Source organism: Eucyclogobius newberryi, unplaced genomic scaffold (assembly GCF_026437365.1).
Source record: "Eucyclogobius newberryi isolate DKJ021-1_F unplaced genomic scaffold, fEucNew1.0.hap1 SCAF_20, whole genome shotgun sequence".
NCBI lineage: Eukaryota > Metazoa > Chordata > Actinopteri > Gobiiformes > Gobiidae > Eucyclogobius > Eucyclogobius newberryi.
Genome location: NW_027315835.1, coordinates 26256107 through 26544464, shown reverse-complemented (window position 1 = coordinate 26544464; position 288358 = coordinate 26256107).

The window sequence follows — 288358 nt, the reverse complement described above, 5'->3', positions numbered from 1 at the left end:
GTGCGTCAGGTCAACGAGCCGCCATGACCGGAAGAGCACACAACATGCCTTTTATAAAATATGTCTGTTTATCTGAGAACAAGACTCCATGTCCATATTGCCTTTGAAATTGTAAACTCACAGCAGTGCGTAGGTCAAATTTCCCAACCTTTCCAGGGCTATGCTTCTTTTCAAATGGGGTCATGGTTCGGGATTCATCCTAAAAGGCCAGATGCTCCAAACTGCCCCGTGGTGAAGATGTGACTTTAAACAACACCATTCTTTGTCCTACAATAAACACAATAAATGAAACACAAAAATCATTCTCGCCTCAGAGCAACAAGTATTTGATTCACGACAAAGGGCCACACCCCCAGGTACGATGCAAAGTGTTTATTGGCATACGAGAAACATGAACAACACAAATGTAAAGAAATTGATGGCGTTTTGGGGCTTCTGGCGATGAGGGATGTAGGCTCCCGGGCCTCGATACCCTCAAAAGAAACTTAACTGAGGCAGTGGCAATTGGTGAACTGGAGCTCGTGGAGGTTATGGTGGGTGTAGACCTTGAAGGCCATGGAGGACCTGTGTTCCATGATTTAATGAGGCAGTCAAAGACTCCTTGACTGGAGGCAGATGTGGCAGAGCCAAGGCGGGAAAAATGTCTGGTAGGAAATGTAGGGACCAGACGAGGATCAACTTTAATTAAGGGATGAACCAGAAGCAGATGCGATATGGCCTTGATTGTAGTGAGGAGCGAGTCCTGAGGGGAGGTGCCACACGACAATCAGTGCGAGAAGTCCTGGAAGATTGTGAAGCAGCTCAAATCAGAGTTTAGCTTGAACAAGTCGATCCTGGTTGAACTACCACTGTGATCTTGCTTGTTTGAGGAGAAGACAAGGCGTCGGTTGAAGGTCCTTGATGCCAGGGTGAGGAGAACAGTCGTGGACAGGGGAACCTCTGAGCGGCGAAGGAAACCGAAGAAGGCAAACAGGAAGATGCCAATGCAAGATGTCGGTGTAATCGACATTGTAATAGAAAAAGAGGCAGTTGTAGACATCTGGATTCTGTATAAGCGTTCCGACCCTCATCCGAGAGTCATTCATTCAGATTGAGAATGACCCTCAGATGAGAGTCGAAATGTTTCGACAGAGTCCAAATGACTACAACTGCATCTTTTTCTGCAATGCCAATGCAAGCTTTTGATGACCATCGTTGTTTGGTCTTTTCACAGACCGGAGAGAGGATCAAAGAGCCTAAGAGCAGACTGAAAATATGTTGATTATTCACCTCTCTAGTAGATCAACAAGGGATATCCTACTACCTCATACTACTCAGTCCATTCCCCTCTATCAATCTGTCTCCTGCATTGCTTATACCCAAGTCACCGTAATCGACCAACTCCTACTCTCGATTCACCGTCCCAAATCCGACGCTCTACACCAAACTTCTACGATCGCTTCAATTCCTACTCCTCAATCTTCAGGAACCACATAAATCAGACTACCCTCATATCTTTCATTCCACTTATTCGCAATCTCATTCAGCTCTCAATTAAGTTCCCTCATTCATCGCTCATATTGACTTCATTGCCGGCGCTCGTCAACTCCTAAATCCATGCACGCGTTTCGCTCTCTACTCCAGAGCAAGGCGACTCCACCATAAAATCCAGTTCTATCGACTGCTCGTTCCATCCTATCACTCTTGCACCTTATTCACACCATCTACTTTCGTCGACTACCCACAAACGCTAGAACACTATTCAAAAGCACCAGTATTACTCCTCGTCTCAGTAATGGACAGACTGCTTTCGATTCCATCCAGCTACTCTTCAGGAGTGCTTGACTATCTAGCTCCTCTTCCCTCGTGTCACTCAGTAACATTATTTTCAGCAAGGCTTACGTCAAGATCCAGATCAACTTCCTTCACTTTAAATCATTTTTGGGGGTTCTGAATCGACTGGGCTGATTACCCGAGACAGAGCCCCCATCCTGAGTCTCTACCCAGCCATCTCTCATCGCTCCATCATCGCTCCATCATCGCTCCATCATCGATCCATCATCGATCCTCCATCGATCCATCATCACTATTATCAATAAACATTCTTTCGTATTTCATTGTTGTGGCGTGGTCTTTGCTAGTGAAGTGTAGTTGGAGATGTTAATCGCTAACTTGGGTTCGGGAGCGGGACCACGTCTCAACCTCTTACTTCCCCAGCAACCACACCTCCACTCTTTAACCACGCCTCTAATTACCCAGAAGGCCTATATATGCACAGGCCAATCCCAGCATCTCTTGTTGTCTCTGCTCTCTCGACCCCACCCTCCCACCCCATGTCTCTATCATCTTCAACTTAACACATAATCATCCATGAAGGGGGGGTTCTGAATCAGCTGGGCTGATCACCCGAGACAGAGCCCCCATCCTGTGTCTCTACCCAGCCAACTCTCATCGATCCATCATCGACTCATCATCGCTCCATCATCGCTATTATCAATAAACATTCTTTCGTATTTCATTGTTGTGGCGTGGTCTTTGCTAGTGAAATGTAATGAAACAAGAAAGAGGCCAATACTGAAAAAGAGGGACTTATGTGCCTATTGTGATCAAAATGTATAGTTTTGACTGTCTATCTACAGTATAAATCATAATAATGTTTGGTAAATATAAAGTTTTCACAAGGGAGCCATATGATCTATATAGTTTGTGTCATAAATCATAACCAAACACATTCATGATGTCTTGTTTTACTGTCATTTTACATTTTCAGCTCTTTTGGAGAAAATGTAATGAAAAAAAAAAAATCTAGTAAAAAAGCAAACTGCTTGAATCTTAATAAACAGTTTTTTTTGTTGTGCATCTATTTTATTGAAGGAAATGCACTGGAGAAATATGAATCAAGTACGACGTCAGAAGAAAACCATGAAACCTTCCTCACATTTTCTCTCACTATAAACGTCTTGATTTGACTTGAGATGTACAAACAGAACTTTCTGTCAAGTTGTAATAAGTGGGACTGTAACAAAGTCTATCATAAAAGTCCAATAATAATTCAATACTGACCCAGCCCCCAAAGAATCATAAAGTAAACATACATTCAATTGTATGTTCATTCTGTGTGGAGACTTCACTCTCAACATGAAAAAGATTTAACCTATTTACTTTTCTATCTTTCTTCACTGAAACAAAGGTTAGCTGCTGTTTGCAGTGGGTTTTGGTGACATGTTTTCCACTGTGACCAAACAAAGCAAAGTATAAACCAATCAGAGAAAGCTCCTCCCCTTTGATTTCATTATAATAAGACAGCGATGCCATTTTATCAGTGGGAGTGGGGGGGCTCCCGATGCGCCGTCAGGTTCCGGGGGCTCATAATGGCGGTGGTTGTCTTGCAATGGAATGCGCGTAGTCTTCGTGCTAATGGCCAGGAATTTAAGCATTTTGTCTCTACCTTGTTGAACAAGCCTCACGTTATGTGCGTGCAGGAGACTTGGTTACGACCTAGGTGGGGTTTTGGGATACAAGGGTATGTGTGTGTTAGGAATGATAGGGAGCAGGGTAGAGGCGGAGGTGTGGCTGTGTTTGTCCGAGATGACCTAAATTACGTTGTTGTCAGTGTGAGTAAAGCGCCGGAGGCCCTGGCGGTGAGGGTCTGGCTGGGTGGTGAAGCTGTTACTGTGGTTAACCTTTATAATCCGTGTGGTGAGTTAACGTTAGAGTCCTTACATAGTATCGGTAAGGATGTTCGGGGAAAGGCCGTGTGGTGTGGGGATTTTAATGCGCATAGCGCTTTGTGGGGCGGTAGTGGTACCGATAGGTATGGGCAGGTGGTAGAGGGTTTTATCAATCAAAGGGAGTTGGTTTGTCTGAATGATGGGGGTGGGACCCGCTATGATATGGGGACCGGTGCGGAAAGTGCAATAGATCTTACACTTGTGTCCAAGGAGTTAGCTGGTGTTTGTAGTTGGGAGGTTCTTGGTAATCTTTCTTTTGGTAGCGATCACTATCTAGTCCGCACCGTGATTGGCTTTGGGAGCTGTGTGGTCAGGGGGACGAGGATCCAGAGGTGGCAGTTGGCAAGGGCGAACTGGGGGGCTTTCCTGAGGAAAGCTGATGATGGTTCTAGGGTTCTGCAGGAAGGAGGATTGACTCAGGTGGATGATCTCAATAGTGCAATTGTCTCGCTCATCACGCAGTCAGCGGTAGGCACGATTCCTAAGAGTGGTGGTAGTGGACATAGGAAGCGGGTGCCGTGGTGGACTGAAGCATGTGGTCATGCTGTTGGGGCGAGAAATGCGGCGTTTCGCCGGCTAAGGGTTGCCCACACTGAGGGTGCCCTCATTGACTACAAGAGGGCCCGCGCTGTTGTGCGGAAAACTGTGAGAACGGCCAAGAGTGCCTATTGGAGGCGGTATTGTTCCAAAATTGGGAGAGAAACGCGTCTCGGGGATGTTTGGGGGATGATTAAGCGGATGCATGGGGTTGAGCGCCGTCATGGGACCCCGGTCCTAATACTGAATGGTGTTGAAGCAGTCAGCGACGTTGACAAAGCTGAACTGTTGGCCAGCACCTTTGTGTCGGTGCACAGCTCTGACAATCTCTCACCTGCGGAAAGGCACTACAGGGAGAGTACTTTGGCCCAGAATTCTGAGCTGATTGGGCACCAGCCTTCGACTCAAGATGACCTTGACCTTCCGTTTAGTTTGTTTGAGCTAAGGAGAGCACTTTCTAAGGCGAAACAGACAGCCCCGGGTAAAGATGAGGTGTGCTATGACATGCTCTCTCATTTGACTGATGACACGCTTGGGCTAGTCCTGGGTCTTTTCAACCGTGTTTGGGATTCAGGTTGTGTTCCATCTGCGTGGAAACAGTCTACGGTGGTGCCGGTTCTGAAGCCGGGTAGGCCAGCGTCTGACCCTTCAAGTTATAGGCCGATTGCCTTGACGTCGCAGCTCGGGAAAACGATGGAGCGCATGGTTACCGAGCGGTTGGATTACTTCTTGGAGAGTCAGGGTTTGCTTCCCGCGCACCAGAGTGGTTTCCGTAGGGGCAGGAACACCATGGATTCCGTGTTGTGTTTGGAATCTGATATCCAGCTGGCCAAGGCTCAGAAAGAAAAGGTTATTGCGGTGCTCTTTGATGTGGAGAAGGCGTACGATATGGTTTGGAAGGATGGGCTCCTCATTAAGCTGCGGAAGTGTGGTGTGAAGGGTAAACTGTTTAACTGGGTCCGGAGCTTTCTGTCTGGCCGGCGTATCCAAACCAGAGTGGGCGCTGCTTACTCTGGGGTCTATGGGGTGGAGAATGGGATCCCGCAGGGGAGTGTGTGTAGCCCTATCTTGTTCAATGTTATGATTAAGGACATCTTTGACGACGTGGATGGGTCTGTTGGGAGGAGCCTTTATGCTGACGATGGCGCTCTATGGGTGAGAGGGAGGAATCTCCGGTTTTACAAGGCGAAACTGCAAAGGGCAATACAGCAGGTGGAGCAGTGGACCCTGAAGTGGGGTTTAAACTGTCCGTACGGAAGTCTCAAGTGATCTGTTTCTTCAATGGGCATAGGGACGTCTCCCTTCGACTGCATGGGCAGGTGCTCGAACAGGTCAGGGAGGTGAGGTTCTTGGGGGGTCACCTTTGACGAGAGGCTTAGTTGGCGTCGGCACATTGATGAGGTCAGTGGTAAATGCAAAAGGGTGAATAACTTGCTTCGTTGTCTATCCGGCCAGGACTGGGGGGCCAGCAGAAGGTCGCTCCTGGGTATCTATCGGGCCGTCATGAGGGCGGCTATTGATTATGGCTGTATAGCCTACATGTCTGCGGCTGAGACTAACTTAAAGAAGCTTGATGTGGAGCAAGCCCAGGCCTTGCGCATCTGCTGTAGGGCTTTTAGGACCTCCCCTGTCTCGGCGCTGCAGGTTGAGTTGGGGGAATTGCCGTTACGGCTCCGGAGGCTAGAACTTCTGTTGGCTTACTGGGTGAATGTGCAAGGTCATACGAGCTCTCACCCGGTGAGGGACTTTCTCAGGGTTGATGGGGGGCAGAGTGAGGCTGGCGGTATGGTTTTCAGCCAGGTAGGAAATGCGAAGGCGCGGCTTGCGGGGGTTGGTGATCTGCGTGTGAGCCCGTCGGTGGCTTTGTCTGCTATAGCTCCGTGGAAGTTTGTCCCGGCTCCTGTTGATGTTAGCTTGCATGGCAAGCTTAGAGGAGTCGCTGGGAGGGCACCGCAGTTTGCCGTTCAAGCGCTCATCGATAAGCACTCAGGTGATGTGTTTATTTATACCGACGGGTCTAGGGATCCTGAGAGTGGGCGTACTGGCGCCGCTTATTTTGTGCCTGACCTGGGGCTAGCGGTCAAGAAGAGGTTGACAGATCGCCTTTCTGTTTTCACGTCGGAACTTATAGCGATACGGTTGGCGTTGGAATGGGCGGAATCTGCTTTGCAGTGTTGCGGCATTGTGGTGGCCTCTGACAGCCTTTCTGCATTGCAAAGCATTAAATCTGGGAAATCGGATTGCAGACAGGATGTGTTGAATGGCATCTTCTGTCTGATGCTCTCCCTGTCCAGGAAGGATGTGAGGGTTTCCTTCATTTGGGTCCCTGCGCATGTGGGGGTGGATGGTAACGAAATGGCTGATGCACTGGCTAAACGTTCCCTTCGGCGGCCATCAATTGATGTGGCGGTTGAGTTGGGCAAGTCTGAAATCAAGCCCGTTATCAAGAGTCATGTGGTCGGCCTTTGGCAGGAATTTTGGAGCCACTGTGTTACTGGACGGCATCTCTATCACATACAGGGTAGTGTGGGTCCTTGCGGGCAAAGATGTGGTAAATGTGCAGGAGACCACGAGTATGGGAAGTGTGACGTGGGGGCAAAACTGAAGTGCTGTAACTGTGGGGAAGAACATAGCTCTGCCTTCGGGGGATGCAGGTTTAGCAAAAGAGCTGCTGAGGTGCAGAAAATAAAGGTCTCTCAAGGTATATCCTATGCAGATGCAACAACAACAAGAACAACTAGAGTCTGAGGAAGAACAAGCCCTGGACTAAAACTGTGAGGAGACCTTGCTCAACACCCGGTCTGGAGAGACGGGAGATGGCGGAGGAGAGTGGATCGGGGATGGAAGACGTTCTGGACGGCGTGGAGGAGCAGCCTTTTCTGCCTGCACGTGCCCGGAAACGTAAAAAGTCCCTTAGCTCGTCCGAGGGTTCTGGGAATGAGCAGCAGGATGAGGCTGAAGCTATTGATATCCGGGGTGAGAGCAGAGACTGTAAGGTGATCATAAAGCTTGCACAGGATAGTGCATCCTTTAAGGAGTGGAATTCAGTGGCATTGTCAAAGAGCCTAACTGTAGCTGTGGGAGTGATCAAGAGTGCGAGTGTCCTTAGAGATGGCTCGCTGCTGGCCGTGTGCAAGGACGCGGCTCAGCAACGGAAGGCGATTGGAACTAAACGTCTGGGTGGAAAGGACATTCTTGTGTCTGATGCTGAAAGAAACACGGTCAGAGGGGTTATCGTAGGTGTCCCTACGGCGACGTCTGTGGATGAAGTTAAGGAGAATTTGACTGGAGTTACGGTGGTGGACGCTAGGCGTTTGAAGGTGACCCGGTTTGGGGTAAGATGTGACAGCTTGTCGGTAGTGGTAACACTTGAAGGGAGGTGCCTGCCTAGTAAGGTGTTCATTGGGTACATGTGCTATAGCGTCAGGCCATATGTTCCGCCGCCCCTGCGTTGCTTTAAGTGCCAGCGCTTTGGGCATATTGCAGCGGTCTGTAGAGGGAGGCAAAGATGTGGTAAATGTGCAGGAGACCACGAGTATGGGAAGTGTGACGTGGGGGCAAAACTGAAGTGCTGTAACTGTGGGGAAGAACATAGCTCTGCCTTCGGGGGATGCAGGTTTAGCAAAAGAGCTGCTGAGGTGCAGAAAATAAAGGTCTCTCAAGGTATATTCTATGCAGATGCAGTCAAGAAAGTTTCAAGTAACGAGTTTACAGTAAATACAGAGAGAGGAGCCAGCGCTGCTCCCAGCCAGGGCGAAATGAGAAAGGCCAGCGTGGCTCCCAAGAAGTGTGAAGGTTTCAAGAGTGGAGGTCCCAAGTGTGCAGGTTCCAGAATTAATGAGAATACCCTGGTTGTGGATAGAGAGGATTTTGTACTCTTTATGGTGGATGTTGTAAACTGTGCTGCTCAGACTCAAAGCAGAACTGAAAGGATCAGGATCATTGCTAAAGCTGCAGGGAGATTCCTTGGAACAAAGGAGCTTGATTGGGCAGATATAGAAAACAGGCTAAAGGCGCTAAATGGGAGTCGGAGTGATGGGGGTCTGCTTGTGGGGAGTCAGAGTGGTCAGAGTGACGAGATGGGGGTGGGGGTGGTCTCCTGTCCTCGTCCAGTCTCGTAGACGCACGGCTACCAAGCAGCGACATCAGTGGAAATATTAAAGCCTATAGAATGAAGCCTAAAGAATAAAGCTGTACGGTGGAAGCACCGAACGTCAAAGAAGGAGAGGAAGATGAAGAAGGGTCTCCCTGGAATAAAGCCGGTTGTTGTTGTTGTTGTTGTTGTTGTTTTATGGCGGTTGGCATCCAAGTGTTGCATTACCGCCAGACTTTATTCCTCAGACTTTGTCGCAGAAACAACAACAACTATTCTAGTCACAAAGACATATCATGACCTCATGGGCTTTGTAACACCAAAGCAATGGAAGGAGTACTTTTACGGACTACAACAGAGTCTGAGGACTACGACAAAGTCTGAGGAATAAAGTCTGGCGGTAATGCAACACTTGGATGCCAACCGCCATAAAACAACAACAACAACAACAACATATACACTTCATACAACAAACTCATCAACACAAGAGCAAAATAATGTGGTCTTTATTCTGCACAGCATTTGTCCTCCAAGTGGCCCGTAAGTATTTCAAATGACATATATTTATCTCTACATTGTTATTTGTGTAACTTTATTTGTGTTGCAGGATGTACAGACGTTCCTTTATTTAAGACAAGAAGTTACGACACTGGAGAAACAGTTACTCTCAATTGTCCACGTCCTAAAGACATGTCTGCAACATTTCACTGGATCAGAGTTCTTTCTGGAAATGTTCCAGAATTTTTAGGAGGAACTTTCTCATTTGAATATGCAGGTGTTAACAAGACTCCTCGCACCACGACAAAACAAGGCCATGGAACGTTTGATCTGATTATAGATGATTCCACTCCCACTGACACTGGATTTTACTACTGTGTGAAAGTACGACGACTTGAAATGGAATTAGCATTTGGAATATTTCTAAAAAACAAGGGTAAAGAAAATTGCATGGTATATGATTGCATAATATACCGTAATAATATCATATATTCATTATGGTTATTGTTGCTGCTTTGCTCCTCAGGTCCAGACTCAGGCGTGAGCGTGGTGAGTCCAGATCTCTCTGGTCCAGTAGACTCAGGAGACTCTGTGGATCTTCAGTGTTGGGTCCAAACTGAGAATGCTCAGTGTTTTGAGGAGCAGATGGTTTTGTGGTTCAGATCTGGACTGGACTCTGGTCCTGGTTTAGTCTACACTCAGAGGAACAGCTCTGGTCAGTGTGACAGGAGCACAGAAGGTCCTGGTCCTCACGAATGTCTCTACACTTTGTCCAAAACCATGAGTGTCTCTGAGGCCGGGACGTACCACTGTGCTGTGGCAGCCTGTGGACTCATTCTCTTTGGAAATGCAGTCAATGTTACAGGTATTTACAGACTTATTAGATTGTGTTATTTACAGGTCCAAACACGGTTGAATATGTAAATGTACATAATTGTGTTCTTTATAGTTGATTCTGTTTCTCCCTCACAGAGAAATACAGCTGTATTTTACATGAGGCTAATCTGGCTCTTATCCTGCTGAGTAGTTTCTTGGGTCTCGTCTGTTTTACTCTCATTTGTTTGACCACAAGGAATCTCAACAAAGAAACTAAACAAGGCAACGATCGACAAAAAGCAGAGGTACCAAAAATATATATTAATATGAATGTTTCTTATACAATACATTCTTCTTTTTATCATGTTGTTCTTATAAAACAGGTGAGGATAAAGCAGTCGGACTGTGAAGCCGCGCTGCATCGGACGATTGAAGCGGCAGAAACAGAATGTGTCTTCACTCATGTCACTTTTGTTCATGTGAAGTAGAATCAAATCTCTCATTCTGAGGCAGTAAACTTAAAGAAGAGAAGTATTCTATAGGACACGGTTCTTACATGATGAAAATGTGTAAATATGTAACTTTAGTCTGTTTATTAGTTTTTAAAATAGGCACAGTCCAGGACTAGCACTTGGCAACAAATCTTTTTTTTTGACGACCTCAGGTTTTCACACTTGTTATTTTCATGTGTATTTTGAACTGACTTTTAAAAGAATAATGTCTAAATATAGCCGCAAGCGGCAATGATCGGCCCTCGCCACGCCGCCGCCACACCGCCGCCACGCCGCAAGAGGAGGGGGCGCTAACGCGCCCCAATTGTCCTTTTATTACGCCTACTGCTGAATCTGTGACGCTGTCACATCTTCTCCCCTTTGTTTTACCATCAAAAAGCTATTTTATTTTGAATTCTTGGCAAAATGTGCGGCTTTGCCGCACAGACACCGTGACTCTTTGAATGAAAATGTGGATAACTTTTGATGGTCCTGAAGATGAGTCTCACCAAATGTCAGGTTAATAGGGCTGACGCCCTGAGGGGGAGGAGTTTGTGAAAGTCTAAAGTGTAAACATGTTCTGGCGATTTCCCCATTGGAATAACATGAAAGGTTTCGGTCATCGTTACGGCAACGCCATAACAATTATGACATGGGTCTCATTGACTTTTTTGATGGGGATGCTAAAATTGAGTTGTGTGTCAAATTTCATATAATTTCGCAAAACTAAACATTTAACCTCCATATAAAATCTGTAGGGGGCGCTGTGGCGCCAAATGAATTTATTTCACTTCAAGTAGGTTTAGGGCAAAGAGTTTAACAACTGATTCTAATTTGACGCAATTCGGACTTTATCTGCGCAAACGGCAGAAATTTTAAATATGGGAGATTTCTGAAATTCTAGCTACAGTTTGCGGCTTCGCCGCACAGAGACCGTGAGAGGTATCAATGTAATTTGGATAACTTTTGGTGTCCCACTCCTCAGTAGCATTTTCACCAAATTTCAGCTTTTTAGGGCCAACGCCCTGGGAGGAGTTCGTAAAAGTACGACGTTTGGAAAAACTCCGAAGTCATGTTTAGCCATTTTTGAAGCAATATGGCCGACATTTGGTTGGGCGGACGGCGTTGCCGTAATAATATTTTTTACTTCTCTTGTCACCATCTACCTCTGCGCCAAATTTCATGATTCTACGATCAGATTTTTTTTGGGTCATTTCCCATCTCTCAATGCATTTTTGGTACATTTGGGGGCGCTGACGCGCCATTTTTTTTTATTTTAGAAAAGGGAAATAGCCAGAATGTAGAGAGGCACGATTTTTAGAGGTGTGAACATTTTTGTGACTTTTCGTCAATGTTCACTGGGTGAAAAATAGGGGGGTTGGTCCCGAGAAGAAGAAGAAGAAGAAGAAGAAGAAGAAGAAAGAATAATATTCCGATGCGAAAACAATGTTTCCCATTTTTCAAATATCATAAACTATACATTTTCGGAAAGCGCTCGCGCTTTCCTACCTCATGGTGTGGGTCCCTGGTCACTGACGGGTACTTTCGTTATTTTTGAGTGGGCTCCGCCCACTTTGTGTTTCTGGCCCTCTATACAGTAATAATGTTCAATTTTTGCATTACATGCTCATATGCACGGAACATGCAAGAGATGGGGAACGTATTCGTGAGGTACTTAGCGCAAATGAGTGCTTTATATGGGGATGACGACCGCTTCGCGGTCGTCATCTCAATGTAAAGTGCTCGTTTAGTGCGCACTTTTGCACGGGCTTCGCCCGTTTACAACGGTAATGTTCCATTTTCCTACTACTAATTAGTATGCACGGGGCGTGCATGAGTGAAGGAGTGCGTTAGTGAGTGTTTGGAAGTGGGCGAGCGCTTCGCGCTCGATTTCTTGCGCACTACGTGCGCACTTTCGCAGCCGTGCTTCGCACGGCCTTACGAGATTAATAGGCCTCTCGCCAGCTTGTGGCGCTCGGGCCTAATAAAATCAAAGAGAACAGCATGGAGTCATTGTGTGGGGCCTTTTATTTTACAGCATGTTATTATATTTCACACAGCAATTGATTTCATCCTAAAGACATTTACATTTCAAAAGTATTGGTAAAAAGTAGATGTTTTGTAGAAAATACCATTATGACTAAAATTTGCAGTAATAAAAGCAGAATACTTAAAATACTACAACAAAAACAAGTGTCTTTTCTAGAGGAGAAATTCAGCGCTGCGTAGTTCACATCTGCACTTGTGCCCTGCAAATATGAAGAGGAAATAAACATGTTATAAAATATCTATACTAGTGTAGCACAATTCTTTGTTCAGCAATATCATCACATACCATATTTTCAGAAAGCTCAGAGTGTGGACGAGTGACAGCATCAGGAGAAACTGTAAAATATATTTACCACACGCTTACAACAGTCACATTAAACTGTAACAGGAAATGGTCCACATTTAGAATAAGTCACCTCTGCAGAGTGCACAGACTCTCCCTCTCTTCACACAGAGGACCATGATCACGAGCACACAGCCAGACCACAAGACTGACAGAGCCACAGTCTCTGGATCCTGATGCAGCTCTGGAGGAGCCTCTGGAACTATATTTAAAGAAGTTACATGTTATTCACCTGGTAGAAGCTAGAAGAGTGGAGTTCTACACATAATAAATCAGGGGTGGCTCCTGTTTAAAGTGTCTGCAAGAAGTTGAACATGTACTTTGTATTTGATTGGCTGAGACATCACTGGTTTCTTAAGCAAACTGGTCCACCAGTGCATTTGAATCAGAATAAGAATCAGAAAAGGGTTTTTTGCCATTGTCAAGGAACAGAATTCACAAACATAGGAACTTGTCTTGGTGATTCGGTGCAACATAAAACAATGAACAATGAATAAGTCAAAAGAGAAACAATTTAAATCTGCTATGGGATAAAATAACAATAAGCTATGAGATAAAAAAGAGAATACAAATAAACAGTTAAAATAGGCTTAATATGTAGACAGATTTACAGTTGAGTTTACATATGTAGTGCAGAAATTGAACAGTGCAGTCGCATTTGAGGCAAATGCATGAGTGGCAGTGTGATGAGATGTATTCTCATGAGTTTGTGAAATACAAAATATTACAAGAATTCATGTTGTTGAGCAAAGTAAACATTTATGTATAGGACTGGTAGTACAGTCAGTCATCAAATATTTACATTGATGACTGGTGACATCGAGCCATCATCGATCCATCATCACTATTATCAATAAACATTCTTTCGTATTTCATTGTTGAGGCGTGGTCCTTGCTAGTGAAGTGTAGTTGGAGATGCTAATTAGCCCTTTAAGCGCCAAAGTCGCAGAAATGCGACTTTACCGTACAAGGAAATTTATGAAATAATAGTAGAAAATGAATCACTTCAGTCATTGGTCGGTTCGGTGCAACTTCCTCTTATTAGCCAGGTATGATCTAAGGCAGATCCGGTAAGGAAAAAAATGGCTGGAGGAAGTACACGTGGCATGCAATTTACAGCAGATTCTGACTCTGAAGGAAATTATCTCCCCGAGAGTGACGATGGATTTCCAAGTGGAGATGAAGGGACTTCGAAACAACGGACAGGTGCAAAGGACAGACGGAGGCGAGGAACCAGTGGCTGCAGTAAAACTTGCCCGGTGGATGAGAGCTGGGACATGCTGAGAGAGGTCGAGGTATTTGAGGCATGGATCAAACCTTTTGAAGACCCAGTTGGCTACACAGGAGAGATGGATCTGACGGATGCTAATCCATTTGATATTCTGTCACTCTTTCTGACCGATCAGTTTTGGACTTTCATTACTGATGAGACAAATAGATATGCACATCAGTGTATGGCACCTATGATTCTGAAGCCACATTCAAGATTTCTGGAGTGGTATGATGTATCAGTCACCGAAATGAAAGCGTTCTTCGCTTTGCAGCTCTCCATGGGCCTTGTTGAGAAACCTGAAATCGAGGATTACTGGGGAACATTTTGGCTTACACAAACACCTGGATTTGGAAATGTAATGTCAAGAAACAGATTTGAAATCATTCTTTTGTTCTTTCATTTTGTCAACAATAATGATTATGTGAGAACAGGTAAGCCCGGGCACGATAAACTGTTCAAAGTTCGCCCAATAATAGATTTGATTATTCCCAAATTTGCAGCAGTTTACAGTCCAATCAAGGAAACTGGACTGTGTGGGACGGTAAGGATTACCAGGTTGGGGATGCCAAAATGCCTTGGTAAAAGTGTCTTACAGCTGAAAAAAGGAGATGACCCAGTTTTTTGCAGAAAGGGAAAACTCCTGGCTTGTGCTTGGCACGATACTAAACGTCTCACCATGTTGTCCACAGTCCATGGAAATGATTGTGTTCAGAGGAGGATCCGATCCAAGACAGATGACACTGGCTTCCGTGACATCAAAAGACCTGTATGTGTCGACCAGTACAACGCCTACATGGGTGGAGTGGACACTGCTGACCAGAGGATGAAGACATACCTCTTTCCACACAGGTCCCGGAAATGGTATCATCGCATATTCAATGCCATTATAAGCATAAGTATTGTCAACTCACACATCATATACACCAAATCCACTCCAGGCCCACACAAACCTTTAAAGGTTTACATTCAGAACATTATTGATGCATTACTGGCTGATCACTCCAAAAAACAAGAGAGGCGCTCAAGACCGGAGGGTGAAATGCCACAGAGACTCACAGAGCGTCATTGGCTTTGTCAAGCAGAGGGACGTCCAGACTGCGCCGTGTGCTCTGACCGCTCTCGTACCAAAGGCAGGCGGCAAACAAAGTACAGGTGCCGTCAGTGTGGCGTTGGCCTCTGTGCGGTTCCATGCAACGAGAGATACCATACGCTAAAAAACTTTAAATGCTGTCATTTGGATATGTAAAAGTGCAGGGTACCTTGACCCTGGATGGACATCTTTTCTGGGATGGCTCTCTCCTTTCTTCACTGCTTTCTCCACAACCTGCCTGGCACCAATGATGGATGTATAAGTTGGCCAAATAAAAAACTGAAAAAAATACATAATAAATACCGTGTTTGTCATCATTTGGTCAGAACTTGTAATCAGGGCCCGAGTTTGAAGATGTGAGCAAAAGGGGTGAAAATGGGTTAAAATGTGAAAAAACACCAAAATGAGTAAAATGAAATAATTCCCCATCATCAGTGCACTGTTTGCCCCCAGAAAAGCACTCCCCTGGGGCCTGGAGGTGAAAAAACTCCCTGGGCATAGTACCATATACCTGGGCTGAACTTAGAAAAAAAACAGAGTTTCAAACCAATAGTACCATATACCTGAGGGACTTAGTCGTTTTTTTGGCTCGTGCGAATAAGCGTTCAGGGTAAGAGTCCCGGGCTGAATCACGCTGCTCCCGCGAAATTCTTGACGCTGCTCTCAGGCGGAATGTGCAAAACGGTAATGCTGGGAGGGAGGGGCGGGCGGTTTTTGAGAATGACGCTACCGGACAAGGAGCTCGTTTGAAGGGCACACGAGAACCGCGATCGTAGGGCCCCGTTCTGGTTTTATCCAGCTTCCAGGGCTCCTTCACAGCCGTAATGTCAAGTTATTTAGGCGTCATAGTTCGGTTCAACTCCGGATCCACTGGTGGAGCCAGGCTCCGTGATTTTAGCGCCGCCCAGACCCGGCAAGAGACGCGCTTTTCCCGGCTTCATTTCACCAGACTCCGGGGCACCTCCAGAAGCTTCCTGGTTGCTCTGATTGCTCGGGGCCGAACACAGTGTCACTTGTCCCGGCTTTACAGCGACATAATCATTTGAGCTGACATTCATAGTACCAAATGCTTAGACCAGACTATCCAGATCAGCGTAGCGGCTGGCCATGGGCTGTAGGCGGAGATAAGCGCTGGTTGTGACACGGATCACGGATCCTCTGGTGGAGCCCGACTCCATGGTTTTGGAGGTGCCCAGACCCGGCCAGGGACGCGCAGTTTTCCCCCGGCTTCAGATGCTCTCGATGGGCCTCGGAGCTACAGAGTGTGGGTGGCTCCGCTCTCTAGCCCAGTGGCTCCGAGTGTCCGGTCTCCATGAGAACGCGCGTTCGAGTCCTGGTCGAGTTTAAAAGCGTAAAAAAGCGAGTTTGAGGGTAGGTAGAGCAGAGGCTTCAGGGGGTGCCCGGCCGGAGTGGCCCTTCCCCGGGCTGAGTTTGGGGGAGTGCGGGGTGGGCCGGAGCTCCAGGCTCCAGGGTGTGGTGATCAGCAGAGGCCATGCCCAGCCAGAGTGCCCCTTCCCCGGGCTGAGTTTGGGGTAAAGCGGGGTGGCTCTGGAGGTGCTCCAGGGGGTGCTCAGCGGAGGCCCTGCCAGACCAGTTTGGCCCTTCCCCGGGCAGGGTCTGGGGGAGTGCGGGGTGGCTCTGGAGGTACTCCGGGGGTTCCAGGGGGTGCTCAGCGGAGGCCATGCCCGGCCAGAGTGGCCCTTCCCCGGGCAGAGTCTGGGGCCCGGTGGGGGCTCCAGGCTCCAGGGGCTCCGGGGAGGAGCCCCCGACCCGCAGAAGGTGCTCCCTGGCCGGGCTGAGTCTGGCCGTGTGCGGGGTGGATGATCCCTGCTCCGCCTCACGCGAGTTCGAGACCGGCTGGGTGCACTTTTATCCATGAGGCACTGCACTGCCTCTGGCAGTCGAGTTCAGGGCCCGGTGGGGGCTCCACGCTCCAGGGGCTCCTCCCCGGAGCCTCCGACCCGCAGAAGGTGCTCCCTGGCCGGGCTGAGTCTGGCCGTGTGCGGGGTGGATGATCCCTGCTCCGCCTCACGCGAGTTGGAGACCGGCTGGGTGCACTTTTATCCAAGAATCTATTGGAGTGTGTAGCTTCTACGGGCCTCTGCCGACCCAGAGCTGTGCCCCGGCTTCAGTTCTCTGTATCTCAGGAAGTTTTTTATTTATACATTTATTTCATCCATAATCTCTGGCACCTAAACGGTTAATCGCTAACTTGGGTTCGGGAGCAGGACCACGCCTCAACCTCTTACTTCCCCAGCAACCACACCTCCACTCTTTAACCACGCCTCTAATTACCCAGAAGGTCTATATATGCACAGGCCAATCCCAGCATCTCTTGTTGTCTCTGCTCTCTCGACCCCACCCTCCCACCCCATGTCTCTATCATCTTCAACTTAACACATAATCATCCATGAAGGGGGGGTTCTGAATCAGCTGGGCTGATCACCCGAGACAGAGCCCCCATCCTGAGTCTCTACCCAGCCAACTCTCATCGATTCATCATCGACCCATAATCGACCCATTATCGATCCATCATCGACCCATCATTGACCCATCATCGACCCATTATCGATCCATCATCGACCCATTATCGATTCATCATCGACCCATCATCGACACATCATCACTATTATCAATAAACATTCTTTCGTATTTCATTGTTGTGGCGTGGTCTTTGCTAGTGAAATGTAATGAAACAAGAAAGAGGCCAATACTGAAAAAGAGGGACTTATGTGCCTATTGTGATCAAAATGTATAGTTTTGACTGTCTATCTACAGTATAAATCGTAATAATGTTTGGTAAATATCAAGTTTTCACAAGGGAGCCATATGATCTATATAGTTTGTGTCATAAATCATAACCAAACACATTCATGATGTCTTGTTTTACTGTCATTTTACATCATTTTCAGCTCTTTTGGAGAAAATGTAATGAAAAAAAAAATTCTAGTAAAAAATCAAACTGCTTGAATCTTAAAAAGCAGTTTTTTTTGTTGTTGTAATGAGTTTTATTGAAGGAAATGCACTGGAGAAATATGAATCAAGTACGACGTCAGAAGAAAACCATGAAACCTTCCTCACATTTGCTCTCACTATAAACGTCTTGATTTGACTTGAGATGTACAAACAGAACTTTCTGACAAGTTGTAATAAGTGGGACTGTAACAAAGTCTATCATAAAAGTCCAATAATAATTCAATACTGACCCAGCCCCAAAGAATCATAAAGTATACATACATTCAATTGTATGTTCATTCTGTGTGGAGACTTCACTCTAGACATGAAAAAGATTTAACCTATTTACTTTTCTATCCTTCTTCAGTGACACAAAAGTTAGCTGCTGTTTACAGTGGGTTTTGGTCACATTTTTTCCACTGTGAACAAACAAAGCAAAGTATAAACCAATCAGAGAAAGCTCCTCCCTTTGATTTCATTATAATAAGATAGAGATGCCATTTTATATACACTTCATACAACAAACTCATCAACACGAGAGCAAAATAATGTGGTCTTTATTCTGCACAGCATTTGTCCTCCAAGTGGCCCGTAAGTATTTCAAATGACATGTATTTATCTCTACATTGTTATTTGTGTAACTTTATTTGTGTTGCAGGATGTACAGACGTTCCTTTATTTAAGACAAGAAGTTACGACACTGGAGAAACAGTTACTCTCAACTGTCCACGTTCTACAGACATGTCTCTAACATTTCACTGGATCAGAGTTCTTTCTGGAAATGTTCCAGAATTTCTAGGAGGAACTTACACACTTAAATATGAAGGTGTTAACAAGACTCCTCGCACCACGACAAGGCAATGGAACGTTTGATCTGATTATAGATGATTCCACTCCCACTGACACTGGATTTGACTACTGTGTGAAAGTACGACGACTTGAAATGGAATTAGCATTTGGAATATTTCTAAAAAACAAGGGTAAAGAAAATTGCATGGTATATGATTGCATAATATACCGTAATAATATCATATATTCATTATGGTTATTGTTGCTGCTTTGCTCCTCAGGTCCAGACTCAGGCGTGAGCGTGGTGAGTCCAGATCTCTCTGGTCCAGTAGACTCAGGAGACTCTGTGGATCTTCAGTGTTGGGTCCAAACTGAGAATGCTCAGTGTTTTGAGGAGCAGATGGTTTTGTGGTTCAGATCTGGACTGGACTCTGGTCCTGGTTTAGTCTACACTCAGAGGAACAGCTCTGGTCAGTGTGACAGGAGCACAGAAGGTCCTGGTCCTCACAAATGTCTCTACACTTTGTCCAAAACCATGAGTGTCTCTGAGGCCGGGACGTACCACTGTGCTGTGGCAGCCTGTGGACTCATTCTCTTTGGAAATGGAACCACAGTCAATGTTTCAGGTATTTACAGACTTATTAGATTGTGTTATTTACAGGTCCAAACGCGGTTGAATATATAAATGTACATAATTGTGTTCTTTATAGTTGATTCTGTTTCTCCCTCACAGAGAAATGCAGCTGTATTTTACATGAGGCTAATCTGGCTCTTATCCTGCTGAGTAGTTTCTTGGGTCTCGTCTGTTTTACTCTCATTTGTTTGACCACAAAGAATCTCAACAAAGAAACTAAACAAGGCCAGGATCAACAAAAAATAGAGGTACTGTAGAAGTTCAAATAATCAGACCAAAAGTACGTTTGTGTCTCTTCTTTATTTGCTTCCATCAAAATCACCCTTTCACAATAAGACACTTTTTGTGTGTGAGGCATAATAATACATATATACATAATGCAGGTTCACCATAGTACCAAAAATATATATTAATATGAATGTTTCTTATACAATACATTCTTCTTATTATCATGTTGTTCTTACAAAACAGGTGAGGATAAAGCAGTGGGACTGTGAAGCCGCGCTGCATCGGACGATTGAAGCGGCAGAAACAGAATGTGTCTTCACTCATGTCACTTTTGTTCATGTGAAGTAGAATCAAATCTCTCATTCTGAGGCAGTAAACTTAAAGAAGAGAAGTATTCTCTAAGGACACGATTCTTACATGATTAAAATGTGTAAATATGTAACTTTAGTCTGTTTATTAGTTTTAAAATAGGCACAGTCCAGGAGTAGCAACAAATCTTTTTTTTTTTTTTTTGGACGACTGCAGGTTTAATTATATAATATGAATGGTGGAATAAAGCTTAGAATTATTTCAGTAATTTAAATGTATAAATTGAATTATAATTGTTCACACTTGTTATTTTCATGTGTATTTTGAACTGACTTTTAAAAGAATAATGTCTAATAAAATCAAAGAGAACAGCATGGAGTCAGTGTGTGGGGCCTTTTATTTTACAGCATGTTATTATATTTCACACAGCAATTGATTTCATCCTAAAGACATTTACACTTCAAAAGTATTGGTAAAAAGTAGATGTTTTGGAGAAAATACCATTATGACTAAAATTTGCAGTAATAAAAGCAGAATACTTAAAATACTACAACAAAAACAAGTGTCTTTTCTAGAGGAGAAATTCAGCGCTGCGTAGTTCACATCTGCACTTGTGCCCTGCAAATATGAAGAGGAAATAAACATGTTATAAAATATCTATACTAGTGCAGCACAATTCTTTGTTCAGCAATATCATCACATACCATATTTTCAGAAAGCTCAGAGTGTGGACGAGTGACAGCATCAGGAGAATCTGTAAAACATTTTTGCCACACGCTTACAACACAGTCACATTACACTGTAACAGGAAATGGTCCACATTTAGAATAAGTCACCTCTGCAGAGTGCACAGACTCTCCCTCTCTTCACACAGAGGACCATGATCACGAGCACACAGCCAGACCACAAGACTGACAGAGCCACAGTCTCTGTATCCTGATGCAGCTCTGGAGGAGCATCTGGAACTATATTTAAAGAAGTTACAGGTTATTCACCTGGTAGAAGCTAGAAGAGTGGAGTTCTACACATAAGATAAGATAAGATAATCTTTTATTGTCCCACATGGGGAAATTTCATTGGTGCAACGCAGGAAGATACAGAGGTAGATACAGAAGAACAGATCACTTATAGGAAGTCTGAAAAACACTTTCAGTAGAAGATCTCCTATAAACAAAAACTCCCATAGACAAATAAATAAATAAATAAATACATAAATACCACTGCATGTGATCACGACAGTAATTGCACATGAATATGTGTCACAACAGCACATAGATTGCATATGAATTTCACAGTAATTGCACATGAATTCCAACAGCAATTGCACATATGACGGAATTGCACATGGTTAGGTCAGTATTTCGAGTGTTCAGGACAAACAGTGTTTGTTATAAAGTCTGACAGCAGCAGGAAGGAAAGACCTGCGAAACCTTTCCTTCACACAGCGAGGGTGGATCAGTCTCTCACTGAAGCTGCTCTCCAGAGCGGACAGAGTGTCCTGCAGGGGGTGACACTCATGGTCCAGCATAGATGTGAATCTAGCCAGGACCCTCCTGTCCCCCACCTCCTGCACCGAGTCCAGAGCACAGCCCAGGACGGAGCTGGACTTCTTGATGACGCTGTCCAGCCTCTTCCTCTCCCTCTCTGTGATGCTGCTGCTCCAGCAGGCGACACCGTACAGGAGGGCTGATGCCACCACAGAGTCGTAGAAGGTCTTCAGGAGTGGCCCTGTCACTCCAAAAGACCTGAGTCTCCTCAGGAGGTAGAGCCGACTCTGGCTCTTTCTGTACAGTGCGTCTGTGTTATGAGTCCAGTCCAGTTTGTGGTTCAGATGAACACCCAGGTACTTGTATGAGTCCACTCTCTCAATGTCCCGTCCCTGGATGTTCACTGGTAAGGGGGCAGTGGGGTGGCGTCTGCGGAAATCCACCACCATCTCCTTGGTCTTCCCCGCGTTTATGAGGAGGTGGTTCCGCTGACACCAGTCCACAAAGTCCTGCGCCAGTCCTCTGTACTCCACGTCATCGTCGTCCGTGATGAGTCCGATGATGGCAGAGTCATCAGAGAACTTCTGCAGGACACAGCTGTCCGTGTCATGTCTGAAGTCTGCAGTGTAAAGGGTGAAGAGAAAGGGCGCGAGGACAGTGCCCTGGGGCGCCCCCACACTGCAGGTCCGAGTGTCAGACACACAGTTCCGGGCTCTCACAAACTGGGGTCGGTCTGTGAGGTAGTCCAGGATCCACTCTGCTAGGTCATACTCCACACCAGCAGTCTCCAGATTGTCCCTCAGGAGCAGCGGCTGGACTGCGTTGAAAGCGCTGGAAAGATTGAAGAACAGAATCCTCACAGAGCTGCCAGGCTTTTCCAGGTGAGAGAGAGAGCGGTGCAGCAGGGAGATGACGGCGTCCTCCACTCCGATGCCAGGCCGATATGCAAACTGCAGCGGGTCCATGGCTGAGCTCACGGTGGAGCGGAGGTGGTCCAGGACCAGCCGCTCCAGTGTCTTCATCAGGTGGGACATGAGAGACACTGGCCTGAAGCTGTTGAAGTCTTTGGCGGGCGGTGTCTTAGGCACAGGTACCAGACAGGAGGTCTTCCAGACCTGTGGTACCACCCTCAGCTTCAGGCTCATGTTGAAGACATGCTCCACAACTCCACACAGTTCATCTGCGCAGGACTTAAGGAGCCTGGGGCTGATTCCGTCAGGTCTTGCTGCCTTCCTCACTTTAATCCTCTTCAGCTCACTCCTCACATGTGCTGCTGTGACAGTCAGTGGTTGGCAGGGGGACTGTGTGCTGGGGGGATAGGTGTGTCCAGGCGAAGTGGGGAGCGGATGGTCCGGGGCAGATAAGCGAAGAGGAACAGATGCAGGACATCGTCCAGCTGTGGAAGAGGGAGCATGCAGCTGTGCACGGGGAGGGGCGGGTGACCGATCAAACCTCAAGAAGTGAGCATTTAAATCATTCACCCACTGTAGATCCCTCTCTGTCTGGGCAGGGGGGATTTTGAAGCCCGATTCTCTCGTTCTGTCCGCCCGCAGCAGATGAAAATTGTCCAAACCTACAATAGAGTCTGGCATTTCTGCTGTTAACCAGGTCTCTGTGAAAATCAAGACGCTGCTGCCTATAAATCCTCTGGAACCGCATGAGGCTCGCTATTTCCGTCATTTTATTTTGAAGGGACCTCACGTTATCCATGACTACGGCGGGAACCGACTTCCTGGTTGTCCCTCTCTTCTCTTGGAGTTTACGTCCAGCCCGTCTGCTTCGTTGCGTTTTCCTTAGTATGTCCGCTGGGATAACGCGACGATCTCCGGGTAAGACGACTGTTCTCCGCAGTTTCATGAGTTCCTCCTTTGTGTAAACGCGGTACGGTGCCGGCCGGGGGGCGGGGCCGGAGCCGGGGGACTCAGAGCCAAGGCACATCGCGACGACACGACGAAAACACTCAATCCAGCCGAATAAAGTCAAAACAAGTTAATTTAAAGCGATTCCAGTGCGTGTCCCGATCGTTCATGAAGTTCCTCTTTCATATAAACGTGTATATAAACGTGTACCAATGACACGCCGTACTTTAGCGGCGGCCGGAGGGCGCGGGGGGGCTGGTGGGCTAGCTCGGAGCTAGCTCACATCACAACAACACGACGAAAAACGCTCAAATCCAGCCGAAAAAAGTCAAAAACAGTTGAATCAAAAACGATTCCAGCGCGTGTCCCTATCGTACAGTAAAATAGAAAAAATGTACGAACTATATTTACAAAATACAGCAGATATAGGACAATAAGTGTCAGAAAAGAGAGAGCGTTTACATCGGGCTGCTAGCTGTACCAGCGCCTTATGACGTATCATAATACATCAGGGATGGCTGTTTAAAGTGTCTGCAAGAAGTTGAACATGTACTTTGTATTTGATTGGCTGAGACATCACTGGTTTCTTAAGCAAACTGGTCCACCAGTGCATTTGAATCAGAATAAGAATCAGAAAAGGGTTTTTTGCCATTGTCAAGGAACAGAATTCACAAACACAGGAACTTGTCTTGGTGATTCGGTGCAACATAAAACAATGAACAATGAATAAGTCAAAAGAGAAACAATTTAAATCTGCTATGAGATAAAAATAACAATAAGCTATGAGATAAAAAAGAGAATACAAATTAAAACTAGATAATTTGCAATGGCTGAAGCCATTGCGAGAGTGTCTGCATTCTTGCGTAAAAGTACAGGTGTGTAAGAGTACAACATGTGTGTAAGTACTAATTTGTTGAAGTGTGAAGTAGTGTAAAGAAGTGTAATTGTTCACAATTTGTGGAAAAAGTACTTTTTTGTGTAAAAGTACTTTTGTGTGTAAGAGTACACCATCGCGCTCGGTGAAACTGCTGGGCTATTTGACCGCACCGCGGCTCTGCAACCACGGCCAAAGAATAAAGCCTAAAGAATAAAGTCTAAAGAATAAAGTCTAAAGAATAATACCACATTTATTTCAATGGGGAAAAAGTACTAATACTTTTGAAAATACTGCAAAAAGTATAAGTTGTTCAAATGTCAAAAATAATAGCACACGTAATACTGCGAAAGCGATCGTAATGAGGTATAACTTGTTGGGCCCCGCCCGCAGCCGCGCTCGCTTAGAGCTCCGCCCGCAGCCGCGCTCGCTTAGAACTCCGCACGCAGCCGCGCTTGCTTAGAGCTCCGCCCGCAGCCGCGCTCGCTTAGGCTTAGAGCACCGGCCGCAGCCGCGCTCGCTTAGAGCCGCGCTTGCTTAGAGCCTCGCTCGCTTAGAGCGCCCGCCTGCAGTCATGTTCGCTACAAGCACGAATCTCGCCAGCAGCCGCGTTCGCCCCGACCCACGACAGCGTCCATGCGCTCGCCCCGACCCACGGCGGCGTCCTCTCGCTCGCCCCGATCCACGTCAGCCGCCTCACGCTCGCCTCAATCCACGCATTCATTTCGCAGAGCCCCTCTCTGAGCCACCGGGCACAGGGATGGCTACCACAGAGCCACCGGGATGCGCCCCTCTGGTTCTCTACAGTCTCTCCTTCGACCCTCTTCTTGCACAGAGTCCGTTCTCCACTCGATCTCTTTCAACTCTTCATTCATCCCTCCCTTCATCACTCATCCCGCTCCATCCCCCCCATTCCCCATTCATCCCACATCCCACTCGAGCTTTTCTGCGTCCTCACCAGGGTCTCAGCTGGCACCAGAATGTCGTCTCTCCCAAGAACAGTCATCGGGAACCGGGACGCAGTCTCTCTCCGGAGCAGTCACTGGGCACCGGGATGCTCAATCATCTCACATTCCCTCCTTCTTCTCAGAAGAAAAATTTCTCAGTGTACACCTCATCCATCGCGCATCAATTGATGCATTGAAGACCGGTCAGAGCACTCCAGCCCCTTCCAACCCATTCCAGCTGCCATACGCACCAGACAGTCCTCAAGCGCTTAGTCTCCTCTACCAGGCATTCACATAATCCCAGAATTATACCCCACTATCGTTCCGGACATTTTGGGGGTTCGATCAGTCAGAAGGCACTTATTCAACACCTCTCTAGTAGATCACTAAGGGATATCCTACTATGCCGCACCTCATAATACTCAGTCCATTCCCTTCTATCAATCCGTCTTCTGCATTGCTTATACCCAAGTCACCGTAATCGACCAACTCCTACTCTCGATTTACCGTCCCAAATCCGACGCTCTACACCAAACTTCTACGATCGCTTCAATTCCTACTCCTCGATCTTCAGGAACCACATGAATCAGACTACCCGCATATCTTTCAATCCACTCATTCGCAATCTCATTCAGCTCTCAATTAAGTTCCCTCATTCATCGCTCATATTGACTTCATTGCTACCCGCAGCTCGTCAACTCCTAAATCCATGCCAGCATTTCGCTCTCTACTCCAGAGCAAGGCGACTCCACCATAAAATCCAGTTCTATCGACTGCTCGTTCAATCCTATCACTCTCGCACCTTATTCACCATCTACTTCCGTCGACTACCCACAAACGCTAAAACACTATTCAAAAGCACCAGTATTAATCCTCGTCTCAGTAATGGACAAACTGCTTTCGATTCCATCCAGCTACTCTTCAAGAGTGCTTGACTATCCAGCTCCTCTTCCCTCGTGTCACTCCGTAACATTATTTTCAGCAAGTCTTACGTCAAGATCCAGATCAACCTCCTTCATTTTAAATCATTTTTGGGGGTTCTGAATCGGCTGGGCTGATCACCCGAGAAAGAGCCCCCATCCTGAGTCTCTACCCAGCCATCTCTCATCGCTCCGTCATCACTCCATCATCGCTCCATCATCGCTCCATCATCGATCCATCATCGCTCCATCATCGACCCATCATCGACCCATCATCGCTCCATCATCGATCCATCATCGATCCATCATCGACCCATCATCGCTCCATCATCGCTTCATCATCGACCAATCATCGACCCATCATCGCTTCATCATCGCTCCATCATCGACCCATCATCGATCCATCATCACTATTATCAATAAACATTCTTTCGTATTTCATTGTTGTGGTGTGGTCTTTGCTAGTGAAATGTAATGAAACAAGAAAGAGGCCAATACTGAAAAAGAGGGACTGATGTGCCTATTGTGATCAAAATGTATAGTTTCAACTGTCTATCTACAGTATAAATCATAATAATTTTTGGTAAATATCAAGTTTTCACAAGGGAGCTAGTTTGTGTCATAAATCATAACCAAACACATTCATGATGTCTTGTTTTACTGTCATTTTACATCATTTTCAGCTCTTTTGGAGAAACTTTAAAAAATGTAATGAAAAAAAAAATGCTTGTAAGCAGTTTTTGTTGTTGTGCATCTAATGAGTTTTATTGAAGGAAATGCACTGGAGAAATATGAATCAAGTACGACGTCAGAAGAAAACCATGAAACCTTCCTCACATTTGCTCTCACTATAAACGTCTTGATTTGACTTGAGATGTACAAACAGAACTTTCTGTCAAGTTGTAATAAGTGGGACTGTAACAAAGTCAATCATAAAAGTCCAATAATAATTCAATACTGACCCAGCCCCCAAAGAATCACAAAGTATACATACACTCAATTGTATGTTCATTCGTCGCAGGCAGCCTGTGGTGTCCCGTGAGGTGAGGATGTGGTCTGCTGAGAGCGAGGAGGCTCTGAGGGACTGCTTCAGCACCACTGTCTGGACTGAGCTTTATGACCCACATGGGGAGGACATCAACACCATCACAGAGTGCATCACGGACTACATCAACTTCTGTTTTGAGAACATTGTTCCCTCCCAGACGGTGCGGTGTTTTCCAAACAACAAGCCATGGATTAACCATGAACTGAAGGCTCTGCTGAAGGAGAAGAAGAGAGCCTTCAGGTCAGGTAACAAGGAGGAGCTGAGAACTGTTCAGAAGGAGCTGAGGAGGAAGATCAGGCAGGCTGAAGCCGGCTACAAGAGGAGGATGGAGGAGCAGCTGCAGCAGAAGAACATTCAGGGAGTGTGGAGGAGCCTGAAAACCATCTCGGGCTTCAAAATCCCCCCTGCCCAGACAGAGGGGGATCTACAGTGGGTGAATGATTTAAATGCTCACTTCTTGAGGTTTGATCGGTCACCCGCCCCTCCCCCTGCACAGCTGCATGCTCACTCTTCCACAGCTGGACAATGCCCTGCATCTGTTCCTCTTCGCTTATCTGCCCCGGACCATCAGCTCCCCACTTCGCCTGGACTCACCCATCCCCCCAGCACACAGTCCCCCTGCCAACCACTGACTATCACAGCAGCACAGGTGAGGAGTGAGCTGAAGAGGATTAAAGTGAGGAAGGCAGCAGGACCTGACGGCATCAGCCCCAGGCTCCTTAAGTCCTGCGCAGATGAACTGTGTGGAGTTATGGAGCATGTCTTCAACATGAGCCTGAAGCTGAGGGTGGTACCACAGGTCCGGAAGACCTCCTGTCTGGTACCTGTGCCTAAGACACCGCGCCCCAAAGACCTCAACAGCTTCAGGCCAGTGGCTCTCACGTCCCACCTGATGAAGACACTGGAGCGGCTAGTCCTGGACCACCTCCGCTCCACCGTGAGCTCAGCCATGGACCCGCTGCAGTTTGCATATCGGCCTGGCATCGGAGTGGAGGACGGCGTCATCTCCCTGCTGCACCGCTCTCTCTCTCACCTGGAAAAGCCTGGCAGCTCTGTGAGGATTCTGTTCTTCGATCTTTCCAGCGCCTTCAACACCATCCAGCCGCTGCTCCTGAGGGACAAGCTGGAGACGGCTGGTGTGGAGTATGACCTGGCAGAGTGGATCCTGGACTACCTCACAGACCGACCCCAGTTTGTGAGAGCCCGGAACTGTGTGTCTGACACTCGGACCTGCAGTGTGGGGGCGCCCCAGGGCACTGTCCTCGCGCCCTTTCTCTTCACCCTTTACACTGCAGACTTCAGACATGACACAGACAGCTGTGTCCTGCAGAAGTTCTCTGATGACTCTGCCATCATCGGACTCATCACGGACGACGATGACGCGGAGTACAGGGGACTGGCGCAGGACTTTGTGGACTGGTGTCAGCGGAACCACCTCCTCATCAACGCGGGGAAGACCAAGGAGATGGTGGTGGATTTCCGCAGACGCCACCCCACTGCCCCCTCGCCAGTGAACATCCAGGGACGGGACATTGAGAGAGTGGACTCATACAAGTACCTGGGTGTTCATCTGAACCACAAACTGGACCGGACTCATAACACAGACGCACTGTACAGGAAGAGCCAGAGTCGGCTCTACCTCCTGAGGAGACTCAGGTCTTTTGGAGTGACAGGGCCACTCCTGAAGACCTTCTACGACTCTGTGGTGGCATCAGCCCTCCTGTACGGTGTGGCCTGCTGGAGCAGCAGCATCACAGAGAGGGAGAGGAAGAGGCTGGACAGCGTCATCAAGAAGTCCAGCTCCGTCCTGGGCTGTGCTCTGGACTCGGTGCAGGAGGTGGGGGACAGGAGGGTCCTGGCTAGATTCACATCTATGCTGGACCATGAGTGTCACCCCCTGCAGGACACTCTGTCCGCTCTGGAGAGCAGCTTCAGTGAGAGACTGATCCACCCTCGCTGTGTGAAGGAAAGGTTTCGCAGGTCTTTCCTTCCTGCTGCTGTCAGACTTTATAACAAACACTGTTAGTACTGAACACTCGCAATACTGACCTAACCTAATACTGATGTGCAATTCTGTCATATGTGCAATTGCTGTTGGAATTCATGTGCAATTCATGTGCAATTACTGTGAAATTCATGTGCAATCTATGTGCTGTCGTGACACATATTCATGTGCAATTACTGTCGTGATCACCTGCAATGGTATTTATTTATTTACTTATTTGTCTATGGGAGTATTTTATTTATTTATAGGAGATCTTCTACTGAAAGTGTTTTTCAGACTTCCTATAAGTGATCTGTTCTTCTGTATCTACCTCTGTATCTACCTGCGTTGCACCAATGAAATTTCCCCATGTGGGACAATAAAGGATTATCTTATCTTATTCTGTGTGGAGACTTCACTGTAGACATGAAAAAGATTTAACCTATTTACTTTTCTATCCTTCTTCACTGAAACAAAGGTTAGCTGCTGTTTGCAGTGGGTTTTGGTGACATTTTTTCCACTGTGAACAAACAAAGCAAAGTATAAACCAATCAGAGAAAGCTCCTCCCCTTTGATTTCATTATAATAAGACAGAGATGCCATTTTATATACACTTCATACAACAAACTCATCAACACAAGAGCAAAATAATGTGGTCTTTATTCTGCACAGCATTTGTCCTCCAAGTGGCCCGTAAGTATTTCAAATGACATGTATTTATCTCTACATTGTTATTTGTGTAACTTTATTTGTGTTGCAGGATGTACAGACGTTCCTTTATTTAAGACAAGAAGTTACGACACTGGAGAAACAGTTACTCTCAACTGTCCACGTTCTACAGACATGTCTCTAACATTTCACTGGATCAGAGTTCTTTCTGGAAATGTTCCAGAATTTTTAGGAGGAACTTACTACTTTGACCTTGCAGGTGTTAACAAGACTCCTCGCACCACGACAAAACAAGGCAATGGAACGTTTGATCTGATTATAGATAATTCCACTCCCACTGACACTGGATTTTACTACTGTGTGAAAGTACAACGACTTGAAATGGAATTAGCATTTGGAATATTTCTACAAATTAAGGGTAAAGAAAATTGCACAGTATATGATTACATAATCTACAGTAATACTATCATATATTCATTATGGTTATTGTTGCTGCTTTGCTCCTCAGGTCCAGACTCAGGCGTGAGCGTGGTGAGTCCAGATCTCTCTGGTCCAGTAGACTCAGGAGACTCTGTGGATCTTCAGTGTTGGGTCCAAACTGAGAATGCTCAGTGTTTTGAGGAGCAGATGGTTTTGTGGTTCAGATCTGGACTGGACTCTGGTCCTGGTTTAGTCTACACTCAGAGGAACAGCTCTGGTCAGTGTGACAGGAGCACAGAAGGTCCTGGTCCTCACGAATGTCTCTACACTTTGTCCAAAACCATGAGTGTCTCTGAGGCCGGGACGTACCACTGTGCTGTGGCAGCCTGTGGACTCATTCTCTTTGGAAATGCAGTCAATGTTACAGGTATTTACAGACTTATTAGATTGTGTTATTTACAGCTCCAAACACGGTTGAATATATAAATGTACATAATTGTGTTCTTTATAGTTGATTCTGTTTCTCCCTCACAGAGAAATACAGCTGTATTTTACATGAGGCTAATCTGGCTCTTATCCTGCTGAGTAGTTTCTTGGGTCTCGTCTGTTTTACTCTCATTTGTTTGACCACAAAGAATCTCAACAAAGAAACTAAACAAGGCAACGATCGACAAAAAGCAGAGGTACCAAAAATATATATTAATATGAATGTTTCTTATACAATACATTCTTCTTATTATCATGTTGTTCTTATAAAACAGGTGAGGATAAAGCAGTGGGACTGTGAAGCCGCGCTGCATCGGACGATTGAAGCGGCAGAAACAGAATGTGTCTTCACTCATGTCACTTTTGTTCATGTGAAGTAGAATCAAATCTCTCATTCTGAGGCAGTAAACTTAAAGAAGAGACGTATTCTATAGGACACGGTTCTTACATGATGAAAATGTGTAAATATGTAACTTTAGTCTGTTTATTAGTTTTTAAAATAGGCACAGTCCAGGACTAGCACTTGGCAACAAATCTTTTTTTTGACGACCTCAGGTTTAATTATATAATATGAATAGTGGAATAAAGCTTAGAATTAGTTCAGTAATTCAAATGTATAAATATAATTATAATTGTTCACACTTGTTATTTTCATGTGTATTTTGAACTGACTTTTAAAAGAATAATGTCTAATAAAATCAAAGAGAACAGCATGGAGTCAGTGTGTGGGGCCTTTTATTTTACAGCATGTTATTATATTTCACACAGCAATTGATTTCATCCTAAAGACATTTACATTTCAAAAGTATTGGTAAAAAGTAGTTGTTTTGTAGAAAATACCATTATGACTAAAATTTGCAGTAATAAAAGCAGAATACTTAAAGGCGGTATGGACGATTTTTCGGCGTTTTGAGAACGCAGGCGGAAGTGCGCATGCGCACTCCCCCGTGCGGACTTGTGCTGCAAATATGAAGAGGAAATAAACATGCTATAAAATATCTATACTAGTGCAGCACAATTCTTTGTTCAGCAATATCATCACATACCATATTTTCAGAAAGCTCAGAGTGTGGACGAGTGACAGCATCAGGAGAATCTGTAAAACATTTTTGCCACACGCTTACAACACAGTCACATTAAACTGTAACAGGAAATGGTCCACATTTAGAATAAGTCACCTCTGCAGAGTGCACAGACTCTCCCTCTCTTCACACAGAGGACCATGATCACGAGCACACAGCCAGACCACAAGACTGACAGAGCCACAGTCTCTGGATCCTGATGCAGCTCTGGAGGAGCCTCTGGAACTATATTTAAAGAAGTTACATGTTATTCACCTGGTAGAAGCTAGAAGAGTGGAGTTCTACACATAATAAATCAGGGGTGGCTCCTGTTTAAAGTGTCTGCAAGAAGTTGAACATGTACTTTGTATTTGATTGGCTGAGACATCACTGGTTTCTTAAGCAAACTGGTCCACCAGTGCATTTGAATCAGAATAAGAATCAGAAAAGGGTTTTTTGCCATTGTCAAGGAACAGAATTCACAAACATAGGAACTTGTCTTGGTGATTCGGTGCAACATAAAACAATGAACAATGAATAAGTCAAAAGAGAAACAATTTAAATCTGCTATGGGATAAAATAACAATAAGCTATGAGATAAAAAAGAGAATACAAATAAACAGTTAAAATAGGCTTAATATGTAGACAGATTTACAGTTGAGTTTACATATGTAGTGCAGAAATTGAACAGTGCAGTCGCATTTGAGGCAAATGCATGAGTGGCAGTGTGATGAGATGTATTCTCATGAGTTTGTGAAATACAAAATATTACAAGAATTCATGTTGTTGAGCAAAGTAAACATTTATGTATAGGACTGGTAGTACAGTCAGTCATCAAATATTTACTTTGATGACTGGTGACATCGAGCCATCATCGATCCATCATCACTATTATCAATAAACATTCTTTCGTATTTCATTGTTGAGGCGTGGTCCTTGCTAGTGAAGTGTAGTTGGAGATGCTAATTAGCCCTTTAAGCGCCAAAGTCGCAGAAATGCGACTTTACCGTACAAGGAAATTTATGAAATAATAGTAGAAAATGAATCACTTCAGTCATTGGTCGGTTCGGTGCAACTTCCCTTTATTAGCCAGGTATGATCCAGGGCAGATCCGGTAAGGAAAAAAATGGCTGGAGGAAGTACACGTGGCATGCAATTTACAGCAGATTCTGACTCTGAAGGGTATTATCTCCCCGAGAGTGACGATGGATTTCCAAGTGGAGATGAAGGGACTTCGAAACAACGGACAGGTGCAAAGGACAGACGGAGGCGAGGAACCAGTGGAACCAGTGGCTGCAGTAAAACTTGCCCGGTGGATGAGAGCTGGGACATGCTGAGAGAGGTCGAGGTATTTGAGGCATGGATCAAACCTTTTGAAGACCCAGTTGGCTACACAGGAGAGATGGATCTGACGGATGCTAATCCATTTGATATTCTGTCACTCTTTCTGACCGATCAGTTTTGGACTTTCATTACTGATGAGACAAATAGATATGCACATCAGTGTATGGCACCTATGATTCTGAAGCCACATTCAAGATTTCTGGAGTGGTATGATGTATCAGTCACCGAAATGAAAGCGTTCTTCGCTTTGCAGCTCTCCATGGGCCTTGTTGAGAAACCTGAAATCGAGGATTACTGGGGAACATTTTGGCTTACACAAACGCCTGGATTTGGAAATGTAATGTCAAGAAACAGATTTGAAATCATTCTTTTGTTCTTTCATTTTGTCAACAATAATGATTATGTGAGAACAGGTAAGCCCGGGCACGATAAACTGTTCAAAGTCCGCCCAATAATAGATTTGATTATTCCCAAATTTGCAGCAGTTTACAGTCCAATCAAGGAGCTTTCTTTGGATGAGATGACAATAGCTTTCAAGGGGAGATCTTCACTAAAATGTTACTCTCCGAATATGCCCTGAGTGAAAGCTGTTCAGGGTATGTTTTGCGCTGGTCAATGCACACTGGACAGTACAAAAATAATGCAAGCAACATCAGTGCAACACACGCAGTTGTCCGTGAGTTGGTTTCTCCCTTTACGGGCAAAGGACACGAGATTTACATGGACAGTTACTATACCTCGCCTGTAATTGCAAATGAATTAGCAGATTTGGAAACTGGACTGTGTGGGACGGTAAGGATTACCAGGTTGGGGATGCCAAAATGCCTTGGTAAAAGTGTCTTACAGCTGAAAAAAGGAGATGACCCAGTTTTTTGCAGAAAGGGAAAACTCCTGGCTTGTGCTTGGCACGATACTAAACGTCTCACCATGTTGTCCACAGTCCATGGAAATGATTGTGTTCAGAGGAGGATCCGATCCAAGACAGATGACACTGGCTTCCGTGACATCAAAAGACCTGTATGTGTCGACCAGTACAACGCCTACATGGGTGGAGTGGACACTGCTGACCAGAGGATGAAGACATACCTCTTTCCACACAGGTCCCGGAAATGGTATCATCGCATATTCAATGCCATTATAAGCATAAGTATTGTCAACTCACACATCATATACACCAAATCCACTCCAGGCCCACACAAACCTTTAAAGGTTTACATTCAGAACATTATTGATGCATTACTGGCTGATCACTCCAAAAAACAAGAAAGGCGCTCAAGACCGGAGGGTGAAATGCCACAGAGACTCACAGAGCGTCATTGGCTTTGTCAAGCAGAGGGACGTCCAGACTGCGCCGTGTGCTCTGACCGCTCTCGTACCAAAGGCAGGCGGCAAACAAAGTACAGGTGCCGTCAGTGTGGCGTTGGCCTCTGTGCGGTTCCATGCAACGAGAGATACCATACGCTAAAAAACTTTAAATGCTGTCATTTGGATATGTAAAAGTGCAGGGTACCTTGACCCTGGATGGACATCTTTTCTGGGATGGCTCTCTCCTTTCTTCACTGCTTTCTCCACAACCTGCCTGGCACCAATGATGGATGTATAAGTTGGCCAAATAAAAAACTGAAAAAAATACATAATAAATACCGTGTTTGTCATCATTTGGTCAGAACTTGTTATCAGGGCCCGAGTTTGAAGATGTGAGCAAAAGGGGTGAAAATGGGTTAAAATGTGAAAAAACACCAAAATGAGTAAAATGAAATAATTCCCCATCATCAGTGCACTGTTTGCCCCCAGAAAAGCACTCCCCTGGGGCCTGGAGGTGAAAAAACTCCCTGGGCATAGTACCATATACCTGGGCTGAACTTAGAAAAAAAACAGAGTTTCAAACCAATAGTACCATATACCTGAGGGACTTAGTCGTTTTTTTGGCTCGTGCGAATAAGCGTTCAGGGTAAGAGTCCCGGGCTGAATCACGCTGCTCCCGCGAAATTCTTGACGCTGCTCTCAGGCGGAATGTGCAAAACGGTAATGCTGGGAGGGAGGGGCGGGCGGTTTTTGAGAATGACGCTACCGGACAAGGAGCTCGTTTGACGGGCACACGAGAACCGCGATCGTAGGGCCCCGTTCTGGTTTTATCCAGCTTCCAGGGCTCCTTCACAGCCGTAATGTCAAGTTATTTAGGCGTCATAGTTCGGTTCAACTCCGGATCCACTGGTGGAGCCAGGCTCCGTGATTTTAGCGCCGCCCAGACCCGGCAAGAGACGCGCTTTTCCCGGCTTCATTTCACCAGACTCCGGGGCACCTCCAGAAGCTTCCTGGTTGCTCTGATTGCTCGGGGCCGAACACAGTGTCACTTGTCCCGGCTTTACAGCGACATAATCATTTGAGCTGACATTCATAGTACCAAATGCTTAGACCAGACTATCCAGATCAGCGTAGCGGCTGGCCACGGGCTGTAGGCGGAGATAAGCGCTGGTTGTGACACGGATCACGGATCCTCTGGTGGAGCCCGACTCCATGGTTTTGGAGGTGCCCAGACCCGGCCAGGGACGCGCAGTTTTCCCCCGGCTTCAGATGCTCTCGATGGGCCTCGGAGCTACAGAGTGTGGGTGGCTCCGCTCTCTAGCCCAGTGGCTCCGAGTGTCCGGTCTCCATGAGAACGCGCGTTCGAGTCCTGGTCGAGTTTAAAAGCGTAAAAAAGCGAGTTTGAGGGTAGGTAGAGCAGAGGCTTCAGGGGGTGCCCGGCCGGAGTGGCCCTTCCCCGGGCTGAGTTTGGGGGAGTGCGGGGTGGGCCGGAGCTCCAGGCTCCAGGGTGTGGTGATCAGCAGAGGCCATGCCCAGCCAGAGTGCCCCTTCCCCGGGCTGAGTTTGGGGTAAAGCGGGGTGGCTCTGGAGGTGCTCCAGGGGGTGCTCAGCGGAGGCCCTGCCAGACCAGTTTGGCCCTTCCTCGGGCTGAGTCTGGCTCAGTGCGGGCTGGCTCTGGAGGTGCTCCAGGGGCTCCAGGGGGTGCTCAGCGGAGGCCCTGCCCGGCCAGAGTAGCCCTTCCCCGGGCAGAGTCTGGGGGAGTGGGGGGTGGCTCTGGAGGTGCTCCGGGGGTTCCAGGGGGTGCTCAGCGGAGGCCATGCCCGGCCAGAGTGGCCCTTCCCCGGGCAGAGTCTGGGGGAGTGGGGGGTGGCTCTGGAGGTGCTCCGGGGGTTCCAGGGGGTGTTCAGCGGAGGCCATGCCCGGCCAGAGTGGCCCTTCCCCGGGCAGGGTCTGGGGGAGTGCGGGGTGGCTCTGGAGGTGCTCCGGGGGATCCAGGGGGTGTTCAGCGGATGCCATGCCCGGCCAGAGTGGCCCTTCCCCGGGCAGAGTCTGGCCGTGTGCCGGGTGGATTATCCCTGCTCCGCCTCACGCGAGTTCGAGACCGGCTGGGTGCACTTTTATCCATGAGGCACTGCACTGCCTCTGGCAGCCGAGTACGGGGCCCGGTGGGGGCTCCAGGCTCCAGGGGCTCCTCCCCGGAGCCCCCGACCCGCAGAAGGTGCTCCCTGGCCGGGCTGAGTCTGGCCGTGTGCGGGGTGGATGATCCCTGCTCCGCCTCACGCGAGTTCGAGACCGGCTGGGTGCACTTTTATCCATGAGGCACTGCACTGCCTCTGGCAGTCGAGTTCAGGGCCCGGTGGGGGCTCCACGCTCCAGGGGCTCCGACCCGGAGCCTCCGACCCGCAGAAGGTGCTCCCTGGCCGGGCTGAGTCTGGCCGTGTGCGGGGTGGATGATCCCTGCTCCGCCTCACGCGAGTTGGAGACCGGCTGGGTGCACTTTTATCCAAGAATCTATTGGAGTGTGTAGCTTCTACGGGCCTCTGCCGACCCAGAGCTGTGCCCCGGCTTCAGTTCTCTGTATCTCAGGAAGTTTTTTATTTATACATTTATTTCATCCATAATCTCTGGCACCTAAACGGTTAATCGCTAACTTGGGTTCGGGAGCAGGACCACGCCTCAACCTCTTACTTCCCCAGCAACCACACCTCCACTCTTTAACCACGCCTCTAATTACCCAGAAGGTCTATATATGCACAGGCCAATCCCAGCATCTCTTGTTGTCTCTGCTCTCTCGACCCCACCCTCCCACCCCATGTCTCTATCATCTTCAACTTAACACATAATCATCCATGAAGGGGGGGTTCTGAATCAGCTGGGCTGATCACCCGAGACAGAGCCCCCATCCTGAGTCTCTACCCAGCCAACTCTCATCGATTCATCATCGACCCATAATCGACCCATTATCGATCCATCATCGACCCATCATTGACCCATCATCGACCCATTATCGATCCATCATCGACCCATTATCGATTCATCATCGACCCATCATCGACACATCATCACTATTATCAATAAACATTCTTTCGTATTTCATTGTTGTGGCGTGGTCTTTGCTAGTGAAATGTAATGAAACAAGAAAGAGGCCAATACTGAAAAAGAGGGACTTATGTGCCTATTGTGATCAAAATGTATAGTTTCGACTGTCTATCTACAGTATAAATCGTAATAATGTTTGGTAAATATCAAGTTTTCACAAGGGAGCCATATGATCTATATAGTTTGTGTCATAAATCATAACCAAACACATTCATGATGTCTTGTTTTACTGTCATTTTACATCATTTTCAGCTCTTTTGGAGAAAATGTAATGAAAAAAAAAATTCTAGTAAAAAATCAAACTGCTTGAATCTTAAAAAGCAGTTTTTTTTGTTGTTGTAATGAGTTTTATTGAAGGAAATGCACTGGAGAAATATGAATCAAGTACGACGTCAGAAGAAAACCATGAAACCTTCCTCACATTTGCTCTCACTATAAACGTCTTGATTTGACTTGAGATGTACAAACAGAACTTTCTGACAAGTTGTAATAAGTGGGACTGTAACAAAGTCTATCATAAAAGTCCAATAATAATTCAATACTGACCCAGCCCCAAAGAATCATAAAGTATACATACATTCAATTGTATGTTCATTCTGTGTGGAGACTTCACTCTAGACATGAAAAAGATTTAACCTATTTACTTTTCTATCCTTCTTCAGTGACACAAAAGTTAGCTGCTGTTTACAGTGGGTTTTGGTCACATTTTTTCCACTGTGAACAAACAAAGCAAAGTATAAACCAATCAGAGAAAGCTCCTCCCTTTGATTTCATTATAATAAGACAGAGATGCCATTTTATATACACTTCATACAACAAACTCATCAACACGAGAGCAAAATAATGTGGTCTTTATTCTGCACAGCATTTGTCCTCCAAGTGGCCCGTAAGTATTTCAAATGACATGTATTTATCTCTACATTGTTATTTGTGTAACTTTATTTGTGTTGCAGGATGTACAGACGTTCCTTTATTTAAGACAAGAAGTTACGACACTGGAGAAACAGTTACTCTCAACTGTCCACGTTCTACAGACATGTCTCTAACATTTCACTGGATCAGAGTTCTTTCTGGAAATGTTCCAGAATTTCTAGGAGGAACTTACACACTTAAATATGAAGGTGTTAACAAGACTCCTCGCACCACGACAAAACAAGGCCATGGAACGTTTGATCTGATTATAGATGATTCCACTCCCACTGACACTGGATTTGACTACTGTGTGAAAGTACAACGACTTGAAATGGAATTAGCGTTTGGAATATTTCTAAAAAACAAGGGTAAAGACAATTGCATAGTATATGATTGCATAATATACAGTAATACTATCATATATTCATTATGGTTATTGTTGCTGCTTTGCTCCTCAGGTCCAGACTCAGGCGTGAGCGTGGTGAGTCCAGATCTCTCTGGTCCAGTAGACTCAGGAGACTCTGTGGATCTTCAGTGTTGGGTCCAAACTGAGAATGCTCAGTGTTTTGAGGAGCAGATGGTTTTGTGGTTCAGATCTGGACTGGACTCTGGTCCTGGTTTAGTCTACACTCAGAGGAACAGCTCTGGTCAGTGTGACAGGAGCACAGAAGGTCCTGGTCCTCACAAATGTCTCTACACTTTGTCCAAAACCATGAGTGTCTCTGAGGCCGGGACGTACCACTGTGCTGTGGCAGCCTGTGGACTTATTCTCTTTGGAAATGCAGTCAATGTTACAGGTATTTACAGACTTATTAGATTGTGTTATTTACAGGTCCAAACGCGGTTGAATATATAAATGTACATAATTGTGTTCTTTATAGTTGATTCTGTTTCTCCCTCACAGAGAAATACAGCTGTATTTTACATGAGGCTAATCTGGCTCTTATCCTGCTGAGTAGTTTCTTGGGTCTCGTCTGTTTTACTCTCATTTGTTTGACCACAAAGAATCTCAACAAAGAAACTAAACAAGGCCAGGATCAACAAAAAATAGAGGTACTGTAGAAGTTCAAATAATCAGACCAAAAGTACGTTTGTGTCTCTTCTTTATTTGCTTCCATCAAAATCACCCTTTCACAATAAGACACCTTTTGTGTGTGAGGCATAATAATACATATATACATAATGCAGGTTCACCATAGTACCAAAAATATATATTAATATGAATGTTTCTTATACAATACATTCTTCTTATTATCATGTTGTTCTTACAAAACAGGTGAGGATAAAGCAGTGGGACTGTGAAGCCGCGCTGCATCGGACGATTGAAGCGGCAGAAACAGAATGTGTCTTCACTCATGTCACTTTTGTTCATGTGAAGTAGAATCAAATCTCTCATTCTGAGGCAGTAAACTTAAAGAAGAGAAGTATTCTCTAAGGACACGATTCTTACATGATTAAAATGTGTAAATATGTAACTTTAGTCTGTTTATTAGTTTTAAAATAGGCACAGTCCAGGAGTAGCAACAAATCTTTTTTTTTTTTTTTTGGACGACTGCAGGTTTAATTATATAATATGAATGGTGGAATAAAGCTTAGAATTATTTCAGTAATTTAAATGTATAAATTGAATTATAATTGTTCACACTTGTTATTTTCATGTGTATTTTGAACTGACTTTTAAAAGAATAATGTCTAATAAAATCAAAGAGAACAGCATGGAGTCAGTGTGTGGGGCCTTTTATTTTACAGCATGTTATTATATTTCACACAGCAATTGATTTCATCCTAAAGACATTTACACTTCAAAAGTATTGGTAAAAAGTAGATGTTTTGGAGAAAATACCATTATGACTAAAACTTGCAGTAATAAAAGCAGAATACTTAAAATACTACAACAAAAACAAGTGTCTTTTCTAGAGGAGAAATTCAGCGCTGCGTAGTTCACATCTGCACTTGTGCCCTGCAAATATGAAGAGGAAATAAACATGTTATAAAATATCTATACTAGTGCAGCACAATTCTTTGTTCAGCAATATCATCACATACCATATTTTCAGAAAGCTCAGAGTGTGGACGAGTGACAGCATCAGGAGAATCTGTAAAACATTTTTGCCACACGCTTACAACACAGTCACATTAAACTGTAACAGGAAATGGTCCACATTTAGAATAAGTCACCTCTGCAGAGTGCACAGACTCTCCCTCTCTTCACACAGAGGACCATGATCACGAGCACACAGCCAGACCACAAGACTGACAGAGCCACAGTCTCTGTATCCTGATGCAGCTCTGGAGGAGCATCTGGAACTATATTTAAAGAAGTTACAGGTTATTCACCTGGTAGAAGCTAGAAGAGTGGAGTTCTACACATAAGATAAGATAAGATAATCTTTTATTGTCCCACATGGGGAAATTTCATTGGTGCAACGCAGGAAGATACAGAGGTAGATACAGAAGAACAGATCACTTATAGGAAGTCTGAAAAACACTTTCAGTAGAAGATCTCCTATAAACAAAAACTCCCATAGACAAATAAATAAATAAATACATAAATACCACTGCATGTGATCACGACAGTAATTGCACATGAATATGTGTCACAACAGCACATAGATTGCATATGAATTTCACAGTAATTGCACATGAATTCCAACAGCAATTGCACATATGACGGAATTGCACATGGTTAGGTCAGTATTTCGAGTGTTCAGGACAAACAGTGTTTGTTATAAAGTCTGACAGCAGCAGGAAGGAAAGACCTGCGAAACCTTTCCTTCACACAGCGAGGGTGGATCAGTCTCTCACTGAAGCTGCTCTCCAGAGCGGACAGAGTGTCCTGCAGGGGGTGACACTCATGGTCCAGCATAGATGTGAATCTAGCCAGGACCCTCCTGTCCCCCACCTCCTGCACCGAGTCCAGAGCACAGCCCAGGACGGAGCTGGACTTCTTGATGACGCTGTCCAGCCTCTTCCTCTCCCTCTCTGTGATGCTGCTGCTCCAGCAGGCGACACCGTACAGGAGGGCTGATGCCACCACAGAGTCGTAGAAGGTCTTCAGGAGTGGCCCTGTCACTCCAAAAGACCTGAGTCTCCTCAGGAGGTAGAGCCGACTCTGGCTCTTTCTGTACAGTGCGTCTGTGTTATGAGTCCAGTCCAGTTTGTGGTTCAGATGAACACCCAGGTACTTGTATGAGTCCACTCTCTCAATGTCCCGTCCCTGGATGTTCACTGGTAAGGGGGCAGTGGGGTGGCGTCTGCGGAAATCCACCACCATCTCCTTGGTCTTCCCCGCGTTTATGAGGAGGTGGTTCCGCTGACACCAGTCCACAAAGTCCTGCGCCAGTCCTCTGTACTCCACGTCATCGTCGTCCGTGATGAGTCCGATGATGGCAGAGTCATCAGAGAACTTCTGCAGGACACAGCTGTCCGTGTCATGTCTGAAGTCTGCAGTGTAAAGGGTGAAGAGAAAGGGCGCGAGGACAGTGCCCTGGGGCGCCCCCACACTGCAGGTCCGAGTGTCAGACACACAGTTCCGGGCTCTCACAAACTGGGGTCGGTCTGTGAGGTAGTCCAGGATCCACTCTGCCAGGTCATACTCCACACCAGCAGTCTCCAGATTGTCCCTCAGGAGCAGCGGCTGGATGGTGTTGAAGGCGCTGGAAAGATTGAAGAACAGAATCCTCACAGAGCTGCCAGGCTTTTCCAGGTGAGAGAGAGAGCGGTGCAGCAGGGAGATGACGGCGTCCTCCACTCCGATGCCAGGCCGATATGCAAACTGCAGCGGGTCCATGGCTGAGCTCACGGTGGAGCGGAGGTGGTCCAGGACCAGCCGCTCCAGTGTCTTCATCAGGTGGGACATGAGAGACACTGGCTTGAAGCTGTTGAAGTCTTTGGCGGGCGGTGTCTTAGGCACAGGTACCAGACAGGAGGTCTTCCAGACCTGTGGTACCACCCTCAGCTTCAGGCTCATGTTGAAGACATGCTCCACAACTCCACACAGTTCATCTGCGCAGGACTTAAGGAGCCTGGGGCTGATTCCGTCAGGTCTTGCTGCCTTCCTCACTTTAATCCTCTTCAGCTCACTCCTCACATGTGCTGCTGTGACAGTCAGTGGTTGGCAGGGGGACTGTGTGCTGGGGGGATAGGTGTGTCCAGGCGAAGTGGGGAGCGGATGGTCCGGGGCAGATAAGCGAAGAGGAACAGATGCAGGACATCGTCCAGCTGTGGAAGAGGGAGCATGCAGCTGTGCACGGGGAGGGGCGGGTGACCGATCAAACCTCAAGAAGTGAGCATTTAAATCATTCACCCACTGTAGATCCCTCTCTGTCTGGGCAGGGGGGATTTTGAAGCCCGATTCTCTCGTTCTGTCCGCCCGCAGCAGATGAAAATTGTCCAAACCTACAATAGAGTCTGGCATTTCTGCTGTTAACCAGGTCTCTGTGAAAATCAAGACGCTGCTGCCTATAAATCCTCTGGAACCGCATGAGGCTCGCTATTTCCGTCATTTTATTTTGAAGGGACCTCACGTTATCCATGACTACGGCGGGAACCGACTTCCTGGTTGTCCCTCTCTTCTCTTGGAGTTTACGTCCAGCCCGTCTGCTTCGTTGCGTTTTCCTTAGTATGTCCGCTGGGATAACGCGACGATCTCCGGGTAAGACGACTGTTCTCCGCAGTTTCATGAGTTCCTCCTTTGTGTAAACGCGGTACGGTGCCGGCCGGGGGGCGGGGCCGGAGCCGGGGGACTCAGAGCCAAGGCACATCGCGACGACACGACGAAAACACTCAATCCAGCCGAATAAAGTCAAAACAAGTTAATTTAAAGCGATTCCAGTGCGTGTCCCGATCGTTCATGAAGTTCCTCTTTCATATAAACGTGTATATAAACGTGTACCAATGACACGCCGTACTTTAGCGGCGGCCGGAGGGCGCGGGGGGGCTGGTGGGCTAGCTCGGAGCTAGCTCACATCACAACAACACGACGAAAAACGCTCAAATCCAGCCGAAAAAAGTCAAAAACAGTTGAATCAAAAACGATTCCAGCGCGTGTCCCTATCGTACAGTAAAATAGAAAAAATGTACGAACTATATTTACAAAATACAGCAGATATAGGACAATAAGTGTCAGAAAAGAGAGAGCGTTTACATCGGGCTGCTAGCTGTACCAGCGCCTTATGACGTATCATAATACATCAGGGATGGCTGTTTAAAGTGTCTGCAAGAAGTTGAACATGTACTTTGTATTTGATTGGCTGAGACATCACTGGTTTCTTAAGCAAACTGGTCCACCAGTGCATTTGAATCAGAATAAGAATCAGAAAAGGGTTTTTTGCCATTGTCAAGGAACAGAATTCACAAACACAGGAACTTGTCTTGGTGATTCGGTGCAACATAAAACAATGAACAATGAATAAGTCAAAAGAGAAACAATTTAAATCTGCTATGAGATAAAAATAACAATAAGCTATGAGATAAAAAAGAGAATACAAATTAAAACTAGATAATTTGCAATGGCTGAAGCCATTGCGAGAGTGTCTGCATTCTTGCGTAAAAGTACAGGTGTGTAAGAGTACAACATGTGTGTAAGTACTAATTTGTTGAAGTGTGAAGTAGTGTAAAGAAGTGTAATTGTTCACAATTTGTGGAAAAAGTACTTTTTTGTGTAAAAGTACTTTTGTGTGTAAGAGTACACCATCGCGCTCGGTGAAACTGCTGGGCTATTTGACCGCACCGCGGCTCTGCAACCACGGCCAAAGAATAAAGCCTAAAGAATAAAGTCTAAAGAATAAAGTCTAAAGAATAATACCACATTTATTTCAATGGGGAAAAAGTACTAATACTTTTGAAAATACTGCAAAAAGTATAAGTTGTTCAAATGTCAAAAATAATAGCACACGTAATACTGCGAAAGCGATCGTAATGAGGTATAACTTGTTGGGCCCCGCCCGCAGCCGCGCTCGCTTAGAGCTCCGCCCGCAGCCGCGCTCGCTTAGAACTCCGCACGCAGCCGCGCTTGCTTAGAGCTCCGCCCGCAGCCGCGCTCGCTTAGGCTTAGAGCACCGGCCGCAGCCGCGCTCGCTTAGAGCCGCGCTTGCTTAGAGCCTCGCTCGCTTAGAGCGCCCGCCTGCAGTCATGTTCGCTACAAGCACGAATCTCGCCAGCAGCCGCGTTCGCCCCGACCCACGACAGCGTCCATGCGCTCGCCCCGACCCACGGCGGCGTCCTCTCGCTCGCCCCGATCCACGTCAGCCGCCTCACGCTCGCCTCAATCCACGCATTCATTTCGCAGAGCCCCTCTCTGAGCCACCGGGCACAGGGATGGCTACCACAGAGCCACCGGGATGCGCCCCTCTGGTTCTCTACAGTCTCTCCTTCGACCCTCTTCTTGCACAGAGTCCGTTCTCCACTCGATCTCTTTCAACTCTTCATTCATCCCTCCCTTCATCACTCATCCCGCTCCATCCCCCCCATTCCCCATTCATCCCACATCCCACTCGAGCTTTTCTGCGTCCTCACCAGGGTCTCAGCTGGCACCAGAATGTCGTCTCTCCCAAGAACAGTCATCGGGAACCGGGACGCAGTCTCTCTCCGGAGCAGTCACTGGGCACCGGGATGCTCAATCATCTCACATTCCCTCCTTCTTCTCAGAAGAAAAATTTCTCAGTGTACACCTCATCCATCGCGCATCAATTGATGCATTGAAGACCGGTCAGAGCACTCCAGCCCCTTCCAACCCATTCCAGCTGCCATACGCACCAGACAGTCCTCAAGCGCTTAGTCTCCTCTACCAGGCATTCACATAATCCCAGAATTATACCCCACTATCGTTCCGGACATTTTGGGGGTTCGATCAGTCAGAAGGCACTTATTCAACACCTCTCTAGTAGATCACTAAGGGATATCCTACTATGCCGCACCTCATAATACTCAGTCCATTCCCTTCTATCAATCCGTCTTCTGCATTGCTTATACCCAAGTCACCGTAATCGACCAACTCCTACTCTCGATTTACCGTCCCAAATCCGACGCTCTACACCAAACTTCTACGATCGCTTCAATTCCTACTCCTCGATCTTCAGGAACCACATGAATCAGACTACCCGCATATCTTTCAATCCACTCATTCGCAATCTCATTCAGCTCTCAATTAAGTTCCCTCATTCATCGCTCATATTGACTTCATTGCTACCCGCAGCTCGTCAACTCCTAAATCCATGCCAGCATTTCGCTCTCTACTCCAGAGCAAGGCGACTCCACCATAAAATCCAGTTCTATCGACTGCTCGTTCAATCCTATCACTCTCGCACCTTATTCACCATCTACTTCCGTCGACTACCCACAAACGCTAAAACACTATTCAAAAGCACCAGTATTAATCCTCGTCTCAGTAATGGACAGACTGCTTTCGATTCCATCCAGCTACTCTTCAAGAGTGCTTGACTATCCAGCTCCTCTTCCCTCGTGTCACTCCGTAACATTATTTTCAGCAAGTCTTACGTCAAGATCCAGATCAACCTCCTTCATTTTAAATCATTTTTGGGGGTTCTGAATCGGCTGGGTTGATTACCCGAGACAGAGCCCCCATCCTGAGTCTCTACCCAGCCATCTCTCATCGCTCCGTCATCACTCCATCATCGCTCCATCATCGCTCCATCATCGATCCATCATCGCTCCATCATCGACCCATCATCGACCCATCATCGCTCCATCATCGCTTCATCATCGACCAATCATCGACCCATCATCGCTTCATCATCGCTCCATCATCGACCCATCATCGATCCATCATCACTATTATCAATAAACATTCTTTCGTATTTCATTGTTGTGGTGTGGTCTTTGCTAGTGAAATGTAATGAAACAAGAAAGAGGCCAATACTGAAAAAGAGGAACTGATGTGCCTATTGTGATCAAAATGTATAGTTTCAACTGTCTATCTACAGTATAAATCATAATAATTTTTGGTAAATATCAAGTTTTCACAAGGGAGCTAGTTTGTGTCATAAATCATAACCAAACACATTCATGATGTCTTGTTTTACTGTCATTTTACATCATTTTCAGCTCTTTTGGAGAAACTTTAAAAAATGTAATGAAAAAAAAAAATGCTTGTAAGCAGTTTTTGTTGTTGTGCATCTAATGAGTTTTATTGAAGGAAATGCACTGGAGAAATATGAATCAAGTACGACGTCAGAAGAAAACCATCAAACCTTCCTCACATTTGCTCTCACTATAAACGTCTTGATTTGACTTGAGATGTACAAACAGAACTTTCTGTCAAGTTGTAATAAGTGGGACTGTAACAAAGTCAATCATAAAAGTCCAATAATAATTCAATACTGACCCAGCCCCCAAAGAATCACAAAGTATACATACATTCAATTGTATGTTCATTCGTCGCAGGCAGCCTGTGGTGTCCCGTGAGGTGAGGATGTGGTCTGCTGAGAGCGAGGAGGCTCTGAGGGACTGCTTCAGCACCACTCTCTGGACTGAGCTTTATGACCCACATGGGGAGGACATCAACACCATCACAGAGTGCATCACGGACTACATCAACTTCTGTTTTGAGAACATTGTTCCCTCCCAGACGGTGCGGTGTTTTCCAAACAACAAGCCATGGATTAACCGTGAACTGAAGGCTCTGCTGAAGGAGAAGAAGAGAGCCTTCAGGTCAGGGAACAAGGAGGAGCTGAGAACTGTTCAGAAGGAGCTGAGGAGGAAGATCAGGCAGGCTGAAGCCGGCTACAAGAGGAGGATGGAGGAGCAGCTGCAGCAGAAGAACATTCAGGGAGTGTGGAGGAGCCTGAAAACCATCTCGGGCTTCAAAATCCCCCCTGCCCAGACAGAGGGGGATCTACAGTGGGTGAATGATTTAAATGCTCACTTCTTGAGGTTTGATCGGTCACCCGCCCCTCCCCCTGCACAGCTGCATGCTCACTCTTCCACAGCTGGACAATGCCCTGCATCTGTTCCTCTTCGCTTATCTGCCCCGGACCATCAGCTTCCCACTTCGCCTGGACTCACCCATCCCCCCAGCACACAGTCCCCCTGCCAACCACTGACTATCACAGCAGCACAGGTGAGGAGTGAGCTGAAGAGGATTAAAGTGAGGAAGGCAGCAGGACCTGACGGCATCAGCCCCAGGCTCCTTAAGTCCTGCGCAGATGAACTGTGTGGAGTTATGGAGCATGTCTTCAACATGAGCCTGAAGCTGAGGGTGGTACCACAGGTCCGGAAGACCTCCTGTCTGGTACCTGTGCCTAAGACACCGCGCCCCAAAGACCTCAACAGCTTCAGGCCAGTGGCTCTCACGTCCCACCTGATGAAGACACTGGAGCGGCTAGTCCTGGACCACCTCCGCTCCACCGTGAGCTCAGCCATGGACCCGCTGCAGTTTGCATATCGGCCTGGCATCGGAGTGGAGGACGGCGTCATCTCCCTGCTGCACCGCTCTCTCTCTCTCACCTGGAAAAGCCTGGCAGCTCTGTGAGGATTCTGTTCTTCGATCTTTCCAGCGCCTTCAACACCATCCAGCCGCTGCTCCTGAGGGACAAGCTGGAGACGGCTGGTGTGGAGTATGACCTGGCAGAGTGGATCCTGGACTACCTCACAGACCGACCCCAGTTTGTGAGAGCCCGGAACTGTGTGTCTGACACTCGGACCTGCAGTGTGGGGGCGCCCCAGGGCACTGTCCTCGCGCCCTTTCTCTTCACCCTTTACACTGCAGACTTCAGACATGACACAGACAGCTGTGTCCTGCAGAAGTTCTCTGATGACTCTGCCATCATCGGACTCATCACGGATGACGATGACGCGGAGTACAGGGGACTGGCGCAGGACTTTGTGGACTGGTGTCAGCGGAACCACCTCCTCATCAACGCGGGGAAGACCAAGGAGATGGTAGTGGATTTCCGCAGACGCCACCCCACTGCCCCCTCGCCAGTGAACATCCAGGGACGGGACATTGAGAGAGTGGACTCATACAAGTACCTGGGTGTTCATCTGAACCACAAACTGGACCGGACTCATAACACAGACGCACTGTACAGGAAGAGCCAGAGTCGGCTCTACCTCCTGAGGAGACTCAGGTCTTTTGGAGTGACAGGGCCACTCCTGAAGACCTTCTACGACTCTGTGGTGGCATCAGCCCTCCTGTACGGTGTGGCCTGCTGGAGCAGCAGCATCACAGAGAGGGAGAGGAAGAGGCTGGACAGCGTCATCAAGAAGTCCAGCTCCGTCCTGGGCTGTGCTCTGGACTCGGTGCAGGAGGTGGGGGACAGGAGGGTCCTGGCTAGATTCACATCTATGCTGGACCATGAGTGTCACCCCCTGCAGGACACTCTGTCCGCTCTGGAGAGCAGCTTCAGTGAGAGATTGATCCACCCTCGCTGTGTGAAGGAAAGGTTTCGCAGGTCTTTCCTTCCTGCTGCTGCTTTATAACAAACACTATTAGTACTGAACACTCGCAATACTGACCTAACCTAATACTGATGTGCAATTCTGTCATATGTGCAATTGCTGTTGGAATTCATGTGCAATTCATGTGCAATTACTGTGAAATTCATGTGCAATCTATGTGCTGTCGTGACACATATTCATGTGCAATTACTGTCGTGATCACATGCAATGGTATTTATTTATTTATTTATTTGTCTATGGGAGTTTTTATTTATTTATAGGAGATCTTCTACTGAAAGTGTTTTTCAGACTTCCTATAAGTGATCTGTTCTTCTGTATCTACCTCTGTATCTACCTGCGTTGCACCAATGAAATTTCCCCATGTGGGACAATAAAGGAATATCTTATCTTGTTCTGTGTGGAGACTTCACTGTAGACATGAAAAAGATTTAACCTATTTACTTTTCTATCCTTCTTCACTGAAACAAAGGTTAGCTGCTGTTTGCAGTGGGTTTTGGTGACATTTTTTCCACTGTGAACAAACAAAGCAAAGTATAAACCAATCAGAGAAAGCTCCTCCCCTTTGATTTCATTATAATAAGACAGCGATGCCATTTTATATACACTTCATACAACAAACTCATCAACACAAGAGCAAAATAATGTGGTCTTTATTCTGCACAGCATTTGTCCTCCAAGTGGCCCGTAAGTATTTCAAATGACATGTATTTATCTCTACATTGTTATTTGTGTAACTTTATTTGTGTTGCAGGATGTACAGACGTTCCTTTATTTAAGACAAGAAGTTACGACACTGGAGAAACAGTTACTCTCAATTGTCCACGTCCTAAAGACATGTCTGCAACATTTCACTGGATCAGAGTTCTTTCTGGAAATGTTCCAGAATTTTTAGGAGGAACTTACTACTTTGACCTTGCAGGTGTTAACAAGACTCCTCGCACCACGACAAAACAAGGCAATGGAACGTTTGATCTGATTATAGATAATTCCACTCCCTCTGACACTGGATTTTACTACTGTGTGAAAGTACAACAACTTAAAATGGAATTAGCATTTGGAATATTTCTACAAATTAAGGGTAAAGAAAATTGCACAGTATATGATTGCATAATATACAGTAATACTATCATATATTCATTATGGTTATTGTTGCTGCTTTGCTCCTCAGGTCCAGACTCAGGCGTGAGCGTGGTGAGTCCAGATCTCTCTGGTCCAGTAGACTCAGGAGACTCTGTGGATCTTCAGTGTTGGGTCCAAACTGAGAATGCTCAGTGTTTTGAGGAGCAGATGGTTTTGTGGTTCAGATCTGGACTGGACTCTGGTCCTGGTTTAGTCTACACTCAGAGGAACAGCTCTGGTCAGTGTGACAGGAGCACAGAAGGTCCTGGTCCTCACAAATGTCTCTACACTTTGTCCAAAACCATGAGTGTCTCTGAGGCCGGGACGTACCACTGTGCTGTGGCAGCCTGTGGACTCATTCTCTTTGGAAATGGAACCACAGTCAATGTTACAGGTATTTGCAATTATTTACATGTTTGATCAGACGATATCTCTAACTATTTAACTTAATCCTTCCATTTTACTGTCGCAGAGAAGTGTGATTATAAGAAGACCTTCATTATCGTGTTGAGTGCTTTATTAACCATCAGTCTCATCGTTATAATGGCTCTCATTTGTTGCATTATAAAGAGGAAGTGTTGCAACTGTTTCGATGGTACCACCTTTTATCATTTATATTTAGTCAAATTATACCTTGAGTAAAACATTAAAATATCCCTCTTTAATTTCAGTTGGACAAAACGCTGATGGTGTAAATGTAAATGAAGGCACGAGCCGACAACAGGTAAGACTAATAAGTAGAAAATAAAAGATTATAACTTGTTTTCTCTCTTTCAATCTGATACAAGTTGATTCCTTTTACAGAGAGAAGTTGAGCTGACGTATTCTGCTCCAACGTTCAAAACACCAAAAGTGAAGAAATCCCATAACAGGACGAGGAAGGCCCAGGATTTTATGGTCTATTCTGATGTGAGGAAATAGTACAGATAAAACACCTACTTTTTACACATTTATTACAAATATTACTTCATCATCTTATTGACTGTAAAATTGAATACAGTATTTAACATTTACTTTGGTAATGAACTTGTATTTTTTGGTTTTGTTTCACATTGTGTCACTTAAAGGTAAATGAGTAGAACTTTGATCCTCTTGAAATAACTTATCAATACTGGGCAGTTGAAGTAGTTGCACTAGTTTGATACTGTTTAGTAATTGTTTTACATTATTTAGACTAAAATTATCCACATATTATGTTCCTGTATTTTTTTTGCTTCTCTCTAAATGAACTGTATTAGAATTGTTAATACAGCAGACTATTAAGTGCCTAAGAATCATATTTTTGTAAAGTTAAAAATACAATTTAATATGTAATCTTTTACAGCTGTGGATGTAAAAGGCATATAATAATAGACTAATAATAATAATAAATAATAGGCACATAATATCAGCCACATTTAGAACTAATTACAATAACAGTTAGTTTTCTGTTTCTGTCAGTAAATAGAACATTCTGGATGATTAAATAAAAAGGTCCAGTCTTTAAAAGAAAGTATAAGTCCATGATGTTTGAATTTATTTTGTTGTAAATGTAAAAACACATTAAACTGGGTGATCTGTAAGTATTTGCTGTGGACACAATTGTTTTTTTGGAAATCATCTGTTTTCTTAAGTTTTGGCAACATAAGTTCTACTTCAGAGCTTGAGGTGGAGTTATTGTGTGTAGGACCTGCTGATTACTGCATGTTTAAATTACCACTGAAACTCAAACTGCTGCCAACACTGGGGAGCGTCCAGTAGTTTAAATTGTACTAAAAACAGTAGCTGCTGGCACTGCAGTTGGTGACGATCCTAAATGTCACAATAATAATCCTTTTAAGTAATGATAACATTGCACATGCAGAAGAAACAACATAATACATTTATCTTAGCGTGTGTCCTTACATTTGTGTCAGAAAATAGTGATGATAGCCACAGACCTGATTCAGTTAGAAATGTCTTTTTGTCTAAACCACAGAGTCACAGCCTCCAACACTTCAGTGTGTTTGTGTGTGATTGTGCAGAAGTGTCAAAGAGACCACTGTCCTGAGCATGTCATGTTCACACTTTCTTTTCATGTAGATTTAGGACCAAGGACATGTCCTTATACGTCCACAGAAAACCACAGACTAAATGTATAACGTACAAATATCAAACGTTACAATGTCCACATGTGTCATTTGTCAAGCTTTTGTTCCATTTCAATAAGAGAATGTTTTATTTGTTAATGATGATGACATACATTTAAAAGTCATATAATAAATGATAAATTAAAGGTGCACTATGTAACTTTTCTGGTGGAGGCTCCGCTTGTCTCGTGGACATGTAGTCGCTTTGCCCTGAATGTTCCACAGTGTGGCATTAAATATATCTATCTTGCATTTATTCAGTTGCAGGTGTTTTTATTGCTGTAAAATACCTTTGAAAAACATGCATTCTGACTGTGAGTGGGCTCGCCTCTCCACAGATCTGACCTGTAACTTGGCCTGGTGGCATCACCTGCTTGTCTCCATGGAGACACAGAAGTGAAATGCTACACTGTGGAACATTCTAGGCAAACAGCATAGCATGATCTCTGTGAAGACAAACAGGTGCTGGACTTCACCAGAAAAGTGTCAAAAAGAGAAACTTTAAAGTGACAGAAGAACAAAAACAGTGTAAGGCCTGAATAGAAGCAATCCATTCATTTGAATGTAGAAGAGCTGCTGTGACACACACTGTTCAACTACAAGAGCCAACGCTGACTTTATTATACCTCATGTGACCACATTTGTGTTTGTTATCCAAGAATTACTCAATGTTTTACTGTTTATTTTTCTGAGGCAACGTCAGGTCAGCAGCTTTCATTAAGACTTTCATTAAGTTGTGACTCGACGGAGAGTTTTCCCCAGATCAGACCACGCCCCCTAATATTACACGTTGGTGACTGTATCTACGAGGAGTTTGCATGTTCTACATGTGTCTGAGTAGGTGCTTCAAGTTACTCTTAAAACATGAACAACAGGCTCCTCTCTAGGTCAGGACTTCCCTGACAAAGAGACTCCAAACTGAAGTGGGACTTTCCTGGTTCAAAAAGAGCTCATAGATAAATGTAGGAAAGTCTCCAGTGTCCAGAGAACTGAGGCTCATAGATCGAACCTGCACTAAACACAGAACCAACAAAAGGCACTTTGTCAAATGTGTGAATAGTCTCAGACCAATCAGATTGTTATGTCATGCTCCTCCCACAAATATCATTATCATAAGCCACCATATTAAGATGCACGAGATACAGTTGGTTAAAATATTGGTGTTCTATCTATTATATGCACTGGCATTTCTCAGAATGTCACATAAGTATTTATTCACAAATATAAAACCATATTGTTCTATAATAGGAATAATAGAAACTGTTCTAAGAATGTATTGTTATGTTTGTTATGCAGGATGTGCCAGTGATCAAATCAAATCAACCACAGTCTAAAACGTTGCCACTGCTGTCAATTGCTTTAGTTCCAACACTATCACTTGTTTAGAGAGTCTTATAAGTCACTAAATCGTAAATACACGGGTCACACATGATAATATTCTTCACAGACCACGGTAAGGCCTCGAGAGAATTTCCACCTTACACGAGAATGTCACGTGCTTAAATGCCACATATAAGAGGCTGTTCTTGACGGGCGCTGCTGCATCACTGTGAACAGGCGTGCAGGATGTTAGGACCACCAGTCGACCTCAGACTGTGCAGAGAAACCAAACAGCAGTTTCACAAAGAGGGGAATCTTTCAGTGACTGACCAACCCCCAAAGACCTCCTCATACAAAGAAAACCACACTCATTTACAGTTGCAGTGCAATGGAGGAGACAGATTCACCGTATGTGTTAAACAGTGTTTGGTGTGTGCAGTAGGTCATTGTCTGCTGTTTAATACGTCCTCTAGATTTATGGGAAATCTAAATGTGTTTTCAAAGTGTTTTTTTACCAACTCAGGAAGGTTATAATACACCGAAGCCTTGTTGTTTCACACCTCATTTTGAAAGACAAACCACAACTTTCCATCCACTGTGTGCAAAGTGTCATCAGTCGGTCTTACATAGACCTAATGACTATTTTGTAGTTTTCTAAAAAGCTTGAAATGTCGGCAATGCATGCAGGCTTTATTCTTCCTCATGCATTAATTTAAAGGCTGAAGTTGGCATTTCGTCCACTGGGAAGATTTTTTTAAATTTAGAATGAATACATTTGGCCACTCATCCTAGTTCTTCAGTTGTGAATGGAGGAGATGACTAAACTGAAACTAACGCCCCAGTAGTTGTTAACAATAAGGAGTATATGTTAAGTCCACTGAACTACCCTGAAGTGTGAATGTCAACATTGTCAGTAGGATGCGACACAGGTAAAAAAAAACGTCTTTGCTTCTTTCCCAAAGAGCAACGTTTAAAAGGGATCTTCACTGCAAAGTTTGAGTGAGCTGCAAAATAGATTTGTGAAGAAGGCCAACTTTTTTTCAAAACTAGTGCAATTATTATTCAACATACTTTCATTTAAGGACACATATGATGCAAATGGACTTTTTCAGATTTCATAAAAACATACCTGTGGTTGCATTTTGCTTCATCCACGCTTGTTTGGCTCATCCCGTGTCCACAGTCGTCTTCTCTGCTTTTCTGAGCCTAACAAAAACACTAGGTTTCAAAATTCTCAGTCTTGTGATACATACATACTTGTAAACATCTGCCAGTCTCCTGTGATATTTGTTTTCCAACTGCATGTGTACATGTAGGGCTAGCTTTTGTTTGCTTCCCCATGGCAATTCCCTCTGCTGCCAGTAGATGAAGTGTGAACATCATTCCCGATGACGATGCCTTATACTTTATTAAAAAAGTAATTTGTGTTTTTTAACACATGCAGTATTTTAAGTTGTTCTTAGCTCTCACAAACCCTTTATATTCACATGCTTTCAGGTTTTACTTTAGAATGCAGATTCCACCTTAAATTGCACAAGTTGAGAAAGTGCAGAACAGAATTGTGGTGCTGCTAAAGTAACAGAGTGGAGGAAGTGTCTGGGATGAGGGGAGTCTGGGAGTCCATGCTTAGACTACTGATAAGAGGAAATACTATACACAAAACTGAAACAACATTGTTCCATTAAGATGAAATCCAAGCAGGTGCGTCAGGTCAACGAGCCGCCATGACCGGAAGAGCACACAACATGCCTTTTATAAAATATGTCTGTTTATCTGAGAACAAGACTCCATGTCCATATTGCGTTTGAAATTGTAAACTCACAGCAGTGCGTAGGTCAAATTTTCCAAACTTTCCAGGGCTATGCTTCTTTTCAAATGGGGTCATGGTTCGGGATTCATCCCAAAAGGCCAGATGCTCCAAACTGCCCCGTGGTGAAGATGTGACTTTAAACAACACCATTCTTTGTCCTACAATAAACACAATAAATGAAACACAAAAATCATTCTCACCTCAGAGCAACAAGTATTTGATTCACGACAAAGGGCCACACCCCCAGGTACGATGCAAAGTGTTTATTGGCATACGAGAAACATGAACAACACAAATGTAAAGAAATTGATGGCGTTTTGGGGCTTCTGGCGATGAGGGATGTAGGCTCCCGAGCCTCGATACCCTCAAAAGAAACTTAACTGAGGCAGTGGCAATTGGCGAACTGGAGCTCGTGGAGGTTATGGTGGGTGTAGACCTTGAAGGCCATGGAGGACCTGTGTTCCATGATTTAATGAGGCAGTCAAAGACTCCTTGACTGGAGGCAGATGTGGCAGAGCCAATGCGGGAAAAATGTCTGGTAGGAAATGTAGGGACCAGACAAGGATCAACTTTAAGTAAGGGATGAACCAGAAGCAGATGCGATATGGCCTAGATTGTAGTGAGGAGCGAGTCCTGAGGGGAGGTGCCACATGACAATCAGTGCGAGAAGTCCTGGAAGATTGTGAAGGAGCTCAAATCAGAGTTTAGCTTGAACAAGTCGATCCTGGTTGAACTACCACTGTGATATTGCTTGTTTGAGGGGAAGACAAGGCGTCGGTTGAAGGTCCTTGATGCCAGGGTGAGGAGAACAGTCGTGGACAGGGGAACCTCTGAGCGGCGGAGGAAACCGAAGAAGGCAAACAGGAAGATGCCAATCCAAGATGTCGGTCTAATCGACATTGTAATAGAAAAAGAGGCAGTTGTAGACATCTGGACTCTGTTTTTTTAGGAAAAAAACAAAACTTTACGACCCTCATCCGAGAGTCATTCATTCAGATTGAGAATGACCCTCAGATGAGGGTCGAAATGTTTCGACAGAGTCCAAATGACTACTGCTGCATCTTTTTCTGCAATGCCAATGCAAGCTTTTGATGACCATCGTTGTTTGGTCTTTTCACAGACCGGAGAGAGGATCAAAGAGCCTAAGAGCAGACTCAAAATATGTTGATTATTCAACAACTCTCTAGTAGATCAATAAGGGATATCCTACTATGCCGCACCTCATAATACTCAGTCCATTCCCCTCTATCAATCTGTCTTCTGCATTGCTTATACCCAAGTCACCGTAATCGACCAACTCCTACTCTCGATTCACCGTCCCAAATCCGACGCTCTACACCTCGATCTTCAGGAACCACATAAATCAGACTACCCTCATATCTTTCATTCCACTCATTCGCAATCTCATTCAGCTCTCAATTAAGTTCCCTCATTCATCGCTCATATTAACTTCATTGCTACCAGCAGCTCGTCAACTACCATAAAATCCAGTTCTATCGACTGCTCGTTCAATCCCATCACTCTCGCACCTTATTCACACCATCTACTTCCGTCGACGACCCACAAACGCTAAAACACTATTCAAAAACACCAGTATTACTCCTCGTCTCAGTAATGGACTGACTGCTTTCGATTCCATCCAGCTACTCTTCAAGAGTGCTTGACTATCCAGCTCCTCTTCTTTCGTGTCACTCTGTAACATTATTTTCAACCAGGCTTACATCAAGATCCAGATCGACTACCTTCATTTTAAATCATTTTTGTGGGTTCTAAATCGGCTGGGCTGATTACCCAAGACAGAGCCCCCATCCTGAGTCTCTACCCAACCATCTCTCATCGCTCCGTCATCGCTCCATCATCGATCCATCATCGCTCCATCATCGCTCCATCATCGATCCATCATCGCTCCATCATCACTATTATCAATAAACATTCTTTCGTATTACATTGTTGAGGCGTGGTCCTTTGCTAGTGAAGTGTAGTTGGAGATGTTAATCGCTAACTTGGGTTCGGGAGCAGGACCACGCCTCAACCTCTTACTTCCCCAGCAACCACACCTCCACTCTTTAACCACGCCTCTAATTACCCAGAAGGCCTATATATGCACAGGCCAATCCCAGCATCTCTTGTTGTCTCTGCTCTCTCGACCCCGCCCTCCCACCCCATGTCTCTATCATCTTCACCTTAACACATCACCATCTAAGGAGGGGGGGTTCTGAATCGGCTGGGCTGATCACCCGAGACAGAGCCCCCATCCTGAGTCTCTACCCAGCCATCTCTCATCGCTCCATCATCGCTCCATCATCGCTCCATCATCGCTCCATCATCGCTCCATCATCGCTCCATCATCGACCCATTATCGACCCATCATCGACCCATCATCGATCCATCATCGACCCATCATCGATCCATCATCGATCCATCATCGCTCCATCATCACTATTATCAATAAACATTCTTTCGTATTTCATTGTTGTGGTGTGGTCTTTGCTAGTGAAATGTAATGAAACAAGAAAGAGGCCAATACTGAAAAAGAGGGACTTATGTGCCTATTGTGATCAAAATGTATAGTTTCGACTGTCTATCTACAGTATAAATAACAAATACATTCATGATGTCTTGTTTTACTGTCATTTTACATCATTTTTAGCTCTTTTGGAGAAACTTTAAAAAATGTAATGGAAAAAAAAACATTTCTGGCAAGTTGTAATAAGTGGAACTGTAACAAAGTCTATCATAAAAGTCCAATAATAATTCAATACTGACCCAGCCCCCAAAGAATCATAAAGTATACATACATTCAATTGTATGTTCATTCTGTGTGGAGACTTCAGTGTAGACATGAAAAAGATTTAACCTATTTACTTTTCTATCCTTCTTCACTGAAACAAAGGTTAGCTGCTGTTTGCAGTGGGTTTTGGTGACATTTTTTCCACTGTGACCAAACAAAGCAAAGTATAAACCAATCAGAGAAAGCTCCTCCCCTTTGATTTCATTATAATAAGACAGAGATGCCATTTTATATACACTTCATACAACAAACTCATCAACACAAGAGCAAAATAATGTGGTCTTTATTCTGCGCAGCATTTGTCCTCCAAGTGGCCCGTAAGTATTTCAAATGACATGTATTTATCTCTACATTGTTATTTGTGTAACTTTATTTGTGTTGCAGGATGTACAGACGTTCCTTTATTTAAGACAAGAAGTTACGACACTGGAGAAACAGTTACTCTCAACTGTCCACGTTCTACAGACATGTCTCTAACATTTCACTGGATCAGAGTTCTTTCTGGAAATGTTCCAGAATGTTTAGGAGGAACTTACTACTATGACCATGCAGGTATTAACAAGACTCCTCGCACCACGACAAAACCAGGCCATGGAACGTTTGATCTGATTATAGATGATTCCACTCCCACTGACACTGGATTTTACTACTGTGTGAAAGTACAACGACTTAAAATGGAATTAGCATTTGGAATATTTCTAAAAATTAAGGGTAAAGAAAATTGCATAGTATATGATTGCATAATATACAGTAATAATATCATATTATGGCGAACCTGCATTATGTATATATGTATTATTATGCCTCACACACAAAAGGTGTCTTATTGTGAAAGGATGAAGGAAGTAGTAGAGGGGTGAGGGTATTTAAATGGATTCTGGTTGCACAGGTGTGGGTGATTTTGATGGAAGCAAATAAAGAGGAGACACAAACGTACTTTTGGTCTGATTATTTGAACTTCCACATTGGTGACCCTGACGTTGGAATTATGTCAGTTGGGAGCTCTTCCGCGGCCGCTGTCCCGTCTGCGACAGCTATTTTTGCGGCTACTATCAAGCTCCCGGATTTTTGGCAACACGACCCAGAGCCCTGGTTCCATCATGTTGAGGCGCAGTTCCAGTTACGAGGCATCACGGCTGATGACACGAAGTATTTTCACGTTGTTTCGGTGTTGGATTCTGCCACTACTCGCAGGCTGATGGGACTGCTCCGTGCCCCGCCGCATGGTAACAAGTATGAGGCGCTGAAGACGCAGTTACTACGTTTGTACCAGCTGTCTGACATGGAGCGAGCCGATCGCCTGCTGTCGATGTCAGGTTTAGGTGACAGTAAACCTTCAGAACTCATGGAGAACATGTTAGCCTTGCTGGGACCCGGTGATGCATCTTTTCTATTCACCCACCTGTTCCTGCGCCAGCTCCCGCCTCCCGTGCGCACCGCCCTGGCCTCCTCAGAGCTCGTGAACAGTGAGGATTACCGGGGTTTGGCGGAAGAAGCAGATAAACTCAGGCTGGCGTCCCGTCACTACTCCGCCGTGCACGCGCTGCTGCCAGGTGAGCCGATGGACCCGGGTGCTGTGGACGTCGCGGCGGTCACGGAGCGTCAGCGGAGTTTTGGAGTGAAAGCTCGGCGCTGCATTCCGCCGTGCTCCTTTCAGCAGCAGGGAAACGAGAGAGCCGGTGCACACTAGCAGCTTCGTGCATCGGTGCATCAGACAAGCTGCTTTTCGTTGAGGACGGCATGTCAGGGAGACGTTTCCTGGTGGATTCAGGGGCGCAGAGCAGCATCGTTCCCGCCTCCTCTGCTGACACTTTGGGACCTGGACAAGGGCCTTCGTTGGATGCGGCCAACGGGACCTCCATCCGCACCTTCGGCACCAGGTTAATTTCTGTTTGTTTTAATGGACATGTGTTCAGCTGGGACTTCGTAGTTGCTTCTGTTACAGTTCCCATTATTGGTGCAGATTTTTTGTGTGCTTATAGACTTTTAGTGGATGTTGCTAATAGGTGTCTGATTGACGCTGTATCATTTAGTTCTTATCCATGTACGCTTGGGGGGGCTGGACCGCTCCTCGCTAACATGCTAGCAGCAGGGGATACATACCAGCGACTTTTAGCAGAGTTTCCTGCTCTAACTGTCCCTACATTTTCTGCTGCTGTAGCTAAACATGGGGTGGAGCATTATATTACCACAGAGGGCCCGCCGGTTTTTGCTCGGGCACGCCGTTTGGATGTGGCTAAGCTCGTAATAGCCAAAAAGGAGTTTGCGAATATGGAGCGGCTCGGCATTGTGCGCCGAACAGCCCCTGGGCCTCCCCTTTGCACATGGTTCCTAAGTCCGACGGTGGGTGGAGGCCATGTGGGGATTTTCGACGCCTCAACAACGCCACCACTAACGACAGATACCCAGTCCCGCACATTCAGGATTTTTCTGTGCATTTGGTGGGTGCTGTTGTTTTTTCAAAAGTAGATCTGGTGAGAGGTTATCACCAGGTCCCAGTTCATCCTCAAGATGTGCCCAAGACAGCGGTGATTACTCCGTTTGGATTATTTGAGTTTCTGAGGATGCCGTTCGGACTGAAAGGTGCTGCACAGACGTTTCAGCGGCTTATGGACTCTGTGTTACGTGAAATGCCTTTTCTGTTTGTCTATCTTGACGACATTCTAGTAGCCAGTCCCACAGTGGAGGTGCACATGTCACACCTCCGCCTGCTGTTTGAGCGCCTTACTGAACATGGATTGATTGTGAACCCGGCGAAATGTCAGTTTGGATTATCGGAGATTGAATTTCTGGGCCACCGTGTGACGCCTCATGGGGCTGTTCCACTGCCTACTAAAACGGAAACTATTTCAGCGTTTACGTGTCCCCATTCAGTGAAACCCCTGCAGGAGTTTTTGGGTATGGTAAACTTTTATAACCGCTTTATTCCGCGGGCTGCCCACATAATGCACCCTTTGTACGAAGCACTCAGGGGCAAGAAGGGTAATCAGGAGATCGAGTGGACCCCAGAGAGGTTGCAGGCTTTTGACAGAGCTAAGACTGCACTGGCTGACGCCGCCTTGTTGGCCCATCCTGACCCAGCAGCACCCCTCGCCCTGACTACAGATGCATCGGATTATGCTGTAGGAGCGGTTTGTGAACAGTGGGTTAATGGAGCCTGGCAGCCCCTGGCCTTCTTCAGTAAGAAGCTGCGTGACTCTGAGAGGAAGTACAGTACGTTTGACAGAGAGCTCCTGGCACTTTTTCTAGCGACCCGACATTTTAGGTTCCTTTTGGAAGGTCGGGGCTTTACTGTGTTTGTGGATCACAAGCCCCTAACATTTGCCATGGCCAAGGTTTCTGAACCGTGGTCAGCGCGTCAACAGCGGCAGCTTTCCGCTATTTCGGAATTTACCACGGACATCCAACACTTGCCCGGGAAAGATAATTTTGTGGCCGACTGTCTCTCTCGAGCTCGGATTGGGGCTGTACATTTGGGGGTGGACTATGCCGCTATGGCAGCAGATCAGCTTACGGACGCAGAAATTAAAACGTTGCGTACAGCTACGGAGTGTAGTTTGACTTTGGATGATGTTACTTTTCACGACAGTGGTGCAACCCTTCTCTGCGATGTGTCTACAGGCAAACCGCGGCCTTTGGTTCCTGTCAGCTGGCGTCAACGGATTTTTGATGCTGTTCATTCCTTGTCTCACCCCGGGGTTAAGGCCTCCGTGAAACTGGTGGGGGCAAAGTTTGTGTGGCCTGGCCTCCGTAAGGATGTTAAGACTTGGGCCACTACATGTGTTGCCTGCCAGCGCGCTAAGGTGCAACGCCACACCAAAGTTCCACTGGGACCTTTCCTGATTCCTGACAGGCGGTTTGAGCATGTCCATGTGGATTTGGTTGGTACTTTTCCTCCTTCCAGGGGATTTACACACATATTGACTATGGTAGACCGGACTACGCTTTGGCCTGAAGCAGTTCCTCTGTCGTCTACTACTTCAGCTGAGGTGGCACGGGCATTCATTTTTTCCTGGGTCGCGCGTTTTGGGGTTCCCTTGGACATGACTTCAGATAGGGGCCCGCAGTTTACGTCCGAGCTGTGGAATGCTGTGGCTGGTAGTTTGGGGGTTAAACTCCACCAGACAACTGCATATCACCCACAGGCTAATGGGCTGTGTGAACGTTTTCACCGCACTTTGAAAGCTGCTCTTCGCGCCTCGCTTGTGGACAGTAGTTGGGTGGACAGGCTGCCCTGGGTCCTGTTGGGCCTGCGTTCGGCCCCCAGAGACGACCTAAATTCCTCTTCTGCGCAGTTGGTTCTCGGACAGACTTTAAGGGTCCCGGGGGAATTTCTTCCGGGCTCTTTGGGGGTAGGCCCTAGCGTGGCTAGCCGGGCAGGTTATCACAGGGAAGCTGAGGTTTTTGCTCCTGTTCCTGCTCATCATTGTCTCCCTCTGTCGTATGTGCCGCAGGACCTGATGTCGGCAAGGTATGTTTTCATCCGCCATGATGCACATCGTTTGCCACTACAGCCACCATACGACGGCCCCTTTCGCGTTCTGGAAGCTGGGCCTAAGGCCTTCCTAGTGAAGCGGGGAACTTGTCCCGAGCGGGTTTCGGTGGATCGTTTAAAACCGGCCCATGTACTTAAGGACGATGATGTGCAAGTGGCACTCCCTGCTCGCCGTGGCCGCCCCCCTGCTCGCCGTGGCCGCCCCCCTGCTCGCCCTGGCCGCCCCCCTGCCACAGTCATTACCAGGGATAGTGGGCATAGGCCGGTCTCACCCTCACTTGTGGTCAGGTGCAGTGGTAGGGGTAGGATTATTACTGTTCCTAAGCGTTACTGTTGACTTTTGTTTATGTTTTGTTATTTTGTGTGTTCGGGGGGGACCTGTATGGCGAACCTGCATTATGTATATATGTATTATTATGCCTCACACACAAAAGGTGTCTTATTGTGAAAGGGTGAAGGAAGTAGTAGAGGGGTGAGGGTATTTAAATGGATTCTGGTTGCACAGGTGTGGGTGATTTTGATGGAAGCAAATAAAGAGGAGACACAAACGTACTTTTGGTCTGATTATTTGAACTTCCACAATATATTCATTATGGTTATTGTTGCTGCTTTGCTCCTCAGGTCCAGACTCAGGCGTGAGCGTGGTGAGTCCAGATCTCTCTGGTCCAGTAGACTCAGGAGACTCTGTGGATCTTCAGTGTTGGGTCCAAACTGAGAATGCTCAGTGTTTTGAGGAGCAGATGGTTTTGTGGTTCAGATCTGGACTGGACTCTGGTCCTGGTTTAGTCTACACTCAGAGGAACAGCTCTGGTCAGTGTGACAGGAGCACAGAAGGTCCTGGTCCTCACAAATGTCTCTACACTTTGTCCAAAACCATGAGTGTCTCTGAGGCCGGGACGTACCACTGTGCTGTGGCAGCCTGTGGACTCATTCTCTTTGGAAATGGAACCACAGTCAATGTTTCAGGTATTTACAGACTTATTAGATTGTGTTATTTACAGGTCCAAACACGGTTGAATATATAAATGTACATAATTGTGTTCTTTATAGTTGATTCTGTTTCTCCCTCACAGAGAAATACAGCTGTATTTTACATGAGGCTAATCTGGCTCTTATCCTGCTGAGTAGTATCTTGGGTCTCGTCTGTTTTACTCTCATTTGTTTGACCACAAAAAATCTCAACAAAGAAACTAAACAAGGCCACGATCAACAAAAAACAGAGGTACCAAAAATATATATTAATATGAATGTTTCTTATACAATACATTCTTCTTATTATCATGTTCTTACAAAACAGGTGAGGATAAAGCAGTCGGACTGTGAAGCCGCGCTGCATCGGACGATTGAAGCGGCAGAAACAGAATGTGTCTTCACTCATGTCACTTTTGTTCATGTGAAGTAGAATCAAATCTCTCATTCTGAGGCAGTAAACTTAAAAGTATTAAAGTATTCGATAGGACACGGTTCTTACATGATGAAAATGTGTAAATATGTAACTTTAGTCTGTTTATTAGTTTTAAAATAGGCACAGTCCAGGACTAGCACTTGGCAACAAATCTTTTTTTTGACGACCTCAGGTTTAATTATATAATATGAATAGTGGAATAAAGCTTAGAATTAGTTCAGTAATTCAAATGTATAAATATAATTATAATTGTTCACACTTGTTATTTTCATGTGTATTTTGAACTGACTTTTAAAAGAATAATGTCTAATAAAATCAAAGAGAACAGCATGGAGTCAGTGTGTGGGGCCTTTTATTTTACAGCATGTTATTATATTTCACACAGCAATTGATTTCATCCTAAAGACATTTACATTTCAAAAGTATTGGTAAAAAGTAGTTGTTTTGTAGAAAATACCATTATGACTAAAATTTGCAGTAATAAAAGCAGAATACTTAAAGGCGGTATGGACGATTTTTCGGCGTTTTGAGAACGCAGGCGGAAGTGCGCATGCGCACTCCCCCGTGCGGACTTGTGCTGCAAATATGAAGAGGAAATAAACATGCTATAAAATATCTATACTAGTGCAGCACAATTCTTTGTTCAGCAATATCATCACATACCATATTTTCAGAAAGCTCAGAGTGTGGACGAGTGACAGCATCAGGAGAATCTGTAAAATATATTTACCACACGCTTACAACAGTCACATTAAACTGTAACAGGAAATGGTCCACATTTAGAATAAGTCACCTCTGCAGAGTGCACAGACTCTCCCTCTCTTCACACAGAGGACCATGATCACGAGCACACAGCCAGACCACAAGACTGACAGAGCCACAGTCTCTGGATCCTGATGCAGCTGTGGAGGAGCATCTGGAACTATTTTTAAAGAAGTTACAGGTTATTCACCTGGTAGAAGCTAGAAGAATGGAGTTCTACACATAAGATAAGATAAGACAAGATAATCCTTTGTTGTCCCACATGGGGAAATTTCATTGTTGCAACGCAGGAAGATCCAGAGGTAGATACAGAAGAACAGATAACTTATAGGAAGTCTGAAAAACACTTTCAGTAGAAGATCTCCTATAAATATAAACTCCCATATACAAATAAATGAATAAATACATAAATACCATTGCATGTGATCACGACAGTAATTGCACATGAATATGTGTCACGACGGCACATAGATTGCACATGAATTTCACAGTAATTGCACATGAATTCCAACAGCAATTGCACATATGACGGAATTGCATATCAATATTAGGTTAGGTCAGTATTGCGAGTGTTCAGGACTAGCAGCAGCAGGAAGGAAAGACCTGCGAAACCTTTCCTTCACACAGCGAGGGTGGATCAGTCTCTCACTGAAGCTGCTCTCCAGAGCGGACAGAGTGTCCTGCAGGGGGGGACACTCATGGTCCAGCATAGATGTGAATCTAGCCAGGACCCTTCTGTCCCCCACCTCCTGCACCGAGTCCAGAGCACAGCCCAGGACGGAGCTGGACTTCTTGATGACTCTGTCCAGCCTCTTCCTCTCCCTCTCTGTGATGCTGCTGCTCCAGCAGGCCACACTGTACAGGAGGGCTGATGCCACCACAGAGTTGTAGAAGGTCTTCAGGAGTGGCCCTGTCACTCCAAAAGACCTGAGTCTCCTCAGGAGGTAGAGCCGACTCTGGCTCTTCCTGTACAGTGCGTCTGTGTTATGAGTCCAGTCCAGTTTGTGGTTCAGATGAACACCCAGGTACTTGTATGAGTCCACTCTCTCAATGTCCCGTCCCTGGATGTTCACTGGTAAGGGGGCAGTGGGGTGGCGTCTGCGGAAATCCACCACCATCTCCTTGGTCTTCCCCGCGTTTATGAGGAGGTGGTTCCGCTGACACCAGTCCACAAAGTCCTGCGCCAGTCCTCTGTACTCCACGTCATCGTCGTCCGTGATGAGTCCGATGATGGCAGAGTCATCAGAGAACTTCTGCAGGACACAGCTGTCCGTGTCATGTCTGAAGTCTGCAGTGTAAAGGGTGAAGAGAAAGGGCGCGAGGACAGTGCCCTGGGGCGCCCCCACACTGCAGGTCCGAGTGTCAGACACACAATCCCGTGCTCTCACAAACTGGGGTCGGTCTGTGAGGTAGTCCAGGATCCACTCTGCCAGGTCATACTCCACACCAGCAGTCTCCAAATTGTCCCTCAGGAGCAGCGGCTGGATGGTGTTGAAGGCGCTGGAAAGATCGAAGAACAGAATCCTCACAGAGCTGCCAGGCTTTTCCAGGTGAGAGAGAGAGCGGTGCAGCAGGGAGATGACGGCGTCCTCCACTACGATACCAGGCCGATATGCAAACTGCAGCGGGTCCATGGCTGAGCTCACGGTGGAACGGAGGTGGTCCAGGACCAGCCGCTCCAGTGTCTACATCAGGTGGGACGTGAGAGCCACTGGCCTGAAGCTGTTGAAGTCTTTGGCGCGCGGTGTCTTGGGCACAGGTACCAGACAGGAGGTCTTCCAGACCTGTGGTACCACCCTCAGCTTCAGGCTCATGTTGAAGACATGCTCCACAACTCCACACAGTTCATCTGCGCAGGACTTAAGGAGCCTGGGGCTGATGCCGTCAGGTCCTGCTGCCTTCCTCACTTTAATCCTCTTCAGCTCACTTCTCACCTGTGCTGCTGTGACAGTCAGTGGTTGACTGTGTGCTGGGGGGATGGGTGAGTCCAGGCGAAGTGGGGAGCTGATGGTCCGGGGCAGATAAGCGAAGAGGAACAGATGCAGGACATCGTCCAGCTGTGGAAGAGGGAGCATGCAGCTGTGCAGGTGGAGGGGCGGGTGACCGATCAAACCTCAAGAAATGAGCATTTAAATCATTCACCCACTGTAGATCCCCCTCTGTCTGGGCAGGGGGGATTTTGAAGCCCGAGATGGTTTTCAGGCTCCTCCACACTCCCTGAATGTTCTTTCGCTGTAGCTGCTCCTCCATCCTCCTCTTGTAGCCGGCCTCAGCCAGCCTGATTTTCCTCCTCAGCTCCTTCTGCACAGTCCTCAGCTCCTCCTTGTTCCCTGACCTGAACGCTCTCTTCTTCTCCTTCAGCAGAGCCTTCAGTTCATGGTTAATCCATGGCTTGTTGTTTGGAAAACACCGCACCGTCCGGGAGGGAACAATGTTTTCAAAACAGAAGTTGATGTAGTCCGTGATGCACTCTGTGATGGTGTTGATGTCCTTCCCATGTGGGCCATAGAGTTCAGTCCAGACAGTGGTGCTGAAGCAGTCCCTCAGCGCCTCCTCGCTCTCAGCAGACCACATCCTCACCTCACGGGACACCACAGGCTGCCTGCGCACGATGGGTTCATACACAGGCCTCAGATGTACAAGGTTGTGGTCCGAGCTGCCCAGGGGAGGGAGGGGGGAAGAGGAATAAGCCTCCATGGTGTTGGCAAAAAACAAGTCCAATGTTTTATTTTGTTTCTGGTGGGGCAGGTAACATACTGGGTGTATGTTGGTAGAACAGAAGAGGGAGAAGCGTGGTTAAAGTCACCAGAGACGAGGAAGAGAGCCTGTGGGTGCTGTGTTTGCAGCCTACAAGTGCAGGAGAGCAGTGCTTCACAAGCATATTCAGCATTGGCAGACGGGGCCACATAGACCAGTCTCCTTGTGTCCGTCTGTCCGTCTGTGAGAGTCGGATCTCTCCTTCACTGGAACTCCTCCAGGTTTCTACGCTTTTTTCCCAAAGAGGTTTTTTTGTAGTTTTTCCTGGCCGAGAAGGAGAGTCTAAGGACAGAGGACCCTGGGACATCGTCCCTCGCCACCACAGACATTGTCTGACTTCATCGCCACCACAGACATTGTCTGACTTCATCGCCACCACAGACATTGTCTGACTTCATCGCCACCACAGACATTGTTGATTCATTTCTCCCTGTGGCCCTCAGAGGCAACTGTTGTTGTGATTTTGGGCCTTACAAAAATAAATTGATTTGATTTGATAGACTGCGATCAAAATCACATGTGAGAACTCCCGGGGCAGATAATATGGCCTCATGCCAATAGCCAATAGTTCAATATCCCTGTTACATAGCTGCTCCCTCACTGTAGAGTGTTCGGGTTTGGACCAGCTCGTGTTCACATATACAGCCAGACCTCCACCTCTTTTCTTCCCGCATTCTCTCATTCTGTCCGCCCGCAGCAGATGAAAATTGTCCAAACCTACAATAGAGTCTGGCATTTCTGCTGTTAACCAGGTCTCTGTGAAAATCAAGACGCCGCTGTGCCTATAAATCCTCTGGGACCGCATGAGGCTCACTATTTACGTCATTTTATTTTGAAGGGACCTCACGTTACCCATGACTACGGCGGGAACCGACTTCCTGTTTGTCCCTCTCTTCTCTTGGAGTTTACGTCCAGCCCGTCTGCTTCGTTGCGTTTTCCTTAGTATGTCCGCTGGGATAACGCGACGATCTCCGGGTAAGACGACTGTTCTCCGCAGTTTCATGAGTTCCTCCTTTGTGTAAACGCAGTACGGCGCCGGCCGGGGGGCGGGGCCGGAGCCGGGGGACTCAGAGCCAAGACACATTGCGACGACACGACGAAAACACTCAATCCAGCCGAATAAAGTCAAAACAAGTTAATTTAAAGCGATTCCTGTGCGTGTCCCGAACGTTCATGAAGTTCCTCTTTAGTATAAACGTGTATATAAACGTGTACCGACGACACGCCGTACTTTAGCGGTGGCCGGAGGGCGCGGGGGGGCTGGTGGGCTAGCTCGGAGCTAGCTCACATCACAACAACACGACGAAAAACGCTCAAATCCAGCCGAAAAAAGTCAAAAACAGTTGAATTAAAAACGATTCCAGCGCATGTCCCTATCGTACAGTAAAATAGAAAAAATATACGAACTATATTTACAAAATATAGCAGATAAAGCACAATAAGTGTGAGAAAAAAGAGAGAGCGTTTACACCGGGCTGCTAGCTGTACCAGCGCCTTATGACGTATCATAATACATCAGGGATGGCAGGCAAAGTGTCTGCAAGAAGTTGAACATGTACTTTGTATTTGATTGGCTGAGACATCACTGGTTTCTTAAGCAAACTGGTCCACCAGTGCATTTGAATCAGAATAAGAATCAGAAAAGGGTTTTTTGCCATTGTCAAGGAACAGAATTCACAAACATAGGAACTTGTCTTGGTGATTCGGTGCAACATAAAACAATGAACAATGAATAAGTCAAAAGAGAAACAATTTAAATCTGCTATGGGATAAAAATAACAATAAGCTATGAGATAAAAAAGAGAATACAAATTAAAACTAGATCTTTTGCAATGGCTGAAGCCATTGCGAGAGTGTCTGCGTTCTTGCGTAAAAGTACAGGTGTGTAAGAGTACAACATGTGTGTAAGTACTAATTTGTTGAAGTGTGAAGTTGTGTGAAGAAGTGTAATTGTGCACAATATGTGGAAAAAGTACTTTTTTGTGTAAAAGTACTTTTGTGTGTAAGAGTACACCATCGCGCTCGGTGAAACTGCTGGGCTATTTGACCGCACCGCGGCTCTGCAACCACGGCCAAAATATAAAGTCTAAAGAATAAAGTCTAAAGAATAAAGTCTAAAGAATAATGCCACATTTATTTCAATGGGGAAAAAGTACTAATACTTTGGAAAATAGTGCAAAAAGTATAAGTTGTTCAAATGTCAAAAGTAATAGCACACGTAATACTGCGAAAGCGATCGTAATGAGGTATAACTTGTTGAGCCCCGCCCGCAGCCGCGCTCGCTTAGAGCCCCGCCCGCAGCCGCGCTCGCTTAGAGCCCCGCCCGCAGCCGCGCTCGCTTAGAGCCCCGCCCGCAGCCGCGCTCGCTTAGAGCCCCGCCCGCAGCCGCGCTCGCTTAGAGCTCCGCCCGCAGCCGCGCTCGCTTAGAGCCCCGGCCGCGCTCGCTTATAGGCCCCGCCCGCAGCCGCGCTCGCTTAGAGCCCCGCCCGCAGCCGCGCGTGCTTAGAGCCCCGCCCGCAGCCGCGCTCGCTTAGAGCACCGGCCGCGCTCGCTTAGAGCCCCGCCTGCAGTCGAGCTCGCTTAGAGCCTCGCTCGCTTTGAGCGCCCGCCTGCAGTCATGTTCGCTCCAAGCACGAATCTCGCCAGCAGCCGCGCTCGCCCCGACCCACAACAGCGTCCATGCGCTCGCCCCGACCCACGGCAGCGTCATCTCGCTCGCCCCGATCCACGTTAGCCGCCTCACGCTCGCCCCAATCCACGCATTCATTTCCCAGAGCCCCTCTCTGGGCCACCGGGCACAGGGATGTCTACCACAGAGCCACCGGGATACGCCCCTCTGGTTCTCTACAGTCTCTCCTTCGACCCTCTTCTTGCGCAGAGTCCGTTCTCCACTCGATCTCTTTCAACTCTTCATTCATCCCTCCATTCATCACTCATCCCACTCCATCCCCCCCCTTCCGCATTCATCCCACTCAAGCTTTTCTGCGTCCTCACCAGGGTCTCAGCTGGCACCAGAATGTCGTCTCTCCCAAGAACAGTCATTGGGCACCGGGACGCAGTCTCTCTCCGGAGCAGTCACTGGGCACCGGGATGCTCATTCATCTCACATTCCCTCCTTCTTCTCAGAAGAAACATTTCTCAGTGTACACCTCATCCATCGCGCATCAATTGATGCATTGAAGACCGCTCAGAGCACTCCAGCCCCTTCCAACCCATTCGAGCTGCCATACGCACTAGACAGTCCTCAAGCGCTTAGTCTCCTCTACCAGGCATTCACATAATTCCAGAATTACACCCCACTATCGTTCCGGACATTTTGGGGGTTCGATCAGTCAGAAGGCACTTATTCAACACCTCTCTAGTAGATCACTAAGGGATATCCTACTATGCCGCACCTCATAATACTCAGTCCATTCCCCTCTATCAATCCGTCTCCTGCATTGCTTATACCCAAGTCACCGTAATCGACCAACTCCTACTCTCGATTCACCGTCCCAAATCCGACGCTCTACACCAAACTTCTACGATCGCTTCAATTCCTACTCTTCGATCTTCAGGAACTACATAAATCAGACTACCCTCATATCTTTCATTCCACTCATTCACAATCTCATTCAGCTCTCAATTAGGTTCCCTCATTCATCGCTCATATTGACTTCATTGCTACCCGCAGCTCGTCAACTCCTAAATCCATGCCAGCATTTCACTCTCTACTCCGGAGCAAGGCGACTCCACCATAAAATCCAGTTCTATCGACTGCTCATTCAATCCCATCACTCTCGCACCTTATTCACACAATCTACTTCCGTCGACGACCCACAAACGCTAAAACACTATTCAAAAGCACCAATATTACTCCTCGTTTTAGTAATGGACAGACTGCTTTCGATTCCATCCAGCTACTCTTCAAGAGTGCTTGACTATCCAGCTCCTCTTCCCTCGTGTCACTCAGTAACATTATTTTCAGCCAGGCTTATGTCAAGATCCAGATCAACCTCCTTCATTTTAAATCATTTTTGGGGGTTCTGAATCGGCTGGGCTGATTACCCGAGACAGAGCCCCCATCCTGAGTCTCTACCCAGCCATCTCTCATCGCTCCATCATCGCTCCATCATCGCTCCATCATCGCTCCACCATCGCTCCATCATCGATCCTCCATCGATCCTCCATCGATCCTCCATCGCTCCATCATCGACCCATTATCACTATTATCAATTAACATTCTTTCGTATTTCATTGTTGAGGCGTGGTCCTTTGCTAGTGAAGTGTAGTTGGAGATGTTAATCGCTAACTTGGGTTCGGGAGCAGGACCACGCCTCAACCTCTTACTTCCCCAGCAACTACACCTCCACTCTTTAACCACGCCTCTAATTACCCAGAAGTCCTACATATGTACAGGCGAATCCCAGCTTCTCTTGTTGTCTCTGCTCTCTCGACCCCGCCCTCCCACCCCATGTCTCTATCATCTTCAACTTAACACATCAAAATCTAAGGAGGGGGGTTCTGAATCGACTGGGCTGATCACCCGAGACAGAGCCCCCATCCTGAGTCTCTACCCAGCCATCTCTCATCGACCCATCATCGCTCCATCATCGCTATCCATAGTACTTGTGTGAAGGAGATAAAAACCTGGATGACACTAAACTACCTGCTTCTTAACCCTGAAAAAACCGAGGTCATTGTGCTTGGCCCTAAGCATCTACGAGACGCTCTATCTGAGCAGATAGTCACACTGGACAATGTCAGTGTAGCCTCCAGTTCTACTGTAAGAAACCTTGGAGTCTTATTTGACCAGGAGCTCTCATTTAAAGCTCATATAAATCAAGCTTGTAAAACAGCCTATTTCCATTTGCGCAACATAGCCAAAATCAGAAGAATCCTGCCTAAAAGTGATGCCGAAAAACTTATCCATGCATTTGTAACGACTAGATTAGACTACTGTAACTCCCTGCTTGCAGCGTGTCCTAAAAGCTCCATAAAAAGCTTTCAACTGGTTCAAAATGCAGCAGCAAGATTACTAACAGGAACAAAAAGAAGAGAGCACATTACGCCAGTGCTGAAGTCTCTTCACTGGCTCCCCGTCGAGTCCAGAATCAAATTCAAAATTCTACTCTTGACCTACAAAGCCATAAATGACATGGCCCCATCCTACCTCAAAGATGCTATAGAACCATATCATCCAAACAGAGCTCTTCGCTCTCAGAATGCCGGCCTTCTGGTGGTCCCAAGAGTCTCTAAAAGTACAGTAGGAGGTAGAGCGTTTAACTACCAAGCTCCTATGTTATGGAATCAGCTCCCGACCCATGTTAAATATGCTGACACAGTCTCTTCATTTAAGTCCAGGCTTAAAACGTTCCTCTTCGAAATCGCTTATGGTCAGACTAGTTAGGAACAGAAACATAAACCCACAGCTTTAGCTATGCTGCCCTAGGAGTAACTATGCTGGGGGAAGTATGACAGCTTGAGCACTATCCTCTTCTTCTTCTGACTACTTATGCTATCAAACAATATTTATTTTTTGATTCCACTTGCAAATTGTTCACCGCCTTCTTTTCTTTCTCTCACTCCTGAGGACCTGTGGACCCAGATGCCCCTCCCCTGGTGAAGTGGTCCCTGCCCTGTGTGGACGGTCCCTCATCTGCCTGAGGAGTGGGTCCAGCTCGCCCCCGACGGTCCCTCATCTGCCTGAAGAGTGGGCCCAGCTCGCCTCCGACGGTCCCTCATCTGCCTGAAGAGTGGGTCCAGCTCGCCTCCGACGGTCCCTCATCTGCCTGAAGAGTGGGTCCAGCTCGACTCAGACGGTCCCTCATCTGCCTGAAGAGTGGGTCCAGCTCGCCTCAGACGGTCCCTCTTCTGCCTGAAGAGTGGGTCCAGCTCGCCTCCGACGGTCCCTCATCTGCCTGAAGAGTGGGTCCAGTTCGCCTCAGTCGGTCCCTCATCTGAAGAGTGGGTCCAGCTCAACTCAGACGGTCCCTCTTCTGCCTGAAGAGTGGGTCCAGCTCGCCTCAGTCGGTCCCTCATCTGCCTGAAGAGTGAGTCCAGCTCGCCTCCGACGGTCCCTCATCTGCCTGAAGAGTGGGTCCAGCTCGACTCAAACGGTCCCTCATCTGCCTGAAGAGTGAGTCCAGCTCGCCTCCAACGGTCCCTCATCTGCCTGAAGAGTGGGTCCAGTTCGCCTCAGTCGGTCCCTCATCTGCCTGAAGAGTGGGTCCAGCTCCAGTCTCCTCGTGTCCGTCTGTCCGTCTGTGAGAGTCGGATCTCTCCTTCACTGGAACTCCTCCAGGTTTCTACGCTTTTTTCCCAAAGAGGTTTTTTTTGTAGTTTTTCCTGGCCGAGAAGGAGAGTCTAAGGACAGAGGACCCTGGGACATCGTCCCTCGCCACCACAGACATTGTCTGACTCCATCGCCACCACAGACATTGTTGATTCATTTCTCCCTGTGGCCCTCAGAGGCAACTGTTGTTGTGATTTTGGGCCTTACAAAAATAAATTGATTTGATTTGATTTGATTTGATCGCTCCATCATCGAGCCATCATCGCTCCATCATCATTATTATCAATAAACATTCTTTCGTATTTCATTGTTGTGGCGTGGTCTTTGCTAGTGAAATGTAATGAAACAAGAAAGAGGCCAATACTGAAAAAGAGGGACTTATGTGCCTATTGTGATCAAAATGTATAGTTTCGACTGTCTATCTACAGTATAAATCATAATAATGTTTGGTAAATATCAAGTTTTCACAAGGGAGCTAGTTTGTGTCATAAATCATAACCAAACACATTCATGATGTCTTGTTTTACTGTCATTTTACATCATTTTCAGCTCTTTTGAAGAAAAAAAATTCTAGTAAAAAAGCAAACTGCTTGAATCTTAATAAGCTGTTTTTTTTTGTTGTGCATCTAATGAGTTTTATTGAAGGAAATGCACTGGAGAAATATGAATCAAGTACGACGTCAGAAGAAAACATGAAACCTTCCTCACATTTGCTCTCACTATAAACGTCTTGATTTGACTTGAGATGTACAAACAGAACTTTCTGTCAAGTTTTAATAAGTGGAACTCTAACAAAGTCTATCATAAAAGTCCAATAATAATTCAATACTGACCCAGCCCCCAAAGAATCATAAAGTATACATACATTCAATTGTATGTTCTTTAAATTAACTTGTTTTGACTTTATTCGGCTGGATTGAGTGTTTTCGTCGTGTCGTTGCGATGTGTCTTGGCTCTGAGTCCCCCGGCTCCGGCCCCGCCCCCCCCGGCTCCGGCTCCGGCCCCGCCCCCGCCCCCCGGCCTGCGCCGTACCGCGTTTACACAAAGGAGGAACTCATGAAACTGCGGAGAACAGTCGTCTTACCCGGAGATCGTCACGTTATCCCGTCGCAATACTGACCTAACCTAATACTGATGTGCAATTCTGTCGTATGTGCAATTGCTGTTGGAATTCATGTGCAATTCATGAGCAATTACTGTGAAATTCATGTGCAATCTATGTGCTGTCGTGACACATATTCATGTGCAATTACTGTCGTGATCACATGCAATGGTATTTATTTATTTACTTATTTGTCTATGGGAGTTTTTATTTATTTATAGGAGATCTTCTACTGAAAGTGTTTTTCAGACTTCCTATAAGTGATCTGTTCTTCTGTATCTACCTCTGTATCTACCTGCGTTGCACCAATGAAATTTCCCCATGTGGGACAATAAAGGAATATCTTATCTTATTCTGTGTGGAGACTTCACTCTAGACATGAAAAAGATTTAACCTATTTACTTTTCTATCCTTCTTCACTGAAACAAAGGTTAGCTGCTGTTTACAGTGGGTTTTGGTCACATTTTTTCCACTGTGAACAAACAAAGCAAAGTCTAAACCAATCAGAGAAAGCTCCTCCCCTTTGATTTCATTATAATAAGACAGCGATGCCATTTTATATACACTTCATACAACAAACTCATCAACACGAGAGCAAAATAATGTGGTCTTTATTCTGCACAGCATTTGTCCTCCAAGTGGCCCGTAAGTATTTCAAATAACATGTAATTATCTCTAAATTGTTATTTGTGTAACTTTATTTGTGTTGCAGGATGTACAGACGTTCCTTTATTTAAGACAAGAAGTTACAACACTGGAGAAACAGTTACTCTCAATTGTCCACGTCCTAAAGACATGTCTGCAACATTTCACTGGATCAGAGTTCTTTCTGGAAATGTTCCAGAATTTTTAGGAGGAACTTTCTCATTTGAATATGCAGGTGTTAACAAGACTCCTCGCACCACGACAAAACAAGGCCATGGAACGTTTGATCTGATTATAGATAATTCCACTCCCACTGACACTGGATTTTACTACTGTGTGAAAGTACGACGACTTGAAATGGAATTAGCATTTGGAATATTTCTAAAAATTAAGGGTAAAGACAATTGCATGGTATATGATTACATAATATACAGTAATAATATGATATATTCATTATGGTTATTGTTGCTGCTTTGCTCCTCAGGTCCAGACTCAGGCGTGAGCGTGGTGAGTCCAGATCTCTCTGGTCCAGTAGACTCAGGAGACTCTGTGGATCTTCAGTGTTGGGTCCAAACTGAGAATGCTCAGTGTTTTGAGGAGCAGATGGTTTTGTTGTTCAGATCTGGACTGGACTCTGGTCCTGGTTTAGTCTACACTCAGAGGAACAGCTCTGGTCAGTGTGACAGGAGCACAGAAGGTCCTGGTCCTCACAAATGTCTCTACACTTTGTCCAAAACCATGAGTGTCTCTGAGGCCGGGACGTACCACTGTGCTGTGGCAGCCTGTGGACTTATTCTCTTTGGAAATGGAACCACAGTCAATGTTTCAGGTATTTGCAATTATTTACATGTTTGATCAGACGATATCTCTAACTATTTAACTTAATCCTTCCATTTTACTGTCGCAGAGAATGTGATTATAAGTGATTATAAGAAGACCTTCATTATCGTGTTGAGTGCTTTATTAACCATCAGTCTCATCGTTATAATGGCTCTCACTTGTTGCATTATAAAGAGGAAGTGTTGCAACTGTTTTGATGGTACCACCTTTTATCATTTATATTTAGTCAAATTATACCTTGAGTAAAACATTAAAATATCCCTCTTTAATTTCAGTTGGACAAAACGCTGATGGTGTAAATGTAAATGAAGGCACGAGCCGACAGCAGGTAAGACTAATAAGTAGAAAATAAAAGATTACAGTGATCCCTCACTATATCGCGGTTCACTTTTCACGGTCTCGCTGCTTCGCGGAATTTCATCAGGCATTGTGTTCTGCATTCTGATTGGCTAAACAGTCTCTCCGCGTCTTCTCTACCTGTGTGTCAATAACGTTATGGATTCATATGAACACGTACGTTAAACCGCTTGTCAAATTGAAGTTTGCGAGGCCGGTGAGAGAGCGGTGAGAGTACAGTACAAACGTTTATACAGTACTTTTATTTGTTAAACAAATGCTTGGGCCTGTAAAAAGGTTTTGTTCCTCGCTTTCAATGTTTTATGGAGTATTTCATTATATAATAACTGTAAAAAAATAAAGTTTTCTACTTCGCGAATTTCGCCTATTGCGGGTTCGTTTTGGAACGTAACCCCCACGATAAACGAGGGTTCACTGTATAACTTGTTTTCTCTCTTTCAATCTGATACAAGTTGATTCCTTTTACAGAGAGAAGTTGAGCTGACGTATTCTGCTCCAACATTCAAAACACCAAAAGTGAAGAAATCCCATAACAGGACGAGGAAGGCCCAGGATTTTATGGTCTATTCTGATGTGAGGAAATAGTACAGATAAAACACCTACTTTTTACACATTTATTACAAATATTACTTCATCATCTTATTGACTGTAAAATTGAATACAGTATTTAACATTTACTTTGGTAATGAACTTGTATTTTTTGGTTTTGTTTCACATTGTGTCACTTAAAGGTAAATGAGTAGAACTTTGATCCTCTTGAAATAACTTATCAATACTGGGCAGTTGAAGTAGTTGCACTAGTTTGATACTGTTTAGTAATTGTTTTACATTATTTAGACTAAAATTATCCACATATTATGTTCCTGTATTTTTTTGGTTTCTCTAAATGAACTGTATTAGAATTGTTAATACAGCAGACTATTAAGTGCCTAAGAATCATATTTTTGTAAAGTTAAAAATACAATTTAATATGTAATCTGTTACAGCTGTGGATGTAAAAGGCATATAATAATAGACTAATAATAATAATAAATAATATGCACATAATATCAGACACATTTAGAACTAATTACAATAACAGTTAGTTTTCTGTTTCTGTCAGTAAATAGAACATTCTGGATGATTAAATAAAAAGGTCCAGTCTTTAAAAGAAAGTATAAGTCCATGATATTTGAATTTATTTTGTTGTAAATGTAAAAACACATTAAACTGGGTGATCTGTAAGTATTTGCTGTGGACACAATTGTTTTTTTGGAAATCATCTGTTTTCTTAAGTTTTGGCAACATAAGTTCTACTTCAGAGCTTGAGGTGGAGTTATTGTGTGTAGGACCTGCTGATTACTGCATGTTTAAATTACCACTGAAACTCAAACTGCTGCCAACACTGGGGAGCGTCCAGTAGTTTAAATTGTACTAAAAACAGTAGCTGCTGGCACTGCAGTTGGTGACGATCCTAAATGTCACAATAATAATCCTTTTAAGTAATGATAACATTGCACATGCAGAAGAAACAACATAATACATTTATCTTAGCGTGTGTCCTTACATTTGTGTCAGAAAATAGTGATGATAGCCACAGACCTGATTCAGTTAGAAATGTCTTTTTGTCTAAACCACAGAGTCACAGCCTCCAACACTTCAGTGTGTTTGTGTGTGATTGTGCAGAAGTGTCAAAGAGACCACTGTCCTGAGCATGTCATGTTCACACTTTCTTTTCATGTAGATTTAGGACCAAGGACATGTCCTTATACGTCCACAGAAAACCACAGACTAAATGTATAACGTACAAATATCAAACGTTACAATGTCCACATGTGTCATTTGTCAAGCTTTTGTTCCATTTCAATAAGAGAATGTTTTATTTGTTAATGATGATGACATACATTTAAAAGTCATATAATAAATGATAAATTAAAGGTGCACTATGTAACTTTTCTGGTGGAGGCTCCGCTTGTCTCGTGGACATGTAGTCGCTTTGCCCTGAATGTTCCACAGTGTGGCATTAAATATATCTATCTTGCATTTATTCAGTTGCAGGTGTTTTTATTGCTGTAAAATACCTTTGAAAAACATGCATTCTGACTGTGAGTGGGCTCGCCTCTCCACAGATCTGACCTGTAACTTGGCCTGGTGGCATCACCTGCTTGTCTCCATGGAGACACAGAAGTGAAATGCTACACTGTGGAACATTCTAGGCAAACAGCATAGCATGATCTCTGTGAAGACAAACAGGTGCTGGACTTCACCAGAAAAGTGTCAAAAAGAGAAACTTTAAAGTGACAGAAGAACAAAAACAGTGTAAGGCCTGAATAGAAGCAATCCATTCATTTGAATGTAGAAGAGCTGCTGTGACACACACTGTTCAACTACAAGAGCCAACGCTGACTTTATTATACCTCATGTGACCACATTTGTGTTTGTTATCCAAGAATTACTCAATGTTTTACTGTTTATTTTTCTGAGGTAACGTCAGGTCAGCAGCTTTCATTAAGACTTTCATTAAGTTGTGACTCGACGGAGAGTTTTCCCCAGATCAGACCACGCCCCCTAATATTACACGTTGGTGACTGTATCTACGAGGAGTTTGCATGTTCTACATGTGTCTGAGTAGGTGCTTCAAGTTACTCTTAAAACATGAACAACAGGCTCCTCTCTAGGTCAGGACTTCCCTGACAAAGAGACTCCAAACTGAAGTGGGACTTTCCTGGTTCAAAAAGAGCTCATAGATAAATGTAGGAAAGTCTCCAGTGTCCAGAGAACTGAGGCTCATAGATCGAACCTGCACTAAACACAGAACCATCAAAAGGCACTTTGTCAAATGTGTGAATAGTCTCAGACCAATCAGATTGTTATGTCATGCTCCTCCCACAAATATCATTATCATAAGCCACCATATTAAGATGCACGAGATACAGTTGGTTAAAATATTGGTGTTCTATCTATTATATGCACTGGCATTTCTCAGAATGTCACATAAGTATTTATTCACAAATATAAAACCATATTGTTCTATAATAGGAATAATAGAAACTGTTCTAAGAATGTATTGTTATGTTTGTTATGCAGGATGTGCCAGTGATCAAATCAAATCAACCACAGTCTAAAACGTTGCCACTGCTGTCAATTGCTTTAGTTCCAACACTATCACTTGTTTAGAGAGTCTTATAAGTCACTAAATCGTAAATACACGGGTCACACATGATAATATTCTTTACAGACCACGGTAAGGCCTCGAGAGAATTTCCACCTTACACGAGAATGTCACGTGCTTAAATGCCACATATAAGAGGCTGTTGTTGACGGGCGCTGCTGCATCACTGTGAACAGGCGTGCAGGATGTTAGGACCACCAGTCGACCTCAGACTGTGCAGAGAAACCAAACAGCAGTTTCACAAAGAGGGGAATCTTTCAGTGACTGACCAACCCCCAAAGACCTCCTCATACAAAGAAAACCACACTCATTTACAGTTGCAGTGCAATGGAGGAGACAGATTCACCGTATGTGTTAAACAGTGTTTGGTGTGTGCAGTAGGTCATTGTCTGCTGTTTAATACGTCCTCTAGATTTATGGGAAATCTAAATGTGTTTTCAAAGTGTTTTTCTACCAACTCAGGAAGGTTATAATACAACGAAGCCTTGTTGTTTCACACCTCATTTTGAAAGACAAACCACAACTTTCCATCCACTGTGTGCAAAGTGTCATCAGTCGGTCTTACATCGACCTAATGACTATTTTGTAGTTTTCTAAAAAGCTTGAAATGTCGGCAATGCATGCAGGCTTTATTCTTCCTTATGTTTTAGTTTAAAGGCTGAAGTTGGCATTTCGTCTACTGGGAAGATTTTTTTAACATTTAGAATGAATACATTTGGCCACTCATCCTAGTTCTTCAGTTGTGAATGGAGGAGATGACTAAACTGAAACTAACGCCCCAGTAGTTGTTAACAATAAGGAGTATATGTTAAGTCCACTGAACTACCCTGAAGTGTGAAAGTCAATAAGGTCAGTAGGATGCGACACAGATTAAAACATTTTTTTTAAAAACAGCAACTCACGTTTGCAAAAATGTCAAACCATAAAAACGTCTTTGCTCCTTTCCCAAAGAGCAACATTTAAAAGGGATCTTCACTGCAAAGTTTGAGTGAGCTGCAAAATAGATTTGTGAAGAAGGCCAACTTTTTTCAAAACTAGTGCAATTATTTTTCAACATACTTTCACTTGATGAACTTTTTCAGATTTCAACCTTTGTTTACTCATAAAAACATACCTTTGATTGCATTTTGGTTCATCCTGTGTCCACAGTCGTCTTCTCTGCTTCTTTTCTGAGCTTCACAAAAACACTTTCAAAATTCTCAGTTTTGTGATACATACATACATACATACTTGTAAACATCTGCCAGTCTCCTGTGGTATTTGTTTTCCAACTGCATGTGTACATGTAGGGCTAGCTTTTGTTTGCTTCCCCATGGCAATTCCCTCTGCTGCCAGTAGATGAAGTGTGAACATCATTCCCGATGATGATGCCTTATACTTTATTAAAAAAGTCATTTGTGTTTTTTAACACATGCAGTATTTTAAGTTGTTCTTAGCTCTCACAAACCCTTTATATTCACATGCTTTCAGGTTTTACTTTAGAATGCAGATTCCACCTTAAATTGCACCAGTTGAGAAAGTGCAGAACAGAATTGTGGTGCTGCTAAAGTAACAGAGTGGAGGAAGTGTCTGGGGTGAGGGGAGTCTGGGAGGCCATGCTTAGACTACTGATAAGAGGAAATACTATACACAAAACTGAAACAACATTGTTCCATTAAGATCAGCGGTCCCCAAACTACGGCCCGCGGGCCACATCCGGCCCGTTGAGCCTTTCAATCTGGCCCGCCAAGCTTGTCCAAGTTATATTAAAAATGTAAAAAAAAAAAAAATTTTTTTTTTTTTTTATTAGACAGTAGATGGAATGAGAAAGAAAGGAAGGTGAATGATGAGAGAGAAAGGAGGACATGGAGCAAAAGTCTGAGTCGGGATTCAAACTCACGACACTGAAGCTGGCCGTTCATTTTACCTTTCGCCTGTAATGCCCACATTTCCCCAAGAGATGGCCCTGTTCCCTCTAAGCTGCGCCTGCGCAGCTGCGCACTGCTCGTACATAGTGCACTGCTCGCACATAGTGTGCACTGCTCGCACTTAGTGCGCGCACAAGAAAATCTATGACGCGCAGAAAATGAAATTCACCACAAACGGCCACCGGGGCCAATCAAGCAGGAAGCGCAAGTGTTTGACACACTGAAGAAGACTCTTGTGGACAGTAGAAGACAGTAGATAATTAATCATTATTTAATGCATTTGGAAAACAATTTGTACATTGAGCATTGCATTTGTTGCTTTGTTACAAGTTGCAGGTCAAATCTTGCGTGTAATTTATAGTAATTCATTAGTTCACACAAACACACCATATTTTCCTGGCCCGGCCCCTCGGCCAAATTTTAGAACCCAATGTGGCCCCTCGAGTCAAAAACTTTGGGGACCACTGATTAAGATGAAATCCAAGCAGGTGCGTCAGGTCAACGAGCCGCCATGACCGGAAGAGCACACAACATGCCTTTTCTATAAAATATGTCTGTTTATCTGAGAACAAGACTCCATGTCCATATTGCCTTTGAAATTGTAAACTCACAGCAGTGCGTAGGTCAAATTTCCCAACCTTTCCAGGGCTATGCTTCTTTTCAAATGGGGTCATGGTTCGGGATTCATCCTAAAAGGCCAGATGCTCCAAACTGCCCCGTGGTGAAGATGTGACTTTAAACAACACCATTCTTTGTCCTACAATAAACACAATAAATGAAACACAAAAATCATTCTCGCCTCAGAGCAACAAGTATTTGATTCACGACAAAGGGCCACACCCCCAGGTACGATGCAAAGTGTTTATTGGCATACGAGAAACATGAACAACACAAATGTAAAGAAATTGATGGCGTTTTGGGGCTTCTGGCGATGAGGGATGTAGGCTCCCGGGCCTCGATACCCTCAAAAGAAACTTAACTGAGGCAGTGGCAATTGGTGAACTGGAGCTCGTGGAGGTTATGGTGGGTGTAGACCTTGAAGGCCATGGAGGACCTGTGTTCCATGATTTAATGAGGCAGTCAAAGACTCCTTGACTGGAGGCAGATGTGGCAGAGCCAAGGCGGGAAAAATGTCTGGTAGGAAATGTAGGGACCAGACGAGGATCAACTTTAATTAAGGGATGAACCAGAAGCAGATGCGATATGGCCTTGATTGTAGTGAGGAGCGAGTCCTGAGGGGAGGTGCCACACGACAATCAGTGCGAGAAGTCCTGGAAGATTGTGAAGCAGCTCAAATCAGAGTTTAGCTTGAACAAGTCGATCCTGGTTGAACTACCACTGTGATCTTGCTTGTTTGAGGAGAAGACAAGGCGTCGGTTGAAGGTCCTTGATGCCAGGGTGAGGAGAACAGTCGTGGACAGGGGAACCTCTGAGCGGCGAAGGAAACCGAAGAAGGCAAACAGGAAGATGCCAATGCAAGATGTCGGTGTAATCGACATTGTAATAGAAAAAGAGGCAGTTGTAGACATCTGGATTCTGTATAAGCGTTCCGACCCTCATCCGAGAGTCATTCATTCAGATTGAGAATGACCCTCAGATGAGAGTCGAAATGTTTCGACAGAGTCCAAATGACTACAACTGCATCTTTTTCTGCAATGCCAATGCAAGCTTTTGATGACCATCGTTGTTTGGTCTTTTCAAAGACCGGAGAGAGGATCAAAGAGCCTAAGAGCAGACTGAAAATATGTTGATTATTCACCTCTCTAGTAGATCAACAAGGGATATCCTACTACCTCATACTACTCAGTCCATTCCCCTCTATCAATCTGTCTCCTGCATTGCTTATACCCAAGTCACCGTAATCGACCAACTCCTACTCTCGATTCACCGTCCCAAATCCGACGCTCTACACCAAACTTCTACGATCGCTTCAATTCCTACTCCTCAATCTTCAGGAACCACATAAATCAGACTACCCTCATATCTTTCATTCCACTTATTCGCAATCTCATTCAGCTCTCAATTAAGTTCCCTCATTCATCGCTCATATTGACTTCATTGCCGGCGCTCGTCAACTCCTAAATCCATGCACGCGTTTCGCTCTCTACTCCAGAGCAAGGCGACTCCACCATAAAATCCAGTTCTATCGACTGCTCGTTCCATCCTATCACTCTTGCACCTTATTCACACCATCTACTTTCGTCAACTACCCACAAACGCTAGAACACTATTCAAAAGCACCAGTATTACTCCTCGTCTCAGTAATGGACAGACTGCTTTCGATTCCATCCAGCTACTCTTCAGGAGTGCTTGACTATCTAGCTCCTCTTCCCTCGTGTCACTCAGTAACATTATTTTCAGCAAGGCTTACGTCAAGATCCAGATCAACTTCCTTCACTTTAAATCATTTTTGGGGGTTCTGAATCGACTGGGCTGATTACCCGAGACAGAGCCCCCATCCTGAGTCTCTACCCAGCCATCTCTCATCGCTCCATCATCGCTCCATCATCGCTCCATCATCGATCCATCATCGATCCTCCATCGATCCATCATCACTATTATCAATAAACATTCTTTCGTATTTCATTGTTGTGGCGTGGTCTTTGCTAGTGAAGTGTAGTTGGAGATGTTAATCGCTAACTTGGGTTCGGGAGCGGGACCACGTCTCAACCTCTTACTTCCCCAGCAACCACACCTCCACTCTTTAACCACGCCTCTAATTACCCAGAAGGCCTATATATGCACAGGCCAATCCCAGCATCTCTTGTTGTCTCTGCTCTCTCGACCCCACCCTCCCACCCCATGTCTCTATCATCTTCAACTTAACACATAATCATCCATGAAGGGGGGGTTCTGAATCAGCTGGGCTGATCACCCGAGACAGAGCCCCCATCCTGTGTCTCTACCCAGCCAACTCTCATCGATCCATCATCGACTCATCATCGCTCCATCATCGCTATTATCAATAAACATTCTTTCGTATTTCATTGTTGTGGCGTGGTCTTTGCTAGTGAAATGTAATGAAACAAGAAAGAGGCCAATACTGAAAAAGAGGGACTTATGTGCCTATTGTGATCAAAATGTATAGTTTTGACTGTCTATCTACAGTATAAATCATAATAATGTTTGGTAAATATAAAGTTTTCACAAGGGAGCCATATGATCTATATAGTTTGTGTCATAAATCATAACCAAACACATTCATGATGTCTTGTTTTACTGTCATTTTACATCATTTTCAGCTCTTTTGGAGAAAATGTAATGAAAAAAAAAAAATCTAGTAAAAAAGCAAACTGCTTGAATCTTAATAAACAGTTTTTTTTGTTGTGCATCTATTTTATTGAAGGAAATGCACTGGAGAAATATGAATCAAGTACGACGTCAGAAGAAAACCATGAAACCTTCCTCACATTTGCTCTCACTATAAACGTCTTGATTTGACTTGAGATGTACAAACAGAACTTTCTGTCAAGTTGTAATAAGTGGGACTGTAACAAAGTCTATCATAAAAGTCCAATAATAATTCAATACTGACCCAGCCCCCAAAGAATCATAAAGTAAACATACATTCAATTGTATGTTCATTCTGTGTGGAGACTTCACTCTCAACATGAAAAAGATTTAACCTATTTACTTTTCTATCTTTCTTCACTGAAACAAAGGTTAGCTGCTGTTTGCAGTGGGTTTTGGTGACATGTTTTCCACTGTGACCAAACAAAGCAAAGTATAAACCAATCAGAGAAAGCTCCTCCCCTTTGATTTCATTATAATAAGACAGCGATGCCATTTTATCAGTGGGAGTGGGGGGGCTCCAGATGCGCCGTCAGGTTCCGGGGGCTCATAATGGCGGTGGTTGTCTTGCAATGGAATGCGCGTAGTCTTCGTGCTAATGGCCAGGAATTTAAGCATTTTGTCTCTACCTTGTTGAACAAGCCTCACGTTATGTGCGTGCAGGAGACTTGGTTACGACCTAGGTGGGGTTTTGGGATACAAGGGTATGTGTGTGTTAGGAATGATAGGGAGCAGGGTAGAGGCGGAGGTGTGGCTGTGTTTGTCCGAGATGACCTAAATTACGTTGTTGTCAGTGTGAGTAAAGCGCCGGAGGCCCTGGCGGTGAGGGTCTGGCTGGGTGGTGAAGCTGTTACTGTGGTTAACCTTTATAATCCGTGTGGTGAGTTAACGTTAGAGTCCTTACATAGTATCGGTAAGGATGTTCGGGGAAAGGCCGTGTGGTGTGGGGATTTTAATGCGCATAGCGCTTTGTGGGGCGGTAGTGGTACCGATAGGTATGGGCAGGTGGTAGAGGGTTTTATCAATCAAAGGGAGTTGGTTTGTCTGAATGATGGGGGTGGGACCCGCTATGATATGGGGACCGGTGCGGAAAGTGCAATAGATCTTACACTTGTGTCCAAGGAGTTAGCTGGTGTTTGTAGTTGGGAGGTTCTTGGTAATCTTTCTTTTGGTAGCGATCACTATCTAGTCCGCACCGTGATTGGCTTTGGGAGCTGTGTGGTCAGGGGGACGAGGATCCAGAGGTGGCAGTTGGCAAGGGCGAACTGGGGGGCTTTCCTGAGGAAAGCTGATGATGGTTCTAGGGTTCTGCAGGAAGGAGGATTGACTCAGGTGGATGATCTCAATAGTGCAATTGTCTCGCTCATCACGCAGTCAGCGGTAGGCACGATTCCTAAGAGTGGTGGTAGTGGACATAGGAAGCGGGTGCCGTGGTGGACTGAAGCATGTGGTCATGCTGTTGGGGCGAGAAATGCGGCGTTTCGCCGGCTAAGGGTTGCCCACACTGAGGGTGCCCTCATTGACTACAAGAGGGCCCGCGCTGTTGTGCGGAAAACTGTGAGAACGGCCAAGAGTGCCTATTGGAGGCGGTATTGTTCCAAAATTGGGAGAGAAACGCGTCTCGGGGATGTTTGGGGGATGATTAAGCGGATGCATGGGGTTGAGCGCCGTCATGGGACCCCGGTCCTAATACTGAATGGTGTTGAAGCAGTCAGCGACGTTGACAAAGCTGAACTGTTGGCCAGCACCTTTGTGTCGGTGCACAGCTCTGACAATCTCTCACCTGCGGAAAGGCACTACAGGGAGAGTACTTTGGCCCAGAATTCTGAGCTGATTGGGCACCAGCCTTCGACTCAAGATGACCTTGACCTTCCGTTTAGTTTGTTTGAGCTAAGGAGAGCACTTTCTAAGGCGAAACAGACAGCCCCGGGTAAAGATGAGGTGTGCTATGACATGCTCTCTCATTTGACTGATGACACGCTTGGGCTAGTCCTGGGTCTTTTCAACCGTGTTTGGGATTCAGGTTGTGTTCCATCTGCGTGGAAACAGTCTACGGTGGTGCCGGTTCTGAAGCCGGGTAGGCCAGCGTCTGACCCTTCAAGTTATAGGCCGATTGCCTTGACGTCGCAGCTCGGGAAAACGATGGAGCGCATGGTTACCGAGCGGTTGGATTACTTCTTGGAGAGTCAGGGTTTGCTTCCCGCGCACCAGAGTGGTTTCCGTAGGGGCAGGAACACCATGGATTCCGTGTTGTGTTTGGAATCTGATATCCAGCTGGCCAAGGCTCAGAAAGAAAAGGTTATTGCGGTGCTCTTTGATGTGGAGAAGGCGTACGATATGGTTTGGAAGGATGGGCTCCTCATTAAGCTGCGGAAGTGTGGTGTGAAGGGTAAACTGTTTAACTGGGTCCGGAGCTTTCTGTCTGGCCGGCGTATCCAAACCAGAGTGGGCGCTGCTTACTCTGGGGTCTATGGGGTGGAGAATGGGATCCCGCAGGGGAGTGTGTGTAGCCCTATCTTGTTCAATGTTATGATTAAGGACATCTTTGACGACGTGGATGGGTCTGTTGGGAGGAGCCTTTATGCTGACGATGGCGCTCTATGGGTGAGAGGGAGGAATCTCCGGTTTTACGAGGCGAAACTGCAAAGGGCAATACAGCAGGTGGAGCAGTGGACCCTGAAGTGGGGTTTAAACTGTCCGTACGGAAGTCTCAAGTGATCTGTTTCTTCAATGGGCATAGGGACGTCTCCCTTCGACTGCATGGGCAGGTGCTCGAACAGGTCAGGGAGGTGAGGTTCTTGGGGGGTCACCTTTGACGAGAGGCTTAGTTGGCGTCGGCACATTGATGAGGTCAGTGGTAAATGCAAAAGGGTGAATAACTTGCTTCGTTGTCTATCCGGCCAGGACTGGGGGGCCAGCAGAAGGTCGCTCCTGGGTATCTATCGGGCCGTCATGAGGGCGGCTATTGATTATGGCTGTATAGCCTACATGTCTGCGGCTGAGACTAACTTAAAGAAGCTTGATGTGGAGCAAGCCCAGGCCTTGCGCATCTGCTGTAGGGCTTTTAGGACCTCCCCTGTCTCGGCGCTGCAGGTTGAGTTGGGGGAATTGCCGTTACGGCTCCGGAGGCTAGAACTTCTGTTGGCTTACTGGGTGAATGTGCAAGGTCATACGAGCTCTCACCCGGTGAGGGACTTTCTCAGGGTTGATGGGGGGCAGAGTGAGGCTGGCGGTATGGTTTTCAGCCAGGTAGGAAATGCGAAGGCGCGGCTTGCGGGGGTTGGTGATCTGCGTGTGAGCCCGTCGGTGGCTTTGTCTGCTATAGCTCCGTGGAAGTTTGTCCCGGCTCCTGTTGATGTTAGCTTGCATGGCAAGCTTAGAGGAGTCGCTGGGAGGGCACCGCAGTTTGCCGTTCAAGCGCTCATCGATAAGCACTCAGGTGATGTGTTTATTTATACCGACGGGTCTAGGGATCCTGAGAGTGGGCGTACTGGCGCCGCTTATTTTGTGCCTGACCTGGGGCTAGCGGTCAAGAAGAGGTTGACAGATCGCCTTTCTGTTTTCACGTCGGAACTTATAGCGATACGGTTGGCGTTGGAATGGGCGGAATCTGCTTTGCAGTGTTGCGGCATTGTGGTGGCCTCTGACAGCCTTTCTGCATTGCAAAGCATTAAATCTGGGAAATCGGATTGCAGACAGGATGTGTTGAATGGCATCTTCTGTCTGATGCTCTCCCTGTCCAGGAAGGATGTGAGGGTTTCCTTCATTTGGGTCCCTGCGCATGTGGGGGTGGATGGTAACGAAATGGCTGATGCACTGGCTAAACGTTCCCTTCGGCGGCCATCAATTGATGTGGCGGTTGAGTTGGGCAAGTCTGAAATCAAGCCCGTTATCAAGAGTCATGTGGTCGGCCTTTGGCAGGAATTTTGGAGCCACTGTGTTACTGGACGGCATCTCTATCACATACAGGGTAGTGTGGGTCCTTGCGGGCAAAGATGTGGTAAATGTGCAGGAGACCACGAGTATGGGAAGTGTGACGTGGGGGCAAAACTGAAGTGCTGTAACTGTGGGGAAGAACATAGCTCTGCCTTCGGGGGATGCAGGTTTAGCAAAAGAGCTGCTGAGGTGCAGAAAATAAAGGTCTCTCAAGGTATATCCTATGCAGATGCAACAACAACAAGAACAACTAGAGTCTGAGGAAGAACAAGCCCTGGACTAAAACTGTGAGGAGACCTTGCTCAACACCCGGTCTGGAGAGACGGAAGATGGCGGAGGAGAGTGGATCGGGGATGGAAGACGTTCTGGACGGCGTGGAGGAGCAGCCTTTTCTGCCTGCACGTGCCCGGAAACGTAAAAAGTCCCTTAGCTCGTCCGAGGGTTCTGGGAATGAGCAGCAGGATGAGGCTGAAGCTATTGATATCCGGGGTGAGAGCAGAGACTGTAAGGTGATCATAAAGCTTGCACAGGATAGTGCATCCTTTAAGGAGTGGAATTCAGTGGCATTGTCAAAGAGCCTAACTGTAGCTGTGGGAGTGATCAAGAGTGCGAGTGTCCTTAGAGATGGCTCGCTGCTGGCCGTGTGCAAGGACGCGGCTCAGCAACGGAAGGCGATTGGAACTAAACGTCTGGGTGGAAAGGACATTCTTGTGTCTGATGCTGAAAGAAACACGGTCAGAGGGGTTATCGTAGGTGTCCCTACGGCGACGTCTGTGGATGAAGTTAAGGAGAATTTGACTGGAGTTACGGTGGTGGACGCTAGGCGTTTGAAGGTGACCCGGTTTGGGGTAAGATGTGACAGCTTGTCGGTAGTGGTAACACTTGAAGGGAGGTGCCTGCCTAGTAAGGTGTTCATTGGGTACATGTGCTATAGCGTCAGGCCATATGTTCCGCCGCCCCTGCGTTGCTTTAAGTGCCAGCGCTTTGGGCATATTGCAGCGGTCTGTAGAGGGAGGCAAAGATGTGGTAAATGTGCAGGAGACCACGAGTATGGGAAGTGTGACGTGGGGGCAAAACTGAAGTGCTGTAACTGTGGGGAAGAACATAGCTCTGCCTTCGGGGGATGCAGGTTTAGCAAAAGAGCTGCTGAGGTGCAGAAAATAAAGGTCTCTCAAGGTATATCCTATGCAGATGCAGTCAAGAAAGTTTCAAGTAACGAGTTTACAGTAAATACAGAGAGAGGAGCCAGCGCTGCTCCCAGCCAGGGCGAAATGAGAAAGGCCAGCGTGGCTCCCAAGAAGTGTGAAGGTTTCAAGAGTGGAGGTCCCAAGTGTGCAGGTTCCAGAATTAATGAGAATACCCTGGTTGTGGATAGAGAGGATTTTGTACTCTTTATGGTGGATGTTGTAAACTGTGCTGCTCAGACTCAAAGCAGAACTGAAAGGATCAGGATCATTGCTAAAGCTGCAGGGAGATTCCTTGGAACAAAGGAGCTTGATTGGGCAGATATAGAAAACAGGCTAAAGGCGCTAAATGGGAGTCGGAGTGATGGGGGTCTGCTTGTGGGGAGTCAGAGTGGTCAGAGTGACGAGATGGGGGTGGGGGTGGTCTCCTGTCCTCGTCCAGTCTCGTAGACGCACGGCTACCAAGCAGCGACATCAGTGGAAATATTAAAGCCTATAGAATGAAGCCTAAAGAATAAAGCTGTACGGTGGAAGCACCGAACGTCAAAGAAGGAGAGGAAGATGAAGAAGGGTCTCCCTGGAATAAAGCCGGTCGGTCTCTGAAACAACAACAAGTGTGCAGGTTCCAGAATTAATGAGAATACCCTGGTTGTGGATAGAGAGGATTTTGTACTCTTTATGGTGGATGTTGTAAACTGTGCTGCTCAGACTCAAAGCAGAACTGAAAGGATCAGGATCATTGCTAAAGCTGCAGGGAGATTCCTTGGAACAAAGGAGCTTGATTGGGCAGATATAGAAAACAGGCTAAAGGCGCTAAATGGGAGTCGGAGTGATGGGGGTCTGCTTTTGGGGAGTCAGAGTGATCAGAGTGACGAGATGGGGGTGGGGGTGGTCTCCTGTCCTCGTCCAGTCTCGTAGACGCACGGCTACCAAGCAGCGACATCAGTGGAAATATTAAAGCCTGTAGAATGAAGCCTAAAGAATAAAGCTGTACGGTGGAAGCACCGAACGTCAAAGAAGGAGAGGAAGATGAAGAAGAGTCTCCCTGGAATAAAGCCGGTTGTTGTCTGAAACAACAACAACTATTCTAGTCACAAAGACATATCATGACCTCATGGGCTTTGTAACACCAAAGCAATGGAAGGAGTACTTTTACGGACTACGACAGAGTCTGAGGACTACGACAAAGTCTGAGGAATACCTCATGGGCTTTGTAACACCAAAGCAATGGAAGGAGTACTTTTACGGACTACGACAGAGTCTGAGGACTACGACGACAGAGTCTGAGGACTACGACAAAGTCTGAGGAATAAAGTCTGGCGGTAATGCAACACTTGGATGCCAACCGCCATAAAACAACAACAACAACAACAACAACAATAAAGTCTGGCGGTAATGCAACACTTGGATGCCAACCGCCATAAAACAACAACAACAACAACAACAACAACAACAACAACAACAACAACTATTCTAGTCACAAAGACATATCATGACCTCATGGGCTTTGTAACACCAAAGCAATGGAAGGAGTACTTTTACGGACTACAACAGAGTCTGAGGACTACGACAAAGTCTGAGGAATAAAGTCTGGCGGTAATGCAACACTTGGATGCCAACCGCCATAAAACAACAACAACAACAACATATACACTTCATACAACAAACTCATCAACACAAGAGCAAAATAATGTGGTCTTTATTCTGCACAGCATTTGTCCTCCAAGTGGCCCGTAAGTATTTCAAATGACATGTAATTATCTCTACATTGTTATTTGTGTAACTTTATTTGTGTTGCAGGATGTACAGACGTTCCTTTATTTAAGACAAGAAGTTACGACACTGGAGAAACAGTTACTCTCAATTATCCACGTCCTAAAGACATGTCTGCAACATTTCACTGGATCAGAGTTCTTTCTGGAAATGTTCCAGAATTTTTAGGAGGAACTTTCTCATTTGAATATGCAGGTGTTAACAAGACTCCTCGCACCACGACAAAACAAGGCCATGGAACGTTTGATCTGATTATAGATGATTCCACTCCCACTGACACTGGATTTTACTACTGTGTGAAAGTACGACGACTTGAAATGGAATTAGCATTTGGAATATTTCTAAAAAACAAGGGTAAAGAAAATTGCATGGTATATGATTGCATAATATACCGTAATAATATCATATATTCATTATGGTTATTGTTGCTGCTTTGCTCCTCAGGTCCAGACTCAGGCGTGAGCGTGGTGAGTCCAGATCTCTCTGGTCCAGTAGACTCAGGAGACTCTGTGGATCTTCAGTGTTGGGTCCAAACTGAGAATGCTCAGTGTTTTGAGGAGCAGATGGTTTTGTGGTTCAGATCTGGACTGGACTCTGGTCCTGGTTTAGTCTACACTCAGAGGAACAGCTCTGGTCAGTGTGACAGGAGCACAGAAGGTCCTGGTCCTCACGAATGTCTCTACACTTTGTCCAAAACCATGAGTGTCTCTGAGGCCGGGACGTACCACTGTGCTGTGGCAGCCTGTGGACTCATTCTCTTTGGAAATGCAGTCAATGTTACAGGTATTTACAGACTTATTAGATTGTGTTATTTACAGGTCCAAACACGGTTGAATATATAAATGTACATAATTGTGTTCTTTATAGTTGATTCTGTTTCTCCCTCACAGAGAAATGCAGCTGTATTTTACATGAGGCTAATCTGGCTCTTATCCTGCTGAGTAGTTTCTTGGGTCTCGTCTGTTTTACTCTCATTTGTTTGACCACAAAGAATCTCAACAAAGAAACTACACAAGGCCAGGATCAACAAAAAATAGAGGTACTGTAGAAGTTCAAATAATCAGACCAAAAGTACGTTTGTGTCTCTTCTTTATTTGCTTCCATCAAAATCACCCTTTCACAATAAGACACCTTTTGTGTGTGAGGCATAATAATACATATATACATAATGCAGGTTCACCATAGTACCAAAAATATATATTAATATGAATGTTTCTTATACAATACATTCTTCTTATTATCATGTTGTTCTTACAAAACAGGTGAGGATAAAGCAGTGGGACTGTGAAGCCGCGCTGCATCGGACGATTGAAGCGGCAGAAACAGAATGTGTCTTCCCTCATGTCACTTTTGTTCATGTGAAGTAGAATCAAATCTCTCATTCTGAGGCAGTAAACTTAAAGAAGAGAAGTATTCTCTAAGGACACGATTCTTACATGATTAAAATGTGTAAATATGTAACTTTAGTCTGTTTATTAGTTTTAAAATAGGCACAGTCCAGGAGTAGCAACAAATCTTTTTTTTTTTTTTTTTTGGACGACTGCAGGTTTAATTATATAATATGAATGGTGGAATAAAGCTTAGAATTATTTCAGTAATTTAAATGTATAAATTGAATTATAATTGTTCACACTTGTTATTTTCATGTGTATTTTGAACTGACTTTTAAAAGAATAATGTCTAATAAAATCAAAGAGAACAGCATGGAGTCAGTGTGTGGGGCCTTTTATTTTACAGCATGTTATTATATTTCACACAGCAATTGATTTCATCCTAAAGACATTTACACTTCAAAAGTATTGGTAAAAAGTAGATGTTTTGGAGAAAATACCATTATGACTAAAATTTGCAGTAATAAAAGCAGAATACTTAAAATACTACAACAAAAACAAGTGTCTTTTCTAGAGGAGAAATTCAGCGCTGCGTAGTTCACATCTGCACTTGTGCCCTGCAAATATGAAGAGGAAATAAACATGTTATAAAATATCTATACTAGTGCAGCACAATTCTTTGTTCAGCAATATCATCACATACCATATTTTCAGAAAGCTCAGAGTGTGGACGAGTGACAGCATCAGGAGAATCTGTAAAACTTTTTTGCCACACGCTTACAACATAGTCACATTAAACTGTAACAGGAAATGGTCCACATTTAGAATAAGTCACCTCTGCAGAGTGCACAGACTCTCCCTCTCTTCACACAGAGGACCATGATCACGAGCACACAGCCAGACCACAAGACTGACAGAGCCACAGTCTCTGTATCCTGATGCAGCTCTGGAGGAGCATCTGGAACTATATTTAAAGAAGTTACAGGTTATTCACCTGGTAGAAGCTAGAAGAGTGGAGTTCTACACATAAGATAAGATAAGACAAGATAATCCTTTGTTGTCCCACATGGGGAAATTTCATTGGTGCAACGCAGGAAGATACAGAGGTAGATACAGAAGAACAGATCACTTATAGGAAGTCTGAAAAACACTTTCAGTAGAAGATCTCCTATAAACAAAAACTCCCATAGACAAATAAATAAATAAATACATAAATACCACTGCATGTGATCACGACAGTAATTGCACATGAATATGTGTCACAACAGCACATAGATTGCATATGAATTTCACAGTAATTGCACATGAATTCCAACAGCAATTGCACATATGACGGAATTGCACATGGTTAGGTCAGTATTTCGAGTGTTCAGGACAAACAGTGTTTGTTATAAAGTCTGACAGCAGCAGGAAGGAAAGACCTGCGAAACCTTTCCTTCACACAGCGAGGGTGGATCAGTCTCTCACTGAAGCTGCTCTCCAGAGCGGACAGAGTGTCCTGCAGGGGGTGACACTCATGGTCCAGCATAGATGTGAATCTAGCCAGGACCCTCCTGTCCCCCACCTCCTGCACCGAGTCCAGAGCACAGCCCAGGACGGAGCTGGACTTCTTGATGACGCTGTCCAGCCTCTTCCTCTCCCTCTCTGTGATGCTGCTGCTCCAGCAGGCGACACCGTACAGGAGGGCTGATGCCACCACAGAGTCGTAGAAGGTCTTCAGGAGTGGCCCTGTCACTCCAAAAGACCTGAGTCTCCTCAGGAGGTAGAGCCGACTCTGGCTCTTTCTGTACAGTGCGTCTGTGTTATGAGTCCAGTCCAGTTTGTGGTTCAGATGAACACCCAGGTACTTGTATGAGTCCACTCTCTCAATGTCCCGTCCCTGGATGTTCACTGGTAAGGGGGCAGTGGGGTGGCGTCTGCGGAAATCCACCACCATCTCCTTGGTCTTCCCCGCGTTTATGAGGAGGTGGTTCCGCTGACACCAGTCCACAAAGTCCTGCGCCAGTCCTCTGTACTCCACGTCATCGTCGTCCGTGATGAGTCCGATGATGGCAGAGTCATCAGAGAACTTCTGCAGGACACAGCTGTCCGTGTCATGTCTGAAGTCTGCAGTGTAAAGGGTGAAGAGAAAGGGCGCGAGGACAGTGCCCTGGGGCGCCCCCACACTGCAGGTCCGAGTGTCAGACACACAGTTCCGGGCTCTCACAAACTGGGGTCGGTCTGTGAGGTAGTCCAGGATCCACTCTGCCAGGTCATACTCCACACCAGCAGTCTCCAGATTGTCCCTCAGGAGCAGCGGCTGGACTGCGTTGAAGGCGCTGGAAAGATTGAAGAACAGAATCCTCACAGAGCTGCCAGGCTTTTCCAGGTGAGAGAGAGAGCGGTGCAGCAGGGAGATGACGGCGTCCTCCACTCCGATGCCAGGCCGATATGCAAACTGCAGCGGGTCCATGGCTGAGCTCACGGTGGAGCGGAGGTGGTCCAGGACCAGCCGCTCCAGTGTCTTCATCAGGTGGGACATGAGAGACACTGGCCTGAAGCTGTTGAAGTCTTTGGCGGGCGGTGTCTTAGGCACAGGTACCAGACAGGAGGTCTTCCAGACCTGTGGTACCACCCTCAGCTTCAGGCTCATGTTGAAGACATGCTCCACAACTCCACACAGTTCATCTGCGCAGGACTTAAGGAGCCTGGGGCTGATTCCGTCAGGTCTTGCTGCCTTCCTCACTTTAATCCTCTTCAGCTCACTCCTCACATGTGCTGCTGTGACAGTCAGTGGTTGGCAGGGGGACTGTGTGCTGGGGGGATAGGTGTGTCCAGGCGAAGTGGGGAGCGGATGGTCCGGGGCAGATAAGCGAAGAGGAACAGATGCAGGACATCGTCCAGCTGTGGAAGAGGGAGCATGCAGCTGTGCACGGGGAGGGGCGGGTGACCGATCAAACCTCAAGAAGTGAGCATTTAAATCATTCACCCACTGTAGATCCCTCTCTGTCTGGGCAGGGGGGATTTTGAAGCCCGATTCTCTCGTTCTGTCCGCCCGCAGCAGATGAAAATTGTCCAAACCTACAATAGAGTCTGGCATTTCTGCTGTTAACCAGGTCTCTGTGAAAATCAAGACGCTGCTGCCTATAAATCCTCTGGAACCGCATGAGGCTCGCTATTTCCGTCATTTTATTTTGAAGGGACCTCACGTTATCCATGACTACGGCGGGAACCGACTTCCTGTTTGTCCCTCTCTTCTCTTGGAGTTTACGTCCAGCCCGTCTGCTTCGTTGCGTTTTCCTTAGTATGTCCGCTGGGATAACGCGACGATCTCCGGGTAAGACGACTGTTCTCCGCAGTTTCATGAGTTCCTCCTTTGCGTAAACGCGGTACGGCGCCGGCCGGGGGGCGGGGCCGGAGCCGGGGGACTCAGAGCCAAGGCACATCGCGACGACACGACGAAAACACTCAATCCAGCCGAATAAAGTCAAAACAAGTTAATTTAAAGCGATTCCAGTGCGTGTCCCGACCGTTCATGAAGTTCCTCTTTCATATAAACGTGTATATAAACGTGTACCAATGACACGCCGTACTTTAGCGGCGGCCGGAGGGCGCGGGGGGGCTGGTGGGCTAGCTCGGAGCTAGCTCACATCACAACAACACGACGAAAAACGCTCAAATCCAGCCGAAAAAAGTCAAAAACAGTTGAATCAAAAACGATTCCAGCGCGTGTCCCTATCGTACAGTAAAATAGAAAAAATGTACGAACTATATTTACAAAATACAGCAGATATAGGACAATAAGTGTCAGAAAAGAGAGAGCGTTTACATCGGGCTGCTAGCTGTACCAGCGCCTTATGACGTATCATAATACATCAGGGATGGCTGTTTAAAGTGTCTGCAAGAAGTTGAACATGTACTTTGTATTTGATTGGCTGAGACATCACTGGTTTCTTAAGCAAACTGGTCCACCAGTGCATTTGAATCAGAATAAGAATCAGAAAAGGGTTTTTTGCCATTGTCAAGGAACAGAATTCACAAACACAGGAACTTGTCTTGGTGATTCGGTGCAACATAAAACAATGAACAATGAATAAGTCAAAAGAGAAACAATTTAAATCTGCTATGAGATAAAAATAACAATAAGCTATGAGATAAAAAAGAGAATACAAATTAAAACTAGATAATTTGCAATGGCTGAAGCCATTGCGAGAGTGTCTGCATTCTTGCGTAAAAGTACAGGTGTGTAAGAGTACAACATGTGTGTAAGTACTAATTTGTTGAAGTGTGAAGTAGTGTAAAGAAGTGTAATTGTTCACAATTTGTGGAAAAAGTACTTTTTTGTGTAAAAGTACTTTTGTGTGTAAGAGTACACCATCGCGCTCGGTGAAACTGCTGGGCTATTTGACCGCACCGCGGCTCTGCAACCACGGCCAAAGAATAAAGCCTAAAGAATAAAGTCTAAAGAATAAAGTCTAAAGAATAATACCACATTTATTTCAATGGGGAAAAAGTACTAATACTTTTGAAAATACTGCAAAAAGTATAAGTTGTTCAAATGTCAAAAATAATAGCACACGTAATACTGCGAAAGCGATCGTAATGAGGTATAACTTGTTGGGCCCCGCCCGCAGCCGCGCTCGCTTAGAGCTCCGCCCGCAGCCGCGCTCGCTTAGAACTCCGCACGCAGCCGCGCTTGCTTAGAGCTCCGCCCGCAGCCGCGCTCGCTTAGGCTTAGAGCACCGGCCGCAGCCGCGCTCGCTTAGAGCCGCGCTTGCTTAGAGCCTCGCTCGCTTAGAGCGCCCGCCTGCAGTCATGTTCGCTACAAGCACGAATCTCGCCAGCAGCCGCGTTCGCCCCGACCCACGACAGCGTCCATGCGCTCGCCCCGACCCACGGCGGCGTCCTCTCGCTCGCCCCGATCCACGTCAGCCGCCTCACGCTCGCCTCAATCCACGCATTCATTTCGCAGAGCCCCTCTCTGAGCCACCGGGCACAGGGATGGCTACCACAGAGCCACCGGGATGCGCCCCTCTGGTTCTCTACAGTCTCTCCTTCGACCCTCTTCTTGCACAGAGTCCGTTCTCCACTCGATCTCTTTCAACTCTTCATTCATCCCTCCCTTCATCACTCATCCCGCTCCATCCCCCCCATTCCCCATTCATCCCACATCCCACTCGAGCTTTTCTGCGTCCTCACCAGGGTCTCAGCTGGCACCAGAATGTCGTCTCTCCCAAGAACAGTCATCGGGAACCGGGACGCAGTCTCTCTCCGGAGCAGTCACTGGGCACCGGGATGCTCAATCATCTCACATTCCCTCCTTCTTCTCAGAAGAAAAATTTCTCAGTGTACACCTCATCCATCGCGCATCAATTGATGCATTGAAGACCGGTCAGAGCACTCCAGCCCCTTCCAACCCATTCCAGCTGCCATACGCACCAGACAGTCCTCAAGCGCTTAGTCTCCTCTACCAGGCATTCACATAATCCCAGAATTATACCCCACTATCGTTCCGGACATTTTGGGGGTTCGATCAGTCAGAAGGCACTTATTCAACACCTCTCTAGTAGATCACTAAGGGATATCCTACTATGCCGCACCTCATAATACTCAGTCCATTCCCTTCTATCAATCCGTCTTCTGCATTGCTTATACCCAAGTCACCGTAATCGACCAACTCCTACTCTCGATTTATCGTCCCAAATCCGACGCTCTACACCAAACTTCTACGATCGCTTCAATTCCTACTCCTCGATCTTCAGGAACCACATGAATCAGACTACCCGCATATCTTTCAATCCACTCATTCGCAATCTCATTCAGCTCTCAATTAAGTTCCCTCATTCATCGCTCATATTGACTTCATTGCTACCCGCAGCTCGTCAACTCCTAAATCCATGCCAGCATTTCGCTCTCTACTCCAGAGCAAGGCGACTCCACCATAAAATCCAGTTCTATCGACTGCTCGTTCAATCCTATCACTCTCGCACCTTATTCACCATCTACTTCCGTCGACTACCCACAAACGCTAAAACACTATTCAAAAGCACCAGTATTAATCCTCGTCTCAGTAATGGACAAACTGCTTTCGATTCCATCCAGCTACTCTTCAAGAGTGCTTGACTATCCAGCTCCTCTTCCCTCGTGTCACTCCGTAACATTATTTTCAGCAAGTCTTACGTCAAGATCCAGATCAACCTCCTTCATTTTAAATCATTTTTGGGGGTTCTGAATCGGCTGGGTTGATTACCCGAGACAGAGCCCCCATCCTGAGTCTCTACCCAGCCATCTCTCATCGCTCCGTCATCACTCCATCATCGCTCCATCATCGCTCCATCATCGCTCCATCATCGACCCATCATCGACCCATCATCGACCCATCATCGCTCCATCATCGATCCATCATCGATCCATCATCGACCCATCATCGCTCCATCATCGCTTCATCATCGACCAATCATCGACCCATCATCGCTTCATCATCGCTCCATCATCGACCCATCATCGATCCATCATCACTATTATCAATAAACATTCTTTCGTATTTCATTGTTGTGGTGTGGTCTTTGCTAGTGAAATGTAATGAAACAAGAAAGAGGCCAATACTGAAAAAGAGGGACTGATGTGCCTATTGTGATCAAAATGTATAGTTTCAACTGTCTATCTACAGTATAAATCATAATAATTTTTGGTAAATATCAAGTTTTCACAAGGGAGCTAGTTTGTGTCATAAATCATAACCAAACACATTCATGATGTCTTGTTTTACTGTCATTTTACATCATTTTCAGCTCTTTTGGAGAAACTTTAAAAAATGTAATGAAAAAAAAAAATGCTTGTAAGCAGTTTTTGTTGTTGTGCATCTAATGAGTTTTATTGAAGGAAATGCACTGGAGAAATATGAATCAAGTACGATGTCAGAAGAAAACCATGAAACCTTCCTCACATTTGCTCTCACTATAAACGTCTTGATTTGACTTGAGATGTACAAACAGAACTTTCTGTCAAGTTGTAATAAGTGGGACTGTAACAAAGTCAATCATAAAAGTCCAATAATAATTCAATACTGACCCAGCCCCCAAAGAATCACAAAGTATACATACATTCAATTGTATGTTCATTCGTCGCAGGCAGCCTGTGGTGTCCCGTGAGGTGAGGATGTGGTCTGCTGAGAGCGAGGAGGCTCTGAGGGACTGCTTCAGCACCACTGTCTGGACTGAGCTTTATGACCCACATGGGGAGGACATCAACACCATCACAGAGTGCATCACGGACTACATCAACTTCTGTTTTGAGAACATTGTTCCCTCCCAGACGGTGCGGTGTTTTCCAAACAACAAGCCATGGATTAACCGTGAACTGAAGGCTCTGCTGAAGGAGAAGAAGAGAGCCTTCAGGTCAGGGAACAAGGAGAAGCTGAGAACTGTTCAGAAGGAGCTGAGGAGGAAGATCAGGCAGGCTGAAGCCGGCTACAAGAGGAGGATGGAGGAGCAGCTGCAGCAGAAGAACATTCAGGGAGTGTGGAGGAGCCTGAAAACCATCTCGGGCTTCAAAATCCCCCCTGCCCAGACAGAGGGGGATCTACAGTGGGTGAATGATTTAAATGCTCACTTCTTGAGGTTTGATCGGTCACCCGCCCCTCCCCCTGCACAGCTGCATGCTCACTCTTCCACAGCTGGACAATGCCCTGCATCTGTTCCTCTTCGCTTATCTGCCCCGGACCATCAGCTCCCCACTTCGCCTGGACTCACCCATCCCCCCAGCACACAGTCCCCCTGCCAACCACTGACTATCACAGCAGCACAGGTGAGGAGTGAGCTGAAGAGGATTAAAGTGAGGAAGGCAGCAGGACCTGACGGCATCAGCCCCAGGCTCCTTAAGTCCTGCGCAGATGAACTGTGTGGAGTTATGGAGCATGTCTTCAACATGAGCCTGAAGCTGAGGGTGGTACCACAGGTCCGGAAGACCTCCTGTCTGGTACCTGTGCCTAAGACACCGCGCCCCAAAGACCTCAACAGCTTCAGGCCAGTGGCTCTCACGTCCCACCTGATGAAGACACTGGAGCGGCTAGTCCTGGACCACCTCCGCTCCACCGTGAGCTCAGCCATGGACCCACTGCAGTTTGCATATCGGCCTGGCATCGGAGTGGAGGACGGCGTCATCTCCCTGCTGCACCGCTCTCTCTCTCACCTGGAAAAGCCTGGCAGCTCTGTGAGGATTCTGTTCTTCGATCTTTCCAGCGCCTTCAACACCATCCAGCCGCTGCTCCTGAGGGACAAGCTGGAGACGGCTGGTGTGGAGTATGACCTGGCAGAGTGGATCCTGGACTACCTCACAGACCGACCCCAGTTTGTGAGAGCCCGGAACTGTGTGTCTGACACTCGGACCTGCAGTGTGGGGGCGCCCCAGGGCACTGTCCTCGCGCCCTTTCTCTTCACCCTTTACACTGCAGACTTCAGACATGACACAGACAGCTGTGTCCTGCAGAAGTTCTCTGATGACTCTGCCATCATCGGACTCATCACGGACGACGATGACGCGGAGTACAGGGGACTGGCGCAGGACTTTGTGGACTGGTGTCAGCGGAACCACCTCCTCATCAACGCGGGGAAGACCAAGGAGATGGTGGTGGATTTCCGCAGACGCCACCCCACTGCCCCCTCGCCAGTGAACATCCAGGGACGGGACATTGAGAGAGTGGACTCATACAAGTACCTGGGTGTTCATCTGAACCACAAACTGGACCGGACTCATAACACAGACGCACTGTACAGGAAGAGCCAGAGTCGGCTCTACCTCCTGAGGAGACTCAGGTCTTTTGGAGTGACAGGGCCACTCCTGAAGACCTTCTACGACTCTGTGGTGGCATCAGCCCTCCTGTACGGTGTGGCCTGCTGGAGCAGCAGCATCACAGAGAGGGAGAGGAAGAGGCTGGACAGCGTCATCAAGAAGTCCAGCTCCGTCCTGGGCTGTGCTCTGGACTCGGTGCAGGAGGTGGGGGACAGGAGGGTCCTGGCTAGATTCACATCTATGCTGGACCATGAGTGTCACCCCCTGCAGGACACTCTGTCCGCTCTGGAGAGCAGCTTCAGTGAGAGACTGATCCACCCTCGCTGTGTGAAGGAAAGGTTTCGCAGGTCTTTCCTTCCTGCTGCTGTCAGACTTTATAACAAACACTGTTAGTACTGAACACTCGCAATACTGACCTAACCTAATACTGATGTGCAATTCTGTCATATGTGCAATTGCTGTTGGAATTCATGTGCAATTCATGTGCAATTACTGTGAAATTCATGTGCAATCTATGTGCTGTCGTGACACATATTCATGTGCAATTACTGTCGTGATCACATGCAATGGTATTTATGTATTTATTTGTCTATGGGAGTATTTTATTTATTTATAGGAGATCTTCTACTGAAAGTGTTTTTCAGACTTCCTATAAGTGATCTGTTCTTCTGTATCTACCTCTGTATCTACCTGCGTTGCACCAATGAAATTTCCCCATGTGGGACAATAAAGGAATATCTTATCTTATTCTGTGTGGAGACTTCACTGTAGACATGAAAAAGATTTAACCTATTTACTTTTCTATCCTTCTTCACTGAAACAAAGGTTAGCTGCTGTTTACAGTGGGTTTTGGTGACATTTTTTCCACTGTGAACAAACAAAGCAAATTATAAACCAATCAGAGAAAGCTCCTCCCCTTTGATTTCATTATAATAAGACAGAGATGCCATTTTATATACACTTCATACAACAAACTCATCAACACAAGAGCAAAATAATGTGGTCTTTATTCTGCACAGCATTTGTCCTCCAAGTGGCCCGTAAGTATTTCAAATGACATGTATTTATCTCTACATTGTTATTTGTGTAACTTTATTTGTGTTGCAGGATGTACAGACGTTCCTTTATTTAAGACAAGAAGTTACGACACTGGAGAAACAGTTACTCTCAACTGTCCACGTTCTACAGACATGTCTCTAACATCTCACTGGATCAGAGTTCTTTCTGGAAATGTTCCAGAATTTTTAGGAGGAACTTACTACTTTGACCTTGCAGGTGTTAACAAGACTCCTCGCACCACGACAAAACAAGGCAATGGAACGTTTGATCTGATTATAGATGATTCCACTCCCACTGACACTGGATTTTACTACTGTGTGAAAGTACAACTACTTAAAATGGAATTAGCATTTGGAATATTTCTACAAATTAAGGGTAAAGAAAATTGCACAGTATATGATTACATAATCTACAGTAATACTATCATATATTCATTATGGTTATTGTTGCTGCTTTGCTCCTCAGGTCCAGACTCAGGCGTGAGCGTGGTGAGTCCAGATCTCTCTGGTCCAGTAGACTCAGGAGACTCTGTGGATCTTCAGTGTTGGGTCCAAACTGAGAATGCTCAGTGTTTTGAGGAGCAGATGGTTTTGTGGTTCAGATCTGGACTGGACTCTGGTCCTGGTTTAGTCTACACTCAGAGGAACAGCTCTGGTCAGTGTGACAGGAGCACAGAAGGTCCTGGTCCTCACGAATGTCTCTACACTTTGTCCAAAACCATGAGTGTCTCTGAGGCCGGGACGTACCACTGTGCTGTGGCAGCCTGTGGACTCATTCTCTTTGGAAATGCAGTCAATGTTACAGGTATTTACAGACTTATTAGATTGTGTTATTTACAGGTCCAAACACGGTTGAATATATAAATGTACATAATTGTGTTCTTTATAGTTGATTCTGTTTCTCCCTCACAGAGAAATACAGCTGTATTTTACATGAGGCTAATCTGGCTCTTATCCTGCTGAGTAGTTTCTTGGGTCTCGTCTGTTTTACTCTCATTTGTTTGACCACAAAAAATCCCCCATCCTGAGTCTCTACCCAGCCATCTCTCATCGCTCCATCATCGCTCCATCATCGCTCCATCATCGCTCCACCATCGCTCCATCATCGATCCTCCATCGATCCTCCATCGATCCTCCATCGCTCCATCATCGACCCATTATCACTATTATCAATTAACATTCTTTCGTATTTCATTGTTGAGGCGTGGTCCTTTGCTAGTGAAGTGTAGTTGGAGATGTTAATCGCTAACTTGGGTTCGGGAGCAGGACCACGCCTCAACCTCTTACTTCCCCAGCAACTACACCTCCACTCTTTAACCACGCCTCTAATTACCCAGAAGTCCTACATATGTACAGGCGAATCCCAGCTTCTCTTGTTGTCTCTGCTCTCTCGACCCCGCCCTCCCACCCCATGTCTCTATCATCTTCAACTTAACACATCAAAATCTAAGGAGGGGGGTTCTGAATCGACTGGGCTGATCACCCGAGACAGAGCCCCCATCCTGAGTCTCTACCCAGCCATCTCTCATCGACCCATCATCGCTCCATCATCGCTATCCATAGTACTTGTGTGAAGGAGATAAAAACCTGGATGACACTAAACTACCTGCTTCTTAACCCTGAAAAAACCGAGGTCATTGTGCTTGGCCCTAAGCATCTACGAGACTCTCTATCTGAGCAGATAGTCACACTGGACAATGTCAGTGTAGCCTCCAGTTCTACTGTAAGAAACCTTGGAGTCTTATTTGACCAGGAGCTCTCATTTAAAGCTCATATAAATCAAGCTTGTAAAACAGCCTATTTCCATTTGCGCAACATAGCCAAAATCAGAAGAATCCTGCCTAAAAGTGATGCCGAAAAACTTATCCATGCATTTGTAACGACTAGATTAGACTACTGTAACTCCCTGCTTGCAGCGTGTCCTAAAAGCTCCATAAAAAGCTTTCAACTGGTTCAAAATGCAGCAGCAAGATTACTAACAGGAACAAAAAGAAGAGAGCACATTACGCCGGTGCTGAAGTCTCTTCACTGGCTCCCCGTCGAGTCCAGAATCAAATTCAAAATTCTACTCTTGACCTACAAAGCCATAAATGACATGGCCCCATCCTACCTCAAAGATGCTATAGAACCATATCATCCAAACAGAGCTCTTCGCTCTCAGAATGCCGGCCTTCTGGTGGTCCCAAGAGTCTCTAAAAGTACAGTAGGAGGTAGAGCGTTTAACTACCAAGCTCCTATGTTATGGAATCAGCTCCCGACCCATGTTAAATATGCTGACACAGTCTCTTCATTTAAGTCCAGGCTTAAAACGTTCCTCTTCGAAATCGCTTATGGTCAGACTAGTTAGGAACAGAAACATAAACCCACAGCTTTAGCTATGCTGCCCTAGGAGTAACTGTGCTGGGGGAAGTATGACAGCTTGAGCACTATCCTCTTCTTCTTCTGACTACTTATGCTATCAAACAATATTTATTTTTTGATTCCACTTGCAAATTGTTCACCGCCTTCTTTTCTTTCTCTCACTCCTGAGGACCTGTGGACCCAGATGCCCCTCCCCTGGTGAAGTGGTCCCTGCCCTGTGTGGACGGTCCCTCATCTGCCTGAGGAGTGGGTCCAGCTCGCCCCCGACGGTCCCTCATCTGCCTGAAGAGTGGGTCCAGCTCGACTCCGACGGTCCCTTATCTGCCTGAAGAGTGGGCCCAGCTCGCCTCCGACGGTCCCTCATCTGCCTGAAGAGTGGGTCCAGCTCGCCTCAGACGGTCCCTCTTCTGCCTGAAGAGTGGGTCCAGCTCGCCTCCGACGGTCCCTCATCTGCCTGAAGAGTGGGTCCAGTTCGCCTCAGTCGGTCCCTCATCTGAAGAGTGGGTCCAGCTCAACTCAGACGGTCCCTCTTCTGCCTGAAGAGTGGGTCCAGCTCGCCTCAGTCGGTCCCTCATCTGCCTGAAGAGTGAGTCCAGCTCGCCTCCGACGGTCCCTCATCTGCCTGAAGAGTGGGTCCAGCTCGACTCAAACGGTCCCTCATCTGCCTGAAGAGTGAGTCCAGCTCGCCTCCGACGGTCCCTCATCTGCCTGAAGAGTGGGTCCAGCTCCAGTCTCCTCGTGTCCGTCTGTCCGTCTGTGAGAGTCGGATCTCTCCTTCACTGGAACTCCTCCAGGTTTCTACGCTTTTTTCCCAAAGAGGTTTTTTTTGTAGTTTTTCCTGGCCGAGAAGGAGAGTCTAAGGACAGAGGACCCTGGGACATCGTCCCTCGCCACCACAGACATTGTCTGACTCCATCGCCACCACAGACATTGTCTGACTCCATCGCCACCACAGACATTGTTGATTCATTTCTCCCTGTGGCCCTCAGAGGCAACTGTTGTTGTGATTTTGGGCCTTACAAAAATAAATTGATTTGATTTGATTTGATTTGATCGCTCCATCATCGACCCATCATCGCTCCATCATCATTATTATCAATAAACATTCTTTCGTATTTCATTGTTGTGGCGTGGTCTTTGCTAGTGAAATGTAATGAAACAAGAAAGAGGCCAATACTGAAAAAGAGGGACTTATGTGCCTATTGTGATCAAAATGTATAGTTTCGACTGTCTATCTACAGTATAAATCGTAATAATGTTTGGTAAATATCAAGTTTTCACAAGGGAGCTAGTTTGTGTCATAAATCATAACCAAACACATTCATGATGTCTTGTTTTACTGTCATTTTACATCATTTTCAGCTCTTTTGAAGAAAAAAAATTCTAGTAAAAAAGCAAACTGCTTGAATCTTAATAAGCTGTTTTTTTTTGTTGTGCATCTAATGAGTTTTATTGAAGGAAATGCACTGGAGAAATATGAATCAAGTACGATGTCAGAAGAAAACATGAAACCTTCCTCACATTTGCTCTCACTATAAACGTCTTGATTTGACTTGAGATGTACAAACAGAACTTTCTGTCAAGTTTTAATAAGTGGAACTCTAACAAAGTCTATCATAAAAGTCCAATAATAATTCAATACTGACCCAGCCCCCAAAGAATCATAAAGTATACATACATTCAATTGTATGTTCTTTAAATTAACTTGTTTTGACTTTATTCGGCTGGATTGAGTGTTTTCGTCGTGTCGTTGCGATGTGTCTTGGCTCTGAGTCCCCCGGCTCCGGCCCCGCCCCCCCCCGGCTCCGGCCCCGCCCCCCGGCCTGCGCCGTACCGCGTTTACACAAAGGAGGAACTCATGAAACTGCGGAGAACAGTCGTCTTACCCGGAGATCGTCACGTTATCCCGTCGCAATACTGACCTAACCTAATACTGATGTGCAATTCTGTCGTATGTGCAATTGCTGTTGGAATTCATGTGCAATTCATGAGCAATTACTGTGAAATTCATGTGCAATCTATGTGCTGTCGTGACACATATTCATGTGCAATTACTGTCGGGATCACATGCAATGGTATTTATTTATTTATTTATTTGTCTATGGGAGTTTTTATTTGTTTATAGGAGATCTTCTACCGAAAGTGTTTTTCAGACTTCCTATAAGTGATCTGTTCTTCTGTATCTACCTCTGTATCTACCTGCGTTGCACCAATGAAATTTCCCCATGTGGGACAATAAAGGAATATCTTATCTTATTCTGTGTGGAGACTTCACTGTAGACATGAAAAAGATTTAACCTATTTACTTTTCTATCCTTCTTCACTGAAACAAAGGTTAGCTGCTGTTTACAGTGGGTTTTGGTCACATTTTTTCCACTGTGAACAAACAAAGAAAAGTCTAAACCAATCAGAGAAAGCTCCTCCCTTTGATTTCATTATAATAAGACAGCGATGCCATTTTATATACACTTCATACAACAAACTCATCAACACGAGAGCAAAATAATGTGGTCTTTATTCTGCACAGCATTTGTCCTCCAAGTGGCCCGTAAGTATTTCAAATGACATGTAATTATCTCTACATTGTTATTTGTGTAACTTTATTTGTGTTGCAGGATGTACAGACGTTCCTTTATTTAAGACAAGAAGTTACGACACTGGAGAAACAGTTACTCTCAATTGTCCACGTCCTAAAGACATGTCTGCAACATTTCACTGGATCAGAGTTCTTTCTGGAAATGTTCCAGAATTTTTAGGAGGAACTTTCTCATTTGAATATGCAGGTGTTAACAAGACTCCTCGCACCACGACAAAACAAGGCCATGGAACGTTTGATCTGATTATAGATGATTCCACTCCCACTGACACTGGATTTTACTACTGTGTGAAAGTACGACGACTTGAAATGGAATTAGCATTTGGAATATTTCTAAAAAACAAGGGTAAAGAAAATTGCATGGTATATGATTGCATAATATACCGTAATAATATCATATATTCATTATGGTTATTGTTGCTGCTTTGCTCCTCAGGTCCAGACTCAGGCGTGAGCGTGGTGAGTCCAGATCTCTCTGGTCCAGTAGACTCAGGAGACTCTGTGGATCTTCAGTGTTGGGTCCAAACTGAGAATGCTCAGTGTTTTGAGGAGCAGATGGTTTTGTGGTTCAGATCTGGACTGGACTCTGGTCCTGGTTTAGTCTACACTCAGAGGAACAGCTCTGGTCAGTGTGACAGGAGCACAGAAGGTCCTGGTCCTCACGAATGTCTCTACACTTTGTCCAAAACCATGAGTGTCTCTGAGGCCGGGACGTACCACTGTGCTGTGGCAGCCTGTGGACTTATTCTCTTTGGAAATGCAGTCAATGTTACAGGTATTTACAGACTTATTAGATTGTGTTATTTACAGCTCCAAACACGGTTGAATATATAAATGTACATAATTGTGTTCTTTATAGTTGATTCTGTTTCTCCCTCACAGAGAAATGCAGCTGTATTTTACATGAAGCTAATCTGGCTCTTATCCTGCTGAGTAGTTTCTTGGGTCTCGTCTGTTTTACTCTCATTTGTTTGACCACAAAGAATCTCAACAAAGAAACTAAACAAGGCAACGATCGACAAAAAGCAGAGGTACCAAAAATATATATTAATATGAATGTTTCTTATACAATACATTCTTCTTATTATCATGTTGTTCTTATAAAACAGGTGAGGATAAAGCAGTGGGACTGTGAAGCCGCGCTGCATCGGACGATTGAAGCGGCAGAAACAGAATGTGTCTTCACTCATGTCACTTTTGTTCATGTGAAGTAGAATCAAATCTCTCATTCTGAGGCAGTAAACTTAAAGAAGAGAAGTATTCGATAGGACACGGTTCTTACATGATGAAAATGTGTAAATATGTAACTTTAGTCTGTTTATTAGTTTTTAAAATAGGCACAGTCCAGGACTAGCACTTGGCAACAAATCTTTTTTTTTGACGACCTCAGGTTTTCACACTTGTTATTTTCATGTGTATTTTGAACTGACTTTTAAAAGAATAATGTCTAATAAAATCAAAGAGAACAGCATGGAGTCAGTGTGTGGGGCCTTTTATTTTACAGCATGTTATTATATTTCACACAGCAATTGATTTCATCCTAAAGACATTTACATTTCAAAAGTATTGGTAAAAAGTAGATGTTTTGTAGAAAATACCATTATGACTAAAATTTGCAGTAATAAAAGCAGAATACTTAAAATACTACAACAAAAACAAGTGTCTTTTCTAGAGGAGAAATTCAGCGCTGCGTAGTTCACATCTGCACTTGTGCCCTGCAAATATGAAGAGGAAATAAACATGTTATAAAATATCTATACTAGTGTAGCACAATTCTTTGTTCAGCAATATCATCACATACCATATTTTCAGAAAGCTCAGAGTGTGGACGAGTGACAGCATCAGGAGAAACTGTAAAATATATTTACCACACGCTTACAACAGTCACATTAAACTGTAACAGGAAATGGTCCACATTTAGAATAAGTCACCTCTGCAGAGTGCACAGACTCTCCCTCTCTTCACACAGAGGACCATGATCACGAGCACACAGCCAGACCACAAGACTGACAGAGCCACAGTCTCTGGATCCTGATGCAGCTCTGGAGGAGCCTCTGGAACTATATTTAAATAAGTTACATGTTATTCACCTGGTAGAAGCTAGAAGAGTGGAGTTCTACACATAATAAATCAGGGGTGGCTCCTGTTTAAAGTGTCTGCAAGAAGTTGAACATGTACTTTGTATTTGATTGGCTGAGACATCACTGGTTTCTTAAGCAAACTGGTCCACCAGTGCATTTGAATCAGAATAAGAATCAGAAAAGGGTTTTTTGCCATTGTCAAGGAACAGAATTCACAAACATAGGAACTTGTCTTGGTGATTCGGTGCAACATAAAACAATGAACAATGAATAAGTCAAAAGAGAAACAATTTAAATCTGCTATGGGATAAAATAACAATAAGCTATGAGATAAAAAAGAGAATACAAATAAACAGTTAAAATAGGCTTAATATGTAGACAGATTTACAGTTGAGTTTACATATGTAGTGCAGAAATTGAACAGTGCAGTCGCATTTGAGGCAAATGCATGAGTGGCAGTGTGATGAGATGTATTCTCATGAGTTTGTGAAATACAAAATATTACAAGAATTCATGTTGTTGAGCAAAGTAAACATTTATGTATAGGACTGGTAGTACAGTCAGTCATCAAATATTTACTTTGATGACTGGTGACATCGAGCCATCATCGATCCATCATCACTATTATCAATAAACATTCTTTCGTATTTCATTGTTGAGGCGTGGTCCTTGCTAGTGAAGTGTAGTTGGAGATGCTAATTAGCCCTTTAAGCGCCAAAGTCGCAGAAATGCGACTTTACCGTACAAGGAAATTTATGAAATAATAGTAGAAAATGAATCACTTCAGTCATTGGTCGGTTCGGTGCAACTTCCTCTTATTAGCCAGGTATGATCTAAGGCAGATCCGGTAAGGAAAAAAATGGCTGGAGGAAGTACACGTGGCATGCAATTTACAGCAGATTCTGACTCTGAAGGGTATTATCTCCCCGAGAGTGACGATGGATTTCCAAGTGGAGATGAAGGGACTTCGAAACAACGGACAGGTGCAAAGGACAGACGGAGGCGAGGAACCAGTGGAACCAGTGGCTGCAGTAAAACTTGCCCGGTGGATGAGAGCTGGGACATGCTGAGAGAGGTCGAGGTATTTGAGGCATGGATCAAACCTTTTGAAGACCCAGTTGGCTACACAGGAGAGATGGATCTGACGGATGCTAATCCATTTGATATTCTGTCACTCTTTCTGACTGATCAGTTTTGGACTTTCATTACTGATGAGACAAATAGATATGCACATCAGTGTATGGCACCTATGATTCTGAAGCCACATTCAAGATTTCTGGAGTGGTATGATGTATCAGTCACCGAAATGAAAGCGTTCTTCGCTTTGCAGCTCTCCATGGGCCTTGTTGAGAAACCTGAAATCGAGGATTACTGGGGAACATTTTGGCTTACACAAACACCTGGATTTGGAAATGTAATGTAATGTCAAGAAACAGATTTGAAATCATTCTTTTGTTCTTTCATTTTGTCAACAATAATGATTATGTGAGAACAGGTAAGCCCGGGCACGATAAACTGTTCAAAGTTCGCCCAATAATAGATTTGATTATTCCCAAATTTGCAGCAGTTTACAGTCCAATCAAGGAGCTTTCTTTGGATGAGATGACAATAGCTTTCAAGGGGAGATCTTCACTAAAATGTTACTCTCCGAATATGCCCTGAGTGAAAGCTGTTCAGGGTATGTTTTGCGCTGGTCAATGCACACTGGACAGTACAAAAATAATGCAAGCAACATCAGTGCAACACACGCAGTTGTCCGTGAGTTGGTTTCTCCCTTTACGGGCAAAGGACACGAGATTTACATGGACAGTTACTATACCTCGCCTGTAATTGCAAATGAATTAGCAGATTTGGAAACTGGACTGTGTGGGACGGTAAGGATTACCAGGTTGGGGATGCCAAAATGCCTTGGTAAAAGTGTCTTACAGCTGAAAAAAGGAGATGACCCAGTTTTTTGCAGAAAGGGAAAACTCCTGGCTTGTGCTTGGCACGATACTAAACGTCTCACCATGTTGTCCACAGTCCATGGAAATGATTGTGTTCAGAGGAGGATCCGGTCCAAGACAGATGACACTGGCTTCCGTGACATCAAAAGACCTGTATGTGTCGACCAGTACAACGCCTACATGGGTGGAGTGGACACTGCTGACCAGAGGATGAAGACATACCTCTTTCCACACAGGTCCCGGAAATGGTATCATCGCATATTCAATGCCATTATAAGCATAAGTATTGTCAACTCACACATCATATACACCAAATCCACTCCAGGCCCACACAAACCTTTAAAGGTTTACATTCAGAACATTATTGATGCATTACTGGCTGATCACTCCAAAAAACAAGAAAGGCGCTCAAGACCGGAGGGTGAAATGCCACAGAGACTCACAGAGCGTCATTGGCTTTGTCAAGCAGAGGGACGTCCAGACTGCGCCGTGTGCTCTGACCGCTCTCGTACCAAAGGCAGGCGGCAAACAAAGTACAGGTGCCGTCAGTGTGGCGTTGGCCTCTGTGCGGTTCCATGCAACGAGAGATACCATACGCTAAAAAACTTTAAATGCTGTCATTTGGATATGTAAAAGTGCAGGGTACCTTGACCCTGGATGGACATCTTTTCTGGGATGGCTCTCTCCTTTCTTCACTGCTTTCTCCACAACCTGCCTGGCACCAATGATGGATGTATAAGTTGGCCAAATAAAAAACTGAAAAAAATACATAATAAATACCGTGTTTGTCATCATTTGGTCAGAACTTGTTATCAGGGCCCGAGTTTGAAGATGTGAGCAAAAGGGGTGAAAATGGGTTAAAATGTGAAAAAACACCAAAATGAGTAAAATGAAATAATTCCCCATCATCAGTGCACTGTTTGCCCCCAGAAAAGCACTCCCCTGGGGCCTGGAGGTGAAAAAACTCCCTGGGCATAGTACCATATACCTGGGCTGAACTTAGAAAAAAAACAGAGTTTCAAACCAATAGTACCATATACCTGAGGGACTTAGTCGTTTTTTTGGCTCGTGCGAATAAGCGTTCAGGGTAAGAGTCCCGGGCTGAATCACGCTGCTCCCGCGAAATTCTTGACGCTGCTCTCAGGCGGAATGTGCAAAACGGTAATGCTGGGAGGGAGGGGCGGGCGGTTTTTGAGAATGACGCTACCGGACAAGGAGCTCGTTTGACGGGCACACGAGAACCGCGATCGTAGGGCCCCGTTCTGGTTTTATCCAGCTTCCAGGGCTCCTTCACAGCCGTAATGTCAAGTTATTTAGGCGTCATAGTTCGGTTCAACTCCGGATCCACTGGTGGAGCCAGGCTCCGTGATTTTAGCGCCGCCCAGACCCGGCAAGAGACGCGCTTTTCCCGGCTTCATTTCACCAGACTCCGGGGCACCTCCAGAAGCTTCCTGGTTGCTCTGATTGCTCGGGGCCGAACACAGTGTCACTTGTCCCGGCTTTACAGCGACATAATCATTTGAGCTGACATTCACAGTACCAAATGCTTAGACCAGACTATCCAGATCAGCGTAGCGGCTGGCCACGGGCTGTAGGCGGAGATAAGCGCTGGTTGTGACACGGATCACGGATCCTCTGGTGGAGCCCGACTCCATGGTTTTGGAGGTGCCCAGACCCGGCCAGGGACGCGCAGTTTTCCCCCGGCTTCAGATGCTCTCGATGGGCCTCGGAGCTACAGAGTGTGGGTGGCTCCGCTCTCTAGCCCAGTGGCTCCGAGTGTCCGGTCTCCATGAGAACGCGCGTTCGAGTCCTGGTCGAGTTTAAAAGCGTAAAAAAGCGAGTTTGAGGGTAGGTAGAGCAGAGGCTTCAGGGGGTGCCCGGCCGGAGTGGCCCTTCCCCGGGCTGAGTTTGGGGGAGTGCGGGGTGGGCCGGAGCTCCAGGCTCCAGGGTGTGGTGATCAGCAGAGGCCATGCCCAGCCAGAGTGCCCCTTCCCCGGGCTGAGTTTGGGGTAAAGCGGGGTGGCTCTGGAGGTGCTCCAGGGGGTGCTCAGCGGAGGCCCTGCCAGACCAGTTTGGCCCTTCCTCGGGCTGAGTCTGGCTCAGTGCGGGGTGGCTCTGGAGGTGCTCCGGGGGTTCCAGGGGGTGTTCAGCGGAGGCCATGCCCGGCCAGAGTGGCCCTTCCCCGGGCAGGGTCTGGGGGAGTGCGGGGTGGCTCTGGAGGTACTCCGGGGGTTCCAGGGGGTGCTCAGCGGAGGCCATGCCCGGCCAGAGTGGCCCTTCCCCGGGCAGAGTCTGGGGGAGTGGGGGGTGGCTCTGGAGGTGCTCCGGGGGATCCAGGGGGTGTTCAGCGGATGCCATGCCCGGCCAGAGTGGCCCTTCCCCGGGCAGAGTCTGGCCGTGTGCCGGGTGGATTATCCCTGCTCCGCCTCACGCGAGTTCGAGACCGGCTGGGTGCACTTTTATCCATGAGGCACTGCACTGCCTCTGGCAGTCGAGTTCAGGGCCCGGTGGGGGCTCCACGCTCCAGGGGCTCCTCCCCGGAGCCTCCGACCCGCAGAAGGTGCTCCCTGGCCGGGCTGAGTCTGGCCGTGTGCGGGGTGGATGATCCCTGCTCCGCCTCACGCGAGTTGGAGACCGGCTGGGTGCACTTTTATCCAAGAATCAATTGGAGTGTGTAGCTTCTACGGGCCTCTGCCGACCCAGAGCTGTGCCCCGGCTTCAGTTCTCTGTATCTCAGGAAGTTTTTTATTTATACATTTATTTCATCCATAATCTCTGGCACCTAAACGGTTAATCGCTAACTTGGGTTCGGGAGCAGGACCACGCCTCAACCTCTTACTTCCCCAGCAACCACACCTCCACTCTTTAACCACGCCTCTAATTACCCAGAAGGTCTATATATGCACAGGCCAATCCCAGCATCTCTTGTTGTCTCTGCTCTCTCGACCCCACCCTCCCACCCCATGTCTCTATCATCTTCAACTTAACACATAATCATCCATGAAGGGGGGGTTCTGAATCAGCTGGGCTGATCACCCGAGACAGAGCCCCCATCCTGAGTCTCTACCCAGCCAACTCTCATCGATTCATCATCGACCCATAATCGACCCATTATCGATCCATCATCGACCCATCATTGACCCATCATCGACCCATTATCGATCCATCATCGACCCATTATCGATTCATCATCGACCCATCATCGACACATCATCACTATTATCAATAAACATTCTTTCGTATTTCATTGTTGTGGCGTGGTCTTTGCTAGTGAAATGTAATGAAACAAGAAAGAGGCCAATACTGAAAAAGAGGGACTTATGTGCCTATTGTGATCAAAATGTATAGTTTCGACTGTCTATCTACAGTATAAATCGTAATAATGTTTGGTAAATATCAAGTTTTCACAAGGGAGCTAGTTTGTGTCATAAATCATAACCAAACACATTCATGATGTCTTGTTTTACTGTCATTTTACATCATTTTCAGCTCTTTTGGAGAAAATGTAATGAAAAAAAAAATTCTAGTAAAAAATCAAACTGCTTGAATCTTAAAAAGCAGTTTTTTTTGTTGTTGTAATGAGTTTTATTGAAGGAAATGCACTGGAGAAATATGAATCAAGTACGACGTCAGAAGAAAACATGAAACCTTCCTCACATTTTCTCTCACTATAAACGTCTTGATTTGACTTGAGATGTACAAACAGAACTTTCTGACAAGTTGTAATAAGTGGGACTGTAACAAAGTCTATCATAAAAGTCCAATAATAATTCAATACTGACCCAGCCCCAAAGAATCATAAAGTATACATACATTCAATTGTATGTTCATTCTGTGTGGAGACTTCACTCTAGACATGAAAAAGATTTAACCTATTTACTTTTCTATCCTTCTTCAGTGACACAAAAGTTAGCTGCTGTTTACAGTGGGTTTTGGTCACATTTTTTCCACTGTGAACAAACAAAGCAAAGTATAAACCAATCAGAGAAAGCTCCTCCCCTTTGATTTCATTATAATAAGACAGAGATGCCATTTTATATACACTTCATACAACAAACTCATCAACACGAGAGCAAAATAATGTGGTCTTTATTCTGCACAGCATTTGTCCTCCAAGTGGCCCGTAAGTATTTCAAATGACATGTATTTATCTCTACATTGTTATTTGTGTAACTTTATTTGTGTTGCAGGATGTACAGACGTTCCTTTATTTAAGACAAGAAGTTACGACACTGGAGAAACAGTTACTCTCAACTGTCCACGTTCTACAGACATGTCTCTAACATTTCACTGGATCAGAGTTCTTTCTGGAAATGTTCCAGAATTTCTAGGAGGAACTTACACACTTAAATATGAAGGTGTTAACAAGACTCCTCGCACCACGACAAAACAAGGCCATGGAACGTTTGATCTGATTATAGATGATTCCACTCCCACTGACACTGGATTTTACTACTGTGTGAAAGTACGACGACTTGAAATGGAATTAGCATTTGGAATATTTCTAAAAAACAAGGGTAAAGAAAATTGCATGGTATATGATTGCATAATATACCGTAATAATATCATATATTCATTATGGTTATTGTTGCTGCTTTGCTCCTCAGGTCCAGACTCAGGCGTGAGCGTGGTGAGTCCAGATCTCTCTGGTCCAGTAGACTCAGGAGACTCTGTGGATCTTCAGTGTTGGGTCCAAACTGAGAATGCTCAGTGTTTTGAGGAGCAGATGGTTTTGTGGTTCAGATCTGGACTGGACTCTGGTCCTGGTTTAGTCTACACTCAGAGGAACAGCTCTGGTCAGTGTGACAGGAGCACAGAAGGTCCTGGTCCTCACAAATGTCTCTACACTTTGTCCAAAACCATGAGTGTCTCTGAGGCCGGGACGTACCACTGTGCTGTGGCAGCCTGTGGACTTATTCTCTTTGGAAATGGAACCACAGTCAATGTTACAGGTATTTGCAATTATTTACATGTTTGATCAGACGATATCTCTAACTATTTAACTTAATCCTTCCATTTTACTGTCGCAGAGAAGTGTGATTATAAGAAGACCTTCATTATCGTGTTGAGTGCTTTATTAACCATCAGTCTCATCGTTATAATGGCTCTCATTTGTTGCATTATAAAGAGGAAGTGTTGCAACTGTTTCGATGGTACCACCTTTTATCATTTATATTTAGTCAAATTATACCTTGAGTAAAACATTAAAATATCCCTCTTTAATTTCAGTTGGACAAAACGCTGATGGTGTAAATGTAAATGAAGGCACGAGCCGACAGCAGGTAAGACTAATAAGTAGAAAATAAAAGATTATAACTTGTTTTCTCTCTTTCAATCTGATACAAGTTGATTCCTTTTACAGAGAGAAGTTGAGCTGACGTATTCTGCTCCAACATTCAAAACACCAAAAGTGAAGAAATCCCATAACAGGACGAGGAAGGCCCAGGATTTTATGGTCTATTCTGATGTGAGGAAATAGTACAGATAAAACACCTACTTTTTACACATTTATTACAAATATTACTTCATCATCTTATTGACTGTAAAATTGAATACAGTATTTAACATTTACTTTGGTAATGAACTTGTATTTTTTGGTTTTGTTTCACATTGTGTCACTTAAAGGTAAATGAGTAGAACTTTGATCCTCTTGAAATAACTTATCAATACTGGGCAGTTGAAGTAGTTGCACTAGTTTGATACTGTTTAGTAATTGTTTTACATTATTTAGACTAAAATCATCCACATATTATGTTCCTGTATTTTTTTTGCTTCTCTCTAAATGAACTGTATTAGAATTGTTAATACAGCAGACTATTAAGTGCCTAAGAATCATATTTTTGTAAAGTTAAAAATACAATTTAATATGTAATCTTTTACAGCTGTGGATGTAAAAGGCATGTAATAATAGACTAATAATAATAATAAATAATATGCACATAATATCAGCCACATTTAGAACTAATTACAATAACAGTTAGTTTTCTGTTTCTGTCAGTAAATAGAACATTCTGGATGATTAAATAAAAAGGTCCAGTCTTTAAAAGAAAGTATAAGTCCATGATGTTTGAATTTATTTTGTTGTAAATGTAAAAACACATTAAACTGGGTGATCTGTAAGTATTTGCTGTGGACACAATTGTTTTTTTGGAAATCATCTGTTTTCTTAAGTTTTGGCAACATAAGTTCTACTTCAGAGCTTGAGGTGGAGTTATTGTGTGTAGGACCTGCTGATTACTGCATGTTTAAATTACCACTGAAACTCAAACTGCTGCCAACACTGGGGAGCGTCCAGTAGTTTAAATTGTACTAAAAACAGTAGCTGCTGGCACTGCAGTTGGTGACGATCCTAAATGTCACAATAATAATCCTTTTAAGTAATGATAACATTGCACATGCAGAAGAAACAACATAATACATTTATCTTAGCGTGTGTCCTTACATTTGTGTCAGAAAATAGTGATGATAGCCACAGACCTGATTCAGTTAGAAATGTCTTTTTGTCTAAACCACAGAGTCACAGCCTCCAACACTTCAGTGTGTTTGTGTGTGATTGTGCAGAAGTGTCAAAGAGACCACTGTCCTGAGCATGTCATGTTCACACTTTCTTTTCATGTAGATTTAGGACCAAGGACATGTCCTTATACGTCCACAGAAAACCACAGACTAAATGTATAACGTACAAATATCAAACGTTACAATGTCCACATGTGTCATTTGTCAAGCTTTTGTTCCATTTCAATAAGAGAATGTTTTATTTGTTAATGATGATGACATACATTTAAAAGTCATATAATAAATGATAAATTAAAGGTGCACTATGTAACTTTTCTGGTGGAGGCTCCGCTTGTCTCGTGGACATGTAGTCGCTTTGCCCTGAATGTTCCACAGTGTGGCATTAAATATATCTATCTTGCATTTATTCAGTTGCAGGTGTTTTTATTGCTGTAAAATACCTTTGAAAAACATGCATTCTGACTGTGAGTGGGCTCGCCTCTCCACAGATCTGACCTGTAACTTGGTGGCCTGGTGGCATCTCCTGCTTGTCTCCATGGAGACACAGAAGTGAAATGCTACACTGTGGAACATTCTAGGCAAACAGCATAGCATGATCTCTGTGAAGACAAACAGGTGCTGGACTTCACCAGAAAAGTGTCAAAAAGAGAAACTTTAAAGTGACAGAAGAACAAAAACAGTGTAAGGCCTGAATAGAAGCAATCCATTCATTTGAATGTAGAAGAGCTGCTGTGACACACACTGTTCAACTACAAGAGCCAACGCTGACTTAATTATACCTCATGTGACCACATTTGTCTTGTTATCCAAGAATTACTCAATGTTTTACTGTTTATTTTTCTGAGGTAACGTCAGGTCAGCAGCTTTCATTAAGACTTTCATTAAGTTGTGACTCGACGGAGAGTTTTCCCCAGATCAGACCACGCCCCCTAATATTACACGTTGGTGACTGTATCTACGAGGAGTTTGCATGTTCTACATGTGTCTGAGTAGGTGCTTCAAGTTACTCTTAAAACATGAACAACAGGCTCCTCTCTAGGTCAGGACTTCCCTGACAAAGAGACTCCAAACTGAAGTGGGACTTTCCTGGTTCAAAAAGAGCTCATAGATAAATGTAGGAAAGTCTCCAGTGTCCAGAGAACTGAGGCTCATAGATCGAACCTGCACTAAACACAGAACCAACAAAAGGCACTTTGTCAAATGTGTGAATAGTCTCAGACCAATCAGATTGTTATGTCATGCTCCTCCCACAAATATCATTATCATAAGCCACCATATTAAGATGCACGAGATACAGTTGGTTAAAATATTGGTGTTCTATCTATTATATGCACTGGCATTTCTCAGAATGTCACGTAAGTATTTATTTACAAATATAAAACCATATTATTCTATAATAGGAATAATAGAAACTGTTCTAAGAATGTATTGTTATGTTTGTTTTGCAGGATGTGCCAGTGATCAAATCAAATCAACCACAGTCTAAAACGTTGCCACTGCTGTCAATCGCTTTAGTTCCAACACTATCACTTGTTTAGAGAGTCTTATAAGTCGCTAAGTCGTAAATACACGGGTCACACATGATAATATTCTTCACAAACCACGGTAAGGCCTCGAGAGAATTTCCACCTTACACGAGAATGTCAGGTGCTTAAATGCCACATATAAGAGGCTGTTGTTGACGGGCGCTGCTGCATCACTGTGAACAGGCGTGCAGGATGTTAGGACCACCAGTCGACCTCAGACTGTGCAGAGAAACCAAACAGCAGTTTCACAAAGAGGGGAGTCTTTCAGTGACTGACCAACCCCCAAAGACCTCCTCATACAAAGAAAACCACACTCATTTACAGTTGCAGTGCAATGGAGGAGACAGATTCACCGTATGTGTTAAACAGTATTTGATGTGTGCAGTAGGTCATTGTCTGCTGTTTAATACGTCCTCTAGATTTATGGGAAATCTAAATGTGTTTTCAGAGTGTTTTTTTACCAACTCAGGAAGGTTATAATACAACGAAGCCTTGTTGTTTCACACCTCATTTTGAAAGACAAACCACAACTTTCCATCCACTGTGTGCAAAGTGTCATCAGTCGGTCTTACATCGACCTAATGACTATTTTGTAGTTTTCTAAAAAGCTTGAAAAGTTGGCAATGCATGCAGGCTTTATTCTTCCTCATGCATTAATTTAAAGGCTGAAGTTGTCATTTCGTCCACTGGGAAGATTTTTTTAAATTTAGAATGAATACATTTGGCCACTCATCCTAGTTCTTCAGTTGTGAATGGAGGAGATGACTAAACTGAAACTAACGCCCCAGTAGTTGTTAACAATAAGGAGTATATGTTAAGTCCACTGAACTACTGCATCTTTTTCTGCAATGCCAATGCAAGCTTTTGACGACCATCGTTGTTTGGTCTTTTCACACAGGAGAGAGGATCAAAGAGCCGAAGAGCAGCCTCAAAATATGTTGATGCCGTTCAGGTAGGCTTCAAGTACAGCTAATTGGAGACTGGTAGTCAAAAGTGGGGAAAGGCAGATGGAGCCATTATGGAAGGAGCCGAAGCTGTACCAGGTATTCTAGTAGGAAGAGGAGGTCAGCCAGAGCGGAGGTGTGGAACGTGGTACGCCTGAGGATAAAACGCTGAAACCTGGCAACACAGGCTTAAGGAGAAGCGATTGGAATCTGGCATCGCGATTCCAGATGATAAAACGCTTGAACCTGGCGACGCAGGGCTTGAGGATTAAATATAAAAATGAAGGATTATAATGTATTAAATTGCGCCAGGGAGCACAGCTGGAATGATGGGCCTGGGTGCAGTGGGATTCCGGTGGAGGATGGCCCGGTATGGCTCCCCTGTGCTGGGCGAGGTGAAGCCTGGGTCGGGCCAGTACATTGGAAGGAACGAGGTCGAGCTGATCCATTGAAAGGTAAGGAATGAGCATGGGCGTCCGCCACCATGGAGTGTGTGCACAAAGTCATGAACACTGACATGTGTGACCTGGATGCTTAAATAGTGTAGGAAGGGGCATGAAAGGGGTGTGGTCCTGCTCCCGCACTTAAGATAACAAACATATTTTCATATATTGAGTCATTGTATGAAGTGTGGATGTTCTCCCTGTGCCTGGATGGGTTTCCTCCATCGTCCAAAACCTTTCCCTATGTTTAGTTTGGACAGAGTTGGTCTAAACCAGGGGTGTCAAACATACGGCCCACGGGCCGCATCCTGCCCGCCAAACGTTTTAATCTGGCCCGCCGAACATTTCAGCAATATCATCACATACCATATGTGATCGACCAAGGGAAAAACCGCCACAAGTCGGCCCGGACCAAACAGAGATAAAGCGAAAATAAGATTTTTTTTTTCAAATGTGTGATTTTCCTTTTTTTTGCAGAATGTGAAAGTTGAAGTTATGAATGAGCCCCTGTGTGCTTCAGATAACACTATTGGTTGTCTTAAACGTATACATTAAGCTGTTAAAAATGGGTAGTTTTCGGGTCTTTTTCCAGCGCTCCTGGGGGGGGCGTCACCTTTTTGGGGGGCGTCACCTTTTTCTAGCCAGCGCATTGTTGATCTTTTTCCACCAATCAGCTGCGAACCACATGGCTACTGATTCAGCAGCAGCAACGCGATCTCCTCTCAGAGACATTATTACTCCAGACTGTTTCCAGAGCTTACATTCCCTGGACTACATTGCAACGGAACTGAGGTACTTTTACTCTAAAGTATTGCTTTAACGCTGTGTTTTAAGGCGGTCTTGTGATCACTTTAGCTTCTCACTTTTGCCTCGGGTACAGGAGCAGAGACAGCAATGCTAAGCTAACATGCTGCTTCAGTGCACTCTACATTATAAATACGGGCTTGAATTTAATGTGACAACTTTCTGAATAATTAACATCACGTAGTCTCTTGAAACTAGCTGTTTTGGGATGGTATAATGTCTGTATCTTCGTGGTTTTTACTGTTTTTTTACTGTAGCCCGCGTTAGCCGCTTTAGCTCGCTACAGTCCAAGCTAGCACCGAGCTGTGTTCTTTTTTCCGCGGCTTCTGCATAACAAATACGGGCTTGAATTTAATGTGACTACTACTGAATAATTACCATCACGTACTCTCTTGAAACTAGCTGTTTTGGGACGGTGTAATGTCTGTATCTTCGTGTTTTTTTACTGTTTTTTTACTGAAGCCCGCGTTAGCCGGTTTAGCTCGTTCCAAACTTCTTTGTTTCACTTTTCAGAAGAGGTGCTCACAGCTGGAGTTTATCAAAAACTATGCAGAAGTCCATTGCATTACAGCTTCAACTTTGCACAGCAGGTACTATTTATTACACATCATTTACTTAACTTAATAATAGCAATTATAGACTGTTACTGTATGAATAGACATAAATGTCTTCATCACACGCAATAATGTCACATTCAGGTGCATATAACTGATGTAAATAGTGTTTATTTTACCATTATTATTCGTATTATTTTATCTTACGCTAGCTGTTTTTATTTTATCTTTATTTTTCCCCTCCATTCCTTATTGAGAAATGAGAGGTTCTGTCTATAGGAGATTTTGTTTATAAGAGTTCTTCTATTAAGAGTGTTTTTTAAACTTCCTATAAGTTATCTGTCATTTTCCTCTGTATCTTCCCGCGTTGCAACAATGAAATTTCTCCATATGTGGACAATAAAGGATTATCTTATTATCTTAATTCCTTCCCTCTCTCCCTCTGTCTTCTACAGATACACTTTCCCTCAAACCCTCTGCAGCCGCGCTTTCAGCACAATGGACATCCACATCACTGAGGTTAGTTTATATTATTTGACTACTACAATGTGTAAACATTAGCCTGGCAAAACTTCAGTGCTGCTCTCTGTTATGCTTAAGCTATTTTTCTTCTGTTCTCATTTTTTTTACATTCTCGCCCTTGTCATCAGGTAGTGGAAAACAGCTCTCCTGAGTCTCACCTCAATATCCCACAGCTTGTTGGAACGGCGGATGGCAAAGTGTTTGTCAAGAACTTCGACTGGCAGAAGCATCATAACTATGCAGAAGTCCATTGCTTTACAGCTTCGACTTTGCACAGCAGGTACTATTTATTACACATCATTTACTTAACTTCACTTTATTGAATTTACAATAAAGTGCAAATGCAGAATAGCAATAATATACACTTACTGTATGAGAGGTTCTGTCTATAGGAGATTTTGTTTATAAGAGTTCTTCTATTAAGAGTGTTTTTTAAACTTCCTATAAGTTATCTGTCCTTTTCCTCTGTATCCTCCCGCATTGCAACAAAGACATTTCTCCATGTGTGGACATTAAAGGAATATCTTATCTTATCAAATGTCACATGTCTTAATCTAATTCCTTCCCTCTCTCCCTCTGTCTTCTACAGATACACTTTCCCTCAAACCCTCTGCAGCCGGTCAGCACGGAGCGGCGCGCGCGGTACGGAGCGGAGAACATTTTTTTGTGTCCCACTGCCATCCTCAAACCTCAGCCCAGCGAGAACACTGTACCTTATATTTCATTATGTACATATCATGCCAAGTGTTCAATGTTTTGTTGTTTGTGTTGCACTGAATCACCTGTGAATTCTGTTTATCGACAAATGGCAATAAACCCTATTCCGATTCTGATTCTGAATCTTTGATGCTACTCAGGGCCTTTTGTAATCCAAGTATTTCCATTTTAACATACTTACTTCTAATTCTGATTCAAGTCCAGTTCAAGTCCTGACACTACATCAATAAAACACCACTCCACTTGAGTCTTTAGTGACAGCTGTAGGGGGAGGTGCTGTCAGTGTGACAGGGGGAGGGTTTATCCCAATGAGATGCAAATGAGCCCCTGTGACTCTGGGCTCACTCAGGTGAGAATCTTTAGAGGCAGTTTTCTCAGTAAGAGGAATTCAGAGTTGTTTACATTCAAATGACCACAACTTACTCAAATCTGATCAGATGTGCATGAGTGAGACATCATTGCACACTTTCAGAATCTGTGAATAACTCAAAATGTCTCCGGGTAGACTTGTGACTGGTTTATCCACGGTCAGTCACATATTTTCAGAAAGCTCAGAATGTGGACGAGTGACAGCATCAGGAGAAACTGTAAAATATATTTACCACACGCTTACAACACAGTCACATTACACTGTAACAGGAAATGGTCCACATTTAGAATAAGTCACCTCTGCAGAGTGCACAGACTCTCCCTCTCTTCACACAGAGGACCATGATCACGAGCTCACAGCCAGACCACAAGACTGACAGAGCCACAGTCTCTGGATCCTGATGCAGCTCTGGAGGAGCATCTGGAACTATATTTAAAGAAGTTACATGTTATTCACCTGGTAGAAGCTAGAAGAGTGGAGCTCCTTAAAGTGTCGGTTTGTCAGTTTGTATTTGATAGGCTGAAGCTTGTCTCCAGTGCAGCACACTGGTCCAACGGTGTATTTGAGGCAAGCGTCACAAATATAAGAATTTTAATTGCTGAACAAAGTAAACATTTAACATTTATATATGCGGCTGGTTGTTGACAGGGCTATAGATGGACAGACTATGAGAACAGATGACATTTCTTTTAAGTCTTTGGATATAGAATTTTAATATTAAGACCAGAACCGTTTTAACATTTCCTTTTTTATGGTCAGTTTGCTCTCCCAATATATGCTTTTGTATGGCAACAACATTTTCTAATCAGCTTTGTTTTTATTATTTCATTGAAGCATTCTAATAGCGCACTTCCTGCTTTGCGGAGAATTAAACGCTTTATTATTAAATGCAGACAGCGCACAACAGACATTTTTACAATATGTGACTGACCGTGGCTAAACCAGTTACATGTCTACCCGGAGACATTTTGAGTTATTCACGCTCATTTGCATCTCATTGAGATAAGCCCTCCCCCCTGTCACACTGACACAACCTCCCCCTACAGCTGTCACTGAAGACTCAAGAGGAGTATTGTTATTGATGGTAACTGGACTTGAATCAGAATTAGAAGTTACTATATTAAAATGGAAATACTTGGATTACAAAAGGCCCTGAATAGAATCAAAGAATCAGAATCAGAATAGGGACTTATTGTCACATTAAAAATCAAACCAACCCGGGGCCCTATGTAAAAAGAGCCCCCCCTAGTGCTATTTCTGTAGTCACATCATCACAGAGATGGAAAAACAAAATGCGAGTCAGGCCCAATCTGAGAAATGTGATTCATATTCCCTGTGAAAAGATAAAGCCCAGTCTCACTGAAACTAGTCTGAAACTTGCTGTGCTAAATGTCAGATCCTTATGTAACAAATCTCTCTTAATTAATAATTTTATTTCTTCTTATAATCTTGATTTTATGTTTTTAACTGAAACATGGCTTGACAAAAACACAGGAAATGTAGTTCTGATAGAATCTGCTCCACCCAACTTTAAGTTTGAATCTGAAACACGAGAAAACAAAAAAGGGGGTGGAGTCTGTGCTGTCTTTAGAGATGAAATAATTACCCGCAGGTTGTCTTTTGGGGTGTTTTCATCATTTGAGTATGTATCCTTTAAAATGGAGCTAAAACGGTCTCCATCCATTCTCTTCATTGTTTTATACAAGCCTCCCCAGCACTGCCAAAGTTTTATTGATGATTTTACTGAGATGCTTTCAGTCATATGCACAGACTTTGATGGTTTGGTCATTACAGGTGATTTCAATGTGCATGTTGATAATATTTGTGACAGAAACGCTAAAGAGCTTGATGCTGTCCTTGAAACCTTCAGTCTTACTCAGCATGTGAGAGGCCCCACCCACAGCAAAGGACACACTCTAGATCTCATAATTACAAAGGGGGTAAATATTTCAAATGTTAATGTGATCGATGTTGCTCTGTCTGATCATTTCTGTGTCTTCTTTGACCTGTCTGTTTCTCCCAAACCTCCGGTTGGTCCTGCAGTTGTTCAGAGGAGACACATAAGTGATGGCACAGGTGCACTGTTTATGGAAATGATAAACTTTGAAAATGTCTCATGTTCTAATGTAAATGATTTGTTGAACTCTGTTACATCTAGTGTTTTGAATGTTCTGGACACCATCGCCCCTATAAAGGCTAAAATGGTTAAAAATAAGCAGAAGGCGCCGTGGAGAAATGATGATTCGGTCAGGGCACAGAAAAGGGAGTGCCGCAGGGCCGAACGGAAATGGCGCAAGTCAAAGCTCCAGGTTCAAAAAGAGATTTACAAAGAAAAGCTGAACATGTACAACCTAATCTTATGTAGAACTAGGGAAAGATATTTTTCTGAAATAATTGGAAGCTGCAGTAACAACTCGCGTGTCCTGTTTGCCACAGTAAACAGATTAACAAACCCTCCAGCTCAGCTGCCGTTAGAACTCATTTCCACATCCAAGTGTAATGAGTTTGCATTATTCTTTAATGACAAAGTTCAGGGCATTAAAAATGCTATAAATCCCACAATGCAAAAAATTACCCTAAAACCACCAAGACACTTAGAGCTAACTCACTTTGCACCAGTAACTGACAAAACTGTCCATGAGATCATCACCAGTCTGAGTTCATCTACATGCTGCCTTGATGTGTTACCCACCAAATTTCTAAAGTCTGTGCTGAAGAGTTTGTTAGCACCATTCACTCACATAGTTAACATGTCGCTTCAATCTGGAACATTCCCAATGTCTTTGAAAACTGCGGTCATAAAGCCTCTCCTAAAGAAGAGCAGTCTTGATGCCGCAGTACTGAGTCATTACCGGCCCATCTCTAATCTACCATTTTGGGGCAAAGTCCTTGAAAAGGTTGTTTACCAACAGCTCACAGATTTCCTCTTAATAAACAACTAATTTGATGTTTTTCAGTCAGGTTTTAGACCTCATCACAGCACTGAGACTGCTCTTGTCAAGGTGACAAATGACATCCGCCTGAACACTAGATCTGAGTGCTGCTTTTGACACTGTCGATCATGGGATCCTCTTACAGAGACTAGAGGACTGAGTGGGCATCACTGGCACTGCCCTAAACTGGTTAAGGTCCTATCTGGAAGACAGGAAGTACTTTGTTGAAATTGGTCGCTGTGTCTCAGACCACATGACCCTGACCTGTGGAGTGCCCCAAGGGTCAGTCCTGGGTCCCCTTCTGTTCAACCTCTACATGCTGCCGTTGGGTCAGTTGATACGCAGTGAAAATGTGTCCTATTACAATTATGCAGACGACACTCAGATCTATGTTTCACTGTCGGCAGGTGACTATGGACCAGTAGATTCACTCTGTCACTGCATCCAACAGATCAGTGTGTGGATGCAAAACAACTTTCTCCAGCTGAACTCAGACAAGACTGAAATAATCGTTTTTGGCCCACAGAAACAAAGAGAAAATGTTAGCGGTCACCTCCAGAGTCTCGCTCTAAAACCTACAAACCAAATTAGAAATCTGGGGGTAATAATGGACTCAGACTTGAACTTTAATAGCAACGTCAAATCAATAACATCAGCAGTTTTTTACCATCTAAAAAACATTGCCAAAATCAAAAATATACTGTCAAAACCAGATTTAGAGAGACTTATCCACGCGTTTGTCTCCAGTAGATTAGACTACTGTAACGGCCTGCTCACTGGTCTCTCCAAACGAGCTGTAAAACAGCTGCAGTACATCCAGAACGCTGCTGCTCGGGTCCTGACCAGAACCAGGAAGTACCATCACATTAGTCCTGTTCTCAGGTCTCTGCACTGCCCCCTGTGGCTCAGAGAATAGACTTTAAAGCAGCTCTGCTTGTGTACAAGTCTCTCCATGGCCTAGCACCAAAGTACATCTTGGATATGTTAGTGCCATATGAACCATCTCGGACTCTGAGGACCTCAGGGACCGGCCTCCTGCTGGTGCCCAGAGTCAGGACAAAACATGGGGAATCTGCGTTTCAGTTTTATGCAGCTAAAATCTGGAACAGTCTTCCTGAAGATGTGAGACAGGCTTCTACTCTGACAATGTTCAAATCTAAGCTAAAAACAGTTTTGTTTAGCTGCGCATATGACTGAAAGGATTTTTTCTTTGCACTCTTCTCTTTTGTTTGTGATTTTATTAGTTTAGAAAATCAGTTGGATTGATAATTTTTAATTTAGTTAATTTTATTGTAGTTAATTTTTATCTTTGCACTCTTCTCTTTTGTTTGTGATTTTATTAGTTTAGAAAATCAGTTGGATTGATAATTTTTAATTTAGTTAATTTTATTGTATTTCTGTAATTTCTTTGTGATTTGAATGCATTTTTCCTGCTGTGTGAAGCACTTTGAATTGCCTTGTGTATGAAATGTGCTCTACAAATAAACTTGCCTTGCCTTGCCTTGCCTAGGGTTCATTGCATTTGTCGATAAACATAATTCACAGGTGATTCAGTGCACCAACAATGGTGCACTGAATGATTCAACACAAACAACAAAAGATAAGATAAGATAAGATAGCCTTTAATGTTACAACGCAGTAGATACAGGGGGATAGGACAGATAACTGATAGGAAGTTTAAAAAACACTCTTAATAGAAGAACTCTTATAAACAGATGCCAGGGCCAGGTATACAAACTGCAACGGGTCCATGGCTTTGAATATATGAGATATGAGATAATAGATATGATATGTACACCACCAGAGTCTAATTACATCAGAGATCACATCCTCATCCTCTTCTTCGTCTGTGCACTCTTCTGTGCTATGACTCTTGGCTCTTGGCATCAAAGCTGTAAACAAATAACAGGACATTTAAGAAATGTTTAACTATTTCACATAAAACACTCATTAACTATTTATTTTTTTTAACACAATGTGAGAGTTTCAATATAAATACCTGAAGTGCTGATAACTCTTGATCTTTGGAAGCCGTCTGAAGAAGGGACTCAGATGCTTCTGCCAGTCGAAGTTCTTGACAAACACTTTGCCATCCGCTGTTCCAACAAGCTGTGGGATATTGAGGTGAGACTCAAGAGAGCTGTTTTCCACTACCTGATGACAAGGGCGACACTGTAAAAAAATGAGAACAGAAGAAACATATCTTAAGCAGAGAGCAGCACTGAAGTTCTGCCAGGCTAATGTTTACACATTAGAGTAGTCAAATAATATAAACTAACCTCAGCGATGTCTTCCAAAGTGTCAACCCTGGTCTTCATGTATGCTCGCTTGATAAGTCCAAAGCCGCAATCAGGGGAGAATTTGGTGTGGCCAGCAATGAGGAAGTGGATGTCCATTGTGTAGTGAAGCTTTGCAGAGGGTTGGACGGAAAGTGTATCTGTAGTAGACAGAGAGAGAGAGAGAAAGGAGATTAGATTAATACATATGACATTTGATTAAGACGTATATATCTCTATAATTGCCAAAAAATAACCCGATAACATAGCAAAGTTTAGCTTACAACTTAGCTCCGAATAGCTGCGTTTAGCTCCGGGCTGTGGGGCTAACAGCCGGTTTAGCACCATAAAACACACACAAAGCACGACCCACACAACCCACGCCGAAAAATAACCCGATAACATGGTGATAACAGCAAGTAGTCACATTAAGCCCGTATTGCAGAGTACACTGAAGCAACATGTTAGCTTAGCATTAGCTCCACCGGAGCAGACAAGTAAGATTCTAAAGTGATCACGAGACCGCCTTAAAACACAGCGTTAAAGCAATAATTTAGTAGTAAAGTAAAAGTGTACCTGAGTAAACAGTTCCGTTGCAATGTAGTCCAGGAAATGTAAGCTCTGAAGACTGTGCTCTGCAGACGGTCTGGAGTAATGAGAAAACACGGAACACGCAGCTGCCATGCGGATCACAGCTGATTGGTGGAAAATGTAAACAATACGTTGGCTAGAAAAAGGTGACGCCCCCCTGGAGAGCAGGAAAAAGACCCGAAAACTCCACATTTTTAACAGCTTAATGTATACGTTTAAGACAACCAATAGTGTTATCTGAAGCACACAGGGGCTTATTCATAACTTCAACTAGCACATTCTGCAAAAAAATGAAAATCACAAATTTGGGGGGAAAAAAGTAAAATGCTGTTTTTCTCAGTTTCACCGAGGCCGACATGGTCCGACAATTGCGGCGGTGGGGCACATATATCTGTGCTGTGGCAAAATAGATTGGACTTTATTACATGAACACAGAACAGAGCCTTTAAGATGTAGTTATTATAAAGTGGTACTAAAGGGTGATATACCTTTAAATTGTTTTTGTGTAAAGGCACTACTTTGTTTCAAATATAGACCACCACACATTAATTGAACCTTTTATCAAGAAATCTGTTCTAAAGCTTTGTACATTCACGTGTGGGATTACTAGCAAAGTGCAAAAGGATTTGCGAGCGCAAAGAGCGAGACGGTGGAGCTACAGAAAATGGTTTGAAAATCTCCTTAAAGCTGGGTTACCTCATGTTCAAACAGTGAAACTAGGATGCAGATGTTTAAACCGTTCTATCTCATTGCTAGCAGAGCTGGTAACGCAATAGAGTACTCAAATTACTTTTTTCAGAGCTAGTTAGAGCGTTAGTTTTAAGTTAATCTAGTACTACCCTCTAGTTACTTTTTCAAATCAGTAACGTGATAGTTTTGGTTGGGTCTCATCTCCTCACCGCCCAGAGCCAGGTTTATTTCCCAGAGAAGAGCGAGAGCCGTGGCACCAAACACTCGGCGTGACGTGAGCATGTGCATTGTGCACCTAGTGACTGGGAGTCTTCACGAGACCAAAGAGAAATAAACTCTCAGATGCACATTTTGAAAAACTCCTTCTCCTTTGTTATAACCACTATTTGTATCTGAGGAGTAAATGTAATGTAAATAAAAAGGTAATGGCGATGTGGTGACTTTTTTAATGATTTTAATGAATGATTTTATTAATTATGATACTGTGTTCAGCAACGCAACAGGATTGTCGGCAAACTATATAGGTCGGGCCACATACAGCCCGTTTGTCTTTATAATCCGGCCCGCCAAAGATACCAAGTAATATTTTTTTTTTAAAAGTTTTTGTTTTTTTAAAAACTCTTTTACCAGGCATCTGTCTGCACTTGTATCCTTAATAGAGATTACATGAAATGAATTAGATAATAGATTCAATAGCCTATATTTGACAGAAAAGTGATATTTTATTTAATATTTAATAAGAGTGATTTTTATTTTTTCACATCAATGATCGCGGGCCGGCCTTCCGCTACTTGCCTGGATTCAAATATGGCCCTCGGAGGAAAATAATTGCCCACCCCTGATATAGTTTATACAATAATGTGCATTACTGGTAACGCAAGAGTACCCTAACGCATTACTTTTATAACAAAGTAGAGCAGTAACATAACGAGTAATGCAACCAAACAATAATCTCTAGTATTCACATGGATCCATGCCACTAGCACAGCTTTATATCAGCTTTTTCTGATCATTTCAGATAAACAGCCTGTCGGCTCTTATTCCACTAATCTAATAATTAAAACATTTATCTTAGCAGACTTGTGAGAAGGAGTCATGTGACTCACAAGTTTGAAAAGATACATAGTTTAATTATTAGATTAAGACAACATGTAGAGCTCTGATTTATTCACAAAGTTCTGCTTTTACAATAGAGAAAAAAGTGTGAGTACCTCAGCTTTGATTATAATCACTTGGTAAATGCATGTGGAGGTCTCAACAGTGCTTTCATGTTTCAGACTTCTTTTTTTTGGGTCAAATGTCACATGTAAGGCTGTGTGTTTGCAGTTTTAATGGCTTCCTCTGTGGAAGGCTCCATCACATGCCTGCAACATTCATTATCTCCCACACATAGGTACACTCTTCTACATTTTACATCATTTACATCAAAAGTTAATTGATGTGTAATGAATTGACCTGCTCTGATGCTATGCGCATACGTTATAAGGAGTTTGAATTTACATTTTTCACAAAGAAAGTAGTGGTAGTAGTAGACAACAAGGGACATTTTAGATTTTATACCTGCATTGAGCCAGTATATTGTTTGGTTGCATTTAAAGAAAGCATTTTCATATGCTTCAGAGGGCTGTTCTAACCATTTTTGGCCAGTAATTAGTTACTAGGCGTGTAACAGCACACTCAAATCATAATAGGCTAAAATGTGTGATGAAAACAAACAAGGCCCTTGAGGTTAAATAGATATCCTGACCATGTGCCTTATGCATAGACTTCTGTCATACGTACATTATAAATGTAAAAAAATGTTAAATATTACAATCTCCCGTTAAGATACTATTACTACTATAAGCTACTATTCTTGAAGGTTGACTGTACAATGTCAAGAGTGTTCTTGAATTCATATTTTCTGGCTGGGAGATTCATGCAAGAGCATTCTTCCCTTTATGGCCTTCCTCACTGCAGTTAACAATATGTTAATCAAGTATTTCCTTGGGTAACAACCACTTCAAAGGCATGAACACAATACAACATTGTAGGTATGAAAGTGACAGATTGTTGAGAGAGATAAAATGTACAGAGTTCCAAAGAAGGTTTGAATATATCCAGAATATGGGAGTGATTGGTATCAACCAGGTTTGTCTATTTCAGTGACACAAGGGAACCAGACAAGCTCATTGGTCATCCATAATTTTAAATTTAATAACCTTTCTCACCCCAGATTAACAGTGTTCAATGCTTAGTGCTGAGTTCTGGGACTTGGGCTCAGACATGGATTTGTAAAGTATAAGAAAAGCGTGTTGTTGGCTAACCAGGCAAGGTGTAACAGAAAACAGAACTTGTAGCTCTCTTAAAGTGACGGGTTAACTCCTGACACATGCAGCAGCACCAGCATCCAGCAAAGTGCACAGGAGGCAATCCAGATCCACTTTCCTCCACGTGCAGCCGGACAGATGAGCTGCTGAGTGGGTGGCCGTGTGCATTATGGTGCGGTGCAGGGGTGTGGAGGGTGGTGGGGGATGTCAGTTCTGCACGGCTGACTCCAGTGGCAGCGCGAAGGGCCCCCGCTCACCTTATAGCTCATATCACAAAAGCACTGCAGGGTCACGGAGAAAAGGACAGATTCACAAGCTTTAACACATTCTACAGTCTGTGTTCATGAAGGATTCAGTTATTCTCAATATTCTCTATAGTGTCTGAAAATCTGAGGCACTCCGACAGTTTAAAGATCCTTTATTAACGCAGGGATGAGCCTGTGTGTTTCGGCCCCGTGGGGTCTTCTTCAGGACATGAATGAGTCCACAAAATCACATGCTACCCACATGACATGATAATTCAATAACAGATCAGAATTGGGTAATATTAAATGACAATAGTAACATCTACACATAGATTGTAGAAAAAGATTTGGTCGAACACTCCTGGACGAATGAGGGATTACACTGACATTTACACATAGACAATACCACAGAAAACATATTCTTACCAGACTTTTAAGAATCATAAATAATTAAACTAACTGACCTCTATCATAGACTCCATAAAAATGAAAAAGCATATGTAGCAGTGTGCCCATCACACCGGCAGATGGCGCACATCTGCACTATAAGAACGTCCTCCTAGCTCTTGCGTCCCATTGTCTGCCACGTCCACATTCCGTTTGGTTGAGAGGGTTGTCTCATAAGTGCCAGGTAAATGTCTCTTTCAATTTCCCGCAAATCGATGTATTTTAGTACCTTTAAAATTGGCGATTATGTACTTTAGTGCCGTTGGATGCAGGGCGCTGCACGCCGCATGTCGCCACCCTCCATTGCGCCCCATTTCAAGTGTGGTCCGGCTGGCAGTGCCGGGGTCCTCCGTGTAGCCAGCAGCGAGATGGTCATGTCCCCAGCTGGAGTCCTCGGTGTAGCTGGTGCCGGGCGGGGCGGGTAGGAACGTAATGGCTCGTCGTGGGGGGCCTAACGTGGTGCGTTTTGGACTGTGGAGATCCAACGGCACTGGCCCTTTTAATCGCCCTTTACTCGCCTTTTAATCGCCCTTTAAATCACTGTTTTTTGTTTACTATTTTCTGTTTTCTTTTCCCTTTATATGTGGAATATTGTGAACATGTGCTTGACGTAATGTGACTAAACATGATCAGACTGTGAATCCACCAGTTGAAACTCTGCTAACCGAAATAAAGGATGTAACTTATTCATTCAGCACTGCCTCATCAATGAACTTACCTGTGTGTCCCTTTTTAGTTGAATTATTTTTCTGGATTAATCTCCAGTGGCGTTGTTGGCTTTTCTTAATTTAACTCCTATAACAATATCAAAACACTCGCTTACAAGACATATATCATAAGGCCGTCTGAAGCTGATATCAACATCCTCATTCAGTTCAGGTTTTAGGGTCTTTATCCAATCGGCTCGGACGTTGCTATTCATCGTTTTATGTCGCCCCTTAACGCCGAGACAAGTTCCTTTCTTTGCAAACTGTGATCAATGACAATAAACCTTTTCTGATTCTGTGCTAGTGTCCGAACCCCTCAATGACCATAACTATGAGTTGGATGCTGCTGCAATGATTAGAAGATTTGAAGTGTTTTGCAATAGGGTAGTTCAGGTTTTGCATTCTAATGGCGTATTTGTGCTCAGAGAACCTGTCCTTTAGTCTCCTTTTGTAAGTCCAACACGTCTCCAGTGTTTGCCTCACTATATTCCTGAAGAGCACATGAATTTTTCACTCGATCGACCCACTCCGCACTCAACTTTTTCATCCATTCTATATTACGTGTTAGCACTAGTATTATTTTGTTTGTATTAGTCTCGTCAAGCGCCTGGTTTATCAATCTACTTGCTAAACTGCGAGTATAAAGTGATTTACTACTGGAAAGTGATATATTTAAATGTCAGTTCAGCGAGTGCAAAGGTGCGTGCGAGAGTATATGTGAGAGCAAAGCCACTGATAAAAAAAGTTATAAATGACACGCATCGTTTGGATCAACGAGCGTCTGATGGAGAGAAATTATTTTTTGCTTTCGGATGAGGGATCGCGGCGACACACGAGCGAAGACGCACATCGGAGCGGCGCCTCGTCCAGGATCAGCCACGCGCCGATTGACCCCACAGTCTGCACTTTAGGGGCTTTAGAGGACGTGGGACAGACGCCTGGAAGTCCACTTTGATGGATCACTGCTGTGGAACGCTTTAGTGAAAGACCTGTGGGAGGCACGGCCAAAGTGTTGAGGTGAAGAGTGTTTTTGAATCTCATTTTTGTATTACCGCAGCTTCTTTTATAGCGTGTCACAACCAAATGGTGAATTAGGACATAAATTGCAGCAGCTATTTTGTGTAAAACTTTGCACATGCCTTTCCAACGCACTATTTAAATGCTTGGAAACTTGATGCTTGATAAATGAGGCCCCACACGTTACAATTTTGTGCATTATGCATTCATTCATCATTCAAACTGTGCGGTATAAGCGAGAGGGGGAAAACAAAACACTGCTCTTGTGGTAAGTGTGTGTGTTAAATCCGATTTAAATTTGAAAATGTTCTCAAAATCATAACATAGAACAAAAATATGTAGATAAGGTCCAAAAGTGAGGAGCACCAAATGTCTACCAAAGTAAGTAAAAACATTTCAAAATCTTGGTGTTCTAGTTAATATTATGTTTAGAATGTAATGCAACTCAAGGAAAAGCATTCACAATACAAACAGTACATTGAACCATCTAACAGAACAATAAATAGAAAATACATTTAAATGCAGCTATTCCGTCTTGAAACTGTTATTAAAAACATTTTGAGACAAAGAAGGCCCCACAAGATGTAGTATAGGCCGCTCAACTCATAAAATGTGTTTCTTTGCTTTCTTTGACTCATTTTTTTTCTCTTTGGAACTTTTGTCTCACTCAAATTCAGTTTCCATTTTGCTGTATCAAGTTCTCCATTGTTGCTTCGATGGTGAAGAGCTAGCTTGTTGGAAAATGGCAGGAACACTTCACTCACCACAATGCATTTTCTGAACACATGACTCAAAAACTCTTATTCAAGGAGAGTAAGTCATCAGATTAACTGTGTGTGTGATCCCAAGGTCTGCATCAGTGATAAATTCTGGTCTTTGTTTGGTTTGAATTCTTGCTTTTCTTCTTTTAAATGTTGTAAATGTGAGTTTTGAAGTCTGTTTGTTGAAACTTGGACGCTGCTGTTGCTTCACTTCTCCTCTGCACATGCTCAGTTAGGGCAGAAACTGGAAACATCCTTGATTCACACAGGTTTATTCAGCGTGGTTTGAGCATAGATCCATGTGTTTGAGGCTTTGTGGTCCTCAGAGCGCATGTGCTGACCTATAAAAGAAGCTGCTTTCTGTTCTGGTTCTAAAAGTTCATGTCAGAGAGCGGAGCATGAATGAGCCTCTGAACACGCCCACAGACTGAGCAGCTGCAGGAGAAGAAGAGCCAAGCTTCATGCGCAGTAATGCCCAGCGGCCTGTAGAGGCCACTAAAAACACAGTCACTTTCAGCCACGCTTCAGCTGCAGAAGTGAGGGGAAAACAGGCTTATTTGGATATATTTCAGAACAATTCATTTTAGATTTAATTTCTTAGCATCTTGGGATCTTTAAATGATTCAGTTAATCAATCATCAGTATTATTCAAGTCACAATAAAAATCATAATCGTGACAATTTTAGAAGAAAATTAAGTTTTTTTAGTTCAATCTCTCGACCTAGACCTAAATGTAAATAACTTATCTGGCTGTTTTGACAAATTCTACTTTATTTTGTCTTTCAGAAAGTTACATTTTGTAAAGCCGGTCACAAACTCGAGGAACAGTAACAACAGGAATGAAAGTAAATGAAAGATTTCACTGTTGTTTCGTTGCACTCTCAGTAATCATGAATACTCGTTAAAAAGTGATGATTTTTCTCCCAATAATTGTAACACTAAAATTTGATATTGTAACATCCCTATTACCATCACTCACATACTGTATGATAGGGCCTGTCAAAATTCCAAGTTTTGATTAGTCCAAAATGACACTACTTATTTCTAAACACATATTGCACAAACTATTCACCTACTTTATCAATTTGATCCGTCAGACTAATTCATTTACAAATAGTCTTCCATTGTGGACTATTATGTACTCTTTAAGCCTCATAAGACGGAAGGTTAGGGAGCCAGCTCTTATCACCGCAGCAACAGTACACGGCGAGGAAATGAAGCTTGTGACTCGCAGCTCCGTTCCACTCTTTGCCCGGGAAACAATTATGACGATAAGAGCCGGGGTGATGGATAGGCCGGGCCGTGAGGCGACTGGACTATGAATGCTGCGCACCGGCCCAATGGCAACACAACAGCACCTGACTTTCAACCACACATTCCATTTACTCCACCTAATGTTTGTTCACACGCTGTACTTAAAGCCCCTCCCCACAGTCGAAGCTGTCTACTATTTCACTTAGACCGAGCCTTTAATTAGTTTTTCTTTCTTTCTTTGAAGATCTAATTAAAGCAAGACGCCTTAAAAAAAAACGCATAATATTTAATCTACAAGCCCAATTCAATCACTATCATATTCATTAAATTAAAGATTAACAACAACTTTCTATTAAGCAAATATTCAATTTAATAAACCAACCTAACAATTGCAAACCAAGCAAGTTAAGAATTTAATTACTTCTCTTCAAATTGCTCAACTAATGGCAAATTTAGCATAATTGCATGCATAGAGTAGATAAAGCCTGCACAGGCCAAACTACTATTAATCACACAATCAATATGATAAACATGTTATAATAAATTCCTAAAACTACATATACCAGTCACCAAACACTATCACTTAATGTGTAGATGGCTAGAGATGTTACAATCAGAATTCAAATCTCACATTTTAACTTAAGTCATAACATACTGTGTCAAATATATTTACAAAAAGAAGCACAAATCCTGTTGAGAAAGAGCTCCATAATCCAACCATCTAAAATGCACCAATGAAGAGTGGAAGCGGGAACATGAAATATAGAATATTGTTGATCACAGTTGATCTACCAGTTTGGACAAAAATCATAATCATGTTTTAGATGTGAATCCCACATTTTCAATCAATACAACCCCAGGAAAAGTTACATTCTGCACCTTTAAGCAGTTGAACTTCATTACTCTGGCTCACTTTCTCATTGTTTCCACTCGTTCTGAACCGGACGCTCCCACGCTTGTTCTTACACTGTTCGCTAAAGTCCAACGTTTGTAAATGCACAGGTCACGTCATGCATTTTGAGGAGCATGAGCTAACTTGAACTGAGGACCTCTGTTTGCGCCTTTATATTTTCCAGACTAAGTGCCGTGGGTTCATTTGGGTGGCAGGCTATGTCCTCAGGCTGTCAGCTTGTTTAAAAGAAGCGCAGAGCTGGAGCTGCATTCTAAGCAGTCTTTACCTCAAGACTCTTCTCGTACTACGCTCCAGCTTCTCTGCTTTCATCATTTTGTCACTAATGGACTGTTTCAAAGGCATTTGAGCTGCACATCTTCATGTATCTTTGAGGTTATTATTATTGATATTAAAAAATACTTTTTTGATGTATTTGAAATGTTTTTATAATAATAATAATAATAATAATAACTTTTATTTATATAGCGCTTTTCAGTGACCCAAAGACGCTGAACATAATAAAAAAGGGGGGGTATTTACAGACAGGGGGGGACAACACGTACAATACACATTAATATACAGATAAAGTGAACAAGACAGAAGAAGTAGAGAGAAAAAGATGGGGATGTAACAGGGGGTAGAAGAGTAGGCAATGGGGTAGAGGAGGCTAGGGGTAGGGGAGGTCATAGGCTTGGGTGAAGAGGTATGTTTTTAGGCGGGATTTGAATGTTGTGAGTGAGGGAGAGTGGCGGACAGGTTGGGGGAGGGAGTTCCAGAGTCGGGGTGCTGTTCGGGAGAATGCTCTGTCGCCAAAAGTTTTGAGTCGGGATGTTGGTGCAGTCAGGGTGAGAGAGGAGGAGGATCGGAGAGCTCGGGAGGGGCGGTGGGGGATGAGGAGGTCAGACAGGTAGGGGGGGGCAAGGTGGTGAAGAGCTTTGAAGGTGAGGAGGAGTATTTTATAGTGGGTTTCTGCTTAAAGTTCACATTATAAACACATCCAGAAAAGATCAAATCAAAGAAGAGTGAAATTAGAACATTACAACAATATACAGAGGTGTAAACTGCAGGGTTAGCAGATTTTTCTCAATAAAATTACAGGATAATATCTCATTTTCAAAGCTAAATATCATACTTTAATAAGGTTATGGGTACTTTATTAACGCTTGTGAGGGAAATTCATTCTCTACATTTGACCCATCCTTCAGTGCAGCTGGGGTAACCTATCAGGAGCTGCCGTACAGGCCCCAGGAAGACATTTGTGTCTAGGTTTGATCAGGACTACTTTTGCTAGAGGATTTTACTTATTGTGCTTGTTTTGTGTTGATGGGGTGTAGTGGGTTCTTTATAAAAAGAGAAATGATATGGCAGAGTCAGGAATAGTGTTTGTGAATTTATTCCCCAGAAGTGCAAATACAAACCGGTGCTGAAAAAATAGATGTATACAGATATTTCCAGCTGGTTCTGGAGCTAGTGCCTGCAGTGTGCACAGCTCCCACACACTCCCTTTGGGTCAGTACTAGATCAGACCCCAGCTGCCTCACGGAAGTCAGAATTGCCTTCAATATGGCGGCCCTCGATTCGCTTCAGACACTGGGTTAGGGTTAGAGAAAATATTGCCTGAGCTCTATCAGTGGGACTGGTCTCAGTCGTCGCCATGTTGGGGCCAGTAACTTCCGTTTCGGTCGCCGCCATATTGGAATTCTGACTTTCGCGAGGCAACGGGGGGCGGGCTGATCTAGACTTGATCACTCCCTTTGTGGTGCGAGAAGGCTCCTCCCCTAAATCAATTAACAGTACAAATCAATATTTCTCTTCAAACAGAAACATAACACTTTCATAAATAATACAATAAATTCCTAAATATATTTTTACACAAATCTACTTCTATGTGTCTGGGTTTAAAGCACGTGACGCGATATAAAGCAGAAGTCCGCGGAGTTCGGATTGGCCTGCCAAAACATGGAGAGGACGACGAGAACGGGGAGAGAGTGTGGATTTTAGTCATGGCGAGAAACATGGTTTAGCAGCAATCAAGTGTGCTCCCGTGACTACTACGAGGGCTTCTGAGGGAACAAGGAACGATTATTGGGCAGGTAAGAGAAACGCCGCTACAGGCGCGTGTGCGTGTGTGTGTGTGTGCGTGTGTGTGTGCACACGCACAAAATTTGGTTACCGTGGGTTCTCTCCGGGTTCTCCGGCTCCTCCCACTGTCAAAAGACATGCATGTGTGAGGCAAAATTGGTGACTCTAAATTGGCCCTAGTGAATGAATGTGAGAGTGAACTGTCTGTAATGTCTATGTCTCTGTGTTGGCCCTGCGACAAGTTGGCCACTGTCCAGGATGTACCCCGCCTAAGGCCCAAAGTCACTGGGATAGGCTCCAGTTACCCCCGACCCCGGAAGGGAACAAGCGGGAGAAAATTAATGGATAGATAAAAATTTGAGAAAATTACATTCAGACTAAATTTGAAAATGGATTGAGACCATATGGTTAAGACCCTACAGTATTTTACTGTGTATGCCCTCTCTGGATTCCTTTTATGGTTATGTCATTTAACTTTAGATCTGTTTAAAAAACGTTTTCATAAAATGCTTCTAGGTAGATTGTATATGGTAGCAAATCAAATCAAACCTTATTAATAAAATGATTTTCAGACATTGCACATTACTTCAACATTACGTTCCCATTCATGACAGCAAACCCCCAACCAAAAAATAAAATAAAATAGTTCAAAATTCCAAATCACGGAAATTTGTCCAAGTTTGAGAGAATCACAATAATTCAGTTCCTAAGAATCGCACATAACGGACATGGCAGAGAAAGAAGAAAGACAGAGTTGTTTAGCTCGCCATCTAGTGTCGAGTTGTTGAGTTGGGATAATCAAGAGTTCACAATGGAATCCATCCATATAAAAGAATGACCTAAAAAGGCCAAAAACATAAAAGTAAATAATTTATTCAAAGTAAGTGTAACCTCTTGGACTGCCTCTCTATGCATGGTCCCAGTAGTCTCGGTACACCCAGCGTCAGGACTGCGTTGTGTTTGGATGGTGTAGGAGTGGCAAGGTGTGGTGCAGAGAGAAGATTGTGGACCGTGCAGTGAGAGGCCGGCACATTTATTTGAATGCTTTTCTTTGGCAAGGTTTACAGGTGTTTTGCTTGGCTCTTGGAACCCTTATTCTCAAATTGACATTGAGAATAAGGATACAAATAATTAGTCAACCCTTAGAGTTTATGCTTAGTTTTGTAACAATGCCATTGATGCACTTTTTCTATTATACTAATTATTTTCTAATGAAAGCAAATACACTGTAGGGCTGGAAGAATTATCATTCAAACAATTTGTTTATCAGTCTTCTCACTCTATACACCTGGACGTGTTAAAAAGTCGAAGGAAGAATCTACTCGTCATCATTGTTTCTGCACATTCGGACCTCCATCTCATGCATGCGATTTTGTACCTTTCACTTAGGGTGCATTCACAATACACTTTTTAATCTAAGGCTAAGCAAAATAATATGTCTGTTTGCCGTAACCCGACCGACCCGCTACGAAACTAGCCGACTGAAAAAAAAATATCAGCATTTTGTTGAAAAAACGTCAACGTCGGGTTGAGAGAGACTTTTTCCGTCATTGACTGTTGAAGCCTGACCCCTGGTGGTCACTCCGACTCAAAAAATGACAAAATTTTGATCTTTTTTTTTTGCCTTCAAAGTAAAAAAAATAAGAATTTGCCTACCGTCCGACCCAGATGAAAAATGTTGACTCGAGTTACAGCAAACAGACAATTTATTTGGGCTAGCCTAATCAGGATTTGTTTGCCTGGTTGGTTCAGTTGGTTTGAGAGTGCAGTGCCCTCAGGAAGTCAGCTACATACATCTGCCACTTGATGAACTTCACTTGGGTCTGCAGGTGCAGATGGAGGAGACTCTGGAGGTTTCATGAGGCTGCTTGAAGTTGCAGAAGCAGGTTGAGGAACTGAAAATTGTTTGATGCAAGAATAATGCTCCCTAGGTCAGCCAAGCTGATAGAGAACGCTCTAACCCAGACATTATTGTGAAAAGCTGCCATCAATATAAATTATCTACTTAGAAACCAATTAAACTTAAGAATTTTGATACAAAGAATGAATAATACATTTAAAAAAGATGATCAGGGGAGTGCTTTAAATGTAGGCCTTCTCAAAGGGCTTCTCGTAACATGTAAACAAATAATGTTAGTTTTTTATTTTCTAGGCTCGATTATCTAAACCTATAGCACTTCAAGCCAAAGATAATTTAATACTGAACCTAGCCTGATTTTGACTTCAATAATATAGGCAAAAATAGGCATTATAATTGTAATGAAATGTGTATTTCTATATATAAAATGTCATATAAGAAGTGGGCCAAACGTTTTATTATATTGTTTTATATTTGTTATATTGAATTGTGAACATTATTGTACTTTTCTATTTTTATTCACAATTAGTGATCTTTATTATGAATCCCCCACGGACACATTTTAAAGGCTCAGCAGTGCAAAGCCATATGCCCCAGTGCAGCGGGCCATTCTGGCATGACCCCGGCAGGGTGGACTTACCAGCTCTGTAAGGTTCATCTGTTATAATTAAACTGGTTGGTAGTTGAATTCCCCATGACGTCTGGCACTGGGCTTACTGGTGATGCGGAGAACTCATTTCACAGCAACAGTCTCTCAGGACTGACCTTGCTTCTGTCGGGCTGGACTGTGTTTCATGCAACTTTCAGCTAAATAAGTAACTTCTGAAGATGACTTTATACTCAACTTATGATTATCACTGATTTTCTCTGTTGTAATTTAAAGTAGACACTTACTTCGTAATTCATCTGTTTTTAGATGAGATTAATTATGCCAAAAAGGCTTAATGAACTTTTAAACATTTTATTCCTCCTCTTTATGGTGCACTTGTCATAACAATATGGTCCTAGTGACTCTCACATTAAAGAACAGTATGTGGTAATGCCCCCGGGTCTCAAAATGGCCTCCATTTAGAGTCAATGGCTGAACTTATGGTGTATATCGCCAGTTTAGCCTTTAGCTGCTAGTTAGGTCCGGTGTCTGCTCAGCCCGCCGACCATGTGCGAAAGAGCTTTTCTCTGCCATGCGAGGACCAATCGGAGCGAGAGTTGTGATTTTGGGGCTTTACAAAAAATATTTTCTTTTTTCTTCTTCTTTTACGTGTTCTATCCTCTTATTTAAAGGGTGCATTATATCACTTATAGTGTTGGGTTTGCCACCTCTTTTATCTTTCTCTTTGGAGATGTGTATTGCTTTGTCAGGAATGTTTAATTCTTAATTTTAATCATTAGGATTTTTTATTATGACGTTTTAAATATTTTTTTTTAATAAAACAGGACATAGATCATGTATTTTTTTCCCCATTATGTAGACCATAGTTATTTGTGTTCAGTCCTTGATTGTCGGTTCCTTCTCTATCGTGGGCTTGAGTAATAAGAGCAAGAGATGCTGGAGGGGAGCAGAGAAAGCTGAAACTAAAGATTAAAAAGCTGTTTTTTTGGAAATCTGAAGGATTTTAAACTGGGGAAACGTTAATAATCGGAAAATAGGCAAACATTTCCACAAAGTCCAACTTTTGAGAAAGCTGTAGGTCCCTGCCAGCCGAACATGACTGGCGACTAGTAGCAACTCACAACGGGTTTAAGATAGCAATACCGTATTCAGTTGTTTTTTTACATCAATGGTTTTAAATCTCAGATACATTGAGTATAGTTTGTAGAGTCAGTCAACTATTTAAATCTGTTATAGGATAAGAATGAAATAGGCTATGAGATTAAATGTGATGTCCAAACACGCACGTAGCTCCTCCACTGCATTATTGATCCACTTCTTAGAAGTCCTCACTACAGGTTTGCAGAACTTCAGCCTCTGTCTGTACGTGAGGATCAGGTGAACCATGACGTGATCTGACGAGCCCAGCACGGCTTCCACGGTGTATCGTCACGGTGTGGAAGGCGTTGCTGACTGTTGTCAGCAGTGACATGAATGAGTCCAAATGAACAGTGATCCGGCGTGTTCTGCTCTCTGGTCGGGACTTTTATAAACTGTTTGTACTTTGGTAGTTTGTGTCTAAGATTCCCCTTGTTAATACACAAAGAGTCAGGGAAGGTCCACTCCACAATCAGAACCTGGTCAGTGAGTGCACCCTGTGCACGTACGCACTCGGCGGGATGTAAAGAGTGGTCAGGATGAATGAGGCAAACTCACGTGGAGAGTAGAATAGTTTGCAGTTGATGAAAAATATTCCAGATCAGAAAAGCATTGTTTGGAGATCACGGTCACATCTGAAGACCAGGCGTTGTTGTCCTTCCATAGAGAGCTCTCAGACGGTCAGCTCGGAGTAGCTGGAAGCCCTCCAGCTCCACGTCTCCATCAATCCATCCATCTTCTTCCGCTTGGGTCGCGGGGGCAGCAGTCTAAGCAGGGACTCCCAGACTTCCCTCTCCCCAGACACTACTTCCAACACTTCCGGAGGGATCCCAAGGCGTTCCCAGGCCAGCCGAGAGACATAGTCCCTCCAGCATGACCTGGGTCTTCCAGATATGGGAGTTCTGGTCGTTGAGGCCCCTGCCATCGACTGCCGCCCAGATCTCTCTGCAACCGCCCTTTACGGATCTTCCTGCAGGTGGTGGGTACACGGGAGGACAGTCCCACATCACTCATTAGGGCTGTGCCCGGCCGGGCCCCGTGGGGAAAGGTCTGGCCACCAGACGCGCGCCGTCGAGCACCCATTCCAGGCCTGGCTCCAGGATGGGGCCCCGGTAACGGCAATCCCTGCCAGGGGCTTAAAGCCCTCGACAACATAGCTCCTTGGATCATTCAGGCGCTCAAACCCTGCCACCATGTTAAGGTGTCGGTTCAAGGAGGGTCTCCATTGGGTCTGATAGCGACAGATCAATTAGTTCTGCACAAATAAATAACAGAGACGAACCAAGAGCACAGTTTGCTTTTTCATCTGTTTGCCTGTAAAGTTTGATATGGCATGTGCAATTTCTTCCTATAAATTGATTACACACCACCTTTGCAGAATTTATATGGATTAACTAGAGAATCTATGATGTTTCCTGGCAACAAGCACAGAATCCCCTGTTTTCTCATGAACGCACAAATTAAATCCAGGCGCAGCTACGAATAGTCTTAAGTAGAGCTGGTTTACTTGGTCCTAACTCCAGTCACTACGTTGAATGTATCTAAGGCCGCTGTTAAGAGTTAGGACCGACTTAATTTATGATCAGCACGTGCACTCAGCTCCAGAGCTGGAACTTTCCGCTTGACTGCCCCCACCAATAACAGATGATAAAAAAAATAATTATACCACTAAAATCTGCATGTACGTACACCGAGTCCAATCTATGTCCAACTTGCAATGCATTGCTTCGAACGTCTGGCATCCACGACACTTACCCCGAAAGCAACAATTTGTCACCATTTAATTGGTTTTGCATTATCAAGGGGAGCGGAGCTCGGGAAAATTGCGAGCACAAAGAGATTGGAGTACAGAATGTGGGTGGACTACAAGTGAGGTGATAATCCTGCTGTGTTTATTCATTAGACCCAAGGAGAAGCGACAGATATAAGCTAACCGGTGTCACACCTGATAAAACATAATTCATACACAAAGTCGCACACAAAAGATGATTCAAAATGTCGTATTTTGTACAGACAGAGCACACTATTGTAAGCCAAATAGAATGCAGTTTGCAGTTTGTAACAATTATGACAGCAAACTAAGAGTTTCCAGACCAGGTCCGTGAACAGCGGATCAGTTGTACAGTGAAGGAACAAGTTGGGACGGTAATGACAGATACAACAGAAGGTTTTCCTCAATATGAGGCTTTTGGAAAACTGTGATGGAAATAAGAATAATACATAAGTAAGAACCATCCCATGCTTTACACATGCACCATTTGTTACGAAAAATGTGAACTCGAGTTTGGAACGTCTGCAGGTACGGTTTGGGCTGGTGCGAAAGCGGACCAGTTTGATTTGGTCCAGCGCTGTATAGCTTTTGTCAAAGGCAATGAAGTAGGGGTGGACCGCTAACACTGCCTCAATCCTAACACTTATTGTTCTTTTTTAAATGTATTTTTTTTTTTTTTTATGAACATGAACAAAACACAACTCAACACAAAATGATCAGAGAGTGAAAATCTAAATATCAACTAAACCAAAATGAAACCCTCCTCTTGTACATCTGATGTCCTTCCCTTCCGGCTCTTCTTTAAAGTGTTTGATGTTATTGGCCCCTGGGTTACCAAATTGGTAAATCTCTCTCTTTCAACAGGTGTGTTTCCTGGTCCATTTAAACCTGCCATAGTAGAGCCATTACTCAAAAAGACAAACTTGGACCTGACAGACCCAAAAGTTTCAGAGATTTTTCAAAGCTCCCTTTCTTGTCCAAGATCCTAGAGAAGGAGGTATCTGAGCAATTGCAATATAATATACAATATAATCCCCCTGGAAAAATCATTGTTTAATCAAGAGTTTAGTGATGTGTCCGATCACCTGTTCGCTGACGATATTCAGCTTTATTGCTCGTTTAAACCTTCTGAGATCCAGAAGTTGAACTCTATGGTCAGTTGTTTAGTGCAAATAAAACAATGGCTGAGTAAAAACTCTCTGCAGCTGAATGCTGCGGTCACTGGATTCTGTCATTGCTATTAAGGGTCAGCTCAAAACCTTTTTATTCAGTCAGGCCTTTTAATTACTTATTTATAATTTATACTATATTAATTTAATTAGTTGCTTTAGGGACTGTTTTGACTGTATTTTGTTGGATGTTTATTGCTCACTGTAAGTATTTGTCTTTTATTATTTATTCTGTGTTTTGTGAAGCACTTTATGACTTCTGTCTGTGAAATGTGCAAATAAAATAAAATGTACTTACTTACTTACTTATACATATCAATATTTTACAAAGGTTCTACAGTGCACCCTTGATCATTTGAATTAAGTTTAAACAAATACAAATTTGGCACAGGCATTCTTCTTACCATTCTGATCAAAAAAGCCAATGCTATCAATCTGCACGCATGTTGTGTTTATTGATGTGGCATTCCGAGAGTCGTTTAGCTTAGCCCTTCTTGTCCATAATGGCTAAACCAGACTAAACCATCCAATGTCTATGAAACTCAACAACGCCACCTGGGAGTTGGCCCAGGACCAGCTAAATGTAAGGCACGTATGTTTATTGCTGATAGACTTGATTCCATAAGTTTGAAAAAAGTACATATGTTTATTTATACATGTGTGGCAATCGGGTGGTACCACAGTGATAAAAATAAAATTAACCAACAACGCCACCTGGGCATTAATGGGCCCAGGACCATGTAGAAAAGATTCAAAGGTGCACAGGTAAGGTCATTGATTAGGCAGTGCTGAATAAGTTACATCGTTTATTTAGTTAGCATTTTAACAATATTGTATACGTGTTCAAATTGTAAAAGTAAACAGACAGGATAGTAAACGGAAAACAACACAGAAAACAATGACCAACAGGGCGATTAAAATACTAGTAAATACAAAAAAAAAGGTGTAAGGGCGAGTAAAAGGCCAGTAAAGGAAAAACAGAAAGGGCCAGTGCTGTTGGATATTCATAGTCCCAGACGCACCACGTTAGGCCCCCCACAACGAGCCATTAGATTCCTGCCCGACCCGCCCGGTACTAGCTACACCGAGGGCCCCAGCTGGGGACATGACGACCTCGCAGCCGGCTACACAGAGGACCCCGGTACCGCCAGCCGGACAACACTTTGAATGGGACGCCATGGAGGGTGGCGACATGCGGCGTGCAGCGTCCAGCATCCAACGGCACTAAAATACATAAATCGCTAGTCTTAAAAAGTACATACACAGATTTAGCGGGACATGGAGAGAGGTTTACCTGGCCCTTCTGAGGCAAACCCTCGCGACCCACCGGAATGCGGAAGTGGCGGACATGGGATGCAAGAGCTGCGGAGTTTTTATAGCGCAGATGTGCGCCATCTGCCGGCGTGATGGGCACACTGCTACACATGGTTAATAAATTAGTTTCTGGGTTTACATTGAAGTTGGAATAAGTGAAGCACAGTTAATTTTTGGACGTTTCATGACAGTTCATGTCATTCACAAAATCCAGAAATCAGATGATTGGACTGGAACAGTGTTAAAGAAAGGTCAGGCAAAGTAAGACAAAAGCAAGTCAAGGCAAGGCGGTGACAGTGCACACTAGCTCCATGGCTCAGATCTGCAGTTGTAGCTGGACAAGTGCGACGGAGGACTGGACAGACTAACACACCCGGCATTACGGGCGGCACACAGCGAGCGCATCGCAGTAGAAAGTCCGGGCTCTTGGCAGCAAGCACTAAACTAAACAGCTACAATCAGCGCTACAAATTACTCTAAAACTTTCACATGAAGTCTGAATACTACCTGAGAGTGGCGTGAGCGGCGTAAACACAGGGAGACCGGAAGTCAGAGCTTGTGTGACTGCAGGCTATACTGCCACATTCACATACGAGAAACATGAACAACACAAGTGTACAGAATTGGATGCAGTTTTGGGGCTTCTGGCGATGAGGTCTGTAAGCTTTCAGGCCTCAATACCCCCATCTATGAGATACATTAGAATAATAGTTAAAAGAGGGTCGGAGGGAGGGCTATGAAGTCATGAACACTGATGTAAGTGACTAAATTGTGTAGATAACGAACTTATCTTAATTTCTTGCCATTCTAAACAAAAAAGCCAATTACTGCATACCTCTAGCTGCAAGCATGTTACCATGGTAACCTGACAAACACTGCCATAGACTTACATGCATTTTGGTTCATTGGCTTTGTCATTAACAGTAAAAACTTGGCACACTTATTCTCCACATCACACTGAACGTAAATGCCAATGGGGACATAACTCTATTGTGAACCATGCGGTCGTGAATATGTTGAATAGTAGTACGAAGTTGGTACTTTTTGTGACGGAGGGGTGATGTAGGCGGAGGGGTTAGACGTGTGCTCTTCGCGGTGGTTTGTACCTGGCGTGGCTTTATTTATTATTATAACTGTTTCAAAAATAGATTATTTTTTTCTTTCTTTTTTGTATGAGTATGGGATAATAGTCCACTTTGAGGTTTTTTTCATAGCTACCTTTAAGGCACTCAAAGCGCTTTTCATCAAGGAACCACTCACCCATTCACACACCACTGGTTGACAGACACTGTGGTTAAGTGTCTTGCCCAAGGACACAACAGCAGTATTCACCTGAGGCAGCAGAGATTGTTCCGCCAATCTGTGGGTCAGTGGATCTGACCATTCTACCAGGATGTGAATGTTGGGAGTGGGATTGAAATCGCCGACCTTCAGCTCAGAAGACGAGCATAATTATTTTTTTCTCCAAAATGTTTGCCAAATCTTTATGGAGAAAACACTGGGAAGGTCTTTCAAAAGGGCAAAGGGGGTCCCCAAAAGATAATTTCATTTGTATGTACATTTCAATCCAGACATCTGCATTTATGTTCCATCCCATCAATTGTAACACAGTGAATTGTTTTTGATTGTCTTATATATTGGACCAAATACAAAGCAAACAGGAGGGTGGACCAGCCACAGCCACAGTCTCCCCCCCTTTATCCAGAGTCAGCAGACCTGTCAGGTGACCTTTTATTTGAATTATCGATGTTGGACCGTTGTTAAAAGCCCCAATGTTTTATATAATTTGTTTAGCACTTTAAATAAATATTACCAGCTAACAGAATCAAAAGCTTTCTCAGCACCCAAAGAGCTTTGTTCTGTTGCTTTTGTATATGATTCATGTTGTGTAAGGTTCATCTTGTGTTATCTTGCATCTGTCAGCTATTAATAAATTCTGTCTGATCATTGGGTTTGAAATTTGGGAGTATTCTTTTGGACATAATCAAGGTGTATATACGATAGTCCACATTTGGAATAGAAATAGGCCTATAATAGCCATAATATCTCTGAGTTTTTTAAGTGTCCAGTTAAAGGTTTAAAGGTATAAGTCTTTCTTTTAGAGCTTTATACAACTCTGAGGTGAACCTATCACTCCCCAGAGATGTAGTGTTTTTTGGTCTCTTGATTGCAACTTGTATTTTTTAACTCCTAAGATTTTAGAAAAACGTTTTTTTATTTAAGGATTCAAATGGCGATCTATGTCTTGTTTGCAATCGATGAAATATAATCAGAGGTTGCCAAATTTCAGAAAGCGTGCAACCTCCCCCAAAAAAACATGTGATCAAAACTTAACATTTGGCAATGTGCATTTTTTTTATAGTACTGGAGACTGGACACGGGCCAGCTCGGAATAGACCTTTTTTTCTTCTTCCAGGAACTTAGTTATAATCTATGACACACATAGATTAGTATTCTAAATTTTGTATTTACAGATCAATATTTTAAACCACAATATTAATCAGTAACAACTTTAATAGAAATTGATTTATTGAAGCCTACGTGTATCACCATGAAAAAAGTAATGAACCAGGCAGCGGATGTGTATCTGGTGTAGGTGACAACAGGAAAGTCAATATCAAATGCAGATCAAATACAACTTGTTTTGAGTTAAAAGACACATTATGTTTTACAATGTAATTATCTATATTGAAAACCGCATTAACTTTTTTAGGCAGGCGTTTACTCATGAGGATTGGTATTAGCACTCCAGCTACTGGCAGCAGAGGTAATTACCATGGGGAAATAAACAAAAACTAGCCTGTCTCTGGCATGCTAATATAAGCACGAAGTCGCAAATGCTCAGAACGAATATTGTGATGAAGTATGGACATAAAAACAGCAAAAAAGACAACAAGATCTGTAGCTATTCATGGAAGTCATGTGACCTATTTGTTGTTGTCACCATGTTGAAGAGGTCACCACTTGCTGTTGCCTCTCTGCTGTTAGATTGTCATGAAAATCAGCACATAAATTTGAAAATCTAAAGGGTTTACACTTCGAGAAGACAGACGTTCTGGGCCATCATATCCTTATCTAAAGCAGCAAGTTGCTGTCACTTAAAAGCAGAGACAACTTGCCAAAACAAACGTTTGCAGACATTTCCATCTGCTCTTCCTCGTCCATAAGCCCTCTGCACCAGACATATATATATAGCTTGTTAAAATTGTCTGCAAACAGGCTAACCTTTATTAGCATAGCCATGCAATAATATGTAAACAAACATGACTAGCTGATAACTACCTGAAACAAACAGCTCAGCCTCGGTCTGGAGTGATTTCTCCGCTTGTTCCTCCTGACCACAGTAATACAAACAGGGTCTTTATCGATGTTACAGAGGAGGAATCTTTTGTTTTGGGAGTTGTTCATTAGCAAGGACCACGCAACCACAACATATGTGGATAACAATTATTTAATGATGTGAGAACGACACTGGCAATCCATGCCGGCTCAAACTGCAGACCGATGGGGGGTGGCATGCCCAATGGCATGTTCAGCGGCTCTGGAGAGGCCATCTCATGCTCAGCGGCATGCCCGGTGGTGTGCCTGGTAGTGTGCTAGGCGGAGTACTTGGCAGTGTACCCGGTGGCCAGCTCTGGAGAGGGCATCTCGTACTGCCATAGATCAGAGCCAACGTAGCAAGCGTGGCTGGCATTGATTGGAGCAAACGTAGCAGGCATGGCTGGCATTGATTGGAGTGTGGCAAGCACGGCTGGCGCGGGTCGGAGTTGCAGAATTAGCTGCCTTGGGTCAGAGTAGGGTAGTTGGGGGTTGAAGTAGTGCAGATAGCGTTGGTCAAAGTAGAATAGTTAGCGTGGGTTGGAGTGCTGGCTCTGGATGATGAGGTCCGCGAGGTGTTGATGAAGGTGGAATGACGTTCGGGCTAGCTTCTACTGAGCGCACTGCTGGACGGTCTCGTTGGCGGTGGCCGGGAGGCAGTATTACAGTATAACAGGTCAGTATTAGATTCTGATAGGAGGATGTTTTGCTATGGGTCCATGATGCCAATGGATCATTTGAGACTAGAGGTAATGTGCGCTGTGTGGCGGTGTGTTCGAGAGAATAGTCAGGCGGTGACTGACGAAGACGGAGGTGGAGGCGTGGTCCTGCTCACAAACCTTGACATATTAACTCCATTTGTTGGTGCAACCCACTGCGCAAAAGTGAACAATCCTAACCCTGTTTCCTTTTTTTATATTCAGCAATGTGTTTTTGTATGTGATTATACTTACTTCATTATTTCAATAAAAAAGGGTCTGTGCCCTGATCATGTATTTTCACAAGGGAGCTACAGGGGAAGCAAAATTGCTATAATTCCGTGGTCAGCCAGTTGCAGTGTTGTTCTCTCTCATCTGCCATTTCACACTACCTTCCTGTCAATAAAGCCTATATAGGCACACAATCTTGTAAAAGAGGAAAGTGTGTTTTAAAGCCACGTCTGTGTGCCTATATAAAGCATGTCATCTTTTAGGGGAACATGAAAAAGGGCCAGCTGTACATGCCAGGCTTCTAAGAAGAAACCAACTGAAATAGATTTGAACATAATATCCAACTCAATCACACAGTGCATTCAGAGAACAGCCCAGAGCCACGAGAGAAAACATAGCAACAGAGCCGCCTTGATCTTTTGAGCTGGGATTACGCAAAATCGTAGTTTTATGTTCCCTCTACACCTCCAGGCCATTCACGTCATGACTTCATATGTGTAGGAAAAATGTCTTCACATTCAGAAAGGACTATTTTGCTTGGTCAATAATGAGTCTGCTAAATTTATCCTATGTGTATCCTGACAAAGGCTCTGAGTAGCAAGCAATATAATACAATTGGAGTGTGAATGGGTCCCAGGTTACATGGTATTGAAAAGTTGGGCCATAGATATTCAGAACTCCAGACCTAGATCACAGAAGAGCAGTGGTGGATGAAGTACAGATAACTGGGTAAAAAAAACAAAACGTAAGTAAAAGTAGTCAGGAATAATGTCTAATTAACTTGTGTGCACACCTGCAGGGGCGGAGTCAGACACACTTAAAAGTTTAAAAATGAGTCCGTCAAGCCCCATTCATTGAAAATTCTGACACCCTAACACAGACATGAACCATCTGAGCTTCTGTGGAGCCTGATGCGTCACTGGAATTAAAATGATTTATTTTACTTTTATCTATTTACAAGGGCAATAAATAACATTGGCTTATGTGCAGACATTTCTAGGCCAAAGACTCCCTCTCCCCTTAAGCCCTCCAGACCCCACCTCCTCACCCCCTCACTCTCCTCCAGGCACTCCCCACTGCCTCACAAAAACAGTTCATAATCTGCATATTTATTTCAATATTTTTAAATGCACAATTTGTCTAATTGTGTCTAATAATGGAGTGCTCTGACTGTCGTTTGCCAACAATTGATACTAATGCTTTTGGCTGCTAACATTTAGTAGCATCATCAATTAAACCCTGAATTAAGCAATTAAAAAACTAACACACCCCAATTTGAACGCTAAGTGATTGGAAATCAGCATAGCAATGGCACAAACTTTTCTTCTTCTGTTTGTTTGCTTTAAAATTTAATTTGTAAACTTTTCCATTTAGCCAACGACCAAAACGAGTGCATTATCATTGTTTGCTCCCTGTGTATAATCTCACAGGTGTCGAGGCCAATAATGAATTCTTTTTGTATGCTATTACTCTTATCCCCCAGACTATAGCACTCTAATTAACATTTATAAAATAGAGTTTGTTTTTCAGAAAGAGAGTGAAGAAGGTGGGAGACAGGTGGGGGTGTTGTGATTGGATGTAACAGGAGCCAAAGGGTAGGACTTGCAAAGAGGTCGAAATTAAAAGAAGGCGACACAATTAAGCCATGGCAACAGATGCCCAGGGGGATGGAGGGACGAGCAAGACTTCATAAACAGCTGTGGCATAAAGAAAAGAAGGAGTCTAGTTCATTATACATTCATCATTATGGGTTATATCATGCTTCCATGTCTTCGGCATTTTACCCATCCGTTCTGGAGCAGTGGGGATTCCCGTCTTCAGATCTGGAGCTTGATTTGGCCAGTACTACCTTTAAGCACCTTTCTCCATCCACCAAAGACACAAAATTCTCCACCTCTGCCCCTTGCTGCCATCCTTTCGCAGACAGAGGAAGTAAACAGCATATTTACTGCTATGTTCTAACAAAGGTCGCTTTTATCGTTTTGTCATTTTTTATTTTACATCAATTTACCCTGAATTGACTAAAATATGACATTTTAAAGACTCTATGACCTCTATTTGCTTGACATGTCAATAATTAAAGGCACTCCTTAATCACATGCGTCGTGTCGTGCGACTCGACCAAAAACGCAATATTTTGTTAGTAAATTACCATCCAATTTTCCGTAGAAAACAGCACCTTTACAGAGGCAGAGAGAAAAAAATGATCCCAAATAAATAAAATGCTAAGTAAAATGCACAAAATAGAAAAGTCTGAAGGTGATTGTATGTTTAATAGCCTATTACCGTAGTAGCACATCATAAACACACATTCTCCTTTATAAAACACAATTTTTCAATGATTAAAAATTCAGAGCTATAGTCTATTAATAGCTATAGTTGTAGTTTGCTTCATTAAGGTACTTTTTTTTGTCCTCTGCATTGGACCCATACTTCCATGCCGCTGTCATGACGATTGCCTGGGGACCTGTTGTGGGTTGGTCAGGACTACCATAGGTGGAGGATTTTTCCCGTCATTAGGGAGTCCACTCTTCTGAGCCCCAAATCACTCCATATGAAATTCCCTGCATTGTAACCATTCAAACCTTTAAGGTAAAAACCCACACTCCTGCTCAAAAAAATGTTTTCAGGGTTTTCTAGCTCGAAGGCTTTATTTGACAGAATAGTTGTAGCATGAACTGGGGAGAGACGGGGTGGAGATAATCAGCAAATACTCGAGGGTTGGAATCGAGCATATCTATATTTATATTATTAATGTTTACAATGAACACAATGTAAAGTAATGATTTATGTATGATTTATTATCATGTTGTATTTGGTGATAAACTAGTGATAAGTTGATTAGCTGAAAGGAAAACACACAAACCCAAATATGTTTTCAAGGAGGAAATATAATATGACTATAAAATGAGTGCATAACTTTACAAAACATTTATTTAACTATCTTTCCCCTAATCTCTCATCTTGAGCACAGTTGACCTCATACATTAGAGCTTAGACTTGTTATCCTTTTTATTTACCATACAAGACTAGCCGCTGGAGCTCAGCCTTGCACATTCGTCTTCCTCACAGTTCAGCGCCCTTGCAGTAGTTCAGCTTATCTCACAATCTTTTCGTCTCCTACAAGCCGGGGATGGGAAGTAAGATGAATCCTGTAGCTGTTTCCACTTAAAACAAACACAGCAATGCTAGCTTTAACGTCATGTTTGCGTTGAGGAGCAATATTTCTTCTACTCAAGAAAATATATAGTTATGATTACAAACTAAATTAAACAAGGTAAAAGCTGTGCAATTAAGCTGATGAAATAGTTTACGGTGACATTTCTATTTGGGGCACATTTTAGCACATTTCTTATTGTTTATTAGTTGTGAAAATACAATCTGTTAATTTTAATTAGGATAATACAAAAATATAACAAATATTTCACACATTAATTGATCTGCCCATGCTTTTAAACTGAGGACACACGACACACACATAAGTGGAGTGTTATGGCGAACCTGCATTATGTATATATGTATTATTATGCCTCACACACAAAAGGTGTCTTATTGTGAAAGGGTGAAGGAAGTAGTAGAGTGGTGAGGGTATTTAAATGGATTCTGGTTGCACAGGTGTTGGTGATTTTGATGGAAGCAAATAAAGAAGAGACACAAACGTACTTTTGGTCTGATTATTTGAACTTCTACATTGGTGACCCTGACGTTGGAATTATGTCAGTTGGGAGCTCTTCCGCGGCCGCTGTCCCGTCTGCGACAGCTATTTTTGCGGCTACTATCAAGCTCCCTGAGTTTTGGCAACACGACCCAGAGCCCTGGTTCCATCATGTTGAGGCGCAGTTCCAGTTACGAGGCATCACGGCTGATGACACAAAGTATTTTCACGTTGTTTCGGTGTTGGATTCTGCCACTACTCGCAGGCTGATGGGACTGCTCCGTGCCCCGCCGCATGGTAACAAGTATGAGGCGCTGAAGACTCAGTTACTACGTTTGTACCAGCTGTCTGACATGGAGCGAGCCGATCGCCTGCTGTCGATGTCTGGTTTAGGTGACAGTAAACCTTCAGAACTCATGGAGAACATGTTAGCCTTGCTGGGACCCAGTGATGCATCTTTTCTATTCACCCACCTGTTCCTGCGCCAGCTCCCGCCTCCCGTGCGCACCGCTCTGGCCTCCTCGGAGCTCGTGAACAGTGAGGATTACCGGGGTTTGGCGGAAGAAGCAGATAAACTCTGGCTGGCGTCCCGTCACTACTCCGCCGTGCATGCGCTGCTGCCAGGTGAGCCGATGGACCCGGGGGCTGTGGACGTCGCGGCGGTCACGGAGCGTCAGCGGAGGGAGCGCCCGCTGTGCTTCTATCATCGGCGTTTTGGAGTGAAAGCTCGGCGCTGCATTCCGCCGTGCTCCTTTCAGCTGCAGGGAAACGAGAGAGCCGGTGCACACTAACAGCTTCGTGCATCGGCGCATCAGACAAGTTGCTTTTCGTTGAGGACGGCATGTCAGGGAGACGTTTCCTGGTGGATTCAGGGGCGCAGCATCGTTCCCGCCTCCTCTGCTGACACTTTGGGACCTGGACAGGGGCCTTCGTTGGATGCGGCCAACGGGACCTCCATCCGCACCTTCGGCACCAGGTTCATTTCTGTTTGTTTTAATGGACATGTGTTCAGCTGGGACTTCGTAGTTGCTTCTGTTACAGTTCCCATTATTGGTGCAGATTTTTTGTGTGCTTATAGACTTTTAGTGGATGTTGCTAATAGGTGTCTGATTGACGCGGTATCATTTAGTTCTTATCCATGTACGCTTGGGGGGGCTGGACCACTCCTCGCTAACATGCTAGCAGCAGGGGATACATATCAGCGACTTTTAGCAGAGTTTCCTGCTCTAACTGTCCCTACATTTTCTGCTGCTGTAGCTAAACATGGGGTGGAGCATTATATTACCACAGAGGGCCCGCCGTTTTTTGCTCGGGCACGCCGTTTGGATGCGGCTAAGCTCGTAATAGCCAAAAAGGAGTTTGCGAATATGGAGCGGCTCGGCATTGTGCGCCGCTCTAACAGCCCCTGGGCCTCCCCTTTGCACATGGTTCCTAAGTCCGACGGTGGGTGGCGACCATGTGGGGATTTTCGACGCCTCAACAATGCCACCGCTAACGACAGATACCCAGTCCCGCACATTCAAGATTTTTCTGTGCATTTGGCGGGTGCTGTTGTTTTTTCAAAAGTAGATCTGGTGAGAGGTTATCACCAGGTCCCAGTTCATCCTCAAGATGTGCCCAAGACGGCGGTGATTACTCCGTTTGGATTATTTGAGTTTCTGAGGATGCCGTTCGGACTGAAAGGTGCTGCACAGACGTTTCAGCGGCTTATGGACTCTGTGTTACGTGAAATGCCTTTTCTGTTTGTCTATCTTGACGACATTCTAGTAGCCAGTCCCACAGTGGAGGTGCACATGTCACACCTCCGCCTGCTGTTTGAGCGCCTTACTGAACATGGATTGATTGTGAACCCGGCGAAATGTCAGTTTGGATTATCGGAGATTGAATTTCTGGGCCACCGTGTGACGCCTCATGGGGCTGTTCCACTGCCTACTAAAACGGAAACTATTTCAGCGTTTCCGTGTCCCCGTTCAGTGAAACCCCTGCAGGAGTTTTTGGGTGTGGTAAACTTTTATAACCGCTTTATTCCACGGGCTGCCCACATAATGCACCCTTTGTACGAAGCACTCAGGGGCAAGAAGGGTAATCAGGAGATCGAGTGGACCCCAGAGAGGTTGCAGGCTTTTGACAGAGCTAAGACTGCACTGGCTGACGCCGCCTTGTTGGCCCATCCCGACCCAGCAGCACCCCTCGCCCTGACTACAGATGCATCGGATTATGCTGTAGGAGCGGTTTGTGAACAGTGGGTTAATGGAGCCTGGCAGCCCCTGGCCTTCTTCAGTAAGAAGCTGCGTGACTCGGAGAGGAAGTACAGTACGTTTGACAGAGAGCTCCTGGCACTTTTTCTAGCCACCCGACATTTTAGGTTCCTTTTGGAAGGTCGGGGCTTTACTGTGTTTGTGGATCACAAGCCCCTAACATTTGCCATGGCCAAGGTTTCTGAACCGTGGTCAGCGCGTCAACAGCGGCAGCTTTCCGCTATTTCGGAATTTACCACGGACATCCAACACTTGCCCGGGAAAGATAATTTTGTGGCCGACTGTCTCTCTCGAGCTCGGATTGGGGCTGTACATTTGGGGGTGGACTATGCCGCAATGGCAGCAGATCAGCTTACGGACGCAGAAATTAAAACGTTGCGTACAGCTACGGAGTGTAGTTTGACTTTGGATGATGTTACTTTTCACGACAGTGGTGCAACCCTTCTCTGCGATGTGTCTACAGGCAAACCGCGGCCTTTGGTTCCTGTCAGCTGGCGTCAACGGATTTTTGATGCTGTTCATTCCTTGTCTCAGGTGAAACTGGTGGGGCCAAAGTTTGTGTGGCCTGGCCTCCGTAAGGATGTTAAGACTTGGGCCACTACATGTGTTGCCTGCCAGCGCGCTAAGGTGCAACGCCACACCAAAGCTCCACTGGGACCTTTCCTGATTCCTGACAGGCGCTTTGAACATGTCCATGTGGATTTGGTTGGTCCTTTTCCTCCTTCCAGGGGATTTACACACATATTGACTATGGTAGACCGGACTACGCGTTGGCCTGAAGCAGTTCCTCTGTCGTCTACTACTTCAGCTGAGGTGGCACGGGCATTCATTTTTTCCTGGGTCGCGCGTTTTGGGGTTCCCTTGGACATGACTTCAGATAGGGGCCCGCAGTTTACTTCCGAGCTGTGGAATGCTGTGGCTGGTAGTTTGGGGGTTAAACTCCACCGGACAACTGCATATCACCCACAGGCTTATGGGCTGTGTGAACGTTTTCACCGCACTTTGAAAGCTGCTCTTCGCGCCTCGCTTGTGGACAGTAGTTGGGTGGACAGGCTGCCCTGGGTCCTGTTGGGCCTGCGTTTGGCCCCCAAAGACGACCTCAATTCCTCTTCTGCGGAGTTGGTTCTCGGACAGACTTTAAGGGTCCCGGGGGAATTTCTTCCGGGCTCTTCGGGGGTAGGCCCTAGCGTGGCTAGCCGGGCAGGTTATCACAGGGAAGCTGAGGTTTTTGCTCCTGTTCCTGCTCATCATTGTCTCCCTCTGTCGTATGTGCCGCAGGACCTGATGTCGGCAAGGTATGTTTTCATCCGCCATGATGCACATCGTTTGCCACTGCAGCCACCATACGACGGCCCCTTTCGCGTTCTGGAAGCTGGGCCTAAGGCCTTCCTGGTGGAGCGGGGAACTTGTCCCGAGCGTGTTTCGGTGGATCGTTTAAAACCGGCCCATGTACTTAAGGACGATGATGTGCAAGTGGCACTCCCTGCTCGCCGTGGCCGCCCCCCTGCTCGCCGTGGCCGCCCCCCTGCTCGCCCTGGCCGCCCCCCTGCCACAGTCATTACCAGGGATAGTGGGCATAGGCCGGTCTCACCCTCACTTGTGGTCAGGTGCAGTGGTAGGGGTAGGATTATTACTGTTCCTAAGCGTTACTGTTGACTTTTGTTTATGTTTTGTTATTTTGTGTGTTCGGGGGGGACCTGTATGGCGAACCTGCATTATGTATATATGTATTATTATGCCTCACACACAAAAGGTGTCTTATTGTGAAAGGGTGAAGGAAGTAGTAGAGTGGTGAGGGTATTTAAATGGATTCTGGTTGCACAGGTGTTGGTGATTTTGATGGAAGCAAATAAAGAAGAGACACAAATGTACTTTTGGTCTGATTATTTGAACTTCTACAGTGTGACCTCAGAGAGACTGTTGTCCACAACTTAACAGCCTGCCATACAAATGAGTAATTTTCAAACATGCATCTAAATAGTAAATAAAATCTCTCCCATGTCATTTATTTAGGATTTTTTTTTAAATCCCCATTCATTTTAGTTCACTTGTTTCTGTCCATATTCGTGGAACATTTGCTGCTTCAACTCAACGCAATCAACCTGGCTCTCCACTCTCCACTCTCTGCATTCAACACCATCCTCCTGCTCTGCTCCAGGACAAGCTCTCCCAGCTCAATGTGTCTGATTGTTCATTGTTTTGTTGTCTGTGTTGCATCAAATCATCAGGACAATTTCCTATGTTTGTGAATTTTGTTCATTGACAATAAACCGTATTCTTCTTCTTCTACTTAGCTTCACTTAGCTTCAAATGCTTCTTCTTTTGTTCCAACACTGCAGCTGCTAACACGGCTTTTTGCTGTTTAATATTTTTCTAGACTTTAGAGAAAAAGAAGAAACACTACGTAGAAGGTGGATGGGGTTTGTTTCTGGAGTGTTTTTCTTTGTGAACGACAAAGAATTACGATCACTTTAAAGCTGGACTTACAACAAACGGGAGCTATTCCCTCGATATAAGAAGATGGAGCGCTTAGTGTAAGTACAGGACTAAAACCACGTCAAAGTAACACAAGCTGTAACTAGTGGTGTGCGACTCACGCATATTTCCTGAACATGTATCATGAGTTTACATGAAGAATGATGTATCATGACCTAAGGTGTTACACAGTAAGCACATTATCTGTACTGTATATTATGTACATTGTTTCCATACTGAGGTGAGGCAAAACAAAGTCATGATAAAATGGCCATGGGCAGACCGGCTGACCCACTGACTGTTTAGTTTAGCCAAAGCCGTACAAACCAGAACGGATTTCACCAATTAATGATCACCACACTGATCACCACCCGGATCCTGGGACCAAGTAGTCCCAAACACCAGCTCACAAAATGTCTGTAGGCCACAAATCTGAGACGCCTGTAAAAAGACACATAATTTGTTATCATTATCAACAGTATGGCAAGGCAAGTTTATTTGTAGAGCACATTTCATACACAAGGCAATTCAAAGTGCTTCACACAGCAGGAAAAATGCATTCAAATCACAAAGAAATTACAGAAACAGAAATACAATAAAAATAAAAGGGAGTCCAACTCCCTTTTAAATCAATCCAACTGATTGTTTAAACTAATAAAATCACAAACAAAAGAGAAAAGAGCAAAGAAAAATCCTTTCAGTCATATGCGCAGCTAAACAAAACTGTTTTTAGCTTAGATTTGAACATTGTTAGAGCAGAACCTGTCTCACATCTTCAGGAAGACTGTTCCAGATTTTAGCTCCATAAAACTGAAACACAGATTCCCCATGTTTAGTCCTGACTCTGGCACCAGCAGGAGGCCGGTCCATGTTTAGTCCTGACTCTGGCACCAGCAGGAGGCCGGTCCATGTTTAGTCCTGACTCTGGCACCAGCAGGAGGCCGGTCCCTGAGGTCCTCAGAGTCCGAGATGGTTCATATGGCACTAACATATCCAAGATGTACTTTGGTGCTAGGCCATGGAGAGACTTGTACACAAGCAGAGCTGCTTTAAAGTCTCTTCTCTGAGCCACAGGGGGCAGTGCAGAGACCTGAGAACAGGACTAATGTGATCATACTTCCTGGTTCTGGTCAGGACCCGAGCAGCAGCGTTCTGGATGTACTGCAGCTGTTTTACAGCTCGTTTGGAGAGACCAGTGAGCGGCCGTTACAGGAGTCTAATCTACTGGAGACAAACACATGGATAAGTCTCTCTAAATCTGGTTTAGACACCATATTTTTGATTTTGGCAATGTTTTTAGATAGTAAAAAGCTGCTGATGTTATTGATTTGACGTGGCTGTTAAAATTCAAGTCCGAGTCCATTATTACCCCCAGATTTCTAACTTGGTTTGTAGGGTTTAGAGACTCTGGAGGTGACCGCTAACACTTTCTCTTTGTTTCTGTGGCCAAAAGCGATTTATTTCAGTCTTGTCTGAGTTCAGCTGGAGAAAGTTGTTTTGCATCCACACACTGATCTGTTGGATGCAGTGACAGAGTGAATCCACTGGTCCAGATTCACCTGCCGACAGTGAAACATAGATCTGACTCGTCTGCATAATTGTGATAGGACACATTTTCACTGCGTATCAACTGACCTAACGGCAGCATGTAGAGGTTGAACAGAAGGAGGCCCAGGACTGACCCTTGGGGCACTCCACAGGTCAGGGTCATGTGGTCTGAGTTTAATTAAGACGGAGGCTTAAGTATTAGCATTTTTATAATTTATTTCTATTTATTCTTGTTACATAGTTTTTTCTATTTATTTTTTGATATCTAACAAATACAGCATACAGTAGCTTATTATTCATAAACTTGCTGTTTTCTCCCACGTATATTTGCTGATGTACAGTAGATATTATTCATGTTTTGTAATGCATTAATGTTGAGGCTGTTCACATTAAAGCCAGGATGGACTGTAATGCAAGCAGGAGGAGTAGGTTACATGGTAGTAGGAAAAATGATTGTGTGATCAAATCATAATTTCGCTAAATATCAGACAAAAAATATGATAAGTGTATTTTATTTCAAGGTTAATTGTTACATGCAAACTGATACAACATCACATTATTACAGTATTGTGCACTATATGTATGACCTGATTCATTCAAACAGATGGATGTATCGACACAACTGACACTTCAGTCAGTTCATTACAATGAAAATAAATATGAAATCGTTTTGCACCAACAAACTGTGTAATCTAATAAATATAGACCGATTTCAAGAACATATACTTTTTGATTTTATATTTTCCATGCGAGTAGTAACAATTCTAGATCATTACAAAATATAACAATTACCTTAGGAATCTCTGCAGCATATGTTCTATGTTTCTGTGGGCTAGTCCGATCCTTCCTGCAGGTACCTAAACAAGAAGCGCCACACCCACGCTAATGCTCAACTGTAATAACACAATATACAAAAGATACTAGCGTTAGTTTATTATTTACCAAACGGCAACGTCCTGCTGCAGTCAACGTGGTCCTTCAAACTCTTGGGTCTGATTCTGGATCCAGGACACAATGCTCAGCACGACGCTCTGCCATCATGGATACAGGTTTTTCCCAGTGTACCGGTGTTTCATGTTATCTAGAGCTAGTTTAACTGGCGCTGTGGTTCGGGGGCGTGTCTGGCCCCACTTTTTTTTAAACCGGCAAAACGTCGTCTGTGAAGTTTCTGCCCAGTGTTTTTCTGTCAATCCATCTCTGTGCTGTGTAATGTGCTTTGGTCATGCAGGCTACCTTTTATGGAGAAGTCACATAAGGCGTGTTCACACACACACACACACACACACACATTATAGTGATGGCATGTTTGTGTGAATGTGCGCATAAACCTTGTTTTCTCCGGTCATTATACAGAAGTTTAGTCGCAGGGTGCAGCCCAAAGGCGTGTCGACGCAGGATGCTCATACACGGTCAGGAGGCATGTCTCACAGCATATGAGCAGAAACCCATTGATCAGTGCATACAAATGTGGTATATGTTCCTAGACCACATTATCATGCACTATACTGTAAATTTCATGAAGTACATATTACTAGACAATACATTGATTTGAAATGTTGATGATAATGTATGCAACACAACTGAACAAGTGATCAAACAAAAACAGTATAAATAGTCCGGCCTAATTGTCCCATTTAGTCCAACGTCCAACAAATTTATCCATTTCCAAATTTAGTCGGAATATAATCTTTTCAACTTTTTGAATGCCAATTATAACGTCGGTCTGGTCCTCAATTGTTGGTTAGGTTTGTGTAATCCATTTATATATGGCTTTTTCCCCTGTAGCCGGAAGAATGTTCCAGATTTGCATTTGGACTGGATCTGAAAATTGACGAAACAGACTCTGGACTAAATGGTTTGTTTAGGACTTGGTGTGCCTTAGTTTGTGTCTTTTTGTGCTTTTCTTTTGTTTGCTATGCTCTCTGTCTTGTTGATCCAAGGGTTTTTTAAAAATAAAAACATAATAATATAAGAGGCACAGTCGAGTCGGTCCTTCCATTCTTTATTTATTAGAGCTCTGATGGCCTCTTTTTTTTAACACAGAGTAATCTAGTTTTCTTTTGCAGGAGTGAGTGTTTCTTTTACAGCTTTATACAACTCTGAGGTGAACCCAGCGCTCCTGAGAGACTAATCGTTCTTTAATCGCTTGATTGGACCCGGTATTTCCAACACTGTTATTTCAGCTCCAAATCTTTTTCGGACAAATTGAGAGTGAAAAAAGAATTTACTTAAAGGTGGAATGGACGATTTTTTTCAGCAAATTTTTTGTCATATTTCCTCGTGGCGTGGATAAATCATTTGTCCTGCCACGTATCAATCATAAAACGCACCTATCGCTCACCTGCAGCCGCGTCAGGCTCGTCCCCACGTTTCCGCGTGCCTAAGCGCATGGATCTATCATAATATAGTTCCCTCAGTGTACGGGGCAAAATGAAGACGGAGAAAGACAGTTCGAGCTGACGCAGAAGTGGACAGAAATCTACGGGAGACGAGAGATGCGATGCGCTCCGTTGCGCTAATAAACAAACGCACGTGTGCGTTGTAGCAGTCCGCACAGGTTCTCAAATCGCCGAAAAATCGTCCATTGCGCCTTTAATCTTCTTCATCTCCGTCGCCACCGCCACGTTTGTTTTGGATCTGATTGTTTTGACTTCCATCCAAACCAAAATGCTACTCTGTGATTGGCCTGTGGGCCCTAAATGCCATGTGATTGGCCGTTTACCACTGGTGCAGACTGCAAACGAATCAGCGGGAGCCTGACAAGATGGATGAATTCATCTTTCTGGCAAGGTTCTAAAAATTGGGTTTTCATCCCAAACTTAAATTTTAAATTTAAAACAGCAAATTGGAATCTTTTGAAGTCTGTGTATAGGCTATATCGTTTGATAACTATATTAATTGAATATTATTTCAATAATTGATTAGTTGCAATTCATCATCTATCCAGTTTCAGCCCTCAAAATGTTTTAAATTACAATGAACATTGGCCACTCCTTTCTTTCTCTCTTCCTGTGTCTTTCTCTATCTCACTGTATAATTTCAAGGTATAGCGTAAAACACATTATTTTTTTATTTTTTTGACTGAACAGCTGTAAGGATGTAAGGAGCACTGATTGTAATGTCGCTGTCTGAGTGTAAAATGGTTGTGTGATAAAAGTACTTACAACAATTACTCTCTAGACTAATTAGCTGTGTAATGGAGAGCACTTGAACCAGCAAAGATTTGATCATTCAGAGAGTCTTGAGTGTCTCTTTGTCAACAGGGAATATGGTTCAGTGTACTGCTGGGCTCCCTTTAATTCAGAAAGAAAGTCAGTAGAAATACTAGAAAGCAGATTTGATCATTTTATTTTGAATGCCAGTAGAGGTGGGCAATATATGAACATTTTGATAATATTTTGGTAATGATATGGTGAAGGTAAAGAAATCCTGCACACTGTCAAACTTGCAAAATAAAAGTTTAATGGTGAAGAGGCAACGTTTCGGTGTCTAGGCCTTCGTCAGGTAATGATATGGTAAATCCTACAATCTACTGCAATCCTGGGGCGGATACTTTACCTCAACAGCAGGCAGTACAAGCTTCTAACACAGTTCACATGGACTTAATGTGGGCCACATGTAGTATGAGTGGATCCCTCATACAGGGGACCCAGGAGCATAGAGGACACGCCCACTCACTAAACACCTTCAAGTTTGAAGCAAAGTGAACCTATTGGCTGCTGGACATAACATGACCAGTATTTACGGCTTATGGTTCAGTACGACATCTAGTTGGGCCAGTCCAGAACAAAAAACTAAATTTGATATGTCACACACGTCTGCGGTGGGTTTAGAATGAGTCACGGCTTTGGCTTAAAAATGCCCTCTGTCCTCATGTGCACCTTTGTCTCTCCTGTAGCATTTGAGGATTCATCTTCTTGCTTTTTTTACTTTTTCTTGCCGTTTATTTAGCTTTTTCTCCCTTTGACAGTTTCGCCGCTGATGGCCATAGCCTTGGCAAATAGAAACAGTTTGGTCTAGGGGGTCCAAACATTTATGGAAATTATAATGCCTTTAAAACACTTTAAATGGCATTGTATAAACAACATTGTTAATATGTGACCGACCGCCTGAAAACCAGGAACAAGTCTCCAACAAGACATTTTGAGTTATTCACAGATTCTGAAAGTGTAAATTCAAAGCTATCCAATTATATCTCATGTAGATCTGATAATATTTGAATAAGTTGTGGTCATTTGAATGTATACCCCTCTGAAATCCTTTTTCGAAGAAAACGGGGCTCAAACATTTAACAGCTTACTCAGTTCCTCCTAATAAGTGACTCGTTTGATGTCTTCCAGTCCGGTTTTAGATCGCATCACAGCACTGAGACGGCTCTCATTAAGGTGACAAATGATATCCGTCTGAGCACTGATGATGGTAAGGCCTCTGTTTTAGTCTTGCATTTGACACTGTTGATCACGGGATGCTTCTACAGAAGTCAGAGGACTGGGTGGGCATCGCTGGCATGGCCTTAAATTGTGACGGAGCAGCGTAAATGCCTGTGCATGTCGGCCTCGGTGAAACTGAGATAAACAGTGTTTTAGGTTTTTTCCCCCAAATTTGTGATTTTCGTTTTTTTGCATTATGTGAAAGTTGAAGTTATAAAGGAGCCCCTCCGTGCTTCAGATAACAGTATTCATTACCTTAAAAGTACACATTAAGCTGTTAAAAATGGGTAGTTTTCGTGTGCCGCGCGGGGGGCGTTACCCTTTTTTCAACAGCGAACTGTTGATCTTTTTCCACCAATCAGCTGAGAACCACATGGCTACAGCTACGTGTCCTCCGTGTACTCCTCTCATGGACTCCTCTCAGAGACATTATTCATTCTCCAGACTTTCTCCAGAGCGTATGATTCCCTGGACTACATTGCAACGGAACTGAGGTACTTTTACTCTAAAGTATTGCTTTAACACTGTGTTTTAAGGTGGTTTCGTGATGTCACTTGCCTCGGCACCTGAGCAGACATGGAGCAATGCTAAGCTAACATGCTGCTTCAGTGCACTCTATGGTATAGTCACGGGCTTGAATTTAATGTGACAACTTTCTGAACAATTAACATCACGTAGTCTCTTGAAACTAGCTGTTTTGGGATGGTATAATGTCTGTATCTTCGTGTTATTTACTGTTTTTTACTGTAGCCCGCGTTAGCCGCTTTAGCTCGCTACATTCCAAGCTAGCACCGGGCCGTGTTCTTTTTTCCTGGCTTCTGCATAACAAATACGGGCTTGAATTTAATGTGACTACTACTGAATAATTACCATCACGTACTCTCTTTAAACTAGCTGTTTTGGGACGGTGTAATGTCTGTATCTTTGTGTTTTTTTTTACTGAAGTCCGCGGTAGCCTGTTTAGCTCGTTCCAAACTTCGTTGTTTCACTTTTCAGAAGAGGCGCTCACAGCTGGAGTTTATCAAAAACTATGCAGAAGTCCATTGCATTACAGCTTCGACTTTGCACAGCAGGTACTATTTATTACACATTATTTACTTAACTTCACTTTATTAAATGTACAATAAAGTGCAAATGCAGAATCAGACATCAATGAGGTTAGTTTATATTACTTGACTACTGTAATGTGTAAACATTAGCCTGGCAAAACTTCAGTGCTGCTCTCTGCTTAAGATATGTTTCTTCTGTTCTCATTTTTTTACAGTGTCGCCCTTGTCATCAGGTAGTGGAAAACAGCTCTCCTGAGACTCACCTCAATATCCCACAGCTTGTTGGAACGGCGGATGGCAAAGTGTTTGTCAAGAACTTGGACTGGCAGAAGCATCTGAGTCCCTTCTTCAGACGGCTTCCAAAGATCAAGAGTTATCAGCACTTCAGGTATTTATATTGAAACTCTCACATTGTGTTAAAAAAAATGAGTTAATGAGTGTTTTATGTGAAGTAATTACCCATTTCTTAAATGTCCTGTTATTTGCTTACAGCTTTGATGCCAAGAGACCAGGTGTGGTTCTTGCAAAAAGTCTCCAATCTCCATGTCCTGGTCCCACCTGGACTGAACATTGACAGGCAGACCCATCTATCCTATTGCACTACATAACTTTATACCTTTATATTTTATTATGTACATATCATGCCGTTTAGTGCTCAGTGTTCAATGTTTTGTTGTTTGTGTTGCACTGAATCACCTGTGAATTCTGTTTATCGACAAATGGCAATAAACCCTATTCTGATTTTGATTCTGATTCTTTGATGCTATTCAGGGCCTTTTGTAATCCAAGTATTTCAAGTATATATTAACTTCTAATTCTGATTCAAGTCCAGTTACCATCAATAAAAACACTCCTCTTGAGTCTTTAGTGACAGCTGTAGGGGGAGGTGCTGTCAGTGTGACAGGGGGGAGGGCTTATCTCAATGAGATGCAAATGAGCCCCCCTGTGACTCTGGGCTCACTCAGGTGAGAATCTTTAGAGGCCGTTTTCTCAGTGAAGTTTTGAGAGTTGTATACATTCAAATGACCACAACTTACTCAAAAAATATCAGATGTGCATGAGTGAGACATCATTGGAAAGCTTTGAATTCACACTTTCAGAATATGAAAAACAGGAAATACTTTGTTGAGATTGGTGACTGTCACTAAGAGCATGGGATTGCACAGTGTGGTGCCCCAAGGGTCAATCCTTGGACGCCTTCTGTTCAATCTGTGCTGCCATTGGGCCACAAAAACTTAGAGAAAGTGTGAGCAACCACCTCCAGTCTCTCTCTAAAACCTGTAGCCAAGGTAAAACATTTAGGAGTAATAATGGACTTGAATTTCAACCGCAACATCAATTCAATAACATCAGTAGCTTTCTTTCATCTGAAAAACATTGCCAAAATTAAAAATATAGTGTCCCAACCAGACTTGGAGAGACTTATCCATGCATTTGTCTCCAGTAGATTTGACTGTAACGGCCTGCTCACTGGCCTCTCCAAACGAGCTGTAAAACAGCTGCAGTACATCCAGAACGCTGCTGCTCGGGTCCTGACCATAACCAGGAAGTACCATCACATTAGTCCTGTTCTCAGGTCTCTGCACTGCCCCCTGTGGCTCAGAGAAGAGACTTTCAAACAGCTCTACCGGTGTACAAGTCTGCCTAGCACCAAGAGCCAAGACCAGACACATAGAATCTGCGTTCCAGTTCTATGGGGCAAAGGTCTGGAACAGCCTTCCCGAAGTTGTGAGCCAGCTGTCTCACAAATCTAAGCTAAAGACTGTTTTGTTTTGGCTATTACTGAAATACTTTTACCTGGTTTTTAATATTTTAAATACCACATTCATATTTTTATTTTTTTTATACATTGAATTGTGTTTTTATTTTTTAAATGTGTTTTAACATTGTAAAAGGGGATGCCCTCACATAACACTATGGCTGTCATTTGTCTAGGTCGATATGTGGAGAGGCTACATAATTAATCAAAGTAGTTATTTAAACACTTTTTTAATAATTCTGTGTTCATAATATGCCCTTTTGTGGGTGCTTCTAAATGGCAATATAATCTAGAATCACCTTTCTTCCCGTCAATGTCGAGAAAACTGCTAGTATTTGTGATAATACTTATAATATCACTATTGTTCTGGACAGGCAATGTCTCTGGTTGAATTCCAGGCTCTCCAAGCCTCAGAGGCTAAACTAACTACTAATATTAAGGACTTGTGCAGGGGTTGCTTTAGGCAGTGGACTTACTACTACCAATACCACTACTTGTAGTAGTAGCAGCAGAAGCAGTATTCCTTGTATTATTTTTATATTTATGTCATGAACAATATATTCATTGGAAATAGGAAATGTATACATATTTGAGATGCATCTTTACATGTTATAATTTTTGTTTTTCTATGTTTATAGGCCAACGCTGTGTGACCCTGAAGATTTTTTTATTTTCAAGATGGGAAGGTTTTAAGAAAGGATGTAGGAAAAGGAATGATAAATTGCTGGTGGTAAGGCGTGCATAAGCAAGGCTATCAAAAGTGCTTTACCCAAAAATGGCCACACTTTGTACAGTTTTGTACAATGGCCTGAGGTTTCTATAAATCTTTTTTGGCAATGCTAATAAAGAAAACTGCCATTGGTTGTGGGTTGCCTGGTCAAAAAACAGAAGAGGTTTGAGATATTTGACTATTGAAAATGCCGGGAAAAGTGCTGATGGTAATGAGGATGATGATGAAATAGAACAGAGACGGAAATGGAGGAAGTACAGGTGATGAAGACAGAGAGAACAAAGGAGATGGAGAAGGAACAATGTCTGGGAAAAAGGGGGAAAGACAATATTAATTTGAGACTGTGCCCAGCAGTTAAAAAAAGGTTCATAAATTCACTTCCTAACAAGGCCTGGAAACGTATATCACCAGAGGAAAATACTAAAAAGGTTAAGAAACCCTTGGACCAATATTTTTTACCAATATTTTGAAGAAAAAAATGCTGCCCTCTTTCATTCAAAAACAAAACATTACATCAGACCACAGCAAAAAAAACATCAGCCCCTATCTCAATGTTTCAGCAAGTTGCACTTTAAAATCATGTACTGCAAAATACAAATTTAAAATACAGGAAAAGCCCAAAGAGGAAAAGAAAGTAAAACTCACTGTGTTACAAACTGGAGCAATAAGGCATGGAAAAAAAGGGAAGAAATCAAGACCGGCCACCACCTTAAGAAGGGGGCACATCGCAAGAGTATTGTGTAAAGGTATAAGTAATTATTTCTTCACAAAAATGAGAACAACTCTTGCAGAAGAACTGATATCAGGAAATATGAGCAGCACTCTGAGCAAAGATGTGCTAAAGGTTATAGCTTTAGAGTTTCGAAAAAATTGTAGTGCATGACAATGTTTTCATGGAAATGCATCTTACGCAGGCAATTTTTAGAGAGTGTGACACAAACTACAAAAACATTGCCTGGGTATGTTTAGCATTTCCAGTTGGAACCATTTTCTGTGCATTTGTACACTGAAACTGGCCTTAGTGTGACATGTCCAGGTGGTCGCACATTTAAGGTTCTTTGGGGGCGGCGCACGCTACCCTCAAATGCAGGTGCGCGCAGCGCGCGCGCGCACACCCACTTGTGTCTCCAGTGGGCTTTGCGGTGGCAGCGTGGTGCCGCAGCTGCAGCAGATTTGGGCAGACGTTTCCCATCTCGTGTACGCGTTGACAGTTTTTAATCAGGTTGGTCTCCACGGTTTCCCGCGTGTTGTTTACGTTTTTGCCCTAGTTTAACCCCCATCTCCCGTTCAGGGCTGTACCCGCCTGGCGCTACTGCGCCTGTTCCCCTCGGTGTTGGGAGGGTGTGTGTCTTGGGCACGCTTTTGTGGTCTTGGAGACCTCTTTGGGTGAATGTGGCAAGATGGGCTGTGGAGGCCTGTGCTGGGTACACTTACCTGCCGCTCCGTGGCTATTTAAGCGCGCCCTCCTCATCCGCCTCTCGTTTTGCCCACACGCTCTTCCGGGCCCTGGTTCTTGGCCACTCCGTCCTCCATTCCAGGTAATGACAATCCCGCGGCTTCGATTCATTAATTTTACAAATCGATGAATTAAATTCTTCCAGTAGTGCCGCTGCAGTGCCACAGGTACCCATAATCCAGTCCGGGGCTCTGTTGAATCACCTCGCAGGTAATGAACGCCCACTTCTCCTCAGTCATTCAGTTTTAACGCTCCTAAATCCCGGTTTGCCCTAGATACACTGGTCAAATACACCCGTTTGCCTTGTGACACCTGGTCCGTGGCCACGCGCCGCAGATCGTGGTGAAGGCGCTGTTGTGCAGCTGGCCAACGTGGCGCGCGCTGGTCCACACAGTTTGGACACTAAAGCTGTAGATGTAGTGTGGAGCGATCCCATTGAGCAGTTACGGAAGTATCGTGCGCTACTCCGTCAACCATCCCCGGTATGTGCCCTGTATTTATTTAGATCAGTTTAGGTTGAATGTAGTATAATTCCACCGGTAATATTGCAGGTCTCCCGTGGTGGTCTGCAGCGGCTTGGGCACACCCCTCTCTGCTGTTTAGTTCCTAGTTTGTTTTTGTTTTGTTCCTATTTTGTGTCTCTTTTGCTTCTGTTTTGTGTTGATCTGTTTTGTTTTGCCGTCTGCTTCTGTTTTGTTCTCCTGTTTTGCTTTGCTTTGTGTTGATCTGTTTTGCTTTCTGTTTTGGTCCGCGGTGTCTCGGCACCTTCCTGGTGTCAGGTTACGGCTGAACAGGGGTACTCTGCGCGCGGGGCACTTTCCCCCGATTTTGGACTGACAGGCAGTCAATTCGGGGTTAGTTTTAGGAAAATGAGTGAGTGCGAATGAGTGAGACGTTGTCCCGCTGGTGCGTTGGTCTATGGGCCGCGGCTCATTATATATTCTGATACAGACCCTGGGCTGTTGGGATCACGCTGCAGTTAATCTGTGGCTCTTCCCCTTTTTGCTGCCCGGGGGTGCGCGCTCCTCTGCCCGACAGGTGAGCCCAGTCTACACCGTAGCCTATGCACTGCTTTCAGTAACGCCCGTGTGTCATTCCTAGGCACGAGACCCGCGCCCGCCCTTCAGGCTGCCACCTCCTGTGGGGAGGCTGTTGTTTTGTCCACTATTTAAATACATCTACTTCTTGTTGATAACCACCTTTTTAGTAATTCAAATTAGACTGTTTATAAATGCATGGGCATAGGCACAATGCACTTTTAACGAAAGGGAATTTACAATTAACACTGCTGTGTGTCTCCACTTACATCTGGGTAATTCCCGCCTGTGTGAGTTGCATGTGTTTTGTCATCTATTTTGTTGCTTTGTTTGATTTTGTTTGCCTATTTTGCGTGGCTTGCCGTGTTTGTTTGCTTTGTTTGAATTTTGTTTAAATCATTTTGTTTGATGTACATGTGTGCTTGTCCCATTCACTGAATGTCTAACTTGCATTTTTAACCTCTTTAACTATGTCTATTTTTTTAATTTTGAAATATTTAAATAAAACAATTGTACTTTGTAATAAATCCACCTCTCTTATTGTCCAGACCTAGCGCGGCCTTATTTTAGTTAAATCTGTAGTTTCATTTGTGGTCCCAGGGCCCTATTCCCTGGGTGGCGTTGTTGGTTCCACTATTTTAGAACTGCTATCTACCGCTCATGTCACATTAGCATTACATCACAACATCTAAAAAAGAGAGGCGTTACCCTGTACCTGGATGCTACAGATAATGTTGTATCTAAAATTCCAGAGCAAAAAACAAGGGTTCTGTACTATGCTCTGACTCTCCCTGGAGGTGGAAAAGACTCGCCCCCCCCGCTTGTGTGTGAAATGCTCACAAACGAGCATTCTATACCCCCCAATTACGTTTTGGCTAATGCAGTTTAACAGACATCCTTCACGCTTCACCAAAGACAAGGTTTCATGGGTTGAAACAGACTTCAGCTGGGCACTTATGCAAGGTGTCCTGTTGGCTTTCAACAAGGAAAGCATACCTTTCCACCTTGAAAGAGCAATGAACATCTGCTCTGAAAGCTTAACATGGAGTCAAATTAAACATTTCACCACTTTGCACCTGTGTTCTACACACATCTTAAAAGCGGTTGCCAATGACATGGGGGGGGGGGGGGGGAAACAGCAGACAAGGGATTAAGAGTTTGCAATTTATGCGTTTGCTCTTTTACAAAACTCCACTTCTTTGAAGCGTGCTCTCACCCTTTTCCATTCCATTTACATTTTATTTAAGTCCAAAACAAAAGGAAACACCACCGACACTCACCTTCTCAAATTGGAACAGGCAATAAAAGATCAGCAGAGCACCCAGTTGCCCGGAGAAAGGTTCGATACAAACCTTCCAATTGATGATGAAGTGGATAAGAATAATGGAAAAAAGGTTATTAAGGGATCCCCATTCATTTTACATTTTAGAAAAGTTATAGAAGAAGCTGATGAAGAAAGCAAAAACACTGCGACCAAGGACGAGCACCAAGGAAACCCTTATTACTGCCCAGGAATATTAGATCTCCTCTTTAAGAATTACATTGGGCTTTTCCCTTTATGGAGTGGTGTGCTGCTGGGGGACCTGAGGAGATATGCCACTGACATGAGCCAAGATGGACAGGGGAAACTGTCACGTCGAGAGGTGGTTGGGCATTGTCAAGCATTCAATCCTCAGAAAAAGGCTGAGGCTGAGGCCAGGTGCTTTTGTCTGGAAGATGAATGGCACACTCCAGGGAAGATATCGAGAGCACATTCTTCACCATAATCTTGCATGGAGCCCCTTGACTCCTTTTAAAAAAGGCTTAGGCCAGTCCCAAGAAAGTTGGGCAAAAACAAAAGATCAAAATATTGTTACTACCCTCAAAAGATGCCTGTTCCCAAAAGAAGACAAAATGTGATGGCTTACAAAGCACAGGATGTGCCAGCTCAGTCCACGTCTAAAAGCAAAAAGAAAAGAGGTAGAAAAGACTGAAAACTCAAAATCAGAGGTAAATACATCACAAGGTACATATCCATCCATCCATCCATCCATTTTCTACCGCTTGTTCCCTTTTTTGGGGTCACGGGTGACTGGAGCCTATCCCAGTGACTTCGGGCCTTAGGCGGGGTACACCCTGGACAGTGGCCAACTTGTCGCAGGGCCAAGGTACATATCATTAAAGTTAAATGTAATTTTTATATTTTGACCTTTTAGGTTGAAGATATCTGGTGTAAGAAACCAATGGAGAGAGTGGATGACATTCACCTTGAGGCAGCAAGAAATTCTCAGTTTAAAGCCAAATGGACTCAGCATTAGAGAGATGAGCCCCACCCTGGAGCTAGGCCTCTGGTGAGGGGGCTTTACCGACACCATTTATGGTGCGGGTGGAGACTTGTTTACCTCGACTGGGGATGTTGTCAGACGGTAAAAGTGATACAGCGCCTGCAGCAATGCAGACAGTGTTCGACTTATGGGGTGAAAAAGTAGCTGAATCAAAAGGTGGTCATAAGCTTTGGGTAATGGCTGAAAGGACAAGATCATGGACGGCTGGGCGCTCCCTTAAGGGACCTACAGACTGGGTGTCCAAAGCATCCAGTTTACATACAAAGTCTATATAAACGCGCGTCGAATGGGTCATGAATTTTTGCGGCGCAATTCCTGAGTTTTTGGCGTGGAGTGCGGAGCGTCAGGGGCGTCGGACAAAGCTCAACTTTTCTGCGTCAGACGCCTCGGATGCGTGTCCACAGCGTCCGACGCGTTCTAATATTTGATTATAAATAGATGTATTGCTCTACTGATGGGTAAAAGAAAGGTTGTAGTAGATAGATATATTGTAGATTCACATGCCACATTTAATTTCAACATGACCTTTATATAATACTTAAAATATATAACATTACCTTCTTAAACCCAGCTCTTTTGCCCACACTTCTACTAGAGGTGAGCCTTGCTGACTTAAAAATGTAGGAGCCATTTTGCCACAGTTTGATTGGGGTTATATTGGGTCACACTGTTCTGGAAGTTGGTAACCTATATTTAATGCCACCAGGGTGCAGTATGGAGGATAGTCTAAATCAGTTGTTCCCAACCTTTTTTGTCTCGTGTACCCCCTGAGCCTTTTTGTCATACCATGAGTCATGAGTACCCCCTCACTCATTATTAGTAGAAAACTAGAACTTAACCTAATTGATGATTCAATGAAAATAATTTAATTTGAACATTAAATTCTCAGGCATTGTCTTCATTTTAACTCAAATTAATCATAAAAATGAATATGTGGCCTTGAAAATACATACAAACAAATAAATAAATAAGAATTCAAAATAATCAACATGTTTTTGCAATATATGGCCTCTTAACTAAAAACAACTGGAGCCCCTTTGAGTAATTCCCTTTAAACAAGCATTTCAACTTTAAACCGGGAACAAAATACTAATACTCAAACTTACTATAGGCCTAGTTCTTTTCATCAGTCATCTGAGCTTTAATGAGACACTTGAGCTTGTCTTTTATAAGCTTTGACAGTCAGGTCTAAAGCAGGTCTAAGGTAAGTCTAAAACGGGTCTAAACCAGGACTAAAGCAGAACTATTACAATCAGACACATATTCATGGAGAAATGAAGCCTGCGTAAGTTCATCTGGAAGACCGAACTTAAATCTGCGTCGGCCATCATGGAAGGACACCTCTCCCCAGCTCCATCATCGCACTCTAGCGGGCGTCCGCCTGTCCGTCTGTGAGAGTCAGATCCCGCCTTCACCGGGCCTCTTCCAGGTTTCAGATTTTTCCCAAAGAGGTTTTTGCAGTTTTTCCTGGCCAAGAAGGTGGGTGGAAGGACAGGGGACGTCTGCGTCATCGACCCGGACCTGCTCCTCATCCTCAATCAACACTCTCAAGTCACTCCTCCCCGCTCCCAATCAGCACCAGGCGGTCGCATTTAAGCCCTCAGGCAGATGGCTCGGCCACTTCAAACCGTACTGCGACTGAAGCACAAGCAATAATGTCAGATTTTGACTCCGACGACCTTCCTGGCTCCCCGCTCCTCCTGGACGAGGACCCCGGGCCATCCATCGAACACCCAGAGCGGGGGTCGTCACAATGTTTTGTGCACCAGTTGCTCACAGGAGGCACCGCAAGTTGTACTGTGTATATAAAAATAACAAGGGAACATCTTGAATCCTCCGCTTTATGCACTCATTTGATCATAAGTATAGAAATATGCATAATCCGATCACCGTAGGATTGGTAGTCGAAACTGCCATGTTATTTTGTGCCGCAGCTCCTGAAACTGATGGGCTATTTGACCGCACGGCGGCTACTGGAAAACAGTTTAATCCCGGAGTTAATTAATTCATTAATAATACGATAAGGAGCTCAGGCTATGCACAGAAACAAGTCGGTTATGGAAAATACGTGAGTTTAATCATAAAAAGTGCATCAACACTGGAAAAGTCTTAAAAGCCAGTGTGTAGGGCAAAGGGAGGTGAGGAGAGCCCGCTGCGCGAACTCATACCTTCGGACTAGCGAACCTTCGGACTTGTGAACCTTAAAATTTCTGAATTTTCTGACTAGTGAACCTTCAAAACCAGTGAACCGTAGGACTCGTGGGCAGCCACCGTGAAGCTAGCCATGCTAGGTCGAATTAGCATAGCGACACAGTTGGACGAAGAACACCGCATTGGCATAAGAAGGCATAAGGAGGAGGTGGACAGGAATCGGCATATTTTGTCAAAGATCATTGATGCCGTGAAATTCTGTGGTGCCTTCGAACTTGCGTGGGCATGATGAAAGTGACACATCAGAAAACCCTGGAATTTTCCGAGGTCTCATGGATCTCATGGCCTCGATTGACCGTGAGTTGGGGGTGCACCTGGAGAATGCCACTGGCTTTACTATGCGTTATCTCCCCCAAATGGGTTGAAGTATGCCTAAAATGCACCAGAATGCAGGAAATCACATCTACGAAATTCAGAATTTTAAATAGCCCCATCTAAAAAATAATTCACCAGCCGCCACTGCCCAGCACCCATCAAAACAGAATGTTTGGACTAAGCTGTTGTCTGATCTGAAATACACTAGATTGATATAAATTATGTTTTGCTAATTCCCTTCTCACTCAGAATTCTCTCAAAAGTGGTGACAGCAGGGAAGAATTTGGACATGTTTCTGATGGGATTTTATCAGTTGAAAAAGTGTGTCAAGGACCACCTGAGGCAGACTTGAGCTGCAAGAGAGGAAAAGAGGAGGAAGGATGTCTATTGGTTCTCCAGCTCTGGTTTTAAGTGTGTCTTTCTGTGGTACTGTGGACTCTGAATCGAACACGAGTCCAGTTGTAGCAGTACAGGGGTGTGCTCATCTTTAGCTGGCAGGTGGCCTTAGAATTTACATACTTCCTGTTTCTCATACGTCTAGCTTCCTGTTCGGCTAGGCTGGACCCAGGTTGCGTTTCGTTCTCTGTTGGGCCAGGTAAAGATGATTGTTCTTTTCAAATAAATGTATTTAGATGTTTGATTTTGTAGAAAAAGATTCTGTCGTGGTCATCTGGACTCAGTTTTTAGAAAAACAAAACATTTTAACTCTCATCCAAGAGTCATTCTCAATCTGCGGATCCAGTTTGGAACTCAGATATTTATCCTACTCAGAGTAGGCCCTGCCCACAGCCCTGTAATGAGACATCAAAATCCTATTTTAAACTGACTCGCTCTCTCATCACTGAGTACCTGATAAGCATCAGATTTCCCAGGGCTTCTCCTGCTTCATGGCATCAACACACTATTATGTACAACCAGTAGGTTGAATCTCAAACCTCTATTCCTTTTAAAGAGGGATTCTCTGGTTTAACAAAAATGACCTCCTTCAAACCATCTCTTCTGCTTAGTATCTTCACCACACAATCTTCAAAAGAGTGGTTTGTGGCTAAGATAAAGATGCACAACGCTCTGCAATCCTGAATTTGTGTTTCTTCTCACCTACGTACCGCTTTTTACAACTCGTAATATTGTAAATTATCTGTGGTGCCGTGGTGATGCCATGGCGTCGCACCTTGTTTCGGTCAGTAGCTGTGTGGGGGGCCTTTGTTGTAGCTGGTGTTTGGGTTGGTCATGTGGCTGGAGTCCTGTGTTGTAGCTTGAGCTGGGCGAGCCAAGCACAGAGAGATGGCTTGTTGTGTGTGTGATGACGTGTGTCATGAAACTAAAAACAGTTTCTCTCCAGGGCCCTGGCCCTTTGTGCCCCCTGCCTTGCTTTGTAGTCCTTGTCCCAGAAATGTGAATTAAACAAGTCTTGTGTATTTCAATGACTAATTTAACGTGTGAAAATGAGAGCTCAACTATTGATGAATGAATAAATGTCAACTTTTCATTTGGATTTCAAATGGATCCAATAGCTTATGCATTTTATGTCCTTTCTGGGTGATGCTCTGTGGTGTTGTTGGATTTATTATCTTTAGTATGATTTAAAGATTAATTGACATCACAACCACCCGTTATGCCACATGGTCATAAGTGTAGTTGGAAATGTTAATCGTCAGCTGAGGTTCGGGAGCTGGACCACGCCTCAACCTCTTACTCCTTATTGTTGTGGCGTGGTCCTTGCTAGTGAACTGCTCCACACCACGAGACTGAAGCAGCAGAATTATGTCCATATGTCTGGATAAAGTGCAATGGACACATGGTTCTGGCATAATAACAAAATAAAGGTGTAATTTATTTACAAACATGCCTGAATAAATAAAAGTGAATTCATGCTTTTAATGAGGAAACACAGTCGTCTTCAAAAATACTATTTGAATTACACAGCATTTCCAACTTGGATGTAATCCAAATGGATCTGTAAAGTAACATAAAGCAGTTCTTGGCCCTTGTGTTTGCATCCTGGGATCAGCTCGGCCGTCTCAGGGTCATTGGCGTCGGGGGCACATAAGGCGGTCCAGATGGAGAGATGCATCGGCTCCAGCGGACTGTGAAATGGAATATGTTGAGAAGCTCTGCGTGCCTCTGCCGTTTGCGCCGGGCCAGGACTTTATATTGTACTGGACTTTCGGAGGCAATCTGCTGTAGAGAGCCTGTCACTGCCCATCAAATACAGCAGCAGCCATTTTTGTGCTGCACTTTAAAACCCAAGTTGTGAGAAATCCACTTCTTTATGTACTCATGTCATTCCAGATTGAGATACAAAGATCAGAGGTGGGTAGAAAAGACATACTCAAGTATCAGTACCATTACTTCAATATCCATTAATATATAAAATTATTCCAGCTAATATTAGTCAAGAAAGTAAGTGTCAAACAAGCCTCTGAGGAAACTATTTGATGTCACTAAAGACGTAACGTCTGTATTTTCATGTTAACTGGATGGACAAAACCTTAAATAACTCACAAAATCTGACATTTCCAAGTAAATGTGCAATGCATGTGGACTGCTGCACAAAAGATTTAAATTAACTAGTTCAGAGTTTTCATGTTTTTAATTAGGTTCTTCTTTAAAAAAGAGCACTGTTAAACATATCCATCCAGGAGAGGTCTGTAGTAGAAAAAAGTCTAACAGAACAAAGGCAGGGGAGTTTCAGTTTAAAACTCGGCCCTGGGTGCTGGTGCTAACCTAGCTCAGAGCAGGATAAGGTCAAGCAGGTCTACTCCTTCAGATTGAAAATTACTTTTGGGTGGAAGTTGAAACTTTTGAAAACATTGTTCAGATGACCTCCTCTGAGAAGTGCCATGTAAGGATCGGAGTTATTGTCTGCTGCTTTCTTGAGCTCAGCTTGCCCATTTGACTGTGCATTCTGTGGACACAAGAGGACGTACGGCTCTGCAAACATTTGCCATTCCCTGCTACTTGAACATGGGCCGTTGTCACTCACTAGCTTCTCGTTTCTGCCATATTTCACATTTACTTAATCTCACTGATTTCCTCATGCGTGGGTATTTGATAATACTCACACTTGATGTTCTCCTTCAGCTCATTAGGGTCCAAAATGATTCCTCCCATGGCAGTTGGAGGATACTTTCGAAACGACACAGCACTGACTGCTGCTCTGAGCTGTGCTGCTGGATATCTCAGTCAATATTTTTGAGCCTTTCCAATGTTCCAAAGCCGCTGGACACCAGCAAATATTACCAGTAAAATTAAACTACTACATTAAACCAAAACTGATCTGGATAAAGACACTGCACATACCGGAGATGTTTGAGAGCACACAATCCTTGGCTTAACTGATCAGATGACTTTACACAACATGCTGCTTTAGTGTAGCTATGAGCCAAACTGCGTGGACCAGTGCGTGCCACGTTGGCCAGCTGCCAGCCGCACAGACAGACAGTGATTTTATGAAGGTGAACAATATTAATGGGGTTTGGCTTAGTGCTTGGAGTTACCTTTTAGGGAGCAAAAGGTGTATTTGACCAGCGTAACTAGGGCAAACCGGGATTTAGGAGCGTTGGAATTGAATGAATGAGTATTGGGCGTTCATTTACCTGCCAGTGAGATTCAACCGAGCCCCGGGATGGATTATGGGTAAAGCTGTGGCACAGCAGCGGCACTACAAGAAGAATTTAACTCATGAATTTGGAAAATAGATTAATCGAAGCCGCGGAATTGTCATTTACCTGGGAATGGAGGACAGAGCGGCCAACAAACAAGGCGTGAGGACGAGCGTGTGGGCAAGCAAGAGGCGGATGAGGAGGGCGCGCTTAAGTAGTCTGCCAGGTCCGCACCACGGAGCGGCAGGTAAGAGTACCCTCAGCACAGGCCTCACAGCCCAACTTGCTTGCCTGACCAGCCATTCCCAACACGTTTTGACAGACTACTTTACAAAACTTGAGGGTCTGAGGCTTGACCGCTGGATATCAATTTCTAGGGCCGAGTTTAGAGAGCAGAGACAGAACCAATCACAAACCCAGAAGTGACGCAAAAAACGCGACACGCTTAACGGGATATTACGTAGCCCATGTCAACAAGGCGTGTTCCGCGTTATCCGTCCCCGAACGCAGAAAATGTCTCATGAATCGCAATTGACGCCCTTCGTATAACCGCATCTAACGCACGTTCATCACGGCGAGTAGATCGGACTTTCCTGATTGTTCAAACCGAAGCGAGAGCAGAAGTAAACACTCGGTCACGAGCCGGGTCCGCCATCTTGAATGTTTCGGGACGGGGGTGAAGAGCTACTTCCGTATCTCAGTGTGACGCGTTAAAACCTCCGCCTGGGATTGGAGAGGTAAATGGATGACCGACGACTTCATTGGCTTAGACTCGGGTTCCAGACCCTTACTCATTCAAACAGAATGTGGGCGGGGCTGGCGGGTCAGGCAACCATCTTGCCACATAGGCACAAAACAAAATCCACCTGAAGCAAGCGTATAAACGTATATGCAAATGAAGGGTTCAAAATGCGATATATGTTTTGACCTCCTGTTACTTAGGAGATAAGTAAATAAGTCAAAATGCACATTAAAAATATAACAGAAACACAGCAAAGTATCATCAAAAAACATTCAGATTCCTCAGATCTGTTTTAGTTGAGCATAAGCTTAAGTCCTGCTGTTTATCATTGCTTACCTCGAGACGGGCTATGGATTAGAGTTTATGGGTTTCAGAGGTGTTAACGTGACAATTTGAAATTATGTACTTATTTCTTAGTTTGAAAAGTCTCAATTATAAATGTATTAGTTACTATAATAGAATGTACAATTTTAGAAATATTCTTCCATCTTGTGTTTCTGTAGTGTGTAAATTCCAGATTCTGTATATTTTCTGGAAAGGATAGGCAAAAATGTACTTTGCTTTGAATGTTAATGATGTAAATAAATGTATTAACCAAAAATCAATACTGTTGTGTACTGCCAATACACTCATTTGTGTGTGATTGATTATTGGTCAAAGATTATTATTCTTTAGCATAAGTGAAATGCAGAACTAAGTAACTCTGGCGAAATAGCTCCCCCTGCAGCTCGTTGTGAAAATACATTGTCAGAATAGACTAAAAATATGTTTTTCCTTTTTTTCCTCTCTCTCTCTCTTCATCATAATTAGACAGTATAATCACATACAAAAACATTTCACATCGCCAATTATAAAAAAAAAGAGCCAGGGTTTCTTAGCCAAGTTGTCTTTGGGTCGATATGACGGACACTTCAAACCCCCCAAAAATACATATTTAACCATCCCAGGAACTTTTAACTGACATTAAAACAGAACTACCTTATGTAACATTCTGACCTTATTCAAAGTAGTTGGAGTTTCTGTCTTAGGGCAGTAACCGACATAAGAACGTTTCACACTCGGCCCTTTTACATTACATATTAATGGCCTCAGCCTACTTTAAACAGAAATCCCCCATTTGTTGATGCCCTGAAAAGTTTACTGAACTATTTTACTGAACTATTTTACTACACGCGGAATGAAAGAAATACATTAAATAACATTTTTTCTTTTCTTCACAGTAACTGAAGCGGGCTTGTCTCCCTTGACGACGCTCGACTGTTTTGGGCCAATCAGAGCGCTTGTTGAGGCGGTGAGATTTCCGCTGGGACTGTCGATAACCCAGCGCTGGTGTCTGTCTCAGGCTAATTGGGAGCGTGAAAAAAGAATCCGGCTCTAAAACATTTTATTGGTGCTTTACTTTGTCTAGTTTGAAGAATACCCTAAATCTTCCATCCTGTTAGCAGAAATAAATATAAAAAATGGGTAGGAAGGGATGAAATATTCTAGTCTGCTGTGCACATCACTTAATTGTATTGGGACGGATAAAAAGTTACTAGTTATATTACTTTTTCATTTAACTTTTGTATTAGTTCTATTAATAAAAAATACTTTAATAGTTATGATTTGTAAATGCAAACATATATTTGATTAAACTTTGTTGCGTTCAAGTTGTCCACGCTATTTTTCCAAGTTCCAATTTGTAAATTTACACGGAAATTAGAACATTTCAGAGCCCGGGATATGAGATCCAAACTTGGTGTGCGCTGCGTTTTGTGGAAGTTAAGCATTTGACAGCTTAATGATATTTATTAGTTATTCGTTATTTTACCTTTAGTTGCTTTCCTCTGAGCATACTCTGTTATGCTGACGTTGCTGCTTTACATTTAGCCTACATGGAGCTAATACAATAAAAATTCTTGCAAACATTGAATACATTAACAACGATGTCCCGGTCAATTGTATAAAATATAATGAATTGATTAAAGAAATACTTCTTAAATGGTACTGCATTTTGGCCGAATTGAGTATTTTCCTACTTTTTATTACCTGACTGAGTTGTGACTGTAAAATACTCGACTTGACCAGTGGAATACAGACACTAGAAGAACACTGAAAAAGTGGTCAGTCAGAGCATGGAACTTTAAACTCATCAGTCTTGCAATAATTTAATTACAGAACATTCCAGGCAACACAATAACATTGCGGGTGAATGGAGCCTCGCCGAGTTTTGGAGAACCCGGAGAGAACCCACGGCAGACTGCACCCAGAACATGTGATGTTGGTCTGGCCCAGGAATCAGAACCCATGATCTTCTTGTTGGGTGGCGAGAGTGCTGACTGCTAATTACCATGAACAATGAGAACTTAATAATGGTGGGTCTGCAGATGGAAATGATCTCCAATGACTAGTGGCTCGTGCAAAGCAGCTCAGTAATGTTTTCTTTGCTCAATGCTCCAGTACATGTACCTTGTAAAATAAACTAAATAAACACTGCATTCACTGATTGCTGCGTTGTATCAATGAAATTTCTCCATGTGTGGACAATAAAGGATTATCTTATCTTATCTTATACCAGGAGTGTCAAACTCATTTTGGGCTGCGGGCCAAATTTCTACCCTCATCATTGTGTCTGGAACATAACGTAAACAAATAAAACAGATAATTTCTTTATGTAGCCTAGTTTTATGTGGACACAGTTGCACAAATCTGCAGCAGGTGAAAGACCATATTCATGCATCAGCAGCAAGAACAGGAACATGGACTTGAAATGTTGATATTGCAGACATGTTGTTGCTGCTCAAACTCAATATGAGATCACTATTTTCATAGTTTATGCTGATCTTAGTGACAAATGATTCATGTAGTGACTCAAATGAGGTCATTGTGTTTGTGTTCACAGTCACATTAGTGTGGACACAGTCATGTTCAGACTTTATTACACTCTGACCTGTGTTTTTACCTGTGGCTCCTGATCTGTCCTGGTTTGCACTGGTTTGGATGTTTTCCTCACAGATCACAGAAGATTGTTTTCTTGTCGTTAGCTCCACATTAGCGCCACTATTAGCACAGCTCTAAAGTCCACAAAACTCCTTTTATTTATTTATTTTTGACGGTATTGCGTAAAACACATATTATGAAGACGTACAACTGCAGTAGATAAGATAATCCTTTATTGTCCACACGTGGGGAAATGTCATTGATACAACGCAGGTAGATACAGAGGAAAAGGACAGATAACAGAATATAGGAAGTTTAAAAAACACTCTTAATAGAAGAACTCTTATAAACAAAAACTCCTATAGACAAAACCTTCCATTTCCCAACAAGGGATGGAGGGGAAAAATTAGGATGTCCGCCGGGATAACGTGACGATCTCCGGGTAAGACGATGGTTCTCCGCAGTTTCATGAGTTCCTCCTTTGTATAAACGCGCACCGGCGCCGATCCATACGGCGGCTGTGGCCGAGGATTGCGGTGGGGCCGGGGGGGCTAGCTCAGAGCTAGCGCACATCACGACGACACAACGAAAAACACTCAATAATCCAGCCGAACAAAGTCGAAACAAGTTGAAGTAAGCGATTCCAGCGCGTGTCCCGATCGTACAACTAAAGTAGAAAAAATATTTACTAAATACAAAAGATAAAGCACATAAGTGTGAAAAAAGAGCGGAGCGTTGCACCGGGCTGCCAGCTGGACCGGCGCCTTTGTGGCTCGTCATAGGTGGCGGTAATATAACATTTTATGTATACAAACCGCCATAAAACACCAAAGAAGAAGACATTTGTACTATATCAGGAGTAAACTTGAAACTAAACCTGGACTGGATCAGGATTAAACGAAGACTAGAACAGGACCAAACCACGTCCACATAAGGACTAAAAGGGTCATAATTAAGACCCAAATAACAAGTGTTGAACAGTATAGGGAAGAGGGAAAGAAGAGCATACCTCATGGGAGAAAATGTGTAAGTATATTCATATTATACAGTAATGTATTGTTTTAAAGAATTTTTGGGCCTCTAGGCTTTATTAGAAAGGTGACTGTGAAACGGGGGATGAAAGAAGGGAGTACATGCAGCACGTCGTTTGCCTGACCCGCCAGCCCCGCCCACATTCTATTCGAATGCGTAAGGGTCTGGAACCCGAGTCAGAGCCAATGAAGTCGTCGATAATCCATTTACCGATCCGATCCCACTCAGAGGTTTTAACGCGTCACACTGACTATACGGAAGTAGCTCTTCACCCCCGTTTCAAAACATTCAAGATGGCGGATTCCGGCTCGTGACCCGGCTCGTGACCGAATGTTTACTTCTGCTCTAGCTTCGGTTTGAACAATCAGGAAAGTCCGCTCTACTCGCCGTGATGAACGTGCGTTAGATGCGGTTATACGAAGGGCGTCATCTCGATTCAGGAGACATTTTCTGCGTTCGGGGACGGATAACGCGGAACACGCCTTGTTGACATGGGCTACGTAATATCTGGTTAAGCGTGTTGCGTTTTTTGCGTTACTTCTGGGTTTATGTGATTGGTTCCGTCTCTGCTCTCTAAACTCCGCCCTAGAAATTGAAACGCAGCGGTCGAGCCCCAGACCCACACACAGTTTTGATAAGTAGTTTGCCAAAACGTGTTGGGAACGGCTGGTCAGGCAAGCACGTCGTTGGATCCGGAATCGAACTGACGACACTGCGGCCGGCTGCACTTGGAGCCTGGCAAATGTGAGCTGATGCCTCAACCACGCCACCACCAGGCAGCACTGTACAGTATTTGCTATTTACTACAACCAGAATATTTTTGGGCATTATGTAAGACCTTTAAACATACATAACTCTTCATTGAACCTTTGAATTTGGTTAACAGAACACCAATAGATGAGCTGTCAGCGATCTTCCAGAGTGCCGGGTGCTTACAGAGCACTCAAGAGACACTTTAACCACATGATAAATCTGTCAGTCCCATTTGACCTGAGGAAGAAAAGGGATTTGAAGCGCTCCTATTGGCAGTTCTGCGCCACGCCAAATGTGTGCTCTACGCCACCTTCCAAATGAACGAGGCGCCATTTGAGTTTGCTGTGAAAGGAAAATAATAATGTACGTGATTTAGGAGGTCATTTTGAAAGCTGCTGGAGCCCGGAGCCGACGCAGAGCTGACGAATGATGCCGCCGCCGTCGCCATGGAGCCGCTTCACAGTGCCCCGTCAGAAATGAGGAATACATGAAAGCCACAGGCAAATCTTCTCTCATTAGTCCAACACACACAACAAAATGTTCAAGACGCTGAGAGAGAGAGCAGTGTGGGAAGAGAGGCTGGGCCAACAAATGCAACAGAACTGAAAATTGTTTTGTGAGGAAGGAAAACCTTGAATACTTTAGCTTTCTTTTCAAGGTTGGAGTGTAACCAATCACAGAAACCAACGAGCTTTACACCGACATGCTGCGATACATATGATCATGATGAGATCAGAGCGACCAAGTAGACAGACTTAGTACTTGTGTGAAGGAGATAAAAACCTGGATGACACTAAACTACCTGCTTCTTAACCCTGAAAAAACCGAGGTCATTGTGCTTGGCCCTAAGCATCTACGAGACTCTCTATCTGAGCAGATAGCCACACTGGACAATGTCAGTGTAGCCTCCAGTTCTACTGTAAGAAACCTTGGAGTCTTATTTGACCAGGAGCTCTCATTTAAAGCTCATATAAATCAAGCTTGTAAAACAGCCTATTTCCATTTGCGCAACATAGCAATAATCAGAAGAATTCTGCCTAAAAGTGATGCCGAAAAACTTATCCATGCATTTGTAACGACTAGATTAGACTACTGTAACTCCCTGCTTGCAGCGTGTCCTAAAAGCTCCATAAAAAGCTTTCAACTGGTTCAAAATGCAGCAGCAAGATTACTAACAGGAACAAAAAGAAGAGAGCACATTACGCCAGTGCTGAAGTCTCTTCACTGGCTCCTGTCGAGTTTAGAATCAAATTTAAAATTCTACTCTTGACCTACAAAGCCATAAATGACATGGCCCCATCCTACCTCAAAGATGCTATAGAACCATATCATCCAAACAGAGCTCTTCGCTCTCAGAATGCTGGCCTTCTGGTGGTGCCAAGAGTCTCTAAAAGTACTGTAGGAGGTAGAGCGTTTAGCTACCAAGCCCCTGTGTTATGGAATCAGCTCCCGACCCATGTTAAATATGCTGACACAGTCTCTTCATTTAAGTCCAGGCTTAAAACGTTCCTCTTCGAAATCGCTTATGGTCAGACTAGTTAGGAACAGAAACATAAACCCACAGCTTTAGCTACGCTGCCCTAGGAGTAACTATGCTGGGGGAAGTATGACAGCTTGAGCACTATCCTCTTCTTCTTCTGACTACTTATGCTATCAAACAATATTTATTTTTTGATTCCACTTGCAAACTGTTCACCGCCTTCTTTTCTTTCTCTCACTCCTGAGGACCTGTGGACCCAGATGCCCCTCCCCTGGTGAAGTGGTCCCTGCCCTGTGTGGACGGTCCCTCATCTGCCTGAAGAGTGGGTCCAGCTCGCCTCCGACGGTCCCTCATCTGCCTGAAGAGTGGGTCCAGCTCGCCTCCGACGGTCCCTCATCTGCCTGAAGAGTGGGTCCAGCTCGCCTCAGTCGGTCCCTCATCTGCCTGAAGAGTGGGTCCAGCTCCAGTCTCCTCGTGTCCGTCTGTCCGTCTGTGAGAGTCGGATCTCTCCTTCACTGGAACTCCTCCAGGTTTCTACGCTTTTTTCCCAAATAGGTTTTTTTTGTAGTTTTTCCTGGCCGAGAAGGAGAATCTAAGGACAGAGGACCCTGGGACATCGTCCCTCGCCACCACAGACATTGTCTGACTCCATCGCCACCACAGACATTGTTGATTCATTTCTCCCTGTGGCCCTCAGAGGCAACTGTTGTTGTGATTTTGGGCCTTACAAAAATAAATTGATTTGATTTGATTTGATTTGATATGGTGTTGGGAAGACTACTTTGAAACTGTTTGAATTTACAGAATATATAATCTCTGTATTGAAATGTATTGTGTACATTGTTCGTCACATGGTCCTATCAGAACACTGTATTCTGAATACTTAGAATTAGTGATGTGCAGATTGACACCAAATATTGATTGAATGAGATCAATACTTAAAATTACGACACATTTTTGAAATATATCGTTTACATTTTTAATTATTTGTACACACAGGTCATATTTAGATCAGTTCAAGCTGGAGTGAAGCAAAGATAATGGCGCCATGGTAAATATAGTTGATGGTAGAAGAATGTCAGTGCATTTTAATACAAATCAGCAGCAGTTTGAGTTGGTTAAGTTCAGGGCTTCAAAGGAGAGCCACAGAAACAGGACGGGACATGCGAGTGCACTCTCTGGCTCTACAGATTCACCTTACTCGTCAAAAACTGTACAAGTTTGACTGTCTATCCGTAAATAACTATTTACTTATTATTACAATTTCACCTGCTTGTTGTTGCTTTGCCTAAAATGTTCCGCAGTGTGGCATGAAACTCTTCGTTCTTTATGGATGCAAGCCGTTGACGCCACCAGGCTACGTTAAAAGTCAGCTCTATGGAGAGGCGAGCCCGCTCACACAGTAATACATGATTTAAGGCAATAAAAATACCTGTAATCGAATGAACAAACAGACAAAGCAAGAACATCCTCGTGGTGGCAAGCACTGAAAAGTAGCATAGTGCACCTTTAAATAGCTAAATGATTGATAAACCTTCAAAAAAGCAATTGTATAGTAAAATCGAGGCTATTTTACTAACAATTTCCCCAGTCCATCACAACAAAGTCAATTTAAAACTGTTAAAGCCTTAAATCCGTTCAGTCAACACCTATTTCTTACATAGATAGTTCTTTCTTCTTTACATCTGCTGCATGTTTGTGGTCGTCATGGTGGTTTAGTGGAGATATTGGATAAAGAAAGCGTCTTGTCGTGCAGTGACGAGGCAGAGGAAAGCATCAGAGCAGTATACGCAGGGCCAGTAGGGGGCCCCATTGAACAGCGAGACAGGGTTGGCTGCCATAAAGAGCAGGAAAATCCAACCTGTGTGTGTCTGCTGTATCTCACATCTGCACATTGAAAAGGACAGACTTGGACCTTTCCCGGAGAGTTTAGAATGACTATTGTTTTGTGTTGAGAATTACACCATAAAATAAAAGGTTTTGTGAATTGAGCCTTTTGACTTGGTATCAAAATCGAGATTGAACATTTAGTATTGTCACAACACTGTTCTGGAGTTATATGACTGAGATGACATGCAAACAGCAAAATCTGGTGTGTGTCGGTGTATGATTAATGTGTGCCTGTTATCACTTGAGCTCAACAAGAAAAATACATCACAAAAAAAGAAAACAATTGTAGCTGACAAATATTCCATGTAAAATATATATATAAATGTGTAAAAAACCTATGAAGAATAATTTTGATTTGGATTGATATGGACACATCAATCTCAACTGAGGTATCAAGAAATATAGATGACAAAAATCCACGGTTGCACAGTTCAAGAGCAGCAGTAAAGAAAAGACACACAATAGATAAAAAATAAATCACGATTAAGATAAAATAGACTTAAGTCACACAGACAGAGCAGAAATACAGGCTACAACGCCATTATGTACAATAAGTGGCTCTGACTATGGCCGTGTATCGTGCATAGATCATCACTCAAAATATTGGTACTTTAAAAAAGGTGAAGATGATGAGTTGAGTGGACATAAGTCAATATTCCTTTTAGTGCTCTGGATCTATGGCTGTGCTGTTACGGAGTCACCCTTTAAGTCTGCCGTTTAAAGTAGGCACTAAACCCATAAATACTAGGGTTAATAGCATCTTTATATCCAGCGTTGATTGATGCTTCCGGATTTAAGTCTCGTTTAAAAAAACACACTTTTATTCACTGGCATTTAACCTTAAAAGGTGCCATAACATGCTTTTTTTCACGTTTCGTAGTCTATCCTAAGTGTATAATTAATAATAATAAGGGTTGTGCAACACCCTTAACATAATAGTTTTGAAATATCACCCAGACCTTGGACCCCCTCACCAACCCGGAAATGCAAACGGCTTGGTTTGATATCCGCCCCCACCCTTGTGAAGAGCGATCTAGCTCCCCCGCCCAACCCGTGACGTAGTCTCAGAGCGCGTTTGTGCCCCGCCCACCCGTGACGTAGCCCCACAGCTGTCTGCTCCGCGGTGCGCCGCTCCTGCCGTGCGACTGAGTGAGAAACAATAGAACTTCAGATCAATATTACTTTGAGACTAAATAAATCAGGTGTTTATTCTACAGCGTGCGCAGAACAGATATATCTATAGATCGAGATATATATATATATATATATAAATAAATAAAAGTCTTACGTCCATCGCGCTCTTATTTCCTGGTTTTTCGGTATCGGATAGAACTTCTCTCCGTTTATTTTCCCGGTTGCTGCATCAACTGCCTCATAAACCTTCACCATTGTGATAATAGTAAAGAGTGCAATATCATTAATGAAGTTTTGGGCCTCTTTGAGCCGTGTTTCCTCGTAAATCGAAGCAGAAAAACTCCGGGGCTTGTAGGGAGACACGGCAGCCTGCAGCAGCGCGGAGCCGGGGGGAAGGGGGCGAGAGGCGTCAGGCGGGAGGCGGGAGACGGGTGGAGAGTGAGGGGGGATGATGACGCGTGCCTGTGAACACCGCCTGTCAGTTTGGAGATTCGTGGAAAGGAGATAGTCTGTAATATTAGCTAAAAACTGCGGGAATCAATCAAAAAAACACTCTGGTACATATATGAAGCACAAATAGCAATGTAAGAAGGTTAAAAGCTCTGAAGTCGATTTTGCATGTTATGGGACCTTTAAGCATGCGAATTGTGTAATCTTCCGACTGTCTTATTTTTTTTTAAATACATTTCATGTGGTTTTAATTAGTTTTTATTTGGTTTGTACGTTTTTATTTAAGCATTTGTTTAACATTTTACTTTTGCTTGTCTTGTACTCTGTGCAGCACTTGAGACTTTGTATTGGGTAAAATGTGCTGGATTAAAAAAAAGTTGGATTGAATTAGATTTGGTGTTAGGTTATAATTTGACTAACCCATGGGTTCCAAACTTCCACCGATCTTCAGTGTATCACATATTCAACAGCAGCAGTTTCATGCGCCGCGCCTGCGCCGATGCATGCAAGAATGAGCCAATCATAAATGAGTTAAGTAAAACAGAAAGCCTTAAAAATTACAAAGAAGGCAGGTAATTAAAATCCTTTAAGCGCCGAAGTCGCAGAAATGCGACTCAGTCATTCGTGTACAAGGAAATTTATGAAATAGAAAATAAATAATTTCAGTCAACACCCCTTTAGCCATGTCACATCAGGTAAGAAAAAACAAACAAAAAAAAAAACACAAATGGCTGGAGGAAGTACATGTGGGATGCAATTTACAGCAGATTCTGAAGGAAAATTATCCCCGAGAGTCCAAGTGGAGATGAAGGGACTTCAAAACAAAAGGACAGGTGCAAAGGACAGACAGAGGCGAGGAACCAGTGGAACCAGTGGCTGCAGTAAAACTTGCCCGGTGGATGAGAGCTGGGACATCCTGAGAGAGGTCGAGGTATTTGAGGCATGGATCAAACCTTTTGAAGACCCAGTTGGCTACACAGGAGAGATGGATCTGACGGATGCTAATCCATTTGATATTCTGTCACTCTTTCTGACCGATCAGTTTTGGACTTTCATTACTGATGAGACAAATAGATATGCACATCAGTGTATGGCACCTATGATTCTGAAGCCACATTCAAGATTTCTTGAGTGGTATGATGTATCAGTCACCGAAATGAAAGCTTTCTTCGCTTTGCATCTCTCCATGGGCCTTGTTGAGAAACCTGAAATCGAGGATTACTGGGGGAACATTTTGGCTTACACAAACGCCTGGATTTGGAAATGTAATGTCAAGAAACAGATTTGAAATCATTCTTTCGTTCTTTCATTTTGTCAACAATAATGATTATGTGAGAACAGGCGAGCCCGGGCACGATAAACTGTTCAAAGTCCGCCCAATAATAGATTTGATTATTCCCAAATTTGCAGCAGTTTACAGTCCAATCAAGGAGCTTTCTTTAGATGAAATGACAATAGCTTTCAAGGGGAGATCTTCACTAAAATGTTACTCTCCGAATAAACCTGACAAATATGGCTATAGAGTGTATGCCCTGAGTGAAAGCTGTTCAGGGTATGTTTTGCGCTGGTCAATGCACACTGGACAGTACAAAAATAATGTAAGCAACATCAGTGCAACACACGCAGTTGTCCGTGAGTTGGTTTCTCCCTTTACGGGCAAAGGACACAAGATTTACATGGACAGTTACTATACCTCGCCTGTAATTGCAAATGAATTTGCAGATTTGGAAACTGGACTGTGTGGGACGGTAAGGATTACCAGGTTGGGGATGCCAAAATGCCTTGGTAAAAGTGTCTTACAGCTGAAAAAGGGAGATGACCCAGTTTTTTGCAGAAAGGGAAAACTCCTGGCTTGTGCTTGGCACGATACTAAACGTCTCACCATGTTGTCCACAGTCCATGGAAATGATTGTGTTCAGAGGAGGATCCGGTCCAAGACAGATGACACTGGCTTCTGTGACATCAAAAGACCTGTATGTGTCGACCAGTACAACGCCTACATGGGTGGAGTGGACACTGCTGACCAGAGGATGAAGACATACCTCTTTCCACACAGGTCCCGGAAATGGTATCATCGCATATTCAATGCCATTATAAGCATAAGTATTGTCAACTCACACATCATATACACCAAATCCACTCCAGGCCCACACAAGGTTTACATTCAGGACATTATTGATGCATTACTGGCTGATCACTCCAAAAAAACAAACCGAGGAAAGGAGGCCAGCCTTCGAGACCAGAGGGTGAAATGCCACAGAGGCTCAGAGCGTCAGTGGCTTTGTCAAACAGAGAGACGTCCAGACTGCGTCGTGTGCTCTGACCGCTCTCGTACCAAAAGGTAGGCGCCCAACAAAGTACAGGTGCCGTCATTGTGGCCTCATACCATACGCTTAAAAACTTAATGCTGTCATTTGGATATGTAAAAGTGCAGGGTACCTTGACCCTGGATGGACATCGTTTCTGGGATGGCTTTCTCCTTTCTTCACTGCTTTCTCCACAACCTGCCTGGCACCAATGATGGATGTATAAGTTGGTCGAATAAAAAAATAAAACTAAATAAAAGAGAAGTACATACCAAACAACGTGGTTGTCATTTGTCATCATTTGTTCAGACCTTGTAATCAGGGACAGCTGGTAGATAACCGAATGTAGAAATACACACATACACCTCCCCTTCCTGGGCATGGCCCTGTGTGTGCATCAGGGCCCATAAAAGCTTCAGCAGGACCCAGGACCGGACACAGGCCACTCTGGCCGGGCCACAGCTCCATGGAGGCTCCACTCAGCGAGTCAGGCTCAGGGACCAGGGCTCCGGGGACCAGGGCTCCGGGGACCAGGCCCCCAGGGACCAGGCCCACCCTTCGAACCCGGGTACCCACCCTTAAGTAGCCCCGGCCCCATGTTTTATGTCCCCTGCAAGAAGCAAGTCAACCAGAGCCCAGATCTGGGCTTGCTCTCTGTGCCCCTTGGGGCTGGAGCCGCCAGGGGCGCCGCCCTAGCGCTGTCCCTTGGCCTGAGCCTGGAAGAGAGTGGGGGTGGCCCTGTAAAAAAGTATACGGTACTCTGGATCTCAAGGGCCTTTTTTTTCTGGGTGGCTATTTATTTATTTATTTCCCCCCCATCCACAATCTCTGGCACCTAAAGGGTTATCTCCGGTGAATACTTCTTATTTGACACAACTTGAATATCATTCAAAACTGGGGAAAATTTCCTGAACAGAAATTCAGACGGGGAACAAACAGGGAGTTATGCAGAATTCAATTTCAAATACAAAGGCAGAAGATTAGCTATGAATGCAGCGCTTGAATGTCTCTCTTGACTTTTCAACACTCTAGCAAAGACTGACTGAACAGAGGAGCATACATAGGTTACCCTGGGACGATAAAGGAATGAGAGGCAGCTGTGGAGAGCAGGGAAACGAGAGAGGAAGCAAAAGATGGAGCGGATCGAGCTGAAAATGGAACTGGACAGAGGATAGACAAAAGGGCAAAAGGCAGAACTGTAACAATATCATGTTAAGCACTGAGATTAAAAACCTCTTTTCCAAGGGAGCTGTGGTCATGAAGCAGCAAAGTGTACAGTCACATGTACAGTACATACAACATTGAAATAGCACAGGTTGTGCTGCCCGGTGGTTGTGTGGTTTAGGTGACAGCCCAAAGGCCAGGCTCCATGTGCAGCTGGCCGCATGTCCTCCCTTCTCTCACCTCTCTTTAATGATCAGTTATCTTGTCTGATAAAGTCTACGGGCAAAAAAAAATAAAAAATCCACAAACATTTGCACGTCATTGATGAAGTCGCCAATGCTCTCATCTTGTATTTAAAGGCTTTTAAGGACAAGAACTCAAAGAGTAACTGTCTAGGCATAACATCTGATTCATAATTTGAAGTTATTGTTATTGAAAGGCCAAAACAATATGCTGAAAAATCTGAATCATATTTGAAGGAGCGGTGCTCAGGAGTGGCCCTTTCCTCCAGACTTTATTTGCACTTTAGATCTAATCCTCCAACTAAGGTACTTAAGGTACATCACCCTCCACCGTAAAAAGTGTTTTGATTTAAAAAAAAGATAATCCTTTATTGTTTCTCATAGGAGAAGTCTGTCTGGGGACAGGGGGGTCACATGCTATAAAAGAAGACATACACAAAACACTCATCGTTAAACAAAAGCAAGAGACCAAAATAACCTTAAGTAATACATCATCAGAAAGCCAAGTGACATTGCAGACATTATTTCATAGTCTCAAATTCAGTTTTGATAGCAGATTCCCTCAAACTATTTGCAGGATTTGATTATAGATTCCCGAAGCCAGTATGCAGATTCATAATCATAATATTATGATTGTGATTATGATGATTATTATGTACAAAAGTATGTTTGTGTATGAATGTGTGAGAGTGAATGCCGGACAATGGATGGAAGCCCATGGTTGTTTGCGGCATGTCTATCATGTATGTTCATTAACATTAACGCACATATATATAATATATATATATTATACATATTATATATTATATATATTTGCTGTTTGCTTCTCAAATACCTTGCCTCCATTTCTTCCATGCTGCATGTTGACCCATGCAGCCTCACATCACACAGCCTTTGATGGAGCCGACGTCGAGCCCAGTGAAGCGTCCCGCTCACTGACAGCCCGCGCTCCTCCGTGCATCCACCCTGACGTGAGATTTAGCCTAGCCACTGCCCTTCTGTACCGGGCACCACTACTACGCTGATCCCAATCATCTGGAGGTGAGCTCGGCTTTTTCACATCATTATCACCTTCTCTGTTAGGTCCCAGAAGACGGAGCTCGGGCTGTTTGTGTGACGGAGGAGCAGGACAGCGTGGGGGGGTGAAAGGGGGCTAGCGCTGCTATACTTTGGAGGTGGAAGTTTACGAGGGAGTGACAGCAGAAGAGACACTGGCTGCAGCTGGATGATCCGTCACGAGGCTTGTGTGCCAGGCCTCCTCTGGGAGACAAGAAGCTTTACACAGGACTGGCAGCAGTTCCACTCATAGTTAAGACTCTGTTAGTTTGTTAAATAATAATGCTTTATCTTTTATTAATAAGCATAATTAAGATAAATTAAAATGTGACATATGCTTTTTTTCAGACACTTAGTGTTGAACATAAGTAGATTAGGACTTTAAATATTGTTAATTGTAAACCGCAATGTTGATCTAAAATGGCTTAGGTCAATTGACATTTTGTTAAAAACTGCAGAAATGAAAACTAATGACATTTCAAAAGCAGCAGAATGTTCATTCATATATTTATTTAGGTTCATTTGATAGGGACAAGAATGCTTCTTGAGTTGTCAGTCCCTAGTTATTTTACTTAAAGGTGGAATGGACGATTTTTTTCAGCAAATTTTTTTATCATATTTCCTCGTGGCGTGGATAAATCATTTGTTCTGCCACGTATCAATCATAAAACGCACTTATCGCTCACCTGCAGCCGCGTCAGGCTCGTCCCCACGTTTCCGCGTGCCTAAGCGCATGGATCTATCATAATATAGTTCCCTCAGTGTACGGGGCAAAATGAAGACGGAGAAAGACAGTTCGAGCTGACGCAGACAGAAGTGGACAGAAATCTACGGGAGACGAGAGATGCGATGCGCTCCGTTGCGCTGATAAACAAACGCACGTGTGTGTTGTGTCAGTCCACACGGGGGAGTGGCATGCGCACTTCCGCCTGCGTTCTCAAATCGCCGAAAAATCGTCCATACCGCCTTTAAAATGACATGAAGTCATAAACAACACAATGTAGACAAAGGACAACACACATCATAACTCTGCTTTTAGTGTCGCTCAGAGTTGTCATTTTTCAAATAATCTCAACAGGAAGTACAGGGAGGTGAGCAGGGATAGGGGCAATGTTCCGCTAATACTTCCCTGAGCGGCTCCTTGGACCACTGTGAGCATCATCAGACGTGTGCTCTGTGCTCACGCCAGTATCATATCTGTCCAAGTTACATGGTTTAATAAAATAATGAAATTACAGCTTTATTTCTGTAAGATTACTTTAAATTAAGTCCACTTACAATGAAAAAGACAAAACATTTCCTTTGTAGCAGGGGCGTACTGCGTGGGAAAAGTGGCCTGGGAGTTGAAGTAATATTTACTCCTGGGAGCATGGAGGTCTGGAAAAAAAAAAATCTGAAAATAGGGTTAATTTCATGTACTTTTAAAAAATCTATTTATTTTACAGACTCAGTTAACCCTGGTTGTATGTTATCCAACTATATAATGACAGCTTGGTTTGTTATATAAACAGAGCTGAATGTATGAATGTTCATAACCAAGTAAAACCAAAAATAAAAGAGTTTATATCATACTATGGAACCTTCCAGGGAAAGCAAGAACAATTTTATGAGAACATCAAGTGAAGGATCCTCAACTAGAAAACTTCCATAGTGCACCTTTAAACATCAAACTGCCTCATTTCACATGCAGAGCCTAATGTCCTGTGGGCCTATAGTCTACACTCTACACAGAACTACTGCTTTAAACTTTAACGCACACTAATGCAAAGTACCGCTTCAAATCGGCCTTGTATTTGAGGGTTAAGGCCCAGTCCAGGCCGTTGCAGATTGCAGCCCGTGAATGGCCCATGAGATCTGCACAGTGCGAATGAATAAACTGAACTGAGAGAAATGTACGATGCTCCTTCACAGACTGCGCTACGGTCACGCCTCTTGCATCGCGCTCAGCCTCATTCATAACGTTTCACCAGCGTTCTACTCACATGGTCAAAGTGTCCAGTAATAATACATCCACCTGACGCAGAGCTCTCCTCCTCTCGTCTCCACCTGCTCTGTCCTCTGTTACGGTGAGTGGTCACTTGCTCTCACGCACACGGACACAACGCACTGCCCCATATCACCACTCGACAGTGACCGCTCGGCTCTGCGCGGGCCCCTGCTCTCCGGGACAGGGGCGCTCTTGCTCGAGACCACGCAAATCCTGATCCGGCAGCATTTGAAGTATAGCACGATGATTACTTTGTAAATTAGGAGTTGCAACAACAAAAAGTGTCTTTGAGACCAATAAAAACTTCAGCATAACTCATAGAAAAAGTGAAAATAGGCATTCGGAAAAGCCAAAATATAACAAAACAGCCAATCTTATTCAAGTCATATTTGTTGACGCATGTGTCATTCTTGGATGTTCGTTCATTCTGTGACTTAAGTCTGAGTTGGTCTAATTACCGGATCAAAGAAAACAGTTGCCAGATCTTGTTCTGGCTCAAATCAAGGATACATTTATCCTTTGACCTCTGGGACCAGAACTGTCTTCAAAGGAGGCAGTCAGTATTGAAGCGCCATACAAGTGCACCTACTGGTTTAAAAATGCATTGCAATTACTAGCTGGGATGCGATTACCTGTACTGAGGACACATCATATCACAGAGAGGCATTTTGTGTTTATTACAACCTGGTTTTAGACATAGGAGCTGGCAACACAAAGTGAGGAGTGGCTGCATAATATTGGACAAAAGCTATACATGGCACCTTTTAAGTTGCAGATATGCAGATTATATATTATTATATATATAATACATTATTGCTTTGGATGATTTATTGCTGTAAAGTGTAGAGTAAATTTTTTCTATATTTTTTAAGCCTCAATATGCGTAATATTATCATCACATACAGCCCCGCATTTTCATTTAATTTCCCCCCATTATTTGAACAACTTCAGTTCCTTGACAGAATACTACAACACTGAAGCATTGAAGTGATTTTTTTCTGTGCAAATCAGAACACATCCCAGCAGCAGTGGCTACTGTAAGTGTGACTGTCACCACACATTCAGGACACATGGTTTTACATGGCATCCACGGAGCTTCTCACGGGCCGATTCCACATCATGCAGCTCTGCCATGTACTGCACAGTACTGCACAGTACTGCACAGTACTGCACAGTACTCATGCAGCAATTGAAGTGAAGCTCCGCCGCTCCACCAGTGCCGACCAAATTGCAGATCAAGTCTATTTTCTTCTGCGCCCGTGTCTGGCTGGATCAAGCTCCACAGTTCAGAACACACCAAACAAGAAAGAGAACATGAACATTGTCCGGAGTAAGTAAATACACTCTGCACCAACTTTATTTTGATCAGATTACTAAAATGCATGTTTTCACAAATTGTTGCTTTGACAGTTTGACTCATTAGGCTGTTTTAATGGACCTGTAAGAGTTGAATGCGTAATTACCCTTGAGCTCTTCAGGGCTCTGCATAAGCTAGATCTGTCCCTGCCTTGGACGCTCTGCTCCTGACACTGGTTTGCTTTGGAGCGGATTGGGATGGTCCAAAATGAACCCAGAAAGGTCTAACTTCCAAATCTGGCTCGGTTTTGGCTCCTGGAATTGTTTTTTCCGAGATGATTAAATAAGAGGGAACGCAGACTATAACATTTGACAAGACTGCTAGCTGATGCTGCTCTAGACTGATAATATTTCAATTTTATGTATACAAAGCTTTTCTTTAGTTTTTTAACAGAAAACTTTCTTTTTTTTTATTTTACATTATAGTATAGCGTGTAATGGGGATGAGATTGTGGACGGAGACGCAGCAAATTGTCAAGGCCGGATTCAAACTCACAACGTTGCAGTCTGCTCACTTGGATTAGGGCTCCACTCCACCACTAAACGTCACCAGTTTTGCTAGCAAGTGGGAAATAAAAAATGAATGTTTCTTGTTTCTGCATTATATTCTCCACTGGTAATGGTTGATATCGGTATTTATAGTACTGCAGCTGTACAAAAATGTACCTTATCTTTGTAAGAACAAACCCAATCCAGTCCATCCATCTCCAACACCACATTTAAACACAATAGCTTTAGCTTTAGCGAGGCTGAATACAATGTAGCTTCGGCTCTTTGCAATAATTAATGGCGGTGTCCACGGGCAGTATTCACATTTCAGAGCGAGGAGGAGACGTGCTTCATTAGAGCAGCAGCAACAGACAGCTCTTTGGTTTCTCTGTCTGTCACTGGGGAGTGTGGAAATGGGACAGGGGGAGCTAGGACACTTAATAACCTCTACAGGGAGGCTCCAGTGCCCATTCTTTAGCCTGACACATCCACCTAAATCAGGCCTGCATAATGTGCTAATTGCTTAGACTTTGTCCACAGGCAGGCAGAGGAGAAGACATGGCTGTGAGTTATGTCGTCATGGAAGTGGGTCACTGATGCCAAGCCATAAAGGTGCACTATGTAACTTTTTTTCCTTGGAGGTGTTATTGCTTTGCCTGGGATGTCCCACATCATGTTATTTCAGGATGCATATCAAACATTTACTGTTTGTGTTCATACACCATCTACTTGCAGCAGAGGGAATTGCCATAGGAAATAAAACAACATTTAGCTTTGTCCGGCATGCTAGTGTAACCATGCCAATGTAATGCACGTGATTTGACGATAGGATCGAGTCTGACGATGAGATAAGGACTGAAAAACAGCACAGGAGACCTCCGTATCTCTACATTTGACTTCACACTTCTGGGAAATTAAACTGAAACTTAAACTGAGTGTTTTTTGTGAGGTTTAATGAAACCAGCAAAGTGAGGGAAGTTAAATACAACTGTCATAACATAGTTGCACTGATTCAAATACAGGTCTTTTTATTGCTCAAAATACTTTGGAAATACATGTTTGACTCTCGCGTCCACCTGTCCGTCTGAGGGAGTCTGATCTCTCCTTCACTGTGGAACTCCTCCAGGTTTCTACTTTTTCCCCAAGGACATTTTGTCGTTTTTCCTGGCCGAGAAAGAGGGTCTAAGGACAGGGGAGATTGGGATATTTGTCTAAGGACACGGGACGCTGGGACATTGCCAAGTTCCTATGAACATTGTTTAATCTGTTTTTCACTGTCGCCCCTTGAGGCAACTGCTGTTGTGAGTTTGGCAGTTACAAAAATAACTTGAATTGAATTATTTTACTTCTTTTTCTGAAAAAGCTGTTCTTAAACAGTGCTAGTGGCCCAAAAAAAGGCCGTGGCTGCAGAGACGCGGCGCGGTCAAATGGCCCAGCAGTTTCAGGGAACGCAGCACTGCCATTTAGCCCCGTGGCTAACCCTAACCCTGATCCTAACCTTTAACCCTAACCTTAACCCGGCGCGGTCTAAAAAACGCAGCAGTTTCAGGAGCCGCGGCACAAAATAACATGGCAGTTTCGGCCGCGCGCCGCGGCTCTGTAGACACTCCCTTTTTAAAATCAGGTTCCCCAGCTTTAATGAATGAAGCAAAATACAACTAACTTAAATTCAACAGTCGTATAATATGATTAAAAAATACATCTGTCTGTCAAAAGTTTGCATGAGATTTTTCCTTTTAAAATCGCTAACAAAGTGATTAAGTAATTATAACCTATTGTTCAGAGAAAGCAATTTCTGTTAATAAGTCACATTAGCTTCAATTACATTTGGTTGACTACATCATACTGTCAAAGCATAATTGTCAAAGTGGAGGGGAAATAAACTCTAGCTATAAGAGCTACGAGCTGCTGTGCGCCCTCTCAATGGTGTGAATTGACATGTTTACATCTTGAAATGATATGCTGAAATGAGCTGTAAAGATATTATTATGTGTGTTGCGAATAATACAGAAACAAATATGTTTGAAGTCTCCTTTGTGTCAAACAGCTCTGATCAGTTGAATAGTTATAGTTAATATATATTTGTTTATTGTTATTTACACACATAAGAAACTATAAAAATGAACGTTTTGCCCAGATTTCTCTATCTATTCTTTTCCAATTTTTTTTTGTGTACAAAATGAGACCAAGTTTATTTTTATTTAATTAGTAAATTCTTAATTTATGCATGCCTTATTTGATGGTATATACTTTTCTTTTAATATTAATAATTGTTGTATGTTGTACCTTAATGCTTCAAAAGTTCCTGTTTGTGAATTATGTTCCCTGACAATGGCAATAAACCCTTTTCTGATTCTGATTCTCATTCCCAAACGGCTTTTTGATGTGGAATAAAACAATCTCAAGATTTGTGTGGAAAGGCAAACAAACTTACATCCAATTCAAAACGCTACAACTAGCAAAGAAATAGAGGTTGCGGTTTACCTTGTTTGAAAAAAAATACTTTATAGCAGCACAATCAGAGCACTGCTAGAATATGAAGCTCAATGGAAAAATATTGAGAGTAACGTTATGCCAGGGGTTCCTGTGCAGGCCTTACTGGCAGATGAAAAACAGTTGGGTCATTTGGGGGAGGAGGAGAAGCCTTGTGTAATATCTGTGCTTGCAGCTTGGAAAGAACTCATCAAAACTTAGAACCAAAACAAAGATGTTAAAATCTTAAACTGGTTGGCTTATGATGAAAGTTTTGGATGTAACAACACAGAATTGAGCTTTAATGTCAGGATAAGACTTTCTTTTTTCAGATAGTGAAAGCAAATCACATTATGAAATCAGATGAAGAGTGGGAAAGTTATGAACATCTCAGTGGAAGACTAAAAAAATCACATGTTTGGAGAGAGTTCTCTTGGATAAACGTCATGTTTCTTAATAACACCTTGTCAAAGTGCCAATTATTCACAAGGAAATTCCAATTGCTCGGAAAAACTGTGGCAGCCAGGAGGCAAACCACTATTACGTGTTTTCTGAGCAATAGGTCTGTCTGTTGGACCAAGATTGAGCCCTGCGGACACCATCCCACTGGATTTCAGGAAAATGTACTTGGGCCTCAGGACTCCTGCCATGGACACAATAAACAGTTTCCTCCTGGCAAAACAAATCCCTCACACAAATGGCACTGACAATCAGCGACTGGACAGACATTACACTGGACATTCACTAAATTATGTTTGGACGTTTGGCTTGATTTGCTTTTGATGCCGTAACTGTATTTTTTGTTGGATGTCTACTGATTTTGAATTTTGTCTATTGTTTTCTCTCTGGTCTGTTTTATTGTTGGATTTATTTATTTTTTTTCTCATTTTTATAAGATAAGATAAGATATTCCTTTATTGTCCCACATGGGGAAATTTCATTGGTGCAACGCAGGTAGATACAGAGGTAGATACAGAAGAAAAGAACAGATCACTTATAGGAAGTCTGAAAAACACTTTCAGTAGAAGATCTCCTATAAATAAATAAAAACTCCCAGAGACAAATAAATAAATACCATTGCATGTGATCCCGACAGTAATTGCACATGAATATGTGTCACGACAGCACATAGATTGCACATGAATTCCAACAGCAATTGCACATATGACAGAATTGCACATCAGTATTAGGTTAGGTCAGTATTGCGCCGGGATAACGTGACGATCTCCGGGTAAGACGACAGTTCTCCGCAGTTTCATGAGTTCCTCCTTTGTGGAAACGCGGTACGGCGCCGGCCGGGGGGCGGGGCCGGAGCCGGGGGGCGGGGCCGGAGCCGGGGGGCGGGGCCGGAGCCGGGGGACTCAGAGCCAAGACACATCGCCACGACACGACGAAAACACTCAATCCAGCTGAATAAAGTCAAAACAAGTTAATTTAAAGCGATTCCAGTGCGTGTCCCGATCGTTCGTGAAGTTCCTCTTTCATATAAACGTGTATATAAACGTGTACCGACGACACGCCGTACTTTAGCGCGGCCGGAGGGCGCGGGGGGGCTGGTGGGCTCACTCGGAGCTAGCTCACGTCACAACAACACAACGAACGCAACGAAAAACGCTCAAATCCAGCCGAAAAAAGTCAAAAACAGTTGAATTAAAAAACTATTCCAGCGCGTGTCCCTATCGCACAGTAAAATAGAAAAAATATACTAATTATATTTACAAAATATAGGAGATAAAGCACAATAAGTGTGGGAAAGAAGAGAGAGCGTTTACACCGGGCTGCCAGCTGTACCAGCGCCTTATGACGTTTTACATTGACTAAAAAAAGAAAATATATACACACAAAAAAAGAAAAGCTTAGTAGCGTTTTCAGGCTGTGAAAATCCAGTAAAGTATATCGCGAGTCTCTAAACGTTCTGCAAATGTATTTCATGTTAGTGTTTAGCTTGAAGGCGATTGCATTTGCGTGATCATGGCTCTGGGCATTGCAATTCACCCTGCAGCCTTTATACTTGTGAATAAAATGCAACATATTTTTATTGTATAACTGTTTATATTGACTTTTATGACCTAATGAGAACAATGTTTTAGTTATGAATTATATTAAACAATTTGATAGTGTACTTCGATTAAAGGTCTTGCAAGTATTTTTCGTACACCTTACGATTTCGATTTAATGGTTTAAAACACACATTTATCTACCAATTCATTTTTAGATCAGAGTTAGACTGTACTCTCTTCAAATCTAAATAAAACAACACCAACAACATTGCACATAATTGTTTTTTAAAAATGTATTTATTAAGTGGACTTTGCTTTTACAATTTCCAACTCCAAGACACAGTGGCACTTTAATTGGAATCTCCCGGTCTCGCTGGAGGGAAGAGGAAGGCAGTGTCAAGTTTACCAATTATAACAAATGGTGTTAGTGCAATGTTTATGGCACAATATCTGTTAAAGAATGTTTTAAGTGTTGAAGTGTGTGTTATTAGTGATGGGTCATCTGAAGCCGAGGCATCGTGGTACAAGCCTCGATGTAGAGTCACTTTGGTTTGCTAAAAAACAGTGAAAAGGTTTGTGCAGATGACATTGTTCACTCACATTCTCTCATTCTATGCCTGGTTTAACTTCTGATAACACACATTTGTCCCCAGGCCATTTTTCACACTTTAATAAAGAAAAATGCTTTTTTATGATTCATATGGTTTTATTATTATTATTATAATTAGCTATTATTTGCGGTTTATTGCCTATTAGACACTCACTGGGCATCACTAATGATCAAATAGCTTTGACATGCTGAGGCTTGTCTGGGCAGGAGGTTCGTGAAGCGTGCCACGTGTGTCGTTTCCAGTGAGTGACGTTGTCAGGGTTCTGTGACTGAAGTGATTCAACTCGACCAAGCTGAATGTTGAAAAAACATAGAGTTTGACAATGACTCTTGGATGAGAGTCGAAACGTCTACATTTTTTTCTAACTGAGTCCAGATGACCACAACTGAAGCTTTTTCTACAATAGAGTTCAGAGTCATGTTTGATGTTGGTTTGTGTTGGACCTAAAAAATTTCAATCTGAAATGAGCTATTGAGTCATTTGCGTGGCAAACGTGTAAAGCGTTTGTCTGGAATGTGGAAGTATGAGATCAAAGCCCGCTGCGCCGGGATACACAGTCTTCTGGAAGGACCAAGCGGAAAGCATAGTAGGGGTTTCTGTTCTAGGTGCGAAACGCCATACAGTGCACCCAAATCAGTGGTCCCCAGATAACAAAATGGAATGTATTGGCCTAAACACTGAAATGTCATCAGGAATGCCCTTCACCCTCCTGGGATTATACAGTGACTTTAATAAAGAAGTGCTCCTTATGGATGATTGCAATATAAATCACAAAGGCAAGAACATGAGAAAGCCCCTCAAGTCCATAATGACATAAACATATGATTTTATCCAGGTAGTTAAAGGTCCAACATGGGTCCCTTTGCTAATAAACCACAGCAAATCTTATAATACATGGTTACCATTTTATCTGATCATAATCTAACACTCGTATCCAGAAAGCCACAAGCAAATTAGATCTATCTAAAGTGAAACTGAAAGTAGGTATTTTAAAATTCCAAAATCTGATTTAATTTGAATGCTGAAATGAATAAATCAACTGGTGTGATTTACTTTCTAGAACAGATCAACAAGAATACTGTATATTAAAATCAATGAAGGAACTGTGACTTAATATAAATATTTTGGAATTGTTGTAGATTGGAAACTTGCATTTGAGGAACATGTAAAGAAAGTTAAACAGTAAAGCTAAATTTAGGTAACTTTTAGGTATATTAGGCACAGTCTAAATCAAGAAGCTGCCAAACTATTTTTCAATGCTATGATAACGCCAAATCTAACGAGCTTTTTTGAAACCTTTTATAAAATCCTACATGGTCTGGCCCCACCACCTTCTAATTTTTCTTTTCTGCCAAAACAACAAACACCAGATCTGCTTCTCAAATAATCTAGTCTGCCTGGAGCCTGAAGGTATCGGTGGTGCCCCTAGTGACCGGAGCACTTGGGGCAGTGACCCCCAAACTGGAAGAATGGCTTGAGAAGATCCCAGGAAAAACAGAGAAAGAGTTTATATAGATATATCGGTAAATATCGTCCATACCGCCTTTAAGATAAGATAAGATAAGATATTCCTTTATTGTCCCACATGGGGAAATTTCATTGTTGCAATTGTTGCAAGGAAGATACAGAGGCAGATACAGAAGAAAAGTACAGATCACTTATAGGAAGTCTGAAAAACACTTTCAGTAGAAGATCTCCTATAAACAAAAACTGCCATAGACAAAACCTCCCATTTCCCAACAAGGGATGGAGGTGAAAAATAATAAAGATAAAAATAGATAAATACATAAATACCATTGCATGTGATCACAACAGTAATTGCACATGAATATGTGTCACGACATTATATATATATATAATGGGGCTTGTAACATGTGACGCCACGCTTTATGAGACCTGTAACTTCCGGTCCCGGTTACAACAACTGCTTATGTCCATGGAGATACTGTAGAACATTCAAGACAAAGACTTCTCCATGACGACAAGCAGGTGGCTTAACCTTCACCGGAAAAGTTACATAGTGCACTTTAAAGATCCACTACCTTTTTACACTGCAGTGCTTTTCTCCATTATTGTCAGCAGTCCTCAATCTCAAATGGAAGTCTGCTACACAAATCCCCATTCACCGGCAGTGTCAGGCCTTATTAAGAACTTCTCCCATCTTCCGAGAGCGTGTGGGGTAGTGCCGTGTCACGTAATCCTCTTTCTCTCTCACTGTAGACCAATGGGTGTCATCGTTGCATCAAACTCAGCCGCTTAAATCCACTCTGTGCTGCTGTCTCATTACACATGCAAGCTTTGCTGAATAGAGATATCACACTGCCACACTTAAAATGGAATAGCCCATTAGCCGCGTTAGCCTGGTGTTGCGCCGTGCTACGTGCCCCTGACTTCTTCATAACAGATTCAGAACTGTGTGAGATCTGGTCATTTCTGCTTTCATGTTAGACCATTGTCTAGACCAGTGTTTTACATGAGCTGAAAGTGAAATGGTTCAGAAGAACTCACTTTTTGTTTTAGTTTATTCAAGTTCATGCATGTCCTACATTACATTACTTTAAATGTTTATAATGCCAGATGAATATACTCAATGACCACTAATCACTTGCAAACTTACCACTACTTGGCATAAGCCAAGTTGGCTTATGTTGGCCTACTGCAGTTAATGGTCATATTGTGTCTCAACTTTTCCTACTCAAATCATAATTTAATTTATAACATAATTTAAAACATTGGAGTCATGTTTAAAATGTATAATGGCCTGTAAATGGACTGATAAGCAAAATGCCTTATTTTCAAAGAAATGTTATTTGATTTTGGAATGAAATATCATGCATTGTTTCTGATGGATAATGACGATATTATTGTATTTGGAGGGTTTAAAACAGAATTTGAATTATAATGGACCCAGGACAATGTTGTCATACCATGCTATGATCACTCAAATCACAAAAGGGCTCAAGTGGCCACGGTAACCACATTTTGCATTTTAATGAGGCTTCACACACATGCCTGGCATAATTAAACGGTTTAACGCAGAGACGTGTCACGTTTCCACGGCTCTGTGCTGCCGAGATGCTGTGAATATGTATCGGTGGAAAGCGTGGAGAGAGGAATGTGCCTCTGCCTCTTGAAGAGAGGCATGTTGGAGCTAAAGCTAACCACCAGCGCTTTCCAGCAGCCTCTGTCAGGCTCGGCTCCAGCCTTAAGCAGACGGGGTTTTACCTCGGACGTACGGGTTTGTTTTAATGAAAGAGCAGCAGACTCCAATGCAAATCCCCTCACCGAGCAACTCTTAAACCACATAAAGTTTTGCCCTGCACAGAACCCTCGTAGCTCGTCTCTCTCTCTTTTTGACTATTTTTATTGCGACAAGTACAACCTCAATATATTATCGTGGACCAATGGCCTTGCAATTTGCAGTGCAGAGGGACAGAACGTCACTGCCTCTGACCCTAACCCCAACAACTGAACCACCAGTGCCCCAGTTGGCATAGTCATTTTCTATTACAAAGTATAGGTAGTATTTTATGTACATATTCTATTCCTTTATTTGTGAGAAGGGTTTTGGCAGACAGCCTGAAGAAAACTTATTTTAAAACAATGCTTTAAGCCTCGAGGATTGCTAATTCCCCTCAACAGACGGATTTGCTCTTCACCCCTGATCCGTGTATTCTGTTTGAGTCTGTGTGACATCCAGCAGGTAAGGCAACTGTAACACAGAGGAGGATTCTGTGGGCTTATTGTCTCATTGAAAAAAGGTTTTAGCGGATTACGTTTGCAGATGTTAACACCTCGCTCCCACACAAGAGCGCGCCGGTGAGCCAGAACTTGAACCAGAAATCCAGAAATGAACCTGCTTTGTAGTTAAAACGTGAGAACGGAAGTATTTGAGGAAGATTGTTTTCTTATAATGCTCATACAAAGTTCATAGTGCACCTTAAAGGGGGCGTTTGGGTACAATTCCTCTCCTGATTTGATTATTGTTGGTTTTTATGCTTGTTAAACATCACCTTAAAAGGTGGAATCAAGTGCTATACACCTTTCTTTTTTTAAAGGATTATATTAGGACTGTAATGGAGTCATATGACTGTTATAAAAGTTACAAGATAAATAAAAGTAAGGAAAAAGTATCAAAATACATATATTCATTGGTGTACAATGCAAACATGAATACAATGTCTTTAGAGCACCACTCTAAGCTGTTGACAAGGAACTGTTTTTTTCAGTTGAGGAAAATCTCTAAGCTCAGGAAAATGGTGTCTCAAAATGACCTGGAAGTTATAATTCATGCATTTGTGTCTTCACGTTTAGACTATTGTAATAGTTTGTTTTCCTGTCTTAACAAGAAGGAACTCTCTCGTCTGCAGCTGGTCCAGAACTCTGCAGTGAGGATCTTGAGCCGCACAAATAGAAGGGCCCACATTTCACCCTCAGAGCCCTTCACTGGAGCCGGTCTCCTACCGGATACAGTTTAAAATTCTTGTTTTAACTTTTAGAGCTTTAAATGGTCAGGTCCCATCGTACATCAGCAATCTGATTAAACCGTATTCGTTCACTAAGGTCCTTGGACCAGAAACTGTTGTTGGTTCCTCGCACCCGTTTTCGGACCAGAGGAGACAGATCCTTCCAGGCTGTGGCCCCCAAACTCTGGAACGATCTTCCGCTCTCCCTACGGTCACTGGACTCAGTTACTGCTTTTAAGGGTCAGCTTAAAACCTTTTTATTTAGTCAAGCCTTTTAATTGCATTTGTTTTAGCGGCTGATTTTACTGTATATTGTTGTATGTGTATTGTTCACTGTAAATTTTGTGTGTTTTTATCGTTTTATTCTGTGTTTTGTGAAGCACTTTGTGACTTGAAAGGTGCTATACAAATAAAATGTACTTACTTACTTACTAAAACACCCTTTTAGCCGACTCTGGCTCTTCTTGTACAGTGCGTCTCATAACACAGACGCACTGTACAGGAAGAGCCAGAGTCGGCTCTACCTCCTGAGGAGACTCAGGTCTTTTGGAGTGACAGGGCCACTCTTGAAGACCTTCTACGACTCTGTGGTGGCATCAGCCCTCCTGTACGGTGTGGCCTGCTGGAGCAGCAGCATCACAGAGAGGGAGAGGAAGAGGCTGGACAGAGTCATCAAGAAGTCCAGCTCCGTCCTGGGCTGTGCTCTGGACTCGGTGCAGGAGGTGGGGGACAGGAGGGTCCTGGCTAGATTCACATCTATGCTGGACCATGAGTGTCGCCCCCTGCAGGACACTCTCTCCGCTCTAGAGAGCAGCTTCAGTGAGAGACTGATCCACCCTCGATGTGTGAAGGAAAGGTTCCGTAGGTCTTTCCTTCCTGCTGCTGTCAGACTTTATAACAAAAACTGTTAGTACTGAACACTCGCAATACTGACCTAACCTAATACTGATGTGCAATTCTGTCATATGTGCAATTGCTGTTGGAATTCATGTGCAATTCATGTGCAATTACTGTGAAATTCATGTGCAATCTATGTGCTGTCGTGACACATATTCATGTGCAATTACTGTCGTGATCACATGCAATGGTATTTATGTATTTATTTATTCATTTGTCTATGGGAGTTTTTATTTATTTGTAGGAGATCTTCTACTGAAAGTGTTTTTCAGACTTCCTATAAGTGATCTTTTCTTCTGTATCTACCTCTGTATCTACCTGCGTTGCACCAATGAAATTTCCCCATGTGGGACAATAAAGGAATATCTTATCTTATCTTATCTTTAAACAGAAAATAAAATAAAAACAAATGTTTATTGGGGTTCCATGGATTACCAGGTAAAAATATAGTATATCCAGGGTTAGGGTTAGTACTCTTCATCTAGCTAAAACAGAATATCCACCATGCCCCGGGAAGCAGCTCTTCATGAAGAAAGTACAGTCAATAGAGACAGCTGTTGTCTGAAGAAACCCTCTCACTGACATGTTTGAAGACAGAACATATTTTTTTAATTCTACTCAATCCTCTAGTTTGGAAAGTCGAGGAGAAACAGAATGACTTCACTCTTGGTTCACTGTCAAATGAATCCACAGGCTTCAGAATGATGTAAACCTAAGACCATTGCCAACAACCAAAACTAAATATCTTTTGAATGGGAAAAAGTCTTCAAACTGTTGCATAAAACAGGAAGCTGAATGGACATCTTTATAAATCTGATTGGGCTGCTTCTAGTTTTCGTCGTTGTCCTTGTTAATCTGTATTTTCTTTGCTGCCAAAAACAAATCTATCAATAGAAACTTCTGAGCTTAAGTTTGGATGTATTACAATACAAAAGAAGATAACATTGTTGAGGGTATACAAGAAACTGTGAGTGAGTCATCAACCAAACAGTATATAAAACAGTAATAACTGATATGGGATGGAGATAATAAAGTGCATGGGCCATGAATAATGTTGACGCTATTTACTTTGAACATGTAAAAGGATGGTTTTCCCTTGATCTGTTACAAGCAGACTTTTTATACCTGTCAGACCTGAATGAATGGTGCAAAACCCAAACCATTTAAGCTCACTGCAATCGGATAGAAACACTACAAATACTGCAGCTGGAACTCTGCAATGCCAACCATCATGCAGCAATTCTATACAGTAACTTGCAGTATTATGGGTGGAGTGACCAAAAAATAAAATAAAAACAAAAATGCCATTACAAGTGCGCAGCAAAACAACACGAACAGCAGGAAACATTGTACATCCCTCTAATACAAAGGTGCAAACTTACAGCCTGTTGTGGAAAAAATATAATCTGGCCCTTTACTTTTTAACTTTCAATCCTATTTCTAATCAGATTTAGTTCTAACAGCCTGACAACCCCTTTTGGCCTGGAAATCTACATGTCCGGACTCCCTGGAGTGGCTTGGAAGTCCCACGTTATGTTTCACACTAGGCAAGACATGTGAATTGAATTAATGCAAATGTTATGTACTGTCTCCTTCCTGAAACCACTTTGATGTCCCATTTGCTCCTTCTGTGTGTGTGTGGTCATGTGACCATCTGTGATTTAAGGCAGGGGACAGACGTGGGACGGAAGGATTTGGGAGACACACATTTTGCGAAGCAGGCAAGAGACAGACGCGTGGACTCGGCCTTCTATGAGAATGGCCGAGTCCACACGAGTTTCTTTCTGATTCAGCCACAAGATTAAACAGTTTACTTTTGAAACTTGCTTCTTTGTCTTAACTAGAGATTTTTGCCACCACAAGCCCTAAACAGATATTTTGTAATGATGTCTGAAAATGTTGTATGTGTCTCGCGGTCCTCAAATTTACCACAGGTCATCATCAGCAACACGTTTAAAACCCCTGTGTGGTCCTCTCTTCATACGTCCTGATCAGACAAAGCGGAACACAGAACATTCACCAAACACTTGATGAAAGCGCTTTCTGAAAGACTATAGAACATTCTTTCTACTCCATTCACGACAAACCTATGATGTGTTTTATGTGAATTAAATCCAATGATGTCTAACAATGTAAAAAATACATAACGTACATAAATAGATAAATTCATACATAAATAAAAACATAAATAAATAATAGTTTCACTACAACAACAAAAGAACACATTTTTCTTGGGAGACGGATGGAGTTGACTGACAGCTGCAGATGACTTATAAATAACATTCAAAAGAAAGGAATAATCAATATTACAGCATTTTCAATATCAGCAGCCGCATAACAGAGTCAATACTATTTTTTTCTTCTTCTTTTAAGATTTTGTGGCCCGTATAGGCTTTATTAGACATGAGGGTGAAATGGGGAATGAGAAAGAGGGGATTTGAACTCACGACACTGCAGCCGGCTGCAGCACAGCAGTGTCAATTCTACTTTAAAAATATAAATTAAATGTATATTGAATGTAATCCAATTATGCAGAGGCGCCAAGGAGAACCACGACCAGAAAGAAGGCACGGGGCCACCTGAGTGCAGTCATCAGAATGCAGCCTCCGGGTCGCCACATCCACCTTTCTCTTCCTCTTTAACCCTGTTTGGCTGAGGGGCTGCAGCGAGGTACCACCCGTTACAAGACTTGATGCTTTTCCTCACATACAGATGACTCTACAGTACTGCTGTGAGCATGTAAAGATGGAGGATGATATTTCTCCTGGCATCTGGTGACAAGACCGTGTAATCCATCCATATCTGCGATCTCGCCAGTGTCTACGGGAACCATGCCGGGGTGTGTTGTTGCTCCACTGGAAGAGGAGCAGATGGGGATTTCACTATTTATTTTACTTGTGACATAGCTGAGCCCCAAGCAGGAAATCATTCATTATGTTAAAATATTTGTTTTACAGGACATTTGGCACGCTGCTCCAACTTCTGCACAGACTTTTGATTGAGTGATACAGGGCTTTTCTCCAGCAGCTCACATTACTCCAGTGTTCATAGGGACATCATTTATTGTGGATTTTTAAAATGCTTTTGGCATTGGTCGACATAGACTTTCAAAAAATATCAATATTAAAAGTTTGAAAGGTACTAATAAAGCAAGGCTTACCTTTTTTAAAAAATCAATTAGCAGCAGGGAATCTACAGAGTCAGCATGCAAGCACCTTACCATTTAAATTAGAGTCCTTTTGAGTGGAAACCTGTAAATTTGGATTCCAAATTATATCAATCATGCAGAAATAAAAAATGGTGTGCTTGTGACCTGTCTGGTGGGGTTCAATCTGTCTACACTAGACAACGTGCCAACTGTACCTGCTGATCATCAGTCTGCCCCAGGACAGCTGTGGATTATAATACTTATAATACACCAAATGAAAATGTACTGCAACATTTATGTTTATTATTATAATGTGGGGCCAAACAAAACCAATAAATAAACCTTCACAACCAGTATACTGCTAACATGTTTTGCAATGCATTAAACCCTTATGCAATTATGTGTACAAATGGAAACACACCATTTAACAGGGGATACATAACAATGGGAGTCAGGTCGCATTTCTCCCATGTGTCAAAGCCCCAACTGGGGGTCCTCATAGCGGGAGTGAGTATTCAGAATATCCTTTGGACTATCACTAGATCTAAATATCCCTAGATCTACATAAAACTCACTTAACCCATTTTAGACAAGACTATGTTTTGATGGGAAGCAAAGGCAACATATCATGTCATGTCATATAAATCATCATGAACATATAGTTCCTCATCATATTCGTGACAATTCAAAGCATTAGCTTAGCTTTACTTTGAATTTTTTGACCCACCTACCGCATATTTTAAAATTGTATCTCCCTTTGTGTTGCTTAAATAAAGGTGAAGGTGAGACTAAAACTCAATTCAGAATTTGGACAATAGTGCACCCATCTAGTAGATATTTAGTTTTACAAGTTTATAGGTTTTATTTGTTTTAAATCACCAGGGATCCTACACCACTGTACACCACGTTAATACAAAACCACTTGTCCATTTGCAACCATTTGTGCTCTTCCAGCTGCACAAAGAGCGCTCTTGGTCCAGTCATTGTGCTCAACAGTAGCATCCACGTGCTCCTTTTGCCTGATCCGTATGCACATCGAAGCTGCCTCTGGAAAGCTGCAAATGCTGACATGCTGGGGATCAAAACCTCCTGGCACACTTGAGCAGCTGGAAAGAGAGGACAGCTGCAGGTGTGACCATTCAGGCGTCCAGACTAAATAAAGAGGGAAGAGGAGCTAGCACGGCTGGGCTAGGAGCGCCATCCTGTGTGGCAAAACACATAAATGAACCAGGAGCGGATCTGGGCACACTCCACAACAGGCTGCACGCGGTACATGGTGGAGCCAACGGGGCAGGCGGTCAAAAATACATGCAGGGATTTGGAGAAACTGCATGTACATGAGAGAGGGCCATTCTCAAAGTGAGGTGATTTTCTGTCTTCAAGAAACTTAATAAAGTAACATTTTGTACACAGAATTGTACAGAATAAATTCTGTACAATGTTAGCATATCTACTAGGGTTAAGGGAAACCTACATATACTTATTTATTTATGTTTTTAATTTTAATTTTCAAGTGAATTGAGTTTTATATAATTGGTGTTAAAACGATTTAGAAAACAAACCCATAGGGAAATATACTATAATATGCCATAATTAGAACCCTTTTGTAACAGTGACTACAACATTTCTGTAAAATTGAACTTCTTCCTATTTATTCTTTGACATCTCAAAAGTAACATTCAGACAAATGCTTTATACTGCTGGAAAAGTGTGTAACACCAATAACATTCAAAAATGAACCAAAGACTTCAATTCCTTTTTTTGTCATACTAATAATAGACGATCAACAATATGTTTCACAGAAATCATTTAAATAATAATTTGAAATCATTGTTATTGCCCAAAAAATGTCTCAATTGAATGCATTTTGACTAGATTGAGTAGTCACCTTATTTTGAAAATATCTGAATGCATTCATGCATGTTATTCCAATTACTTGAAAAACATAACTAGTTAACTCTTTGCAACCATTCACATGTGATGCCCACTTACCCCAATGATTTGCTGCGATGAGTTTATAAGCGCTTTTCACATTTGTACAACCTTAAGAGAGCTGAGTCAAAGTAAAGTTAACGCGAACATTCACTGACAAAGAGCATTTTCTGAATGTTCACCTTACCGTGCTCTACACATGCAGGGGACACAGAACAGTAATACCCTTGTAATAACTACTCCTGTCAAGTCTACATAGTTTACGACCATTAAACCATGTTGTGACCCCACCACGCTCGCTACCACTACTACTGCTATGTAGCTCATCATTAGCATGTGTTTTGGGACTGCCCTATTAGTCACATGCACTGAGATCAATGAGACACTATGGATTATGGGGTCTTCAACAACGATATTCCATTTCACTTGACAATGTACCTCGGATGTAGGACTCCAGAAAAAGGCAGAAACAAAAAAATGGATGACGTTTTTCCTATGTTGTCACTTGTTCGTTCACTACTTTTTATCGTTAATCCGTGAATTATACACAAACAAATATAGCTTCCTATACACCAGTGAAAGTTTGATTGCTCCATAAACAATCTGGAGCCTTATACAGCTCACTTCCGTTCAGTATTTTGTGGATTAAACCTCTTGATCTCTAGTCTCAGACTGAGCTAGCCTAGCTGCTAGCCGCTAGCTTCATGGCTGAATCTTCTTCTGCCTTTACCTTCTCAATTTATCATAAGTCGATTTAGAACCCTGGCTCTTTCTCTGACGACAGGTGCGTGAAGTGCAGTGTAGTGGTTGCTTTGGAAACCAGGGTTACGGAGTTAGACGTGCGGATCCAGTGTTTGGAGGAGCTTAAATCCAGCTACAGCCAGGTTGTAGCATCGGAATTACTGGGCCGCGGAACAGATCGCAGTATTAGCGTTAGTAGTGCTATAAAATGTCGAAGACTAGACTGCCAGTGCCTCCCGTGTGGCCAGGACTAGGCCAGGAATAAAATCGGGATCAATTTGAGACAGTTCGGAGGGATCGGTGCGCTAAACGCCTGCCTGTAGTGCACCGGGATCTTCCCATCTGCAATAGGTTTGCTCCCCTCAGCGATCACATGCCCGCTGAATGGACCCAAGGCATTCTGGTAATTGGAAGTTCTATAGTCAAAGACGTGAAGCTACAGCAGCAAGTGTTAGGTGTTACCCAAAGGCCAGAATGGGTGACATCAAAGGAAACCTCAGGCTTTTAAAGCAGAGTAGACAGAGGCCGAATTGTGATTCACGCAGGCGGTAATGATGCCCAGCGGAGACAATCAGAAGTGCTCAAATTGAATTGGCAAAGTCGGTGTCAGACACCATAATATTTTCTGGTCCCCTGGCCAATCGGATCAATGCTGAACTGTACAGCCGCTTTTCAGCATTAACTGCTGGTTATCTACTTCAAAACAATATAGTCTTTGTTGACAATTGGAATGTGTTTTGGGGAAAGCCCGGGCTCATACACCGGCATGGCATCCATCCGACTTCGGAGGGTACATCCGTTTTAGTTCAGAATTTGACCAATAGCCTAAAGCCGTGCTCACACTGCAAAGTCCGAAAAATACACTCAGCAGCAGACCCACGTCCGAGGCGTCAGTGCACATGCACAGTTGAGGAGTTGTGCTGTGTCGCTTTTCTCGTGGTGTTATGGATTTTAATGGCGGACTATAGCTTTGATTCATTAACTTTACAAAGTCTAAAAACGGAGGCGATGGGCTCCGGGGCCCGTCTGGGACCCGCATATACTTCAGAGGTGAGCAGAGTTTAGTCAATATCATTATTTGCTCCAAGAGCTGCGTCTTAAGGATTTTTTTTTTTCATTGCAGGGTTTATTTTTTGGTCTTTTTCAGGGTTTGTTTTGGGTCTTTTTCAGGGTCGTGCGTAGCACGTCACTAGAGCGTCATCTTTGATTGGCTGCTGCGGCGCATCTGCTGCAAAAAAGTTGGAATAAGCTCAGCTTTTCTGCATCGGACGCTTTGGACGCCTCGGACGAGCGTCCAAAGCGTCCAACGCCCCCGACGCGCTCGATGCCGAAAACGCAGGAATCGCGCCGAAAACGCAGGAGGCGTTCGACGCGCATTTACATAGACATTGAATGTAAACTGAATCCTTTTGACGCTGCGGTGTGAGGACCCCTTTAGTCGTCGAAAGTGACCACCCAGGGCTGAGCGCCGGGAGCAGAGCAGCAGTGTAAGACGCTCCTCTGTCGCTGAACTCTCGCCCACTCTGTCACATATGAAGTGTTCAGATTCAAGCCAGATAGAGACTGTGTGTCCCTCGTGTAAATATTGCCAAAAAGTCTAATCTCAGAAAAGCTATGTCAGGCGTCAGACCATAATTGACATAATAAAATAGCACTCACAAATGATCAAAATAAACAGATAAATAAGCATATAAAATGTGGACTGCTAAACATTAGGGGAATTTCCTCCAAATCACTTTTAGTTAATGAATTCATTGATGATTGTAACATAGATCTTCTTGCTCTAACTGTAACTTGGCTTGGAGAAACGGTCTCTACTCCATATTCTTCATCTACCTTGAAAAACTGGTTCTTCTCCTGAGTGGGTCCAGCTCAACTGTCTATTTGGAAATTGAAGTGCCTCCACCTTTCCATCCAAGGGAGTCAAATCCCTCCTTCACTGTGGAACTCCTCAAGGTTTCTGCTTTTTCCAAAAACGGTTTGGTAGTTTTTCCTAAAGACACGGGATGCTGGGACATTGCCAAGTCCATATGAACATTGTGTAACCTATTTTCAACTGTAGCCCCTTGAGGCAACAGATGTTGGGATTTTGGGCATTACAAAAATTAATTTAATTGAACGACGGAAACAGCCGACTGTCACTGACTGGACTGTGATAACATTAGTAATGAATACAATTGAAAAACAGACTTATATCCTGAACTTAAATATGGACATATTTAACAAACACTGGAACCAATGGAATACATTGGTCCCTGGCTGATAATTTATTTCTTATTCCCTCTTGATTTTACTTTCACTCTGTGGTCTGGTCCTGTTTGTTCCTTGTGTTTTTTTTACTCTAAAATAAAATGTAAAATTAATGAAATAAATAAACTCCTGCAAGAGAGAAACAATTATAAATCACTCTTATGATTCTGTCTTCCTGTGGCTGCACACACATCTGTGTGAGGACGCTGTAGCTAATTCCATGTACAGTTTGTGCTTGACCTTCAAAAATGCAAAGAAAGTGGTTTCCGCAGGACTAATTAATCAGACGTTTGATATTTGGCAATATTCAGGTGTTATTCATAAACTGTCAGATGACGTCAGCAAAATCCAGTGGTGGAAAGTGATGAAGTACAAAAGTAAAACTGCTGCAGTTAAGTAGCTTTTACTTTAAGTTCACAACATTTGAGACCAAGTATCTGTACTTCTACTATGCAGTAGCATACTAATTTACTAATAAGATAAAAAATAGACTGTCTGAGTATAAACACAACATTTACAGTGTAGAAAGTGACAGTGCAATGAGTGTTTGTTGATTAAATCATAATTAAAATGACAGGTGTTAACCCGTGTTCATGAGTCCAACGGCAGAGGGAAAGAAACTGTTCTTGTGGCGGGAGGTTCTAGTCCGGATGGACAGTAGCCTCCTGCCTGAGGCGAGTGGCTCAAATAGTCCATGTCCAGGGTGAGAAGGGTCAGCAGTGATGCGACCTGTTCATCCCAGAGTCCTGGAGATGTACAGGTCCTGCAGAGATGGAAGTTTGCAGCCGATCACCGCACAATGCGCTGTAGTCTCTGTTTATCCCTGGCTGTGGCTCCAGCGTACCACCCGGTGATGGAAGAGGTGAGGATGAACTCAGTGATGGCAGAGTAAAACTGCACCATCATCTCCGCTGGTGACTTGGCTTTCCTCAGCTGCCACAGGAAGTACATCCTCTACTGGACCTTCTTGATTATGGAGTCGTGGCTGGAGGTGCAGTAGTTTTTGTACAGGTAGAAAAGCAGAGGAGAAAGTGCGCAGCCCTGTGGAGATCCTGTGCGGATAGTCCAGGTGTCATGAGACATTCCTCCCTAGCAATACTGCCTTTGAGCCGTCAGGAAGGTGGAGTCCGGTAGGTTGAGCTGGGAGAGGTTGTCCTGGAGCAGAGCAGGGAGAAAGGTGTTGAATGCAGAGCGGAAGTCCACAAATAAGATGATGTTGAATGGACTAAATAAGCTCTTTCACCGATTAATTCATTACACATTCCATGTAATGATTGTTAAATGACTGCATGTAATTCTAAATAATGTCTAATCATTACAAACATAAGCAACGCCCTAGCTACAAAGACTTGAATGTAAAAGTTTGTTTAAGTCTGTTTGTTGAAACTTGGCACTGCTGTTGCTTCGCTTCTCCTCTGCACATGCTCAGTTACGGCAAAACTTGAAAACATCAAAGATAACCACACAGGTTTATTCAGCGTGGCTTGAGCATAGATCCTTAGAGCGCATGTGCAGACTTGTAAAAAGAAGCTGCTTTCTGCTCTGGTTATAAAAGTTCATGTTAGAGAGCGGAGCATGAACGAGCCTCTGAACACGGCCACAGATCGAGCCGCTGTGGTAAAAGCAGAACCGTGCTTCATGTGAAGTAAAACCCAGCTGCCTGTAGAGGCCACTAAAACCCCAGTAACTTTCAGCCAAGCTTCAGCAGCAGAAGTGAGGGGAAAACAGGCTTATTTTAATATACTTCAGACTAAATTAAATGTAGTTGTGACACACAGTCATTTTAGATTTTATTGGTCAATCACTGTCCACTTTGATTGCCCTGAAATGTCATACATTTACTTTTACTTTAGTAATTTTGCCCACATATCTACATATCTGAACGTTCACTTAAGTAACAATTAGTACTCCTCCCACCACTGGCAAAATGGCACAGAGAGTGAATCACAATTCCATGTAAACCGCAGCATTTACAATATCACACTTTATCACACAGTTCCAAATATTTTTCATAACGGAAGCATTGTCTCAAATACGGTGTATCCAGTAGCAACACAACTACTACTTTAATGGGCTAAAGTCCTCTAAATTTTACTGAGGAAAACATAGTATAACTGTCAACATTTTCTAAATTCCACCTCTTTATACGACCGCCTTCACTTTGTCAAAATTGGTACTTTTATTTTGTTTTTCAAATTCAACCAAAAATGGCCACTTTACACACAATTTGCTGAAGTGTCAGTAGAGCCAATGAACAGAGATTTGGTCAGGTAGATGCAATTAGAGACCGTTCATTGTTGGCTGGGCGTAAAATGGTTTTGTGTGTGTGTGTGTGTAGGCTTGGATCTGCAGCCAGCTCCTTCCTGTTGACCTCCTAAATGAAAACTGTCACCCCTTTTATTTTTAATGAGCTAAACACAGCACCGGTCTATACTCTTCACAAAAGTGTCTCAGTTGGAGAGCCAGATGGCAGGCATGGAGATAAGTGGTCTTCTTATGTAACTTCAGTCTGCCGGTAGAGATGCCAAGACTAAAGCTGTGTCAAATTAAGAAAAAGTGTTCAATCACCTCAAAATGATTTAAAAGTCCCACATTATGCTTTATTTGTGCTTTTATTGGCCTATATGCTCTTGTACTTTTTACTTCGGCATCTCATGTTTTCAAACTTACAATAATGTACGCAACGAAACCCACACGTGCCTTTTCACCAGTCACGATTTGGTGTTAGCATTACATCTACTGGCAGCAGGGGGAAATACCATGGGAAACAAAACAAAAGCTGGCTTGCCCCGTCATGGTAATACAAACTTTCACTTGTTTTTAGCATTTCTGCCGTCAAACCACATTTTTTACAAGTCTTATGATGATTTGATGCACAAAGAAGGAGACAACTAGGATTTTGTATAAAAAATTAAAAGGTCACATACTATACTCACTATACTGTTTCCGTGTTACTTCATGTGGCTGAGTGCTCCTACCAGTGAATATCTCTGCGTCTCGCCTTTGCATGGATCTGGTGTGTACCAGGTGGATTCATGGCAGTCAGATGGACCCTCTAGCGCAGATTGGTTGCCCCCATATCATCAGGCAACCTCAGGGCAGCTGTGTTAACAGAGCTAACCACGATCGAGCGTGTTGTGGAGTGAATGAATGAATAATGAAGTACTTGGGAATACCTGTAATGTAAGTTATTTTTATTGTCATCAAAAACAGGTCTTGACATGTAATGTTAAGTTCGTGGTGTTTTAACCTGCACCCAAGTGAGTAAATCTGAAGAGGACGCCATCATGGCAGGGAAGAAACTATGGTAATTAATTCAATGAATGAGTTTATCTTTATAAATAACAATAAATCTTAAAAATTTAAAATGTATCAAGATTCATAATTTACCTGGTCCATATGTGCTTTAAAGAGTTCAAGTTGCATAGATCATGAGCTGCAAAATCTGGACATTTAATTAAGTTTCCACCTTCTAATTGTCATTAAAAAGTGTCTCAGAAAATATAGAGAAATACATTTTATTATAAAACCCTGTTATATGATGTTTACAGATATTGATAAAATTGTGAAAAATCGTAAAATCTCTTAAAACCGTGAAACAATATATTTTATAATGTGACTACGTTGTACATGACAGTGGCTAATTCACTCATGTCAATGTAATAAACACCCAAAACTTTAGTTTGTTAATTATATAAAGTTTTTTTGAAAAGCATCTGTAATAATTTCTTTTTAAACTAATCCCTCTCACTTAATTAATAGACTAATGCACATGAACACACAATTCTGAACAACAAGAGTCATGAATAAAACCCATTGGACAAGAGCTGACACTGAAGAAAGAGCTGTTTTCAATTCAAAGAAAGGAACACACAGGTGAGTCTGGACATGAGAGCAACCAGGCATGAAATTGTACTTTACATTTGCATCTATATTTGCATTTGAATGCCTCTTTTCCCATAAAATCAATTGCATCATGTAGCAATTGATTCTTTCTTTTTTGAGATCCGTACCATCCGTACCTAAAGTCTCTGGATGTTGTAGCTCCAGCTCTTGGCTGATACGTCTCTGCAACATCGCGTGGCAACGGGGACAGTGCCTCTGGACTGGCAGACCGGGGTGGTGGTCCCTCGGAGGATGTGTTCCAACTACAGAGGGATCACACTCCTCAGCCTCCCCGGTAAGGTCTATTCCAAGGTACTGGAGAGGAGAATCCGACCGATAGTCGAACCTCGGATTCAGGAGGAGTGGTTTTGGTCCTGGTCGTGGAACACTGGACCAGCTCTATACCCTCCATCGGGTTCATGGGAGTTTGCCCAACCAGTCCACATGTGCTTTGTGGATCTGGAGAAGGCTTTCGACCGTGTCCCTCGGGGTGTCCTTTGGGGGCTGCTCCGGGAGTATGGGGTCCGGGGCCCTTTGCTCAGGGCTGTCCGGTCCCTGTATGACCGGAGCAGGAGCTGTGTTCGCATTGCCGGCAGTAAGTCAGACCTGTTCCCAGTGCATGTTGGACTCCGCCAGGGCTGCCCTTTGTCACCGGTTCTGTTCATAGTTTTTATGGCCATAATTTCTAGGCGCAGTCAGGGGCCGGAGGGTGTCCGGTTTGGGGACCACAGGATTCCATCTCTGCTGTTTGCAGACGATGTTGTCCTGATGGCTCCCATTTGTTTAACTTTTTTTTTTTTTTATTTCTGTATTATTTATTATGCTGTGTCAAAATAAATACATTTAAATGACAAGGTCTATAGTTGCACTTATTAACAACTCTGTCACACAGTGTAGTCCATCTTTTCACCTTCGGTTCAGCTCCTGTTGGCAATCGATACCTCCTGTGGTTGCCATTGGTGGCCTTCAAACACACACAGCACATACATATTACATGCTGGTTCCATAACCGCCATAGTAGCATTGATTTCATGTGTTTTAAGACCTTACTTATCAGGAATGCTGGCACCAGACTGTACTTTCTCTGGCACGGAAGTGTGGAACACATTTCCAGAAAGAGCCATTTAAACAGAGGCGAGGGGCCCGAGGGGGATTATAACACTTGCTGACACCGAGATACCACTGCGACTCGGTGCGTTTCAGCCGAGAGGGCCCCGTCATGACACCATGCGCTAAATATACTCTTTTCATCTGCTGTGATGAGAAAGAAGACGCCAGAGAAAAGGGATATGGGACCTGTGCCATTCTGTGTGTGATTTTCCAATGTCAAGGTGGTCTGTTCCGGGAAGTCAGGAAATCGTGTGCGTAATGATGGAACAAAGGTGCAAACTGATCAGGTTCCTGTACCAAACACCACGGGTACATGTAAGAAAATACTAGTTATGGCTGAAAGGTAATACTAAAATAATAAAGTGTATAAATGTACACAGGTGATTTGTAGGTTAGGGTTAAAGGACAACTATTATGCACTATTTGTATTATTAATTGTTATGGGCCTTTAAACCTGCTCTTGATTACCTTTACTTGGGCATCTCACGGAAAAATAAATAAATTCATGTTTACAGAAAACTTCATGTCATGTCACTTTGGTGTCCAGGCTGAGAAGGGTCAGCTGTGAGCCGACCTGCACCTCCCAGAGTCCTTGAGGATATATATTGTCAGGGATTCTCAATTTCCTCCATACAGTCTGTCTCAACCATAAGGCCTGTACAAGGCACATTGCACTCAATATGTTTCCAAGACTAATAAATCCAAACCGCCTTTTTCTTTTGATAGTAGTAAATTGGATACAATGTTTTTTGCTTTGCCATATAAATCTTGATATGGTTCTATATTGTGGAATATTCTATGGTGTGTAGTCATTAGTAATCCGTCCATGAGACTGATTTTATGTTATATTATTATATACAGGATTTATATTTCGATTGCTAATTCGGTGGTCCCTCTGCCAGTGATTGGTTTTTGGACTTTGTCTTTTTTAACCATATTTTAAGTATTACATGGGCCATGTTATGGATTACATGCACACTGTTAACCTGACACTTTGCCTCTGCCCAGGGATGACATTAACTTGTAGCTATCTATGGTCAGTGAAATAATATATTGTTCAATGGCTTTTCCAGTGTTTATTGTTAACATTGGTTGGGAATTATTGCTGGTTCAATAAACTTACCTCCCATCACTACTACAAAGGGCATGTCAGAGCGAGATGGTTAAGTTAACATTGGCGTCGAAATGGATGGCCTGTGATTTGTGGATCCAGCAGAGATTTGACAGCAGTCTGTGTGTGACAGATGTGGTGACAGGGCGTGGAGATGGATAGTGTGCAACGCTCACACATAACACACTGGGAGAGGTAAGTAACGTTACTTCCAAGTAATAGTACTCAAGTAGAAGTAGTGTAGCGGTCCGAGAACCCACCTATTTTCACCCTGTGCACAATGGTTGGACACACCCAAATGGCATTGCTTATTAAAAGAGAATCTAACAGACCACATGCAAGTGTGATGCATCATTAGAAAGCTTAGGCCTTCTAGTTTCTGCAGATGTGCACATGAACACTGTCAGGGCTTCAGAACTTACACTACAGAAGCGAAGCCCAAACTTAAACAAAACATCCTTTTTTTAGTCTCGCCTGAATATTGTCAATTTGTAATGGTCCTGAGCATGACATACTTCATTGTGTGCTTATGCTGTTCACTGTACATGCTGTTTATCTTGTTGACAACAACTGTGTAAAGTTTCAGATCTCTAGGAACAGGCATTTTGGTGCTGTTGACCTTTTTGTACCAAAAAGTATATTCGGAACAAGTGATCCAAATATGTGCCAACTGTGCCAAACTGTTTTATTACAATTTTAGCTCCTCTATGATCATAAAACATTTGATGTTTTGTAGGCCACTAATACCCATTATAACTTCTAAAAACAATGAATGTGAAAATGTGTAAATATGAGTTTACCCTTGAATTTCCCATATAAAGGTGAAAAAATAAAATTATAATATTTTTATTTTATTTTTGCATTGATATAATAATAAATATATCTAACAAAATGCGCGTCCAAAAGGCTAATGAAATCAGAAAACGTGATGCGTAAAATCTATTAGCAAAATGCAGAAAAATCTAGGCTCTGACAGCCTTACGCACGAGAACAGGGAGAATTCTGTGTGAATAAACCCTTTGTCCCGCCTACCATTCGAAAGGTCTCCTTATTGGCTAGAATAATATGTCAATCAAAGTCTCCTAAGTGACTGTTAGCATTAGCTAAGGGCTAAAAACAAAGATGGACGCGCGCTTTGGAAGCGCCGCATTTTTTTCCTCCGGAGGCTGTAGCAAACAAACCCGGTGACAGAAGAATTGGGCTGATCTAATTCTGTAGCTAACAGTCTGAGGAAGAGATCGATGCCAAACATTATCTTATAAGTCAAACAGGTCATTTGTTATGGACGGAGAAATGCGCCGGACGAGCCTTAAGCCTAATATCGTCATACGAAGAAAACTTTGTTTACTTGACACTATCTCGAAATCGGACAACTTCAGGAAAAATACAAGTGTATATTGTTTTTCAATGGTTCCTTACGGACAGACTGAGTACAAGGATGTACAGAATTAAAGCCGTTTCGTCCGTCATAAACAGCAAACAGGACATGCGTTTGTAAAAGTTGAGACTTTCTCACAAACTATTGGCAATTGCTTCTTGGGGCATATTATTCAATGTAAATCAATGACATATTCGTTGTATTGAGAGAAAAAGCTTTAAAATGATGTATGGCTTGCTGGTATTGACCACGGAAATAAAAGTGATGATGTAAGAGAATATTTGAGATATAGAAAATGCAGGTGGGTGGTAACAGGTTCTTAATTTATGCATGCCTTTTTTGACTCTATAGTAAAAGAATATATTACTTGTTTTATGTTGCACCTTAACGACGTGACAAGTTCTTATGACAATGGCAATACACTTTTTCTAATTCTGATTCTGATCCATTTTGGAATAAGGCTGTAAAATGACAAAATGTGAAAAAAGTGAATACTTTCTGGATGCTCTGTATACAGCTAATTGCTAGTGTAATTGTATTGAATGAATGAGCTTTTACCTTTAAAGCTGTACTTTGGTGGCAGACCCCTTCTAGAAAAGTTAAATAATACACCTTTAATATCACTAAAAGCCAGCCATTTCAAACAAAGCCAGTGCTCATTCTGCAGAGGTTGTGCAGTAAATTAAATCAAATTCATTTATTTTTGTAGCACCCGAAATCACAACAGCAGTTGCCTTAAAGGGCAAAACATTTATCTTGAGCAGTCATGGACCTCAAACTGGCTGTGGCCTGTGACCTGAGAATCACAGGGTTTAACTTGAACCACACGGCCCGGCTGTGATAGCAGAGTGGAGCAGGGGAAGGCTGTGATTGACTCAGAAGTATAACGCTCGCGTCGGAGCCAAACGCTGCTGGAATGGACTGAACAAGATGCTTATCAGAGGCTTGGAAAAAGCAGGTACAGAAAATGTGGTGAGGGGGTGGAAAGTGTGAGAATAAAATTTAGGAGTTAGGAGAGTAGTGTTGACTAACATGTTTTGTAATAGTTTCCATCAAAACTATATATTTTCTACTGACAAAAGCTATTTAAATCAGTGACGACAGAAAAAGCACAGATTTTTTCATCAACCTATAAAAACTTGAAGTGAATCAAATCAGATCATATACACAAGCAGACTATACTTGTATACACTATATCATAACAGTGGATAATATCCCAATTTTTGTTTTGAAGGTTATAATAAAACTGTTTTAAAAGGTCTGTCTCAGCTCAGTTTTAGACTATAGAGACTGTAAAATATGTCACATGAATTCAATCTGACATATTTATGGTTAATATCCTTGTAGCTACAGGACCTAGCCACATAGAAGACAGACTGGCACAAATGTAACATCTTTTATGCACAAAAATACAAAAGTGAAATACGTTCGTCACAATCGCCTCAAGCCCATTATTGAACTCCAAAGACATAATTATTGTAAGATTAATGTTGCAGGTTTGTTGACCTGATCCCTAACAAATAATGTCGAGTTTCTATGTTTGTGGATTTCTAATTGGGATTTTTTTAAAACATAGTAAGAATTACATAGGCCCCACCCCCCATTTGAGATTAGGACATCATCAAATTCTAGAATGTGAATTCATCCTATTGGCCAGACTTGAAGGTTCACACATGTCAGTAAACACTTTTATAGCATCTCTGAAGAATCCTTGTTATATGATATCTTATCACTTTGCTATTACCTATAAACCTATGGAAGCACTCTTCTATTTTTACAACCCCAAGTTCGCTCTTTACAACCCCAAGTAAACCTTACATTGAAATAAAAGAGATTTGTACAGGTTGTAATGCAGGGGGACACACACTTGCGGCTAAATCAAAGCCAGCCCGTCGCAGTGACACATCAATCGCGGAGTCCACTTTATGTGCAGCCGATTGTGGTCAGGAGGTCTGTCTCAGCTTCTGACCGCGGTCCCTGGAGCCGGCGCGGGACAGCAATCCGATCCGCTCGTAATGCTCTCATCTGGGGGATAGGCCAACATAATGGACCTAGGTCACTGATACTAAACGCAGTTATTGACCCGCGGCCACAGAACAGACATGGACTGTAAAAAACGCGTCTTTATTGTTATCCAATAGTCCAGTCTGTTTTATCGCCCCTTTTATATCTTCAGGAAGGGCCGGGGAGAGCATGTGGTGTGAACTGCTGCTGCTGCTGCTGCTGCTGCTGCTGCTGCTGCAAAGTAAGTCAAAAGCTTCTGTAGCATTTAGAATATCAGCCGTGTTTTAAAATGTAGGGAAAAAGTTGTGCAGTAATCATAATGTTGTTCAAAACCATTTTGATTGAAGTATTGCACTGGTAGTATATTATAGGCCCCAGGTCACTAATAGGCGTACTTCAGTATGGATTCAGACCCAATTGCTGTCCTGTCCGGCCCCAAACCTTAACACGAAACTTAACCAAAAGCCCCTCATTCACAGAGAACGAGCAGTGCAGTCTCCCCGTGTTCGAGTGGCTTTAAAGAAATTGTGTCAAATGAAAAGGGAGTTTGCTCCTTTCCTTCTTTACTTAATCTAATCTTAGAAACTTGGGTGTTATCTTTGACAAAGACATGTCTTTAGAGCACCACTCTAAGCTGTTGACGAGGAACTGTTTCTTTCAGTTGAGGAAAATCTCTAAGCTCAGGAAAATGGTGTCTCAAAATGACCTGGAAGTTATAATTCATGCATTTGTGTCTTCACGTTTAGACTATTGTAATAGTTTGTTTTCCTGTCTTAACAAGAAGGAACTCTCTCGTCTGCAGCTGGTCCAGAACTCTGCAGTGAGGATCTTGAGCCGCACAAATAGAAGGGCCCACATTTCACCCTCAGAGCCCTTCACTGGAGCCGGTCTCCTACCGGATACAGTTTAAAATTCTTGTTTTAACTTTTAGAGCTTTAAATGGTCAGGTCCCATCGTACATCAGCGATCTGATTAAACCGTACGCTCCCTCTCGCTCACTAAGGTCCTTGGACCAGAAACTGTTGTTGGTTCCTCGCACCCGTTTTCGGACCAGAGGAGACAGATCCTTCCAGGCTGTGGCCCCCAAACTCTGGAACGATCTTCCGTTCTCCCTACGGTCACTGGACTCAGTTACTGCTTTTAAGGGTCAGCTTAAAACCTTTTTATTTAGTCAAGCCTTTTAAATGCACTTGTTTTACGGACTGATTTTACTGTATATTGTTGTATATGTATTGTTCACTGTAAGTTTTTTGTGTTTTTATTGTTTTGTTCTGTGTTTTGTGAAGCACTTTGTGACTTCTGTCTGTGAAAGGTGCTATACAAATAAAATTGACTTACTTACTTACTTCACACCGCCTCTCCCTCTCGCTCCAAACACAGGAGCCTGACCATCACTGTGTGTCAGATCACTGCGCAGCACGAGCAAGCTTTAACAGATATTAAAGGTTGTCTAATGTCTTTTCTGTTCTGACTAAATAAGAAAGAAGCACAGCGCGACTCTTTACAGCAAGCAAGAGAGTTTTAGCATGTAACATAAATCAGCCAATCACATCGCTGCATTCAATCAAGTTTTGCACAAAGGAAAGTCAGAGTCCAGTGTGTGATGTTCTGATCCGAACAATCACATCTTATATCAGCTTTTGGCCTATATTTAACCGAAAATCTACTTTTAAAAGGGCAATAAAACATTTCAATTTATTTTAAAACCACCATTAGTCTATTTGATGGAAAATATAATGAATTAGTTAGTTAAACCCATTATAATACTCTTTGTTATACTATAACAATATATATTCATTCATTTTCTACCGCTTGTTCCTAGAGGTCGCAGATAACTGGAGCCTATCCCAGTGACTTTGGGCCATAGGTGGGGTACATTCTGGACAGGGCCCAGCTCGTCCCAGGGTTAACACAGAGACACACAGACGAACATTCACTCTCACATTCTTTCACTAGGGCCAATTTAGAGATGACAATTTTGCCTAACACATGCATGTATTTGGAGGAATCCACAGAGCCTGGAGAGAACCCACGGTTACACAGGGAGAGCTCCACACAAAGAGATTATGTGATGTTGGTCTGGCCTGGGAATCGCACCCACAAATATATATTATAAAATAAAAGTGGCAGAAACGCTGAGAAGTTCTGGACCTCGGCTTGTGGAAATTGGACCTCTGTGAAAGTTTACTCGTGACCTCTGTTTTGGTAAAGTGCATTTGTTGTACATGTCTAGTGTTGTTATTGTCTTGTCTGTTATCTGTCCTTTGAGACAATCTAAAGTCAGTCTAAAGTCTAGTAACAATGGAGGTTATGCAGATGACAAGACAGGATTTTGCAGTGAATTGCAAAAATGGAAATGTGAAGAAGTCTAATAACAAATATGAAAGTCTAAAACTATGACTTTGAATAGACGCACCTCAAACCGCTGCTGCAAACTTGACTTTAAAATCATTGTTTGACCCACCTAATCCCAAAGAGGAAGAACACGTTAAAGTTAAGAGTAAACAAGGACGGAAAATCCAGTAACAGTACGGGACCAAAACAAACAACGCTGACGGCTCACAGGCCCATTAGAAAAACAGCCTGCATCACTAACAAAGCTAACGAGGCTAACATGGCTAGCAGACCTGATTCGGAGAACCGCAGTTCCTCCCTGCTGGAAAAAAGAGTCCCAGCGGCCCAGATAGAGATTCGTGCAACTTCTCTCTATTGGAAAGGGGAGAGAATATAACTAATCATCAGATATGGCTTAAGATGTCTGAAGTGTAGCGTATGGACATCTCTATTATATATATATATATATATATATATATATATATATATATATATATATATATATATAGATATAGATATAGATATAGATATATATATATAGATGTATAGATATAGATATATAGATTCTTGCCGCATAATTTCTGTTGCTTCTATTTTAGCCGTCTATCTAAGCAAGGCATGGCAGCAACAGCAACACTAGCAGTAGCAGCCATAGTAGTTGTACAACTAGTAGTAGCAGCCGAAGTAACAGTATTTAAAGCATAACATTGAGTATGTGAGCTGCAGACAGATGTTTGTGTCGAATGAAAGCAGGTCAGTTGTAGAAGGCAGTGTGACGGGAGAATTAGGACAAGACTTTTGGATAGTTGAGACGCTTCTGTTCAGGCTCTGAAGTGGAGCACAGGACACAGGAGCTGTCTGTGGAGCTGGAACTGGGCCATAGTGAAAACCACAGGAGCTCTAAGGAGAACTGAAGTGCAGTTGTGGGAAGACAGTCATCTGAGCTGTCCATGGTGCTGAAGCTTTGGAAATCGTTACAGGAGCTCTCCAAGGAGACACGTTTGGCAAAATTGACTCGAATGATATAAAGCCAAAAGAGGTTAATAATCTTTTAAATTGAAAAACAAATATGTGAAGCTGGGAAGTCAGGTTTTAATGTTGAACTATTACAAATAATGGATTTTCTAGAGTTGAGATTCAAAGCATGTATTTTGGAAGTTTCTCATTTATTTTAAATTAAGTTAAATTTTACTTTCAGAATCCTTTTCCACATTTTGTTTAGAAATTGTTCTATTCTATTTCGTATTTCCATTTTACTCAATAGTCTAGTGTTGCGGTGAGGTGGGCCCTCTCATGGTAGAAAAAGCTGTAACCCATCAAAGCAAAGTAACCCATCAAAGCAATCATTCTGGGGTGAATCAGGCTCAGTTTGTTCTCCAAAACAACAAACGAAAGATTACCCTAAAACTCCCCAAAAAATTATGTGACTGTTACATGGATTCCGTTTGGATTTTAACTTTTTTTAGTCAAATTAGCTTCAGTTTTGAAAGATGAATTGTCAAACCCGAACTAGTGTCAGAAACATCCAGACACCAGCTCTTTTGCTATTTATATTTACCATAGAAAATCTCCGTGCAGAGCTTGTTCACACTTAATATGTTCACACTTAATATTGTTCACATAACTAGAGTAAATCTGACATCAGAGGCCAAAACTACGGAGGGTCAGCTTCACAAAGGGTCCAGCCAATTATTTGTACTCAAAAAGGTTCAAGACCAACTTCAGTTTGAAATAGAGCTCATTTTAGTCAGGCATTCTGGGAAAAAATAATATAACCCAGCAGTTTCAGGAGCCGCGGCACAAAAAACCCATGCAGTTTCGGCCGCGCACCGTTTCACCCTTTCACTGCAGCCGGATGGACAGAAAACAGTACAGTATGTTTCAAAGGGATACATTTTTTGTGTCAATGGCCTGACTTTTGAAGCAATTTTTTCGGAATGTTTACACATTGAAAAATAAGATATCCAAAATCCTTTATCTATTATGTGCGCAAAAAGAAATATATAATATGAAAATATTACAGAATAAAAAACTTGTGATGCATTTTTTTTTTACATTTATATGAGTAAACTACAAAAGCAGTTTCAAATGGATACCTCTAAATTAAAAGAAGACAAATCGTGCTTTGTTTGCTCTGTAGTTCTAATCTACGTCACCTGTGGTTATATTTGAACAATTTAAAATCACAATATTGAGCTAAAACGACATTCTGTTTGAAGGGCTGCAGTTCATGACAGTGAACACTCTCAATGTACTTTGAGTGGTTTAATGAGAAGGGATTGCAGTCTCAATATGGTTTAAAGTTCCTAAAATAGTTAAAATTTAGCACAATAGGTCCCCTTTTGTGTCTTAAAAAGACAAATACGGGCACACACAGACCGTACCAAATATTGACTCGATTTTATATTGGACTAATATTCCCCATAACTCAACAATACATTGAACCTTGCCTTTATTCAGTTACATTTGTTATAATATTATAATACACTCAAAAACACAGAAAAGAATATTAGAGTTATCTAACCACGCTTCATCTAAAAAGAAAAACATCACACATATTATAATTTGTGCTAATTTCTGTAGACATGCATTAGTTGTATAGAATTCATTACAGGCTTTGAAAGCCGACATGGCCATTTGCGATGGCCTGGGTGGGCGCGGGTCTTCCATTATCCTGCTGTTTTTCTCTTTGGAAATCTCTCTTGTTTCAGTCAAAATTTACAGGTTCGAGCTGTGTGGCCGACCTGATAAGATTGTATGTCGTTCCCCCGACTGGGCAGAGAGGGCCCGACCCCTCCTACGGGCTCCTGTGAAGGGACTAGAGCGAAAACTGGGATGGTACAATGTGGCTAGTGGGTGGCTGTATTTACTGACTGCGAGGGATGATGCATATAAAGCCAGGCACTGCAGGGGATTCAGAGATATTGATATGAAACTTTTTTCTGTATATGACTGACATGAGTACAGAAGTATTTCTAAAAATGTGGGAGGTAAAAATAAATCACAATTTGCTCTGTGCACAGCCCTGCTGTGCTTCTTCTGTTTGACTAGCACCCCCTGGTGGATAATTACAAACACAGTGTTAAAGTCTAAAGCAGCGTTCACACCGCTGAGACAAAGCATCACCTGAGAACACGTTTGTGTTTACTTAGGTAATGCAAACCTTACTTAAATAGGAAAGGAAATAATTGATAAAATAAAATTGAGGACAAGTCGATTGTTTTTATACACAAAATAAGTCAGACTGTGGTGCTATTTTAAATGTAATAATCCCATTTAATTTAGGTTAGCATTAGCGATAGACACAAACACCTACCTTGGTCTCCAGATGTGGCCCTTCTGAAGCCAAGCCTCCACCTTTTGAACAGCATCAGCAGCTGGTCTGGTGGTGGAGTGTCAGCCCCTCAACAAGCAGATTGTAGGTTTGAACCTCACAGAAGACAGTTTGTGCTTTGCAAAATGCAAAAATGCGTGCCAGTAGAGTTGATGGCAATAGAGCCTTTGGGCCTTTTATACAAAAATAACAGTTTGTTGTTATACGCCAGTTTGCATTGCACTGTTTACTCCGTTTATATCGATGACTGTACTGTACGGCTGCAGCAGGTGAGGGAGGGGCAGGTGTGTGAAAGCAGGCACAGGTGGGGGAGGGGCTACAAACCTGACTGATCTGGGCTGATGCAGTCGAAAGATCACAGACTGAGGCCATGCACACACTTAGGCGTGTGTTTTTATAAACGCAAATCCGCTGGCCTTTGTTTTATAAAAAGTGTTACACACATAATCATTTTAAATGTATGTCCATCCACACAAACCTGTATAATTGCGTTTAGCGTGATCATAAACATGCCAGACTAATAGTTGGTAGTGTTTGCTTAAAAGTTAGACCCAGTCTATCCAATGAGAGCAAGCCTTTTCTCGTCGTCACTTCTGCAAAACAGGAAGCATGGCGCCAGGTAGTATTTAGCGAGTGGCATGCATTCGATGTGGAGGAAGGTTTATTAGGTACAATAAAGCTGACAGCACTCATTTCGTGCTCTGCGACAAGAAGCAGTAGGTGGGTTTGCAAAATCGAGCAGGAAAAAAGTACAAACTTTGTACAAACAAAAGTAACACACTTAAAGGATCCATGTTGTCCACTGTCAGGCATAAACAAGGACACATATGTGACTATGACGTTTTGGACCTTAAAACGCAGGTTACCCATGTCCACACTCAAACACAAAACCGGAGTTTACCAAAATCTTTGGTCTGAGTTTTCCAAAAGCACCGTTATGTGTGGATGGCAGGTCCAATCGTAGAAAATGCATGTGATTTATCAGATACACGTATACATGTCCTGTGGCACAGAAGAACCTTCTCACACAGACAAACCTTCTCACACAGACGCTTTTCTGGAGACACTTCTAAACTGTCGAACAAATATGTCCTGCATAAAAAGAGCTTGTTTGCCTTTGTTTATTATCATGCCACCTGCTGTCTAACATTATGTTACTCGCACTGAAACAATAATAGTAAAACAATATTGAATAAAAAGCTAAGGAGCAGATCAAGAATGAGTGAACACACTATCATGAAAGGCTGAGATCATTTCTGTAAGTAAGCCTCACAAAACAACCATAGGTAAGGTCATGGAGTACATATATACAGTATCATTTAAAGTGTTACTGACTTTCTTTCTTTAGGAAAAGAACTTTCTTCTACACTAGTTTCAGTATGTTATTTCTCCTCACCAGTAACATGTAAATAGTTTAGTGTCACCAGTATTGACTTTTCACCCAGTTGAAACTCAATTGTATCCACAATTAGACTGCATGGAGGAAATGTGCAGAAGTGGGTAGTATTCGGTTAAATTTCGGTTAAGTATCATGGAGTTATTTAAAAATCAAGATGTTTTGACTTCCGTCCAAGATTGAAAAATTGACAAACCAATTAGGATATTTCAAGATGAATTAACCAAGGTCCAAGAGGTTGTCAATAAATAAAGGATTTTACACATATCGCCCAGTGAGCACAGCATAGAATATGCATCTAAAATTATTTTAAAATATGGAAACAAATGGACCGACCAAAGGGAGACAAGCATAATCAAGGACAGTTGGATTTTGAAGTGATCAGACCACGTCTTGACACTGACAGAAAAATTGTGGGCTCCAAAGGGCTTAACTTTTTTGTTTCTTCGAGCCACATCTTCACAGCAGAGAACATCACAGCCACAAACGTCTCTATGACGACGGGCTTAGTCAGCTCAGAGCTGACTAAGTATAAAGTCAGATTCCTCAGACCAGATCCTAAAGATCTTGATTTTTAAAACAGTGAAGAATTTTCTAAAATGATCACTCCTGGATGAATGAGGGATTACTATGAGTATGTTACTTCGAGTAGTTTTCAGACCCCATACTTTGACTCCTACTTGAATAATATATTGTAATGTAATAAAGTAACATTACCTACTTGAGTAAAGATCTTGAGTGGAGATCTTCTACTGGAAGTGTTTTTCAGACTTCCTATAAGTGATCTGTTCTTTTCTTCTGTATCTACCTCTGTGTCTTCCTGCGTTGCACCAATGAAATTTCCCCATGTGGGACAATAAAGGAATATCTTATCTTATAAACAACACGGTAAATCCCAGCCTCCGTTTATTTGCCTTTCCATACAGATCTTGAGATTGTATTCCACTTGTCAATCAGCTGGTTGGGGATTGAAACTGGGACAGCCAGGAATAGGTAAAGATATCTGGGCCAAACGTACATTTTTTATGGTTTCAATCCTTTGTCATAGACTTACTGAAGGTATGGGATTATGCAAGTATGTATGTAACTATAGGAGTTTCCATGGTCTTTTTTATAGTAGTAAAATGAGGGATAATTATATCCCTTTCTCCATAATTGTCGATAGATCTTTATGTATGACCACACCCAAATATCTTACTGTTTTTTTTTAAATATATTTAGTTTTTATTCTAACATCGGATACATTTTTTTGAAGAAACTATATCACTTTGGGGATAGAAATGTCTGATTTGGTCGAATACAATAACATTGTCTGCGTAGCAGGCAATTTTTTGCTCCATCTTCATCCCCGAGTATAACACCATGAATTGTTTTTGATTGTCTAATATAATAATATTATGGGCAAGTGGTTCCAAATCCAATGCAAACAGGATGGGGACCAGGCACAGCCCTGTCTCACCCCTCATTCCAGAGTCAGTGGATCTGTTAGGTGACCATTGACTTTAATTCTTGATGTTGGACCAACGTCACAATATTTGTTTTACACTCAAGTCCATCCATCCATCCATTTTCTGCCGCTTATCCGGGGCCGGGTCGCGGGAGCAGCAGTCTGAGCAGGGACTCCCAGACTTCCTCTCCCCAGACACTTCCTCCAACTCCTCCGGGGGATCCCGAGGCGTTCCCAGGCCAGCCGGGAGACATAGTCTCTCCAGCGTGTCCTGGGTCTTCCCCGGGGCCTCTTCCCGATGGGACATACCTGAAACACCTCCCGAGGGAGGCGCCCAGGAGGCATCCGGAACAGATGCCCGAGCCACCCCAGCTGGCTCCTCTCGACGTGGAGGAGCAGCGGCTCTACTCCGAGGTCCTCACCTTATCTCTAAGGGAGCGCCCAGCCACACTGCGGAGGAAACTCATTTCGACCGCTTGTATCCGCGATCTTGTTCTTTCGGTCACTACCCAAAGCTCATGACCATAGGTGAGGGTAGGAACGTAGAACGACCGGTAAATAGAGAGCTTTGCCTTTCGGCTCAGCTCCCTCTTCACCACAACGGTCCGATGCAGCGACTGCATCACTGCAGCCGCTGCACCGATCCGCCTGTCGATCTCACGCTCCATCCTTCCCTCACTCGTGAACAAGACCCCGAGATACTTGAACTCCTCCACTTGAGGCAAGGACTCCCCATCCACCTGAAGAGGGCAAGCCACCTTTTTCCAGTAGAGAACCATGGCCTCGGATTTGGAGGTGCTGATTCTCATCCCAGCCGCTTCACACTCGGCTGCAAACCGTCCCAGTGCATGTTGCAGGTCCAGGTTTGATGGAGCCATCAGCACAACATCGTCTGCAAACAACAGAGATGGAACCCTGTGGTCCCCAAACTGAACACCCTCCGACCCCTGACTAGAAATTCTGTCCATAAAAATTATGAACAGAACCGGTGACAAAGGGCAGCCCTGGCGGAGTCCAACATGCACTGGGAACAGGGCTGACTTACTGCCGGCAATGCGAACACAGCTCCTGCTCCGGTCATACAGGGGCCGGACAGCCCTGAGCAAAGGGCCCCGGAGCCCGTACTCCCGGAGCACCCCCGAAAGGACACCCCGAGGGACACGGTCGAAAGCCTTCTCCAGATCCACAAAGCACATGTGGACTGGTTGGGCAAACTCCCATGAACCCTCGAGCACCCGATGGAGGGTATTGAGCTGGTCCAGTGTTCCACGACCGGGACGATAACGACTCTGCTCCTCCTGAATCCGAGGTTCGACTATCGGTCGGATTCTCCTCTCCAGTACCTTGGAATAGACCTTACACGGGAGGCTGAGTAGTGTGATCCCTCTGTAGTTGGAATACACCCTCCAGTCCCCCTTCTTGAAAAGAGGGACCACCACCCCAGTCTGCCAGTCCAGAGGAACGGTCCCCGACCGCCACGCGATTTTGCAGAGACGTGTCAACCAAGACAGTCCTACAACATTCAGATACTTTAGGTACTCAGGGCGGATCTCATCCACCCCCAGAGCCCTGCCACCGAGGAGTTTGCGAACAACCTCAGTGACTTCAGCTTGGGTGATGGATGAGCCAGCCTCTGAGTCCCCGGTCTCTACTTCCTCTTCTGAAGACGTGACTGAGGGATTAAGGAGATCCTCAAAGTATTCCTTCCACCGTCCGACGACATCCCCAGTCGAGGTCAGCAGGCCTCCACCCGCACCGTAAACGGTGTTGGTTAGGCACTGCTTCCCCTTCCTGAGGCACCGGACGGTTTGCCAGAATTTCTTTGGTGCCGATCGATAGTCCTCCTCCATGGCCTCCCCGAACTCCTCCCAGGCCCGGGTTTTTGCCTCTGCGACAGCACGAGCCGCGGCTCGCTTGGCCTGCCGATACCTGTCGATGACCTCCGGAGACCCACAAGCCAGAGTGGCCTGATAGGCCTCCTTCTTCAGTCTGACGGCATCCCTTACTTCCGGTGTGTCCACCACCGGGTTCGGGGGTTGCTGCCACGACAGGCACCGGAGACCTTGCGACCACAGCTCCGAGCAGCCGCATCAGCAATGGAGGCGGAGAACATGGTCCACTCGGACTCAATGTCCCCAGCCTCCCCCGGGACATGGGAGAAGCTCTCCCGGAGGTGCGAGTTGAATACCCTACTGACAGAGAGCTCCACTAGACGTTCCCAACAGACTCTCACAATGCGCTTGGGTCTGCCAAGTCTGTCCGGCTTCCTCCTCCGCCAGCGGATCCAACTCACCACCAGGTGGTGATCGGTTGACAACTCTGCCCCTCTCTTCACCCGAGTGTCCAAGACACGCGGCCGGAGGTCAGATGACACGACAACTAAGTCGATCATTGACCTCCGGCCTAGGGTGTCCTGGTGTCATGTGCACTGATGAACACCCTTGTGCTTGAACATGGTGTTCGTTATGGACAATCCGTGGCTAGCACAGAAATCCAATAACTGAACACCGCTCGAGTTCAGATCGGGGAAGCCGTTCTTCCCAATCACCCCTCTCCAGGTGTCACTGTCATTGCCCACATGGGCGTTGAAGTCCCCCAGTAGTCCCCGGTCAGTGCACTGTCCAGTACTCCTCCCAAGGACTCCAAGACGGCCGGGTACTCTGCACTGCTGTTCGGCCCGTAGGCCGCCACAACAGTGAGAGACCTGTCCCCCACCCGAAGGCGGAGGGACGCGACCCTCTCTTTCACTGGGGTGAACTCCAACACGTGGCGGCTGAGCTGAGGGGCTATAAGCCCACACCAGCCCGCTGCCTCTCCAAGCGGGCAACACCAGAGAAGTGGAGCGTCCAGCCCCTCTCGAGGAGATGGGTTCCAGAGCCCAAACTGTGCGTGGAGATGAGGCCGACTATATCTAGTCGGTATCGCTCAACCTCCCGCACAAGCTCAGGCTCTTTCCCCCCCAGCGAGGTGACATTCCATGTCCCCAGAGTTAGTCTCTGTGTCTGGAGATCTGGTCACCGAGGCCCCTGCCGCGACTGCCGCCCAGATCTCTCTGCACCGGCCCCTTATGGATCCTCCTGTGGGTGGTGGGCCCACGGGAGGGCGGCCCCACGTCGCTCTTTCGGGCTGTGCCCGGCCAGGCCCCGTGGGGTAAGACCCGGCCACCAGGCGCTCGCCATCGAGCAACCATCCCAGGCCTGGCTCCAGGATGGGGCCCCGGTGACGCCGATCCGGGCGACGTAAACGGCCTTGTTCTTGTTGTCATCATAGGGGGCTTCTGAACCGATCTTTGTCTGACCCGTCACCTAGGACCTGTTTGCCTTGGGAGACCCTACCAGGGGCTTGAAGCCCCCGACAACATAGCTCCCGGGAACATTCGGGCGCTCAAACCCCTCCACCACGTTAAGGTGTCGGTTCAAGGAGAGGCTATCAAGTCATCTATTTTAATTTTGTTTTGCAATAATTTCGGCCAGCCAACTGAATCAAAAGTTTTTTCAGCATCTAATTAAGCTTAATCTATCAAAATCTTTAGCATATATTGAGTGTGTGCAGCTACAGCCTGATACCTACATTTTACACGTTCCTGCTGCTGATGCATGGATATGGACTCAGTTTCTCTTATGCTGCAGATTTGTGCAATAATGTCCACAAATAATGCTAGGCTATATAAAGTTATTTTTTTTATTTTTCATGTAATGTTAGGCCCGCAATTCAGCCTGAGCATTGAAATTCGGCTCGCGGCCCAGAATGAGTTGGATACCCCTGATCTAACCCTTTGTCCTTTTAATGTGCTGTACCATTTGAGGATCCTTGTTTTCAGCATGTTTAGCTTCCAACAGCTTTTGTTGGAAGCTTGAGATATTGAGGCCCAGGTCTTGACCACATCTTTACCCTCAGTGTCCTCTGGAATGCCAGCAATCCGCAAATTACATCTGCATTCTCGGTTCTCCAGGTCTTCCACTTTGGTTTGTAAAGCAGTTTGAGACCTTCTCATCGGCCACTGGCTCAAGTGTCCAGTTTGACATTCTTTGATTTGAAATCATGCGTTTCCGCCAGGGTCTATCTTAGCGTTTATTTGATGAGCCACCACACTTTTATTAAGGTATGAAACATTATTGGTATGTATAACATCAAAATATTTGTTATTTAGGGTATGATGGTACACCAACAAGTACCACTTTTGGTTATTCGGGCCAATTTAGCAGGAAGCCCGAGGCCAACAAAAATATGTCTGAGGGCCGCATTTGGCCCCCGGGCCATAGTTTGGGACCCCTGTCTTCTGGCTCATGTGTCTGTTCCCACGTAGAAATATCGGCTCTCCACTGGTGAACTTGTAATAAAGACGGATTATTCCCACGGGTACAACCGCAGCCAGACTGACACATCCGAACTCGGCAGCCATCATCCTGGAAGGGGCCCCGGGTAAATTGAGCGTATCCAGAAAGGATTAATATTTCTTCTTTGTTTCCTGATATTTTGGTGTTCTTGTATTTGGTTAAAATTACATTATTCTGCCTATCTGATATTTTTAGTTCTGTGTTTTTTTTCTGCCTCTTGTTTTCCAAGCTTCCAAACAAATTTAGACAATTTTGAAACCCTTTCATAATATCTTGGTTTGGTGAAGATTTTCTTGTGACGTCTTGTCATTAATTTCCCCTAGTATTCTCTTTAAATTTACAGTTACATTTGAGGATCCTTGTTTTTGACAAGTTAAGCTTCCAATAGCTTTAATTTGTTCTGTAAATTGCTTAGTTTTTGATGCCTTTTGTTTTTTCGGCCGCATCCAGCTAAATGCTAATATTGTAAACCCTATTTGCTAATGATGATTTTGAAAACCTAGACACAGCTGGACAACTTTGGACATACCACGCATGTTGGCTTCGGTCCATCCTCTGTGTTGTTCTGACTATCATTTTGTCCGTCCGTTAAAAGTGACTACAGTTATCCCTCGTTTATCGCGGGGGTTACGTTCCATGAAGAACCCGCGGGAGTCGAAATCCGCGAAGTAGAAACCTTTATTTTTTTACAGTTATTATACAATGAAATACTCCATAAAACATTGAAAGCAAGGAACAAAACCTTTTTACAGGCCCAAACATTTGTTTAACAAATACAAGTACTGTATTAACGTTTGTACTGTACTCTCACCGCTCTCTCCCGCAGCTCACACGCGCCCTCTTACCGGCCTCGCAAACTTCAAATTGGCAAGCGGTTTTACGTACGTGTACATATTAATCCATAACGTTATTGACACACAGGTAGAGAAGACGCGGAGAGACTGTTTAGCCAATCAGAATGCAGAACACAATGCATGATGAAAATCCGCGAAGCAGCGAGATTGCGAAAAGTGAACCGCGATATAGCAAGGGATCACTGTAGACCAAGCTGCAAAACAAATAAATGCTGCTCAAATAAACGCTGTTCTTATCTTGTTTTCTTGTCTCTCAACAAATATGATCTCAAAAATCCTCCATGTTTGTTTTCTAGTATGTCTTTTTTTTTTAGTTTTGGTCAATTCGCTCAAACTGAGTTTGAGCGCCCTCTGGTTGTTACTGAACAGAACACAACCTTGACGTTAGAAACAGTTGGAAGTATAAATACAGAAATGGTAACTATGCTATATATCTATTATGCATGCAAAAGTCAGATCTATGTAGAGCAAGGTTAAAAGCAAGGTTACTTAATAATTAAATAAAAGCCTTTTTGTTGTCTTTCTTTCTAACTTTCTTTTTAAAGTGGGGCTTTAAATTAAGGCCGCGGCTGGAGAGCCGCGGCGCGGTCAAATTGCCGCTCAGTTTCAGGGACTAACCCTAACCCTAACCCATTTCCCTAACCCTAACCATAACCCTAGCCCGTTAAAGCCTCATGGCTAACCTTAACCCTAACCCTAACCTTAGCCCGTTATAGCCTCATGGCTAACTCTAACCCTAACCCTAACCTTAACCCTAACCTTAACCTTAACCCTAACCCTAACCCTAACCTTAACCCGGCGCGGTCTAAAACGGCGCTAAAACGATCAAATAGCGGCGCAGTTTCAGGAGCGCGCGGCCGGCACAAAAATAACATGGCAGTTTCTGCCGGCTCTGCAGACACTCCCTTAAATTAATGTCCAAAATGTTACTTTTTATTTCATTTTGTCAAGTGCTAACTCATTACACATATCAATGAACAACCATGGTTGAGTGGCGCAAGAGTGACAAGTTATTCACAACATATCCAGTAGTAGTAGTTTCACTTTTGATTTTTTTCCAAATAAAACTTGACTTGTGACCTTCAGAAACCTTGTGTTCTGGGCGAACACATGTGAAGAGTAAGTGAGAGCAAATCCAGCGCGTCTGTCTGCTACATTATAATTATCTCTCTTCGGTTGATGCAACTTATTTGTTATTAGATGTTTACCTGTACCAAGATGGCTGAGTGGTCAAGGCCTTGGACTTAAGACCCAATGAACAGGTCCACGTGGATTCAGTCCCCATTTCTAGTACGTATCTTTTGCTGGCAACATATACTGGTAAACAAACAGTATGTGCAATTAGGGATGTGTACCGTTCCGCAGGACCGGATTCGGACTTGTAAAAACGTTTCGGTTCAGGTCCAAAAAAACCGAAACCCCGGTGATTCGGTTCTGGACTCATAAAAAATCTACCACTCACATTCTATATCCTTTACGTTCTAGAATCTAAACCATCTTAAACCTTCCATAGATCGCGAAATTCACTGACATCGCTGTCAATGGCGCGGAGCATCAGCGACGCACGCGTCTTCCCCGCGGCAGAAGTTTAAGCCGGCACAATGAGTTTAAAGACACGAGAGACCGAACATTGAGGCAGCTGTAAGATCACTGACTTTATTTGAATCGTTTTAAGCCGCCGCGTGCGTCGCCGCTTGTGCCGCTCCGTGAGTTAGTTTAAGACGTTAAAGGAGCGGGTTGTGCTTTGGTTTGGGTGTAAATATTGTAACTTCTCGCTCAGGTCAGTAATGCTGGTTTAGTGCTCACAAGTTGTCACTTTATTTCTTGAACAGAGTTGGTTAATGTTGGCCGTAACCATGGTGATGGAACAGGAACATCAGAAACTACCTCGTCTCCAGAGCCCGCTCTTAGCTCCGCCCCAGAGACCGCGCACACTAGAGACTAGAATCGCTACAATTGGGTTAATGTGCAATATACATATTTATACATCTAAGTAAATACTAAGTCAAAGTAATATTGTTTAATTGCTGGTTTCATTAATTGGAGCTTATATTTTGTAATAGTATTTGTATTCTATCAATAATTGAATATGGTCTTGTGTTTAATGCTGTTAATATGATGTATTGTGTGTAGTGTCAAATATTTTCATATTCTATTTTTGCTCATGCTAAGTTGATTGATTTATAGTGGTTCTAGTTGACTGTTATGCTAGTTTTTGAAGGTTTTTACATGACTTTGATGCCAATGGATCTGCAAAATTAAAGAGTGGAAATGTATCTAAAGGCATTAAACTTCAAGTGTGGGAACAGCCCAGTCAAACCAGTAATACACTTGACAAACATAGTATCAGCTGAAACAGCTGCTCCAATACCAATACTCAACTTGCTCTTGTTCGGAAGTTGTTCCTCTAGTAAAACACATGAATGTGTGTTAGCTAGTTAGTAGCTTGTGATTTGTAAGTTGTAACTTCTGTTAATAAACAGTGAATAAACCAGATAAATCGAGTTTATTTCAATCTGCAGTTAAGTTTAATCAAATCAAATCAGTTGCCTCTGAGGGCCACAGGGAGACACAGGGAGAAATGAATCAACAATGTCTGTGGTGGCGATGGAGTCAGACAATGTCTGTGGTGGCGAGGGACGATGTCCCAGGGTCCTCTGTCCTTAGACTCTCCTTCTCGGCCAGGAAAAACTACAAAAAAAAAAAAAAGTTTAGCGAAGTAGCTTGTGTTATGCTGGTATTACATTATGCAAAAATGGCATGAGTTCAGCCGGACTCATTAGGTCCGGACCTGAACCTAAACCTCTGGATTCGAATCCGGACTTAAACCTGAACGTGGGTTTAGGTATGCATCCCTATGTGCAATGCTTACTACTGATATAACCAAGCAATGTGTGCAACTCTTCCTAGTTTAAAAATGCTATGCACTAACATGTCATTTTCTTGATTAAAGTAATACATACATACAATAGCATGGGTGAATATTTAATGCATTGGTAATAAGATCCAATGAACATATACCCTCATTGGTTTGAAGCTCTATTGCCTATGACAGGTTGGACTACTCATATCAGCAAAACACTGGTAAGTTAATTCTATTTGAAAATATTACACATTTAATTCAGTTACGCTATTTTTATAGATTCATGTTGTTCCAGATCTTCCTGATTATAAATCATGACAAGAACTATGTTGTACACAGGGCCAAAACTCCTCTAATTTACACAAAATTACCATATTTTAATCATTATCTTTTTTTTAATGGGTCAGTAAATTGTGTTAAATAGTACCAAATATTTGGATTGAACTCTCCTGAGTGTGATGTCATCAACATGTTTTAGAGCTATGCTTCCTGTCATTTTAAACATATTGTTCAACTTTTCTTCACAAACACAATTGATTGCCGTGAAACTAGCATTTATATATGTGACTCGCCACGGCAATTGTCGGACCATGTCGGCCTCGGTGAAACTGAGAAAAACAGCATTTTACTTTTTTTTCCCCAAATTTGTGATTTTCATTTTTTTGCAGAATGTTTTGCAGAAAGGTCTTTTTCCTGCTCTCCTGGGGGGCGTCACCTTTTTCTAGCCAACGTGTTGTTTACATTTTCCACCAATCAGCTGTGATCCGCATGGCTACAGCTGCGTGCTCTGTTTTCCTCTCATTACTCCAGACCGTCTGCAGAGCACAGTCTTCAGAGCTTACATTTCCTGGACTACATTGCAACGGAACTGTTTACTCAGGTACACTTTTACTTTACTACTAAATTATTGCTTTAACGCTGTGTTTTGAGGCAGTCTCGTGATCACTTTAGAATCTTACTTGTCTGCTCCGGTGGAGCTAATGCTAAGCTAACATGTTGCTTCAGTGCACTCTGCAATACGGGCTTAATGTGACTACTTGCTGTTATCACCATGTTATCGCGTTATTTTTCGGCGTGGGTTGGCCCGTGGGTTGTGTGGGTCGTGCTTTGTGTCTGTTTTATGGTGCTAAACCGGCTGTTACCCCCACAGCCCGGAGCTAAACGCAGCTATTCGGAGCTAAGTTGTAAGCTAAACTTTGCTATGTTATCGGGTTATTTTTCGGCGTTTTGTCTGTACAAATTATATACTTATGTAGTATTTCTTGACCCGTGGGTCGTGCTTTGTGTCTGTTTTATGGTGCTAAACCGGCTATTAGCGCCACAACCTGGAGCTAAACGCAGCTATTCGGAGCTAAGTTGTAAGCTAAACTTTGCTATGTTATCGGGTTATTTTTCGGCGAGGGAAGAGAAAAAAACTACAACTCCCGATACCACTTCTGGTCACGTGGCTTACGCACTGCGTCACTCGAACCAATCACGCGCTTGCCTGGCCATTATCAGCTTCCTGTGTGTCTCTCTGTGCACGGTGTTGGAAGAGACAACAGGACGGCTGAACCAGGTAAGCTTTGCGACTAAAACACCCGCTTTTAAACTCGAGTGTATGTTTATGTTTTGGTGTGCTGTTCTGCAAGTGTTTTGCTTTTACGAGCCGTGTTATCTCAAGTGAGCTAGCTAGCATCGCTAGCCGAGGGCAGATGTCCCAATATCTCCGCGTTTTGCATCTTAAATACACCGTCAACGTCACAATGTGAACTGTTATCTGTGAAGCGTGTTATTCCCATATTACTGTTAACCCTAATCCTTTTATCCCCCTTTTCAGAATTGGCAAAGACACCCTGACTGACATGACCTGTCTCTACGTGAAGTCTGCTAAGGAGCGTGGTAAGTGTAAAACATTATTTTGGTGATTTTCGTGTTTTAATGATTAGAGTATAATTAACCATAAGCAACATCTGTTTTTCAGGTGAGCCTGCAGTTTGCACATCAAGCTTCAGATCACTGTGGAAACAGCTTCTCCAACACATCAGAAGCTGCAGGCCACGCACAGATCATCAGATTATCAAGCGAGCATACATGAAGACCAGGGTTGACACTTTGGAAGACATCGCTGAGGTTAGTTTATATTATTTGACTACTGTAATGTGTAAACATTAGCCTGGCAAAACTTCAGTGCTGCTCTCTGCTTAAGATATGTTTCTTCTGTTCTCATTTTTTTACAGTGTCGCCCTTGTCATCAGGTGGTGGAAAACAGCTCTCCTGAGTCTCACCTCAATATCCCACAGCTTGTTGGAACGGCGGATGGCAAAGTGTTTGTCAAGAACTTGGACTGGCAGAAGCATCTGAGTCCCTTCTTCAGACGGCTTCCAAAGATCAAGAGTTATCAGCACTTCAGGTATTTATATTGAAACTCTCACATTGTGTTAAAAAAAAAAATAGTGTGATAAAATGTAAATATATGATTATATTTGTGTGTTAAAAGTTATCTGCATCATTAGCCTGGGGGGAGGGAAAGGCATGTATTTCTAATAACATGTGTGAAGATGTTGTAGAAGCAGCCGTGAGGAATGTTCCTCCCATCCTGGGGACCAGATGGGTAGAACATTCACCAAGGTTTTTATCTCTAAAGATAATACCAAAGAGTCGTAAAAGACAAGTGCCTTGATGTGAAGCTGACCAATGAGAAATGTGACCCGCCTCCTTTTTATGTGTGATTTTAATAAAATGACTTGTAAGAGGGAGGAACGCTGAGAGTGATTTTGGAAAGTCGTTCAGGTTGCTTACAACATCTTGACTCGGCTAAGCCTTCCTCTCCCTTGCAAGCCACACAAAAGACTGACGTTTCTCTGTCGTTTAATATTCTAAGTTGAATTATGTTCTCTGACTGTTAAGTAATAGCATTGATTCATGTGTAATTTCTTGACATTTTAGTGGTCCTTCGAGCCGGATGACAAGCTGTTCTTCGTGGAGAGTGAACTGCAAATCGGTGAAGTCTGTGCACAGCTAAAGGAAGTCCACTTTTCCCGTGGCCACCCATCAGCGCCTCATTCTCCGCGGGAACAGCCCGTCGTTTCGAGTCAGCGGAGAACAGACGACAAAGAGGTCAGAAAAATTTTGTGTGTGAAAAAGTGTTAGCCATAAAACGTTTTATGCATTTAGTTTGATATTTACTGGAAAAATATTGTATGCTTTTATGCGCAGTCAGGTATTACTGAGGAAATACCCAGTTTCATATTACTGAGGAAATATTTTAGGCAGTTAGGTATTACTGAGGAAATACCCAGTTTCATATTACTGAGGAAATATTTTAGGCAGTTAGGTATTACTGAGGAAATACCCAGTTTCATATTACTGAGGAAATATTGTAAGCTTATGGACGAGATAAGTTTCTCACATAAGCAGGGAGTTTAAATTGCTCACCACGAGATAAGTTTCTCACCGAAAGTGATTTAATGTATGCTTTGTGTACGAGTTTGTTACTGACATAAAGACGAGTGAATGTAAGCGCTGTGCACGGGTGTGGTAAGTAAGGAAGTGTGAATGTGTGAATGAGGATTAATAAGTGATTCACTAACAGGTGTGAGAATCACAATTAATCATACAAGGGTCACAAGGCGTTATTCTGAGAAATCTAAAATTTGCAGTCACGGGTGAATCTTAAACACCACGTTTATGTCCGGAGAAATCTAATAAGGAATTTCTCTAGAAGCTTGACATTAACCGTGACTGTAAAGCAAGTAGCATTTCTCTCAGACGACCGAGACCAAATAATGATGGAGCCAGAATTGTCACCCCAAACTGTAAGACCAAAAGACAAAAGAAGGGTCAAAAGAGATGAGGATCTGACAGATGCTGAATGGATGCGCAAGTATAATCCAGAAACTGTAAAATTTCTCCAAAAATGGAGGAGGAAATACGGGTTTAATGGGACTTTAGGAGTAGAAGCGACAGAAAGATTAATGGGAGGGTTGATAACTCATGATGGCATGAAGGGAAGAACTAAAAAAAAAACAGGAAAACAGATAATAGCCGCTCAGGCCTGGTTAAAAGAATCCAGATCACGAGCAGAAAGAAAGGAAATACTGGAAAAAAGAACCGGTATTTTTGCAGTTGCTAGAAAAGAAGATAATACTGGGGAAAATTGGCCGCAGCGACGACCCCCACTGCTGGTGCCGGGGGAGGAGGCGGGACCAGGACCAGGGGAAATCCAGGAAGCAGTAGAGGCACATTCACATGACGAAGAGAGTGTGTCAACTTTTAGACAACGGAAAAGAGCTCAAAATTGGGAAGCAAAATTACCGGTAGAACAAAGTCCTCCTCCATATAATACTTACCCAAAGCCAGTATCAAAATTGTATCCAGCACTACCTACGTTAAGTGTTCCCGTAGATTATGCCCCAGAGGGAGCAAAATTAGTGCAGGCTGATCCATTTAAGGAAGGATCGAGCAGAGTGTTGCGGGATCGTGAAAGTTTAAAGAAACCTCAAAGATACTGTGAGGAATATTCAACAGCAGAGGCATATCCAGCAATTGAAGTCCCAGACGGGGCGGGAGGGACGACATACGTGTATAGGTCATGGACTTTAGGTGACGTTAAGGCCGCTCTAGAAGGAGTAACGAAACGAAATGTACACATTGATAGATGTCTTAATGAATTATCACTCCTGATAACACAGTACAGACTAAATGAGGCAGAAATACAACAGGTCCTAATGCAACTTCTGGGCCTTCATTGGATACAATTAAAGGGGAATTGGGATCCGTTCAATGCAGGAGTAGCTAGACCATATAATGATGTACCGGGGGATGGGGCTACGACAATGGCCAGATTGCAAGAAGGAGCAGGAGGGGGAGTTTGGGGCAGGGCAAGGGCACATTTTACGAGGCCGGCGGATTACCTGAAGATAGCGCAAACTAAACAGGGGGATGGAGAAACAGTTCAAGAGTTTAGAAGCAGGATTATGGGGATATTTATAGATAACAGTGGAATCCCAGAAGACGCAGCTGCTGATAGCGTTTATCAGCAGCAGTTGAAAAGAGCAGTAATGGACGGACTTAAGCCCCAAATCCAATGGTGGCTGAAGAAAAATTATGTACATATGGCAACAGGAACACTCGAACAGTTCACAGAACAAGCAGTGCATGCAGAATCAGTGGAAAAAGAAAAACAGAAAAAAAGTAAATTAACAGAGGCGTATGTTATGGTGCCATTAGAAGAATGCGTCCAGACAAGCGTAGGAAAGAGGGGAGCAAGGGGAAAAACAGGTTACAGAGGGGGATATAGATATAAGAAAAGAGAGGAACAAAGAGAGGAGGATTGGAAATTGGGAAAGTGTTTTCTCTGTCACAAAACTGGACATGTGGCGAATAAATGCCACAAAAAGAGGGACAGGAGAAGAACTGAGGAGGATAGTGAAGAAGAGGAAGAGGCATGACTAGATAGGAAAAGTGAGTGCAGGACAAAGGAGGGTGGCTTGGACAAGAAACAGACAAAGAATGAGGGGGACAAAGAGACAGAAATGTTTTTAAATTTAGAATATGTCAACTATAAACACAGGCCTGAAGTGACGATATGGGTAAATGGGAAATTACTGATATTCTTAGTCGACACAGGAGCAGAACGGACAGTGTTGCGAGACGTAGGTGTGACTGCACCAGGGGAGGCTGTAGTAAAGATGATATCAGCAAATGGACAAACAAAAATAAATCCACTGAGTGTATCTACTAAATTTACATCGTGCTGAGAGGACACTTGGAAGCAAAGGGAGTAGGACTCTGTGCCTATGTATCGCTCTTGTGGCCAGCCGCGGTCATAACAAGCATCACCCAGAACCATACTGGAAGGTCAAGGCGAGACGTTAGTGGACAATCTGGTATGCTCCCAGTAGCACCTGATACTACGTATATAGATCCTATTGGGGTACCCAGAGGAGTCCCTGATGAGTATAAGCTGGCTGACCAAATAGCAGCAGGGTTTGAGGGCCTTCCGCTTGTCTCTGCGATATTTCCCATCACGCCGCACAAAAATGTGGACAGAATTAATTATCTGTCATTCCAATTACAAAGGTTGACTAATCTGACTCACAATTTAGGACTTGCTCTCGGGTCACAGTTGCATCACACCGCTTTAATGGCGTGGCAAACTCGAATGGCAGTAGACATGTTATTAGCTGAAAAGAAAGGAGTTTGTTCGATTTTCAAAGGTCAATGTTGTACATTCATTCCTAATAATACAGCCGCGGACGGCTCAGTCACAAACACTCTGTCACAATTGAGAACTATGTCTAGAAAAATGAAAGAACACACTGGAATAGACAATAAAATCTCAGAATGGTTAGAAAGCTGGTTCGGCAGGTGGACTGGTATCGTGGTTCCGGTACTGACCTCATTGTTGGTAATAATTGCCTGTTTTGTGTTTTGTGGATGTTGTTGCATACCAATGTGTAGACACACTATAGAACGTACAGTGGAAGAAGCAATCACAAGCCGAGGGCATCATAGTTATGCCTTAGTAGCTATAGAAGAAGATGAAACTGACAAGTTTTAATGTGCATGACCCTTTGAGTGTAAAATGTATTATGTTCACACCAATATGAAAAACATGTTGAAAACTGAAAAGAGTGATGTGTTCGGATATGAGAAAGTGGGCTAATGCTTTGATAAACAGGAGGGAAATGTGATAAAATGTAAATATATGATTATATTTGTGTGTTAAAAGTTATCTGCATCATTAGCCTGGGGGGAGGGAAAGGCATGTATTTCTAATAACATGTGTGAAGATGTTGTAGAAGCAGCCGTGAGGAATGTTCCTCCCATCCTGGGGACCAGATGGGTAGAACATTCACCAAGGTTTTTATCTCTAAAGATAATACCAAAGAGTCGTAAAAGACAAGTGCCTTGATGTGAAGCTGACCAATGAGAAATGTGACCCGCCTCCTTTTTATGTGTGATTTTAATAAAATGACTTGTAAGAGGGAGGAACGCTGAGAGTGATTTTGGAAAGTCGTTCAGGTTGCTTACAACATCTTGACTCGGCTAAGCCTTCCTCTCCCTTGCAAGCCACACAAAAGACTGACGTTTCTGTGTCGTTTAATATTCTAAGTTGAATTATGTTCTCTGACTGTTAAGTAATAGCATTGATTCATGTGTAATTTCTTGACAAATAGTTAATGAGTGTTTTATGTGAAATAGTTAGCCATTTCTTAAATGTCCTGTTATTTGTTTACAGCTTTGATGCCAAGAGCCGAGAGTCACAGCACAGAAGAGTGCACAGACGAAGAAGAGGATGAGGATGTGATCTCTGATGTAATTAGACTCTGGTGGTGTTCATATCATATCTCATATCTCATATCTCATATATTCAAAGCCATGGACCCGTTGCAGTTCGTATACCTGGACCTGGCATCTGTTTATAAGAGTTCTTCTATTGAGGGTGTTTTTTAAACTTCCTATAAATTATCTGTCCTTTCCCCCTGTATCTACTGCGTTGTAACATTAAAGGCTCTTATCTTATCTTTTGTTGTTTGTGTTGAATCATTCAGTGCACCATTGTTGGTGCACTGAATCACCTGTGAATTATGTTTATTGACAAATGCAATGAACCCTATTCTCATTCTGATTCTTTGATTCTATTCAGGGCCTTTTGTAATCCAAGTATTTCCATTTTAATACAGTAACTTCTAATTCTGATTCAAGTCCAGTTACCATCAATAACAACAATCCTCTTGAGTCTTCAGTGACAGCTGTAGGGGGAGGTGGTGTCAGTGTGACAGGGGGGAGGGCTTATCTCAATGAGATGCAAATGAGCCCCCCTGTGACTCTGGGCTCACTCCGGTGAGAAACTTTGGAAGCCGTTTTCTCAGTGAATGGGTTTGAGAGTTGTATACATTCAAATGACCACAACTTACTTAAATATTATCAGATCTACATGAGTGAGACATCATTGGAAAGCTTTGAATTCACACTTTCAGAATCTGTGAATAACTGTCTCCGGGTAGACATGTAACTGGATTAGCCACGGTCAGTCACATATGTACTTTAACCAGCTGTTATGAGCTTAAATATTTTGGCCTTTCTTCCATAGATGCAACTAATTCATGTTTGCCAAATAGCTCTGTACCAGGATGGCAAAATGCTTAAGTAGTCAGACCCAGACTGTCCAATCTCCATTTTTGGTACTTGATGCCATTAGCAGTCTTTTCAGAAGACATTTAGAGAGACCTTTTAGGTTTATTTAATCGAAGGATCTAGCCACCCAAAGTGAGGAGCTCAATCTGCTTTCTGATCAACGTGAGACTTAAAATACAGGTTTTAAATTAGCTAATAAATTGTCATTACAATTATTGAAACGGCTCACTTAAAATCTGGGACACAGATAAGTATCACTAATTTAGAGAAACCCTACATATACTATATTTATTTGAGAATGAAATAAGGTAGCAATATACATAGAAATACACCTAGTGAAGCAAGCCTTACTGTATTGCATGTAAGATTAATAGCACCTTCCATCTAAGTGCCATCTATTTTCAAACCTTTTATGCCACGATGAAAATTCTCCACACATCTTGCAAAATGTGACAATATCAACATGGCTGCTTTTAGCTGAAAATGTTTACGACCCTGCTCGTCGTATGAAGGCGTCCATATGTAAATCTCCTCTTTGCTTCCCGTCAAGCTAAACCTGATTAAAAGTCCTTCGCTGTCCACTACTGAGGAATTGTCCCACTTCAGCTCAATTTTACAGTGCAGCAGATGAACGAGCTTGTGCAGATTAATCAGGCGTCATGCATACACACATCCATAACCAAAGATGGAGTTGTGTGGGTAGAGACACGTTCTATCACACGCAGGGAAAAGTGGAGCGCCTGCTTGCTAGCTCTCTTCAAGTCATCAGTCAAGTATCTGACGGCACACTGCAACGCAAGAATGGCTAACACTATCATTAGCATGCTACGCTCACAAAGATGTAGAAACATGTTATGAACAGTGAAATGGTATTAGGTTTGGTTTACTTTGATAAGATGCAGATACATTTGACCAGATGTTTCCACATTTGGTTTTAAAGATGACAGAAATAGGGCTATAATTGACGTAGTATCTTATTTAAAGTCTAAAAACCTGAAAATACAGAACTAGTAGTTGCAGTAGTCCAAATATATTGCTCACTTTTTCCTAGCATCCTAATTATTCATAGCGATGAGTTATAAGTGCTTTTCCCAACTAGCTAGACAAAGTTACAGTAAAGCTAACATCGACTAGCATGCTAACAGCACACTTCCTGGTTTCAGTGTTTGTAAACAAAATGCTGCTTTCCATTAGCCCAGTGCCATTTCAGGAGTTAGCACTAATGTAGCACTTCATTTTGGAATTTATCTCCATAAATATGAGCTCAAGTTTCATAAAAGAGGTGTAGCATTTGAGACATGAAGCACTCTGCCTTTGAACCTATCCACCTTAACTTTCTTCAAACGAAGAAGCGGGTTAGGTACATTTTGCACACAGGATCAAGTAAGGAAAAGGTGGAGTTTAGATGCACGCTGCTGCAGGAGAGGAGCTGGTGATTGTATCTGAGCCGATGAGCCAAGATTGTCGCCAAAACTAAGAAAAGTGGCCCTCACTAAGCTGTGGCAGCTCTTATCCATGGTCGGGTTTTGTGTTCGGCATGTTTTCAGCATGAACCCTTTTGTTTTCTATGTTATCTTTAAATCTGTTTCCTGTGTCTGGAGTTCTCGTGTGTATTTGTTGAGTTTGACCAGAGTTTAAAGACATTCAAAAATCAATACAATCGACCCAATGGCATCGGAATCCAGCATCCTTTAATGTAAACGGCATATTGAACCCCAACGATGAAAGAATGTTAACAAAAATGAGAAAACAAAGGATAGATATTAAATATATATATATATATATATATATATATATATATATATATATATATATATATATATATAGATAGATAGATAGATAGATAGATAGATAGATAAATAGATAGAAAGATAGAAAGATAGATAACAAGAGACCCATATGAACCACACCAAACATTAAAAACTAACCAAAGTTTGTTTTAAAAACTCGTACTAGTCATAATTTAGAGGCAAACGGAAGAGGTGCAATATTGTTAGAAAAATGTATATAATTATCTCCTATTATTTTACTCTTATTATACTGTGTCGTGAAATAAACTGTACTAATGATGTGTTTTTTGAGCAACAGAGATGTCTCCAGTAACGCTCAAGGTCGACCTGCCCGGAGTGCTGTGAACATCTGCAGCGGAATCACGGTTTTAGGAGTGAACGGGAAAAGGGAAGCTCCCTTTCCCTTTTGCTCATTATGTTTGATGTCTTATCCCCCCTCCCTTCAGGCTCGGGCCACTTGTTTTATGTAACTATGGGCGTGAAGAAGTTTAATAAATGCGGTGAGGACGGCCAAAGGAGCTCAGAACGAGCAGGGATCTGACCCTGGTCGCTTATTGTAACTGAGTCGTTTATCCTTGACCGTTCTCCTCGCGAGTAAAATTTATTAATCTGTCTTGTCTTCCTTTCCTTGTTTACAGTGTTTTAATTACTGTTGGGTCACCAGCCCCAACAAATTGGTCCTTCGAGAGCCGGATGTCAAGACACCTGAGGACTCCTGGAGGCGACAAAGACTCAGATAAGACAGTGGCCACTGCAGAAAGACCTTTTCCCGGCTGACTCTCTGGCCGTCGACGGGAGTCTGACGGTTGACGACATACCGAAGGAGGGAGACAAGAACAATAAGTAGTGAGAATGTCTTGTATTAAAAACGTGTGTGACTGAGAGACATAGCGCGTAGAAAAACCCTGTAAAACTTAAGCTCTGACAGGTAAAACTAGGTTTGGTAGCCTTTTATCGGGTGACAATTTCGTCACTGGCAGGTAAGAAATACTGGTTAAAAGCGCTGAAAACGTACGTAACTAAAAGTCCCTGTGTGATTGTGGAAGTGTGTGTGTGTGTGGGGCAGGAAACCGTTAACATTCCAGTCCATATAAAAACGTTCAGAAAAATACAGTGACGGGTCACAGATACATAGGTAAGATTCTCCACCTGGCCACAGGTTAAAGTGAGAATACTGTGACTACGATTATCACTGTCTGGACGAAGGAAAATTCCAGTTTTAGCCGAACCCTAGGTTCATACAACTGGACTAAAAACTTTCAAAATGGGAAACAAGTATGGGAAATTAGCATCAAAAGACTATAAGACGGTAAAACAAGTTGAACCGAAAGCGCTAAAACCCCTCAAACTATGGGTAACTAAATATGGATTCAAAGGCAGGCTAAATTCACAAGAAGTGACAAAACTACGTGAACAAATTTACAATAATTGCGGGGGCATAGAAGCAAAAATTATAAAAAAGGGATGGAAAGAAAGCAAAGTATGGCTAGATCTAGCAAATAAAAGAGAAAAAGGACATAAAAAAAATCTACCATGTTGTGGCAACAAACAGATGATTTGGAAACAGGGCCCAGCCAAGAACAAAACCAACGCCCAAGAAGACAAAATCCACCACAGCGGGTTCAAGCCCCGCCACTAGTAACAGTATATAGAAATGATGAGTCAGAAGACACAGATGACGAAATTTTTAAAGCAGGAGCTGCACATAGCGAGACCCATGATTCACCCAAAGGCGCTCCTCCACCATATGACACAAATAGTCGCAGAACCAAAATTAGAACTCTTTATCCACAAGAGGAACTCGAACAAGCAGGCAAAGGCCAATCACCTCAATCATTCAAACCAACACGGAAAACCCCATTACCACCTGACGCAAGGACCCGAAAACAAATGAAAGCACATGGAACATTAGACCTATCAAAATCAATGGGGGACTCGACAATAAGATATATACCACATTCAGAAACACCAACAGCACCACAAGAGACATTTGTATCGCAACCAACAAATCCATTTCACCAAGATGACATTTTGGCACCTATGATTGAAGTAGCGCATCCTAGAGCAGGACAGAGACCAAACATGGAAGCCGTAGCTGGCGTAAACAACCCACCGTATCCTGATACAATGTTAGTTTTCCGACCATGGACGGACACAGACGTTAGTGACGCAATAAAAGAAATAACTCCACCCACCACAGACGTGACTGCATTTTGTGAGGAAATGACAATGTTATTCACCTCATACAGATTGAATGGTGCAGAAATTGAAAGATGCCTGAGAAGAGCATTAGGACATAAGTGGACAAGTGTAGTGGGAGAATGGGATGCACGAGGACCACAAGTGGGTAATAATCAAAACAGACCAATATTAGAACATGACTCAGCAGAATTGGGACGAAGACAAACAGCTCTTCTCGATAGAATAAAAGAAAAATTTAAGAAAACTCCAAATTATGGTGTAATAAATAGAACAAAGCACAATGATACAAAGTCATTTGAAGAGTTTTTGACCAGAATCAGGGAGGTTTTCAGAGTACACAGTGAGCTAACTGATGAACAAGGAGAAAGTGTGTACAAACAACAGTTGAAGAATGCATTACATGCAAATTCCAAACCAGAAATACATGAGTGGATAGGAAAGCACTATGTAGGTTTTGGGACAGGCACGTTAGATGCATATATAGAACAAGCTACGCATGCAGACAAGTGTTGTAGAGAAAAGAAAAAGAAGAAACAACAGGAAAAGGCTGCTTTTGTTGTGACTTCAGACAACGGGACAGACATATACTTCACAAGAGGACAATGGCAGGAGAAAGGAATTTGGCAGGATCGAAAACAGGATGAAGGTGAACAAAGTCAAGATAGAGATGAATGTTGGCATTGTGGAAAGAAAGGACACTTCCAGCAAGATTGTCCAGAATTGATAGACAGCTATGGTGGCTGATAAGATAAGACGATTTTGGTGATCGCGTGATTTAAAGGCTGTAATAGCCAAGAAACGGAATAGCGTAAAATAACGGCTGAGGTGGCCAAGAGACGCTTGGGTAGCATGAAATAGCGGTCAATTTAGCCAATAGGTATGAAAAATAAATACATTTTAAAAAAACTATAGGTCCCCTTTAAGTTGTAGAAAGTACCGTTTGAGCAAAGGTGGGGAGAGTTTGCGCGTTCATGTGAGGAGTTTGCACGTGCACAGGCTCAGACAGAGAGAGAGGGAGAGAATGAAGAGAAAAAAGGTGGGGGCGAGGAGGACCTGGAAGGCGGAGCTTTAGCCCTCCATTGAGCAGAATTCGCACTCAAAGGCAAAAGTTGTGATTATGTGCGTTACAAAAATAAATTGAATTTAATTGAATTCACAAACATAGGCACTTACTTTGATGATTCAGTGCAACATAAAACAACAAACAACTGAAATAAATATAAGATTCAAAATAAATGAACAAATACATACATGAATAAATAAATGAAACGTAAATAATTATTTAATAAAAAGAAGATTAAGAATCCAGACTATATATATATTAAAAAAAAAGAAAAAAAAAGATACATATGGTAAAACGCAAACAGGTTACGCAATCACAACTACGAAAACAATACTACCAAAAAAAATTATTTAGATACGCAGCTATATTGAGCCATGGTAAGTCACATGTCTCAACAGGAGGGATGGTATCTACAATAAATAAGACATATACTACATATGGATTCAATAATTACTCAAAATTTTAATTTGCTGTTTAAATTGTGCAAAACACAACTCACAAGAAAATCTAAGGCCAAAAAGAGGAAAATTTCCTCCACCTACCTACCCATTCCAGGAAATTCAAATGGACTATATACAACTAAATAACAGTGAAGGAATGAAATATGCTTTAGTGATAATAGATGTATTTTCACAATGGACAGAAATATTTCCAACAAAAAATCCAGACGCTTTAACGGTAGCAAAAGCAATATGCAAAGACATAATCCCAAGATATGGAATTCCTGAAATTCTAAGATCTGATAATGGTACACATTTTGTAAATGAAACAACCACACTAGACTTAATGACTAATGACAATCCAAACAAAAACTGCTCAAAAAGGGACAAAATTCACTCGCTGACCTCCCCAGAAAAGATAAAACCGCTGTTTGACAGAAACGTAGCACAGTTTAATTGGACATGTATCATATTTAATGGATCAAAGCACCAGTTGGGAGATATACCAGTTGATCTGTGCCAGAAGAACATCACCGCTCCGCACAGGTTTTCACCAAAATCCAGAGCTGACGTATGGTGGTGGTGCGGTGCAGATAAAATATATGACAGACTGCCTAGAAACACAACTGGAACGTGTGCACTGATATCGTTGTTGTTACCGATATCAGTTATCCCATCCTCGGCTGCAGAGATATGGGAGATGCATGAGAATTTCATTCCTGGAACTTGGAAGAGAGAGAGAAGATCAGTATCTTACATGCCATGGCACAGCGACGATGATCCAACTTATATAGACGCAATAGGTGTTCCTCGAGGTGTCCCAGATGAATATAAATTAGCTGATCAAGTAGCTGCAGGATTTGAGAATATTCCTATAACATCGGCTCTATTTCCTATAACTCCTAACAAGAATGTTGATAGAATCAACTTCATCCATTACAACGTGCAAAAGCTGGGAAACTACACCGAAGCCAGTCTACAGGCTGTACAGGAACAGTTAGCCGCCACTTCCTTGCAGGCTTTTCAGAACAGAATAACGCTTGATATGCTCCTAGCGGAGAAGCATGGGGTGTGCGCTTTATTCAGCAATGATGAGTGCTGTACGTTTATCCCAAACAACACTGCTCCAGGGGGAAAACTCACACAGGCACTTGACGGTCTGCGTACAATGAACAGACGCATGAAAGACCAATCTGGAATTGATTCATCAATGTGGGATGGTTGGCTAGACGTGTTCGGAAGATGGAAAAGTCTAATAACTTCTCTGCTTTTGTCTGTCGCTATATTTGCGGCCCTGCTCACCTTGTGTGGATGTTGTTGCATTCCGTGTATTCGAGCCTTGCTAAATAGTTTAATCAACACTGCTATCACTCCTGACCCCACAAGTGGGCAGGCGTTGATGCCTTTGCTAGCAGGTGACGTAGAGGGCCTCGAGGAGGACCTCATTGCCATGTTTGAAGAAGAAAACTCTCTTACAGTCTGAAACTAACGTAACCTCTGGGTGTAAGACATGATGATTCTGTAACCGAAAATTCTAACAAGAAGTGGTTAATAGATGAGCAAAATAATATCGATAAACAGGAGGGAAATGTTAGAAAAATGTATATAATTATCTCCTATTATTTTACTCTTATTATACTGTGTCGTGAAATAAACTGTACTAATGATGTGTTTTTTGAGCAACAGAGATGTCTCCAGTAACGCTCAAGGTCGACCTGCCCGGAGTGCTGTGAACATCTGCAGCGGAATCACGGTTTTAGGAGTGAACGGGAAAAGGGAAGCTCCCTTTCCCTTTTGCTCATTATATGTTTGATGTCTTTTATTTTTATCTTATGTTCCAAGTTGCCTTGGCGTTTATCCCCCCTCCCTTCAGGCTCGGGCAACTTGTTTTATGTAACTATGGGCGTGAAGAAGTTTAATAAATGCGGTGAGGACGGCCAAAGGAGCTCAGAACGAGCAGGGATCTGACCCTGGTCGCTTATTGTGACTGAGTCGTTTATCCTTGACCGTTCTCCTTGCGAGTAAAATTTATTAATCTGTCTTGTCTTCCTTTCCTTGTTTACAGTGTTTTAATTACTGTTGGGTCACCAGCCCCAACAAATATTGATTTCAAACTGAACAGCTTTCGAACAGAGTTAGATGGCAAATATTTACAGGTTAAAGGAGATATTAATGGAAAGGTTTTTACTCTTTTGAATGTGTATACTCCACCAACGAGTAATATCAACTCCTTTACTAATATTATAGTAATAGTATATAAGTATAGACCTGATAGTAAACCACTCTGAGGGAATCCTAATCTGTGGTGGCGATTGGAATCTTCGCATTCAACCTACATTAGTAGGTCGAACTCAAGAGGCATGGGAAGATCAATAAATAAGATGTTCTGTAAATGAATGAAGTATATAGGGCTGAGTGACATCTGGAGGGAGATTAACCCTAGTGTACGCCAGTATACCCATTTTTCTTATCAACGACTATTACTTGACTTCAATAAAGGCTAAAATCAGAGGCAGATTTAGGCACAATAGACTTAAGTGACGATGCTGTACTGTAGTGTGGAGAAGAGATGAGGGAATACACTATACTAGGGGTTCAGTGCTGGCCTGCTTGATGATTGTTGTTTAAGGAAAAAATGTCAAACAACTTTAACAAAATTATACTGAGAAGGCTTCTCCGCCGAGAGGACGGGTTGTAGCCATGGCCTCGGCAGGGGAGAAAAAGGGGGAGAGAAATAGGCAAAGTTATGCAAGACAAGACATAAGGTCATCACGATCGCTCGTATAGACTAATGTCAAATAATGCAAGAGTACTCTAATGCATTTCTTTTATAACAGGACTTGAAGTTCTAGGATTAAAAACATTGTATATCTATTGGAATATGTATTCAAATCACATCTGTTTATATTTTAAACAGATGTGATTGATTGATTTGAATATTTAACATGCAAATTAGTCCTTAGCCTTAACATTAGATCAAAGGCAAGGTCACTTTTTCACCATGCTAAGAGATGTATCTGTTAAACTTAAACTGTGAAACATGTGCATCTATACAACCAAAAAGCAGGAGCTTTGTGATCCAGCAGGAGATGACCTTGCTGTTCACGTTGGCTGAGCCTCCAAGGATTTAGGAGTGCAACATGTGAAAGTGCTGAGGAGCCCAAAGAGAAAGAGTACACAGAACTTTTTTACTGATTCAGCAGCGATTCAAAAAGTCCCAAAACACATGGGCAACAACTTATTGAAATAAGCAAAGAATTTTCGTCATTTTTAATGCGCTTTCCACACGTCGTGGTAAATAAAGGGGGAGGTCGATGGTGGCCCTTGGGATGTTCATGGGTGCGGGGGTGTTGAGTCTGCTGTGAGATGTGTTGTGCTAGAGTCCACTGGAGCTAGGTTCCTGTCTCAAGCCAGATTGATTGTGTAGTTCAACACAATATCAATCTGGACATGCTCTCGCAGAATGCAGTCAGGAAGAGGCGTAACATCATGAAGAATATTTGAATCTGATTGATCACAGCGTCACAGAAGCAGAACAAGCCGAGAAATCAAACTGTTGTCAAATCCAGTCAGAGAAAAGCACAGACTTCTTCCCCGTCCACAAACGCAAAAAGCTTTTCTATGTGCACTATGTTTTTGTTTAGGTTTGTCCTTTTGACTTCTGGCCAAACTACAATGCTGTGCTGTAATTAGTCCGCTACACAGCTGTCAAACTCAAATCTAACAGACCAGATGGATTCTCAGGAGTTCGTAAAACAAATATCGCAACAGTCACAGTAGACTTGCTCTATAAACCTCTACTCGTGAATGTTAATAACATACCTATTATTACATTCTAAATCACTGTTCTTGTGTTTTCATCTTCCAAAAGAACATTTTCATTCATTTTCTACGGCTTGTTCCCTTTCTGGGTCGCTCGCGGGTGACTAGAGCCTTAGGCGGGGTACACCCTGGACAGTGGCCAACTCGTCGCACGGCCAACACAGTGACATAGACATTTATTCACTCTCACTTCACTCTCACTCGCCAAACACATGCATGTCTTTGGACGGTGGGAGGAGCCGGAGAACCAACGGTAACACGGGGAGGACATGCAGACTCCACCCAGAGAGATCATGTGATGTTGGTCTGGTTCAGGAATCAAACCCATGATCTCCTTCTTGGGAGGCAAGAGCGCCAACCACCTTTGCCTCCTTCAAGGTGTCCTCCAACTCCAGATGAAAGTGAGGAAAGAGCAAACAGACAAGGGATAATGTGAACATGTTTAATACATTTTGGCTTACATTTACATGACTTCATGAAGCTTATAAAAGTGCATTGTAGAGTGTAGTTCAAAGGTAAAAGTCCCAATCAATAAGAACACATAAAGATCTCCAAAACAATATGTATTCAGTTATTAATTTGTTTGGAGAACTGATTAAAATCACACAATTAGTTTAAACTTTGTATCATGACATCAATAGGTTGAGGTATATATGTGTCAAACTGTACATTTCAGACCTTGTGCCTCTGAAGATATCTACTGTCAGTTCTGATTCTAAATAAAAGCTGAAGATGGACTTCTGTCTATAGCGTTTTTTGTTAGTATCAAAGACGACAATAATCACAGAATTTTAGTCTTTTCCCAAGTCCGTGTGGTTTACATTGTCACATGTATCATTGGTGACTCAACAGTTGTGTGTCTCTCTATGTTGCAGGTAGAGGGGTCCTCGGTGAGGTCTGGTTGTCAGTTGAGCCCTTTGCTGTGAAGATTGCTGTCGGTTCCGGTGGAGCAGTTGTGGTCTGTGTGGCCAGAGAGTGGATGGAGTACACTGTCAATGGTCACCCTGGTGTCGAAACGGGGATGGCATTTGCCCCTGTTCGTGGATCCCTTTCGACTGAGTACACATGGGTTTGTGCACTACTGTTTGAACTAGATAGCGTTGAATTGTGCATTCTGTGTCACCATCTCTCTGACTTGTGTGGCAAACAGTAATCTTGCCAAACCTTTTTTGGACCATCCCTAGAGACCACTGCTAACAGTTTATTATCAGCTCTGTTTTTCAGGTTTTTAAGTAGGTTCACCACCTTTGAGTAATTAGTCTTACCTTGGTTTTACCAAGACTACCACCAGATGTCAGGATGATCTGTTGCTTTAATTTACTTCTAATTATCCAAAAGACATAATTACAATTTGTTTAGTGTAAACTTTGGCAGCTACAGTATGCATAGTAACCCACGTACAGCCTCTAAATAAATAATTAGACCAACTAACAGACAGAATTTATGCTGTAAATCGTCTCCATAGAGCTCTTCTTGCTGCGGGCTATCTTTAATCCCTCCACATTACCAGTACGTTTACAGGTGTGCTCTTCAAGTTAGCGCTCGCCTCACAAATCTCACAGGGACCAATCAACAGCCCGATAATCCTGCTATTACCGGCTACTCCACATCCAGTTAAGCATTTAAAAAGTCCAACATCTATTGTGTTACTTATAAATATTCAAATTTTCACCATGGAACTTCTTGGCAATGGTAGGTTATAAATGATTTATATTCAAGTGGGGGAAAAAAAATGGTGATTGCAACATGTATATATATATATATTTAATAATAAATTTGGACATTAATGTATATAGTTTGCATTTTTTCCAGTTATTTTTGAGTAAGGCTGAATCTATCTCGGGTTCTTGTTCACAAGGGAGGATGGAACATGAGACAAAGGAGCTGAGTCGAGCATGACCAAAAGGACAAGATGGCAGTTACGAGCGGTAGAAATTAGTTTCCTCCACAGGGTGTCTGGGCGTTCTTTTACATGGGAGAAGCTCGGAGTAGAGCTGCTGCTTCTCCACATGGAGAGGAGCCAGCTGAGGTGGCTTGGGCATCTGTCCTGGACACCTCCCTGGGGAGGAGACCCCGGGGAAGATGCAGGACACGCTGGAGCGACTGTCTTTTCTGTGGCCTGGGAATGCCCCAGGAAGTGGAAGTCATTAGATTAGGGACGCCTCAATGCATCGATCATATCAGTGCACCACAATGAGTTGGTTGATGTCTCGGCTTAAAGGACACATATTGTACAAAATCTATGAGCCTCAAACATGTGCTGACATTTGTATAACAAACTGTGTGTAATTCCCTCTGCAGCCAGTAGATGGCAAAACAGGTGTAATACAGACTGCATTTTGTTTGTTATAAATGCTTTTTTAAAAACAAAATAAGTTGTAGACAATTTAGGCACTTTGTGAGAACTGGTGCAAACCAGTTGAGCGTGCAAACAAGGGTGGATGAAAACAAACACTCACTAAGTTTTTTGCATTTCAGTTACACCATAGTGTCATACTTGAGTTGTCACCCGCAAAGATTCAATTATCTTACTTGTGAAGTGAAAGTTTGCAGATAAACAGGCGTTCATTCATTTAAATCTTTACATTACATATAGAAAATAAATCAAATGTACAGCTGCATGCACTCGTGGCTCTGTGAAGATTTGTCATGGGATTGGTTCCTTCAAAGCTGGATTCTATTTTATTGCAGTCATGCTTGTGTTGCGACATACAAAAGTGCACGGAATGTGAAAATGTAGCGTCATTTGTCATGCTGTCAGTCAAATCAGACAAGGCTGTGCTGGGTGGTACACATCTGGGAGCAATTGTTCTGAAGGTCAGCACAAAATGCTATGAATGGACAAAGCTCTATAGGACGATAGCATCCAATGTACGATGCAACTCAGGTGTGAACGGAATGATTTTAAATTCAACATGCGCAAAAATAATAAAGGTCATATCTCAGAGCACACGTAGGTTTAGAAGTCATGGGAAAAGTATTGAATTGTTGTGCATGCAATGCATCTTCAAATCCTTTGGCAAATCAAATGTGTTCAGTTCTGCTAAAGCGTGTGGGCTGTTTTTCCTTTTAGTGCAGGGGTTCCCAACCTTATTGACCTTGAGACACAATGTTTTTTCAGCAGAAAGAAACGTTCACATAGGCTACGTTCGAAGTTGAATCTGGTACCGCTGGTGATAGTAGCAGTTGTACCAGGTACAGTGTGAGCGAGGCGTTATCCATCCAGCGTGTGAAGTTTTCTGAAATAAAAACGCTATTTACTTAGACCACAATTTCCAGAGGTAAGACTTGCCAGTTGAAAAAGATCTTACCGCGCTCCACTTCCATGATGTCAAATGAGTGTATTTGTGTAATGCGCGACAATGCCTTGACGGCTATGTCCATGTCCCCTTCATTCATAGAGGACATATATGGGGCATTCAGAATTTGAAAAGCGGCCTTTGTGTATTTGTGATTTCATTTTTTTAAAGGCAGTTCTATTTTTACTAGGTTATGTGTAACAACATTTTATTAATCATTTCTGACATCTCTTTGCTTTGAATATCAGCTGCTTGTCACTGAATTGCGGTGGGCAGGGGATTTGTGGTGAGCAGTGATTGACCAATAAAATCTAAAATTACTGTGTGTTACAACTATATTTAAATTGGTCAGAAATATATTCAAATTAAAGCCACAGTAGCGGTGGCCACCCGCGCGACCGCCTTCCCGCGCGACCGCCTTCCCGCGCGACCACCTTCCCGCGCGACCACCTTCCCGCGCGACCGCCTTTCCGCGCATTTGATCGCGATTGCCCCGACACTGCATTCTCTTAGACTTTATTCTTTAGACTTTATTCTTTAAAACCCCCTCCTCCCTGTACCTCCGTCACCTAGCAACAGAGACCCGCCGCTAATGCTAACGCTAATGCTAAGACCACGGCATGAGAGGAAATGTTCCATTAAAATAAAAGAGGAAGTGAAGGCATGAATTGCGCCCCTGCAGGCCATTTGTAAAAATACACTATCGGTAATGTACTTTTTTATGGCGTCTTGAGCAGAATATAACACATGAGTTTCAAACAGATCAGACAATGTTGAGTTTTTCACACAATGGCTAGGTAGTCAATTTGTTACATGGTATTATTTTTTTCCAATCAGACATAAAAACGCATTAGTGAGTGAAATATGAGCTCCGTAGATCAATTCCATTAGGCGTGACTTGTCCTTGAAAAAACAGGAAATTGATTCTTTTTTGAGGGGGCGTGTTACGCTGAGATCAATTTAAAAAAATATATATATTCAAAAAGTGTTGTTTTGAGCTCGATCGGACAAAAAACCTATCATGCTGCCAGGTGTGTTTTACTCGTCAAAGGTAGCTCTATCAATGTTCCACGTGTCATAAGCTTTTCATGTTTTTTCTTTTTCTTTTTTTATTTGAGTTCGGGCCGAGCCGATCGCGTCTATGTCCCCATGTGGGACTTTTCATCGATGTTCAGGGGGTAAAAAATGCCGAGTTGTGCCAAAATGACCATGAATAACAATAATAAGAAACCAGGCAATAACAAAGACTCCATGGAATGGCTCGAGCCAATAAGCCTGTTTTCTCCTCACTTTTGCTGCCGAAGCTTGCCTGGAAGTTACAGTGGTTTTAGTGGCCACTACAGGCCAGTGGGCAGTACTGCGCAGGAAGCTTGGTGAATGAAGTCACTGTGAGTAATAACAAGACTTTGACCAGCTAAACCACAAAGCTAATTCAAGTCTTTTTAGAAATGAATACTAGAATTTGAAATAAATCAAATTGAAACAATTACAAAGCTAAATACGTAAGGTGTGTAACTATGTAACAATTTATGCAGGAATGGAAAATAATCTGTACATCTATGGTAGAAGTTCATATAACAGAGAGACAAATGGACAAAGGAGTTACAGGAGTGGAATTAAGGCAAATGTTACTTTGAAAATAGGAAACTCATAAGTAGAATGACGTGGAGCATCAGGTGGTGGTCGATGGTGGTCGATGGTGGAAGTTGATGGCGCAGTCGCTCATGCTGGTCTTGGACGTGGGGAGCGGGTGCGGTTGTAGCGGTTGGGGTGTGGAGGGAGGGTTGGCCGACGTCATGATGGCATTCGACGGTGGTGCAATGGGTTATTACATCACTGAGGGAAATTTGGGACATTCACTAGAAGGAGAAATCATTGCACAGGGACAACAGCAGCAATATTAAAAGCAAAAACAAAACTTACTCTCCTGCAGCAGAGCAATGACGGTCACAGCAGTGATAATGTGGTTCCGGATTTGAACCCAGGATTTCCTGTTCATAAGACAGGTACTTTAACCAGCTAAGCTACTATTTTAAAGTGCCTATGACAGTTTGGAGGACTCACTGAACTAAAATGCAGTTAAGTTTATGTATTTAAAATGTTGCTAAAACATTACAACATTTTTATCTCAGAATAGCTCTTTTTTAGGTTGTTAATTTCACTTCCTGTTTGTAATTAATGACATCATACTAGGAAATTACCCAGCAATCACTGGGAAAAAATATATTCATATTATAATATTATGTCACTTTTTTATTTATTTGACAAACAAAAATATATGATTTAAAGAGTCAAAAAAGTTGGTTCTTTGTGTAAATTATGCATACATTTTTATTGGAATGAGTGATGTCACTTCTTGTCATTTTCTACAGATTTTTCTACTTTTCAATTGGTGTAAAACTATAACAGGTATAAATACACCAAATAAAGTCAAGATTAGAAAATCGTAAAAACCTGCCATACGCACTTTAAGAGCAAAGTTTCAGTAAAATATTTCAGCATTTACTGAATGGAAGGTCAGCTATATTTAAGGGGGCCTACTCCATAAAAAATAAACAAACAAAATAGAGCATGTGGCCTAATGAAGCCTGCGTAAATTCAGCCTGGAAGACCTAACTCCAACCATCTACGTCAAGGCCACCATGGAAGGACCCCTCTCCCCAGCGCCATCATCGCACTCAAGCGGGCGTGGCCTGTCCGTCTGTGAGAGTCAGATCCCTCACTTCACCATGGACTCTCCCAGGTTTCTGCGCTTATCCCAAAGAGGTTATGCAGTTTTTCCCGGCCAAGAAGTAGGGTGAAAGGTCAGGGGACGTCTGCACCATGGCCCTCGCACCTGCTCCTCATCCCCAATCAACGCTCTCAAGTTACTCCTCCCCGCTCCCAATCAGCACCAGGCGGTCGCTTTAGGCCCTCAGGCAGATGGCTTGGCCGCTCAAACCGTACTGCGACCCACCACCTCCCCAGCTCCTCCTCTACATTCCCCTCATCCTCTACCTTCTCTTCACATCTACCACCACCAGTCTCCAGGCTCCGGGGGGAGACATCTAATACAAATAGATCATGGAGTGCCCATGATTGCAACGTCTTCCGCCGGGGTCTGAGCGCCAAATAACTCACGAATAAAGCTTGCTAAACAGTCCATTCTCGTGGTCTCTTTGTCTCTCCAGGGTGAAATACATTTGGATGAAAAGATTCGGGGATTTGAAACCAAGAATTCCTGTTTACAAGATAGGCACTGACCAAGTTTGCCACTTCTCCACAAGCACTTATTTATTACTCATGAAACTGCGGAGAACCGTCGTCTTACCCGGAGATCGTCACGTTATCCTGGCGAACATTCATTTAGTTTTATCTTCATTATTTTTCCCCTCCATCCCTTGTTGGGAAATGGGAGGTTTTGTCTATAAGAGTTTTTGTTTATAGGAGATCTTCTACTGAGAGTGTTTTTCAGACTTCCTATAAGTGATCTGTTCTTCTGTATCTACCTCTGTATCTATGACAGAATGTGTTTTTTGAATATGTTGTGCTATTTGGAATTCACTTCTTTTTTTTTTTTTAAGTCACTTGACCCTTGATTCTGACTCTAATTTAGAACAACGCTAGATGGACTGGAGGTCAGAGTTAAAGAGACACATAGAGATTGTCATGGCAGAAACAAGCAAGGACATAATTGCATAAAAGTTAGGCATACAGATTCATTTTTTTCTATACTTCGGCATTATTTATAGAGCATGTTAAAAAGGCAAAACAACAGGATCATAGAATTAGGTTAAATAACTTTGCTTTTCTTACTACTGTTGTGATTGGGACAAGGTTTGGGCTTTAGTTTACTGTCTGACCAAGTGGAGTGGACAGCTGCAGCCCAACCCCATCCCATTTGTCTCTCCTCCTTATCCTCACAGAAAACAAACACTATCTGGACACTTTACCAGCACACACGACATGATACTTCAGTTCAGTGGCTCCGCTGCATTTTCAGTGCGGGCTGGAAAACGTGTAAAGTTAAATGAGCCCGAATACACCTCGCACAGACCGGGGCGTGAACCCAGAGAAATGAATGTAAGCACTAAATGAATCGAACAAGCGTTTAATCGAGATTTTGTCACACACACACACACACACTCACACTCACTCTCACACTCACACTCACACTCTCACACACACACACACACACACAGCGTTAGAGCTGCGCTGCCACGACAACCAGAAAGAAATCACACTGACTCTATCATTATCCTTCTGCATGACCAAAGGGGACTAGATGTAGCTGTTAGTAAGTGTAGTTTTTATAAAGTGGTAGTCTTAATTAAGTAGTTACTAAGCCTGAATCATTATCAAACTGTTTATTCATTATGAAATAAGTCCTTATTCATGCTTTATTAAAGGAACTGTATGAAGCTTGCGTAGTAGCTCACTGGTTTGAAAATGAACTACGATCACGACTAAACCCAGGTTGTCATTGCCTTATATCTGCAGATAGAGACAAGTATTTCAAAGGCTGCACTAGCACTGATTAATGATTGGCTGTAGGTGCTGGGCTTTGGTAGATTTAAACAACTAGATTGGCCAAAAAAAAAAACACCACAATTCCAGCTTAAACAACATGGACACAATGGCCAATGTTTTTGGTGATTAAGAATAAATCAGGACTACAATTGTAATCAGTAATAGCTATTTCATTTCAACATCTTTCTATCGTATCTGGAGGCACTGATTGGTCGACTTTATGACATTTGAAATCAAAATTCCTATAAGGTGTAGTTATTATAAAGTGGTACAAGATTGTCTGGACAACAAGAACATAGATTTTTACATTTTTGTTTTTGGAGAACAGTTACTAAAGCAATTAAGTACCATAGTCTAAAAGTATTTAGGGAAACAACTGCCGTACTTAAGTAAGAATAACTCCGGACGTAACAGCTAATGTAAATGGAAGTACAAAACCTTAAATAATTCACGACATTTTTCTGTCTTACTCAACAGGACAGTTGTAGCGTGAAAGGGTGAGAGAGAGAATAGAAACATTCAGCAAATAGTCAAGGGCAAGAACCAAAGCTTTGACACAGCAGTCGAAAGCAATCACACATGTGCAATGCCCTCATTTTCAAAGGATGGACACAAAATAATTAAATAACTATATCTGAAGGAGCAGTGCAAGAAAAACAAAATAACACAGAGGATACAAAACCTTTACTTAAAGAGTACTTCTGTGTAATGACAAGCTGAAGACAAATACCATGCATTCTATTATCAGTCACTGACCTTGTTCTAAAATTCACTCCAATATGAACAAAAGCCCATTGACACCACCATCTGTTCCCAGTCAATGAGCTCTTCCCTCTGGCTGAAGCCTCTCTGTGGACACCGCCCCATGCATATCACAGAAACACTCCCCGTAAGCCCTTTCCAGCCCACAGACATTTGGTAACACACCCACCATCAAACGCAATTACCCTCGGCCCATTAACACGTTTGTAGATAAGTGTGCAAATGACCAGTCTGCATTAGCTTGGCGTGGCAGTGTTGACATTGCGATGATTGCGCTTGGCATGAGTGTTTGCCTAAGCCAGCATTCTGGTGGTGAGCGCTTCCAAATTAAAGTGAAATGAAAGCAGCGTGTGTGTTTTTTTGACAGCAGCACTTGTCCCGTAGACTCGCGTTTTTGCCAATTATTTCAATTCAATCAATCTGTATCAAGCAACCAGCCGGCTTCCACTCCAGCAGCAGTTTCAGTTTGTGGTTCAGTTCATTTACAGAGATATGAGAAGGCTTTAGTCAATAAAAATGCGCAGTGTCTTTGGTCATTCCTCTGGGAGCTCTTTATGACAGGATTAAATTGTGCAACCTACAATTAGGGCAAAGTAATTTCCCTGGTGAGCGTCTCTACGTGTTAAACCAAGAACAGAGATAATTCTGTCTTGTCACAGTTCCTTCGTGAAGCTAAAGACCAAGTCCAGAAAGGTGGCTGTCCTGTTTTATTTTTAATAAAAACATAAAGCCTTGGTGGTTACATTTTCTTTTAATAAAATTGTGTGTTAAAATAGTTTTGCTTCAGAGACCAGAAGTAAGAGAGCAGTGGGACCCAAAATATGAGTCCCACTGGGTCCATAGTCGCTCAGATTTGTCCGTTTCCAATTTAAGTTTGAATGTAATTTTTTTCCATTTGTTCAGTGTCTGTTACAAAGTTAACCTTTAATTGTGTCCATGGCAGGAGTTTTGAGGCCCAAGTACATAGTTCTGAACTTAAGTCCAATATTCCAGTCAGTCCCAAACCACATGATAGTGGTTGGCCTTCTGGCTGCCACAGTTTCTCCAACAGTTAGCATTTCCTTCGGAAAACAGCCCGCATCGCAGGCTAACGAAGCTAACAAGGCTAACATGGTTAACAAGCCTGAGGAGAATCGCAGTTCTTTCCTGCCAGAGAAACGGGCTCCTGCCAGCCTAGATGGAGACTCTCGCAGCTTCTCTGCATCGGAAAGAGGAGAAGAATATATCTGATCATCAGTTATTTTTCATAATGTCCGAAATAAGACGCAAAATGCCTCATGATATGGAATCTTTTAGAGCCAAGGTGATTGCTGTGGTGTCTGCTGCGGTGGCCTCGGAGCTGAAGGCTGGAGGTGTAACCGAAGTTCGCATGGACGAAGTCGAGCAGCCTGTTTCAGATAATGCTGACGATCTGCAGTCCGTATAAGACGAGATGGAGGTGCCAGGGTGACAACACTGGGGTCGGAGAACATTAATATGAAAAATAAGCACTTGGATTTGGAGTCGACATCACATCGACTTAACCTGAGGCTTGTGGGCGTAGAAGAAGGAGAAGGAAAAGATACAGAAACGGGGGTGAGGCAGGGCTGTGCCTGGTTTCTGGAAAAGGCAAATCACTATCATGTGTTTTGGGATTGTCGTGAGATTAACAATGCCTTACAGACAATTTATCACCATCCCAATTGATTTCAGAAATCTGTATTTGGGCCTCAGGACTCCTGCCATGGACACAACCAGCAGCTATCTCTAAAACATCCACCTGGCAGCATTGAAAAAGACCTTCACAAAAACGGATGACACAAAATGTTCCGTCGATGAAGGACTGGACTAACATTATAGTGGACATTCATAGTATTTGGGTTTCGTGTGCCTGGATCTTCTCTTCTTTTATGATTATTATTTACAGATTTGTATTGTGTTGTTTTTCTCTCTGGTTTTGTTTGTTTACATTAGGCATGTCCAAACTAGGGCCCGGGGGCCAAATGCGGCCCTCAAACCATTTTTTGTTGGCCCTCCAGCTTCCTGCTATGTCGGCCCAAACAACAAAAAGTAGTACTTTTTACTGTGAAATTGGGAAAATTCAGGCATATTGATGTTATACCGACCTAATATTAATATTCTAGGTCTAATTAAAGGTGTGGAGGCTCATCGTAATTACGCCAAATGCAAAATTTCGAATGATTCTCTTTGTCATTCAACAAATTTGACATTGTCAAATTGTTTGTGGCCCTCTGCCCCGTTTAAGTTTCAAAATGCGGCCCTTGGTGAAAAAAGTTTGGACACCCCTGGTTTATATGTTGTTAAATTTCAAATAATCAAATGAATACAAATAAAATCCTTTCATCTTACTGTTTTCCAAGTTTCCTGGCTAATAATTTAGAAAACAAAAGCTATCTTGCACTGACATGCTAATGCAGACACACAGTTGTAAAATAAATGTTTTGAATGTGTCTGACAATGATTTATGGACTTAAAAACAGGACACAAGAGTTTTATTTATGATATCACCAAACGGTACTTGAGGTACAGGGACAGGACTTACTAAAGAGGATTCATCGACAAGCAGGAACAAAGCTAAATAGAACTGCAGGCATGTTATTGATTAAATGTATTTATCCAGGGAAAACCCAAAGACAGAAACTCTTTTCTGAGTACCCTGTTTAAAAAAATACTGATTATTTTAAGTTTAAAAGCAAATTATGTCCAATCTAATGCATGATATCAACATTTTACCATTTTAAATCAGAATGGTCCCTTGAACTTTTTGAAAGATCGAAATTGTGTTTTTTCTACCCATCTGTGAGCGTAGGTGGTGCAGTTCTTGGGCAGAGGGGCCGAGGAGGGTCCCCACTGCCCATAGCCTACAGCACGCTCTCGGGCTGGTTTGGGCTGGGCCTTTGAAGCAGTCTGTGCGGGTGAGCTCCGAAGGTGCCTGGACCACAATGTGATGAGAGGACACAAGGAGGGAATACAGATGACCACCCAAATACTCACCAACAAGAAGTTAAGCCTGGACTGAATCCTCTTTGTGTTCTTTATAATAATCATATTAACAAGTTATTAGAAAAGGACTTTCAACACTCTGTAATGCTCGCGTCAGCAACCCTGTTTCTTGAAGTCATTTTAGATCAGTATTGCGATTTAAATTGTGTAAAATACAAAACGATCCATCCTAGATTATAACTATATAATAGAAAAACATGTAATCTAAATCTGATTGGAGCAGATTGAAAAGTGTCTGTCTTTAGTGAACCGTTCTGGCCTGTTTAATCAATCCAAAGCAGAGCATGTGATGTCTAACTTCCAAATCAGAATGGCCCCAGTAGAGGCTGCGCACCAGAGCAAGATGACTACATAATAGAGAATGCACTCAGGTGAAAACAGAATGGCAGAAAGCCGATATAAACTGAAAAAGATTATAATTTCTCACCAAACGCTAACTTGATCTGCCATTTTTCCACTGTTCTCTTTGGCACATGATCCAAAAAATAAAACGTTATTTCGCATTACTTCCTGAATAGGGGCTAGCATCTCCCACTGAGTAACAGAGAGAGGAACTGCGTTGATCGGAGAAAGAGCAGGCTCAACCTAACTTGAGCGTTTTGAGTATTTTAAAAAGTATTAAGAGTTCACGTTGTTCAAATCGATAGGAAGCAAAGAAGGCGTTACAAAAAGTGGATGACACAGACCGCTCCGACAATCGAGGACTGGACCAAAATTACAACTGACATTCCAAAAAAACAATAAAAATAATCACATTGGACGAAACTTGGCAGACTATGAACAAAATGGGACAACTATACATTTTTTTAGATACTATTTGCTCATTTTCTCTCTGGTCTTGTTTTGTGTTATATGTTCTGTATTTAATTTTCAACAACAGCAACAACAACAGGAATTCCTTCAAAATCTGACCTTCGTGAACGCTGTAGGTCGTTGTCAGCTGAACACGAGCAATTTGTTTCCTCAATAATAATGCAGTGACGCTCTACGGGAGTTTTCCTTCTGGGCCAGATGCTGCAGTACCATGCAATAGCCACTACTCAATCTCACACACAGACAGAGGGAGAGTGTCTTATCCAATGGAGAAACCCGGGGTAGTTTCCAGTTTACTCTAGCTTTAGCCATGACTCACAGCACCACAAACTTACAAAACATATTTTTGTCAATTGCCTTATGATTAAAAAGTATAATTCAGGTACCATTTAGATTGTATTTATTAAGAAAACATTTGTAGAGTAGTTTAGCATTTTGTTGTCAGTGTTGAGCAGCTTATCACCATTAATCTCATTCTATCAAAGCAAAATAGAATAGAATCAAAAAATATCCTCGATTTTTCATGCTTTGATTAACTGGTACAGCACAGTGAATACGTTCCCTGGAGAGTGACTCGTGCTTTTCTAAAATCCAGCTTCATTTTGAAAACGTAATATTTGCCTTTTTTGTCGTCACCAGAGCTTCCTGGGGCTCCTTCTTTTACCTCCTCATAACAGTGACTTTGTGTTCAGCTTTAGACTTGTACTCTGGGACCACTGTATTGTAAGCTTCCTGTTATGTGCGCCTTGGAAAAGGGCTCATTGGATAAGGCCGACAGAGGTGGGTGGTCAACAATGTGCGAATCATTTTACTTTTATGTTAAGAGGGTACAATTATAAAGAGAATTTAGGAGAGTAGGTCAAAATGGAAATTTCCTGAGGTTGCATGATTTTTTGGGGGAGAAAAAAATTATTGAATTGGCATTTTCTGTTGCAGTTGTGATCATTTTTATTTTTCATTTTTTGTAAAGCCCAAAATCACAATAGTAGTTGCCTCAGAGGGCGACAGTGAAAAACAGATCAGATTAGATTTGTGATAAATGGTCACATTTATATTGCGCTTTTCTACCTTCAAGACCACTCAAAGCACTTAGGCCATAAGCAGGTTTCTCTAGCATACACGTTCGTTCCCGCTGACGAGGGTGTACAATCTAACTACAGAAATGAATTCTCCACCGTTATATCATCCCATATCTAAAAGTTCTCCATTTAATTCCTCCACGTTTTCGTGGTATAAGAGTTTTAAAACAGAAATCTGTACCGCATTTCCCACGGCACAGCGACCAATCAGCGAGTAGTTCTCACCATCGCGGAGGCGTGACCATAACAAACATGGCGGCGCCCTCGGAGCATTGTTCACCCGAACGCAAAAGAAAACGCCAAATTTCTCCTGATTATGACTGCATAATACACCGAGAGAGTGTTCAAAACGAGGATGTACAACCACTGACTGGAGTCCGGTGGAAGAGACTTGTTGAAAACGCCAAAAGATGGTTGGAAATAGATGGAGATGAGCGCAACATTGTGAAGTCCGTATGTAAACACCACGAACAATTTGTTGTCGACTCGCTTGAGCAAGATGAAGAAGTTTTCATGGCCCAATTTATAGATGCCAATAGACTTGGATTCCACTCAACATGCTACATAAGGTTCATAGACAAAAAAAGACTATCTAGTGCTGAAAAACGCATGCGTGCTAGCACGGCTAGTGGCAGTGCTACGACATCATCTACCCCGAAGAAGTTACGATCTTCGAGCTGCTCAGCTACAACCAGCAAGTCAAGTAGGCCTAATGTGCTACCGATGATTTGTATTATCTGCATAAAGGATAAACGTTATGTCAAAGCTGGAGCAAGGACATTAATTGACAAGTTAGCTTTGGCTGAAACTAAAACTGCTGGTAAGTTGGATTTTTTTCTGATGACATTTGATCACTTCATATTAATTTGTACTTTACTTTTCAACATATTAATCATATTGTCATTAGCTAGCAGTAGTTGTAAACTTGTAGGGTTGTCTTCTTCTCTCCATCCACTGCTATTAAAATTCCTTTGCAACTCAAGGAAGAGGGAGATAAACATTGAAAAACTATCTCAAACAATCTTTAAACATTTATGATAATTCTTTCTTGTTATTTTTTCCAGGGAGCTTACAAATGGCTGCAGAAATGAAAAAAGATGAATCCGTGCTTCTGTATATACGTGGACAAGACTGTGTTGCGATTGAAGTACGATACCGCCGTTCCTGTTATAAGGAGTACACAAGGTTTCTGTTCAGGAAAAAGAAAGACGACGTGTAAGTGAAAATAATATTTTTGATGAACAAATGAACTCATCTTGCTAGTTTCATATATTCCAATGTCCGCACATAAACTTTTTCTTGATTCGGAACAGCAAGGTTATTGTCTCTGTGTCAAAACCGTATTCTAATCATTCATTTTTCTTTTTTTTAGGTCACTGGAATGGCAGTATGAAAAAGAATATACCCAATTGTGTGAGAATGTTATCCAGAAGAGGCTAATAGTTGGTAAAGAGATTCTTCAAATGAAGAAACTTGAAAATCTCTGTAACAAAATCATCAGAGAGCACCATGGTTCTACCAATAGTTGCAGGTGAGATAATGAGTTATAATTTTCAAATATATTAATTAATTCATTTTATTTATTTATACAGGGAAAACCCAATAAGAAAAGTCCTCTTTTTCATGGCCCCTGTTAAAACACAACTCAAAATATACAAGAAACATAGGATACTAAAACACAAATAAAACGTATCTATACAGGAAAACACATTTAAACATACAAGCTGAGATACAATTATATAAAACAAGTGCATTGGCACATTAGGGTTATAACATGTAATTGCCATATAATGCAAACATAATTTTGATCAAATTTAAGACTGATATTCATTATATTACATTATAATTATAACATTACCAATTTTTCTGGGATCCCTTAATCTAGTGTGTGTCTGATTAGTATAATTTAGTTGCAAATATTTTTCTCTGAGCCAACCCATTAAATGTTCTTTCATCTTAATTTCCCAGAATATAATCCATCACAATTTACTAGGCCTCTCTAGTTGTGAACTACCCACAGTTGAACTTCTACAAGCCATTTCGAAAAAATAGAGGTGAGATCGTCTGTGTGGAGACAGGACTGCTGCTTGATCGTGATTCCTCCACTGAAACAGAAACCTCGGCCGCAGATGATGCATCAACGAATACTGAAGATGATGACCCTGAAACGCCTTCAACAAAGGTGGATAACCTTGACAGGACTCGTATTATATACATGGCAAGTCAGATAGTGAATCAATCACTAAAATGTGCACCAAAGATGACTTGCTCTTTGCCACCAACTGCTGATGATTTAGACTTGACTGCTGCTAGAAGTGTAGTGCCGATTCAACTGTACAATCTATTAGCTTGGTGTGTTGGAGCTACAGATGAACCAACCTTGACCAAAAAGGTTGGTGTCCCTGAAAAGACTGACCTTAAGCTGCTTTCTATATGTCAGGACATTGTGTATTTGGCATTTAAGGGTTATAATCAGACTCCAAAATCCCTTGCCCTTGGTCTCACATTACGGCACTTAACCACGACATGAAACTAGCTTAGCCCAACTTCAGCTGACAGCTGCTGATTTACCCACAGGCTTCATCAAAGATAAAGCAACTATGCTGGTGTGGGACAACATAGATTTTGCTGAAGAAACATCATCTGGTCAGGGCACTACCCATCATACAAATGGTATAATGGTCCAGAGTGACAACTCAGCTGAGGCTCCTGTACAGAATCGAACTATCCATCTAAAGAAAAGGTGGAGATCTTTGGAGCCACAGAAAGCTCAGTTAGAGCTGTACCATCGGCAGAAAAGACAAGGACCTCAAACTTTAGGTCAGAGTATTTTGGGTGATGAGAGTAAAAGCAAGGAGACACTACAGTCCTCACAATCCAGAGACTTTGCATTTTGTATATCAAAGTTTGCTCCATGTGCCTTGGGTCCTATTCCTGGATGGACAGGGTTCAACATATCTGTAAACCAGTCAGCACAAACTAAGATGTCAGCTATCCACTATCTGCCCGTAATTGAAGCATCCCCAACTGACATGAACACTGTCAATACTATTCTGCAGAAGAGTATTGAAAAGGCTGACCAACTTGGCCTCAAGGAAATAGTTGTTGTGTTTGATTTAGCAATATATGCGAAAGCACAAGAGATACGATGGCCAAGTGACACAATCCAAAACCGTGTTGTAATTCGTCTTGGAGAATTTCACACTATTATGTCTTTCCTGGGTTTGATTGGCAAAAGATTTGGTGAAGCAGGATTGACTGATTTGTTGGTCGAATCAGAAGTTCTGGCAAAAGGATCCGTGAATGGTGTCATCTCTGGACACAACTACAACAGAAGTATAAGGGTACACAAACTGATGTATGAAGCCCTTGAGAGACTAAGACTTGACAGCTTCTTAGATTCGCAAAGTGAGCCTGATGTTATGAAGTTCTATGATGTGATGGACTCTGTTAGAACCGCATATCATTTCTGATGTTTCTGACAAAATCCTCCAAATCATTATAGGCCACGCTGACAAATATAGTTGTCATCGAGTAGACTTTGTGACAGATCAGTATCCTACACTCAGTATAAAGAGTCTTGCGCGATCAAGGCGTGGCATGACAGGCTCAGAGAAGATAAAGATCCATAATAAAGCCCAGAAGACTCCAAAGCAGTGGACCAAGTTCTTATCTGATGGGGATAACAAAGAAGCACTTGTTGAGTTCCTTTGTACATCATGGAAAGATGCAGATTTGAGTTGTGTTACGGCAGTAACAAAAAGTCCCATTGACATCTTGATGCCATTCACTGTCATACAGAAACAAACAAACCACTCTTTCTCACGTCCCTGAGTTGACTTGCGATCATGAGGAAGCAGATACTCGTCTTTTGCTTCATGCCAAACAAGCTACAGAAATAGAGAGTTCAGTTATCATCAAAAGCCCAGATACTGATGTTGCCATTATAGCCATATCTCTGATGTCACAACTGCTAAGCTATTCTTTCTAACTGGAATGCAGAATTCACAACGCTTGATTGATCTACATAAGATAGCAGTCACCCATGGTCAGAATCTATGCAAGTCTTTGATAGGTCTACATGTGTTCACCGGATGTGATTCAGTTAGCGCTTTCTATAGAAAGGGTAAAAAGAAAGCATTTAACATGGTGATGAAGGACAAAAGCTACTGTGATGCTTTTTCAAAACTAGGAGAAAGCTTTGAACTCTTAGATAACTCAACTCTTGAAAGATTTGTGTGTGAGTTGTATGGCCAAACAACGACAAATGTGAACGAAGCAAGGTACAAGTCATTTTGTATGTCTTCCCCCTCTGAGAAACTCATGCCGCCCACTAAAGATGCTCTATACCAGCACTGCTTAAGAGCAAATTACCAAGCTGCTATTCACCGTAGATCGCTGCATAAGATGATGAATGCCCCCTCCCCTGATGGACAGGGGTGGTTGATAGATAATGGGAGGTTGACAGTAAAATGGATGACACTGCCTGCTGCTCCTGACTCTCTCTTGAAAATCTCTGCCTGTGCCTGCAAAGTTGGTCAATGCAAACAGAAAAGGTGCTCCTGTATGAAAGCAAATGTGGCCTGTTGTCCAGCATGCAAGTGCACTGACTGTGAAAACGCTGATAAAACAAGTGATGAACAATCTTTAGAAACAACTCTCATGTATGATGACATCACTGACCAATCAGAAAGTGATGCCAGTGATTATGATGACTAAGTGGTCAGAATAAAAACGTCATGGAACTTCAAGTAAATAATGTACATATTAGGCTTGCCTGCTTTGAAAACCTATTTGATTAAACCTACTTTCATATGTAATTTGTAAATGTTTTGGCCATTGAGTGTATTTTATATAATGCACATCCTTTCATGAAAGATATATGTTCAAAAATTGATTGTGTTGATTATGTTGAGTCTGTAAAATCCACCACTTTTATGTTTGTAGTTTTCTAATTGTATCATACTAGTCTATTCTGCAATAAAAGATGATATCAACAAATGTATGCTTTTTTTATTTCCATAAGTCTACATTATGACATGTTAAATGGCTTCATATAGCCTACTAGTGGATATTCTAATCAAATTAGAAATTATCTTGTTAGAATAAATTTGACTGTAACTGGCATGGAGAGGGTTAAACTATATTTTTGATGATTCCTTAAGGCTTAGATAATGAACAAGGCAAACTGATTGTCTCCTAAGTTTCTATTAATTTGAAATCTGAAATCGTAACAAAATTTCATGGTGCTTTCAATTATGGTCGCTTTTTCAAAATGTGTACATTTGCATTTAGATTTACTCGTTAACTAGGCCTAACGGAAATCTGCAACTTTTCTACCCTAAAGAAAGTTGAAATGTCTGTAGGAATCTAAAATTTCACTTACATTCGTCAAAGAATAGTAAAATTACAAGGGTTTGAAAATGGGTGTAGACCCATGTTTGTCACTTTTTGGGGGAAAAGACCAACTTTGCCTCTCATTTTCTCAAAAAGTTGCAGGATTCAGATGGAGAACTTTTTCCCCCAGTTAGAGTACATAATAGAGATTGGAAAACAACTGTTGAAAAGTAGACCCCAGGTTGGGGGAACGAAACCCACTTTTTAGCCACATTCTGGCCCTTTGCTTATGGCCTAACTTTCCATCAAAGAACCAGTTACCCATTCACACACCAGTTGTACCAGTGCCCCAAAACACAATGGCAGTATTCACCTGAGGCAGCTGCTATCGCACCGCTACTGAGCTACTATTACTCAAGTAAGAGTATAGTTGGTGTAATGCCTCATTTGTATCCAAAATGTATTCTCTAAGCCCTTCCCACTGGGCGTAACCACCTGAGTAGAAGTATAAAAGTAATTGGGGAAACTACTCCAGTCAGAATCACTGTCTGGACATAACATCTGATTTATCTTTTTAAGTTAATATAATTGGACAAACATCTTGTACTTTCAAAGAAAATAAAACAAAATCATATATGAAGGATCATTTCAAGAAGCAATGCCTGTAAATATTTATATTTTAAATATATATATATATATATATATATATATATATATATATATATATATATATATATATATATATATATATATATATATATATATATATATATATACAAATAAACAGAACCCAAAACAGAACAAGACTAGATTACTAGAATGACTAGAGCAATGGTCGGCAACCCACTATTCCGGAGCCACATGCAGCTCTTTAGCGCCCTCCTAGTGGCTCCCTGGAGCTTTTTCAAAAATGTATGTAAATGGAAGTAGATGGGGGGGATATATTTATAGTTTTAATATGGGTTCTGTAGGAGGACAAACATGACGCAAACATTCTTAACATTTTCCAATGCCGTAAAAATGTTTATAATAAATATTAAATTTCAACATTTCTGCTCGTTTCAGGCCCCGTGGAAGACCCAGGACACGCTGTAGGGACTACGTCTCTTGGCTGGCCTGGGAACACCTCGAGGAGGAGTTGGAGGAAGTGTTGGGGGAGTGGGTCTGGGAGTCTGCCTCCACGACCCGACCCCGGAACAAAATCACGGCATATTTAAATTAAAACAAATGTCCGATTTGGTTTAAAGTCTAGTGAATGAGTCAATTTCCAAATTTAGTCAGAATATATATTTTTTTTCCATTTGTCTAATGTCTGCCATTATGTCAGTCCAGACTTCGTTGGTGTGGGCTGGGTCATCCATTTCTTTGTGATGGCCTTTTTTCCTGCCACGAGAAATATATAATATGACTGTTAAAGAAAATATAATATTTCTTTTGTCACTTGATCTCGATCTAGTCTGGAAACTATTCTAGTACAATTTTATGAAAAACATACTCAAGTCAATGTACTAGGAACTACCCACCTCTGCTTCCAACTACAAATCCAGCAGTAGAAGTAAAAAGTTAAATGTGCTAAACCTGCTCTTGAACACAGGGCAGTCGTCCTCCCGGCTGACTACTCGGACACATATTTGACAATATAATGGAGCACTGCAAATTGCAAATTGCCTCACTCCCATGGGACAAAACGTACCGTGCTTATGAACTGTGAAGAATAAAACTTTCCTGGTTAAAAATATTCACTTTGTTCATGAAATGTAATTCGACCACTCAGAGTGAAGGAAAGTTTGGAACATTTTTCTGATCATAGAAATTGATAGGAAAAGAATGTTCCAGTGTCCTGCTTAAACTCAACTCGAGAGAGATCAGGAAGACTGTTAGATACAGATATATAACATAGCTTTACAAGGACAGTGTTCATTTCAGTATGTCTGTTAAAAATGTTACTTTGATGGCCTATATACTGCGATTAAATTATTTTAGTTTTCAGTGTTCTACAACAACTAAAAAAAAAATACCGATGTTGTTATCCAGACTTTAAATATCAGATCTGTGGTGTTAGGTGCAAAACTTTGATCATAAACCAACCAGCTTAACAGCTAACAGAGTTTAACATCTTTATTTGGGTTATATGTTTTGATTAGTTATTGGCAAGTTGTAAGCACAGATTTTATCTAAAGATTTTCCAGTTCCTCCAGATGACTCGGCCATCAACCAAATAAAAACAGAAAAACATAGCCAGGCGGGACCAGAGAGAACATAGTTTTTTTTTACAATTGAATAAACACTAAAATCTAAAGTTTTGCCCAATTATCAAAACCTTACACTCAAGGAGCAAAACTCGGCCTCAGATCTGCACCACTGTAAACACAATAAGTCAGTTCACACTTTGTGCAAAACAATACACACAGTGATTTGCAACACTGAACACACATGTATGCATTTACACACAGAAGTTTATCAAGATGTCACTTCCTTGCAATTCTAAAGCACTGACTGTCAAATGACCACACCCATGTGCCAATCCATTGAACACTGTCATCAGGCGACCAAACACAAGATCGCTTAATTGTAGACACACCAATCAAGTTAAAGCACTGTAAAAATGCAGCAAGTGAGTTCACCAAACTGAACCAAAATGGAAGGAAGAGGAAGAGTGATGACAAGGAGGAAGAGGAGGCAGAGGCCGTGCCAGAGGTGGAGGTGGAGGTAGAGGTGAAGGTAGAGGAAGAAGAAGAGGAAGACTTCAAGCAGGAGGAAGAGGGGGAGGAGTTTGGGAGGGTTCTTTTTTGAACTGGATAAAATGTTATGTTCATGAAAACTGGGAAATGTTTTTTTTTCCCGCCATGTTGGCTTAAGTTTATGGAACTATAGTAACACATACAAGTGTGTGTAGTGTTGTGCACAAAGTGTGAGCAGACATTGTGTTTACAGTTTTGAAAATCCGAGTGATGTTTTGCAAATTCTCTGTGTACTTCACCCATACGACTCTGTGCACTTAGAGCAAGGATTAGCCGAAAGTGTTTAAGGTTTTCAACAGCAGTGTGTAACTGGTGTGTAACTGGTGTGTAACTGGTGCAAACATAGTTAAGTCATATGCAACGTGTGTGTTTCATATGGTAAAAAATATGGTTAGTGTAAGATAGTGTATAGTTTTTACAAAGTGTTTCGTTTTGCAAAGGAGCTAAGGTGTTTTGCTAATTGAGTGTCTGCGTGATGTCACGCAGTGAATCACTATATGTTCTTATATTTCACGTATTTTTTATTGGTTATAAATGATTTTCCATTTAGCCAGTTTCAACTCCTTAACGCTTCAACCGATTTCAACATGTTGTACCTCATTATGATCGCTTTCACAGTAGTACGTGTGCTATTACTTTTGACATTTGCAGATTTTCTAGTTGGGTTTGTGGTTGTGCTAATTGTGTGTAGGATTTTGCTAATTTAAACAAAACTTAAAAAACTCAAAATTGTGTTCATTCAATCGTAAAAAACTGTATTACAGCTTTGTTTTTGTACATGATTTGTGTGTAAAGATCAGGTAAAGATCGTCAGCACGGTGGCAAAGGCGGTTAGCGCTCTTGCCTCCCAAGAAGGAGATCATGGGTTCGATTCCCGGACCAGACCAACATCACATGATCTCTCTGGGTGGAGTTTGCCTCCCCGTGTTACCGTGGGTTCTCTCTGGGTTCTCTGGCTCCTCCCACCGTCCAAAGACATACATGTGTTAGGTAAAAATTGGTAACTCTAAATTGGGCCTAGTGAATAAATGTGTGAACTGTCTGTTATGTCGACAAGTTGGCCACTGTCCAGGATGTACCCCGCCTAAGGCCCGAAGTCACTGGGATAGGCTCCAGTCACCCGCGACCCCGAAAGGGAACAAGCGGTAGAAAATGTATGGATGGAGATGTTTTTTTTGTGTCGTTTGTTAATTAATCCTGTCTGATCATTGTGAATTAAAATTGGGGGTATTTGTTTAATTTGTTTTGGACATATTTGAGGTGTATAAACTATAGTCCACATTCAGAATAGTCCTTCCCTTCTTAAGGTATAAGAGATATGATGGCTTCTTTCTAACTAGGAGGGGTCTGAGCCCAGTGAAAATGTGTTAAAAGCAGAGGAGTGGGTGTTTTTTTAAAAGCGTTATACTACTGAGGTGAACCCATCACTCCCCAGAGATTTATTGTTTCTTAATCTCTTGATTACACCCTGTAATTCCATAACTGTTATTTCAGCTCCTTTTTTCAAATGAAAATTGTGTTTGGTCTTTTCAGTTCAAATTACGATCCTCTAATTTAGAAAATGTTGATCCACTCTCATAAATTCTTTACTGGGTGAAGAACATTTTCCAAACAATTTTCTTTGAGGTCAGATACATTTATTTTCTTAACTTTAATTTCCTGTAGCACTTGATTATTTCCCTTCTTGGCATGATTTACCCTGCAGTTTTAGTTTTTCTTGCACATCATCATCTTTTTCTCCCTTTGTGTCTTTTTTGCCGAGGCAATGGCAATTAGCAGCATCCCAGAGAATGGGCGGGGACGTTTTACAATAAATGTTGTTCGACCTCTCTTAAACAAAGTGGCATTGAAACTCCGAAAGTGTGTTATTTGTATCTCTTCAAAGTCTACAGTAATATAGCTAGGAGCATGTTCTCAAGTCTATTGTGCCTGTTTCTGCCTTAGTTATTTATTCTTTATTGAAAATTTAAAAAATAATAGTATTCTTGGGTAGACTGTATGTGGATTACAAAAAAGTGTGTATTAGTGGACACTGGGGTTCATCACCCCCAGATATCCCTCATTGTATATTCTTTATTAATTTGCGGAATTTGCTATTTATTGCTTCTCTTCCTGCTTCCAAAGAGTCCAGACGCTTTCCTGCTTGCTCCAGTTTGATATAGATGCTTTGCTTATTTATTACTAAACCAGGTCTAAACCAGGTCTAAACCGGGTCTAAACCAGGACTAAACCAGGACTAAACTCTGGGTCATAATACTCCACAAAATAATCTGATTTGAGCGTTGTTGTATGCCGTGTTTTTCAATGGGAATTGATGGTCGCGCAGATTTCATTGTCTGACTTCTGGGTACTCGCTGTTAGCGCGGTGATGTCACATTGATAATTTTAGCTCGCCCACATTGTCCTATTCCATTGTCATTCAGAGTGACTCTGTCATTTCCTGTTAGATCTGAGTGCTGCTTTTGACACTATCGATAAGACTAGAGGACTGAGTGGGCATCAGTGGCACTGCCATAAAAGTCCAATCTGGAAGACAGGAAGTACTTTGTTGAAATTGTTAACTGTGTCTCAGACCACATTCACTCTGTCGCTGCATAAAACAGATCAGTGTGTGGAGGCAAAACAACTTTCTCCAGCTGAACTCAGACTGAAACCCTCGTCTTTGGTCCACAGAAACAATGAGAAAGGGTTAGCGGTCACCTCCAGAGTCTCGCTCTAAAACCTACAAATCAAGATAGAAATCTAGGGGTAATAATGGACTCAGACATTTTTTTTAACAACAACATTTTAACAGCCGCGTCAAATCAATAACATCAGCAGCATTTTTCCATCTAAAAACATTGCCAAAGTCCAAAGTATAGTGTTTAAACCAGACTTGAAGAGACTTATCCATGCGTTTGATGCCAGTAGATTAGACCAGGGGTCCCCAACCTTTTTGCACCACGGACCGGAATAATGTAGGTTTTATTTTCACGGACCGGTGTGCCAGTTTATGTCGCGGTCAGGTTAACTTGCTTGGAAGTGGGCGGGGCTTAGGCTTCCATTCGATTCAGCTTGGAAAAGACGCGTTTGTACATTGATAAGTGTGCCATACCAAAAGATCCGAATTGGAGTTACATAAAGTACAGTTACACGTGTTCTCACTGTTCTTCTGACTGGTGGAAGCTCATCAGATAAATATGGCAAAATGAGTGCATAAAAATTACAACTCACCACACGCTGAATCAGTGGGAGCTCTGCGCGTGTTTCTGTGCAATGAGACGGTCCCATCCAGTCTGCTGTAGTTTTGTCTTGTTACCGTCACGGCGAGGGAAGTAGCACTCAAACTCTTGTAAAAGTAAAAACAGGTGATCACGTAGCAGTTGCAGAATTCTGGCTCAGGAGACATGTCCAACATCCCCGCTGGCTCCTCGTCTGGTCCTCATTTGGCTTTTTCCCCTTTGCAAAAATGATCTCCAAAGACTTTTGTTTTTTACTCATTTTCGCGAGCTTTTGAGTCTATTTTTGAGCAGCGTGTTTGATGCGACGCATCCGCGATGACGTATCATGTATAATGCACGTATCAGTTGTTATCACGCAGGACAAGAGCAGAGATATAATATACTTGCCATTATATTTTATGGATTTCATTGGCAATTTCCTATAAGGCTTTTGTCACCTGTCAACATGCCAAAGTTACGTCAGAGAAGATGCTGTAACTGAGAGATTATTTCCAGTTTTTGTGCGGCCCGGTAGCAAACGCGTTGCGGACCTGTACCGGTCCCCGGCCCGGTGGTTGGGGACCCCTGGATTAGACTACTGTAACGGCCTGCTCACTGGCCTTTCCAAACGAGCTGTAAAACAGCTGCAGTTCATCCAGAACGCTGCTGCTCGGGTCCTGACTAGAACCAGGAAATACAATTACATTAATCCTGTGCTCATGTCTCTGCACAGAGAATAGACTTGAATGCAGTTTTGCTTGTATATAAGTCTCCCCATGGTCACATCTTGGACATGTTAGTGCTATATGAACCCTCTTGGACTCTGAGGACCTGAGGAACCGGCCTCCTGCTGGTGCCCAGAGTCAGGACTAAACATGGGGAATCTGCGTTTCAGTTTTATTCAGCTAAAATCTTGAACAGTCTTCCTGAAAAGTATTCTCTGGCAATGTTCAAATCTAAGCTAAAAACTGTTTTGTTTGGCAAAAACAAAACAAAAATTATCTCTCAAGAGCAAGTTTCAACACTAAAAGCTTTGGTTGATTCTGGTACAATTAGTTAAGCGAAAGCTAAATCTAGTGAGGGGGCAGATCAGACTGGGTCTGTCATTAAAGATACAAAAGCACCACACATAAGACGCACTGGGAAAGAACCAAGCTAAAAACAATGTGCCCATCCCGGAGACACCTGTGCTTGGAATGTCAAATAAGAATGGGAAAGAGTGTCTGGA